The sequence below is a fragment of the Schistocerca piceifrons genome, chromosome 4 (assembly GCF_021461385.2).
Source record: "Schistocerca piceifrons isolate TAMUIC-IGC-003096 chromosome 4, iqSchPice1.1, whole genome shotgun sequence".
NCBI lineage: Eukaryota > Metazoa > Arthropoda > Insecta > Orthoptera > Acrididae > Schistocerca > Schistocerca piceifrons.
This window is the reverse complement of record NC_060141.1, coordinates 269,354,530-269,642,887: the sequence shown is the minus strand read 5'-3', so window position 1 is coordinate 269,642,887 and position 288,358 is coordinate 269,354,530. Positions and strand designations below refer to the sequence as shown.

Here is a 288,358-nt window from a genome sequence, read left to right as displayed (position 1 = left end):
TAGCACACTTCCTACTTACATGCTATAGGTCCCTAGCACTCATGCCTCCACTAGTTGTAAGATTCTTGATCAGCCCCACGTGGTGTTTGCCAAGTCCGAAACTAAGTAAATTGCTACACACACTTAAATTTTTCATTTTACCTAATGAACTTGCTTGCTCAACAAATTAAGATTAATTTATTCATCACAAAATTGTTATAAAAGCCCAAAATTGCGAATTACTATCACAAAACTAAGCAACATTTCTACATCACCTACTATTGCATATTACCTACCTAAATAAATTTTGATCTCCCAAATTATTAATATTACTTTACTTCTATCAGCAAAAAGAGGGTTGTTCACCTAATGTGAAACCATTAATCGTAAATATAGCACATTTCTCACACTTAAATCGAACATCACTCGACCCATCTGAGAAAAGCGTCCTCTCTCGTCCAAGTCTGCTGCAGCAGTCCACCACTCGGACCCACGTTACTATTCCACATGCCTGACAACACATGGTGGGGGCGGCTCCAAACCAATCATCACCTTAGAATTTCACCAGTTTAAAGTTGCTGGTCAAACCTACCTTCTACACATTGTCAAAGACAATGGGCACCTCTCACCACTAACCACTTCTGCTAAAAAAATGGCACGAGAATGGACTTGCCATGCCAGAACATTCTCGCACATTTTTTAAAAATATGTTGTTATATATGACATGACATGTTGTTATACAGGGTGTCCCAGCTATCTTGTCCACCCAAAATATCTCTGGAACAATAACAGCTATTGGTAAACGACTTTCACCGGTATCAATGTAGGGCTGGGTCCCATGAATGTACATAGTTGGAAACATTCTAAAACGAAAGCATGTGTTTTTTAACACAAACTTATGTTTTTTTAAATGGACCTCTTATATTTTTTCTTCAGCAATCCATAGCATGACAAAGCACATACACAATGGCGTTGATTGCATCGCAATATTCCCATTACATTCCGAGATATTGAGACGCGAAGTTGACGATTGAAACACCTGACATGCGCTGCTAGCGCACGTCCTGAGGCTCAGGCGTGAACCCCATGCTGCCCGTAATCGCGATGTGATTGACATGTGTAATCACACCTCCATACTTATCAAGAGGTCCGAAACGAATAATACGGTCTGCTGCCATCAACTCTCATAAGCACATAATGGTTTCCCTCTTGCACGTTTTACGTATCTACGTACACACTATGAACCAGCACCGATCGGTGTACACCCGTCAGGTTGTCTTATTTATCCTGGACAGCCAAAATAAGGTTTATTTAATGCGTTGTATGACCCATTGTGCCTGTCGCGCAGGGCCTGGCTCTACCTAGTCAAGTGTCCAACGTAGTTCCCACTACTGCCACAGTTACCACTTCGCCTTGTTTATGATTTGCGACCCATGCAAACTCCTGTACTCCACCACCCTCCGAGCATCCCATTTGTTGTTGCTTTGGCGTGCAGTACACCGCTTACCAGTGTAGTCGTGCATCAGAATAATCTAGTGACGGCACAGAGGTAGTACACACTGTGAATAAACGTTGTGTTGTGGAACTTATACTGTACAGTATAATGTACACACATGAAGATATGGCAGAAATGCTGCTGATCTATGGAGAATGTACGTTGACAGGAAATACGTTATGAGATTGCTTGTTTGTTGATAGTACTGTTAGCGAACATTATGATTATTAAGTTAATATGTCTGTTTTCTACCCTACTCTACATACCTGTACTGCACCCTGTTGTAGGTGGACGAAATGCTGTTCAGGCAGAACGACTGTACAGAAGACGATTCCCTGACAAGCAATCGCCTTCGCGTCGGATGTTTGGTCGTCTCACATCTCGTCTACGTGAAACGGAAAGCTTAAATCCAAGACCTCGACATCGTCCTAGAACACGCACAGATGAACGTGCTGAAGTTGCTGTGCTCGCTACCATAGCTGTGAATCCTCAAATCAGCACACGTCAAATTGAACGTGAAGTTGGTGTGTCGAAATCAAGTGCACAGCGTATTCTTAAACGTCATAAATTTCATCCCTACCATGTTCATTTACACCAGGATCTTCATGGAATTGACTTCCGCAATAGGGTAACATTTTGTCGGCGGGCTCAGCAAAAACTTCTGACTAATCCAAATTTTTTTGCAGATGTTCTCTTTACCGACGAGGCATCATTCTCCATCAAAGGAATTGTCAACATGAGGAATATGCATTATTGGTCCGCAGACAATCCAAAATGGCTCCGTCAGGTAGAGCATCAACGTCCGTGGAAAGTTATTGTTGGGTTGGGATTATTGGAGATACCATTATCGGACCTTTCTTTATAAATGGCATCCAAAATGGCAGACAATACTCCAGATTTATATGACACAATCTTCCTGTTCTCTTGGACACCGTACCTCTGAACCGGAGAATGGTCATGTGGTATCAACATGACGGATGCCCTGCACATAACGCCTTACGAGCACGACGACTTCTGAACCATAAGTTCCCTGGTAGGTGGATTGGACGAGGTGGCCAAGTTAGGTGGCATGCCCCATCTCCGGACCTTACACCGCTGGATTATTTTCTTTGGGGAGCAGTGAAGGATGCTGTTTACCAACATGAACCAACAACACCAGAGGACATGAAGCAACGCATTGTTGATGCTTGTACAGCCATCAAAGAGGAAACAGTAGCACGAAGTAGGGCATCCTTCATCCGCAGAGTGACCCTATGTATGCAAGCCAATGGGCATCACTTCGAGCATGAGATGCGAACGCTATGTTTAGTATGTAGTGCTGGTATCACAGTGGAAGTTTCTACAAAGGGCCATTTTACCCAGTGATGTTAAGAAACATTTGTTTGCAACAATTTGTCATTTAACGCATTAGATAAACATAACATTGATAATTATGTGATAATAAAACGAATTGGTTAAACATGTTTACTTTCATCTTCTATGTCCTACTTGAACTTCCCAAATCAAAACATTTTTACCTAAACAACGGTAAAACTTTTAGTCCACTTGCTCGTTTCACTAAAACCATCAACATGAATGATTAACTGTCACTTGCGCTAGATCTACAGTAAAGTAAAGTTTTAACGTTGAACGGCATTACCTTTTTAGTAACGGATTAACGTTGCGGTACACAGATATGTCACAGAACCGCATCACCCTAGCCTACGGGTAAATACCTGCTGGAATGTACGACGTTAATGCAGGATGGCAGCAGACCGTATTATTCGTTTCGGACCTCTTGATAAGTATGGAAGTGTGATTACGCATGTCAATCACATCGCGATTACGGGCAGCATGGGGTTCACGCCTGAGCCTCAGGACGAGCGCTAGCAGCGCATGTCGGGTATTTCAAGCGTCAACTTCGCGTCTTAATATCTCGGCATGTAATGGGAATATTCCGATGCAATCAACGTCATTGTGTATGTGCTTTGTCATGCTATGGATTGCTGAAGAAAAAATATAGGAGGTCCATTTGAAAAAACATAAGTTTGTGTTAAAAAACACATATGCTTTCGTTTTAGAATGTTTCCAAATATGTACATTCATGGGCCCCAGCCCTACATTGATACCGGTGAAAGTCGTTTTCCAATAGCTGTTATTGTGCCAGAGTTATTTTGGGTGGACAAGATAGCTGGGACACCCCGTATATGACATAGCACACAGGAGACCCTAATCTGTGTACTGATCCACTTCCCAAGACATATAGCAGGCAATTTGTTTAAATTGTTAACAGAATATAAAAGTAATAATTGAATATAAGATCGTTGACCTGAAGGACGTTATAAGCTAGTCCATCAACCCATACTATCAGAATCTTCAGGTTTTGGCGGCGCAAAGACTGTTCCACTAATTTTCCGGTGTGCAGCCGCAAGAAATCTCCTTCTTCTTCTAATATTTCGGCTGTGTAACTTTCAGCCATCTTCAGAGTGAGCCGCAAGACTGCCGCTCCAGTGCTCGCTTCGTCTCTTTATACTGTTTTACCGCTCGACTGCGCATGCGGCCACAGATGCAAATGCACCAGAGACGTTGGGCGGCAGAGACGTGCATAATGCACGAGTTGTATCTATGACTCCGCAGTTGATCTGTGTTGGCATATCGATATATTATTGTGAGCTGCACTGTGACGACGTCTTTGCGAGTTTATTACAGCAAGTGGTTTCAATCTTGATAAATCCTGGAATCCGGGACTTGCTGTAATAAACTCGCAAAGACGTCGTCACAGTGCAGCTCACAGTGATATATCGATATGCCAACACAGATCAACTGCGGAGTCATAGATACAACTCGCGCATTATGTACGTCTCTGCTGCCCAACGTCTCTGGCGCATTTGCATCTGTGGCCGCATGCGCAGTCGCGTGGTAAAACAGTATAAAGAGACGAAGCGAGCACTGGAGCGGCATCTTGACCGGTTCACCGCTTGGTGCAACCAGTGGTTGCTCAAGGTCAATCCCTCCAAAACCCAGGCGATCATTGTAGCCAAAACCACCCCTTCCTTCCGCCTCCTTGATTTCTATCTCCCAATCTATGGCCGTCCTATCGCCCTCACCGCCACCCTTAAGTACCTTGGCGTCACCCTCGACCGTCGCCTCTCCTGGACCCCCCATCTCCGGACAATCCAAGCCAAGGCATGCTCCCGACTCCGTCTCCTCAAGCTCCTTTCTGGCCGTACGTGGGGTCTGGACCCCTCCACCATACTCCACACCTATAAATCCCTCATCCGCCCTATCCTCTGTTACGCCCATCCTACCTGGATCTCCGCCCCCCCCCCCTACCTTTTACCAATCCCTTTTACCAGATCCTTGAATGCCATGCTCTCCGTCTCGCCTATCACATCCATCTCCCCTCCCCCATGCGGATCCTGTACGACCTCATTCCATTCCCCCACCTCCTCCTTTTCCTTGAACAGATACAGATCCTGTACACCTCCCGAAAACTCGATCCTCCTCACACGCTTGTCTCCCCCATACTCTCCCACCCCCGCCCGCTGCCGCGCATGTATTCCCACGTCCCACCCGGTCTCCATCTCTCCACCCTCCTTACCCTCTCCCAAGGTGGCTTCCGCCAGCTCCCTCTTCCTGATGATGCCCTCCTCCCCTCCATCTACCCCTCCTACCAACTTTGATCCTCCCTCCTTCTTCCTGCGTTTGCTCCTTTGGGCACCATCCCTCCCTTCTCTCCCCCCTTCCCTCCCTCCTCCATTTCTCCCCACTCCTCCCCCGGGCTTCCCCTCCCCTGTTCCTCTACTCCTCCTCCCATCTCCTCAGCCATTGGCATCTTTGTTCTCCCCTCTCCCCCCCTCACCCTTCTTCCCCACTTGGCAGGTCCCCGGACTCGCACATGCTACGTGGACATTTGCGCGCCGGAGATCATTGCCATTAGTGTCTCGTGTGTGTTGTTGTGTTTAGTGTTCAATGTTCACCATCACACTCCATCGTTCACCAGTGCCATGGACATCTTCAGTGTTTGTGCTTCATGTCAACAGTTTGTAGTGTGGATTGTCATCGAGTGTGAACGGCTTCATGTTTTTTTATGTTCATGTGTCTACTGTTTTTTCCCCGCCGTTTTGTTCCAACTCATGTGTCTTCTCTGTTTTATCATCGTACTATCTTTGGCTGAAGAGTGGCGTATTGTGCTGCTGCCAGCCTACCTGTTATACGGGTATTAAAATCACAAAAAAGAAAAAAAAATAAACGTGGAGTGGCAGTCTTGCGGCTCACTCTGAAGATGGCTGAACGTTACACAGCCGAAATATTCGAAGAAGAAGAAGGAGATTTCTTGTGGCTGCACACCTGCAACTTAATGGAACATATTATCAGAAGTTTACTTAATTGCTGCCTGAGATAAACTGTCCATCTCACTCATATGGAAGCTTCCACATTGCCATAAAAAAATTACGTCTCTTAACAGTTATGACCAATTATAAGGTAAAATTACACAAAAGATGTGTTACACTGCATTATTTTTATGTACACTGGCACTAGCTGAGTGTCCCTTTTAATGTCATATTGCATTTACTCTTACGAATTTCTAACACAAAACAAATTACATATTGAGAAACATTTTTTTCGTGTACACTGGCAGTAGTTGAGTGTCCTTTTAGTGTCATATTGCATTTACTCTTACGAATTTCCAGCACAAAAAATACAAATTGAAAAACATTATTTTCATGTACACTGGCCCTAGCTGAGTGTCCTTTCCAGTGACATATTGCATTTACTCTACGAATTTCTAACACAAAACACAATGCATATTGAAACGCATTATATATTTTCTTGTACACTGGCACTACTTGAGTGTTCTTTTAGTGTCATATAGCAATTACTCTTTCAACTCTTAATTCTTAAAATAAAACAATGTATACCTGTACACTCCACTCAACATCACTCACTTTGCATTGCCCACAGCAACTTCGTTTGACATCTCACACAACAAAACTCAGAAGTACAAAACACTATCAAAATTGACGTTAGTGAGAAGTTCACCACTTTTTGTTCCCACTTTTTGTATTCCCCTTAATTCAGAATACACCTCTTATGCCAAAATACATCACTCAAGCCAAAATAACATCAAAATACTGAAAAAGTTATTTCGTTGACATTCTCAGGCTGCATGTCCTGAATTCATAGTTCGTCCATTGCTACAGTTAGCAAACGTTTATATGTATTCACTCTCAATTGAACATTATCACATGCATACTACCATTTCCATAAAGTTCCAACCCACCTTGGCGTCTATGATTTATCTTACTTTGCACTCCATCTTGCTCTCCACACAAAACACTATGTCCACAAGTTGCTACAGCTCCATCTAAATACTCCCCATGTCTCTGTAATGTCACTGAGCTTTGACGTGTGTATTGCGGCTGCAAGCGCCCATTGTCCTTGCTCTGCCACGCCCACTCGTACCTCCTGTTGTACTGCTGCGCACTCTCACTGTCTGCACAATGCCACGTCCATGCATGCTTCCGGTTGTGACATACTGACATTTGTCACCTTCTAGCACGGTTTGGCAGCTTCCACCCTGTCTCATCTGTTTGACAGCAAAGAGTATGGCAGACTCCCCAGCTGCTTGTCCAGTTGTCTATGGTTACTGGAGCACCTCCAGCTGTCCATTGTGGAGACTTGCGCCAAGTCCACTCGTCTAACACCATCCTTCCGTATACTTTGTTGTAAATTTTGGATTTCTGTAACTAATTATAGGACAACCACGTTCGTTTTTTTACAATATACAAAGAAATTCTTACATCTAGGAAACATGTTGTTACTTACGGTTTTCCTTATTATCAATTCAATAAAAAGACATGTTTTCATATGTTACAAAAAAATTTGCAAGATTTTAAATTCCGCCTTTTCGGTTCAGCCTCTGTTATGAATACAGACTTCTCTATTCCCCTTTTCATATTTCTCACAGTGATTTCTTAGTCAGTATTACTAAATGCAACAAATCTTTGCCCCTCTTGTTAGACTTAGCGTCTAGTTCAAAGTAAGTAGTTCATTTCTCTATTATCTACACCAGCCAACAATTCTTAGTATTCTCCCTATCTTGCAGTCTTACTTATCCTACTTACATGCTATACATCCCATGATTATCACTTTACACCTTAACCCCCAAAATTTCTAGTACTATAGATTTTTTTATGTAACAAAACCAAAAAAGTATCTTCAGCGACTTGTCACTGTTGTCACAACATTCATGCAATACCACATAGTAAATATTTCTTTCAGGCTAAATCACAAATTTACGTGAGACTATAATTATCCTCAGTGACTTCTCCTTATCTTACACATCATCCACCTAAATTTCTAATACTGCAACTTTTTGTGTGCCAAACAAAAGATCTCCAGTGACTTGTCACTCCATTAATGTGGATCATAATACCACACGGAAATATTCCTGTTACTTTGAATCTAACTGTCATTTATGTTTAGGTTGGGTCATGGTTTAAATGTTCAGGTTAGGGGATCCAGGCTAATCTCATGTTTCACACATCCCTCAGTATTTAACCATCATGTATACAGTCTTCTCTCTACTTGTTTGGCATCATAATACCAAGATTCCCAGTCACATTCTCGGCTATCATGCATCCATTCGAAATTATTCATGTATGTAGTACCCAGTTGTTCACACAGATTCACATCATTACACCTTTTCTCACACCTCCTTTGCACAAATTACAAAAAAATTATACCACCTGTTGCTCTTATTACTTGGAACCTTCTAACCTTAATTTCACTCAACCTGTCTGCCTCGTCGTTCTCGATGTCGTCCTTCTTTATTACTCGTAGACCTCGAGTTTCTCTTCACATAAGCATCACTACCTCTTGGAACATACATGTAGAAACAAAAATATTTAATACTACAATTCCGATATTGCAATATGTTGTCTCTCTTTCTCTCGATGTTTTTAATTAATCATTTTTACAAATGACTCAATAATCCTTCAATTATAGTCTTTCATTGCCTCTGCTTTTTCGTTCTCTATCTCTCATTATATGTAGACCTCATTATTACTTTTACTTCTTCTCGTTCACTGTCCATTTAGTTCCGTTCTGCCATATTCATTATTAGCCAAATCTCACATGCTCATAGTAATAGCATAAAACTACCTAACGGCTGAATATAGCCTACACCAACTTGCACATACGCAGTATAATGAAGCTCACCTCATCGCGTCCTCAGAAACCTATCCTCAAAGACTCGCATCATCGCGGCATCAAAATAAAACATATATCCTCGCAGAACACTTACAAAATTAGCATGACTAATTCTTCTGCCAGTACCTCGTCTCCTACCTTCCAAACTTTACAGAAGCTCTCCCGCGAAAGGCAAAGGTCCCGAGTTCGAGTCTCGGTCGGGCACACAGTTTTAATCTGCCAGGAAGTTTCATATCAGCGCACACTCCGCTGCAGAGTGAAAATCTCATTCTGGATGACTAATTCACATAAAAATATCATTATTTCAATCCTACAACATACCATCACATGAATTTTCAGCTCACTTGATTCACGATATGTAAGTCGTCCTTTGGACTACATGCTTCACTTGATTTCTTACATGAATTCACCTCAGCAACATTCACTATTATCAGTTTGTTCTTCTCGTAGTTCGATATTTCACTAACTGTTGCATATTCTTACATTTGTTGTATGGTGTGTTTCCCTTGAACGTCTACTTCTTAAAGTTTCAACTTCCACTGCATTCTTATGGCTAACTCTCCTTACTAAAAATGGCCCCCAAAACAGGTTAAAGACTTTGTTTGTTGGAAATCGATATTTTTTCGACAATCTGTGCACTCTAATTAACACCTTATCACTCCTCGATAACTCTATTTCTCTAATTTTTCCTTTTTGCCCCTTTACTCTTTCTTCTGCCCTTTTCTTAATTCCTTCCATAGCGCGTCTAACTATTTCCGTATGCCTCTTAATTGTGTCTTCTGGGTATCTTAGAATATCTCTGAAAACATCTGGTGCTGCTTGATTATACATGACAATAACTGGCGCCATCCCTGTTACACCACTTGGCATCTCGTTCAAAATCTCCTCAAACCCTCTTAAATAGACACTCCAGATCCTGTGATTTCGATTACAGTAAATTCTGCACAACTGCCCCAACTCCTTAATAATCTGTTCACATGGATTGCTCGCTGGGTGATAGTGTGATATGAGAATCGGTCTGACCCTTCGCCTCTGCATCATTCTCTGCCAAACTATAGATCTATACTGAGGTCCATTATCAGAGACCATTTTTTCGACCCCCCTACTTTATTGATAAAATCTCTTTCTACTCCCCTAGCTACAGTTCTTGCCATGGCCCACTTCAAGGGGGTCAATGTGACATACTTTGACACTAGCTCAATCGTCACTAGCACGTACTTAAACCCTTCTACTGACGTAGGCAGTGGCCCAAAAATATCCATATCTCGTAGTTCTCTCAATGTATTCAGTACGATTGGATAGATGGGAGATTTCGTTGACAATGTCAACGGTTTTGCTTTCTGGCAAGTAATGCAGTTCCTAAGAACCAATATAACTCTCCTCTCTATATTCATGAAAAACACCGACTCCCTAAGACGTAATCTACATTTTCCAGGTCTGTAATGTTCGTAGCAAAAGTGCACCTACCATATAACCTTGTTTACAAGTACATCTGGCACACAAATGACCTAAATCTCAGACTATTCTCTTCAAAAAAAACAAAATATTATCCTTTATCCTGTAAAATTGATCGAGCTCTCAGTTATTTTGCTGTCCTAGTTTATCTTTAACCATCATCCAAATAGAGTCTCCCTATTGGAAAATTCCTATTTCCCCCATCGCATCTCTAATACAATTTTCAAATGGCACTCCGCACATATCCATTAAATCAATTCGGTTTCCCTGATGTCTGTATCCTCAGTCCTGTGGTTCCCTACTGGGTTGCGAGATAGAGCATTTTCCACCACATTTTCTTTACCGGGAATATGTACTACCTCGTAACGAAATTCCTGCAGGTACAGTGCCCATCTCATCTACCGTCGGTGTGTCAGTTTGACAGACGACAGGGACACAAGCTTTATGATCCGTGTAGATCTTAGTAAGCTGCCCGTACAAGTAGTACCGGAAGTTACTAAACCCCCACACGATCGCCAAAGCCTCAAGCTCAGTAATCGAATAGTTTCTCTCAGCTTTGCTCAGTACTCGACTGGCAAAAGCAATTGGTTGCTGTGTGATAGTTCGTCCCAGCTCGATTTCTTGGAACAGAAATCAGACCCAGCCCGCAACATGAGCTATCGGTCGCCAAACAGAACTCCTAAAGTCCTAGTAGAGGAGCCTCTAATAGTGCCATTTTCAATTAATCAAATTCGTCCCTCATCACCGCATCCCAGAACCAAAATCCCTTCTTTCCACTTAAATAGTAAAGTTATGGCGTAGTCACGCCTTTGATTTGAATAAACCGCTTGTAGAAATTGATTAAACCAGATAACCCCGTAATTGTCGCTTTGTCTTCGGTACCGGAAAATCCCTAATCGTGTCTAATTAATCCAGGTTCAGCCTAATACCCTCTGGAGATATGACATACCCTAAGAAATCTATTTGCTTCTTGCCAAACTCTGACTCACGCAGATTCACAGTGACACCATACTTAGCGAATGCATCTAATAAAATTTCTAGTATTCTATTATGTTAGACCCAGTTCTTCTCCACTATGAGTACATCGTCAATGTATAACATCACTTTGTTTCTAATCTGTTCCGGAATCACTGTGTTTAGTACCCTAATGAATGCCGCTGACGAAACATTCAGGCTGAATGGAAGCTTGCGGAATTGGTAGCACTTTCCGTAGCACAAGAATGCAATATACTTACGACATGCAGGGTCCATCTTAACCTGCCAGAAGCTGGTCCGCAAATCGACAGAGCTTAGCACGCTTATCCCATGGAAAAGCTGTAACAATTCCTCAAGCGTTCCTGGCCGATCTGTTTCCAATACTATGATTTTGTTCATCCTACGTGAATCCAGCACCAACTGGATGTTTTTGCCCTTTTTCTCAATACATACAAGAGGACTGTTGTATGGGCTAACCGTTGGTTTGATTATCTCCTGCTCCAGCATGTTTTTAATCTCATTTTCCACCCACTCTTTGTACACCAGTGGAATTGGATATACTTGCGTCTTAAAGTGTTGGTGCGATTTCACTCTGAATTTATCCATGAACCCATATATGGTCCCAGTTGTTTCCTAAAAGATCCTGGAGTGTCTTCTAAGAATTTCCCTAAGCTCTCTGAACTCGAAGGTCCACTTCATTAGCACAATTTTGACATCTATCTCTTCTTCTATTACATCCTGAAGCCGTAAACTGCTACTTACTTTCTCTTCATGTTTATCCTCGGACCACATTTTCCCATCTCTTCTCATCTCCAACCCTAAACTTATTGTGTGGCAAAGCCCTAACTCTTTACATTCACCGAATGGTATCTAAACTTTTATGTCTTGATTATGTAAAGCTACTCTATTCCTTCCTATGTCTATGTGCGCCATATGTCTACTAAAAAAATTCATCCCCAAGATTCCCTCAACCGATAATGTGGGAATTAACAATACCACAACACTGAACGTCTATCCTGCGTATACGAACTCTATCTGTGCCTGCCTTTTTACCTCAACACACTTGTGTCCCACAGCCAGTCTCACTATGGTCTTTTGTAGTGGTAACATTGGCCACGCTTTCGTTGCGCTGAATGCTATATATACATCTTCTCTGATTGCGCTCGTCTGACTCCCCGAGTCAACTTCAAACGGAATCATCACATTATTAACTTCTATGCTTGTGATTGGCTGTCTCGCGTTTTCTTTTGCATCATTCTCTTCCAGCAACGTCTCCATAATTTCGCCTTGGTCTATTATAAAACTATTCCATACCACACTTCTGTCGTTGATAGCTCTGTCGCATAGTTGTCAAATTCTGTTTCTCCTGTGCTCATTACCTCTGTTCGCTTCCACTCCCTGGTTCGGCCTCCTATCGTTTCCACCACCATTATCTCTACTATCGTTGTTTTACCTTCGTTCACCAACATTATTATATGTCCTCTACCGCCCACTTTCATTGTTTCCTTGATGCCTACTGCTATTATTGTTACCTTGATGCCAACTGCTATTACTCTGGTACCTCCCCGCATCCCTTCTGTGATAGCCATTCCGATTACTATAGTCTCTTTCATTACTTTTTCGCCTATTATTCAACTGTTTCCCTTGATTGTTACCGTAATTACTTTCTCTATTCAGCACCCTAAGCAACTGCAGGAATTCTGTCGAATTATGCATCCCTCTGCCGGCAATTACTACGTCACGTCTTAGTCTCCCAGGCAATTTCGTTAAGCATATTCTAATTAATTCCGGGGCCTCATACAGAGCATCTAAGAATCTGTTTCTCTCCAGCATTTCGCTGAAATAGCGCACCAGATCCCTATCATTGCACGCACTGATGTGGGGCATCATCAGGATATTTAGCTTGACTTGGCTCTGGATCGAGCTTGACCAGTACTCCTCAAGAAACAGCCTACAAAATTCCTCCGAAGTGACGCATCTATCTATCTTTTCTTGCATTGTAGCACGGGCCTCATTGCATAAGTAACTACACATAAACTTCATTCTTAGCTTGTGCCCCCAAGAATTCGGTAAAGAATCACGAAACTGCGCCAGCCACACACTCGGGTGTTGCCAAGTATTGGCGTCAGGATAGTGCATATAGTTCTGTACCGTTACGAAATGCTTTCTGCATTCCTCAACCACATTGTCCATCTGTTCCCTACTAGTACTTTTTCCTCTATTTTCCGTCCTCTTTAGCCTGCATAGCCTCTCCCCTAATTCTGCCAAGTCTCTTTCTTCCATCTCTTCTAACGTGCTCCTTTCATGTAAATTGTCGTTAGTTCGCCTTACTGGTACAGGTGTTGCAAAACCGTTTCCACCTCCATTCATATTTTTCTCAATTTGCTCTAAAATTTCCCTATCCTGTTTATTAATTGCTGTCTGCACCTCTTTGATCTCATTAACGAGCGTACCGCCTCGCTATCTTCCGTGCATACAGGTACGGTATCTACACTCCCATTCTCGCTACGTTGTGTCAAAGTTTCTACTACTGTCGACAAAGGGTCGACCTTCTTCGCTACAGTGGCTATTGCCTCCGAGTGATCATTCATTTTATCACTCTGGGCTTTGGTTTGTTTCACTACCGAATCTATTCTATTTATTTGATCTTGCAAGACGTTTGCTACCATATTTTTAACTTGTTCCGAATTCCGAATCGTTACCACGCTTGGTCGTGGATTCTGCTCTAAGACGTCGACACGTTCTGCCATGGCTCTCACTGCTTCTTTTGCAGCACTTGTCTCTTTTCTCATCGTTTCAGCTGCCCCCTGACCTTCAGTAATAACTTTCTCTAGTCTCTGTTCTACTGCTTCCAGGCTCTTTTCCCCGCTATCTAGCCTTTTATTCACTGTCTTTATTTTATCCTCCATCCCCTTAACTAGTTCGTCGTTCATCTCCTTCATTTCCAGCCTAATCGTGACCTGGTACGTTTTTATCCCTATAGCGTCTCTAATTTCTCGTTTATTTTATTCTGATTTTCCCTAATTTCTTTTCTCATTATGTCTCGATCTTTCTTACTCTCATCTTGACCTTTCATTAGAGGTCTATACTTTTCTTATATTCATCCTTCATATCTTTTCGTATATTGTCGATACTTTTTTATTTTCTTTCATTGCGTTCATGATCTGTTGGAACATATCTAAATTAAAACCGCCTATCACCCCTGCTACACCTCTACCACTGTTTTCGACATCTGAATTTATGTTACATTCTACTCTTTTGCTTTGTTCACTGTTCCCATTAGTCGCTGCTGTGTCTGTACCACTGCTGGCTCCATCTCTGAAGTCAGCGTCGTCCCCATTTGGACCGTCTACCTGGGAAATACCCCCGCACACTCCTGCACTTATTGTAATGCCTACGGTCACCACGTGGCTTCCATTGTCCGCTTGAAAGGATTTGCTAACTGCCTGCTCCTCCAACGGTTGCTCACATGAGTGACCGCCATCGCCTATGTCCCCATCCACAATCTGCTCATTCAGGGCGTCTTTCGCCCCGCTTACACGGAATTCAACTGGCAAAAAGCTATCTTCTAATACCGATGCTTCTGCGTTCTCATTACTCACCGTGTTTCTTGTTTTTGACCTTGTTAGCATTCCGAACACGAAATTTCGTATCAGCTAGCTCACCTCCTACTATGAATTACAACACAAATAAAATCTATATTACTACCACCTATTCCAAAAGACTTATCTCCATACCAGTCCAAAAAAATCCTGGCAGGGTCGTAATTATGAAAGGCTCCCTCCATTACTTCATTTTAACACTACGCACAATGGATTTATTTGCGGGACCTTTGCATAGATGCCCTAACTTGAAAGCTATGTAATTCTGCTTGGCCCAATGATTGACATAAAACCATATAGTAAAATCATTAAATAAAATTTATTTTTCAACAGATAATAAAATAAAATAATGAAAGGTTTGTCTACTCTTATAGAAAGCATGTTAAGGGTCAAATTTGAATTTTATATATCAAATTGGTTTATTTATTAAAGATTTCAGATAATTATAAGAACAAAAAAATTCCCTTCTTTAAACAAATCTTAATGCATCTGATCTTCACACAGCATGAAATTTACATCAGCTTCCACAATGTAAATTAAACACGTCTGACTTTCATATTAACACTGTAAAAATTAACTCCTCTGACTTCGTATTTAAATTTATCGTTAATGCATATGACCAATTTATTACTAAATCTATGGTCTCTGACAGAATGGTATCTCTCATTACTACAAATGCCCACTTTTGGATCGGAAAAGAAGGATATTACACAACTGTATCCATTAATCAACATGCACACAGTTACTGCACCAACATACGCACAGGAGAAACGAAAGGATCGAGCCGTTAGCAGTTCCGATATTCACCATTCAGTAACTATATCTACTCAAAATTATCCTTCCGGACACCAAAATTTTCACATATAAATTCCACACCTATTTGATCATTCACCTTAATAGGCACTACAGTACTGCTGACTACTCTGACACAAATTAACCCACTGAAACATGAAAACCCTTCCAAAATTACACATACAAAATACACACACTCAAGTTGAACTAATTACTTCGTTGCAGGCGAAGTTCATGGCTACGTTATCAGTAAACTAATCTCTTTTCCCTGCTTTGCAATGTTAATTATTCAGGAAATTTCCCCACGTGATTCTACATTCCAATAAACATGAATAAGCAAGCATTATCTTCACTTGATTTGCTAAAATTCGACACATGCTTTCACACGAGATACCACGTGTCCTTAACAAAAGATCCACGTTACTAAATCTTTCAAGCTTGCAGATATGTAAGAAAATTGAACAATTATAACAGTGCCTGCATATTTCATGTAATAGCACACTTCCTACTTACATGCTATAGGTCCCTAGCACTCATGCCTCCACTAGTTGTAAGATTCTTGATCAGCCCCACGTGGTGAGTGCCAAGTGTGAAACTAAGTAAATTGATACACACACTTAAATATTTCATTTTTTCTAATGAACTTGCTTGCTCAACAAATTAAGATTAATTTATTCATCACAAAATTGTTATAAAAGCCCAAAATTGCGAATTACTATCACAAAACTAAGCAACATTTCTACATCACCTACTATTGCATATTACGTACCTAAATAAATTTTGTTCCCCCAAAATATTAATATTACTTTACATCTATCAGCAAAAAGAGGGTTGTTAACCGAATGTGAAACCAACAATCATAAATATAGCACATTTCCCACACTTAAATCGAGCATCGCTCGACCCATCTCAGAAAAGCGTCCTCTCTCGTCCAAGTCTGCTACAGCAATCCTCCACTCGGACCCACGCTACTGTTCTGTTTGCCTGACCAATCGTCAGCTCAGAGTTTCCCCAGTTAAAAGTTGCCGGTGAAATCTCCACTCTACACAATGGGAAAGATCCTACGCTTTGCTTTCCAAAGACTGAAACGTAAATTTTGCAGACTATCCAACCTTCCCATACCTCGCTACAGGTAAAAGCTGAAGTTTCAGAGCTTCCATAATCGCTGCACAATCCCTAAATGTCATTCGATCCTTATTCTGTCCCCAAAAATTCTTCCTGCAATTATTTTCATACATTCATTTCTTTTTCCCTCCTGCTGCGGACTCAATAGGATAAGAAAATAAAGGAAACAGTGGGCATTCTTAACTTATTCGATCAATAAAACTGTTCGATTCCTCTGGTCATTCTTTTACAACTTGGTATTGATTTGCAGACACCGACAGTAAGTCTGTGCTAAGTAAATTAAATGATATTATTACCATCAAAAATGATATTTTTGCGATCAAACTCGTGTTCTCAGAAGAACACGACAATCAATTGCATTAGATATTGTTACATTATTAGAAATATAAGTGAGAGTTGCCATTGCCGAAGCCAACGGCCACCTCTCAGGGGGCAAGCCCATTCGACCATTTACATATTTCGTTGCCCTTAGTAAAGACGTACACGATATGTACAGGTAAATAAATTTCCAGTTCATGAAGAACACCATTATACTGAACGTGATGTGTGTGGCCGAACGCTTCTAGGCGCTTCAGTCCGGAACCGCGCGACCGCTACGGTCGTAGGTTCGAATCCTGCCTCGGGCATGGACGTGTGTGATGTCCTTAGGTTAGTTAGGTTTAAGTATTTCTAAGTTCTAGGGGACTGATGACCTCAGATGTTAAGTCCCATAGTGCTCAGAGCCATTTTTGAACTGAACGTGATGTTAATGTTGCTTGTGTCCATTAGACAAGACATGCACAAATATATGAAGATCAAAACAAGTCAACAATACATGAGTAACACAAATAACATTGAACACAATGAACGAGATGATAATGTCACAGATGTAACAAGGGCCACGCGGGATTAGCCGAGTGGTCTAGGGCGCTGCAGTCGTGGACTGTACGGCTGGTCCCGGCGGAGGTTCGAGTCCTCCCTCGGGCATGGGTGTGTGTTTGTCCTTAGGATAATTTAGGTTTAATAATGTGTAAGCTTAGGGACTGATGACCTTAGCAGTTAAGTCCCATAAGATTTGACACACATTTGAACATTTTGTACACAAGATGTATGAATATAAATATGTATTCAAGATGAGTGTAAATAAAAAATAAACCATTCACAATAATACTTTTCATTACATCGCAAATGAGAATATTATACATCGAGACGATTCATAGAGTTAAGACACGTGAAACGAAAGTGCACTTTACACAGCAATAAAGTTTATAAAAGACTTATGTGTTAGAAATGCCAACTTGGAAAATACATAAGACAAAATTAAGGCAAGTGGTATAAGAGTTGACCAGAGGTGCTGTTGTTCATCGAAGAGCGCTAATAAATCGATGTCAGTTCAAACATCTGGTCTCACAAAACAGTAAATCTCCCGATGACACACTTTGTTGAACTGATAAGGATATGATAGATAGGATGGGACAGGTAGCACCTTCACGTTTTCGTCAACCATGCACATGTTTTGTTATAAGGTGTACAGAAATAAGATTTGTACCGTTTCTTCTTTCACTGAACCCACAATTAACACGTATAAAGTACTCATCACTAATCTTTGGAAGGCCTCCTTCTTATTTATTAGGTTGCACAGTGTCAGCTATGCGAGCCACGTAGACTGACTCGAATGTCAATAAAAAAAACTGTTCGCGTACTTAACATTCTATTCCCTTAACTTAAGAATGCAATTTTTTTAGCTAAATTCAGTAGTGTCAGCTGTGCGAGCTGTGCTGACCCCTAGAATGCCAATAATCCAAAAACAAATCTTTTGTGTACATTACTTTGTACACTTTCAATATTTTACCCAACCCTTCAATTCTAACATGCAAAATAATCCTAACATGCTTCGATCAACGTTTCATGCATGACTCTGCAAAGGCAAAATGTCTTCTCTGCCAACTGCAAGATACTTATGGGATGCCTCTGTATGCTGCAACAGAAATCTCATCAAATATTAGTGCTTGTCTGGTTTTCACCTTTCACACTAGTCATTACACTGCACACCCCCCATGGTAATACAATAAAACGTAGATCCCTTGCACTGCATTACCGTTAAATATACACACAATAAACAAACAAATATAAAGTGAAAGACATGAAAATGGCAATGCACTTGCGTGAGCTGCCTGATATTCCCATGCTACCTGAAGTATCATGCTGTCGAATGCGGGCCGCTCCTCTCAGCCTTGCGCTGCGCGTCACGACGGCGCACAGAACGGTGGCACACACAGATGCAACCATCACACCATCTCTCCACATTCTCACCAAGTGTCCCACGCTTCAGGTACACAATAAATGACCGTCTGTGATAAGCACAATAAATAACTACTAATTACTACAACAAAAAATCTATTCACATGACACAGCATGCTGTCAACAGACATCCGCAATTTTTTATACCACTACTGCCATACAATGCTCTATTGAGTCACGTACCCTTTCAGGCTGAGGGCATTAAAAATTCCAACCTCGCGCACGCCGTCATAAATTGCGTAGGCATCGGGTCCTACTACGTGTCGAATCGAGTATGGGCCCTCATACGGGTGGAAGAACTTCGCTATTCTTTTCTTTTCGGCATCCGATTGTGAGTTAACGAGCATTTCGCTCACATTTAAATATATGGGTGAAAGAAACAGCCTTCAGGATTTGTGAAACGAACTCTGTCATCCAGGACCGTGTTTCACAAAGAGCGCAGATTCACCACGAGGTGGAGAAACTCACAGGCGTCTATTGTACATTGAGGCCTAAGCGCTGTAGTGTGCGAGTGAGACAGATGAGAACGTAGATCATAGGGAAACCCAGTAGAAGCCGTTTGTGGCCAAAGAGATGTAGCAGTGTTAAATATGGCGGACCTAAGATTGGCCATAAAGGGAAACGTTATCAAATCTATTTAATTCTGTAGTAATGCAGGGAATGAAGCCACAGTAATTTTAATCTACCATCCTTCAAAAATTTCCATGGTGATCCCAATAAAACTTGAATATTGATCATATCTATAATTGCTTAGGATCTACTGTTAAAATGAAATTCACAAGTTTTGTAACAATGGCCTGAATGCTAAAATCTGAACACTTTAGTCGATCTTAACGATCGTCATTTATTATAGAATCGCATCATTAAAATGACAAATGTTGTAAATATCAGCTCTGTAACTTCATTTGTTTAAAAGATATATTAAATTTAAATTGCCAGTATTTTCAGTTAAGCATCAGGTCATCATTTCCTCCACACAAAACACATTGAACGATGACAGCATGACACCTTATTGAGTCATCATGTAATAGTATATTTGTTGTAAAGTTTAGTGCATAATAGTTACTTTTGTTCTTTATTTATTTAACAGAAAGCACATCGGTACAAGGCTACTGACCATGGCATTCAAAGCTAAGAAGGAAACTGTATTGGTTTTACGTAAAAGAATTTAACGTTTATTAGGTAATGGATATTATTGTTACTTCACAGAACAGCCGCGCGGGATTAACCGAGCGGTCTTAGGCGCTGCAGTCATGGACTGTGCAGCTGGTTTCGGCGGAGGTTCGAGTCCTCCCTCGGGCATGGGTGTGTGTGTGTGTGTGTTTGTCCTTAGGATAATTTAGGTTGAGTAGTGTGTAAGCTTAGGGACTGATGACCTTAGCAGTTAAGTCCCATAAGATTTGACACACATTTGAACATTCATAACGTGAAAGTGGGCAACCTTTGACTATTTAAATATGTTAAAATGTAAAATAATGTAGAATAAGCTGTAGCCAATCAGATGGACGGCTTCAGGTAAGGGAACTGAACTAGTCAGTTGAGCGAGGATATTCGGCACGCGGGAAACGCGGCCGGGGACGGCCAAAGGGATAGTGTTGGTGGAGACACGAAAGCGGACGGTCGGTCTTCAGGTAGCTAGGAAGTGAAACGACTTAAAAAATTTCGCGTCGTGTAGTATCGCAGGACTTGGTCTCTGAGCGGTGAGCAGCCGCGCGCCTGATGTGAGCTATAACTTTTCGTGAAAATAACGAGGTGGAGCATATTTCGCGATGGGATTGTGAATGATCGAACAGTGGCAGATGGATATGTGCTCGAGTGTAACAGTAACTCTAAATACGACCACTTTCGCTATTAGTTTTCTGAATAAACATTATTCTAACCAAACCGCAACTGTGCGGCCTACATCATTTATGGGTCGTTAATTTAGCTCCCGATATTATTATTACTGTTCTTATGTTCTTATATGTTATGTTAACATTGTATTTCGCAAACTTGCCATCAGCCAGACAATTTAATGAAAGGGTCACAAGTGTCTAATTTAGGGCGTGTAATGCGACACTTGCGGTTCAACCCCTAGACGAGTTTGAGCCAAGACATTTCGACGAAGAGGAACCGCATATGAGCCCGAACATGTTAGTTCACACGATGGCCTTTGCATTCTAACGAGGACTCGGTCCCCGATCTCACAAGTCTCCGCCCATTTTCCCTGCTCCCTTTCGATTCTCTTCGTCTTCTTCGCCATCATGAACTCTCGGGCTCGATTCATGCGTTGCTGATGTGTCTCTGCCTCTCCTCCCATTTGCAGTTTGAAGATCCGTCAGCCACAGACTTCTCCGGTTTCTGGAACTGTAGGTCTATTGGTCTATGTCCTGTACTGCAATGCACTACTTCGTTGAAGTACCTCTCTATCTTCGGTAGGTGCTGTACCCAGGTATTGTGTCTGTCAGGAACCAACATTCTAAAGAACACTCCCAGGTGGCTCATGTATCGTTCTGCAGGGTTGCATTGAGGGTTTCTAATTGAGGAGATTGTCACTTTGATCAATTTCTTTTCTAATCCTGCCTTCCATCTCCGAGATGTGAAAACTTTGGCATGGTCTGAGAGGACTCTCTTGGGCTTCCCACATGTGCGCACATATTCTTCCGTCAAAATTTTAACACAGTTTTTCGTTGTGGTGCGGTTTCTGGGTTTAAAGTCTGACGTGCTTAGTTAATGCATCCACAACAACGAAAATAAGCTACCGCCCGAAATGTCCCTTCGGCAGAAAGCTGTAATGATCAACGCACACCAGGTCATTCGGTGCTTCTGGTGTGATGGCATGCATTTCACCTCGCACAATCGCGTTTGGATGTTTTCCACGCTGTCACATGTCGCGTTTTCTAACTATCTCTGTAACTTTCCGTCTGAGAATGGTATGTTCCCACTCCTTGGCGACTGTCGCATACAGCTTCGTAGCCCCGCAATGGCCAAGGTGCTGGCGATAGCGGTCGATTAAATCTTCTAAAAGTGCGTCAGGGAGCAAAATTTTCCACTTTCGTTCTTTCACATTCCACCGGATACATACACTCCACTCTATCGTGCACAATAGAAAAAAAATGGTTCAAATGACTCTGAGCACTATGGGACTTAACATCTTAGGTTATCAGTCCCCTAGAACTTAGAACTACTTAAACCTAACTAACCTAAGGACATCACACACATCCACGCCCGAGGCAGGATTCGAACCTGCGACCGTATCGGTAGCGCGGTTCCAGACTGAAGCGCCTGGAACCGCTCGGCCTCTAAACCGGCTGCACAATAGAGCAGTATTTCTAATTCGCACATCCTCTCTACCAATGCCGTTCATCAGAAAGTCCTTTACTCTCCGGATTTTTGGCTGTTGGTCTTGTGCTGTGGCTAACTCTCTCCTGTAGTGTCAGATGTTCGCCTGGTTCCATTGTTGTAACAGTGCCATTCTAACTTCATTATTTTCTCTCGCGACGTTTTCTTTGTCATCGTCTTCCCGCGAAGGATTTCGGCTTAACCAGTCGGCAAATTTGTTGTTTTTACCCCGGCAATAAGCGATTTCCATATCGAATCCCGGAATCACCGCCGGCCGCGGTGGCCGTGCGGTTCTAGGCGCTTCAGTCCGGAACCCCGCGACTGCTACGCTCGCACGTTCGAATCCTGCCTCGGGCATGGATGGGTGTGATGTCCTTAGGTTAGTTAGGTTTAAGTAGTTCTAAGTTCTAGGGGACTCATGACCTTAGATGTTAAGTCCCATAGTGTTCAGAGCCATTTGAACCATTTGAACCTGAATCACCAGGACACAACTCATCACTCTGTTACTCGTGTATCTGACGGTTCTTAGGAACGTTAGAGCGTGGTGGTCTATATATAAACGAGTTTTTCGGCCGAGCATGTAGCTTCTCAACTGTTTTGTCGCATAGACTATGGCCAGCATTTCCTGTAGTGAAATACCGTGTCTCAGCTTCCAGTAGGTTCTGGCTACATGTGGCAACTATGTGACATCTTGTCTTCCTGTTGCAGACATCCCCCAATGCCTTTTGCATTTGCGTCTGTGAAGAGTTGGAAAAGTGCCGTGAAGTCAGGATGCGCCAAAAAAATACTGTCACGAAACGCAATCTTAATCTTCTGGAACCCATTTTCCTCCTCGTTTCACCAGCTCCACTTCTTGCCCTTCTTCAACAGCGCGTATAGAAGACTCAACATCTGCGAGAAGTTGACAGTGTGGCCCCTGTAAAATGAAATCAGCCCCAAGAACTATCTTAATTCTCGCACGCGAGAGGGCCGTTTCGTTTTCGTGATTTCCTCCAATTTGCACTTTTCCGGACGGATACCTTCTGGAGAGATTTCGAATCTGAGATATACCACCCTGTTTGCGCATAGGTTCCCTTTGTCAGGCCTGAAGGTCACTCCATATCTGTAGAGTACCGCCAGCAGCTGCTTTGTGTGCCACGCGTGTTTTTCAAGAGATACAGACGCGACAATTGTGTCATCGATGTAGGAAACACAAAATTCCCTCATCTCTGGAGTGATTATACCATTCAGAGCCCTCTCAAATGCCGAACTTGAGTCCCTCAGCCCGAATGGTAGTCGGTTGTACACGTACTGTGCCCGTTCGAAAAAGAAAGCAGCGTAATTTCGACAGGATGGATCGAGCTCAACCTGATTGAAACCGGCTGTAATGTCAAAGGTTCACAGCCAAACTTTTCCAGAGAATTGGCGCAGTACGTCCTAGATAGGTTCTGGCCTTGTTCCATCTGCCTCAATATGATCATTTAACACCCTCGCGTCGAGGCAACAACGTACCGACCCATCTTTCGTAGGCACAATCCTGAGCGGATTTACGTATTGCGACGCGGCCAGCGATATGACTCCGGCTGCCTCCATCGCCTGTATCGATTCCCTAGTAGCTTTCTGGTGCTTCCAGGTCCCTGGGGTACGTTTTCTCTGTCGGCAGCCGGTCACACCTTACTCTAAACTTATGGACTGCTCCTCGAAATCTTCCCGGTAGGAACGGGAATGTATCCCTGAATTCCATGATTGTTTTCTCCACATCCTGTCTCTGCTGCAGGTTCAACCATGGGTTAGCTTGAATACTCTTTCTAAGTATTTCCGCCGGATCAACCTGTGTGTTTCCAAGCATACTTCTGGCTCATCGTCTGTACACAGAGTGCCATCTACTGTGTGCCTTGTTTCTGAGAGACACGTGATCAATTTATCCGGCCACTTCGACGCATGAAAACACATGCAGTCCTCCGTAAACCGTCTTACTCTGGCAAATTTTGGGACCATGGAGGGAACAACATCGTCTTCTACTGCTGGCAAGTGGGCAGCAGTACTTCTGTGGTGTACTTCACAGTGCTGCTTGCCACTAGGTACTCGCTTTCGCATTCTGCACGAGCTTCTCCGTTGCTGTGGTGGCTTCACCTTCAACCTTTTTCATTTTCTCAGCTCGCTCATCGTTACGGCATTTGACTGTGGTCTCGCTCTGCATATTCTCTTGTTCCTTTTTTAGCGTGTCATCAGTAATCGCGTGGCCAGCTTGGGGTATCACGGGAGCGCACTCATTTACGGCCTCTGGCCCTTTTTTAACCCTAGTAGTACATGTGTGAGGGTCTCTAACTCACGACCACTCGCATAATATCCGTCAGATTCACTATCGTCGGCTGTGTTCGTGGGATTCTCATCACGACTTGCGGACAGTAAACTGACTTCATCTGGAACCTCTGTTCCCTTTAATAAATCATCTTTTAGCTCCCGTGGCCTGTCTAAGAAAATTTCCCCATTCTCCCTACATTTCACTAAATTAACTGTACCCTTCGTACCCTCTGCAACCCATGCGATTGGATCTTCGAACAAACTGACCACGGCTTTAGTGGTCCAATCCACGATCACCGCTCTATTGGAGAGTATGTCATCCCCGATTATAAAATCGAGAGGCAAGCCACAGATGACAATTGCCTTCACCTGGAAGGTACTTATTCCGTCGCTTAACGACACCAAGACCTGTTTCTCCACCTTCTTTCTTTTCGCCCCAAAAGCGGGAATTAGTGAGATTCCTTTTACGGGTATCTCAGCTAATTTACTACCACTTTCAACCAGCTTTGAGTAAAAAGACGTTGAAAGTGCTGTCACTTACGACCCAGAATCCAGACATGCTCCCGTCTTAATTCCTTCCACAGTTATTTCAATGAGGGGCACCGACTGTCCACTTTTTCCGGCAACTCTGGGTCATCACAATACTGGTCAATGTCGTCTAGCGCTTGTGGCTGCCAGTACCGCACATTGCGTATGTGATGGCCCTTCTCTGCCGTGGCGTCCCCTGCAATATCTCATTTTCTCTGATCATTCATCTGTGTGATCTCACGCTCCTCTGCCTGAGGTGGGGTCAGTGATGGTGAACCTGCATTTTGTCACGGTCTCTCTCATAATGCGACGCTTGCACACAGTTCACGTGGCGTCTTTGGTTTGGCACTTCGTTCCTGCCTTTTTCTCCGTGGTGTGGACCATGACGTCTATCTCGCTCTCGCCTTTTCCCCTCTTCTCTCCTTCGTTCGCTGTTGCGCCAATTCTGCCTGTCATTGCGGTGCACAAACCCGTGCGGCGCCCCATTTTCTGTCGTAATCGTGTTTCCATTTGCTGTCCTTTGCTGCTCCTGCTCTTCAGTTTCGTCCAAGGATCTTAAAATATCGAGAAACTGTTCTCTCGGTAGTGCCCCGATGAGTCCACGTTGTACATGAGCAGGAAAATGTGAGCGCATCGCGCTGCACCATACCTCATCTGAGATTTTGTCATCCAAGTATCCCGCCAAAAACAACAAAGTGTGAGCGTAGGTTGCCACGGATTGGCGTGACTGTGGCGCATACTGTCCTCGATATATACTCATCTTTGCACTCGCCTGTGCCGCCAGGTTCCAGTTCGTTGCCAGAAACTTAGTGCAGAAATCCTTGCAATTACTGTTCTCGCAAGATGTAACCTCAGACCAGGCAGCCTCCTCCTGATCGAGAGTCTGGCGTGCAAAGAGTAAAGCGTTACATTCCGCCACTCCTTTCACACGCAGATACCCGTATAAATTTCTTAGGTAGGCTTTCGGGTGAGTGCTGCGCGTACGGCCGAACTGGGGCAGTGGTATGTCCACCTCACAAATCGGCAGTGCGGCCTGCAAATTCGTTGGCGTGACCTGCGCTACGAGAACATTACCTTATCGCATTGCAGACACTTCTGGCTCGAGGACTGACACTCGTGTTTGTGTTTCCTTGGATGATTTACTTTCCTCATCTATGTGAAAGACGATTATCGTTAATGCAGAAAAGATCCACGCAGTGGACACCAATGTTTCAGATCTAGACTCCAATAATAAAATGGGAAGGAACTGTTAATTAGAACTCAGAGAGAAGTTGTAGTCTAATTTACATTCCATTTATTCATCTTAAACATGACAAGACAACAATATTATTAAAGAAACATAACATAGACATTTTTATGTAACAAACGCCTAGGCGGCCGGGGTGGCCGAGCGGTTCTAGGCGCTACAGTCTGTAACCGCGCGACCGCTACGGTCGTGTGATTTCAGTATTGATACGTTGCATTGTATTTTTCTTGCGTTGCGAGGAAGACTGTTCACAGCACAAATTTAGTTAAAACAAGAATTCATGCTTTAATTACAGAACTGCAAATAGTAATTACCTCTCATTAAGTAAATTTCATGCCGATTCATACTGTTTATGTTAGCTGTTGGGCTGCCTTCCAGCACAGTTATTCCAGAATCAACCAACAGAACTAACACAACTGGCGACCTGTTTTCCAGAACAAAGTCACAGCTAAACATGAACAGACTTATTCTAGCGAATGTTAAATGAACATACGAAAAAATTTGTCATTATTATGTAAAATAAAAACTAATGATTCCCATTTTCTTATTGCAGAGATACGAGTGCAATAAAAGTCAACGAGGAGTAGAGAATTAAAAGGACCAATTTATCCACCAACGAGAGACGTAAGTGAGCTGCTTCACTACTCAGTGAAGGCAGAAAATTTGCGGAAGAGCTTGCTTGCATGATTGCGCTTAGTAGCCCCTCTCTTGGCGTAGTTAGCTTTCTTTCCTTCTTCCTTACCATTTCCACTAATAGAAAATTTATTAATAGAAATGACTCAAAAATCATACCAAACTTTGACTCATCAGGATAGTGTAAATTATTACGAAAATTTCAATCATTTGTGTCGTAATACTTTAAACAAATTGACAGGAATTTACCGAAACACGATTTCACAGAGAATTGCAGGTTTCAGGTGCAAGATTTATTTGCTTTAAAATTTTTCTACCTGTTTTTATTAATTTTATGGTAATTGATAGCACGATGAAAATGACTGTCCAAAAATTATCCATTGTTGATCGTTATACAGAAGGTGCAATCGGCCAAGACAGCGGTGATTTTGGACGGACAGATAAAAGAAAACGAAGCGCCAACCGCGCAGCTAGTTGAAAGCCGTCACAGCTGTAACAAATAACAGCACAGATACACAGACAAACCATGACGACACCATGATGACTATAGGCCCGTCCACACACAACGATCTGTCTGCGCAAATGTCTGCGCACATCACATTGCGCAGACAGATCGTTGCGTGAGGTGTGTGCAAACCTGGAAGTTGGAGGTTTGAGCGAAACCTCGTTAGGTTCGCCCTGCAACTCTCGCAATAAATTTACGTGAGAAAACTGCTTTCGCTTTAGCAGCCACTGTCTTCACCATTTTTACCGCTTTCTCTGTTTCCTGCGGTTGGTCGGAATGTTTTTTGCAACACAAGTTGCGAACACAGACCACAACACAACTTCCTCCTTTTCTATATTTCAAAATAACTGAATTAAATTTTTGACGTTCACGGGGAGCGTAGTCGCTTGCCACTGATATTTCTTTTCTACACCGACAGATGGCGGGCGAGTAGTAGATAGGGGTTTGTGTCGTGTGAACACACCACATTTGCAGCGATCTTTTGCATGTACAGACATCTGCGCCGAAGTCTGCGCAGACAGATCGTTGCGTGTGGACCGGGCTTATCGATGAGACTGTTTTACGCATCTCTCGAAGCGATATATCGCTGCTGAACGAAACAGAGGAATGTGAAACAACGATGTATTTTGACGACATAGGACGGACACCGATTATCCCTAATCCGAATATTAAAGTGCAAAGTACAGCTGATAGCAACAATAATAGTACCACCAACGCGATGTTACAGCAATTACTGACAACTGTAAATATTAAATTCCATACTATGAACACGAAATTCAATAAAGTTACACAACAGCTTAGCAACTTGAACACAAAATGTAGCGATTTGTCTCAAGGATTTTCAGATTTCAATACAGGACAAAAACCGGTGTTTGAAGATTTCCAAAACAGTGTCACACAAAAATTCAATGGTCTAATAGAAAATCTACACACAGAGAAATCTGAAAATTTAAAAGAAATGAAAACAATCAAAACAGGAGGTTATTTCTGACGTTAAAGAAAGTGTTGATGTTTTGAACGAAAAGGTAGGTTCAGTTAGTGAAAATCAAGAACACTTTGAAAGTTAATTAAAGAAAATCACGGACACGAATAATAGCATAAGAGGAAATCAAAACCGTATATGTAATACTATAAAGAAAGTGACCACTACTGTCAACAAGCTACACAAAAGCTATGAAGCTTTACCATTGGCAGTAGAGGAGCTAACATTAAGAGCAGAAAGCTTGGAATTGGAGTCTGAATGTGCCAAAAGAGAAAGAACTCAGATAAGGAAAATTTAGACAACACAACCAAAAGAGCAGAAGCAGGTATCTTAGATCAAAGTAGTATACTAGCGCAGAAGGTAGTATCTGAGTGCAAAGTATATGTAGACACAGTAGAAAAGGCCACGAAGAAAAGGGAAACCGAATCATCAAATGAAGTAGATCAGGTTCCTAAAATTCAACCATCCTTGCCCAAGACGGATGCGTGTAATAGTTATCCACATCGTGTCACAAGCCCGGTAGCGAGCGCAAGTGAAGATTGCAAAATTCATCATTTACCAACAGCAATACCTACAACACATGCGCAATTGCGACTCAGTGCTCTGCACACTTGTAACAACACACCGATGTCTGATAATGCCTCATGCTTAACATCCATCTTCACCGATGAAGGTTTGCTTAGACATAGGCAGTTTCCCACGTATTTGACAGAGGGAAAGCGGATGAACCTGGTAGTTTTTATTAGTGCGTTCAGCAACGTATTTCTTTGTAACTGGACAGAGGCTCAAAAGATAAGATTTGTCGTTGGTTACACCCAAGGTGACGTTCTTTCGCGGGCCACTGAAATGGCAGAACGTTGTCACAGTTACTAGCAATTTGAACGTTCTTTCGTAGCAAGTACTGGTCGGAAGTCGTCCAAGAAAGATTAAGACATGAATTCTTTAGCCCAGCTCCATTTAGTAGATAGCATGGAAGCTTGCGGGGTTATTTCGAAAAGTATTTAAATAAGACCAGATATTGGACCAATATCATATCACAGGTGGATGTATTGAAGATATTAAAGAGCCGACTTCCGCCACACATACCAGAAAATTATTAACCACAACAGAACACGACACTGAGTACTTTTTGTCAGTTTTGGATTCCATTGACGTGATTCATGAAGAGGCACCATGGCAACATAAAGCAACAGATAAACAGTCACCTCAATTTGTCTTGGAAACCAACCTGTTACTACACAACAAGCATGCCAACTGTATCCGACACAGCACATACAAAAAGGGAATGGATATGGTAATTGAAATGGAACAATCAAAAGAAATAAGCGAGAATATCAGAACAACACGAACAATCACAACGGACAAGCCAACTACGGTCCGCCAGTACAAGGCTATCCGCCGCCCCTAAGTGATAACAGCCAGCCAATGCGGTGGCAAGTGGTCGGCAACAATTAAATGCCGCGCGCTCGCGGCTAGCCTTTGAACAACATAATAGCGCAAACTATAATTTCGCAACTACAAATACGCATTCGCGTAAAGATTGGCCATGCGGAGCCAATGACACGAATTGGTTTAACACAACAATCACTGTACAGCTCGCTGAAATTACACCGGCCACCGAGGTCAACGCTCCTGCGCCGGCGGGAAACTCCAACCAGTCGCAGTGATGCTTCACACTGCTGAGGAATACACTTATAAACACATTTTTTGTGAGATACGATACACAATGTGACATGAAAGACGATTTTTACAGACATGAGGAAGAAGTTTGGGAAAACTCGTAAGAAGAGCGGGTACAGGCATTTATAAACACAACGATATTTGACATGGAAGTACACTTAGATCTAGACACAGGTGCAAGGACTAATTTAATGACAACTGAATTTTTCTAAGAGTTAAAGAAAAGAGATAAAATTCCTATGTTCCCAGTGCAGAATTGTAGAATACAGACGGCCACTGGAAACAAATCAAAAGTAGTGAAGTTACAAGCACTTATTCCATTGAAAACAGAACACTTTACTGCCAAATGTAATTTCCTCATCATTGATAAATTAATAGTAAATTGTTTGATTAGAACGTTTAGAAGACGCAAATTGACATAAGAAGTGGTAAATGCTACTTCAGTGTAAACGAACAGGTATTTTCTGTCGATTTAATAAAAACGTCAGACAAGAAGGTCGAGCAGAAGGAGGAGTCTGATGTGAGAGTTCAATTTGTGTTGCCTACAGTATTAATTGTAAACACTTACTATAATGAACAAGTGCCTGAATCAGATGTAAACTATGAAATGGTAGAGCACCTTAAATCAACAGGAGTAACAGTATCTTACAGATCTGTTATTTAAGTATGCACATGTATTTGGAAAACAACCCAGAGTTATCAAGGATTATCAGTACAAAATGGAAGTTTCCCCACATGAAACTTTTTTGTATCATCATATCCCATTCCTTGGACGAAAAAAGAGGCATTAGTTAATGCAAATATGCTTAGTCAAACCGATATGGCGAAAGACTTCTATCTGCGCACAGACGCCTCCTCGCTGGGTCTGGGAGCATGTCTGTTCCAGATGAGAGAGAAAATGACTGTAAGTAGCGTACATAATAGTAATTTAATTTCTGTTTTCTTTTGAATACTGGTTTTAAGCAACATGTTTAGATGTAAGAGATTTTAATTGTATTTTGATATATAAAGTAGCAGGTAAGTCAAATTGAGAGGGATATTAAACGAAACAGCGCTTCCCTTGACGCGAGGAGCGGCGAAGCAAGGCAGAACTTGCGACGCACACTGTGATGAAATCGTAATGGTAAGCTACGTCAGCAGGCGAGGAGAAAGCAACGACTTTCGCGCATGCGCATGCAAACACGACCATAACAGATTTAATCATTAGACATCTGACATGATAAACGGCCGCCAGCTAGCGCAATTAAACGCTACTTGCCCACACATATATTTACAAGAATTATATACACTCCTGGAAATTGAAATAAGAACACCGTGAATTCATTGTCCCAGGAAGGGGAAACTTTATTGACACATTCCTGGGGTCAGATACATTACATGATCGCACTGACAGAACCACAGGCACATAGACACAGGCAACAGAGCATGCACAATGTCGGCACTAGTACAGTGTATATCCACCTTTCGCAGCAATGCAGGCTGCTATTCTCCCATGGAGACGATCGTAGAGATGCTGGATGTAGTCCTGTGGAACGGCTTGCCATGCCATTTCCACCTGGCGCCTCAGTTGGACCAGCGTTCGTGCTGGACGTGCAGACCGCGTGAGACGACGCTTCATCCAGTCCCAAACATGCTCAATCGGGGACAGATCCGGTGATCTTGCTGGCCAGGGTAGTTGACTTACACCTTCTAGAGCACGTTGGGTGGCACGGGATACATGCGGACGTGCATTGTCCTGTTGGAACAGCAAGTTCCCTTACCGGTCTAGGAATGGTAGAACGATGGGTTCGATGACGGTTTGGATGTACCGTGCACTATTCAGTGTCCCCTCGACGATCACCAGTGGTGTACGGCCAGTGTAGGAGATCGCTCCCCACACCATGATGCCGGGTTTTGGCCCTGTGTGCCTCGGTCGTATGCAGTCCTGATTGTGGCGCTCACCTGCACGGCGCCAAACACGCATACGACCATCATTGGCACCAAGGCAGAAGCGACTCTCATCGCTGAAGACGACACGTCTCCATTCGTCCCTCCATTCACGCCTGTCGCGACACCACTGGAGGCGGGCTGCACGATGTTGGGGCGTGAGCGGAAGACGGCCTAACGGTGTGCGGGACCGTAGCCCAGCTTCATGGAGACGGTTGCGAATGGTCCTCGCCGATACCCCAGGAGCAACAGTGCCCCTAATTTGCTGGGAAGTGGCGGTGCGGTCCCCTACGGCACTGCGTAGGATCCTACGGTCTTGGCGTGCATCCGTGCGTCGCTGCGGTCCGGTCCCAGGTCGATGGGCACGTGCACCTTCCGCCGACCACTGGCGACAACATCGATGTACTGTGGAGACCTCACGCCCCACGTGTTGAGCAATTCGGCGGTACGTCCACCCGGCCTCCCGCATGCCCACTATACGCCCTCGCTCAAAGTCCGTCAACTGCACATACGGTTCACGTCCACGCTGTCGCGGCATGCTACCAGTGTTAAAGACTGCGATGGAGCTCCGTATGCCACGGCAAACTGGCTGACACTGACGGCGGCGGTGCACAAATGCTGCGCAGCTAGCGCCATTCGACGGCCAACACCGCGGTTCCTGGTGTGTCCGCTGTGCCGTGCGTGTGATCATTGCTTGTACAGCCCTCTCGCAGTGTCCGGAGCAAGTATGGTGGGTCTGACACACCGGTGTCAATGTGTTCTTTTTTCCATTTCCAGGAGTGTACATATAGGAAGAAAGAAGGAATAACTGTATTATAGCTATAAACAGTACTGTTTTTCTGGGGGAACGCTGGGGGATGCGTACCCCTAAACTTTTTCGTCGACAAAGTAATTTTTTTACGATGTTGACAACTTGGAAGAGTGTCAAAAATTTATTTCACGGACGTAAATTTTTTATTTCATTTTTTCGTGTTGGTAATTGAAATACGAACGATACCAGCGCAGTTTTTGGTGGGAAAAGCTATGTCACTGACTGTTTCAAGCATTTCAAAGCTGCGGCAACCGTTCTGGACAACTGAATCGCTGGCAGCCAGTTCGACAAGCATGTAGTGCCCTCGCCCGCTAGCTCAAACGCCGAGCTACCGATAGATAGCTATCTCTGAATGTGCGAAAGTTTAGACTCGTAAAATTGGCCTGAGAATCCTGAAATAACATATGGTGAAACAAATATCAAAACTTTATGTTGTCGTTTTGCTCTTCCAGAAAGAGAAATATGTAGAGGACTTAGGGAGTATCTGATGGAGAAGAAAATTCCAGCATCCCTCCTTCCTCTTCAGAATGCACTGAAATGTGTTCCTATACCAACGAGTGAACGTGAACGAGGGTCTTCTCAAATGAATCTGATCGTCTCTCTAACAAGAGCTTCATTTCATCTTTCCACAGTCAGCAATTTGATGTTCATAAAGTTAGTTGGTCCACCACTGATAATGTTCCAGCCCTTGGACTATGTACGCTCTTGGTTCATGAAAGGCAGACATCTTGCTACTGACAGCAAGAGTAAAGTAAGAAGGCGTAAAGACTACAGCAGCCATGAACTAAAGTCAATTTGGAAACTGTTGTAATGCTATTAATGCAAGTTACACTATAGTTTTATAGTTAAATAAAATTTCAGTTGTATTAAAAATTGGGTCAGTTGCAGCACGGGATACCACCCATCATCTATGCCATTTCCGGAACCAAACAAGGTTACAAAAGATTTTGTAGTGTAGTTTCTATTGTTGTTGATGATAGGTTGGGTGGTTTTCGTTGTATTGTGTCTTTTAGCGGTGTTTTATAGGTTAAAATGTGTGTTCGGTAGTATGTCCTTGTATTGTTTTGTATGTCGGAGGGTTGAAAAAATGTTCAAATGTGTGTGAAATCTTATGGGACTTAACGGCTAAAGTCATCAGTCCCTAAGCTTACACACTACTTAACCTAAATTATCCTAAGGACAAACACACACACCCATGCCCGAGGGAGGACTCGAACCTCCGTCGGAGGGTTGATTGGACTCACCTGTTTCATTTGAGGTGTATTGTAGGTAAATTGAAGTGTTCAGGGGTTGAGGGGAATCATGCTTCATTTGAGGTGATGTGAACTGAAGTGTTCGATACCACATTCTCTTGAAAGTTTGGGTGTTTCTCGGTATCGCCAGCTTCATTTGAGCTGTAAAATCAACTGAAGAGCCCGATACAGTTTTTTTAGTTCGACATGTTGATGACATCATGGCTAAAAGTAGACGGGTGGTATCCAATGCTTCAGTTATAAGTAATTTTCGCTGCATTATATCATATGCCGAAGTACAGTCAAGCTTTTTTTTTTTATAAAAAAAGCACTGGCTATAAACATAAGGTGGACTACATTTAATATACAGGGTGTCTCACCTAACTCTGCCACCTCAAATATCTCTGGAACAACAAAAGAGATTCAAAAACGGTTTTCACCTGCATGAACGTACGGCAGGGGCTTAGGAAAGCAAATACTAAGCAAAATTTTAAAACGTAAACAAATACTGTTTTCAACACAAATTTGTGTATTTTTCAATGGACGCCCCCTATTATTCCGTATAAAATCAATAGCATGAAAAATCACAAAAATAACGGCGTTGGTTGCATCACAAGACGTTAATTACATCCCGAGAAATTGCGAAACGAAGTTAATGCTTGAAATAAATGAAGTACATCGCTAGCACACGTTCTGGCCTCAAGAGTACACCTAACGCTGCCTGAGTCAGGCACAATAGGAAGGTGTGCACAATCCACAAAAATTAACAAGTAACACGTCCAACGCAAAGTTACGTTTTTCAAATGGTAAATGTATGTTAATTCTAGCGAAATGACAACTAGAGCTACAGTTAGACGTAACACACTTTCATTCACTTTGCTAAACACATTTACTAGTGCCCTGTCACCCATAGAAACTGTATTGTTGTGCATTATATCCAGCATAGAAAATACACCCACATCTTGACCAATGAAACTGTGTCACGTCAACATATGTTCGAAGTGCCCTCCGTTTGCATCAATACACGTTTGCACACGGGTAACGAGAGAGTGTTGCACAGATTGTAGAGTTTCTACAGATATTGCCGCACACGCCATAATAATACGATGTTGAATACCTCTACTGTCGTTGGGGATTCTTGATACACTCTGCCTCTCACTGCGCTCCAGGGAAAGAAGTCCAATGGCGTCAGGTCGGGGAACCGTGCAGGCCATCGCACAGTACCTCCCCGCCCCACCCACCTATTTGGAAATGTCGCATCTAGAACGTCTCTGGCAGGTTTTGCATTGTGTGCGGGACATCCATCATCTTGGAACCATGAGGACCGCTAGTGTGTGTTGAAGAAATGATGCATATCGCTGTCCATTCAATGTTCCATGGTGAAAATATGGACCATACAGTTTGAAATGATACGGCACCAAACACTGACACTCCACTGACGTTGATGATCAACTTGGCGAATCCAGTGGGGATTTTGCACGGACCAGTAGTGCATGTTCCGCAGATTCACATTACCGTGATTTGTAAATGAAGCCTCGTCCGTGAACAACGTATTGCTTAGGAATGCTGGGTTACCTTGCAGCTGATGAAATGCAAAACGACAGAATGCAATGCGGGATTCAAAGTCATTCCCGTACAGTTCTTGGTGCAGTGTGATATGGAATGGATGAAACCGATGCCGATAGATTCTGCACACACTACTGTGGCTTATTCCTACACCTCGAACAATTTCTCGTACACCCACCTGAGGATTATGCGTTACAGCAGCCAGAACAGGAATTTCGTTTCCATTGCCAGTAGCTGGTGTTGTACGTCGGCTTTTTATGGGAGCCCAGCTTCCTATTTCCGTGAGTGTCTTGCAGATGTTGCCAGTGGTTCGACGTAACGGACACCGCCGATCTGGGTAGCGTTAAGCATACAGCGTCACAGCTGCGGTTGCATTTCCGTGACATTCGCCATAAATTAAAATAATATCTAGTCTTTCTTCATTACTGAAGGCCGGCATATCTACTAGATGACAGCAAATGTAACAAGCCACAAGAAAACAGGTTTTAATGTGGCAACGTGTGTGAATTACGTAACAGTATGAGAGCAGTTCAGCAGACCAGATTAGGAGACACTTGTACACTGAAGTAGAGCGTGCCGTGGTGATGTTGGTATGTTTACTGAAGGATACAGGCGCCAGTGCAGGCAACCCCTGCTCTGAGCATGGTACTACACGCGATGCATTACGTCAGAAACTGTGACGCCATTGCTGTCCTTTACAAGCCACATATTTCAGAGCTTATGAGGTTTAGAAACGTGAAACCAAGTGTGTTACCACTAACTGTATCTCCAGTCAACAATAAACATTATGTGCAGGACATCCATCATTCTGATACCGCATTATTTGACACATTATAAGAGGTGGACCGGTTCGAGTAAGGTACGGCTCAAGAAGGGGCTAAACTATACCCCTTTAGGAGTGCCATCTATGAAATGTGGGCCAATGATGTGTTGTCATACAATACCACACCATACTTTAACACTCCACTGAAGTAGTACGTCAATCACATCACGATTACAGGCAGCATGAGGACCACGCTTGAGTCTCAGGATGTACGCTAGCTGTGTGCTTCATTTATTTCAAGCGTCAACTTCGCTTCCCCATTTCTCGGGATGTAATTGATGTATTGCAATGCTACCAACGCCATTATTTTTATGATTTTTCTTGCTATTGATTGCATATGAAATAATAGGGGGTATTTAAAAATACACAAGTTTATCTTGAAAATAGCATTTGTTTCCGTTTTAAAATTTCGCGTAGTATTTGCTTTCCTAAGCCGCTGCCGTAAGTTCATGCTGGTGAAAACCGTTTTTGAATATCTATTGTTGTTCCAGAGATATTTTAGGTGGCAGAGTTAGGTGAGACACCCTGCATATATGCAATGGCGAACTAAGGAAATGTATGAAAGATTACGAGTAATATCTACATAAAATAATAATTTTAACTTACTATATACAGATACGTACAGGCGTTTACAGAAAGTGAACTAAAGGACTTGGAACATACATTTAAGGGTATGAACGATGACAGCTAGGATGAAAGCAGGACACAAGATGAGGAGCTTAAATATCTCATGCTTTATAGAATTTTGTAGATACCTCTCTTTACAGGTAATGGTAAATGAAGCTGGTGATGTACTGAGCAGAACAGTCGAATAAATTGGCTGCATACTGACATAAAAGAATGACAAAATCAGTGGCCACTGAGCTACTACAAATTTAGTTGTAAGTTATTTTCTCTTCAGCGACCAGTGCATCGGTACGGCGTGAAAGAAGAAATTATAAACTTCGCAAGTGGTATGGTACCATACAAGTTCAACAGGCAGCACCTCAAGCAAATAAAATTTAGTTGTAAGAAGTATTATATATACAAGTGATATGAATGAGTGACCCAAAGTATATGCTGTAGCAGTCCGGTAAGTGACGTCGTAATGATATAGGTTTGATGCTACCGAAAACGTAAGGGGCCGACCTAGACATAGGTTATAGTCGCTGTTTCGGAAACTTCCAACATCAATTTTTTTCTTTACTGGATCTATATATGTATATGTACGTGATCATTATAAACAGGATTATTATTCGTGTCGCGCGGGGTAGCTGCGTGGTCGTTTACGCCTTGCCACGGTTTGTGCAGCTCCCCCCGTCGGAGGTTCGAGTCCTCCCTCGGGCATGGATGTGTGTGTTGTCCTTAGCGTGAGTTAGTTTAAGCTAGATTAAGTAGTGTGTAAGCTCAGGGACCGATGACTTCAGCAGTTTGGTTCCATAGGAACTTATCACAAATTTCCAAAAATTATTCGTCACGTTGAAGAGAAGAAATAACTCTGACAATTTCTGGAAGTCGAATGACAACAACATCTAAGGCAATAAAGCACATGTCATGAATACTCAAGTTACACGTTGTCCAAAGTAAACAATGTCTGTTTCACGTAGTAGGAACGTAACAAGAATCTACCATGAACAATGCTGATTGAGAGTATTCTTGTAACACGGTATATGAGTTATACATCCTTTGCTTAGTAATCCAATGGGCCTGTAGTCAAATAGATTCCTTCCCTCATTCCTAGAGGCGATGCTAAGCGTAGTTAGGCAAGCAGTGCGTAGTGTATTTGCAGTAGATGTCGTTGCTTTCTCACCTGCTCCATAAATAAACAACACGCTCCCTTGAATGATGTGAAAAAAATTATGTATAATGTTTCTTGTGTAAAGATTTGTGATACTCAAACATATAAATGTATATAAGGATGATCGATGTAGCTGAGGTTACACATGAATGTAAATGTATCTATTATTTGGAAACTAAACTAATGTGACTGTTTATGAAAATAATCAAAGCTAATGAAGCGTTTTAACTACTCTCAAAATGAAACTCAATATGAAGTAAGTGTGAGTGGAATGTCAGCAATAATGTGTAAATAAGTATATATTAAAATTGTAATTATGTAAATAACGATTTGTTTAACGAGTAACGGCATACAAAAGCAAACAATTTATGCAACAAAAAAGTGGTTGATAGAGTCGGATTTCAATTAGGCAAGGAACCTGTGTAAAAGTGATTTTTTTGTTTCAAAAGTGAAGTGTGTTGACATTTAGTACGCGTGCCTAAACCTAGAAAATTTTTTACTGAACTACACTCAACTCGTAATAAATGGAGAAGTGTTTTATAGGGGAACTTACCTTATCGGCGGGTGCTGATCGACGATTTCCTCTCCGCTGAATAAGGGCGTTACGATGGGTAAACAATGGGTCCCGGGCCGTAAAATTGGAGGTCTTATGTCACTGCATCGGAATTACCACAAGCACGCACACCTTTTCCAAGAAATGAATAAATATTTGTGGAGGAATCCACGGTGCAATACAAACGACTTCACTGTTTCACTCCGCATGAAATGGACATGTGCAGGTTAAAAGCATTCAGCGAGGACACAACCGTTAAAGTCCCAGTGCCAGGCCGCCAACTACTTGTTATGCGGCCGGCCACTGTGGCCGAGCGGTTCTAGGCGCTTCGGTCTGGAACCGCGCGACTGCTACGGTCGCAGGTTCGAATCCTGCCTCGGGCATGGATTTGTGTGATGTCCTTAGGTTAGTTAGGTTTAAGTAGTTCTAAGTTCTAGGGGACTGATGACCTCAGATGTAAAGTCCCACAGTGCTCAGAGCCATTTTTGAACTTGTCATGCGCGTGGACGCAATAATGAAGGAGACTTGACTAAACCAAGCATTGTTGAATACCCTCAGTATCTGATATTTGTACCGGATTTTTATAACTTGTTTTCCTCTTGATATTTGTATTAGCATGTGGATATAATAAGGTAAAACTGAAATCTTCACTTAACATGACATAAGTGTATCCAAAATACTGAGAAATAAAGGCTTTGACCACCGCACATCGGTAATAGATAGCAACCAATTAATCATTATGATACTGCCTAACACTGTACACCTCCATACAATGTCAGTGTACAATAGGGGGCAACTGTGTAATACCTAAGCAACTAGTTTCCAATACCATAACTTTTTATTTTTCTCATTATTAATTTGTATGAATGTTTTGTTTTCCTCATTAGTAGTAAGTAATTTGCACATTGCCGCAGCAGACTTCAAAGGTAGGATTTTAAAATTATCTTTGTAACAGAAGAGCAATGCCCAGAGAATATTCAGTTTTTTTAACAACTCTTGTTTCAGTCTTATTTGAGAGTACTTACGTCAAAGATCTCACACAAAAAGAACGTGTAATTTTTACCTGTGCGTCAACAACGTGTGTAGTAAATGCTGTGCGTTTATAAAAATGCAAGGAAATGTGTATATTAAAATTCATCGTAGCCGCAAGAATACTTTTGTTTATTACACCAAAATATTCCAAGATTCCTTCATAACCATGACTTTTGCCTGCAATCATAAGAAGAGGCAGTAATTTCTTCCATCCTACAAGGCATCTTGAAATATGTATGTGCTAATCATCAAGATTTAGTGGATGGACTACAGAAAATTAGAGGTAGATTAAGAATATCAATGCAACCTAATAGTAACTTCTATTATATATATATATATATATATATATATATATATATATATATATATATATATATATATATGTGTGTGTGTGTGTGTGTGTGTGAGAGAGAGAGAGAGAGAGAGAGAGAGAATCGAACAATTGTCTTTTTGTTAAGGACTAAGTTTGATGCAAAATCAGTGAGTCTAAAAATCTCTATGGACAGAGTAAGAAAAATTATCCTGTATATATCATTCATTTTTATGAATTCAATATTTGTACAGTGCATTACATTTTTCTGACGCTACAAGGTAGACTGTTCATGGCACCAATTTAGTTTCAACAAGAATCCACGCTTTGATTTCAGTATTGGAAGTAGTGACTATCTCTCATTACGTAAATTTCATGCCGATTCATACTCTTTGTGTTAGTTGTTGGGCTGCCCCCTGCACGGTTAATCCAAAACCGACCTACAGGCTAACACAACTCGAACCTGGGACCCTTGGGTTTCGTGGGCAGGTGCTCTGTCGACTGAGATACCCGAACACGAGTTAAAACCCACCCCAACTTCCGCCAGTACCCCATATTCTACCTTCCAAACTTCACAGAAGTTCTCGCACGTACCTTCCGGGGCTGGCACTCCTAGAAGAATGGTGAACTATTTTTGAGTTTTTACGAACTGGAATCTGCATCGGTATGTTGAAAGTTTTGGAGCTTTGTTCCTGGGCGGAGGGGCAGTCTTACACTCTCAGGCCTGAGTAAAATTCGTAGGTAGTGATCTAGATAGATTTTTTCGGAACTCTTTACACTTGGGTACGTAGTGATGACACAGTTGGATTTCAGGCATGAAACTGAAACTTGAACATTTCACTGGAAATGTTAGACAGCTGAGCTTGAATGTTTAATTTTATTGTAATTTAGCTGGACTGAACTTTGCTTACAGTGGTCCAAGGCTAATATTTGTTGCATTCACGAAGAACTAGCTTCACGAATCAATCATAATACATTGCAACGTTATACCTTTGTGTCATGGGCTACGATTATTTGACAACTAGCATCCTAGTCCTTCCATTTACTTATATTGAAACATGTGAGCCATAATTATTTATTATTTGTGTATGCTATGCATACTGAGACGGTCGAGTTTGTTATTGGAACTAATTGTAAGGGTATGCGAATCCTCATATGCAAAAGAACTGGGCCAGTGTTAATTGGACGGTCACACACCTATCCCTCGTCACCGGATAGTGAAGTGTTACCTTACAGCCTTCACCTTCTTGTCTTCCATTCATCTGCAGAATTCGCTTCCATCAATATTACTGCAGCCAGCCTCCGTATCCACAGCCACTTACTAGCTAAACGCTTCAGGTGAATCAGCTTATTACCTTCTCTACCGAAGACCCATTTTCTCGTACTCAGCCCACTTGTCAAAGTAAATCCAATCCCACAGTCTCAATGGCCTCTGGAAACCGCATTCGGCGCATAAATTCATATGCTCTTTATGTGACTGAAAGTAGTCATGACCCAATCCAGCTGTCATTCATCCACATTCCACACCAAAATCTTGTCCCCTAGAAAACCTCAGCTCAACTAATCCAAGACTACGAGGCGCGTACCAGTTGTCAGATCAAAAGCCACTCTGTAATTTTTCAAAAACCTGAAGCTATAAACAATTCTGCTTCCTACCTACAATGAGCTTTGATTGATTCTGCTACTCTCCATACATCCATTCGTTCTATTTTTTTTCGAATCCCCCTCGAGTTTTGAAATACTTAGAAAACCACAAAAGCTCTACCATTCATTTCTCCACGACTATGACTAGAACACAATAATGTACTGTCGGTAATCCTCTTGACAAAAGGTTATAGAACTGGGTCAGACATGCAATATACTCAACACGACAACACTCGTAATCTCAAATAAGAAACTGAAGGCTTTTCTTCAACTCAGAGGCAACAATCCCGCTTCACACCTCCAACTCCTCCAGATCAAAGAAACCGTACCAGACAACATAATTACAGCAAATCATTTCTCCTACCTGCAAGATGTATTTATTCATCACTGAGAATCCCAAATTAGACTATGTCGTGGCACCACGAGCCCATGAGTGGGCACTGATACATTTGTCATCCCCTCACTCCTAGCGTCCGAAGTTACATCGCACATTGCAAACAGATTGAAACATACAAATCATAGCACTTGATGAAAAGTTACTATTTCGAAAGAAGGAAACAACAGAAAGCAAAAAAAAGACATTTAACAGTAATGAAACCATCAAGTATGACCACCTTAAAGAACGTATTTCCTTCTAAAAAGAACCAGCAGCACCATTCATTACACATTTTCCTGCTCATTATGGAAGACCTCAAAATTACCATTTCCTTAAAATCCAACGAAGTTTCGAGTCAAACTAATTTTTTCCTACCAGCCAAACATCAGACTTCAGCGAGATCCTCCATCCGCACTCTCCTGACACATACACAAATACCTCAAACGCGACCTCCCCTTCTGAATTAGTCGAGTTAGTCAGTATGACTTTCAAGCAACTTTTCCACTCTTGCGTCTTGGTCATCTACGGTGTCAACAACACAAATACGACAATGGTACTTCCTGTTTCTAGACATATAAAAACGTACAACTGCCTACTCTACACTCAATTGTACACTTCTGCTCAGTTACATTCACCAGTTTACATACTTTCTGAATAGCTGTCCTTCCTGTGTAACAATAAACAACATTCAGTGCCAGATTTTCCGCTTAAATTCTAAGGGTCTCATTTATCATTTGGTTCGTTACCAATTGTTTCACATTTGATAGAGATAGTTGGAATTTGTGACGCGCTGTTTGATTTTTCATGGTCAACCTGAAGCGATGCGTAGCTTTTAATGTGGATTTTGTTAACTTTTGGTATGGTTATTCAGAAGACTACTAGTTTTGATCTAAGTCAACTGACAATCATGCATTTCCAGGTGCAAGTGTAGATGTTGGCCTTCATTGCTGAGGTTTGCATAGGCAGAATATTTTTATCATCAGTTGATTTGGCCAGTGACTCAAATGATGGGTTCTGAGAATTGAAAATGTTTTTCATTTCAGATCATGATATTCATCAGAACATGATCTTAGTCTTGCTACCATGAATTACTGTATTTTCCTGACCATTCAGAAAGTTTTTTAGTTTCAACTCTAGAATGGGTGTTTGTTGGTCTCGATCGGCGTACCCATATTTTTCGGACTGTGAGAAGAGATCCATTACCATACCGCGGGAAAATAGGGAATTACAAGTGGACTCAGGTGAGCAAGGAAGCGTTATCCAAATGAGACGCAATAGGCTGCCAACTAAAGACTCTTTCGCTTCAACGGCCGTCCATCCCACTGGCCCAAAGTTCATTTGGGGTTGAAATTTTTTTAAAGTGGAGGTTCGTACCACCGCCGCGATTTGGGCAGTTAAGTCAAGATATCTGCTCTCATTCACACAAACGATCCATATTCACAGCTAACGGTTCTAAAGCATAAAAAGAGTTTAAAGTTGTAGAGAACTAGCGCAGATAACCAGCCCCAGCCTGTGAACTCTGGTTTCACCAAACACGATCCGTGCCATTAAGACTGATCCCTCTAGAAGTACTCGTCACTTAGCACCACCCAGAGGGCACGTACAGTTTACGGATGGCTTCGGACGTGACGAACTTCCTCCCTTCCTTTCTCTACCCCTCCCACAGTTTTCCAAGAACCGTTCATTGCGACTGAACCATTATCAAGTTAGATTTACGCACGAAAGACGAAGAAAAAGAACTGAGTGCTACATCACGTTCCAGCACGAGTCAAGAAATATTTTATTTGCTCCAACTATCTTGTGTAATGGTCATAAAGCTAAAGTTAAAAGAATTAGATCGTATGTAGAGGGGTATTGGCGTTATTTTTTCCCACGCAATATCTGGAACAGGAAGGAGGAATCTGATTCCTGTGCATCATGTATCCATCACCACTGACGATACAATGGCTTGCGCTGCACAAATATTGAGGTAGTTGTGTACCTTGTTTCTAATAGCAGTCCTACTTACCTCTTCACTGCGCTCACTTTTCTTTTTTCCTGTCCTTTTCTTTGTCATGTAGGAAATACGTCAATATCATCTAATGAAACAACGGCAAGATAACTGCGACTGTGATTAGACGTTATTTGATTAAAACATGTTTACAATCCGACGCTACATATTCTTAAATGTTAGTATCATGTTCACCAGAAAACCAGTATACGCATCTGTTGTGTACATGGTGTTTACCAGCGAATACTTCTATGTTAAATAATCACTATTGCTATCCTTTCGAATACAATCTTCTTTCTACAGAAACAGACCGAAAGTTGCTCTTCTTTGCTAACAAAAGCAACTTTCAGTCTGCACGGAGTAACTGCAGCGGAAGATATAACAGGAAGCTGTATGAATATGACCGAAGGCAAAGGCAGAATTTGTTGGCATCTTTGGTTAGTGTTTTGGAATATCTTCTGCTATGTGGCAAGGCCGTCGTATTTTAGTATATTTAAATTGTTTCAGTAATGTTTTTTCGATGTAACATTTTATACTATGCGTTGCTCGCTGTCACAGGAGTCCTGAACCAAAGAATAAAGGTAGGTCAACACGTTAAATCTTTGAGCTACAACAGTGATTCTTTCTTACTCTGGCCGGCCGGAGTGGCCGTGCGGTTAAAGGCGCTGCAGTCTTGAACCGCAAGACCGCTACGGTCGGAGGTTCGAATCCTGCCTCGGGCATGGATGTTTGTGATGTCCGTAGGTTAGTTAGGTTTAACTAGTTCTAAGTTTTAGGGGACTAATGACCTCAGCAGTTGAGTCCCATAGTGCTCAGAGCCATTTTTTTTTCTTACTCTTTTTGTTGATAGACACTGCTTTTGTTGGTCGGTTCAGCGTGTCAGTCATCGAGAATACTATTGTAGTTTTCTCAATCCCATGCCAGTTTTCTCAATCCCATGCCAGTACTGGTAAGACCTAAGTTATGCCATCCCTCTCCTCCACCCATTGTATGTTTCATAGTTGATAGTGAGCATACGTACACAATTTCTTACCTACATATTTGTTTTCAAACATAAGCAACTACGGGGATTGAAATCAGTCAGTTATCTACGGCCAACAACGAACCCAGGATCTGCGCTAGGAGTTGTGGGGACAGACAGCGCATATTAGTTTCACGGTGAATCGCGAAATAGTGTTTACAACAGATTATTTTGGTACGCTTCATACTGGTCAGTATCCATTACATGTTCCACGTTGCTTGAAACTTACACTGAATCGATACGTCGTTTGTGTGGTGGGTAAGGTTCCGAATTCAGCTCAAGAAGATCATTATTTTACTGGTGATGTGGTGTGGGGTGGGGGCAGAGCAACTGAGGTCTTGGAATAGCGTTCTTGCACTCTAGCTTTCCTGCTAGAGCGGTTGGCGGTAATTTCGATGAGAAAACGATATTACTGTAAACTTAAAAGTCTCATTTTATGCGACGTACATGTGACCAAAGACAAGATAAATTTGTTTTTGGGTGTGTTTTGTCCTGACCCAACACATTTTTTTCTTGTTTTACCCAGGCATGTGCCGCTAACGTTACAGCATCATCAGTAGGTTTTTTATCTTCTTTCATGTTAACAAGAAAACAAAAACCCACAAATGATGCTGTAGCTTCAGAGAAACTTATTTGGGTAAAAAGAAGGAAAAAAATGTGTTTGCTCAAGGTGGAACACATCAAAAAAACAAATTTATTTTCTAGTGAACACGGACACAAGAGTGAGCTTCAACCGCAAGGTGGAAGAGAGAGTAGTTACTGGTGCCAGTTCGCTATCAGTCAGGATCAGGCATGCAAATTCTACTGAACGTTAAAGAATTTGATTCCCTCTACCCTGACCTATTAACATACTTCAAACCTTCAGCCGTCTATTCTTTACTTATAGAAATCATGAGCGAGAGTGAAGCTATATCGTCGACCTTGTTGGCAGTTTTGTAGAAACTTAGTGGTGCTTATCGCGGTATGTTGTTATTATCAGTACTGTAAGGAAAATTATCGGTATAATTTTTCTGAACTGTTAATAAGCTATTTGTGAGTGTTCCATAGTCCTATGTGGAGCTCAGACATGCCAATGCCATCTGTGCAACACGACTCCAACAAAAAGTATAAAGGCAAGTAGTAATTTCTTGTCTTCATATCCTATGACCTCGGAAAGAGATTAGATTAATTTTTATTGCGTGGTCAGCTCTCGAAATTTTTCAGATTTATTTAATATTCACGACGATAGCACCTTTTTCTAACAAAATGTGGTTGAATCATTATTGCTGACTCACAGTTTAAAACAATGTATGTGCTTAGATAAGGTCTTTTCTTAGTGATAATCTGTCATGCTACTTGAAATATGATCAAAGGAACGAGGCTTTCAGCTCACGTAGAGCGACGATGGAGGACTTATCGGTATACCTAGACTTGAACTCGCAAAATTAAGCAGTAGCAAAAAATAACGAAGCCGCAGTTTTGATTCTTATTTATATTTGTATTTTACTCGTCTCATAACATACAGATCATCTGATCGTACTGTACAGGAGACATGTGAATTTTATTTTAAACATAGATGCAGGGTGACAAAAACGTAAATTAGTTACAAACTACGGCACGCACACACTTGATTCAACAAATAAACGTCACTACAGATATTCGGATTTAGGTTGTGACATGTTCGATATGTCAAGTCCCATAGTGCTCAGAGCCATTTGAATCATTTAATATGCCTGCCATCATTGGCGATGATGTGACGCAGACGAATAGCGAAATTCTGCATGACCCTGTAAAGTGTCAAAATATCGATGCTATCGATGACCTCCTGAATGGCCCTTTTCAGTTCAGCAACGGTTTTGGGGTTATTGCGGTACACTTTGATTTAATATGACTCCACAAAAAGGAGTCGCATGTGTTCAGATCCGGAGAATATGGCGGAAAAATGTGGCCCAAGCCAGTGGCCTCTGGGTACCCCAGAGCCAGAATGCTGTCCCCAAAGTGCTTCTCCAGGACATTAAACACTCTCCTGCTTCGATGGGGGTGAGCTCCGTCTTGCATGAACCACGTCTTGTCGAAATCAGAATCACTTTGGATAATGGGGATGAAATCACTTCCAAAACGCACCGATCAGTAGTCACTGTGCCATCAAGGAATATCGTACCGACTATTGCGTGACTCGATATCGCACTCCACACAGTCACCCGTTGAGGGTGAATAGACTTCTCGATCGCGAAATGTGGATTGTCACTCCCCTAAAGGCGCCAATTTTGTTTACTGACGAACCCATCCAAATCAAAGTGGGCTTCGTCGCTAAACCAAACCATACAGCCTTATAAATTCCCATCATGCCCCGCGACCAACCATACAGTTAGAACATCCTAACGCAAACCGTTCAGAAGTTATGATAATTTTATTTCATATAGTTCGATAATTGTCACCACGTAGTTTTACATCATTATCTAACTCAACGGTAAAAATGTACTTAGCATGGAGATAGGTTCACTGAAGAGAAAACTACGTGATCTCCTGCTGGAGAAATCCTACTACTCAGTTAAGGAATTTATGAATTCATAAATTCCTTAACTGAGTAGTAGGACGAATTTATGAATTCATAAATTCCTTAACTGAACAGTAGGATTTCTCTAGCAGGAGATCACGTAGTTTTCTCTTCAGTGAACCTATCTCCACGCTAAGTACATTTCTGCGTTTCAGTTTAATATACTTCCATTCCCACGTACTGGGGTGTCTGTTGCTAGAATTTTTAGCGATGTTTTGGAAGCATGAAATTTTCTTTGTGTCTAGTGTTGTACATATTTTTGAAACGGTTTTCTTCAGTTAGCTCTGGATTACTGTTTAAAAAGATGATAATCTCAAATACACTACTGGCCATTAAAATTGCTACACCAAGAAGAAATGCAGATGATAAACGGGTATTCATTGGACAAAAATATTATACTAGAACTGACATGTGATTACATTTTCACGCAGTTTGGGTGCGTAGATCCTGAGAAATCAGTACCCAGAACAACCACCTCTGGCCGTAATAACGGCCTTGATATGCCTGGGCATTGAGTCAAACAGAGCTTCGATGGCGTGTACAGGTACAGCTGCCAATGCAGCTTCAACACGATACCACAGTTCATCAAGAGTAGTGACTGGCGTATAGTGACGAGCCAGTTTCTCGGCCACCATCAGCCAGACGTTTTCAATTGGTGAGAGATCTGGAGAATGTGCTGGCCAGGGCAGCAGTTGAACATTTTCTGTATCCAAAAAGGCCCATACAGGACCTACAACATGCGGTAGTGCATTATCCTGCTGAAATGTAGGGTTTCGCAGGGATCGAATGAAGGGTAGAGCCACAGGTCGTACCACATCTGAAATGTAACGTCCACTGTTCAAAGTGCCGTCATTGCGAACAAGAGGTGACCGAGACGTGTAACCAATGGCACCCCATACCATCACGCCGGGTGATACGCCAGTATGGCGATAACGAATACACGCTTCCAATGTGCGTTCACCGCGATGTCACCAAACACGGATGCGACCATCATGATGCTGTAAACAGAACCTGGATTCGTCCGAAAAAATGACGCTTTGCCATTCGTGCACCCAGGTTCGTCGTTGAGTACACCATCGCAGACGCTCCTGTCTGTGATGCAGCGTCAAGGGTAACCGCAGCCATGGTCTCCGAGCCGATAGTCTCCGAGCTCGATCGACGCGAGCAGCGACGTCGCGATACGATAAACCGCAATCGCGATAGGCTACAATCCGACCTTTATCAAACTCGGAAACGTGATGGTACGCATTTCTCCTCCTTACACGAGGCATCACAACAACGTTTCACCAGGCAACGCCGGTCACCTGCTGTTTGGGTATGAGAAATCGGTTGGAAACGTTCCTCATGTCAGCACGTTGTAGGTGTCGCCACCGGTGCCAACCTTGTGTGAATGCTCTGAAAAGCTAATCATTTGCATATCACAGCATCTTCTTCCTGTCGGTTAAATTTCGCGTCTGTAGCACGTCATCTTCGTGGTGTAGCAATTTTAATGTCCAGTGGTGTATGTACACTGCAGGGATAGGTAATATTTTTAGGTTCTTGACAAATGGGCGACAAGTTGTTCTTGGAGGGGCAGTATACATTTTTTAACAACTATTTTTTTAAGTAGCAGAATTCGTGACATGTGTTTTGAATTATCCCAAAAAATTAATCTCTATGTAATTGTGGATTCAAAGTAACTGCGGTACATCACTTTCCTGCTGTTTGTGTGGGTTACATCAGATAGTAGGCTACGTACATTGCAACAGCAAGGTAGTTTAGTAACTAAATAATCTATGTGTGCTTTCCACCTTAGATTTTCGTCAAAGTTTAGTCCCAAGAATTTGATGGATTCAGCTTGTCACATAACTTGAGTTTTATATACGGTACTGATGTCACTCGCCGGCCGTTGTGGCCGAACGGTTCTTGGTGCTTCAGTCTGGAAGCGCGCTACTGCTACGGTCACAGATTCGAATCCTGCTTCGGGCACGGATGTGTGTGACGTCCTTAGGTTAGTTAGGTTTAAGTAGTCCTAAGTGTGGGGGACTGATGACCTCAGATGTTAAGTCCCATAATGCTTAGAGCCATTTGAATCTCTTTTGAACTGATGTCACTGGTTTTTGATTGTTCTGTTTTAAATTATCCAAACAGACTCTTTGAAATATTTAGTTTAAGATCATTTTGTTGAAACCATGTCTCTAGGTTGTTTAGTGTGTTTAATACGCCATCCAGAATTTCCACTCGCACTTTCTTTTTCGATAAGTAGTGCGGTATATTGGGAACTGGTTGGACACGGATATTGAGATGTTAACCATTTATATAAAAAAGAAACAAGATTGGCCCTAAGATGGCACATTGAGGGATTTTTTGTGAAACTGTATCCAACTTAGATGCATTATTTATTATGTTAAGTGCTATGTTTACTCTTTGCTTCCTGGTTATCAGATACGACCTGAGCCACTGCAGAGCATTTTGTCTGATCCCATATCTGTTTAGTTTATAAGAAGCGGCATGGAATGATTCACTGATTCGGATGCCTTTTTACAGTCACAGAAGATACCTGCTACTTTATTGCTTTTATCCAATGATGAACTGCTTTTTTCAATGAATTCATTAACTGTGTTCATGGTACTTGCCCCTTTTTGTAACCCATAATAGTTTTTGGGAATAGCTTGATGTTCCATGATAAAATTTATTATCTAGACTGCAGAGATTTTTTAAATACTTTGAATAGCACTGTAATGGCACCGATTCGCTTGTTCTCGTATTAGAAGACCTGAAAAAGCCACTTACAAAAGTATTTGTAACAAATACGACCTAATAGTTAATATTAAAAGAAACAACAGTGCTTGTCAAACATGTACGAAGGACAATCGTCATAGATTTCAACACCTAATTCTCATACACAGCCCTGAAGAATGCAGATAACTTTTCTCACCTGAGCAGTACCGGTACCTGTCCGAGGACGACACCTGTGCACATGCTTCGGAGGGGAACAGGAGCGGATGTGGGGGAGTCACTGTTTTTCACTTTATCTCACCCTTGCCCCCTCCTCCCACCCCCCTGCCCCCTTCAAAATAAATTTTGCGTCACGCCCAGGAGAGTGGAAGGTAGCTTTGATACATCTGCTACTTAGAAAGACAACAATCAAAACGCTGACGACTACAGAGGAATTTCTTTGCTACCAGTTGTATATGAAATATTTTCACAGAATCTGTCAAACAGAGTATAAACGATACTGGACTGCCATTTAGGTGAATATCAAGGTAGATTAAGATAGGGCAGATCATCATCTGAACAAATATTGAATCTGAAGTCAATCATTCCCACAGATTACTGAATTCAGAAGATACTACAGTAATGTCTGTTGATTTCAAATAGGTCTTTGCTTCTGTTACGAGAGACTGCGTACATAAGTTAATTCTAGAGCGTGGTGAAAAGTTTACATTAACAAATCTAACTCGCAAAACACTTACAGACACAGTATCTACAGTAGAATTTTTGGAAGAAAGATCTCATCCTTACGAAATGAATACAGGTCTACGGCCAGGTTATGGTCTATTTACAGTTCTACTTAACTGTGTTCTAAGAACATATAGCCAGAATTTGGAATTAAGAACTGAACGAATATAACGTTTCACTTAAGAACTGAACTAATATAACGTTTCACTAATAAAGTTGGGAAGAGGAAACAAAAATATTGCAGTAAACTGTATTGCATTAGCTACACTTTCTGAATATGTTACATAGCCTATATTTTAGAAGAAATACTGAGTAGGATGGACTTAAGAATTTTTGCAGAGGAAAATAATATTGTAACAAGCGTAATAATATTGTAACAAGCGTAAATATCTTTAGAAGATAATACAAGAAAATAGGGAAGAGCATATCGTACAACTAAAGTCATTTACAATAAAAATGCCCATCGAAAAATGCAAAAAGAAGATACTGCAGTACAGTAGTGAAGGAGAATGTCTGTATGCAGGTGAATATTTAACTGTAAACTATACTGTAGATGAATTATAAATACCAGGGAGACAATAATTAAGGAAAATATTAGGCCCCTAAACAACTATGGCCCCCCTCCCCATGAACCATGGACCTTGCCGTTGGTGGGGAGGCTTGCGTGCCTCAGCGATACAGATGGCCGTACCGTAGGTGCAACCACAACGGAGGGGTATCTGTTGAGAGGCCAGACAAACATGTGGTTCCTGAAGAGGGGCAGCAGCCTTTTCAGTAGTTGCAGGGGCAACAGTTTGGATGATTGACTGATCTGGCCTTGTAACATTAACCAAAACGGCCTTGCTGTGCTGGTACTGCGAACGGCTGAAAGCAAGGGGAAACTACAGCCGTAATTTCTCCCGAGGACATGCAGCTTTACTGTATGATTAAATGATGATGGCGTCCTCTTGGGTAAAATATTCCGGAGGTAAAATAGTCCCCCATTCGGATCTCCGGGTGGGGACTACTCAAGAGGATGTCGTTAGCAGGAGAAAGAAAACTGGCATTCTACGGATCGGAGCGTGGAATGTCAGATCCCTTAGTCGGGCAGGTAGATTAAAAAATTTAAAAAGGGAAATGGATAGGTTAAAGTTAGATATAGTGGGAATTAGTGAAGTTTGGTGGCTGGAGGAACAAGACTTTTGGTCAGGTGATTACAGGGTTATAGATACAAAATCAAATAGGGGTAATGCAGGAGTAGATTTAATAATGAATAAAAAAATAGGAGTGCGGGTTAGCTACTACAAACAGCATAGTGAAAGCATTGTTGTGGCCAAGATAGACACAAAGTCCATGCCTACTACAGTAGTACAAGTTTATATGCCAACTAGCTCTGCAGATGATGAAGAAATTGATGAAATGTATGACGAGATAAAAGAAATTATTCAGGTAGTGAAGGGAGACGAAAATTTAATAGTCATGGGTGACTGGAATTCGTCAGTAGGAAAAGGGAGAGAAGGAAACATAGTAGGTGAATATGGATTGGGGGGAAGAAATGAAAGAGGAAGCCGCCTTGTAGAATTTTGCACAGAGCATAACTTAATCATAGCTAACACTTGGTTCAAGAATCATGAAAGAAGGTTGTATACCTGGAAGAATCCTGGAGATATTAAAAGGTATCAGACAGATTACATAATGGTAAGACAGAGATTTAGGAACCAGGTTTTACATTGTAAGACATTTCCAGGGGCAGATGTGGATTCTGACCACAATCTATTGATTATGAACTGCAGATTGAAACTGAAGAAACTGCAAAAAGGTGGGAATTTAAGGAGATGGGACCTGGATAAACTGAAAGAACCAGAGGTTGTACAGAGTTTCAGGGAGAGCATAAGGGAACAATTGACAGGAATGGGGGAAAGAAATACAGTAGAAGAAGAATGGGTAGCTCTGAGGGATGAAGTAGTGAAGGCAGCAGAGGACAAGTGGGTAAAAAGACGAGGGCTAGTAGAAATCCTTGGGTAACAGAAGAAATATTGAATTTAATTGATGAAAGGAGAAAATATAAAAATGCAGTAAATGAAGCAGGCAAAAAGGAATACAAACGTCTCAAAAATGAGATCGACAGGAAGTGCAAAATGGCTAAGCAGGGTTGGCTAGAGGACAAATGTAAGGATGTAGAGGCTTGTCTCACTAGGGGTAAGATAGATACTGCCTACAGGAAAATTAAAGAGACCTTGGGTAACAGAAGAAATATTGAATTTAATTGATGAAAGGAGAAAATATAAAAATGCAGTAAATGAAGCAGGCTAAAAGGAATACAAACATCTCAAAAATGAGATCGACAGGAAGTGCAAAATGGCTAAGCAGGGATGGCTAGAGGACAAATGTAAGGATGTAGAGGCTTGTCTCACTAGGGGTAAGATAGATACTGCCTACAGGAAAATTAAAGAGACCTTTGGAGAGAAGAGAACCACTTGTATGAATATCAAGAGCTCAGATGGCAACCCAGTTCTAAGCAAAGAAGGGAAGGCAGAAAGGTGGAAGGAGTATATAGAGGGTTTATACAAGGGCGATGTACTTGAGGACAATATTATGGAAATGGAAGAGAATGTAGATGAAGATGAAATGGGAGATAAGATACTGCGTGAAGAGTTTGACAGAGCACTAAAAGACCTGAGTCGAAACAAGGCCCCGGGAGTAGACAACATTCCATTAGGACTACTGATGGCCTTGGGAGAGCCAGTCATGACAAAACTCTACCATCTGGTGAGCAAGATGTATGAGACAGGCGAAATACCCACAGACTTCAAGAAGAATATAATAATTCCAATCCCAAAGAAAGCAGGTGTTAACAGATGTGAAAATTACCGAACTATCAGTTTAATAAGTCACAGCTGCAAAATACTAACGCGAATTCTTTACAGACGAATGGAAAAACTGGTAGAAGCAGACCTCGGGGAAGATCAGTTTGGATTCCGTAGAAATGTTGGAACACGTGAGGCAATACTAACCTTACGACTTATCTTAGAAGAAAGATTAAGAAAAGGCAAACCTACGTTTCTAGCATTTGTAGACTTAGAGAAAGCATTTGACAACGTTAACTGGAATACTCTCTTTCAAATTCTGAAGGTGGCAGGGGTAAAATACAGGGAGCGAAAGGCTATTTACAATTTGTACAGAAACCAGATGGCAGTTATAAAGAGTCGAGGGGCATGAAAGGGAAGCAGTGGTTGGGAAAGGAGTGAGACAGGGCTGTAGCTCTCCCCGATGTTATTCAATCTGTATATTGAGCAAGCAGTAAAGGAAACAAAAGAAAAATTCGGAGTAGGTATTAAAATTCATGGAGAAGAAGTAAAAACTTTGAGGTTCGCCGATGACATTGTAATTCTGTCAGAGACAGCATGGGACTTGGAAGAGCAGTTGAACGGAATGGACAGTGTCTTGAAAGGAGGATATAAGATGAACATCAACAAAAGCAAAACGAGGATAATGGAATGTAGTCAAATTAAATCGGGTGATGCTGAGGGTATTAGATTAGGAAATGAGACACTTAAAGTAGTAAAGGAGTTTTGCTATTTGGGGAGTAAAATAACTGATGATGGTCGAAGTAGAGAGGATATAAAATGTAGACTGGCAATGGCAAGGAAAGCGTTTCTCAAGAAGAGAAATTTGTTAACACCGAGTATAGATTTAAGTGTCAGGAAGTCGTTTCTGAAAGTATTTGTATGGAGTGAAACATGGACGATAACCAGTTTGGACAAGAAGAGAATAGAAGCTTTCGAAATGTGGTGCTACGGAAGAATGCTGAAGATAAGCTGGGTAGATCACCTAACTAATGAGGAGGTATTGAATAGGATTGGGGAGAAGAGAAGTTTGTGGCACAACTTGACTAGAAGAAGGGATCGGTTGGTGGGACATGTTTTGAGGCATCAAGGGATCACAAATTTAGCATTGGAGGGCAGCGTGGAGGGTAAAAATCGTAGAGGGAGATCAAGAGATCAATACACTAAGCAGATTCAGAAGGATGTAGGTTGCAGTAGGTACTGGGAGATGAAGAAGCTTGCACAGGATAGAGTAGCATGGAGAGCTGCATCAAACCAGTCTCAGGACTGAAGACCACAACAACACAACAAACAACTATGGATGATTGGAAATTACGAATTGACGACGATACTTATCTCAACATAGAAAACAAATTAGAAGTAATGAGAAAAGGAGGAGTGGTATTTTTTGGTCATGCAAGGCAGTAGACTAATACAAAAGCTCTTCAAATACAATATTTATGGAATAAAAACTCAACAACAGGTTGGATCTGCAAAGTAACAAAGAACTTAAAAAAATATATAAAAGCTGAAGAAACAACTGACAGAGAAGTGTTTGAGGAAACAATATTGTATATGAAAGGATTACAAGGTAGGAGAGTGAAAAAGGTCTTGTCTGAAGTGATAAGAAGACCAGAGGAAAATCATAGTGAACAGATGAAAGTGTGCACTAGGAGAAGAGAAACGAGCAATGAACAAGGACTTGAAATTTGCATGTAGTCCTTAGATGGCCCATTCGAGAAGAAAAAAACTGTAAAATATATAAAGTGTCTTTATGTAAGCATAATAATTTGTTTACATCAACTGTTAAGTATAGAGGATTCTTCTTGTGGGAGGCAGGAGGGGGCCATGGCTTCCATGACTCCTTCTCCAGCCCTAATGTTGGATGCACGCCTGGAGGGGAGGGTTGTACACGTCTTTAAGCCTTTGGAAGATTGTCACAACGAGGCTCCACGTTTAAAGAACTCTCGGTCCACACAGAATTCATGGTCTACCAAACTATTCTCATTATGGCACTACTGTTTTACTGAGAAGTCTGGTTCATCTGCCACTCTGACAGCAAAGAACTTGAGCGCTTCCGCCTGAAAAAAAAAATGAGGTAGCTTCTGAATATTAAGTGAGCGCATCCATGTTCTCGAAAGTGTGCCCTCCAGTGGCGCAGAAATCACTTTTGCCCACCATGAACGAGAATGATCAAGATATTTCCACCATGGGAATGACATCAGGCTTGCACTGAAACTCCTTTGCAGTGAACCTGAGTACCTTGTGGACCCATACTGACAGTCCACATCGCATCAACAGAGGACTTAACCAAACATGAAGCACTGCTGAACATACAATATCGACACAAAGCACAGACATATATTACTAGACTGGCAAAGACGCAACTGTTACAGAAGTCTGACGTTTGGGGACGTAAGATGCTCGCAGTAGGAGGGCAAAACCACTTCTACATCATCAGTGACAAACTAGATTTATTTATGACCCCCTCCCTCTCCCCTTAACCTGTTGTTATCCTAATTGATTTATGACCCACTGGTGGTTGACTTATGACCCCTTGTGGATAATTTGTCCTCCTGAGAAACTCCCCAATCCTCCCCTCTATTTCTTGCCCCCCTCCCAGCTCTCTCTGAAATCCCATCTCCAATACCAGCAGACTTTGTTATCATATTAATTAATTAAATCGATAAACTAATTATTTACTCCCCTCGTGTAAACCCCAAGCCCACTCCCCACCCAGAAAAAATTGGTGAGAAAATCTCTCAGCCTGTGCAGAGCTGTTGATGTGGAAAATACAACTACTACCCTGTCAAGCAACTATATGTTCTAATTACATAATTACAATACTGCAGGTAGGTGGTGTTGTCATGTTGGAAAATATTCGTGTGTGTGCTCACCTTGACATGTAGGGATCGACTGAGCTACTGCACAGTTCCTTCACCAGAGGATGTCCCACCTATTCTCCCTCCTTTCCCGCTGCTCCCAGAAAAAACTGGTGGGAAAAACTGCTGAGCTACTGGACTGGAAGGATGCCATGACAGGAAATTCAGTTACGTAGCTAAAGATACACTGTTTATTTATAAAATTTAATTTTGCAGGCGTTGGACCTCTCTTTTATTTGGTAGGAAAAGCTCGTCATTCTCTGCTGTTTCGAAAGATACAGGTCTTGTAAAATATGTCGAGAAGAAGTAATTAAATAGATCACTATTTTCTGATTGTGCAAGGAATATCATCATGAAACACTCACCATATGTAGTCAACATATCTGGTGTAAAAAAACTCCCAATCACATTGCTGACTGCTGGGTCAACCACACTGCACATACCACCACTCAGGGAAGGCAGCAGCATCCCTTTGAAATTTGATACCAGACTCACTTCCTGCCTCTCTCTCTCCCTCTATCTCTGTCTTCCACCCCACTCCCTCCCCCCAGCAATCTCCCTCAAGTGGTTCCTTCTTGTCCGTGTAAACCAACTTATGCAAACACACAAAGAACAAGATGTCCCCCTACACCTCCACCTTTCCATCCCCCTCCCTTGGCTCCATCGCCACTCATGCAGACTTGGTGTTGGTAGTCAAAACATCCCTTTGTTCTCACAATTCCACTGCTATGGGAACTTGTAGTGGATGGAACAAAGGCATTCGAGAAGAAGTGCATAGCATCTGTTGTGTGCCACACTAACCCCAACTCTCTCCTGAACAAAGTAGTGCATACCTCGTAAATCTCCAGCTGTGGATGTCTGGGAAATATTCCTTCACCCTGTCAGATTGACTCACTAATTAATTGCATTGATACCCTTGGCTTGCTGCCAGTTTTTCTTTGCATCCTATTGGTGGATACTAGGAGTGGTGTATTTGGTGGGGTTCGATTCTGTAACTGCCGAGTTTCCAAGCCTTTCTCTTCCCTGTTCTGGATTTTTTCCCCTTGCCTCCTATTGGTTGGTACTGGCACAGTTAGGTCATTTGGTAGGACGTCCATTACGTTGAAGGCAGCTAAAAATTTCAAATTTCAGCTCAGTTGCATGCTATGTCCTTAAACAATTTGAGGGAGGGCCTGGACAGATGGGTGATCGCAATAACACTATCGAAAACAGCAAATTTATCAATTGGAAGTTTGACATTGTAGTTGAGTTTTTAAACCACTATAGAATAAGTTCGTTCTCTCGGCTACATTCAGGAGGAGGAAGGGTCTGCTGCGTAGTAGGATAGACACAACAACAAATACCACTGGAAAACAGAGTCCACTGAGGTATATTGAGAAACACTAAAAAGGACATACTTAAACCACGATCCAATCCATAGTAGTAGTTGTCATGGCTAGATGTCGGAGTACAGTGCCAATCGGGAATTTGACGTTGTGGTTAGGTTTTTAACGCACTGTAGAATTCCTAAAATGGTTTTCTCAGCTGTATTCAGAAGGAGGAGGAAGGATCTGCTGTGTGATAAGATAGAGACGACAACAAACACCAATGCAAGACAGAGTCCACTGTGATGTGTTGACAAGCGCTAAACACGACAAACTTAAATCACAATCCAATCCTTAGTAGTACCTGTCATGACTAGATGTCACAGATCGCTGAAACACTCGCACAGTCCCACGTGCTCATGTCCAATGTCACGACGTCCACACACAGCAGCCCTGTCGCCTTGTATTCTGCCAGTGGCAACACTCATGGGTTGGATAAAGCTGCCGCTGTGACTGCAGCAGCAGTTGTGGAAGTGCATGTGGGCTAGAATGCACAACTCTAGCCGTGGAGGTCATCTGGGGATGATTGGGGTAATAGGAATTCGAATATTATTAACATGTCCAGCACAAACACTTGGCAGTGATCGACACTGAATTGCTCAATTTAGCATGGAGAACGCATGTAACACTCATGATTGTGGAGATAGCCCAATGCATACTGAATATTATTTCACTATTCTGCTATCCCAGAGCCGCGAGGGCTGCCACTGGGACATGCCCCCGCAGTTGCAGGTAAGAACCGACTAGCCGGCTGGCCCATCTTTTCTTTCTCCGCACCACTCGCTACAGTCTTCAGCCAGAGATGTCGATGCGTTCTGGTCGCTGACTACTTCCGTCACATACTCGAACGTCCGGCATTGTTGTCCTAAGCAACCAGCAACGTATTTGTCACACTAATTATAATTAAATATTACGCTTGCAGCCCCAGTCTTGTGACATTCGACAGTGAGTGAAGTATCAGAATTACCTCCTCCTGACGGCTGTGGCTCTGGGACGAATTTCACGCTGAAATATTAATATCTATATCCTCCTTATGACTGGACCTAATCTTCCACATAAAATCTTTCATCCCCCGTGTGACTTTCGAAGCACTGAACCGCAAGTTCCACATCAAAGCCGACCTCCCTTACGACCAGACATAGTCATTTTCTTTGCACATGTCAGAACACTGACCACAGAAACTTTACATCTCAACACATACTTTACAAGCTGCCCATCGCAGCAAATCTATCACACACACCTACTAAGTATAATACTTGGTCAATAACTGAATGCTGGTGCCACCAAACAATACTGAGCGAAAATGCGTTATCGATAGACATGCCTCATTTGTTTTTCTTGCTAGTGGTAGCAGTGTGTCTTCCAAAGATGGATGTAATCGTTTTATAAGCAACAAGCTATTAAAAACACGATCACAACGTCTATGTTGCTATCACTCTGCATTAAAAGCAGTCTTGCTTCTACAGGCACACACAAGTATCGCTGACAATATACATGTTAAAAACTATACATGCTTTATAAATCGAGGTGTGGTTTGCTTCCGTATGAAGAGGTTTTCCACACAAATACTATGATACTGAATATAGGAGGTATTGCGGGGGTGCCCGCATCTCGTGGTCGTGCGGTAGCGTTCTCGCTTCCCACGCCCTGGTTCCCGGGTTCGATTCCCGGCGGGGTCAGGGATTTTCTCTGCCTCGTGATGGCTGGGTGTCATGTGCTGTCCTTAGGTTAGTTAGGTTTAAGTAGTTCTAAGTTCTAGGGGACTGATGACCATAGATGTTAAGTCCCATAGTGCTCAGAGCCATTTGAACCATTTTTTTTATTGCGGGGGTGTGTATAAACAGACCAAACTTGTGGGCGCACATCGCCAGACGTGTAAGCTCGTAATAAAACCACTCTTCTTACCGAATTTAGAAGTGACTCGGCTAAGGAACGTGGTATTAAACCGGTATTTGTAACTCCCTCATGCCGCTGCTAGATTTTTTCCATGCCAACAAACAGATTTGCTTCACATTCTAGCTAGATACCATGTAGACAGTGTAACAGAGGTTCTGCAATAAATCCATGTTGTTATAGGCGAGGGAGGATGATGGCTGATTGAGAATGATCACATAAGTAGATAGTGTGCTATATGAGGCATTACTTGAAAAATGAAACGCTAGATTCAAGTCATAAAAAATGAACAAAATCCTGTGACCAATACACTGACTTTTCAGATCTATAGAGTTACCGTTTCTGGTAGAAATTCTGCTTGTGTTTTGGAATCAACTTTCTCGATTCGACTACATACTTGCGTGGGATCCTATGGAGATCTCTTTTAATGATCAAAGCCACTGGTGAATCATATTCATGCCACTGTCGTATCTCGAAAGAGTCACCTTTTCCAACCTATCTGCTAAGGATCCCACACAGCAAAACTCCAGCATGGTTTTGGACAGTCTTTCTGCATCTTGTAATTGTTCCTGAGTCTCTGCCCCGCCATTCCTCTAGCTTTGTCCATGTGATCTTCCCAAATTAAGTCGGAACTCAGCAGTGCGCTATATCTACCACCTTCTGTACCCTGAGAAAAAAACAGGGTGAGCTGAGTTAATGCGACAGGATCGTGTTTTTACCACTTGGTGGAAATGGAAACATGTTGTCATAGCTCCAGCAACCATGAGCAATGTGTAAGGCCAGCACCAAACAAAGCTTTCCCCTTCGATAAAAGGTAGTAGAAAATACAGTACAAGCAGTTATGGTGGTGTTTCCTGTCGGGAAAATTAGGAGGACCCGACACCGTACGGGAACTGGAAGAAGAAGAAGGATTTTGATATTGCACTGCAGTGTGTCTCCAAACTACATGCAGGTACTGCGGTCCGAAGGCGTTCTGCATCTCTCAGGGTGCATTCATGTCTGTCACCCAATTATTATCTCCTTTGTCATTACTCTGTACCATCCAACAGAGAAAAACTACAAAACTATAATAACTTTGCAAACGTCACCCTTCAGAGAACTCGATTACATATTACCACATCCTTCTCTTCCGATACACCGAAAACAAATACCGTCTGAATGCTGACATAGAGCATATGTGTAAATCCTATTGGTCCGTTGGAGAAGATGATTAGTGATCGAATTCGCTTGCACAGACCTCTGTACAGTTTCGTCACCATGTTATCGAAGGAGCATATCCCACAAACTTATCATTCACAACAGAGGTTCCTGTGTTGGTCTTTCACAAGCAGCTTGTTGAATTTTTTTCCGCTGTAACACATCAAGCCAATTTTTTGCAAACAGCTGATCACAGGTGATGATCTCTAATTTAATCTGATCATCCACAGTGATGGGGTAGCAGATGTCTCGGTCTCCTGTTTTTTAAAGAGGCCCTGAGCATTGATTCCTCATATGGGTATTTTCATCCGTTTTATGTTTTTGCAACAATTTGCGTAATTTTATCAGTTTCTCCGTAATGTCAGGGCATTTTACTCAATTACTCGAGGTCCAAACCACCGCTCCTGACGAATTGTCATGTCAAAAAAACATCTCATCACATCGTTCTCATAATGATATCAGCCAATGACATTGCAGCATTGTTCTCAATTTCTGCATCAACGCTAAACCACTCCCTCCATTACTTTGTGAGGTTCATATACAGGTGGACATATTGGGAACCCTGTTAAACAGTATACATCACATGACACAAAGAGTGTTCCTTAGGGTAATAAATAGCAGAGAGGAGAGGAGGTGCAAAATCTACGTTCCTTAACAGAAACACTTAATAAATTCTGTAAGATTTTATTTCAATTTGCTATCTCCCCTCGGTGTGGATGGAGTCACAAAGTATTCTCTCATTCGTGGGATAAAGTCGGAGATTCAAAGCTCTAGCACTCATCCCTCTATTTAGAAACGAGCTATCCCTTCGTCAAACCTATAGGTTAAGAACCCTGAGCAAAACTCTGTACTACCTCCCTCTATTCATCTGTCTAGTATGCTTCTTCAGTCTACAATCAAATCATACCTCATTACACTCCTCTCAATCGATCTCTCCATCTACTTTCTATCATCCTTTAACGCAGATCCATGTTAATTTAGAGGCAAATGTTCTCTTTTCCAGAAAAGTATCAATCACAGCAGTCAACTTATATGTTTCATTATTACCTCAACAAACATACAGCAGAAAGTTTAGAAAACCATGCAGCAACTGCTCTGTAAGGTACTTGTTAGCTGACACCGCATGGTTGTGATAGATGGAGAGTACAGAGAAGCACATTGTTAATGTTTAAAATACTTAAACACTCTTGCACAGGGTCAAACATGCGATCTATTCTCTAGTTGTGTATTGCAGTCCCCCAGCTGGTAAAACAACGCTATTAAGCTAAGGACACTTTCTAAAAATCGATATTGCTGAAAATAGGGTTTTGTGCTGGATCCCCATGTGTTACAAATAGGATAGTGTTCGAACCTAGATCCACCACAAATTATGGGTGGGATATGATACGGATGTGGATCCACCATGTGTTACAGCTGGGATAGGTTTCAAAGGGAAATTCACTTGCTATATGTCTGAGGTGGTCTGGAGGTGGATTCACTAGTGATAGTTTAAAAGTGTGGTCTGGGGCCCCCCGCATGAAACCGATAACGGCACATACATATACCAAAAATTTTTATAAAGTGTTCTTAACTAAGGAGCATTGTATTACCAGCTGGGGGACTGCAACCTAGCGCTACAGAATGGATTGCGTGTTGGACCCTGGGCAAGACTGTTAGGGGTTTTAAACCCTAACAAACAGTATTTACAATATGCTTCTCTGTACCTCCATCAATCGCAACTATGCAGTGTCAGCTAACAAATATCTTACAGTACAGTTGCTAAATGGTTTGTAACAACATTATGCTCTGTGTTTATTGAGGTAATAGTGATTCATGCAAATTGACTGCTGTCTTTGATGCTTTCCTGGAAAAGTGAACCATTTGCTTCTAAATTGACATGGATCTGCGTTAAAGGATGATAGAAAGTAGATGGAGTAATTGACTGAGAGGGGTTGTAACGAGGTCTGATTTAATGGTGAACTGATGAATCATTCAATAGAGAGGGATATGATGCTGCAGGTCATTTATCACGCATTTAGCCATTTTTTTCCATTGTTCTGCTGGGGTGCGTCTGTTGTGTGGTATAAAATGCAGTCTGCTCGTGTACAATTGTATGTTGTGTGTCACTTAGAGCGCTATCTAACTGCAGTCTTCTTCATACCGCAGTCAGCAGAGGACTTCCAATGCATGTGTGATGAATCATGTTCTTCAATGTATTACCTATTTCAACACCCTCCTCTAGGTGAACGAAGATGTATCTGAAGTACTCCATTACTCTGTCACATCTTGGACATACAAGGCGTCTTCAGTTTCATAATTGCAGTGGTCGTAAGTTAGCGACATATGTTTTTGAGGTACTGCAATCCCTGTGTATACATCTGCTTGAGAAATGTTGTGTGTGTGGAAGAGAGTGTATTTCGTTCACGAAAATAGTGCAGCATAGCATGTAATTGCACACGTCAAACGCCGCTGCTAAGCATTTGTGTTTATGTCCTTTGATCATTTCTCTCTTCCCAGCACCTTCTTGGTGTGGAATTCAGACGCTACACAATAATACAGAATTCATAGCACAAGTGATTTACGTAAAATGTTTCAAACTCCTTCCATCTGGAGTTCCCTCATCCATAAGTCAGATATTTATTCTTCTCCTTCTTCTTCCTCTTAGTCATCTGTTATGTCACCACATCACTCTTAATTGTATCAGGCTTTTATCTGCTATACACTAATAAGGCGTGCTAAAGTCCTCAGCATACAGGCATGTAGAGAGATCACATGTAATTGAATGGGTGACATGAATAAGATTGGTATGGAACAGTCTTCCCAGAATTGCAATTGCAGTATTGGAATGACAAAACCGGTTTATATCACTAGCACCAGTCACTACACGTTCGAACAGGTCTTATAATCTTCGCAAAAGCGAAATATCAAAGTGTATTGATTACGTGGAACACAGCTCATTCTGTTCCTTCGCGTGATGTCAAATGGAGTGGGTATAGTTGTCTCTTACTTCTGGTCAGTTTTAAAGTAAATCAGAGACAGAAGGCTGCTTGAAGACAGAGGAAGAGTTACAAGATGCATTCAGAGAGGCCATATAAAATTTTGCTCAGGACCTTGGCTTATAGGTTCAACGAATTATTAGCTCATTTCCATATAGAGGGCTTAGTGCTAGAGTTTTGAATCGCTGACTTTATTTCGCAAATGCGAGAATACATTGTGACTTCATCCACATAAGGGGGAGATGGCAAATCGAAGTAAAACCTAAGTTTATTAAGTGTTCCAGTTAACTAATATAGATTTTGCACCTCCTCTCTTCTCTGATGATGGCTATTTCCTACACTAAGGAACAGTATTTGCGTCATGTGACGTATTCTGTGTAACAGGGTTTCCAATACGTCACCTATATATGACCCTCACACAGTAATGGAGGGAGTGGTTTAGTGAAGCTACAGAAATTGATAACATCGATGAAATTATGCGTTTTGTTGACATAACTTGTCAAGAGCAGTGGCAAGGAGTAAAACGCGCTGAAATTACGGAGAACCTGGTAAAATACGAAAATTGATGAAAAATACTTAAAACGGATGAAAATATGACAAAAATGTGGAGGAATGAGGATATTTACATGCTCACCTGGGTGTATGAAAATCATTCCATTCCTCCACTGATGGGGTTGGTAAATGATAGTGCATATGTTCTGTGCTCTATGGATTTAAGTCCTGCAGAATACCTCCTTGTTCCACACGTAGTTATCTACAACAAGTGATAAAAATAAATGACACAGTGTGCAAAGATTTGGAGGTCATGATGACTGCCAGCTAGGACAGAAAAACATCCATCATATACCTGGGTGCAATATGCATCACCATATGAGGAATGAATGCTCAGGGTCTCTTCGAAAAACAGAACACCAAGACGTCTGCTACCCCATCACTGTGAAAGATGAGACTAAATGTAGAGATCATAACCTACAGACAGCTGTTTGGAAATACTCAACAATGCCACATACTCTTCTAGTTTCCATATGTCACAATGTCTTTCACCTTTTTGTCAATGCGAAACACCACCTTAACTTTTATTTCAGTCTTCCACCTTTTTGTCAATGAGAAACACCACCTAAACTTTTATTTCAATCATCTGTGCACTGTGCGAGCAGTATACTTTATACCATGTGATGTCCATCTTACTGTAAGAGCCATTGGATCTAAACAATTAAATGTCTGTTTAAGAGCTGACACAGACTTCAAAGTCATGGTGAAAAAATAAAATGTATGGCGGTGTACAAAGCTGTAATCATACACTGCTTGAATGTGTTACAGCAGAAAAACAATTCATCAAGGTGCTTAAGAAATAACAACACAGGAAACACTCTTGTGATTGATAGACTATGGGATATGGTCCTCCTATAGCAAGAGTGACCAAACTCGACAGTTGTCTCTGAAAGCGACTTGTATTACTGGCCATGTGCTCCATTGGGTCAATACTGTATATTTAGGATCGCCACATATTCTCGATGTTAGCATTCAAATGGTATTTGTTGTCAATATATCAGAAGAGAAGGATGTAGAATATGGAAGTCGTCAATATATCAGAAGAGAAGGGCATGGTAATATGCAACTGAGTTCTCTGCTGGGTGACATTACAGAAGTCATTACAGTTCGTAGTTTTTCTCTATGGATGGTACATAATAATGAGGAGAGAGAGAATGTTTGGATGATGGACATAAATGCACCTTGAGAGAAGAAGATCTCCTTTGGACTGCAGTACCTGAATGTAGTTTGGATATGCGCCACAATGCAGTGGCAAAATCCTCGTCCTTCTTCCAGTTCCTATATAATGTGAAGTCTTCATAATTTTCCTGCTGGTAAATACCACCATAACTGCTTGTACTGTCTTTTCTACTGCCTCATGTTTCAGGAGAAAGCTTCATTTGGTGCTGGCCTTACACATTATACATGGTTGGCTGTGCTATGACAACATGTTCCATTTCCAACGAGTGGTCAAATTATGGTCCTGTTGTGTTAACTCAGCTGACCCTGTTTCTCCATGAGATGCAGAAGTTGGTAGATATAGTGCTCTCTGACTTCCGCTCAGTTCCAACTTAATTTGGAATGATGACATGAACAAAGCTGGAAGAAGGGCGGGGCAGAGGCCAAGGGAAAGTTACAAGATGCAGAGAGACTGTCTAAAATCACTCTGGTGTTTTGATTCATGGGGTCCTTAGCTGATGGGTTTGGAAAAGGTGACTCGTTTCGAGATATGTGAGCACCACAAATATGATTCACCAGTGGCTCTAACCATTAAAAGACATCCCTATAGGATGCCACGCAAGTATGTGGTTGAATGCAGAGAGTTGATTCCAAATTGCAGACAGCATTTCTACCATACAGCATAACACTATAGTTCTGAAAAGCCAGTGTCTTGGCCATAGGATTTTGTTCATTTCTGTCGACTTCAATCTAGCACTGCATTCGTTAAGTGATTCCTCACATAGCACATCATCCACTATATGTGATCATTCTCAATAAAACTCGTCCTCCCTCACCTATAGCCCCATGGATATATCACAGAACCTCTGTTATACTGTCTACATGGTATCAATATAGAATGAGTAACAATACTGTTTCCTAGCGTGGGAAATATCTAGCGGTGGCACGAGGAAGTTGCAAATATTAGCTTAATACAACATTCCTTAGCCGAATCACTTTCTATATTCGGTGAGTACGGTGATTTTATTACGAGTTCATACCTCTGGCGGTGTATACGCGCTAGTTTGGTGTGAAAGACCACTTCGTTCAGAAGGAATATCATACCTTGATTTATAAAGAATTTATAGTTTTTAACATGTATATTGTTAGCGATACTTGTGTGTGTCTGTTGACACAAGACTGCTTTTTATGCAGGGTGACAATAATATAGTCATTGTTTTTAATAGATGGTCACTTATAAGATGATTACATCTCTCTTGCTGAGACACAAGAAAAGCATATGAGGCATGTTCATCCATCGCAGATTTTCGCTCAGTATTGTCGGAGCCACCAGAATTCAGTTGTTGGTGAAGTATTATTCCCTACTGGAATGTGTGATAGATTCGCTGTGATGGGCAGGCTTATAAAGTACGTGTTCAGGTGTAAAGTTACTATGGTAAGTGTTCCATAACGCGCAAAGAAAATGGCTATATCCAGTCGTAAAGGAGGTATGGTTTTGATGTGGAAAGTTGCGATTTCAGTGCTTCAACAGCCAATGGGGGCTGAAACATCTATCTTATGTGGCAAATTAAGTCCAATCATAAGGAAGACATAAATATTGATATTTCAACATGAGATTCGTCCCAGAGCCACAGCCATCAGGAGGAGGTAATTCTGATACTTCGCTCACTGTCGAACGTCACGAGACTGGGGCTGCAGTTGTAATATTTAATTACAGTGATAAATATGTGGCGGGTTGCTTAGGACGTCAATGCCGGCTGTTCACGTGCGTGGCAGAGGTGGCCAGTGACCAGAATGCATTGACATTTCCGGCGTAAACCTGTTGCGAGTGTCAGGTACAAATAATAGATCTGGGAGGCAAGCAAGTCGGTTCTTGCCTCAGCAGCAGAGGCAAGTGCCAGCGGCAGCCCTCGTGGCACTCTCTGGATGGCTGAATAGTGAACTAATACTCAATATGCACTGATCCGTCTGTGTGTTCATGAGTGTTGCATGTATTCTCCGTGCAACACTGAGTGATTCAGTATCGATCACTGCAAAGTGTTGATACTGTACACATTTTGTAACATCCGAATTTCTACCACTCAGATCATCCCTAGGTCCCGTCCATGGCCAGAGTGGTGCACTCTGGCGTAAACCCTCTTCCACAACTGCAGCTGCGGTCCCAGAGACAGTTTTCTCCACCCTCTGAACATTGCCACTGGCGGTGCACGATTGGACGGGCATGCTACATGTGGACATCAGGACATGAGCACGTGGGATGTGCGAGTGTTTCAGCGATCTGTGACATCTAGTCATGACAGCTACTACTACAGATTGGATTGTGATTTAAGTTTGTCAAATTTAGTGCTTGTCAATACATCACAGTGAACTCTGTCTTGTATTGGTGTTTGTTGTTGTCTCTATTTTATCATGCAGCAGACCCCTCCTCCTACTTCTGAATGTAGTGGATAGAAGCAATTTAGGAATTCTATAGAGCTTTAAAAATCTAACTGCAACGTCAAATTCCCCATTGACAGTGTTCTGCGACATCTAGCTATGATAACTACTACTGCGGATTGGATTGTGGTTTAAGTGTGTTGTTTTTAGTGCTTCTCAATACATTGTAGTGGAATCTGTGCTGCAGTGGTGCTTATTGTTGTCTCTATCCTACCACATAACAGGCCCTTCCTCCCTCATTCCGAATGTGGTGGAGAGAACCAATTTAGAACTTCTATAGTGTTCCAAAAACACAGTCGCAATTTCAAATTCCCAGTTGATAAGTTTACTGGTTTCAATAGTGTTATTTTGAGCACACATCTGACCAGCCACTCCCTCAAACTGTTTAATACATAGCATGCAACTGAGCTGAAATTTTAAATTTTCATCTACCTCCAACGTAATGGACTTCCTGCCAAATGATCTAACTGTACAAGTATCCGCCAATAGGAGGCACACAAAGGGCTGCACACAAAGGGTACCAATTTAATTAATTCGTCAGTATGATAGAGTGAGGGAATATTTCCAGGACATCCACAGTGGGGGTTTATCAGGTATCCACTGCTTTGTTCAGGAGAGAGGTGGGGTTACTGTGGCACACAACAGACGCTATGCACTTCTTCTCGAACGTCTTTGTTCCATCCATGACAAGTTTTCATAGCAGTAGAAGTATGAGATGTAAGGGATGTACCGATTACCAATGGCATGCCTGCATGAGTGGCGAGGGTGGCACAGGAGGGGGTGGAAGGGTGGAGGGATAGGGGGACATCTTGGTCTCTTGGTCTGTGAGTGTTTGCATAAGTGGGTTCACACAAACAGGAACAAAACCACTTGAGACAGAGAGAGTCAGAGAGAGGGGGGAGAGAGTGGCTAGAAGTGAGTCTGGTATCAAATTTCAAAAGAATGCCACTGTCTAATGCTCTGTTTATGGAGGATTTGAAAATTCCAATAGCTGCAGCTGTCCCTGATTGGTGGTATGCACAGTGCCATGTGACTGACCCAGCAGTCAGTGACGTGATCAGGAGATTTTTCGCCAGATAAGTTTAGTGCAGTCTGTGAATGTAGTTACCTGTGACGAGTGTTTCATGATATTATTCCTTACACAATTCGGAAAAAGCGATCTAGTTAATGACTTCTTTTCGATTCATTTTACAAGACCTGCATCTTCCAAAAAAGCAGAGAATGATGAGATTCTCCGTCCAAATAAAACAGAGATCCAATTCCTGTGAACTGAATTTTATAAACAGACATTATATCCTGCTGTATGTAATTGAATTTCCAGTCCTGGGATCGTTCCAGTCCAGCAGCCCAGCGACTTCTCCCGCCATTTTTTTGGGAGGGGTGAGGTGGCAGGGGGCGATGGGTGAGACATCCTCTGGTGGTGGCACTGTGCATTAGCCCAGTCGATCCCTGCAGCCAGCACAGGCGAAAATTTTCCAACAAGACAACACCTTCAATCTGCAGCAGTGTAATTATGTAATTAGGACAAGCAGCTGCTGGAGAGGGTAATAGTTGCACCTTCCACGCCAACAGCTCTATACAGAATGAGCGAGGTTTCCCCAAATATTTTTCTGGTTTGTGTGGGGAGGGCTGGGGATTTATCAGGAAATGAGGGGCTAACTAGTTTATCGATTTAATTAATTAATCACTTAATTTGGTATCAAATGTGTACTTGTATTTCAGACAGAATTTCTGAGGGTTGTGGGGGAGGAGAAGGGGGAGGGGGAGAAATGGGGGTTTCTCAGAATGACAGATTATCCCCAGGGAGTTATCAGTCAACCCCCAAGGGTTCATAAATCGATCAGCATAACAATAGGTTAATGTGAAGGAGAGGGGTCGTAAATCAGTCAACTTTTTACTTGAATGTATGCGTCCTCCACTGACAAAATGGACCAGAAGGGCTTTGTCCTAATACTGCTGGCGTCAGGAAGTTTGTGTATGGTACTAATACGAGTTTTTGAAACGAAATGACATTTTATGCTTTACAAGGTGTTCTGAGGAAGTTCTGTGGATGAGGAAATATTTGTGTACTAGTTTAGTTTAACATATACATTGTAGAATCGTGTTATGAGAAGAACATCAAGTTACATATGCTGTATACACATTTCAGGCAGACTACAGGTTTTGTAAGGCCATCATAAGAATAAAGATGCTTGTTATCAACGACAAATAGCGCGTTCAGCTTGTAGGCTCGCTTTTTATAAGGAGCATACTGTTCAGAGAAAAGCCAAAGTTGATCAAAACTGGCTAAAAACATAGCATAGAGTTACGTCTGTTAATACTAGATTATTAAAGCCCTTAAACATGCAAATGGTTCAAATGGCTCTGAGCACTATGGGACTTAACTTCTGGGGTCATGAGTCCCTTAGAACTTGGAACTACTTAAACCTAACTAACTTAATGACATCACACACATCAATGCCCATGGCAGGATTCGAACCTGAGACCGTAGCGGTCACGCGGTTCCAGACTGTAACGCCTAGAACCACTCGGCCCTTAGATATGCATAAACTATTTAAACACTGCCGGTATTTCGGATAAGACATCCAATAATGTCATTATCTAGGCTTACATACTGTACAAAAACAAAAGTATGTAAGACGTTTCTGGTTGTGCTTGCTTTCAGACATGTTCCTTTGCTTGCATCTTCCGTGAGATTTATGGGAAATTGTAGGTAAACACGACACATGTACTGACCATTATGTCAAAACTCTAAAAGTAACATAGTGTCAGTTTATTCCCATTTCTTACCACTGTTTTACCAGTAAATAAGCAGCTATCTGGCGAAAAATCTCCTGATCGTGTCACTGGTTGCTGGATCAGTCACACGACGCTGTGCATATTACCAGTCAGGGACAGCTGCAGCTGTGGGAATGTTCAAATCCTCCATAATTGTTAGGATAGTCAATGCCTTCAGGGAAAAATGCTCGCAACTGCCTACAGAACAATGATATTATCCAGACGTGAACCTTTTCGTCCGAAGCAAATCGGTGGCCACGAATGTATTTCTTCATGGCCCCAAAAACTTGGCAGTCCCATTGGGAGAGATCTGGACTGTATGGAGGATGTGTAATAGCTTCCCAGCGAAGCTTCTGCGGCGTAGTCCGCACAACCTTGGCAACAAGTGGGCCCGCACCCGCGCACGCCTGGATACAATCATGGCTCCATACTTAGGCAATCGCAAAGATTTTTCTATGAAGCCATTGACCGTCTTGTCTCACAGTGGGATAAATTTATTAACAGCTATGGCGCTTAGTTTTGAAAGAATAAATAATTTACTTACTTTTTAGGGTTTTGTACATCAATCGCTAAAAACTGAACCCTGTCTGTCTGTCTGTCCGACTGTTAAAAACACGTTTTTTCAGAAATGTATAGACATATCAAGTTGAAACTTATGCCACATAGTAAGGTCTACAGTTGGCTGAAGATATAAAAAAACTGAAGCTTTTGAGTCAAAGCAACCAAAAAAGACGGCCAATTATATAAATATTTCGATACTCGCAAACTCACTCGTCGAAACCTACAGAGTGCTTTCCATTGGTCTAGAATAATGAAATTTGGCAAGAAGGAAGGTTTCCCAGGAACAAAGGAAAAAAAATTCTAAACTTGTGATTTTGTAATTATACCTCAAGAAAAAAAATGTTGCAATTTCTTATTAGACTCGAAATGTATTCACAGCTGCGAATACGGACGACAGTCAGTTGTCTGGTACCGTGCGCCGCGGAATTTGAATACCCGCCAGACATCATGGACATCGAAGACCCCTAGAGGTCTCTGCACCATCGCGCCATAAGCTGTGGCGGCGCGTGCCTCCTGGCCCACTTTTAGTGTGAGGGCACCACAGTGGAACGAGTGGTTCCAGCGGCCAATAGCGCCGCCGCCCATAGACTACTTAAGCGCCTGCCTTTCACTCAGCCAGTCCTACGACCGTGTCTGGCATCCCAGTCTCCTGTTTAAGCTCCAAACCTACGCCCTTCCTATCAACTACATCCGTCTGATGGCCTCCTTCCTCCCCCGCCGCCCCTCCTATGTTACCATCCATAATGCCAATTCCCACACCTTCTACCCCTCTGTAGGTGTGCCCCAGGGCTCTGTCCTCTCCCCTCTCCTCTACCTCCTGTATACGGCAGATATGCCCCAACCCCCCCCCCCCCTTGCAATATGCCAATGACACCACATTCCTCACCCTCGCTCCTACCCTCCAACGGTCCCAATGCCTTCTCCAGAATCACCTTGACCTTCTTGTTGCATGGTGTAACCAGTGGCTCCTGAAAATCAACCCTTCCAAGACCCAGGCAATTATCGTAGGTCATACCACTCGCTCCTTCCGGCTCCTGGATTTCTCCCTTACTGTCTGCGCCTGTCCTGTCCGCCTCACCCCCACCCTCACCTACCTTGGCCTCATCATTGACCGTCACCTAACCTGGATCCCTCATCTCCGCTCCATCCAATCCAAAGCCCACAACCACCTCTGACTCGTCAAACTACTCTCCGGCCAGACATGGGGGTTGCACCCCTCTACCATCCTCCACACCTACAAATCCTTAATCTGTCCCCTCCCTTCCGTATACACCTCCCATCCCCCACGCGCATCCTCTATGACCCCATTCCTTTACCACATCTGCTCATATTCCTTGAACATATCCGCATCTTCTACACCTCCAGCTGCCTTGATCCCCCTCACCCCCTGGTTGCTCCTCTCCTCTCCCATCCCCGCCCCCTGCCACGTCTTCACTGTTGTGTCCCCCCTACACCCTTCATCTCCTTTCCCATGGTGGCTTCCATCAACTCCCTCTCCCAGATGATGCCCTCTCTCTCTCCATTTATCCCTCCTATCAACTCCGATCCTCCCTCCCCCTCCTTTCCTCTGTTCTTTTCCCGGGCTCCCTCTCCACCCCCTTCCATCCTCTTTTTTCCCCACCTCCCCTCTCTCTGCCCCCTTCTCTCCACTGAGTCCTTTTGCATTTCCCTCCTCTGCCTTTTCTCATTCCCTCTTGTGTCTGCCCTGCCCCTCTCCCCCCCCCCCCCTTATGAGTCCTTTCCCTCCTTGGTTCCTCCCCCCCCTTTTCGTTTTTTCCTCTCCTCACTCCTTGTTTTTCCCCCTCCTCCAGGTCGCCCCCTCTCCCCCCCCCCCCCGCCCCATCTGCCCTTGGCTCGGAAGTGTCATCTTTGTGCCGCCATTTTCGTGCAGTGTTTTACAGTGAGTGTTCCGTGTTCTGTGTCTTTTGGGAAGTGTTGCAAACAGCCATCATACTGTCGCTGGGTGTGATTTTTTTTATGTCTTGCGAACAGAAACCAGACTGTCGCCATGTTTCTTTTAATTGTGTGTCTACTATGTTACTTGTCTGATTCCTGTGTACTTTATTAACATTGGCAACCCCTTTGCTTTCTGTTTTAACTTTCCGCGTTTTATACTTTAAGTCACCGTTTTACCTCCTGTTTTTCTTGTTTCTTTTCTTCTTCCGTTTTTAAAAAAGTCTGTAGGCTGTAGAGCAGCGTACTAAGCTTCTGCCAGCCCGCCCCCTTCGGGGGGAATTGCAAGTCAATAAAGGAAAAAAAAAAAAAAAGCTCAGCCGGTCTAATCTCGCGTACGTCTGTGGACACATCACCTCGCGTTAGACAGACAACTTACTTTCTTGTTCTGTGTACGAGTGGACGTGTTTGTTAGGTTTTCTTGTGACTCCGTTGTTTGATCTTGTTGTTGTTCGTTCTGTCCTTCGTTGGTCGTGTCCTTCCTTTCCCGTTGTGTTGTTGTTCGCGGGCCTGTCCGCGGGTCCCGCCGCGCTTTCCGTCATTTCAACCCCGCGACCGTCCCGGTCGTAGTTACAAGTTGTGCAACTGGAACGACGAAAATGAAATTTTTTGTCGGCTGGGACTCAGACCCGGATTTCTCGCTTCTTGCGAGGGATCGCCTTAACCGCTTTGGCCATCTGTGCACGACTTACAACCAAATACAAACGTCCTTATATCGTCGTTCATGCATCTCAACCTGACCTCGTACACGTTATGTAATTCCCGCCCAGGGAGAGGACATTTTAACTGAAAGTCGCTGCCTGGTGTCGGCGGATAAATACGATAATGCATCGTACGTCTTAACAACACAAGCACTGCAATATTGTCTTTTCAGGCTGTCTGTCTTTCCGGCCACCTGTTAAAATACCATTTTCTCAGGAACGGATGTACACATACTAAAGTCTGTGGCCCGTCGGCAGTATAATAAATGTTCGCTTCTAAGTTACTGCAACCGAAAGATACGCCCACTTATGTCACAAATTTTGATAATCGAAAACTTACTCATTAGAACCTACAACGCACATCCCATTGACGTTGATTCATGAAATACGGCAGGAAGCGATGTTTCAAAGTAGAGGTCAAGGGAAAAGCAGAAAATTGTTAATTTGTAATTATATCACACGAAAAAACATTTACTTTATCATTTGTTATCCGCCGTTAAATTGGAATTAAAACATTCTCGAAAGCCTTAGAATCCCTGGGACCGATATTTTCCGGCATCATTGTAGATAACAGGCAAGAATAGTCAGATTCTCGTTTCCCTGAATGGATGAACTGTCTGTATACATAATTAAGTTTGTGCAGAACCCTCGGTGTCAGAGTCCTAAGCGCACCTGGCTTTTTTCTCGTTTGTCTCGTTTTAATTTGAATGCCGCTTGTAAATAGCAAATGTTTACCTCAGTAGCTGTGGGGTCAGCGCAGCCGAATGCCACCCGAAGAGGCCCACGTTCGGTTCCCGACAGGGTCGGATATTTACTCCGCTCCGGGACTGGGTATTGAGTTGTCATCATCATCGTTTCGTCATCACCGACGCGCAGTTCGCCCGAATGGGGCCACAGAAAAAAGACTTGCGCCCCTCAGCGAGGTGACACACAACAGAGAGACAGAGATGACAAATGAAAAGACCTATTGTAATTTCAGGTGGGGAAATGCTAGAACGCGAACATCGAATGTGTCCATCACGGCATGAGTAGGTGTTGCCGATGATAAGATTCTGCACTCACGCCATTATGCAAACACGGGAGCTACAGTCTGTTTCCATTATACATGCGTAGTTAACAACCATGCGTTTCACAGTAGAATGATATACAAATTGGCAACGAAAAATTGTTTCAACATGTAAGTTCTAGAAGATTAAAACTACATGCCGCAACGGGACTCACGTTCAGAACCTTGCCTTTCGCGGGTAATGCTCTTGCCGCCTGAACTATCTAGGTATGACTCACAACTCGTTCCACAGCTTCCTTTGTGCCATTACCACCGTCCTACTTAGCAAATTCATAGAAGCTCTCGTACTTGCCTTCGAAAGAGCATTGCCCGCAAAAGAAAGGATAACGGGTCCTAGTCCCAGTCCAGCAGACAGTTTTAATCTGCCAGGAAGATTCATATAATTCATACTTAGCAGCAGGTAGAATCTATGCACTGGATTAAAATTCTGAATGGATATCTACAGTTCTAGTGTCATTATATTTCTACGTGATGTCAGCCGCTGTGGTACCTACACCTTGATTAAGATTATCTAGTCATAGTCATTTAAGTATTTGAGCTATGTAGAATTTATTACAAGAAAAGTAATGTCCTGTGACGTATACACACTTCTAGGTGGTGGGATTTTTGTCCATCTTGATTGTTCCTTCTCAAACCATAAGAGTAAAAGTTATACGGATAGTAATGGATATTAAACATAGTCCATCGAGTTAAGAAACTAATGATCGGATATTAATATTTAGTTAAACTATAGAATTAGCGGTCTCGCTCGCATTTTAATTTACTGAAACGGATAACTGGTTTCGGCTTTACGGACATCATCAGATCTATGCTACGATGTAGGGAATACGTAGTCGTAATCTGACAAGAATGTTAGAACTACACCTTACAGCAGCATCTAAAGCTCGTAGCAGCTTAAACTTACGTCCGCCAGTCTCACTGTCAGCACTATGGCGCCGATGGTAATGACACCTGTCTTCCAGCACCAAGACCTTCGCTTCTCTTGTGATTACTGGCTCTTCAGAGAGAGACTGTCAGCCAATTCGTTGTTTTTGAGATTTACTTGACTACTCCATCTGCGCCATCTAAATGAAATGAAATGATCGCATGGAATTTTGGCTGGAGACCCCAGCGGGGTTCTAGCCTAGTGCAAGTCTTTTTATTTGACGCCGCTTCGGCGACTTACGTGTTGATGATTATGAAATAATAATGAGAGCAACGCAACACAACACAACTGGATAAACTCTCCAACCCGGTCGGGAATTGAACCAGGATACCCCAACGGAAACCAATATAGCATGGGCTGGAACGTTAAAACCGTACACTTCCATCAACGCAACATCGATTGTTGCAGCGTTGTTCTCCTTCAAATGATGAAAACCAATGAAGACATGATACTCCATAATCTATGGGCTGCGCCATTCTGTTTTGGCTCCTATAGCAGAGTGCTACAGTACTGTGGCGCAGGTGCTTCAGTGTGTACCAGGACCTCATATATGTACCTGCAATCAAACAAAGCGTCAGTTAAGTATCTTTATTTTTTCAGAGTCATAATTAAAACTTTATCACTATCCTCCTGGTATAGGCATTACCACTACAAATAAGAGTTTACCTCAGTGTCTCAAATATACACGCTGTGTGTCATACAGGGTGTTCAGAAATGCCTGTTACAAACTTCTAGGACTTGTTGCGGGGAGTGAGTACATAACATTTTGAATAGGTACCTACGTCCGAAAACGTACTGTTTCCGTGCTACAACCATTTGAACACACGTTGGCAGCGCGACCAGTTCTACTCATTAATAACCAAAGAAACAAAGAGGAAACTTAATCAGTTTTCACAAACACTGTTCAGCGTAATGCAGTACGGCCTCTTCCAACTCGTGCGCGCCGGTGTCTCCTTGGAGCACCACAGTCACGCCTGATGACGGTTGCGTAATTGTGGCGAAAAGGGAATGTGATTGAGTCGGACATTGTTGATAACGATGTTGATAAAGGCGACGAGCAGTTCCTCCGTCACCGTGACCTTCGCCATACACAAGGATCAACCATGTTGATCTAACACTCAAAGACATGTGAATGAAGCTCGAACGGGGCCAGAGAGGTAGGATGGACATCAAATGACATCAGGTGATAAGTCGTAAGCACCACCCGCTCCGCACACACCATCACCACCATGACTACCCTGTTGTGTATTAAACCGGGGACCTAGAAACGACGGAGAGGTTTCGTCCCGCCGTCCGCCGTAGCCCTCAATGTTTCGCACTCCCACAACAGGTCACAGCAGTCCATCTCCCGCTCCCGCCCCCCCAGCCCCCCCCCCCCCCCCCCCCGGGAATGTCTCATACCAGTCAAGTGCAGCCCCAGATGTTTGCGTGGTAGAGTAATTATGGTGTATGCGTATGTGGAGACAGTGTCTGCGCAGCAATCGCCGACATAGTGTAGGCGCTAATCTGCTGGGCAGATTCGTGACGGGGACCGGTTTTCCTTCCCGCTAGGGAAGCAGCGCGTTAGACCATGTGGCTAGCCAGAAGGACGTGACTCCTCTGTTACTTACAAACCTAGCAAACGCGTTTTCCAACGGCTGTAGCACGGAAAAGGTACGCTACCAGACATGGGTTCCTATTCAAAATATGATGTACTCACTCCCCTCTACAAGTCCTAGAAGTTTGTAACGGGAATTTCCGAACACGCTGTATAATCTACATATACACTTACATTTACCTCTGTAGTGTACAAGCTGCCTTACGGTGTGTGACCGAGGGTACTTTACGTATCAGTTTCACTTCTCCTTTGCCTATTCCAGACATGAATGGTTCGGGGAAAGTAGATATGCTGGGAAGCCTCTGTGTGGGCTGTAATCTCTCTAATTTTGACTTCATTGTCATTTCGTGACATATGTGTAGTAGGGTGCAATACACTGTTTGACCTTTTTATATACTCTCTCAGAACATTTGACAGTAAGCCACATAGTGACACAGAGTGTCTCTCTTGCAGTGTCTGCCATTGGAGATGGCTGAGCATCTCAGTGATGCTTTCACACTTACTAAATGATCCTGTAAGGAAACGTGCATCTCTTCTTTCGATTTTCTCTGTTAGCACTATTTATCCTATCTGGAACGGACACCAGGCTGCCGAGCAATATTCAAGCGTCGGTGAAACGGGGTTTTATTAAGCTACCTTCTTTGTTGATAGTCTACATGAGGCAGGCAAATAGGCTCTTCCTCCTCAGTTTCTACTGCCTTTTAATGTTTACGAGTTTAATGTAACCCCACAAGGAGAAATCTACTGTGCTCACGTAAAAAAACTTTGTGTGTTGTTTCTCAAGGTAGCACTACCAGCAACGATGCAGGAACATAAATAGTTTACTAACATGTGCCTAAGACGTATTGCTCAAACAATACCTCATACATTATTCCTTTCCGGACATTCGTTTCTTATTTGAAACGTTTTAAGATGCTCTACAGTCTGCGCTGACAGCGACCGTAAAGGATTGAGATACAAGGTGGTGGGATTTTTTAGGATTAGATGACAAAAGACACATTTGTGTACGGCGAAATACAAATATTGTGATCCCACCACCCACGTTTGGATTTCTCTAAATCAAGTTAGATGAATGTCTTGAAATGGTGACAGCCGACTTCGTGCGCCAGCATATCCCAGCTAGAAGGGAAGGTGATCGAGCCCAGGGTTTAATACTTGTGCTGTTACGATAGATTAATGAACTTTACAAGTCTTCAATCCCAGGTGAGGCTTTCAGTCGGTTTTCCATCGTCGTTTAGGCAAATATCAGACTGGTTTCTCGGTTTTCGCAGACGCACAATAATGTGCAAACAAATAAAATTGAGAACACGAGGTCTGAACAGTTCACAAAGAGGTGTGAAGTGACAGTGGGGACTCATCTGGGCCGGCCGGAGTGGCCGTGCGATTCTAGGCGTTGCACACTGGAGCCGGGCGACCGCTACGGTCGCAGGTTCGAATCCTGCCTCGGACATGGATGTATGCGATGTCCTTAGGTTAGTTAGGTTTAATTAGTTCTAAGTTCTAGGCGACTGCTGACCTCAGAAGTTAAGTCGCATAGTGCTCAGAGCCATTTGACTCATCTGGACAAGACTGCAGTTGCTTTAGGCTCTAATGATTGACACTGTTGCCACCATCATCTTTGGTTAGCCATGCTTACAGAGATTAGGTGTACATGTGCGGGAAGGCATATAAAACAAATAATAGTGCGCAAGAGGACAATATCTGTGGTTCCTGACAGTAGGGGCGAGAGTTCTAAATTGCTACACTTTCCGTACTTTTCCTCTCACCAAACATATAATAGAAGTTTAATATATGTTCTTGCTCTATTTTTACATGATGGTATACACTTTTTATGAGCTGTAATTTTTCTGAAATTATGGAAATTACAAAAATTACTCCAGAAAATTAATATTTTTTTGAAATGTGAGAACATGTTCCAAGGTGCAACATGGGCCTAGGAACAAATATTCGATTGAAACTTAAAAGCGTTGCAATCGGGAAAATCTTTTCAGTGCCGTATCTGTTACAATATTACTCCACTACACACGAATGAACAGTAAATAGTATCAAATTAAGCAGGAGTTGGTTCTCGTTTCATCGCTCATCGCGCTGGGGCATGTGCTACAAAACAACAGATGGGCAGGCGATTGCCGGAAAGCGAGGATTGAGACCTGCAGAGGACATGGGAATAGGTTTTAAATGTGCCGTCGTTGCATTAGTGTTCTAAGTACAAGGTTTTCCCAGCAAAAAATTAGTTGTATTGAAAAAAATTGTTGTAATAGACGCAGCAATCTTTGATGCCCTTCTCGACGCAATGGTTCCATTTACGTAACTGGATTTCTACTTTCCTCTTTTACCACAATAAAATTTAACAGACGTAACTCAACAACACACTGATATAATCTGTAATTTGGAAGAAGTGGCCAAGATCAATTATTTCAGTCTGTAGCACTTGAATTCGTAAGGGAGGTGGTAAAATATATTAGTGGCTACATGTTTTGCTCCTTTCGGTGCAGCATTATATGGTCAAAATATGGATAGTGAAAGCTATTTTAATACCGAGTGTCAAATTTGTTAATTTTGTATTGTGACCTGTTCTGCAAACCAAACGTTATAAGAATGTAATTAGACGATGAGGCTATACTTAACATACGAAAACTTAGTTTTTTCAACAGATCCCTATCTAGGCTCTACACAACAGATATATTCTTTGTGCTTAGAGCACGTTTCTGAACAATGAATGCTTCGTGTCTTCTTTTATTCGACAAAAGCTTATCAGAATGTAGTTAATGGTTCTGACCAGACTTTTGTCATCACCCGACTGTGTAATAACACTTGCGTTAACGGATCATGTAAAGTTATCGTAGACCTTGACCCTACAAGCCTTGATCTCCCTCTACAGCTTGAAACCCCCGGCACTCCCTCAAACGTCTCTTTTTTACCAAATTAACTATTCTTTGACCCCCTCAGGTTCGTCCTGTAGCACGACGTTTCAAAAGTTTTATTCTCTTTTTTCTGAACTGTTTATTGAACACATTTCGCTTCGGTACAAGGCTACATTCCAGACAGTTATCTTCAGAAAAGACATTCTAGCATTTAAACGTATATTCGACGCCAATAAATGTATCTTTTTCAGAAATACTTTTTTATATTGCCAGCCTGCATTTTATATCCTCTCTTCTTCGGCCATCTTCAGCTATTTTGATGCCCAAGTAGCAAATTTCTTCTACTACTTTTAGTGTCTCAGTTCTTAAGCTAATCCTCATCACCTGATTAATTTCTACTACATTCCTTGTTTTGTTTCTGTTGACTTTAACCTTATAAACTATTTCAAAACACAAGCCATTCCATTCAGTTAATCTCCCAAGTCCTTTGCAGTCCCTGACGGTATTACATTGTCAATGACAAACATTAAAGTTTTTATATCTTCTCTGTGAACTTTAATTCACTTTTCAAATTTTGTTTTGATTTTCTTAACTACTTGCGAAATGTAGATATGGAATAAAATTGAGGATGGCCTCAGTTCTACCTCATTCCCTACTCACCTTTTGCCTCCCTTTCATGTCCTTCGACTCTTATAACTGCAGTCTACTTTATTTCCATACGTAGATAACGATTCGCTCCCTGTATTTTGCCACTGAATGCTTTAAACTTCAGACTTTATTCCAATTAAGACTGCCAACATTTTTTTCAGTCTACCAATATTGTAAATGTAGCTTTGTCTTTCTTCAGTCTATCTTCGAAGCAAATTGTAGTGTCAGTAGTGCCTGGCGTGTTCCTAGATCTCTCTGAAACCCAAACTGATCTTCCCAGAGGTCGGTTTTTAGCAGGTTTTTCAGTCTTCTATAAATAATTTGTGTCAGTATTTTGCAACCACGACTTATTACGCTGGTAGTTCGGTATTATTCATTCCTGTCAGCACCTATCTTTCTTGAAACTGGAATTATTACATTCAGTCTGAGCATCTAGCTTATTCCATTTATTTTTCTTATCAGATAAAGTAGTTTTATTTCATGGTTGGTTACATAGGGACACAACGATGTAATATTTCTCTGAGAACGTCGTCTACGTACAAGTGCATTGATTCGACTTGGGTTTTCGCTCCTCTGTCAAGTTCTTCCCCCAGTATCGAATCTGCCACTCATCTTCATCTTCTTTCTCTTATCTTTCCCTTGTATTGTCTCCAAGTTCGGTTCCTTTGTACAGCCCACTCTTATATACCCTTCACCTTTAGGTGACGAGTCACGACCATGTAGCAGATAGGAGATAGGATGGCGTAAGGGAGTAGCACTGCAGAGGGACTCCCCATCAGCCTTCTCAGAACAACTCGAGACATGCATTATTTGACAACCTGTCCCTTTTCGTCTAGACAAGAATTTGTTACTTATCTGGATCCGCTTTTACTCTTCTCATGATAACTTAGCAAGTTTTCTACTATATGTCTTCCTGCCCAAGGGACTGGTCTCTGTAAGTATGTTTATCTCAACAAATTCATTTGAGACATCTTCTGAACACTTAGCATTCTACACGTCTGCTTCTACACGTCTGCTTCTTAGAACCAAGATATTTGCAGGATACGATACTGAATTCCGTAACTGTAAAACGACGATTCTTTATAACGAGCTTTTTCACTTACTCCACAAGGTTGTCATTGAAGAGATACAATGATCATTGCTCACCTGGAAAAGACGTTTTAACAACCCGCTGTACCAACAACATAGCTTCTGATCACTGATGCACCCAACCCACAAAGTAGACAGGGATAGTGTTGCATTTCGATCGACACCATGTTGACATCGTCACTTCAAGCATTAGCCTTTTTTTTGTTTTGCCTGTTACCCACCGCTTCCTCGGTCTTCCTTGACTTCTTCTCCCAATTGGCTGAAATCTTCCTATCTGGAGAAGTAGTCTTTCTCCACTAATTCTTTCCAGATGTTCATTCCAGTACGTCCTACTTCCTTGTATTTTATAGAGAAAGTTAAATATATTTAATTATTCCCTAATTTCCGAATTTCGAAATCTGTCGGCTCTTGTGCATCCCTTTACTACTCTTAGACGCCTCATCTATGTTGTTGTGTGTCACTCTCCTTGGCGGTTATATAAGCTACGATTCACTTCCGTAAACAGGCATTGGAACTGCCATTGTCTTATAAAATTTCAATCATATTTCTTTCCTCGTTTTATTTTTTAGACATCATTTATTGTTCCACATATATTCCCAAACTTTGCTAATTTATTCTCTACGTCTTCGTCATATTCATATGTAACGTCAAAACATAAATAGTTTAAATGGTTGACACCTCTTGTTGTTCTATCGTCAATCATAATTTTTGTCTCTACAGTATCTTTTCCTTTAAAAGTCACTGATTTTGTCTTCTGTTTTAAAATCTTCAAATGGAACTCTTTACAGATATCACCTAATAAGCTTACTCCCCTTCGTAAGTCATCTTCATTCTCCGCCAGCAGTGTGGCGTCGTCTGCATACAAAAGACAATTCAAGCTGGAATTTCTCTTAATCTAAATTCCCCGTTAAAATCTCTTTCTATTTCCAGTTAGTATCATCTAAATAAGTTCTAAAATGTGTGGGTGAAATGCTACACCCGTGTCTAACTTGTCTATGGCTATAGGCTGTGTTAGAGTACCATTCACATCTAAAATTATAGCCAAATATTTGTATGAATTTTCTAAGGCGTTTATTTGGTGTTGTGGTTACCCTCTTTTCCTCATAATTCTTCAATGTTTCTATCAACATTATGAAATGCCATAATAAAATCAATGATTGGTAAATGGGTTTCCCTATTATACTCATTCTGTTTTTCGATTATTTGTTAGTTATAAATATGGAGTCTGCTGTCGGCCTGCCCATCCGTCATCCGGAATCCCTTTTGTTCTTCGTATAATAAACTCTCAGCTAGAACCTTTAACCTCTTCTTCACTAGTCTTGCAAGAAATTTGTATGCGATGTCCAGTAAGCTGATTTCTCTAAAGATCTCGCAGTTATCGCGGTCCCTTTTTTTAAACTGCAATATTACCTTTGTGACTAAGCCTCTAGAATGGCTCCATTCATCCAACACATATTAAGTAACTTTAGTAGTCTGTTCTGAAGTAGGGTGCCTTCATATTTTAGCAGTTCAGCGTTCATGCCATCATTACCAATAGATTTTCTACTCTTTGTGGAGTCGAGGGCTTTTCTTAATTCATCCGCACATAAATCATCTACACACCCTATTTCAATTTCATTCTTTAAATTATTTGTAGGGCATGTTTCTTCATACCACAGGTTCTTGTAATGTGCTATCCATTTTGTATGTTAGATGTTATTTATTTGAGCAAATTCTTTTTCTGTTTGATTGAGCGTTTTCATTGTTTTAAGGCAATCATTTGCCTTCCATGAAAATCGTGTCGTTTTGCGGTTATAAACCTGTCCCAAGATTCTTGACGAGCTGGGTTCACTGGTAGATTTACTGCATTTCTCTTTTGTTTGTAAATTTGACGATTTTCCTCTGTTGCTTCATTAAGATACTTAAGATAAACGTCTTGTTTTTTACTTATAACTTTATCTAACTGTGGCGACCAAATTTTAACCCTTTCTTCCTTCTCATCTTTTTCGTTCTTCCTATGTCCTCTTCAGTTACTTTCTTAACTGCGGTTTATACAGAGTGTATCATAATTAATGGTGTAAACACATACAGTTGAAAGTACACGATACTAGAAGCAAAAAAGTCTTAGTAAACATAGGATCGAAAATGCATACCTTTAGAGCTACGAGCATTTTTTCATCTTCGATACTGTGAGACAAATCTCTTATACTGCAAGTTCTTTGCTTTCCATATTTTGGGAAGTGGTAGTATGGACAAAACTAAGAAAAAAAGTCCAGCTCTAAAACACATACATTAAAAGCTACGAGCACTTGATAATTAGAAGAGTTATGTTTCACAGTAGCAAAGATGAGCAGGTGCTCATAGCTCTTAAGGAATGCATCTTAAGGAACATGTTTACTGGACTTTTTTTCTTTTTTTTGGTCCATGCTACCGGTTCCCAATATGGAAAGCAAAGAGCTTGCAGTAGAAGAGATTTGTTTCACAGTATCAAAGATGAAAAACTGCTCGTAGCTCTTAAGGTAAGGATTTTCGACCTTATATTTACTGAGAAGTTTTTGCTTCTAGTATCGTGTACTTTCAACTGTGTGCGTTTACGCCATTAATTATGATACACACAGTATATTTTTCATTCCTTCTGTTTCTTCTGCATCTTCTTTCTCCTTTAGTACTTGAGTAAGTCTGCTCTGGTTCAGGTTTCGTTTGCTATTTTCATTTAGTAGATGTAATTTGTAGAATTATTTCTTTATCTTTTTTGCACCAACTTTTTGTTCTTTCTCTATTTTGTGTCTGTTTGAGATATCACAAGAAATTATCAGAACCTATGTTATGTCCCCTGTAACTCTTCTGTCTCTTCTGTGCCTTCTAACTCCGCCTTCGAACTCAGAATTCCCACGAAGTGAATTAGGTGTTCGTTTTTCCCTCGCGCTGTTCGAGAGTGGAACGGTAGAGAAGTAGCGTAAAGGTGGTTCGACGAAACCTCTGCCAGGCACTTAATTGTGAATTGCAGACTATTCATATAGATGTATATGTAGGTGTAGTAAATCAAAAGAACCAGAATCTCTAAGCAACCTTCCATTGTTATTTACAACGCTTTCTCCCATCTTTTCCACAATCTTTGGGATAGGTTTATTCCCTGCCCATAAGTTTAAATCACCTATCGATATTATTTAATGCTTATTGTTGCACAAAAATAATTCCCGTTTACCATAGAAATCAATAGAGTCCTCTTTTTCCCTTCCTCCGGTGCGTAATCTGCAATGATAGTCAAGTTTTGTCTCTTCTCTTTGGCAGTTGAAGCTATTCCATTTACACTGATCAGCCAGAACATTATGACCACCGACCTGCTATCGATATAAACCTCCCCAGGTGACAGCAGCGTCACCTAGCGAGGAATGACCGCTAGTCAGACACACGGACGGTACATGTACTCTCAGTGAGCGTTTGACTGTAGGTAGAATGGGAAAGGCACGCGATCCACCTGAGTTTGACTGAGGGCCGACAGAGGCTGGGCACGAGCATTTTGGAAACTGCACGACTTGTCGGTTGTTCGAGGAATGCTGTGGAGAGTGTCTTCAACACATAATGAAATCAATGTGAAACCACATCCCTTCATTACAGATGTCGGACATCGTAGGCTGGGCAGACTGGTAAAACAGAACAGGTGGCGAACTGTGGCGGAACTAACATCAGACTTCAATGCTTGGTAGATTACAAGCGTGTCTGAACACAGAGTGCATCAAACACTCTTAACGATGGGCCTTCGCCGCCGCCGACCCATGCAGGTGCCAATGTTAATACCACGGCAGCAGCAACTACAACTGAAATGGGAACGTGGCAATCGGCACTGGACGTTGGCGTAGTGGCTGAGCGTTCATGATCTGATGAATCCCAATACCTTCCTCATAATTCCGATGGGAGGTCGCTAATCCGTCGTCTTCTAGTGAACAGCTCACTGACACCTAAACTATGGGACAGAGACAAGCTGGCGATGGCTCCACTATGGTCTGGAGAACATTCACGTGGGCGTCGATGGGTCCAGTGGAGCTCGTGCAAGGCATTATGATGGCCAAGGAGTATCGTACACTGGTTGTAGACCGCTTTCACCCCTTCATGACAATTATGTTTTTAGACAGCAGTGGCATTTTTCAGTAGGATAATGTGCAATGTCACAAGGTCAAGAGTGTGATGGAGTGGTTCGAGGAACACAGTGGCAAGTTCCAATTGATGTGCTGGTCCCCAGCTCGCTAGATCTGAACCCGATCGAACACATTTGGAATGTGATTGAAGTGGTGTTAGAGCTCATCGTCCTCTTTCCCGTAATTTACGGGAATTAGGTGTCTTGTGTGTGCCAATGTGGTATCAACTCCCTCTAGCGATCGGCCAAGTCCTCATTGCTTCCACGCCACGACGTGTTGCTGCTTATATCCGTGCCAAGGGTGGACATACCAGCTATTAAGTAGGAGGTCATAATATTCTCGCTGATCGGTGTATATAACTATATCCTACAATTCTCTTTCCCCAAGTTATGTATGTAAATAGGAACCCCTTTGTTTGTTCTGTACTGTTTTCGCATTCTGCTGTATAACAAATAATATTCTCCTACGTACTTGTTACCTTGTAGCTTTTTCTTTGTTTCTGTAACAGAGGCTGTATGTACCTTGGCCTTTTTTAAAATTTATGCAAACTCTTCTTCTTTGTTTGCTAATCCTCGGACATTACACGTTGCTTCCTCAATTGTATTAGAAATCCATTTATTCTTAAACTTTCTCATCGTTGGGTTAGTCATCAGCATATCTGACCTTGATCTGAGGCTGTTTTGGATGCTAGTAGGAATTGGGAAAAATCACCTAATCGCCTTACGAGGGCGGCTAAGTATAGCTAGACATTGAAGCTGCCAGTTTGCGGCCTTCCAACCTGCCCGATTTTCTTTTAAAGGTTTACTTGCCTACCACTGTGTTACGTATGTTCAAAAACTTTATCACATCATTTAAGTTAGCATAAGGAAGAATAATACTGTTATTTTCATCTACTACAATCGTAAGAATATTATCGGTCAGGAAGCTAGAGGTCGTGCAAGCAATAGCTACACTATGTCATTAAAAGCATCCGGACATCTGGCTGAAAATGACTTACAAGTTCGTGGCGCCCTCCATTGGTAATGCTGGAATTCAATATGGTGTTCGCCCATCCTAAGCATTGATAACAGATTCCGCTCTCGCAGACATACGTTCAGTCAGGTGCTGGAGGGTTTCTTGGCGAATGGCAGCCCATTCTTCACGGAGTGCTGCACTGAGGAGACGTAACTATATCGGTCTGTGAGGCCTGGCACGAAGTCGACGTTCCAACACATCCCAAAGGCGTTCTATAGGATTCAGGTCAGGACTATGAGCAGGCCAGTCCATTACAGGGATGTTATTGTCGTTTCACTCCGCCACAGGCCGCGCATTATGAACAGGTGCTCGATCGTGTTGAAAGATGCGATCGCCATCCCCGAATTGCTCCTCAACAGTGGGAAGCAAGAAGGTGCTTAAAACATCAATGTCGGCCTGTGCTTTGATAGTGCCACACAAAACAACAGGGGGTGGAAGCCCCCTGCATGGAAAACACGACCACACCGTAACACAACCGCCTCCGAATTTTACTGTTGGCACTAAACCACGCTGGCAGATGTCGTTCACCGGGCATTCGCCATACCCGCACCCTGCCATCGGATCTCCATATTGTGTACTGTGATTCGTCACACCACACAACGTTTTAGCAGTAGCAGGGGATGAGTGATAGGTTCGCCTTGAGGATCAGGCTTATAAAGCATGTGTTTCTGTTCCAACACGTTCAAAGGAAATGACTATGTCCAGTCATAAGGAAGGTATGGATTTGACGTGCAATACTGTGATAGCAAAGGGAAGAGTATGTCGAGTCATAAGAATGGTACAGATATTTCTGTTTCCAGAGCCACAGCCATCAGCAGAGTGTTCTTCCAATACTTCGCTCATTGTCGAATGTCGTTCAACTGAGACCGCAATCGTAGCATTTAATTGTAAGTATAGCGATCAAATATACAGGGTGAGTCACCTAACATTACCGCTGGATATATTTCGTAAACCACATCAAATACTGACGAATCGATTCCACAGACCGAACGTGAGGAGAGGGGCTAGTGTAATTGGTTAATACAAACCATAAAAAAATGCACGGAAGTATGTTTTTTAACACAAACCTACGTTTTTTAAAATGGAACCCCGTTAGTTTTGTTAGCACATATGAACATATAAACAAATACGTAATCAGTGCCGTTTGTTGCATTGTAAAATGTTAATTAAATCCGGAGATATTGTAAGCTAAAGTTGACGCTTGAGTACCACTCCTCCGCTGTTCGATCGTGTGTTTCGGAGAACACCGAATTACGTAGGGATCCAAAGGGAACGGTGATGGACCTTAGGTACAGAAGAGACTGGAACAGCACATTACGTCCACATGCTAACACCTTTTTATTGGTCTTTTTCACTGACGCACATGTACATTACCATGAGGCGTGAGGCACACGTACACACGTGGTTTCCGGAGTCGAATAGAGTGTGTCCCGACATGTCAGGCCAATAGATGTTCAATGTGGTGGCCATCATTTGCTGCACACAATTGCGATCTCTGGCTTAATGAATGTCGTACACGCCGCAGTACATCTGGTGTAATGTCGCCGCAGGCTGCCACAATACGTTGTTTCATATCCTCTGTGGTTGTAGGCACATCACGGTACACATTCTCCTTTAACGTACCCCACAGAAAGAAGTCCAGAGGTGTAAGATCAGGAGAACGTCCTATGAAACGCCCGTCGAACATCCTGTCAAGGGTCAGCCTAGTGTTAATTGCGGAATGTGCAGGTGCACCACCATGCTGATACCACATACGTCGACGCGTTTCCAATGGGACATTTTCGAACAACGTTGGCAGATCATTCTGTAGATACGCGATGTATGTTGCAGCTGTTTGGGCCCCTGCAATGAAGTGAGGACCAATGAGGTGGTCGCCAACGATTCCGCACCATACATTTACAGTCCACGGTCGCTGTCGCTCTACCTGTCTGAGCCAGCGAGGATTGTCCACGGACCAGTAATGCATGTTCCGTAGATTCACTGCCCCGTGGTTTGTGAAACCCGTTTCATCGGTAAACAGGTAGAACTGCAACGCATTCTCTGTTAATGCCCATTGACAGAATTGCACTCGATGATGAAAGTCATCACCATGTAATTGCTGATGTAGCGACACATGAAACGGGTGAAAGCGGTGACGATGCAGTATGCGCATGACACTACTTTGACTCAGTCCACCGGCTCTCGCAATGTCCCGTGTACTCATGTGTGGGTTCATGGCAACAGCAGCTAACACACCAACTGCACCCGCTTCTCCTGTGACTGACCTGTTACGGACCCGTTTGCGTGCTACGACCATACTTGTTGCATACAGTTGGCGGTAGATGTTTTGCAATGTGCGGCACTTTGGATGCTCTCTGTCCGGGTACCGTTCTGCATACACCCTGCAGGCTTCAGCTGCATTTCGTCGACACTCGCCATAGATGAGTATCATCTCCGCCTTTTCAGAGTTCGAATACACCATGGTCACAGTTCCTACAACACTACACTATCACAGACGTCTGGTAACACGGTGTACTACAGTTGGTCTGCGTGCGGAGACGAATGCAGAATAACAATAGCAGCAAGCGCTACATGCGGACACTGCGACAGCCAGACCAAACCACAACAGTGCACTAAAGCCACACTCGTAAACACGGTCGTCATCGTAAACATGTCCCTGCAGATGGTGCTCGCCGACCGTGGCCCGTGTTTGTTACAACACGCAACTGAACGTCGGAGGTTTGAAGCGTCAACTTTAGGTTACAATATCTCCGGATTTAATTAACATTTTACAATGGAACAAACGGCACTGATTACGTATTTGTTTATATGTTCAGATGTGCTAACAAAACTAACGGGGTTCCATTTAAAAAAACGTAGGCTTGTGTTAAAAAACATACTTCCGTGCATTTTTGTATGGTTTGTATTAAACAATTACACTAGCCCCTCTCCTCACGTTCGGTCTGTGGAATCGGTTCGTCAGTATTTGATGTATTTTACGAAATATGTGCAGCGGTAACGTTAGGTGACTCACCCTGTATATGTGGCCGATTTCGTAGGACGAATCTATCTATGTGTGCTTGGCGCGGCGGCAGCGGTGGCCCGTGGCAGGAAAGATTCACATTTCCCTCTAACAGCAGGAGCTGTCCAAATGGAGAGGCCTGTTGGGATGCAGGGATATAGTTGACTTAAACATATCGTCCTCTAGACGGCCAAATAGCGCACTAATACTTAGTATGTGTTGGTCAACTTTCGTGATCACGTGGAAATTTGAGAAGATTAAATATGGACATGTGTTTGCGCTGGGCCATTATTCTCTCCCATGTAAATTGTCCAATTGACTGCTTCTTCACATTAACCGTCTTTATTTGGTTGAGAGCAAGTCGACTGTGATGTGTGTTGAGTGCATCTATCAGGTGAAAGACGGGTGGAAGACACGTTTGCTGGTTCTCTAGACATGTGAAACACCTGGGTTGACTTTGTGAATTATAAAGATAATTTGGAATCTGTTTTATCACCGCCGGCCGGAGTGGCAGTGCGGTTCTAGGCGCTACAGTCTGGAGCCGAGCGACCGCTACGGTCGCAGGTTCGAATCCTGCCTCGGGCATGGATGTGTGTGATGTCCTTAGGTTAGTTAGGTTTAATTAGTTCTAAGTTCTAGGCGACTGATGACCTCAGAAGTTAAGTCGCATAGTGCTCAGAGCCATTTGAACCATTTGTTATATCACTGACAGCGGTATTCGCAAATGGGAATATCAGTTTCCTCTATTTTTTTCGGGTTTTCACGTAAAGATCTTCGTATATGGGATAAGTTTCTTGTTACTCAATGGTTTACAGCACGCTCCACCTTGCTAAAGTTTTGGGTTTGTAGAGAAATAATTTCCAGTCTATATCTACTTAATTATGTTACATTAGTGATCGGTAGCATCGTGCTATGTGCTTGATATTGAGAAGTATCGCGTAAATGGTATAATATTCGGGCAAACCATGTGGAAATACATGTGTTCTTGTAATCCCAGAGTCTGGAGAGGGATGTCGAAGGCAAGCAAGCAAGGAAGCAAATAGGTCGGGGCCAGAAACAGTGACGCCTTTGTGCCGAGGAGAACCGAACCAGCCTTTGTAGAACAGTCTTCACGATATATGTACTAGTGTCTGGTGGTCGCTACTGCATGTCCTATCGTGAGGGAGGTATAGATTCAGCACATCGATGGCCATAAGGAGAAAGAAAGATTTTTTTTTTTACGTGGAAGATTATGTACACTATAGATACTGAGATTCGTTCGAGAGCCATGGTCGTAAAGAGGAAACGTATCCAGTACATTGCTCGGTGTCAGACTGCGGCAGCAAGCCTAATATTTAATTGTAGTTACACTGGTAAATATGTGTCTGGTACCCAATATTCTTGTGAGTCTGTAGATGGCTGTAGAAAGTATAGCTGCAAGCAAGCAGGTCGTGGCTGGAAACAGTAATGCCTTTGTTCTGAAATGGGGCTTGCCCATTCTTTGTACACCAGTTCAGAGTCTGAGAAAGCTTCTGGCTTATGATGATTTGGCTTGCGGCTCCACCTGGGCAGGTGAATAGAGAACTAATACCCAGTTTGCATTGAGTTGCCTTCGGGACCATGTGTGTCGCACTCGTCTAACCTGCAGAAATTTCAGAAGATTCAATACGATGACTGTTTGCGCTAGGAGTGTTGATAGCGGTCGAACTCCTCCCACTTAGGCCCTCCTGGGATGGGCGCTAGTCCACGGCCGGCCGGCCTCTTTGTGGCTGACACACTTCTGCAGCTGTGGTCATGGGCCATGTTTGCGGCGGCAGTTTTCTCGGTTGGCGCTACATGGTGAGTACATGGGATGTATTTGACGATCTCTTGACCACTTTTTGCAGGGTTTAATTGTCAATGGAATACGGGAATCTGTACAAAACAGTTTTGCCAAGAAGGTCTCATCTGCAGAAAGAAAAAGGTGGACAGTGCTTCCACACTAGCAGCATCAGTAATTTGGCCGGTAAATTCAGTAAGAGCCAATCAGAATGCTTCAGTCATTCACAAGACATCCTTTGTGCCATGATGTAGGATCCTCTACATAGCGTTTAGAACGTTGGCGTTTAGGAGATGTTTGTGGAAAGCAGGACTTAACGATTTCCAGGAAGATTAACACATGACAGACGGGCTGTCCTGTTCGGAGAAAGCAGTCCATGTTATTCTGGGAAGCACTGGAACAGATTTTTATTGTGCAACCTGTGACGTCAGTACCCATAGGTAGAGAGGTTGGTTCAAATGGCTCTGAGCACTATGGGACTTAAATTCTGAGGTCATCAGTCCCCTAGAACTTAGAACTACTTAAACCTAACTAACCTAAGGACATCACACACATCCATGCCCGAGGCAGGATTCGAACCTGTGACCGTAGTGGTCGCGCGGTTCCAGACGGTAGCGCCTAGAACCGCTCGGCCACTCCGGCCGGCAGGTAGAGATGTTTTGCGCCTCAATGATAACCACATGCGCGGGGTCCAGAGGGTGACTTGGCACTTATTTACATAGACATGTGACATCAGTATAACACTCGAAGAACTCTAACTGTATACCCAAAAATAGACACGACTTCCACCTGATGGCTGCTGTCTGCAGAAGCATGAGAGCGATGGCTCACGTTCTGGCACTGGCTTGCGTCTGGCTGGCCCTGCAAAGCATGTGTGTGTGTTGGAACAGTTCACTGATGCGTTGCGTTTTTTACGTGCACTGAGTGTTTGTGCACTACATTATTTTCGTCTGTTTAAGGGTTGTGAGCATGTTTGCATAGCGTTACACATGCACTATATTTAGCAATTTACGAGTTATTTTCGTGTCTGTATGCTGTGCAATGCATTATTTCGACAGTTTATAGTTAGCAAGCGTGTATGCAGAGCATTATATATCCACTATTTTGACAATTTACTAGTTGTTTGCATGTGTGTAGGCATGCAATGCATAATTTCGACAGTTTACGAGTTGTTTGCGTGTCTGTACATCAGTGTACAGTGTACATCAGTGTACCGCATTATTTCGGTGATTTACGAGTAGTTTGCAGTTCTGTAGGCTATTCAATGCATTATTTCGACACTTTACAATTAGCAAGCGTATTTGCAGAGCATTATACATGCATTATTTTGACCATTTACGAGTTGTTTACATGTCTGTACATCAGTGTACTGCATTATTTCGGTGATTTACAAGTAGTTTGAGTGTCTGTATGCTGTGTACTGCATCATTTCGGTAATTTAAGAGTTGTTTGCGTGTCTGTACATCAGTGTACTGCATTATTTCGACAGTTCACTAGTAGTTTGCAGGTCTGCAGGCTATTTACTGTGACCCCAAGCATGTCAAGGCGAGTGTTTTGTATCAGTGTAATAAATAAACTACGCAAAATTCGTCATTAAATAAATTGTTCCAAAAATAAATAAAGTACACTCCTTCCTCTCTCCAGTAGTCCTGCACAGGCTGAGCCCCTTTCCCGCCACTTTCCTTCCAGACCGGCATCTTGGATTATGTCGCAGGAGGGACAATGGCACCCTCTGGTGACGGTACTGTGTAGTAGGTCAGTTGGACTCCGGACCTCGTGGTGAACACACTGGATGGAGGTACTACCTCTAACTGTTTAAATAAAGACTGCCTGCAAAAGAAAGACTTATGTCCATCCTATCCAGCGTAGGCTGTGTCCTTTTCCCACCAATTTCTAGCAAGAGGTGGCGGACGGATGACTTAGGGTAATGGAGGTAGCCTAAGTGACCTTTTTCCCGCCATTTTCTTAGGTTAGTGGAGGTAGCCATGGTGTGTTGCATTGTCCTGCTGGAATTTAAACTTTCCCGCCATTTTCTGGGGGAGGGGAGTGAAGGGGGGAGGGGAGGGGGTTATGTTAGTAGGGGTAGCCCAACTGACCAATTTTTCCACCAAAATTATAACTTCCCACCATGACGTCATTGTCGAGAGTAGGCGTGGCGCTGCATTTGTTCCACTACTAACTATCTTGAACCATAACTGTGTGATCTCCACCTGTCACTAAAACTACTTACTCGATGGTGGTTGAAGATGTACTCAAAAGAACTGAGTAAAGAGGACTCTTGGGTGCTACTTGCACCCTTATTCTTGTGGAGCTTGCCTCAAACCATTCTGATATAGATGGGGAGCGACAGGCTCGTACATTGTCTTGCTGACGGTACAGATTAGCTGGGCGAACAAACGAATACCTGCTGGTTCTTGAACCATTCACCAGTGAGACATAACGGAAGACTTAGAAGGGCCCGATTTCATCCAATGTAAGTGTCCTCCAAATCTACATCTACATCTACATCTATACTCCGCGAGCCACCTTACGGTGTGTGGCGGAGGGTACTTATTGTACCACTATCTGATCCCCCCTTCCCTGTTCCATTCACGAATTGTGCGTGGGAAGAACGACTGCTTGTAAGTCTCCGTATTTGCTCTAATTTCTCGGATCTTTTCGTTGTGATCATTACGCGAGATATATGTGGGCGGTAGTAATATGTTGCCCATCTCTTCCCGGAATGTGCTCTCTCGTAATTTCGATAATAAACCTCTCCGTATTGCGTAACGCCTTTCTTGAAGTGTCCGCCACTGGAGCTTGTTCAGCATCTCCGTAACGCTCTCGCGCTGACTAAATGTCCCCATGACGAATCGCGCTGCTTTTCGCTGGATCATGTCTATCTCTTCTATTAATCCAATCTGGTAAGGATCCCATACTGATGAGCAATACTCAAGAATCGGACGAACAAGCGTTTTGTAAGCTACTTCTTTCGTCGATGAGTCACATTTTCTTAGAATTCTTCCTATGAATCTCAACCTGGCGCCTGCTTTTCCCACTATTTGTTTTATGTGATCATTCCACTTCAGATCGCTCCGGATAGTAACTCCTAAGTATTTTACGGTCGTTACCGCTTCCAATGATTTACCACCTATGGCATAATCGTACTGGAATGGATTTCTGCCCCTATGTATGCGCATTATATTACATTTATCTACGTTTAGGGAAAGCTGCCAGCTGTCGCACCATGCATTAATCCTCTGCAGGTCTTCCTGGAGTACGTACGAGTCTTCTGATGTTGCTACTTTCTTGTAGACAACCGTGTCATCTGCAAATAGCCTCACGGAGCTACCGATGTTGTCAACTAAGTCATTTATGTATATTGTAAACAATAAAGGTCCTATCACGCTTCCTTGCGGTACTCCCGAAATTCCCTCTACATCTGCAGATTTTGAACCGTTAAGAATGACATGTTGTGTTCTTTCTTCTAGGAAATCCTGAATCCAATCACAAACCTGGCCCGATATTCCGTAAGCTCGTATTTTTTTCACTAAACGTAAGTGCGGAACCGTATCAAATGCCTTCCTGAAGTCCAGGAATACGGCATCAATCTGCTCGCCAGTGTCTACGGCACTGTGAATTTCTTGGGCAAATAGGGCGAGCTGAGTTTCACATGATCTCTGTTTGCGGAATCCATGTTGGTTATGATGAAGGAGATTTGTATTATCTAAGAACGTTATAATACGAGAACACAAAACATGTTCCATTATTCTACAACAGATTGACGTAAGCGAAATAGGCCTATAATTATTCGCATCTGATTTATGACCCTCCTTGAAAATGGGAAGGACCTGCGCTTTCTTCCAGTCGCTAGGTACTTTACGTTCTTCCAGCGATCTACGATAAATTGCTGATAGAAAGGGGGCAAGTTCTTTAGCATAATCACTGTAGAATCTTAAGGGTATCTCGTCTGCTCCGGATGCTTTTCCGCTACTAAGTGATAGCAGTTGTTTTTCAATTCCGATATCGTTTATTTCAATATTTTCCATTTTGGCGTCCGTGCGACGGCTGAAGTCAGGGACCGTGTTACGATTTTCCGCAGTGAAACAGTTTCGGAACACTGAATTCAGTATTTCTGCCTTTCTTCGGTCGTCCTCTGTTTCGGTGCCATCGTGGTCAACGAGTGACTGAATAGGGGATTTAGATCCGCTTACCGATTTTACATATGACCAAAACTTTTTAGGGTTCTTGTTTAGATTGTTTGCCAATGTTTTATGTTCGAATTCGTTGAATGCTTCTCTCATTGCTCTCTTTACGCTCTTTTTCGCTTCGTTCAGCTTTTCCTTATCAGCTATGATTCGACTACTCTTAAACCTATGATGAAGCTTTCTTTGTTTCCGTAGTACCTTTCGTACATGATTGTTATACCACGGTGGATCTTTCCCCTCGCTTTGGACCTTAGTCGGTACGTACTTATCTAAGGCGTACTGGACGATGTTTCTGAATTTTTTCCATTTTTGTTCCACATCCTCTTCCTCAGAAATGAACGTTTGATGGTGGTCACTCAGATATTCTGCGATTTGTGCCCTATCACTCTTGTTAAGCAAATATATTTTCCTTCCTTTCCTGGCATTTCTTATTTCACTTGTAGTCATTGATGCAACCACTGACTTATGATCACTGATACCCTCTTCTACATTCACGGAGTCGAAAAGTTCCGGTCTATTTGTTGCTATGAGGTCTAAAACGTTAGCTTCACGAGTTGGTTCTCTAACTATCTGCTCGAAGTAATTCTCGGACAAGGCAGTCAGGATAATGTCACAAGAGTCTCTGTCCCTGGCTCCAGTTCTGATTGTGTGACTATCCCATTCTATACCTGGTAGATTGAAGTCTCCCCCTATTACAATAGTATGATCACGAAACTTCTTCACGACGTTCTGCAGGTTCTCTCTGAGGCGCTCAACTACTACAGTTGCTGATGCAGGTGGTCTATAGAAGCATCCGACTATCATATCTGACCCACCTTTGATACTTAGCTTAACCCAGATTATTTCACATTCGCATTCGCTAATAACTTCACTGGATATTATTGAATTCTTTACTGCTATAAATACTCCTCCACCATTGGCGTTTATCCTATCCTTGCGGTATATATTCCATTCTGTGTCTAGGATTTCGTTACTGTTCACTTCCGGTTTTAACCAACTTTCCGTTCCTAATACTATATGCGCACTATTTCCTTCAATAAGAGATACTAATTCAGGAACCTTGCCCTGGATACTCCTGCAGTTTACCAATATTACGTTAACTTTTCCTGTTTTTGGTCTCTGAGGACGGACGTTATTTATCAACGATGATAATGTCCTCTCTGGTAAGCCGTCAGGTATTTTATCGTTTCGCCCAAGGGGGGGTCCCTCTAACCTAAAAAACCCCCGTGTGCACGCCACACGTACTCTGCTACCCTAGTAGCTGCTTCCGGTGTGTAGTGCACGCCTGACCTGTCTAGGGGGGCCCTACGGTTCTCCACCCAATAACGGAGGTCGATGAATTTGCAACCATTATAGTCGCAGAGTCGTCTGAGCCTCTGGTTTAGACCCTCCACACGGCTCCAAACCAGAGGACCGCGATCGACTCTGGGCACTATGCTGCAGATATTAAGCTCAGCTTGCACTCCGCGTGCGATGCTGGTTGTCTTCACCAAATCAGCCAGCCGCCGGAAGGAACCAAGGATGGCCTCAGAACCCAAGCGGCAGGCGTCATTCGTTCCGACATGTGCTACTATCTGCAGCCGGTCACACCCAGTGCGTTCAATAGCTGCCGGAAGGGCCTCCTCCACATTACGGACGAGACCCCCCGGCAAGCACACCGAGTGCACACTGGCATTCTTCCCCGACCTACCCGCTATTTTCCTGAGGGGCTCCATAACCCGCCTAACGTTGGAGCTCCCTATAACTAATAGGCCCGCCCTCTGTGACTGTCGGGACCTTGCCGGAGAATCGGCCACTGGCCCAACAGGCGAGGCATCCTGTGGTGGCTCGGAAACGATGTCATCACCACTAGGAAGCACCCCGTACCTGTTGGAAAGGGGTAAGGCAGCTGCCACGCGGCCATATCCCACCTTCGCCTTTCGGCCAGGCACGCGCGAGCCCACCACTGACCGCCATTCACCCTGGAGTGATGGCTGACCGGTAAGATGCTCACTGCCGGAAGACGCAGCGACATCAGGGGTTCCATGCGATTCCAAGGCCACCGAAGTAGGCATAGGTCTCACCACAGTTGCCCCAACGCCACTACGAGCCGACGCCTGCGCCTCGAGCTCGATGAGCCTAACAGACAAAGCCTCCACCTGCCCCCGAAGAGTGGCCAATTCTCCTTGCGTCCGCTCACAACAACCACAGTCCCTACACATGACTATGTTTACCCTACTCTATACGGTGACAAATTCCCAAGATAATCTTCTGATGAGCTACTCTGATAATCAAGAAACACTCACTGAAATACGAGACGCGAAAACTACGCTAGGTTTTCCCAGAAAAACTATTTAAAAGCTAAGCGCAGCAAATAAGTACAAAAACGCTTTATACAAACAGTACTCCAAGTCTCTGAATTATATCGAATACATCCACCGTTGTGACTATGGTGGAATTATCAAGGACCCCATTTCAGCCAATGCAAACAATCAGCACATAAAGCAAGTAACTTATCTGAATGAAATCGAATAAACACTATCAAGCAGCAGGTTTCTGAACTATTCACCAGTGAGAGACGATGGTAGAAATGGCAAGGACCCCATTTCATCCAATGCAGAAATCCCACAAATAAAGGAAACCTTTTACCTTAATGATATCGAATTCATATGTTTAGGTGGTAGGTCCCTGAACGATTCATCAATGAGAGTATGGCAGACTTATGAGACCCCATCTCATCCAATGTGAACAATCCGCAAATAAAGGAAACCTTTTATCTGAATGAAATAGAATACACGTGATCTGGCATTGGATTTCTGAACCATTCATTGATGAGAGGCGATGACAGACTTGTCAAGGACCCTACTTCATCCAATTTAATCAATCCCCATGTAAAGGACGTCTGTCATTTGAATGATATATTGGCAAGCAGGATGCATCCAACGCCTGATGTGATTTTTTCTGTTCTTGTGCCCTGCAGTCGGCGTGCACCAACGAGTACTGGCTCATCAGCTCCGTAAATTTTTTCATGTGCTTCGAGAATCCAGTGTCTGTATACCTGTGCCAACAATTACCTCTGTAACCTGTAACGTACTTTGAGCAGAAGTGCATGTGTAGGGTTGTGCTTTCTACCCCGATAATAATCAGGTGATTCTACATACTGTGCCTATTCGTTGGTTGTCATTATACAACAATGGCTCGGCGAATGAGATGCTGCACTGTGGCCCATATGCCCTCTTAACGACCCACAGTGGCAGACGGCGAGCTTTATCTTTAACATTTTTGCTACTCCAGGTGACTTTGAGGCCTGCAGTTTTCTCTGAATCGTGATACGTATGGTAGACTCTTGCTACAATAGCCCCTGATTATCCCTGTGACTCTATCACTTTGGAAATAGTGTGTCCCATATGCTCTGGCAGCCTTTACCTGGTCATGATCAAATGCCCTGATATCACGCTTTGAGTTGTCTTGCTCAGTTTTGCCACCTGTAGTCACATCCAGCGTAACCTTTGCAATTAGGTGCTGTCCAGTACACCCTACTCAATGCTGGGAACTTTACAGCTATATTTGTGTGCTCCTGCTTGCCGTTTGTTGAGGGCAGTCAGGCACTTACGAGACCTCGCAGCAAGTGGATGTACGTCTCAGTCAGGAAAGCGTTGCAGTGAGCGGTACATATTGTGTACGTTGTCATTTGCTACTATAAAGTGGTTTATGTGTGCTATACGTTGTTTTCTGCTTCATCATTTGAGTGCAAATCAGGGGAGGCCAGGAGAACACTGACCTCTTTCACACTCAAAACTTACGTGCCAGACACTCGCAAGTGAACAGTCGCGTTCACAAGCATTTTGCGCATCCTGCAATAGCATGTAATGCAGACGACCACCATTAGATTTGCTAACAATCTAGTAATGTGGCACAACTAACTACTCGTATTCCATTCAGCGGCTATCTTTTAATTCAGTTGATCATGCGTGCACGTCACAGAGTAAAACACTGAACACACTATGTGAGCCACTCTGTACACTGAATCCAAACTTTGTGTTAGTGGATAATGCCCACAGGTCTACTTAAACTTACATAAAGGAACTGACGATTGGTCCACAGTGTGAGAGGGATGTGCGGCGCCAGCGGCTGGCGGGTGGCTACGAGGAGGAGAATGGCGTCCGCCCGTACGCTGCCTTCCTGCACTTCACAGAAGACATTCACTGTTCCGGAGCCATTGTGTCAGCCACATCCGAGCTCACTGCCGCTCACTGCTACATCGACACCGAGAATGTGACGAACGGTGAGTTCAGTGTGCCTGTCACGAGTTCGTAGCTAGTATATGATCAAATGAAATGTAAGTTAGTATGCCGAAAACTTTCTACAGTATATCATTTAAAATGATTAGGTATTACTTAAATAATAAACTGGACCATCATCTTCAAAGTAGCCACCATGGGCGAGAATATACCAATCTCTCACTTCTGAAAGGCGTCCTCGAGGTCTTACTTTATTAATGTATACCCTGTTCGTTTACACTTCAATATTCCGTACTATAACAAATCTTGGCCCCCTTCAACTTGATTTTCACTTGGTGGATGTGAAGCAGTCGCACGGAGCTGTCTGGTGAGAAAGACGTCTTCAGATATGAAATAGTTCTCTGAGAAGCGTCCGATGTTGTGAAGTATTCACAATGGAACGATTCTCGGGCGAAATGTCGGATATCGTTGTCAGATCCCCACCTAAAGATGTCGGTCACTTGGGTGAATCAAATATTGTGGAAATTTCACGTTTCGGCAGAGAATCATTTCCTCAAAAGTCGTCTTGTTTTTAGTGCAAACTTCGTGAATAATGGTGCCTTCATATAGTCGTGTATTATCATCGTGGAGTAAACAGTTGTTCGTACGCCACTTCTGAGAATTTTTCCTCATATCTTCCCTCAAATGCTTTAGGACATTGCTACAGAACTCATTATTTGTCATTTTTCAGGATCTTCGTCACCAATTTTCAGGAAGAACTTTATTGGCAGGTCTGTAGCTGAATAAGTATTTGTTTCAGAAAGACGTTCCACTACTACATTGTATTTTACTTACGTAATTTTAGTTTGGCAACTATGAGGGTACAGCCCGGTACGTCTGAACGCTGTAACTTTAAGAAGCAGTGATTGACGGAAACTGAGACTATGAGAAATCCCACGCCTGCAGGAGCACAGCAAGTAAACTCGTACTTAGGCTCAATAGCTAGAGAAACTTGATGTGCTTAGCCGTTGGCAAGGGACATAGGACGGATGACCCAACATAGCGGAAACGAGTGACAGAAAAACCTACATCTTCAGAAAGAAGAAAATGAGACGTGTGCCTGTGTGAAAATGCGCCGTCGATCAAGCAAGTACTTTTTAAGTTATCTCCGACGCTTTGTGCTAGTTTTATGAACTAAGTGTCCACAGATAGAGCTCATGTGGCTCTATCTGAAAAGAAGAGGAGCATTTTTACAAATTTTATATTTTTTAAAATGAATTGTTTCAGGTTGACTTGGGTTGTGTGGTGGTTTGTTATACTTCACCTCATGCACCAAACAGTTACATAACTTGCCACCAGAACACATCTTTTATATTCAATGAATGTTGGTTATTGAATTTTTGGTCGCAGTTAAATATTATTAATCAGGGTTCAGCTAGTCTGTTGCCTGAATCCGTGTGCCTTCTTCCTCCATGCTGGCTCAGTCTTCGCCTCCTTATGGGCTGCAGATAATGCTACTGAAAGACAACTTGTCGTTCTCATTCACACCACCACATTAGTAAGAAGAGAGATTCAATTCACCTTCTTATACCATCTTCAAAATTACAAATCAATACGTAATAAATGAGGACAGCTACCGATAACCGATACTGCCTCTCTGTACTACGTACGTAACAGATCTGATATTCAACTTGATAATTAACAATTACAATGAAGTTATTGTCTTTGACATTTCGCTTTCTTATCTTTCGTGGAGCTCTTTCTTCCGTACCGCACGCTCCATGGAGCTCCCGTCTCCACCTCAGCAGGTAGGGTCGTCTGACTGCTACCCAAACCCGTACAATCTCTGGATCGTTAGCTCTGGTATCAGCACCTACGATTTAAAACATCTCCCAACAGTAGGGTGCTCACTACTTATCGACTACTCTCAGTCACGAATATCTCTTCACTGAAATATGTATTTAAGGACACGATACCTCTCATTGAAGGAATGGGATGTATCATTACAAAACTACATGCCAGAATATATATTCCGAGCACGAAAACGCCAATTGTACTGAAATTGGTTAATAATATAATGGAAGTAACGCAGAATATCAATTTAGACTTACGCATTTATATATAAATGCTATTAGTTCAATTTAGTTCTGATTTATTGGCATTAAAATAGCCTAAAGTAGCGCTTACATTTACAAGACTTTTATTATTGAGCAAACTAATGAGCTCTACCAATAATGAAGGACTGCAGCGGGATAGCTGAGAAAATTTCCATTTTATTTGATATATCATACATATGTGTAGAGTAAGATTAATAGTCTTTAAGTTTTGGATTTGTGATTTGTATTGGTTAACCAGTGTACCAGTGTGGACTTCTGAATTTGAACACATATGACTGAACTTCGAACAGTTTTTAGAATTTTGCCAGAACCACTCAACAGTTAACATGGTAAACTGCTCTCGTCTTTTAATTTAAAATCTTTACTGCTGTCTTTAAATTGACTCCAATTAAAAGGAATCAATAAACTTCAATGTATTTAACTGAGACCATTAGTGAGTAGTGGACATTATTTATTTTCACCTCTTATAGAAAATACTGTCTGCATATTTTTTGTTGTTGAACTATTGTGTGTCAAGTCATCACGGTATTACGACTGAAGTTTTCCTTGACCAGTAGACGTTAAATGCAGCCGAATAACTAAAACCAACCACGCATTCTAAAACCCACAATGAGTTTAAACCAAAATGGTTCGATCATTTCATGGAACTCCGCAAAGGTGTTTAGTCTGTCCTACCACATTCCTTGATAAACATAGAAGTCCACTGGATCGTATATTCAGTATGGACGAAAGAGGCATATCCACCACGCAAAGCAAAGCCCCTCGAGTGTTTGGTCGTAGAGGAAAATGCCAGGTTGGTGATTTAAGAGTTGCTGGGAGGGGGAGTCTCGTTACAGTTGTGTGTTGCATGAGTGCTGATGATCTTCCCTAGGAAAGGTAAACATTTTAATGAGAGGGGCTTACCTAGAGCTATTGGAAGATGTCATCTGTCTGGGTAGATTCATTGGAGTCTATTTACAGACTGGTTCAGTCACTTCGTTAAGAAGACTAAGCCAATAGCAGAAGATCCTGTCATAATTCATAATGGGCACGCACTCAAGAAATATTGAGGATGTTAATCTTGCGCCAATAATCAATTTACCAGTCCCGTCTTCGTGGTCGCGGCAGCTAATGCACGATTGTGCGTGGGCGCCTGACCTGAGGGTAAAGCCTGTTCGAATCCTGCTGGAGGAAAAAATTTTCAATGCTGCTATTTGATCGGCGAGAGAAGGAGAGGTGGTGGCGTAAAGTTCATGATCACCAGAATTTGCGCCAGTGTCCTGGTTTAAACTCCAAACCTTACCGCAGTGTCACATGAAGTCCGTCGGATGAGTACGTTAAGGTTGGCGGCCCCCTCGGTGCTATTCGTGAGGATTAGGCTATGTGACGGCAACGGGTTTCACTCTCTCCGTTCTTTTCAATGTCACATAATCATCATCATACAACACAAAAATTACATTACACTACACACACACACATACACACACAAGCATGCGCACGTGCATACAGTGCATGCATGTAATATTACAAAAAGTTGTATTGGAGCCTATTGCAAATAAAAAAATCACATTACCATCATATCCCCTCCTCCTCCAACGAGCCATGAGATGCAACCCATGGAGAAGATATTTACGGACGCGTTAAAAATTATTCCAGTGAAAATATTCGACAATGGATGCGTCTTAATGACAGACCACAATACATTTCGGAACTATTGTGCAAACTGGAATAATCGCTGCCGGTAATTTCAGAGTTCCAGGTATCCACCCTTGCAACCGATAGGATTTTACGGAAGCTTAATCTGCATGGCAAAGCTAGATCTGTGAAGTATCCAACAAAATATCGGAATGCTTTCCCCAAAAGATACAATTGTTATTGTATATTCTCAAGAGATGAAATCCAGCAGTTTTCCTGTCGGCACATCAAAGAATTAAAGCCACAATATTGTGCCACGTGCTAAGAATTTAGAAGAAGCTGGTCCATCCGTATTTTCTACATGAAAGAAACCTAAAGCAGACATTTGACCAAGACATATTTGGCCCATTCTGAAGCTCAAACGAAAGACAACAAGCGAAGATCCCAAGTCTACAAATGCTGCCCTAACATAGTTTCCCTACAAACTGGAGTTAGTAATTGCAGAAGAGAAGAGAGAAGAGAAACAGTTTGGACAGGAATTCCAAGACGAAAGACAGAAAAGGGAACAATCTAGGAAGAAGTGCGTCAGTGAAAGAATGTCAAGCGTAATAAGTGAAGAATAGGGAATCTCTGTATATAAAAGGCGGTGTCCTGACTGATTGACTGACTGACTCATCATCGCCCGGCCCAAACCGCTAACGACAGAAACTTGATTTGGAGACGCTGCTGTCTTTTGCTGTAGGCGTCGTTTAAGAAGGTTTTCTTTTTCTGAAAAATGTCGCTATTAAGCCAGTTTTGAAGCCAGACCTACGGAAACTGGAATTTTATTTCTCGGTTAGAAATAAAGAAATACGTGTTTCAGCATTTCTGGAAATTTAATCGTAGGAGGTGAAATAGTGGATGAAAGGTAGTTTTGAAAATATGTCATTAGTAAACAACTACTAAAATATTTTTAAAGCTACATCTATGAACAATGATATTTGACTTCTCGGTTACATATAAAAAAATACGTGGTTCAGTGTTTTGGAAGCTGAACCCCGAAGACGGTGAAATAAGGGTTCAAACGTTTTATGAAAACATTTCATTGTGAAACCATTTTTAAAGGTAAACATCTGTAAATTGGTGTTTGGTTTCCCGATTAGAGATGAAAATACACGTGTTTCACTGTTTTTGGAAATTCAACCCCTAAAGGGGTGAAATAGAACAGGGGATAGATTTACTGACTCATCATCGTCCAGCCCAACCGCTAAGAATAGAAACTTGAACTTTGGAGAAGGCGTGAATCTTATATAGTAGGCATCACTAAAGAAGGGATTGTGCGAAATGCCACTCCTAGGGGGTGAAAGAGGGGTGAAAGGCGTTTTGAAAGTATGTCGCTATTAATGGTTTTTTGGAGCTGGAACTACGGAAACTGGTTTTTGGTTTCCCAGTCAGAAAATAAAAAACACGTGTTTCAGCATTTTTATAAGTTCATCCACTAAAGGGGTGAAATAGTGAGTGAAAGTTATTTTGAAAATAAATAATTATTGAAAAACTACCAAATGATTTTAAGGCTACATCTATGACAATTACTATTTGATTTCTCGCTTAGAAATAAAAAAATACGTGTTTCATTGTTTCTGGAAATTCAGCCCTAAGGGATCAAAATTTTTAAGAAAATATTGCGTTACATCAAAAAAATTTTAAAGGTAAATTTATGAAAATTGGCATTTCACTTCTAGTTTAGATATAAATAAATATTTGTTAGGGGATGAAAGTTGCTATGGAAATACCTCCACACGAATGCAAAAGGCATGATTAACAAGAATTTTGGGCTCCGGCTACCAGAATCACTTTTTGGTCATAATTACATTCGGAAGAAACCATGCTTATATGGCCTTAATTAGCATGAAATGCTTAGAAACTGTTGCAATTTGTGGACAAAGGAATTCGATTAAATAAAAACGAAAAAAAAACTCTCTAAGACCATACAGTTTACGCGAGCGAAGTAGCGAGCGCTATGCTAATAAAAAATAAAAAGACTCCCCAGAAATCCTGCAAGTGAAAATTACTTCTCTCCACAAAAAATCCTGATGATCAGTCATACCATTCAGACACAGATTCGGTTTGAGTCTAATACTCAAACTGCATTTGGTGTTAGCATGCCTGTTAATAACGACGCTGCTGGCCACTTTTGTGAGGAGATGTATGCCGAGGACTGTAGTACTGAATTATGTATGCTCTGTGAAATGTGGGCCCACAATGAATGTTCTGATTGTGAGATTGACACTTTTGTTGTGATTTTCGTAAACAAATAAAGAGTTTTTCTTAATATTAAAGCTAAATAAATGATTCTTCAAGTGAAACCAAATATGGGAACAGGTGTCTAAAAGATTTCTACATTTTTAAATCTTATAATCGTATTCGATTTAATAAACGCTTCTTAACTGTATTTTTTTGTTTATTTTTTCAAATTTATAATATAATTAAAGGCTAACTGATCGCAGGTCTTTTCTTGTCCCCTTGGTTTCTTCTTTTTTTTCAATTATTGGCCTGGACAATCACTAACGAAGCCTCTTATTCACGTTTTATTTAACATTTAATGAGTTGGGCGTGTGTGAATGAAAATGGAAATGAGCTTTTGGCGTCATTGGCCAGGAGGCCCCTTGCAGGGCAGGTCCGGCCGCCTTGGTGCAGGTCTTGTTACATTCGACGCCACATTGGGCGACCTGCGCGCCAAATGGGGATGAAATGATGGTGAAGACAGCACAACACCCAGTCCCTGAGCGGAGAAAATCCCCGACGCAGATGGGAATCGAACCCTGGCCCATAGGACGGCAATCTGTCACGCTGACCACTCAGCTATCGGGGCGGACATCTGTGTCAATGAAACTATCTCATAGTACACGTCGTAATGTACACACACAACTTAAGCAAAGAAAATGAAAACGGAATAATCAAATACAGAAAAATGAAATTCCAGAATAAAATTATGCGGGAATCTGTACTAATCTGTACTAATAAACATACAGTGTCAAAATTTGTTTACTAAATCGTAATAATGAGAAAGGAAAAAGATGGTGTCGGCTGTCACTTATTAGTACTATCAATCCTGGCATTCGCCTGGGCTGCTGGAAGCAAACCATTCGAAATGCAAATAGTAATGATGATGATGGGTAAAAAAGGGCACTACATTAGTAGTGTGTGGATAAGATGAGAATTTAGGTCTGATGGGAGCCATGCTAGGGTAGATCGCGCAGATTCAATGGCCAGTGTGTCCAGATTGCGCAGTGGTCAGCACATCTGCATAGGAAGCAGGAGACCGGGTTTTGAATGCTGGTCCAGCACAAATTTTCAACTTTCCCCATTGAGTTAAACCAATGCCCACTCGCAGCCAATGTCTGTAATTCCTTTGTGTTTTAATTCATAGTGGCTGCTGGTTAAAAATGTTGTCAGCACATATATGCAAATGTCTCGTAGTATGACTGGGTCAAATGGATAAGTCTGTATCCTCTTTACATGAATAGATGTCATACTTTCGATGCATTTTAGTGATATATTAGCGCGAGTTGTGCTGCAAGCTCTGTGGATTAGTGGTTAGCGACCCACGTCGGGGTATTTCATGCAAAAAGTTGACCAAAATTAGTGTTCGGTATTTTTTGAGGCCCTGTAGAACTTATTTGAAGAAAAATAATGTATTTATATACTTTATTACATGAAATATAAAAATACTATCGTATTTTTATTTAATTCTTTATTGAGAGCAGTTAGGGTTGTGATGGTTCTCAGCAAACTCAGTTTAAACAATAATTTCAAAACAACCGTAATTCTGATGCGAACATATTTGTCATCTTTAGTGTCTCTCCAACTTATTAATCGCACGGATAAACACCTAATTGTTCGGAAACATTCTACATCAACATCTCCTTGCTATTGCTGACCAATAAGAATAGATTTATTCATGAAATAGTTGATGTTACTAATGAAAAAATTGGTTATATCAACAGGCAAATTGAAACACTACAAGAAACAAAAATTGCAGGAACAGAGGCTGGTTTATCTATAAAACTCACATTGCTTATGACTATGGTAAATGAAAGGGTCTGCAATGCAGCAATTGAGATACATCGACGACGAGATGCTATAATTGCAAAACTACCGCAAAAGGCTTGAATGACTTGTCACATTAGATTAGATTAGATTAATACTAGTTCCATGGATCATGAATACGATATTTCATAATGATGTGGAACGAGTCGAATTTTCTAATACATGACATAATTAGGTTAATTTAACAACATACTTAAGTTAATATAACAACTTTATTTTTTGTGTTTTTGTTTTTCTTTATTTTTATTTTTATTTTTTTTTATTTTTTAAATATTTTTTTTTCTTTTTTTTTCTTAATTTATATCTAAAAATTCCTCTATGGAGTAGAAGAAGTTGTCATTCAGAAATTCTTTTAATTTCTTCTTAAATACTTGTTGGTTATCTGTCAGACTTTTGATACTATTTGGTAAGTGACCAAAGACTTTAGTGCCAGTATAATTCACCCCTTTCTGTACCAAAGTTAGATTTAATCTTGAATAGTGAAGATCATCCTTTCTCCTAGTATTGTAGTTATGCACACTGCTATTACTTTTGAATTGGGTTTGGTTGTTAATAACAAATTTCATAAGAGAGTATATATACTGAGAAGCTACTGTGAATATCCCTAGATCCTTAAATAAATGTCTGCAGGATGATCTTGGGTGGACTCCAGCTATTATTCTGATTACACACTTTTGTACAATAAATACTTTATTCCTCAGTGATGAATTCCCCCAAAATATGATGCCATATGAAAGCAATGAGTGAAAATAGGCGTAGTAAGCTAATTTACTAAGATGTTTATCACCAAAATTTGCAATGACCCTTATTGCATAAGTAGCTGAACTCAAACGTTTCAGCAGATCATCAATGTGTTTCTTCCAATTTAATCTCTCATCAATGGACACACCTAAAAATTTGGAATATTCTACCTTAGCTATATGCTTCTGATTAAGGTCTATATTTATTAATGGCGTCATACCATTCCCTGTATGGAACTGTATGTACTGTGTCTTATCAAAATTCAGTGAGAGTCCATTTACAAGGAACCACTTAGTAATTTTCTGAAAGACAGTACTGACAATTTCATCAGTTAATTCTTGTTTGTCAGGTGTGATTACTATACTTGTATCATCAGCAAAGAGAACTAACTTTGCCTCTTCATGAATATAGAATGGCAAGTCATTAATATATAATAAGAACAACAAAGGACCCAAGACTGACCCTTGTGGAACCCCATTCTTGATAGTTCCCCAGTTTGAGGAATGTGCTGATCTTTGCATGTTACGAGAACTACTTATTTCAACTTTCTGCACTCTTCCAGTTATGTACGAATTAAACCATTTGTGCACTGTCCCACTCATGCCACAATACTTGAGTTTGTCTAGCAGAATTTCATGATTTACACAATCAAAAGCCTTTGAGAGATCACAAAAAATCCCAATGGGTGGTGTTCGGTTATTCAGATCATTCAAAATTTGACTGGTGAAAGCATATATGGCATTTTCTGTTGAAAAACCTTTCTGGAAACCAAACTGACATTTTGTTAGTACTTCATTTTTACAGATATGTGAAGCTACTCTTGAATACATTACTTTCTCAAAAATTTTGGATAAAGCTGTTAGAAGGGAGATTGGACGGTAATTGTTGACATCAGATCTATCCCCCTTTTTATGCAAAGGTATAACAATAGCATATTTCAGTCTATCAGGGAAAATGCCCTGTTCCAGAGAGCTATTACACAGGTGGCTGAGAATATTACTTATCTGTTGAGAACAAGCTTTTAGTATTTTGCTGGAAATGCCATCAATTCCATGTGAGTTTTTGCTTTTAAGCAAGTTTATTATTTTCCTAATTTCAGAGGAAGAAGTGGGTGAGATTTCAATTGTATCAAATTGCATGGGTATGGCCTCTTCCATTAACAGCCTAGCATCTTCTAATGAACACCTGGATCCTACTATATCCACAACATTTAGAAAATGATTATTAAAAATATTTTCAACTTCTGACTTTTTGTTCGTAAAGTTTTCATTCAATTTGATGGTAATACTGTCTTCCTCTGCTCTGTTTCTCTTTTAATAATATTCCAAATTGTTTTAATTTTATTATCAGAGTTGCTGATTTCAGACATGATACACATACTCCTGGATTTTTTAATAACTTTTCTTAATATAACACAGTAGTTTTTATAATTTTTGATAGTTTCTGGGTCACTACTCTTTCTTGCTGTCAGATACATTTCCCTTTTCCGGTTACAAGATATTTTTATACCCTTAGTAAGCCATGGTTTGTTACAAGGTTTCTTACGAGTATATTTAACTATTTTCTTGGGGAAGCAGTTTTCAAATGCATTTACAAAAATGTCATGAAATAAATTATATTTTAAATTGGCATCAGGTTCACGGTACACCTCATCCCAGTCTAACTGCTGTATGCTTTCCCTGAAATTAGCAATTGTTTAATTGTTGACTGAACGTACTACTTTGGAGGACTGTTTAGTATTGCTGAATGGAGCTATGTCATATATTGTAACTAGCTGTGCACCATGATCAGAAAGACCATTCTCAACAGGCTGAGCATTTATCTGGTTAAACTTATCTTGGTCTATAAAGAAGTTATCTGTCAGTGAGCTGCTATCCTTTACCACCCGAGTAGGAAAATCAATAACGGGTGTCAAATTGAAAGAACCGAGTAATACTTCAAGGTCATTTTTCCTATTACCCTCTTTCAGAGAATCTTCATTGAAGTCCCCACAAATAATAATTTGCTTCCCTCTGTCTGACAGATAGCACAACAAGGAGTCCAAATTTTTCAGAAATAGATGAAAATTTCCTGATGGGGACCTATATACAGTTACAATTATAAATGTGCCTTTATTTAATTTAAGCTCACAGGCACATGCTTCTATATGTTTCTCTACACAAAACTTTTTTGTTTCTATACTTTTTGCACAATGATAACTTTTGACATATATGGCAACTCCTCCTTTCTCCATATTTTCTCTCATTACATGTGCAGAGAGCTTATATCCACTTACATTTACCTTATCCATATCAGTAACAATGTGATGCTCAGACAGGCATAGTATATCTATTTCATTCTCAGCTTCTAAATCTTCTAAACAAACCAGAAGCTCATCTACTTTATTCTTTAAACTCCCAATATTTTGATGAAATATACTTACATTATTTTTAATTATAATTTTATGAGAACCTTTCCTTATTCTAACATTTGCAGTACTCTCCTGTCTGAGTTTCTCATTGTGCTTAGGCCTAGTTCCTATACCAGTGGTCACATGGTGTTCAGAGAGGCAGATTATGTCAACTAGGTTGGGTGACTTTAATTCATCAATGGAATTACCTAGGACTGAGATACAACTTGGTGGAGATAAAATTTCTGGTGATTGGTGAAAATTTATAATTGATAGCTGTGATTGGTGATCAAATGTGCTAGAATTGTGCTGTTTAATTTCTTTCCTAAACTGAAGATTTGTTTCAATCCTGACCTCTCGTAGAACTTGACATCTTCCTGTCTTACCTATCCTAAAAAAGGTGCTGCTCCAACACCTGTAACCACTGGTATTTTACCATTCATGGCAGTGCCTCCCCCCCTTAAATTTCCTGCTATTACCCCAGCCAGTTTCCCCTTCCCTTTCCTGTTGAGATGTAGGCCGTGCCTGGTATAGTCCCACCTACTGAGATAATCAACAGGAACCACACCAATATGAGCCCCCGCACCCGACCCAAGCAGCCGTTCCAACTCCAAATTAACTCTCTCAACAGAAGAGTTCAAATGAGGCCGGTCATGGCGTCTCAGGACAGATACAAATTCAACATTGGTGTGTCTCGATGCCGATGCAATCTTTACCAGGTCACACTCTATACTGTACCCAGGATCTCTGTCGATGCTGTTCCCTGGCCCTCCCACAATAACCACGGTGTCTTCCCTGGTAAATCCTTTACAGAGTGAACCTAAATTCTCTGTCACCTGATCCAGACTAGCACTTGGTTTGAAAAAAATTGTGACCTGGTATTCTGGTACTAATTCCTCCTGCAGAAGTTGGCCTACACCTCTGGCATGAGAACTGCCTAACAACAAAACTTTCTTCCTTTTCGATGACTTTCCTACATTCTTTTTCGATTTCCTATTGAAAGTTTGTTGTGTCCTGTCTACACCTACCTCTGCTTGAGGCTCATCAGTTTCTAACTGAAGCAACAGGTCAAACTTATTTTTGACATTCACCACAAAACTGTCAGACTTAGTTCTAGGCCTGTTCCTTCTGCTACCTGTTGCCACTTCCCACCTCTCTTTGCCCTTCTCCCTCCTTAACCTGTCCAGATCTTCCCTAGCCTGATCTAGCTCAGCCTGAAGGGCAGCAATTTTCCCCTCCTGTTCCACTATCTTCCTATCTCTGCTGCAAATCCTACATAGCCACTGATGAGCCTGATCCACTTTCCCAACACCCACGCCACTGCAGTCCCCCCAGTGAAAAAAACTACTACATCCATCACACCAAACCCCGGAACTAACAATTCTACGGCAAGTCAGGCACTTCTCACTCATGGCAAAAATAATACCTTAGCTAGAATAAATCAATTAAATTACCGAAAATCAAAAAAGACGTTACAAGAATTAAGCCTATTCACAAATGTATATAAGCAAACTTCTGATTTAAAATTCCGCTGTTTTTCTGAGATCTGTATTAAAAAAAATGAAGGTATACGCCATTTATTATATATTTCACTCGATGGAATGAAAAAAAGGACAATTAAACGAGATACTTTACCTTTGATTCTCCAAAAACGTTACGAGAATTAGACCTATAAACAAATGTATATAGGCAAGTTTCTGATATAAAGTTACTCTGTTTTTCTGAAATCTGTATTACAACAATGAAGTTATACGCTATTTACGGTAGTTTACTTATTTGTTACCGAGAAACTAGTTAAATTACCGTGAAACAAGAAACAAACACGTTTACAAAATTTAAGCCTAAGCGCGACTTCGCGAAGTTACGATCTTTTCGTGTTTTCTGAAAAAATACGCAAAGAAAAGTCAAACCTTCAATGGCAAGACTAAACGATACACTAATGCACGTATTTAATTTGTTGTCGGCGTTAAACTAAATTATATTCCTGTCTAAATCACTTAACTTTCTGGAAATGGTTTCTGGCGTCACTTACTCGGCGGCCATCTTGGCTATGTCAAGTAAATACATAAGATCTTCAGATTGGTCTATCTGTACTTCATGCCCGAATTACATTTTTCGAATTTTTGTTGCAGTTGGCTTGTAAAATAAACATCAACAGGTGACAAATCCGTTCAAAAGAGGAAAAGAAACTTGTTCAAGAGAGAAAAAACGTCACACAAGAAATGTTGAGAAACCGATTGGGATTGGCTGTAGATCTTCCCAAGCAAGGCTATGTGGAAACAGCAATGATGGAAATACCAGTAGAAGATTTTTTGCAGACCCTGGAACATCAGCAGAAATAACACGTGCAGACTTGCAACTCGGCTGCCGATTCAGTGTTTCTAGAAGCTATTTCCAGTGGACGTAAGAGGGACATAGACAATTTTTTTTTATAGTGTTGAAACGGAAGACCGTTTCTTGATTTATATCGGCGGTTCCCTACGTCTCCCACTGTACACAAGGTTTTGGTGCATGGCCCAAATGTCGTCGAACAAGTCCTTTTATCCCCAGACAGTTTATCAGAAGAAGCAGTCGAGGCTCGCAATAAGCACGTTTATCTGTAGAGACAAACGTTTTCCAGAAAATTCTCAAAAGAAGAAAGCAATCTGGGTATAATAAACGTGCTACTACTGACATCCGATCCATTAATAATACGTAAGAAACAAGGAATACGAACAAACGTTTTTATAGATAAGTTCCAGTGCAATATCATTTAAAATCTCTTTCAAATATAATAACAACCTCTCAAATGTGTGATTAAGCAAGGCTTGAAGTTTAACTTCCGCTCATGTGGCAGTCACGTGGTAAGATTCAGTCAAAGGGCAGCATCGTTCTTTGGCCTCTTGAAGAATACTGTAACAGGGTTACACCTTCTTATCAGCTGTTCGGATTATATCTCATTATTTCCTTGACAGTGAGGCTTCCACGAAGATTGATAAGCCTTGGATACGTGAAAGTCTTTTTTCTGCTTTTAAGTCTCTACGACGCTTGTCTGTATTTAACTCCTCGTGCAGAAGATGAAGTAACATCTTTAACAACTTTCCAGATTCGGGGAGCTTCATTTTACTGTTATACGTTAATTCTTTGGCTCCAAAATTGTTTCTCAATAGCTGTGTCTTGCGCCTTTAACTGCGTTCATTTATAACGACTTTGATTACCTGCCAACTCGATTTATGCCACAAAGAATTTTAATGGTACTTTGCACCTAGTTATAGTTATTTTTTAAGAAGGTACTTTCAACTTTTTATGAAGCAAGCCATCGTGTCTTTAACTGTAGCTTTATATAAGATAGTTTATGTTTGAAACCTTTCTTTTCTTCATCAGGGAATGTAGGATCTGATAGTATTATTTTTCCATAAAGTCCAATCTTTTTACAAACTCCTTTTCAGAACATCTCTTCGTAAGGTCATGGGGAGGCCTTTCTCGTCATTATTTTGACTTTCGAAGAACATAGGATAAAAAAAAAAACGCTTTCAGAATTCATTTCGGAGATGAAATTTGTTATAGTTGACAGCCCATTATTGTAAAACACTTGTACAAAATCAACTACGTTAATTAGCGGCTATTTTTTTAAATTTCCAGTAGAGGAATGATTTTTCTATCACACGCAGGGAAATACCCTGAACTACAACAAAAAGAATGAGAATGATAACTAGTAAAAGTAGCAAATAATATGAATGTAAATAATTGTAAATAAAGATACACACCCGGATCTTTGAAATCCATATTGCTTTTCACCACACGTCAAGTGAAAACAGACTTTAACACATTCACAAACGCAAAGTGATTTCAAGCCTGTAGAGATGCTTCAGAAGCACTGCAAGCGAGCCGTAAATACAGACAAGCTCTGCTGCGTATCAGTGCACGATACGTAAATAACGCATTGCCTCATCTATCAGACTATCGCAGAAATTTTGCACTCCGGGAATTACTCGCATGTGAAAATTGGACTTTTGTCCAGCTTTTAGGGCAAACTAGCCTATGTGCGTCGTAAACTAGGGTACAGCGGGAGTCCAGTTCAAATAAGATCAGCTAGATACGTTTGATATTTAGTATGTGTCATTCCTAGAAGGTTCTTAAAATGTCTTATGTTTGTAATGTTTCTATGTTCTGAAATATTCGGTGTTATATAAATAGTGGAATTGGTAAGGGTTGTTCTTCCTTGATAACCTCGCTCATTGGTTTGGTTGCTTGATTGGTGATTTGGGGGAGCCGACCAAACAGCGAGCTCGTCGGTCCCGTCGGAGTATGGAAGGATCGGGAAGGAAGTCGGTCGCACCCTTTCACAGGAACAATTCCGGAATTTGCCTGAAGCGATTTAGGGCCAAATTCAAGAAAACTAACTGAGGCGACCGTCCATGTAGATGAGGCTGTCACAGTTGCAAATTCTACACGGCCGACAGTTACCGAGATGTCCAGAAATCTCATTGACGACTAACATAACAGGGTGCTAGTCGACTCAGAGGCCTCCTTTTCTGTAGTATTGGATACTTTTCGTTACCAGCTAAAGAAGACTATATTTCGTGATACGAAAACAATTGTGCTGGAGGACGCAAATGGGGAACTTGTCCAGCTGACGGGAACTTGTTTGGCAAGAATAACTATCCATGTCAGGCCATAGCCCTTAATATATGTCGATTTAACAGAATGTAGTTAATTGTTATTCTCGGACAGGATTTCGTGCATGCATCAGAGTGCATCACAAGCAGTTATAGACTGTGGAGGGTCAGAGCTCCAGATTCACGAAGCTATTCCAACAAGCAGACATAACAAAGATTGCTCCCGGCGGTTGTTTGTCAAGACGTTTTTATCCCGCGTCATCAACGAGACGACTTCCGGACGTCAATCTAGATGCTCAGTTAAATTAAGAAACATGCACCGATTGCAAAAAGTTACCCGGGCTCACAGAAGGAGCCTGTACACCAGCGACCTTGGATCATTAATTTTCATGAGCAGCCACTACTCATCCCTGAAGGTATTTTCTTAGGAACAGCCGAGCCAGTTCAGGATGGGCAACTTGAGTGCCATCGACGAAGAGTCATGCTCCGGTACCACCACAGACAGTGCAGTGGAGGATGCTACTAACAGGTTTGTGACAGTTGTGTGGAGTGGCACTCCTACAAAGATAAAATGTGTGGTGTACTGAGATACAACCCAAGAAAAGTTTGCGAACGTTGGCACTTCGTAGCGTTACCGTCCGTCAGCAGCAGGAGCATCACTGCGCAAAACCAGTCACGCTGCCCACGAGAATCACGCCCTCTGAAGCGACAGCGGCACCAGGAAGAGTGACGCGTGCTTAAGTAACAGTTCGTGACCAGCTGTTATCAGCTGCAAGCTGTAAGTCAGTCCGAGTCTTGCTAGAGAGTTCCTGCAGAATGTTCGTCGTGTCTTCTTCAAGTCGTGGAGGGAGATAGAAACAGTGGCCGATAGACAGACAGTAGTTAGTCTTCAGCAGAAACAGAAAAGTGAATAAAATTATCGTATGTGGACAGAGACAACCTGTCTAGAGATGTAACTGAGTACTCTTAGTTTCGAACTGTTCCTCGAATAGTACATCAAGACAGAAGATTAGTTTTCTTCTGCTTTAGTTCAGAGAACATTATTTAGTTTGTGTTCAAGGAACGATCGTCAGTGCAGGACAGATAGGCTAAACTTACAGTCTACAATTGCTGTAACCACAGTTACCAAAGTTGAGTAATATATTTTACTATTCACTATTCTGTGTTACTTTCATTGTATGTGTGCTGCCCTAGAACCCAGAAGCCACGCACCCGTCCTACCAGGACACCTTTATCTGTCTTTTTCAGTGGCAGCGAGATTTTCATCAAAGTGGACGTCCGCCCCCCCCCCCCCCCTCTCCAGACATTGCGAAACCCAAGACACTTGAGGTAGTGTTTTCTTTCACATTCATTGGCTTCGCCAACGTACATCCAAACTGTTACATTCCAACCTACCCTAGGCCTTGGCCTAAACTACAGACTATTCTGTCAACAGAACCAGGTTTTTCGCTTTAATTTTAGTTGGCCAAATAATAACCAGCCTGTCACAGTCCAACCTAAACTAGACCTTGGACTAAGCTGCAGGCCAGTGTGTCACCACAACCAGGTGTTTTTGCTTTCACTTTTACTGGCTTCACTAACTCACAATAAAAGTACTTCGCCTGAAGAAGGACAAACCAGCCTAAAACAGGTAGAGACCGAATAAATTATAATAAAAAGTGACTGGTCGCAGTTTTTTCAACTTTTCAACACATAGTAAAACTAATTCCTAGTAACGCGTCATAGACTACAGCAGTCTGTGCGACACTATTAGAGAGGAAACAAATGCTTAGTGTTACTGCACGTCATCTGTGAAAAGCAGTTTATCCCAGGAAGAATCCCAGGCTCAGCAGAACTGTTTCTCTTCAGAAGTCCCTCTTCGCACAAGAATTAGAACCCTGCTGTTGTATGGACAGGGACTGCGATTGTTGTGTGCGGATGCGAGCCGAGTTGGTGACACTTCGCTCTCAGCTTCAGGCTGTGATGGCTTCGGTTACACAGCTTGAGGCTGCAGAGGATGAGCACCACTCTTGTGGGGACGTCCAGTGCGTCAGAGTCCTCCGATCGGTCCTCACCAGTGACCAACCCAGTTACTGTTCGCACTGAGGCTGACTCCTCACCTGTGGTCGAGTGGGAGGGCACCCCAGGGCGAAGCAGGCGGCGAAAGACTTCCCAGGAGGCCGCACGTAAGGCCTCCCCTGTTTGTCTGACAAACAGGTTCCAGGTGCTGTCTGTGGCTGACACTGTCGCTGAGCCGGATGCTGTCGCCTGTCCTGTTTCAGAGGAAACCACTCGGCCTGCAAGGTCCGGGCAGTTGCCGAGAATGGGACTATTGGTAGTTGGGAGCTCCAAAGTTAGGCGCGTTATGGGGCCCCTTAGGGACTTGGCTGACAAGGAGGGTAAGAAAACCAATGTGCACTCCGTGTGAATACTGGGTGGAGTCATTCCAGATGTGGAAAGGGTCCTCCCGGATGCCATGAAGAGCACAGGGTGCAGCCAACTGCAGGTGGTTGCTCACGTCGGTACTAATGATGTGTGTCTCTTTGGTTCAGAAGAGATTCTCTCTGGTTTCGAGCGGCTAACAGAAGTGGTAAAGGCTGCCAGTCTTGCTTGCAAGATGAAAGCAGAGCTGACCATTTGCAGCATAGTCGACAGGGCCGATGTGGACCTCTGGTACAGAGCCTAGTGGAGGGTCTGAATCAGAGGCTCAGACCGTGTAAGCTGCAGATTCCTCGACTTGCGCCAAAGGATGGTTGGGTTTCGGGTTCCGCTGAATAGGTCAGGTGTCCACTATACGCAGGAGGCGGCTACATGGGTAGCAGGGGCTGTGTGGCGTGGACTGGGTGGTTTTTTTAGGTTAGAGGGTCTCGGGAAAACACAAGATGGGCTTCAGTCACAAAGGGTGCAGGCTGAACACAGGAAGAACATAGATACAGGAACCATTGGTATAACAGTTGTAAACTGTCGAAGCTGTGTTGGGAAAGTACCAGAGCTCCTAGCGCTAATAGAAAGCACTGATGCTCAGTGCATAGGCACTGAAAGCTGGCTAAAGCAGTACATAACCTCAGCCGAAATTTTTGCGAAGAACGTAACGGTGTACCGAAAAGATAGGCTAAACATGGTTATTGGTGGCGTGTTTGTTGCTGTTAGAAGTAGTTTAACTTGTCGCGAAATTGAAGTAGATACTTCCTGTGAGTTAGTATGGGCAGAGGTCATTGTTGGCAACCGGAATAAAATAATAATTGGATCCTTTTACCGACCTCCCAGTTCAGATGATACAATTCCTGAAAGGTTCAAAGAAAACTTGAGTTTGATTTCAAACACGTACCCGACTCATACGATAATAGTTGGTGGTGACTTTAATTTACTCTCGATATGTTGGCGAAAATACATGTTTAATTCCGGAGGTACGCATAAAATATCATCCGAAATTGTGATAAACGCATTCTCTGAAAATTATTTCGAGCAGTTAGTTCATGGGCCCACACGAATAGTAAACGATTGTGAAAACACACTTGACCTCTTAGCAACAAATAATCCTGAGTTAATAACCAGCATCAAAACCAATATAGGGATTAGTGAACACAGGGTTGTCGTAGCGAGATTGAATATTGTAATCCCCAAATCCTCGAAAAATAAGCGAAAAATATACCTATTCTAAAAAGCAGATAAAAATTCGCTTGACGCCTTCCTGAGAGACAATCTCCATTCATTCAAAATAAATAATATAGGTGTAGACCAGATGTGGCTTAAATTCAAAGAAATAGTATCGGCAGCAATTGGGAGGTTTATACCAAATAAACTAACAAACGACGGAGCTGATCCTCCTTGGTACACAAAACGGGTTAGAACACTGTTGCAGAAACAACGAAACAAACATGCCAAATAAAACAGACGCAAAATCCCCAAGATTGGCGATCCTTTACAGAAGCTCGAAAGTTAGCGCGGAGTTCAATGCGAGACGCCTGTAACAGTTTCCACAACGAAACTTTTTCTCGAAACCTAACAGAAAATCCGAAGAGATTCTGGTCGTATGTGAAGTATGTTAGCGGCAAGAACAATCAATGCCTCCTCTGCACGATAGCAATGGAGATACTATCGAAGACAGTGCTGCCAAAGCAGATTTACTAAACACAGCCATCCAAAATGCCTTCACAAAAGAAGACGATGTAAATATTCCAGAATTCGAATCGAGAACAGCTGCCAACATGAGTAACGTAGAAGTAAATATCCTCGGAGTTGTGAAGCAACTCAAATCACTTAATAAAAGCAAGTCTTCTGGTCCAGACTGTATACCAATTAGGTTCTTTTCGGAGTATGCTGATGCATTAGCTCCATACTTAACAATCATATACAATCGTTCGCTCGACGAAAGATCTGTACCCAAAGACTGGAAAGTTGCGCAGGTCGCACCAATATTCAAGAAAGGTAGTAGGAGTAATCCACTAAATTACAGGTCCATATCGTTAAACTCGATATGCAGCAGGATTTTAGAACATATATTGTGTTCGAACATTATGAATTACCTCGAATGAAACGGTCTATTGACACACAGTCAACATGGGTTTAGAAAACATTGTTCCTGTGAAACAAAACTAGCTCTTTATTCACATGAAGTGCTGAGTGCTATTGACAAGGGATTTCAGATCGATTCCGTATTCCTGGATTACCGGAAGGCTTTTGACACTGTACCACACAAGCGGCTCGTAGTAAAATTGCGTGCTTATGGAATATCGTCTCAGTTATGTACTGGATTTGCGATTTCCTGTCAGAGAGGTCACAGTTCGTAGTAACTGACGGAAAGTCATCGAGTAAAACAAGTGATTTCAGGCGTTCACCAAGGTAGTGTTATAGGCCCTTTGCTGTTCCTTATCTACACAAACGATTTGGGAGACCATCTGAGCAGCCGTCTTCGGTTGTTTGCAGATGACGCTGTCGTTTATCGACTAATAAAGTCATCAGAAGATCAAAACAAACTGGAAACGATTTAGAAAAAGTATCTGAATGGTGTGAAAAGTGGCAGTTGACCCTAAATAACGAAAAGTGTGAGGTCATCCACATGAGTACTAAAAGGAACTCGTTAAACTTCGTTTACACGATAAATCAGTGTAATCTAAAATCCGTAAATTCAACTAAATACTTATGTATTACAGTTACAAACAACTTAAATTGGAAAGAACACATAGAAAATGTTGTGGGGAGGGCGAACCAAAGGCTGCGTTTTATTGGTAGGACACTTAGAAAATGTAACAGACCTAGTAAGGAGACTGCCTACATTACGCTAGTCCGTCCTCTTATAGAATACTGCTGCGCGGTGTGGGATCCTTACCAGGTAGGACTGATGGAGTACATCGAAAAAGTTCACAGAAAGGCAGCACGTTTTGTATTATCTCGAAATATGGGAGAGAGTGTCACAGAAAAGATACGGGATTTGGGCTGGAAATCATTAAAAGAAAGGCGTTTTTCGTTGCAACGGAATCTTCTCACGAAATTCCAATCACCAACATTATCCTCCGAATGTGAAAATACTTTGTTGACACCGACCTACATAGGGCGTAACGATCACCACGATAAAATAAGGGAAATCAGAGCTCGTACGGAAAGCTATAGATGTTCATTCTTTCCGTTGCGCCATACGAGTTTGGAATAATAGAGAATGGTGAAGGTGGTTCGATGAACCTACTGCCAGGCACTTAAATGTGATTTGCAGAGTATCCATGTAGATGTAGATGTAGATGTTGTCGAACTGCCAATAGAATCTGGCCCAACCGAGAAATAGCTCTGTTGGGTGTTAATCGTTTTGGTAAGTTTTCAGATTTCTTCAAATCCGGATTGGAAAAAAGACATACCAGGTGGCCCGCGGTAAAACACAATATCAACACTAGAGATAATCTACCAATTAACAAGACTTGTCCAACGTGTCACCCGAGTATGACACGTAATTCAGGAGGAAGTCGAGAAGGTGCTGCAAGATGACATTGAATCTTCAGAGAGTACCTGCTGCTGTTGAATGATTTTCTGAAGAAGAAGGACGACTTATAGCGTTACTGCGTCGACTACCTACGACTTGAGCAGAATCACGAAGAAAGATTTGTATCAATTGCTGCACTTCCTGGACACAATAGACTGTTTGAAAGCGGCGAAGTATTTCTCAAATATTGACGTGCAAAGAAAGGCCCCTGACAAATCAAAACTGATGAGAATAGCCAGGCGAAGACTGCCTTCATAAAACCTGATGGCCTCTATGACTTCAAAGACTATGTAACGCTCCAGTCACCTTCGAATGTGCGATGGACAACCTCGTTCGACACTTTAAATTGACAACGCCTCAGTGTTATTTGAATGACATCATCGTTTTTGAAGACATGTGAAGAAAATCTAAACCACATGATAACGTAGTTGAAGTGTGCTCGGGCTACAGCCTCTGCCTGAATGATAAAGGCTGTCTCTTTAACGCCCAAGAAACAAAACTTACAGGGCACCTATTTAATGGCGGTGAAGTCCATCCTGATCCAGAGAAAATTAAGAGCAGTCACAGATTTTCCGACTCTTTGGCATATAGGTGATGTGAGAAGTTTCCTCGGTATGTACTCATATTATCGATGATTCATAAAGGACTTTTGTAGCAAGACACGTTCCTTGCGTAGATTACTGCAAGGAAACGCAAGATTTGCCTGGAACGAGGTACAGGAAGATTTTTCCTTGTCCTCAAGGAGACAATAACATCTTCTCCAGCCCTACCATTGTATGACAAGAATGCGAAGACAACACTTGCGCTAGCGGTTATGGGATAGGTGCAATTCTGGTGCAAATTCAGGAGGGTGCCGTGAAGGTGAAAGCTTATTCTTCCAGAGTACTTTGAAAGTCCGAGATGAAATACTCTGCAACCGAGAAACAGTGCCTTGCAGCTGTTCGGGCCATCTACAAGTTCTGGTCATATTTATTTGGCAAACCACTCGTCGTTATGATAGACCACCAGTCTCTCTGTTGGCTGACAAGCCTGAGGAGGATCCGTCACGTTGAGTGGTTCAATGGGTTCTGAGATGTTGGGTGTATGACATCAGTGTGGTATCAAAAGCGGACTCAAAAACAAGGATGCCGAGTGCCTTTCGTGGAATCCTTTGGCAGTACGCAGTAGCGTGGATGAAATCTAAGTTACTGCTACCTCAAATTACTTTGCTGCGGAGCAGGGGGAGGAGCCAAGCTATTGAAACCTGTGGAAATAACTGACCAAAGAAGAATTCCAATTGACATATAGAGGAACTACGATCCAGTTGTGTGAAAATAATTGCTCGTCATCCCAAGTAATCTATAACCAGCTATCCCGAAATATTTCCATGACGCTCCAACACCTAGTCACCTGGTATTCTTAGAGTTCCTAGACAAAATCAGACGCAGGTATTAGTGGCTAGGCCTCTACCGATCTGGTAGATACTATGTGAGCTATCGTCAGGAATGTAAACTACGAAACTACCTCTGCTACCAATGACGGCTGCAGCAGTGTCCTTTCATCGGAGTGGATGACTTCTACACAAGAGTCCTTGAAGTCAACAAACGGGGATCAGTGGATAATAGTCTGCACTGAGTGTCTCACCTCCTACGCTGTCGCCAAGGCTGTGCCAACTGCGAGAGTTCCGGAAATTTCAAGGTTCGTTGTAGACTACATCATTTTGACGCTCGGAGCACTCTGTGTGATAATCTCTGCTCGTGGAAATGTTTCCGAGTCGAGTATACTGTCAGACAGAGGTTAATTTCATGTTGCTACGTCACTCATAGGATGACGACTACCTACCACACTCGGACGAATTGTCTCGCAGAATGCTTTAATGAGACGGTGGAAGATATGCTCTCGCTGTAAACTGATGTAGAACAGACAAATCGGAATAGAATACTGTCCACCGTGACATTTACATATCACGCAACAAAGCAAGAAACTACAGGATTCACACCGTTTTTTCTGCTCCACAGTCGCGACATCGAAACAACAATGGATTCACCGTCGCTGATTCAAGCGGTCGATACTTGGGATGATTACCTGCAACATTTCATCGCCATGATCGACGAAGGAAGACAGCTCTCTCGCATATGATCCCTGAACGATCAGGAAAGACCCAGAGCGCTAAAACGCCAAACACCGTCCAGTGAGATACAGCTTGGGAGACTTGTTGATTTTTACGCTGTGTGGAAAGTGATACTACCGGAAAAGTTACTAAAATGTTACTCTGGGCTGTATCGTATCTTTTATGCTTGTTTGACGTCACATAAGAAGTCGAGGACTATGACCCTCCACCAAGAAGACAAAAGTGCAGGGAGCTATAGCCCATGTCCTCCCCTAAGACGCTCTAGTACAGACCTGAGACGCATATTGACATTGGGCGCTTCTCGTTCAAGGAAACTGAAAGCCCACTCGATGATCATGAAGCTTCGGTGGGAAGGGCTACATTCAATGCTCACTTTAGTGAATGGGATGTTACAACAAACCCAAACGCGAGGATCCTCCAGTGCAGCCATACCACTGATCAGACCTAGATCTTGGATGATGTAGTCGGCTCCAGTGAGAACTTCTGAAACATAGGTCACTGTTTCTACAGGTGAGGGAGCAATGCCAAATGCTTTGCTGTATGCAATGTGGATTGCTGGTCAGCGTCTGGCGGTTAGCGTCACTAAATGGCGTACTGCTAGTCGCCAATATACGAGGGTAATCCCATATCCTCTCCTATTTTTTTATAAGTATTTTTATAAGTACATAGACCTCTTTATTTCTACAATGGTTTACATCAGTTTACAGCTTGAACATTTAGCTATTTTTCGACGTAATCACCATTTCTGTCGATGCATTTTTGTAGGCGCTGTGGCAGTTTTTGTATGCCCATGTCATACCAGCTCGCCGCCATGCTGTTCAGAAAGTAATGAACCTCTTATTTCATCTTGTCGTCGGAACTGAATCACTGGGACCACAATTAACGCTGACAGGTACTATGAGACTCTGATACAACTCAAACGGGCAATTCAGAACCGGAGATGAGGAATGTTGAGCAAGGGCGTACACATTCTCCATGACAACGCTCGCCCACACATCGCTCGGCAAACCGTTGCTCTCCTGCAACAGTTTCAGTGGAATATAATTACCCACCCACCCTATAGTCCTGACTTGGCTCCCAGTGACTATCACCTGTTCCCTAGGTTAAAAGAACATTTGCCCGGAAAGCGATTCAGCTCTGACGACGAGGTGAAAGAAAAGGTTCGTAACTTTCTGAACAGCATGACGGCGAGCTGGTATGACGCGGGCATACAAAAACTGCCACAGCGTCTACAAAAACGCATCGACAGAAATGGTGATTGTGTCGAAAAATAGCTAAACGTTCAAGCTGTAAACTAATGTAAACCATTGTAGAAATAAATAGGTCTATGTACCTATAAAAATAGGAGACCTAACTTTTTGGATTACCCTCGTAAGTTAGATCACCAGCAAATATTTGTTATTTAGTATTTATCATTTCTAGAAGGTTCTCGAAATTTCTTATGTTTGTATGTATAAATAGCAACACTCTCCGTACAGGAGGGAATTCTGGTCTGTTGGGACTTGATTGTAGCTGCGATGTGACAATATGACTTTACAACAACATAATCAACGAGACCTTCAGTAGTATCGTTAGCTACTGCATTCATTTGAGTTAATTACATATGCATTACACAGTAAGTAGACTTACCGTGTACGTGCAGTAACAAGGAGTTTATAGGAGAAAATGTTCAGTTTTATTCAAAAACTTTCTGTCCCAACTCTTGCGAAGCCTATTCAGTATGTATGCTGGAGAGGGTGACACTCATTTTTACATAGTAGTTAATTAAGAACTTTGCCAACTGCAAATGTCATACGAAGGCGTACTGATAAGTACTACCTCTGAACTTTTTATGTGAAAACTCTTAAAGCATTTTAACTAAAACAAACGTTATTAAAATTCTATGTCTTTATTAGTCAAGTCTTGATATTTGCAGCCATGTACCGCTAGAGGGCCGCTAACGTGGCAGTGTGTAACATCATTATATCGTTGAGTAAGAAACAGACCCTTGCAATGGAGTTTCGAATTCGAAGAGTTCGTCAACACCTGGAGCACACTCTCCTACTGCACGCCAGTATCAGACCACATAGGAGTGCTTCGACTTCTGCAACAATCCAGCGCTTTGGATTAGCTGTCGTCGATCAACCTCCATACAGTCCCGACTTGGCCCCATCCGATCTTCATCTGTTTCCAGAACTTGAAGAACACCTTCGAGGACTTCACTTTGGTAGCGAAGAAGCGGTGCAAGTAGAGGAGAGGTTGTGGCTCGTCAACAAAGTCAAACATTCTGTAACCTCCCCACAAAAATTTACTGACAATGACAATTAAACAAAAATTAGCAATCTGACTCAAATATAAGTTCTTCACAAAAAATTAAAGTCCATTCAGTGATAAGAAAATTCAATTAAACCGAAATATCGGCCTTTGGCCCTGTGCAAAAATCAGAATTAAATTCTTACCTCATTGTAACTGCTAGTCAAATTTCTGCTCTTATTCTTGCGCACGGCTAGGAGGAACTGCATTGCAAATAATAATATTCTTTTTTTTTATTATTTAACTGAAAACTGAAACTTTTCTTTAAGGGAAGTGGAACAAAATAGTTACTTCAATTAAATAAAATTTTTATGTAAAATTGCTTTTGAAATCAAAATTATTATTGGGGGCACTTGTTGAAAATTAATTACAATAAATAAACTTTACATTATCTGATGATTATCTTAATTAACAATATACCTCATTCAGCATCTTGACCAGGGTTGCCGACAGACTACATCACACAACCGCACTGGGCTGCTACTACTGACCGACTGCTCTGCATGACGACTACTAGCGTAATGCTCGCAACTGAACAGAGCTACTGCTCGCAACGACTACTGACAGAGTACTCGACTCGTAACACTCGCGCGGTCAAGCGCATACTCTCTGGTCAGAGACGCTGCAATGCCTCGTCATCGCTGCTACGTTACATACGTGTTTCATAACCCTCCACTGGGGGGGGTAAAAATTTGGCAGCGATGGTGAGTCATTTGGACTTGCCAAGCGCGGCAAAATTTTTCATTAATTAGTCAACTTGTATAACTTACAGAATGTTTAGATACATGAATTAAACGTGGTGCACATGCACAGAGTACAAAACATTTCAGACAAAGACAAGATATGAGTACAAAACATAGTAGCAAATCAGAAAACTGTATATAAAAATTATTTGACAGATAACAAAGTGCACAGGCACTGAAAAAATTCTTTGGCATATTCAGAACAAATAAACAGACTGGCAAAAAATATTATGTTGACAAGTGACATGAGTGCACATGCACTGCAGTTGAGAACATATCAGTAAATGATGAAATGTATATACAATTAGTAACAAATGACATAAGTGCATACGCATTGAAGTATTGAATATACAGAATAGTACAAATCATATTGAAAAGTGAGAAAAGTGCACAGGCACTGAAGTTCAGTAGAAAACATATTAACACCTAACAGAAGTGCACATGCACTGTAGTTCAGAACATATCATTAAAATAAAAATGTATATACAATATAAAAGACAAGAGTGCACATATACTGTACTTCAGAACAAATCAAAAAATGTCTTTAGCATTTTCGCAATAAATAAACATAATGGCAAAAAAACTCATATCGATAAGTGACATAAGTGTACTCGCACTGGAGTTCAACAAATCGAAAAAAAATGTATAACCCATGAACATAAATGATGTTACCAAAAAAAATGATTTTCATTATGTGACAAGAATTAGGATAGGAAAGGGAAGGATTGCATCATGGTTGTAGCACTTTAGATTGCACACAGCTGTTTTGAAAGTCCATATCTTTCCACAGAAGTACAACACCAAGTGACACAACTTGAAGTTCTTTTCCCATCAGAATTTATCAGTGTAGCCAAGACACTGAACTGTCGTAGTAATGTTCCATGTTTTCATTTTGGCAGTACATTAGGTACACCAAACAGTGGGACCATAATAACGTCTTCACCGCTCACGGTGGTGGACAGCATGTCGTGTCAACACCACGCTCTTACAAGGCACACCAACGTAGAATTAGTGCAAAACCAAAGATAGTGCTCCATGATCACTAGGATAGACAGGACAAATGGACATTGCAGTAATTCAGGGTAGTTAGCTTATGAGGAGAAGGACATTATGTCACATAATATTGACAATTACAGTCTTCATTAGTAGTTTGTGGCATTCATAGCCCAGTTATTGAACATTTCTGTACCAAGTATGTAGTATTACAGAAAAATGTTCATTAATTGTTTTACATAGAATCAGTAGCCTTCTTTTACTAGTTACAAAGTATAGCATGGTTAATTAATCATTTGTCATTCCAATATAGTAAGAATCATTAGCCTTCTCCTAATTACAAAGCATAATGAAACAATCGCATTCTTTTCCCATTACAAACCATAATTAAGAATCATTAGCCTTCTCCTAATTACAGTTAATTAATCATTTGTCATTCCAATATAGTAAGAATCATTAGCCTTCTCCTAATTACAAAGCATTATTAAGCAATCACATTCTTTCCCAATTAAAAAGCATATCATAATTAATTAATCATTTGTCTTCCAATAGTAATAATCATTAGCTTTTTCCTAATTACAAAGCATTGTGAAACAATAGCATAGTTAATTAATTATGTGTCATTCCAATCTAGTAAGAATCATTAGCCTTCTTCTAATTACAAAGCATTATTAAACAGTCACATTCATTTCCAATTACAAAGTATGAACATTGAAAACAAGAGCTAATTAATGGCATAATTAATAACAATTCATCGAGTGACATTAATTATTGGCACTCAGTGGCCAGCAAGTATTGAATAGAATCATCATTCAGTATTATTCAGATCATTACAAAGTCATTATTAAAAATCAGCTAATTACAATCAAAGCATTAATAATCACAGGCATTATAAGTAGTCTCATTACAATAAACAGTGGCAGTTATTAGCTAGTGACAAAGCATTATTTTAAATATATACTTTTTTTTGTCTCATTAAGAAGTCATTACTCAAGTGACATACTATTCAGAGTTGATCAGTATTATTCAGAATTATCATAAACTAGTGACATTATGTGGGACTGGTAATACATTTTTTGTTGGCAATGCATTGCATTGGGATCGATAATTAATTGCTGAGGCATAACACTATTTGCTTTTGACCTATCGCTGCAAATAAGGATAGGTAACGTCATTCATCATGAGTCAGCTGTAGCAAGGTTATGTAACAAGGCAGTATATGTGATCACATTTATAAATGATAAACACAAATGGGTAAAAAAATAAAAATGCAAGTACTAGAACAGGTATAATAAGTAACTGGTTTAGTAAGTATCATGAAAAACTTCTCCTGAAAAAAATACAAAATGGATTATTGAGCTGAAAGAAGAAACGCACACTATGCTGAAAAGTAGTGAACATCGAATTAACAGGTAGTGAAATGTGTATAAAAATGTGTTCCATAGCTGTCCTTTCCAAAACTTTCCGTCATCCTACTATGCAATATAACACCTGCTGTCAAAACAAACTGCAACAAATACTTAAATAACTACATAGCATAAATACATAACTTCAACATTATCCTCATCTGTAAAGAAAAAACTTCATTATCAATCACTTCATTATCCATATTATCATAACTTCACAATTATCATCACCTGTAAAGAAAAACTTCATTATTCATAACAGCATATCCTTCATCATTATTCATCAGTATTCATTATCATCTGCAAAAAATCACTTCATTACTCATTATACAACTATTCCTTATCTCTAGCATATTTCATCACTAAATTAAGATGTGTAGTTCAGTCTGACAGCCTGCATCAATCGCCTTGTATTCTGAAAGAAAAAATTAGTTAAGACTGCTATTCTATGATGAGTATAGTATATTCTTGTTAATGCTCGTTAATCCTGATCCATTTACTCTTCCTCATAAAGTTATTGCATCTTCTTTCGTTTATTCCGTAGGTGAAATTCCCATTTCTGTTGAATTTATTTCTTACACGCATCATTTCTTTCTGAAATTGATGACAGAGATTAATGTCTTGCATTTAAATCATATACCCACTAAATAATGACTGGTTTATGGTGACATAATTAACCATACAGCATAACATGACAGAAAACGTAATATGTCAAAGACATTGACAGTGTTCAAAGCCAAAATGTACAGAGAATATCACAATGCAGCAGCAAAAAATGTAAAACAGTCACGATGTTGAGATGTCATAAGGCAAAAAATGTCAAAGTCGACTGGTGTGTGTTATATCTTAACTATTTCACAGTGCATATAAACGAAACTGGAGTACAATCATACACACAAAAAATGGAAAATGTGCACGGTCTGATGTGTAACGACAAGAAAAGCGACCTGCTAACCTTACCTTGCCGGGCACTTGCCAATAAAAAATACGATAATCATCAGTAATTAGTCAGGTGAATATAATTGCATAAGTAAATGGCATCATAGTGTGTTGAATCATAAAGTGTCTTCATTCAATAGACAGTTTAATGTTTGAGATATGGTGGTTGCCTTTCGATTTTCTGGTTCTCAAAGTTTCGACGTGTACAACATTGGGGCGAGGGATGCTGCGAATCCGATATGGACCTGCGTATAGAAGTTCAAATTTACTGCACTTACCTTTTATTTTGCTGGATAAATAGTGTGTACGTACTAATATTTTCTGTCCAACGTGAAAGTCTCGGCGTCTACAAACCTGTTTTTGCTGTCTTCTCCGGCGCTCTGCGGCACGTTTGATGTTGTTCAGCGCAATGTCAATTATTTCGTGGTGTCTTAGTCGACGACAGGTAGGGAAGTTTACTAATTCTTTAATTTTGTTTGGTGGTTCAACGTTTTTCAATATAACAGACGGAGATAGCATAGTGGATTCATTTGGAATGGAATTAATTACATCTTGGAATGAGAGTATGTGTGTATCTCAATCAATATGTCTTTTGTGGCAGTATATTCGGCACAGCTTACCAATTTCTTTCATTAACCGTTCACAAGGGTTCGAAGAAGCGTGGTACTTGGATATATAGATCGGAGAAATGTTTCTGGCTCGTAACATGCGTGTCCATACGCTACTACGAAATTGAGATCCATTGTCAGAAATTACTTTCATCACATGCCCTACATGAAATAGAAAATGTTTTACAAATGCTTTCGAAACAGTTTTAGCAGTAGCTTTGCGTAATGGAGTGAAAGTAACAAATTTTGAAGTGAGCTCAACAGCGACAAAAATGTAGCAAAAACCTCTGTTAGTTCTCGGAATCGGACCAAAAATATCTACTGCGGCCATATGTCTTAATTTAACAGGTATAATGGGATATAATGGAGGAATATGTGAAGTGGTGTCTGATTTAGCTTTCTGGCAAATTTTACAAGACGCTAAAACTCGTCGTATACGTTTCTCCATGTTGGTAAAATAACAGTTCTGTCTCAGTATAAGAAAACATTTTCGTGCTCCGTAATGTGCGTAACTTAAATGAGTGTACCAGATTAATTTGTTAACCAGTTCGTCAGGAATGCATAATAACCAACTGTTGCTGTCTGGATGAGAGCGGCGAAACAGAATGTCATTGCGTACAGTGTAATAGTTTCTAATCGTAACATTATTCCTATCTTGCCAAAGGTGTTTAATTTCTTTCCACACATTGTCTTTATTTTGCTCTTGTGTTATGTCCTGTAATGACGATGAAATAAAGTTTTCAAATGCAACTTGCTGAATGTACATGACACTGAAATTTGTTTTGCAGAAGTTGGTTGCTACGTCTTGCTGATTGTTGCCGAGAGAACGCGATAGTGCATCTGCTATAACATTTTGTGTGCCGGGAATGTGGACAATCGTAAAATTAAATTCTTGTAAATATAGTTTCCATCTACTTAATCTATCGTGTGTGAATTTAGCCGAAAGTAAAAATTGTATCGCTCTGTGGTCTGTGTAAACTGTGGTATGTCTGCCATAAAGAAAGTGCCGAAATCTCGTAAAAGCCCATACAACACATAATGTTTCCAATTCTGTAACGGAGTAATTTCGTTCAGCAGGTGACAAAATGCGGCTTGCAAATGCGATGTTTTTGATTACTATTGAACCATCTTCTTCAATTTCCTGGAAAATATGTACGCCTAAAGCGGTGTTAGAACTGTCGGTGGCAATGGAAAAATTTCTGGTAAGATCTGGGTGCGATAAAAGTGGAGCATTCAACAAAGCATGTTTCACGTTCACAAATTCAGAATGTGCTTGCTTATCCCAAGACCAAATACTGTTTTTACCTGTTAATTGGCATAATCTAGGCGTGTCTAATGCAGAGTGATGAATAAATTTACGAAAAAAGTTAATTAAGCCCAAAAAACTGCGTAGTTGCTTTTTCGTCGTAGGAACAGTAATGTCACGTAGAGCTTGAAGTTTTTCCGGATCAGGTGCAATGCCTTCTGCTGAAATTACGTGTCCAAGAAATTTTATAGAAGTTTTGCCAAAATGCGATTTACTAAGATTAACTGTAAGTCCTTGTGCATGAAAAGTTTGCAACAGTTGTTCTAAAATCACATTGTGTTCAGACCAGTTAGCTTCTGCGATAAGAATGTCGTCTACGTACGTCGTAATTCTGTCCTTAAGTTCTGTCGGAAGTATGGTGTTCAAACCGCGAATAAAAGCTGCAGAAGAAATAGTTAAGCCGAACGGTAATTTGCAAAATTGATAACAGTCGCCGAAACAGAGAAAAGCTGTATATTTTCTGCAATTTGGATGAAGTTGAATTTGCCAAAATCCCGATTTCAAATCTAGTGTAGAATAAATAGCTGTACCGTGAAATTTCTGTAAAAGTTTCTCTAGTGTCTGTGGTCGATCTGTTTCATTAATAATAATGTCATTAATGTGACGTGAATCAAGTACAAGGCGAAGTGAGCCATCTTTTTTCTTAACAATATGTAGCGGGTTTATGTACGGACTAACTGCTGGTTCTATAATTCCTTGGTCGAGCATATCCTGCAATTCTTTTTTAACCTGTTCTCTGTGAATATATGGAATGGGATAATGCTTTGCTTTAAATGTGTCGTGCGGTTTGACTTGAAATTCATACATAAATCCGGACATAGTACCAGGAATGTTGTCAAAAACTGGAGCTTGCTGTAAAAGAATTTTGTGTAATTGCGTTCGTTCGTCGTCTGTAGTTGCACTGCTTTGTCTAACTTTATCGGAAATCATTTGCATTACGTCGTAGTCAACTTCGTCTGGAGTATTATAGTTGTGTACGTACGTATCCGTGAACAATGTGGGATTGCAGTCTATGTTACGTGTTACGGAAATGACCTCTGTGCGGTTAATTGTTTGTTCTTCCGCAGATAGTGAGTGCTGAAATTCTAAAGCAAGTTGTACATTTTCATCCTTTAACATTAAATAAGAATTCTGAAAATCAATAACTGCGTCGTGTTGTACCAGAAAATTCGTACCTAAAATTACGTCTGTTGTTAATAAAGGAACAATCCAAAAATTAGAGTGGAAAGTATGACCTCCAATACAAAATGATAAATGCGTCTGTAATTTAACGTCTACTCCTTTACTCGGTACTGCTCCTTTCACTTTTGTTTTGCCTAGAGGTAATGTCGGATAGGTATTCTCTTTGTTACACTCGTTAAAAGTCTCCTCATTTATTACTGATATAGGTGAGCCGGAATCAATTATTGCTGAGAATTTCGATGAACCAATTTTAATTTCGATGACAGGATGTGAAATAGTTTTCTGAATAACTGGTCTTTCCTGCAAGAGAGTGTCTCTGATATCGTCAAAAGTAATTACATTTTCGTGAACAACATTTTGCGTGTCAAAGGTAGTGCTTATGTTATTAGAAGATGCGTCCTGTGCAGTATTTAGTCAGATTCTATCTGACGTGTTATTATTATTGAGAGGATTCTGTGGCATTTCTACTATTTGAACTGTCCTATTACTTCTTCCAGACGTGTTACGCTCTGGATGGTACCTACTGTCGGGTTCATTCATGAGAATATGTTCTTGCGTATAATTTTGCAGTCGGTATGACCGACTGTTGTTAGATGTACGCTGAAAATTGTCATTATTTTTACGTCTGTCGTAATAGTCATTCCTATACGGTGCATTGCGATGGGAATTGAAATACTGTTTTCTTTGTACATAGTTGTTTCCTTGCTGTCGTGCGTTACTATTTATTGGATCTGGGACTATACGTGCACGCGGCTGAACATTAAAGCCTGGTTGACCTTGTGTGTTACATTGTTGGTTACGCATGCTAACCGGTTGACTTTCATGCTGTTGCGGTGGAAAACTTCTATTGTTACCGAAATGTGGTTCCTGTTGCTGATGATTTTGACGATATTGATAATCAGAATTCTGTCTGTGATTTAAGTTCTGGTAGTTGTCGTTCCTAAAGCGTTTGTTACTTTTCCTATTGAAATTACGTCCCTGATCATAATTACTGTAAGTTTGTTGACCTTGGTTATTATAAGAAAAGTTTTTGTTTACAAAAGAATAATCAGATTGCTGTACTTCCAAGAGCTGTAAAAGATCTCTGAACGCTGAAATATTTTCTTTTTGCTGACCTGTTAGAAGTGACACTCGTAATGACCGTGGTAATTTGGAAATGCATAATTGTATAAGTGCGGATTCACTGTACGGCTCACTTAGGTACTGGTTTTGTTGGACCATATGCTCAAAAAATTGCGTCACACTGGGAAAATTTGAGTTCTCGTAATTCGGCAAACTAATTAACTGATCTTTAATTCCGCGCTGTGTCGTCTTCGACCAATACGCAGATAGAAAAGCATTCTGAAACTCTTCTACTGAATAGCATTGCCTCGCGATCGGTCTCATACGAATTGCCGGTTCGCCTTCCAAAAAACTGCAAATAAATTCAAGTTTATGCGTTACAGGCCAAGTCGGTGGAAGAGCAAAGCTAAATTGTTGAATCCAATCCAGTGGGTGGATCTGCGTTCTATCGTTTTTGAAAACCTTAAACTTTCTCACTGACAGAAAATGTTTGTAGTCGAAATTATCATCTCTGTGTGATGGAACAGGTTCAGGATCGTAAGAGAATCTATTGAACTGTGGTTGATCGGAATCTAAGTCCCGTACTCTCTGTAGATTACCCAAATTATACGCGCTGCGTGAGTCTGACACATGTTCATAAAGTGGCGTCTGTTGCGGTATGTTATTAACTGAAATGTTTTTCATCTCTGTTACTTCTTGTTGTAAATTTGACAACTTCCTACGTAACGTATTGTTAGATGAATCGATCTCATTAATTGTCTGCTGTAAATTTTGAAATTCAGGTGTTTGGTTAAATGAAACCGGTGCAGTATCGTCTGATTTATTATCATTATTACTTTCAATAGCATCAATACGACTGGCTAATTCATCATATTTTTCAGTCAGTATTTTTGCCTGTTCATCGGTTTTAGAATCGGATGCATTAATCTGTTTTTGCAACTTACGTGTAGTTTCGCCCAGTTTTTTAACATCAGCTTTGATGACATCGCAATCCTGTGTTAGTTCTAATTGTTCGAAGCTGTCTGTCACTGTTTGAATATTTACTGTGTGTGTGTATCTGTTTTTGATTTAAGATCAGAAATTTCATCCCGTAATTCCGCGTTCAACTGTTCTATGGTATTAATTTTGTCGGACACTGTAGTAATATTATTGTATACATACGTCTTCGCTTTCGCGAACATTTTACGTTTGTCTTCTTGTCTTTGTGCCGTGATTGTTTCCATGACTTGACGTTTGACTTTATTTTGATCCTGAATAAATTTGCGGAAACGCGTATCACTGTTTTGTATGTGTTGATTAAAGCGCTCGTTAATCTGAATGTTCTGCTGTTCGAATTTCGCGTCTATCTTTGCGTCCATTGTGCGCGAAAGTTCTACCGTCATTGCTTTAAACTCGTCCCGTAATTGTGTAGCTTTTTCAAAGCATTGTTTAGCGACTCCGTTAATTTCGTCTCTAAGTGTTTCTGTTGCGGCTGTTTGCATTTCCCTTAATTCTTGCGCAACAGACTTAATTTCTTCGCTATTTTTTCGTGAACAAGCCTCAATTTCCACGCGCAACTGTTCCTTAGTGTCATGGCACTGCGCGGCAACGGCTCTAATTTGTTCACTAAGCTGTCTGGAATTGTCGTCTAATTTTTCATTCTGTTGTCTGACCTGTTCACTAAGTTGTTTGAGATTTTCGTCATTATTGTCAAGTTTCTCATTTAAGTGTTTGTTATCTTCCCTAAGTTGTCTGAAATTGTTGTCTGTATTCTCACTCTGTTGTTTGATATCTGCACTAAGTTGTTGTTTGAGATCTTTACTACTGTTGTCTATTTTCTCACTTTGCTGTTGTAGCAAACTTCTCATAATTCGTACCAAGTCAAAACTAGCGTTTATATTCTCTGTGCTGTTTAGTGGTGGATCTGGAATTTTCTCGTTTTGCGTGACCATTTGGTCATTCTGTAATTTACAGAAAGGTTTATCAGTCGGACCTACACTGTCACTCACTATTTCGGAATTAAATAAATCCGTCGTACTTTGTGTATCCTGTTCATTTTCATTACACAAATTTGTCTGTACGTTACTTGAGTTTTCCAAATCGGGTGTGTTAAGCTGGGCAGCGCCCATTACAATAGGGCGTCCCGCGTCATCAATTGTCGTCAAATTAACAGATGAGACAATTGGGTTCGTTTGTTCATCATCAGGGTAAAAGTCATCACTAGTGGTTGGAATGCACTGATTGTTAGTGAACGCAGGATTGTCATCATTACTCTGCGTGTCACAATTATTATCAGTCACGTTGTTTAAGTCGGTAAATTCATTCACAATACCTCGCGATACACTATTCATAGTCTTTCGCGGCATTTTTACAACAATCACAAATATTCACAAAACAATAAGCACAAATGCAAAAACAACACACAAATACAACAGAGCAACGAATTGCCGTTGACCTGTAGAAAGAAAGTCACAAGATTAATAAAAGCGTTGCGCCAAATCCTAATTATATCTAAACAAATAAGAGCAGATATCTGACTGTTCCTCAAAAGACTCTCAACGAAATACGATCCTGGACTGGGTGTCGCCAAGTGTAACCTCCCCACAGAAATTTACTGACAATGACAATTAAACAAAAATTAGCAATCTGACTCAAATATAAGTTCTTCACAAAAAATTAAAGTCCATTCAGTGATAAGAAAATTCAATTAAACCGAAATATCGGCCTTTGGCCCTGTGCAAAAACCAGAATTAAATTCTTACCTCATTGTAACTGCTAGTCAAATTTCTGCTCTTATTCTTGCGCACGGCTTGGAGGAACTGCATTGCAAATAATAATATTCTTTTTTTTATTATTTAACTGAAAACTGAAACTTTTCTTTAAGGGAAGTGGAACAAAATAGTTACTTCAATTAAATAAAATTTTTATGTAAAATTGCTTTTGAAATCAAAATTATTATTGGGGGCACTTGTTGAAAATTAATTACAATAAATAAACTTTACATTATCTGATGATTATCTTAATTAACAATATACCTCATTCAGCATCTTGACCTGTGTTGCCGACAGACTACATCACACAACCGCACTGGGCTGCTACTCCTGACCGACTGCTCTGCATGACGACTACTAGCGTAATGCTCGCAACTGAACAGAGCTACTGCTCGCAACGACTACTGACAGAGTACTCGACTCGTAACACTCGCGCGGTCAAGCGCATACTCTCTGGTCAGAGACGCTGCAATGCCTCGTCATCGCTGCTACGTTACATACGTGTTTCAATTCTACAGTGACGGTATCAATAAACCGGTCTCTCGTTGGGAGAAATGTGCTCGTGGGAAATAAAGATGTAGAATGTTAATACCGTTTCTTGTTAAAAAAAAAGCTTTGAGAATTTTCTCATAAAAAATTCAGAGCCATTGCTTTTTAGCACGCCCTCACTTTATACGTATTTTATTGGCGGAGTTAGGATACCTCTCATTACATAGAGTCCTACATCGTCTACCTGAATTAACATCGCCGGCCAGAGTGGCCGAGCGGTTCTCTGCGCTACAGTCTGGAACTGCGCGACCGCTACGATCGCAGGTTCGAATCCTGCCTCGGGCATGGATGTGTGTGATGTCCTTAGGTTAGTTAGGTTTAAGTAGTTCTAAGTTCTAATGGACTGATGACCTCAGTAGTTAAGTCCCATAGTGCTCAGAGCCATTTGAATTAACACCGGATAAGCACCAAGTCAATCGATTTTGGAATAAAATTAAATTTTGCCCTAAACTACATGGCTCCAAAGCCTTATCCCACCTAATGTCAAGGAATGAAAGCTTGGTAAGTATACAATTTTCAAACGTTATGTATTGAAAAATTGGAAAGTGGTGGTAAGTTCTTATGGGACCAAACTGCTGAGGTCATCGGTCCCTAAGCTTACACACTATTTAATCTAACTTTTAACTTACGCTAAGGACAACACACACCCATGCCCGAGGGAGGATTCAAAACTCCGACGGTGGCAGCGCGCGGACCGCGACAAAACGCCTGAGACCGCGCGGCCGTTCTGTATTTGGATCTGTCATTCTGCAGTGGAGTGTGCACTGTTTCGAAACTTTTTTCTGTGTCATCAATCTTGCGACTGGTTGCCAGCACTCGCTCTGTATTAATTGGAAGCTAACTTCTTCATTATTGCATAATTAGAGAATCTTGCATTATGTAATAGTTTATTTCAAAAATGTCAGTCGCGATCTTCCTCGGCCTTTCTTCCCTTGTAATGTTCCTTCTATGACATTTACGAGGAACTGGTTGTGTCGTATTATGTGACCGCTCTACTCGTGTCCTCTTCGCAGTATTGTTCTTCCCCGCCGTTACTTTGCAGGGCTTCCTTGTTCTTGGTTTTATCTGTCCACTGTATCTCTTTCCAGCACCATATCTCAAATGCTCCGAGATATTTCATATCATTTTTGTCTACTGTCCATGTTTTATACCCACACAGGGCTATGCTCCAATTGCAGCTCTCGACCACCTTTTTTCTTCGAACAAAGCATTTTTCTTTTTTTTTTACGAATATTGCTTTTTCATTTCTAATTCTTTGTTTTACGTCGTCTTTGGGGTTTGTTTACTGAATTAAGCTTTCACTCTTTAGTGGAATCTGCTCTGTTTTGAAGCTTCCTGGCAGATTAAAGGTGTGCCGGCTTGTGATTCGGAGGTGGAACCCTGCCTTTGCGGACAGTGATCTTGCAAGACATGTAGGAGAGCTTCTGTGAAGTTTTGAAAGTAGGAGACAGGTACTGATTGAAGTACAGCAACGAGGAAGAGTAGTTGTCAGTCATTCCTGGATAGCTCAGCTGGTAAGAACATTACCCGCAAAATGATAACTGCGAACCCTGATTCGTCACACAGTTTCAGTCTATCGTAAAGAGAGCTGCATTTAGTTATGAACATAAACCTTGCAGGAGAGCTTGCCATGTAGTATCGTTCCCAGAAATCTAAAGTCTTCCGCTTTCCTAATGGTATTGCCATTGATATGAAGTTGTACGTCAGCAGAAGCAGAATTGTCTATGAGGAAATGAATGTATTATGTATTGTTGAAAACATGCGTGTGTCTGCTTGCTGTAAACCAGGAGTCACTTCTCTCTGTAACATGATTTGATATAATATTCAATTCCTTACCTCAATTCGTAGCTAGCAGGCATGTGTAAACCAAGTAATAAAACACATTTACTGTTATCTATTGGAGATAAAGTAAATCATTGATGTATAACATGAAAAGAAGCTATCCCAGGACGGCACTTTGCGGAATACCTCACGTAACATTACCTCATCCTTCACAAGTGACCAATACTGGGCAAATGTAAGTCAACACTAACCACTGCGGTACGCTCAGGCTGTTTCACTGCTATCGAATTTAGGCTGTACTTGAACTACTTCACGACTGATGTGTCTGAATTTGGAGGCTGGTAAAAAAATCCGATTATTAAAATATGTCCTACGATACAAGTTACTCTCGTCCATATTGGTTCACAATCGTACTTATCTTGGCCCTCGCTAGACCTATTGTAAAATTTCGATACTCTCTAATTCGGGTTTCAGCCAATTCTCAGTTCGTAGTACGATGTGTGAGGTGTTTCCTGGGAGAGACGTGAATTCTGGGACTTTTTCCGGATTCTCCTGCAGTCAACCACAAATATTTCCTCACAGTTATAGTAACTGGTCTGTTTGATACCGATTTTTCTACTGAGTTTCACGGAATTCCGTATAACCTAGAAAACTGTGCATTCCATCCATATTCCACCACCTGAATAATTGAATCCGATGTAAGATGCACACCTGACCTATCCAGGGCGATTTTATAAGTCTCCACCCTACAGTGCAAATCGAAGAATCTGCAGCCGAGCTCTTCACTTAGCAATCATATACAACCGCTTGCTCACCGATAGATCTGTACCTACATACTGGAAAATTGCGCAGGTCGCACCAGTGTTTAAGAAGGGTAGTAGGAGTAATCCATCGAACTACAGACCTATATCATTGACGTCGGTTTGCAGTAGGGTTTTGGAGCATATACTGTATTCAAACATTATGAATCACCTCGAAGGGAACGATCTATTGATACGTAATCAGCATGGTTTCAGAAAACATCGTTCTTTTGCAACGCAGCTAGCTCTTTATTCGCACGAAGTCATGGCCGCTATCGACAGGGGATCTCAAGTTGATTCCATATTTATAGATTTCCGGAAAGCCTTTGACACCGTTCCTCACAAGCGACTTCTAATCAAGCTGCGGGCCTATGGAGTATCGTCACAGTTGTGTGACTGGATTCGTGATTTCCTGTCAGGAAGGTCGCAGTTCGTAGCAATAGACGGCAAATCACCGAGTAAAACAGAAGTGATATCAAGTGTTCCCCAGGGAAGCGTCCTGGAACCTCTGCTGTTCCTGATCTATATAAATGACCTAGGTGACAATCTGAGCAGTTCTCTTAGGTTGTTCGCAGATGATGCTGTAATTTACCGTCTAGTAAGGTCATCCGAAGACCAGTATCAGTTGCAAAGCGATTTAGAAAAGATTGCTGTATGGTGTGGCAGGTGGCAGTTGACGCTAAATAACGAAAAGTGTGAGGTGATCCACATGAGTTTCGAAAGGAATCCGTTGGAATTCGATTACTTGATAAATAGTACAATTCTCAAGGCTGTCAATTCAACTAAGTACCTGGGTGTTAAAATTACGAACAACTTCAGTTGGGAAGACTACATAGATAATATTGTGGGGAAGGCGAGCCAAAGGTTGCGTTTCATTGGCTGGACACTTAGAGATGCAACAAGTCCACTAAAGAGACAACTTACACTACACTCGTTCGTCCTCTGTTAGAATATTGCTGCGCGGTGTGGGATCCTTACCAGGTGGGATTGACGGAGGACATCGAAAGGGTGCAAAAAAGGGGCAGCTCGTTTTGTATTATCACGTAATAGGGAAGAGAGTGTGGCAGATATTATACGCGAGTTGGGATGGAAGTCATTAAAGCAAAGACGTTTTTCGTCGCGGCGAGATCTATTTACGAAATTTCAGTCACCAACTTTCTCTTCCGAATGCGAAAATATTTTGTTGAGCCCAACCTACATAGGTAGGAACGATCATAAAAATAAAATAAGAGAAATCAGAGCTCGAACAGAAAGGTTTAGGTGTTCGTTTTTCCCGCGTGCTGTTCGGGAGTGGAATGGTAGAGAGATAGTATGATTGTGGTTCGATGAGCCCTCTGCCAAGCACTTAAATGTGAATTGCAGAGTAATCATGTAGATGTAGATGTAGATGTGGATGTAGACCGACGATGTCTTTGGTTATGTCTTAATTCTGACCAGACTGAAGGCCCCTGCCAGTTCTCGGGACAATGCTGCAAATCGACGGGTATGTGGATCCACTAAGAGTGAGGCTAACTGACTTTATCATTGTACCAGTCTCCAGAAAGAAGTCATAATTATCCCAAATACCAGCGACAGATGTCATATTTGGATGCGATCGTGAATCTGCAGCTTACTGAAATCCGTGTTCTCAATTGCTCGCTGGACGACGCCTTCCACTTGACAGGTAAATCCTCCTAGGATGCACAGCGAATGTACATGTGATTTATTCTCCCCTGTGCGACACTATTTCACTAAAAGGACTAATATATACCGGAAGTTCCAATTGGAGATGTATGGTTTACGATCCACCAACGACTGATCTCTTGCTGAGCAATAATATCTGTGCCTTGGTAGTACCAGCCTGGCATATAATACCCAGTAATATGGGGTGCCATCAGGTAGAGTGGGGACAAAATAATTTGGTCCATAGCTGCGTCGAAGGCGGCGTAGTAGGAGAGAGGACAATGATAGCGATGGAGGCTCTATTGTGAACGACCACTTGTGGTAGGGAAGATGCATTTCAACAGCTGAAGTCTATGCATAAAATTACATCTCATGTAACTTGTAGGATACAGCTAGTGATGTTGATGGTGTTAGGACAGCAACCAGCCACAAATTTACTTTGAGTTCCTTTATTCAAAGGAAACCGTTACTGGTTTCGAATCGTTGTGATTCATCATCAGACGGTTTCCTTTGAATAGAGGAACTCAAAGTAAATTTGTGGCTGGTTGCTGTCCTAACACCATCAACATTTGTCTTCAAACAACAGCCACTGTCTCCATCATGTCATCATACGACAAAATTGCATATATCTAGTGTTCTCCAAACATTCGTATTAACATATTATATCAGTATGATCAACAATTCGGCAAATATAGATGTTCAAAGTCAATTGTTTCTCACTATAGTACCGAAAAAGAAATATTCACATAAACAGAAACCATGTGCAGCCAGTAAGGAAACTCATAAAATGTAAAAAGAGAAAATATGTAGTGTAGGAGACACTGTCACTAACTACAATACTTAAATAAATAAATAACTAGTCATGTGGAAATTATGTGTCAGTCCCCTGTCAGTCCTTCTCTCGGGTCATTCGGAAATAGTGAAGCCTCAGTATGTACAGTCTTAGATATAAAGCCTGGCTGCCGGCCAGCAGCTGCAGAGACTTAAGTCCGAGTCTTTCACTTAAGACGCCAAAAAAACTGGCCGCGCCTCATAATTCTAAGTCTGGTCACGATCTGGCAACACTGCAGGATGCGGAAGTGTCTGAAGAAGTGTTGCCTTCTTCTTGAGGTCTTGCAGTACTGTGTCGGCTCGTGGTCTAGTGGTAAACGTGGCGCACTGTAGACACAAAATCGCGAGTTCTTATCCACTCCTCCTTTTATATTTAACACAGCATTTCGGCTATATGCTAAAGTTGTCATTCCGATGGAACTTTGAAGATAATTCACTTCACCTTCTAATCCATCAGTAACAGCAAAAACTTCCAGAAACACTCTGACAAAAGAGCTTGTGTCTGTGTCTAGAACCAGTGTACACTCGGGAGTGTCGTCGCCCTATAGCGGCCACCGGCTATTGGCCACTGACAACACGCCACACATCACCTGCTGTCAGGCGCCATTCGACCGGGTGAATGTGACGCAGTGCTGAGACTGTATTCATAAATTGTTATCGTCTTCCTTGAAGCAGTAGTACTTACATTGTAGTTACTTGTTGGACATGAAACCTATGAACGTTGTTTCAATGATGTAAAATACAGATGGAAAAAAGTCTAACGTTTGTGACAAATTATTCACGTTAGATTTAAACAGAGAGGTGGAGGCAGTAGAGGCAGCTCAAAAACTTTGTATTGTGTGCGGGGTGAGTGCTTTTGGGCGAAACGCATCATAAAAAGATTTCCCTTATTTCAGAAAGTCATTCTGGCATGAATGGTTTTTCACTTTTGGAATGTATCAAAAAATGGTTCAAATGGCTCTAAGCACTGTGGGACTTAACTGCTGAGGTCATCAGTACCCTATAACTTGGAACTACTTAAACCTAACTAACCTAAGGACATCACACACAGCCATGCCCGAGGCAGGATTCGAACCTGCGACCGTAGCGGTCGCGCGGTTCCAGACTGACTCGCCTAGAACCGCTCGGCCACATCGGCTGGCTGGAATGTATCGATAACTGATGCATCTGATGAACTGGCACCATTTAACCTTTGTGGACATTCGCATTCAGTGCACAATTTGGTTCAGAAAGTGGGTGCAGGAGTACTGCAAGATCTAATTCAAAGCAACAAAAATCAAAGGGGTGTCTGTTACTGCATTTAGACTTGGACATCATCAGTCCACTGATTGAGCATTCCTGTGCAACAGTTTCACTGGTGATCAGTTATAATGCATTTACATTAATTTATTCAGAAGAAATTAATGGTTCAAATGGCTCTGAGCACTATGGGACTTAACATCTATGCTCATCAGTCCCCTATAACTTAGAACTACTTAAACCTAACTAACCTAAGGACAGCACACAACACCCAGTCATCACGAGAAATTAATGGTTGAGACATATACTCGAGCAAAGGACAGCGTGGACGTTCTGCATCTGGTGGCTCAAAAACGGTGTTGTACAATGTGAGCTCCTCCCTAGGAATGTGTCTAACGCAGTTGACATTTGTTGCAAAAAAGGGCATCAAGTGTTGCTACTAAACGGTAACGCACAATGCCTATTCCAGAAACAAAACTATCCAGCAATTTATTTTGGGATTCATCGCTCAGGCGTTTATTCTTCTAATATTTTGCCGTAAAATGTTAACCTTTCCCACTCGTTATCAAACAGCAGTCAGTAAAATTACTGTCTGGATGAAAATGCTTTGCATGCCTAGGTTGAATTAATCTTTAACTCTGTATCAAGAGGCTTTGTTTGTGCATGGTATCGGTTAACTACCTGTGCATTGTCAGACTGTGTTACATAGTTTGACAGAATATATTGATGATGATTAGTTTTTCACTTATGTTAACTGTTGTGTTCGATAAACTAATGGAAAGCGCTATTAAACTCACTTTGCTCTTTGAAACAGTCTGTGTTTACTTGCTGTCCTGTTCGTATTCAGATAGTATGAAAATGTGGCCTTTCTCAAACAGAATAGTGTATAGTGTATTCACAAAAACCAAAAATTATGTTAGTAGAAGTGGAAAGTGGCGTTATCATGTGTACAATATCATAAGTTTTTCACCATTAAACTGAAGGGAAATGCAAGTAGTGAGACGACTTTTGATGCAAGAATTTTCTTAAGAGTTTCTTATTGATTTTCTATCTAGTTTCTTCTAGCCCTGTCATAGAATAGGTAAATATCTGGCCTTCTGCGAATCTTGAATCGTGAGCCAAAGCAGCCTTCATTTTACAGGCGACCCGTCTGTCTTATAACTAGCGACGAGCTATAGTGTTTGTCTCTCCATTTTTGCCACAGTGGTGGTTAGGACAAATAAATCGAAATGTAAAAGACGAGATTAGTTTCAGTTTCTGAGTGGAACGATCTTCCTGGACAATCATAAACTGGTAACTTTTTATGTCACCCCTTAACTGAAAACTACTCAGATTATTGAATGAAAATGACAATAAAATATGAAGAATGAATTTAGCAGGGTAATTCTGTGCCACCCAGAAAGTACCTGGCGGTCGCAGAGTTGCCATACATATTCTGATTTGTTGTAAACTTTCAGTTATATTACCAGCAGGAAGAATAACAGACAGATGTTCTTTGAGCAGTTCCGTTCTTCGATTCGCGATTCAAAGACACAGCAGTGTTGGCTGCCATGACGTTCACTGGGGGCTGTACGTAAAGTATTAGCCAATGATTTCTGTTCTAATTTCTGTGACTAGATTTAAGGACTAGAGTATAATTACTGATAAAACTCAGATGCACTGAGTGCAACTAAACATCATAAATCAATAGCTGTCAGTATTATTTTTGTTTTCATCTCTTAAGCATACTGTCACTAGAGGCAATTCACGCTTTTGGAGTATTAAAAATGGCTGTATTGTAAACATTATGAGCAGGCAATATATCTTCCTTTGTTACAATTTTAGACTTCGAAAATGTTTTTCTTGAGATCACTTTTTCCCTTTTCTGGGTAATGTATCAGCAGCAGTTATACTGTAATCAGTGCAAATAAATGACATTAGCAACCGTATGATCAGAAAGGTATGGGCGCCTTGTGACTATGGTGGTGTTACGCTGTCCATATGCGTTGAATAATGTTGGTGGTTGTGATTTAATCAATCGCTGACTACCGAAGAAAGATAGCGTGGTGGCATCGTTGCTTCTTATGAGCAACAATTGTAATTAAGCTCTGCCTATGTCGTCCTCCTACACAAGCTAGCATACAGCATGCACTAATGAAGAACTAGGAACACTTGTCCTACTACACTGTTTCATGTTACTCTTAAGAACAAGCAAAAAATTGAACAAAAAACTCCTAAAATATGAAGCAAACACCTGAATCTGCTCAATCCAATTTTCGAAGCACCTGTCTCATTAGCACTAAGCACGCACATTTGCTGCTCAAGATACTGAGTGATACTAAATTTCTTTGGTGAAGGAAGAACAATGTGACAGCTCACTAAAGCTGCAAATAAATTTTAGTCTAACCTGAACTTTGCTGTGAAATGAACAGAATTCCTGTGGAGTGCCGTGACATATCCCTATTCAAATTATGAAATTTAGTCACTGTCGTTGGGATCAGTATCCTTGTGAGATGTTAAGTCTATGTCATGCTGGGACTCGACAGTTGTGTTTTCTGTCTGCCACTTGACGACTTCAACATTAAAATGCTATATGAGCGAGTGCAGTGCTCGTTATACATCAGTTAAACCAATTAACAGCAATCTCCGAAGCGTGGACATTTGATCTGCAACGGAAGCGTCGTCACAGTGAGGTAACAAATTTTATTTGCTAGTAACTAACTGTAGTTGTTAAGTAAGGGTCGCCAAATTAGAATGAGTTATAGGACAATCAGGATTATAATTGGAAAACAAGTTTGCATCAAACAGTATTGATTTATTTTGATCAAAATTCTACATGTATCATGAAAATGACTGTTGCGTGATTACTATCATGCAAACGCCAATTCCCAGAAGTTACCAGTGTACAGTGGATCACTAGAAGCTTAATTGCATCTAAATGTACGGCTAGCACAATTGAGGATACCTCAAATCTAATTGTAAAACTTTGGGAAAGGCTAGAAGCTTTAGCAATCTGCACAGCTCGCAGATGCAAAATAATCGAATGCAAGACTAGCAAAATAAGACAATTAATAAAGCGACACAAGTAGCAACGAATGCAAACGGCAGAGAAAAGCTGCCAACAATGTCAGGAGAGGTCCAGACAGCTTCCCCAAGACAAGTCTCGAAGCAAAATCTGCTCTTAACCTACCTGCTTCTTGAACAATTCAACATGGAGAGGAGGACCTCCAGCCATTGCCACAGTGACTAGCGAGAATTTCGCTTTCTTTTCCATAATACAGGGAAGCCCTGCACTAATTTCCCATTGTCGGCTCTCTGAATGCATTATAATATGCATAAGGTTGGTATTGACTCGTAGACTAACTCCGCTCTCTGGTTGAGTCTTTCGCGCCGAGGCACGGTGTCGGACAATATTCACATGATTGAATTACCATATTTTGGAGGGAAGGCAACAGTTTTACCACGATGGATTAGCGGTGCCATATCGACCTCTTCTGCGATCTGTGTACAGGAAGGTGAATTCATCACACACAGCAACCCTCTGTGGTATAGCTGGCAACTGTTTTGAAAGAGAAAACGTTTTTAGTAGACAAAATGGAAGGCCAGGAGCTTATTGCGAACGCTTCTGCAGAAAGTAGTGCCGGCAAGGCCTGCCATCTTTCGTCGTAGTTCTGTGACGGAACTCCTACGGTCTGGCCAGGTCCGTTACGCGACGGCTTCGCTCGCTCGTTTTCCACTACGAGACAAACTGAAACCTTTCCCCGGAGTTACCCAAACGCGTGCGTTCCTCAAACATAGCAAAAATAGGCATATCGCAGTGTCACAATGAAGTCATAGTTTTCTTGTTTTACAAGAAGTGACTGCAATGTAATGTCGAATGACAGTTATATTTCGCCACCAACGTTAATGATTTCACCTCCATTGCCACTTAATGGTTGTTCTGGCATTGTTAATGCAGGGGGTGTACAGTTGTTATGAATAATTAAATGCAAGCGCAGAGCAAAGATAAAATTTGACTATAGCCTAGTGCTGTGTACCGCTTCTGCCAAACTGACTTAACTTTTACGACTATCGTTCGACTTTCTGGAAAGTATGCGCTTTATTGTAACAGGGCCCTCTACAGCTTCTAGACGTTGACAAGTGAAAAAAATGGAAGATCTACGTATCATCTCTGTAATGACGCAAAACCTTGTGTTTTACTTTCAGAGAAATTTCGAATAAAATTTCATTCGCACCTTTACAGTGGAATAGTTGTAGAAAATAAAGTTAAATTTGTCTGTGTAGCTGTAATATTTATACCATTGTTTGCAAATAACTTCATGGTCTGGGTAACCACAGCCATGATAAATCATGCTGAGAAATAAATCTGCTTCAGCTATAAAATCGTTTTATTCTTAGGCACTACCGGTTTTACAGCTGGATCTTCAGGTGCAATCTGGAGTGAAGTCATGATATACATTACATACTGGGGGAAAACCCAGCTTTCATAGTCAGTACCATGCAATAATTATCCGCAGGAAAGGCGTATGTCCTAAAGTAATCAAACTTCAACATTTAGAAGTGAGCAACCAGTATTACATGACGTCTAGGTGACATTCCACCGGCTAAAAACTTTTATCGCTATAAAAGCAGTATGTTAGGGAAAATAGACTGCGGTGTAAGGGTTCCCATAGTTAAGTCAAACACATACTTACAGACTGTAACTGCAATTTTTCGTGCAATGATTGATTACTGTAATATTAGGAGGACCGGAAAATAATGTCTTTCTTTCACATTAAATTCAACAGATAAATTGTTAGAAAATTACTATTTTTAATCAATGATGTAATCACCCTCGTTATAAACAAACTTTTCTATGTAATGTGCAAATTTTCAAATCCAGGTCGATAAAAATCAATTAGTTTTGGAGCAAAATATCTGGAGAAGACATTTGGGGCATCTACATTTTCACGATTTTTGCCTCTGGGAAAAGGTTGTAACGATCGGAATAAATCGAGATCTAATAGCACACACAGAGTAAATCGAGATCCAATGGCACTCTCACCCAAGTTCATTAATTTTTTCCGGGGTTCGTCTATCGCAGTGCGGTCTTGCATTAACGTGATGCGGAATAACACCTTTACTCTTGACAGCCGCCGGCCGAGGTGGCCGAGCGGCTCTAGGCGCTTCAGTCCGGAACCGCGTGACTGCTACGGTCGCAGGTTTGAATCCTGCCTCTGGCATGAATGTGCGTGATGTCCTTAGGTTTAAGCAGTTCTAAGTTCTAGGGGACTGATGACCTCAGATGTTAAGTCTCATAGTTCTCAGAGCCATTTGAACCATCTTGACAGTCGCTGGGTACTTTTCAATTGAATCGTGAATTTGCAAAACGACTTAAGTCTCTAGAGGCACATTTTCAGAAACAACAAAAAACTGTCTAGTGTCTTACTGAAGCGAATATAGCACTAAGTTTTCCATGACATGTTACTGCCATACACTATCTTGTGCTCCCTTCATGTTCAAATTCAAGTTTAAAAAAGGACGACTTAAGTCGTGTTTCAAATTAACTTGAGTTGTGCTTCTTATATAATAAAATTCTGAAATATAAAGACAGAAAAATATATTTTTTATTGAAAAACACATTCAGAATATATAGACTAGCAAATCATCCACAGGAAAAAAAATCTGCAAAACGAAATTGCAGTTGTCTTTGTTTCCCAAGCTGCAATTTTCTCATAAAATGTTTCGGATTCATTACTTGAGAATTCTGCGTATATCTTTGGTTTTATTTTCATTGATTGGACACACACCATTTGGATAAGCATGTCTATGTGATGGTTCTGGGATACCTGGATATGTTGGCCCAAGGATGAAAGAATGTTGAATGATTCCTCCTATGAATGATTTTTCCACAACTATTCTGATTTGCTCTGCCGAAAAGCAGAATTCGATAAAAGTCGAAACAGTGAAAGCTGCATTTTTGTCTCTAGGAACGTCCTTAACGGAAGTCTCTATGGAACTGACAATTCTTTTGTCATAATGTGACTACCAGATGTTGTAATCATAAACATCCTCACTTTCAACGATAATAGCTGTAAAGTTTCCTTTAGCAGTCGAACTGACTATATGTTCACAACCATCGTGCATTGTGCAGTCTTTCCACACAACTTAGTCGTATTTTCACTGCTGCAAAGTCCCTATCATTTGGCAGAATGGACTGTTCTTTGATGGGAAAAAGAAGTCTGATGTTCAAAAAACTCCTCTGAGCTCTTATAGCCATTAAAAACCTGATGAGAGTGTTGTTCTTACTTAAAATAATATAAAGATGAAGGTCGTACTTGTGGCAACAGGCGACAATGACAAACGCATTAGGTCTACAGAACGATAAACGAGATGTCGATCGTTTTTTGCATGTAGAGGTACATGTCTGTGCTTTTTAGATGTGAATCTGTGTGTTTATATTCTTTTGATATCAACGTGGTAAGCTGCAGTTCTGTCCAGTGTCACAAGTGTTTCTTCACGAATGTGTTGTAGCTTGCCACTCTATTCATGGTTTTTGTCCATACTTGCACTTATTTTAGAATCATTTTTAGAAACTTCTGATACTACACAAACCCTTGGAGGTACGAAAATAACTCAAACAATTCGGAAAATACGTAGGAAATGGATGCAAACAAACGTTACGCTTACGACGCGTCTGACGTTCACCTTACCTGCCGCTTGGAGCGCTGGTGTCGCTCCATCTGTCAAACGGCAACAACTTTTACTGCAGTGAGTGTCGCGACTGTTATGTTAGACTGTGCTAATACTAGGCCCGTCTTTCCTTTCTCTTCATCTTTTTGTGTCAGTACTTCCAATTTGTAACTGTAAGAACACATCTTGTTCGTTCTTAGTTTCCAAATCTTTCGTGTAATTAACTGATTCTAACAATGCATTTTTGGAAATCAATTTGAAACATTTTTTTCTGTATCTGAAATATATGACAATGTTTTATAAACAAGCGTCTGCATTACTATTATCATTACCAGGCTCGGTAAGCTACAATGATGTACACAAGAATATTGTCTACAACAATATGGTGAAACAAAATTAAATCCAAATTGCTCACCCGCAAGCAGGTCCTTTTTGTGTAGGTGAAACTAACTTCCCCACATGATTTACTTGTTCCAAACCTTTAACCTTAGCACGTTTTATTGTAGCTCTCTTGTATTCTGCATCCCTTTTAATTCCTTTCTCTCTTGCTTGGTCATTATTTTCTTCATTTTCAACAACACCAATACATAAAGCACTGCTATTAGATGCCATTTTCGTTTTTAACTTACGCATCACATGTCTGCCACAAAAGTAATATAGAGATTTCACCAACTTACAGCTATACACGAATCTGTTAATAATCATCGTTACCTGACAAGCAAGCCAACGTTAAGACCTGGACTAAAGCTATTTTGCCGGTAAACACGAATGTTCTGTTACAGGAAACAATGTAGAGAAGTTACAGATTGAAGTCATTTTGGTATTAGGCGCTGCGAGTTGCGTGTTGGGACATTGCTGTACCCATAACTCAAAACCATGCAAATGTGGACATAACATGTTTTGCAAATTCACGATTTCATTAAAGACTGATTTACTTGATCCAACGGTTCACGGTAAGGGCTTGCATTCACAGCGTGTCCAGGTTTCGGCGCTTCAAAATGAACAACCCCGCCAATACTTCTCCAAACAAACAAAAGCGCCTTTTTGGGATGGAAATCTGGTTTAGCTGTACTTCGTGGCGATTCATTCAGAGCAAGCCACTGCCTTTTGCGTTCTGAATTATCATAGGGATCCAACCTTCATCTGCAGCGACCAAGCGATCAAAAAACGCTTCTCTAAATGTGCCACGGGAGCAATAAGTAGCATTTGGTGCAGCGATTAGTTTCGTTTCTCATTACCAATCTGCTACGACTGTTCTTGGATGGTCGATCAACATCAGCTGCATAATGGACTTGCATACATGTAAAAAGGAACATTGCATTGTACTTCAGAGCAGCACAGGCACGGCAATATCGTATTTATCCGCCGACACCGTGCAAGCGATTTTAATTAAAATGTCTTCCTTGTACGGGAATATACAAAATGGATGTACGAGTACAGGTTGTAGACACGTGATTGACAACGTATGAAGGTTTGAGTATGGCTGCGAGTAGTTATATGATCACTTAATGGTAAGGCGACTGCCCATGACAAGCGCGGTAAATCCGGGTTCGAGACCCACTCCGGCACAGATTTTCGTAGTCGTCTTTCCCTTATGCAGCTGATGGTTGTCCATATTGGCAACTACGAACACATTTCATGAAAATGACATTATTTTCCAGTGCCCCTAATAACACCACTCAACGCAGCTTTCTTCACAATTTGTCTTGCCTGCGTCAGTACCGTTTTGCACTTGTAATGGTTCCTTATGCATCTTTTACGTAAATATTGTTTTTGCATATTACATGACACGTAACATTGCTCACAGTGGAGTTAAATCAAGGACCGCCATTTGCAAAACGCACTTCAAAATCAATTTGAAAATGACGCGAGTTTCCAGTTGCCATTAGTTTGAATAATCTAATTTACAAACATAGTCCTTAATTCGTGAACTGCTACTGGTACAAAAATGACAACAGGGTTCGCTATTGTCGTAGTTACATTAATTCCTCAGATAATGTTTGGTAAAAATTAGTGTCTGCTACGCAACTAGAATGACAGTCACATTTTCTGAATGTTACACTTAGTTAACTAACCAGGTTTAATCTTCCAGGAAGTTTCATATCAGTGCATATTCTACAGCAGAGCGAAAATTCATTCTGGAAACAATCCTCCAGGTTGGGCTACGGAATGTCCCCACGATATCCTTTCTTGCAAGAGTGTTAGCCCCGCAAGTTACGCAGGAGAACTTCTTTGAGGTCTGGATGGTAGGAGATGAGCTACTTGCGGAAGTGAAACTGTGAGGACGTGTTGTGGGTCGTGCTTGGTTAACTCAGTTGTTAAATCAGTTGATGGAGCACATGTTTGAGAAAGGCAAAGCTGCTGTGTTCGAGTCCCTGTTGGGCACCCAGTTTTGATCTATGAATGATTTTTCCACAACTATTCTGATTTGCTCTGCCGAAAAGCAGAATACGGTAAAAGTCGAAACAGTGAAAGCTGCATTTTTGTCTCTAGGAACGTCCTTAACGGAAGTCTCTATGGAACTGACAATTCTTTTGTAATAATGTGGCTACCAGTTGTTGTAATCATAAACATCCTCATTTTCAACGATAATAGCTGTAAAGTTTCCTTTAGCAGTCGAACTGACTATATGTTCGCAACCATCGTGCATTGTGCAGTCTTTCCACACAACTTAGTCGTATTTTCACTGCTGCAAAGTCCCTATCATTTGGCAGAATGGACTGTTCTTTGATGGGAAAAAGAAGTCTGATGTTCAAAAAACTCCTCTGAGCTCTTATAGCCATTAAAAACCTGATGAGAGTGTTGTTCTTATTCTGGCCTGATCAGCCGTCACGCAACAACCACTGTTCTTTGATATTAGGTGAGACACAGGTATTGAAATAATGGAGTAGAAGATTGCATACCTCATTTGGATTTTCTTGGATTGCCCCCCTTGGTAGATGTAGAAAGATATTGAGTTAATTTTCATGTTATGCACAGAGAAAATTGTAATTATCAGTAGACAGTAATGCATGACAAGGGAAGCATACATTTTGCATGTAGTCAAATGTCAAAGCAAGAGATTTCTCTACCTCGGCGCTAACTTGGTTGCATCTGCGAGTGTTTTGTAGAACGTTTTACTATGATGTTTGTGAACTAGGTCTGCTGCAGATGCATATTTAGCACAATCATTAGGTGCACTGCTTTTCACTTTAACATTCAGTTCTTCACACGTAATGCACACACAGGGCCTACCAAACATCAAACGGAAATGGTTATTGAAATATCTGTGATAATAATGGAATGACACATTACTATCAAAGTATTTGACAAAGAACATTTCTTGTATTATTTTTACAGTTCGTACACCGTTCAAGTAGAAAACATTTGTGTTTCCACAGTGGGTTTGTTTTATTGGAAATGACACAATATGAGCATGAATAGAAGCAACTATATCAGCCTCTTTTGCGTTTCCTGGTTTGTGTTTTCCACGTCGGTCTTTAGGAAACTTGCCACAACGTAGAAACTTGCACAATCGTCTCATCCTGGATTCGGTAACACAAAAAACACTGAGAAAGGCTTTCTTACATACTTCTATCCGCTTCTCTGAATCTTTGCGTCTGCATTACTATTGTCATTACCAGTCTCGGTAAGCTACAATGATGTACACAAGAATGTTGTGTACAGCAATATGGTGAAACAAAATTAAATCCAAATTGCTTACCCGCAAGCAGGTTCTTTTTGTGTAGGTGAAACTAACCTCCCCCACATGATTTACTTGCTCCAAACCTTTAACCTTAGCACGTTTCAATTCTTGAACATAGCTGCCCTAATACCTAACATAACAGTCGCGACACTTCGCCTCGATTTTGTTGCCTACTGCACCAGCAGCGCCCCAAGCGGCTGGTAGGTTACATTGTGAGTTCGGCGCGATCGTTAAAGCAAATAGTGATTGTTTATTTTGATTTATACAATGGTTTTTACTGGAAGGAGCTGTCTTCTTTAGGTTTCCTAAGGATCCTGAGAGGTATATACCATCATGTTACTAAACTGTATCGTCAGGATTCACTTGCAAACTATATGTGTATAAATGATGAATGTTTCGTTTTAGGAGCAGAAAATGGCTAGTTAATAGCAGACGAGAAGACCTTATGAAGAAAGACCCAGTTTACCTGTATAATAATATTAGGTTTTGTCAGCTACATTTCGGACAAAACCAGTTCATGAACGCAGACAACAACAAACTCGTGTGGAATGCAGTACCCACACTGTTTGACCTTCCAAATAACCCGCCTCAACTGACGATGAAGAGGAAACTGCCACAAAGATTCGACAGTCAATCTAAAGCAGTAAAACAGTCCTATGACACAGAAGCAGCCAGTTCAACTCTCCATGTATCAGTGCCAGATTCGTGTGAATCATCAACACAGACCTGCTTTGACGATGAAGTGGTTAGATCAAGTGCAGCTGTTCATGTCTTACAAAAGCGTGTGAAGTGTCAGAATGTGCAAATCGCTAGACTTCGAGTGAAACTATTACAGGACAAGGAAAGTGCCTACAGATGGCAACAGAAACTTTGTCAGAAGGATCAAGTGAACAAGGACAAACGAATATTGAAGACTATAGGATCCCAATATTTAAAAAAAGATGCCATTGACTTGTTGTTAAGCCAGATTAGCATGCCATTGAAAGAGAAATGAGCTGCAAGATGGAAAGACGAAAATAAGCTCTTTGCTCTAAATTTATTATATTACAGCACTCAGGCATACATGTCTTTGTCAGAATGTTTTATGCTTCCATCAGTGCATACATTACAAAGGTATGTGGAAGGCATACAAATAAAATGTGGGATAAGTGACAATATATTGCATCTTTTAAAGCAAAAGGTGCAGCATTTCTCTGATAATGATAAACTTGTGAATATTCCATTGGATGAAATGTCTCTAATGGCAAATTTGACATATGACAGCACTTCTGACAGTGTTATTGGTTTTGAGGACGTGGGGTTAACACGCACAGCTAAAATTGCCAACAGTGTGTTGGTGATAATGATTAATAGCATTTTTTCATGTTTAAAACAACCATTGCTGTACTGTTTTTGTAAAGGAACAGTGGGAGCTATGCATTTGACTGCTATATTTTATGAAGTAGTCAAAAGACTTAAGGAAACTGGCTTGATTGTGAAGACTTGTGTGACCGATCAGGGTTCAAATTTTGTGGACTGGAGAAAGAGACTGGGAATTACACAAGACAATCCAAGTTTGGTATAAGAGGAGCAGAAGATCTATTTCTTCTATGACACCCCACATTTATTTAAGAGTATCAGAAACAACCTGTTCAGGTATGACATAATTCATGCATCAAATGATGGTTTGGTTGGTATTGCTTCTTGGAAGGACGTTTATCAGCTCTATTCAAATGACCTGCACAGGAAATACAAGTTAGCTCCCGAGCTGACTAAAAAAGCTTCCCAACTGCCAGCTTTTTCAAAAATGAAAGTGGGTACTGCAGTTCGTATGTTAAGCCACACAGTGGCAGCTGGTATTGAGACACTTGTATTTTGTGGTAGTATGCCATTATCTGCAAGTGGCACTTCAGACTTTTGTCAGAAAGTTAATGACATTTTTGATAACTTTAATACATACTGTGTGAAAGGGCCTGTGCATCTAAGGACCTGTATTAGGAGTGATTCAGAGCATCTGGATGTTCTACATGTGATGAAGCCATGGATTCACTCTTGGAAATTTGTAGGCTGTGATGGGAAAGATTACTCCCTGAGGATAAAATGTGTAAAGGGGCTTCTAAGCAATATATGTACTTTGGAAATGCTTGCTGCCGAGATACTGACTGGAACAAAATTGTACTTATTCTCATGTAAAATTAACCAAGACACATTGGCAAACTTTTTTTCAACTATAAGGCAGAAAGGTGGTTTTTGCAGCAACCCATCTCCAAGGCAGTTTTGTGCTGCATTTAACAACAGTACACTAAGCAAACTGATAAACTCTTCTAATTTGGCAAGCAGTAATTGTGAAGGAATTGACTGGGGTCAGACAATACTGGACATGAAATCTGCTCAAACATTAAAGGTCTCACCGTTGTTATGCAGTAGTGATACAAGTTCTACAACAAAGCTACCAAATGTGCAAGTTCCAGCAGACCTTGGAGAACAAAACACTATGAGATATGTGTGTGGTTACATCTTGAAGAAACTTTTTTCTTTACATAATTGTGTCAAGTGCAGGAATCTACTTGTAGACAACAGCCAGGACTTAGATGCAAATGACAAATTTTATAGCCATTTCAAAAGTTATGAAGACAATTTTGGAAGCTTGGTTATTTGCAATGAAAATGTTTGTTTATTTTTGAGGGATTGTGAAAATCAGATGGCTTCAGTTTTTGATAAACATCCTCACAAGAAAAACTGTGGTGAATTATATGTGGACTTGTTGATGGCTATCCCAAATTTTCCACCTGGATGTTGTGAAGAAACTAAGCTGCTGTTGATCAAGATATTTGTTAAAGTGAGACTCGTTTACCGGCTCAAATATTGGAATCAAGACTTAGTTTCTAACAACAAGGAAGCAAATAAGAAACTGAAGAAGTTGGCTCATTTGGGCTGCTGATTTCTTTGGTATGTATTTCATTCACTTCTGTTGTTAGGCACTTAATTTTCCTTGCTTCTTTCGTGTGATGACATTATTCTGTCAGCACCTTGTTCACTGACAGATTGTTTGAAAATTTTTCAAATATTTGGTTTTTCGTGAAATGTAGTGTAATCAGCTCATTATAATGTTTTCAGCATATTTCTCCCACTATTTGGCAGTTGCTTGTCCCACTTAAAATAATATAAAGATGAAGGTCGTACTTGTGGCAACAGGTGACAATGACAAACGCAGTAGGTCTACAGAACGATAAACGAGATGTCGATCGTTTTTGCATGTAGAGGTACATGTCTGTGCTTTTTAGATGTGAATCTGTGTGTTTATATTCTTTTGATATCAACGTGGTAAGCTGCAATTCTGTCCAGTGTCACAAGTGTTTCTTCACGAATGTGTTGTAGCTTGCCACTCTATTCATGGTTTTTGTCCATACTTGCACTTATTTTAGAATCATTTTTAGAAACATATATGCCTTCTGATACTACACAAACCCTTGGAGGTACGAAAATAACTCAAACAATTCGGAAAATACGTAGGAAATGAATGCAAACAAACGTTACGCTTACGACGCGTCTGACGTTCACCTTACCTGCCGCTTGGAGCGCTGGTGTCGCTCCATCTGTCAAACGGCAACAACTTTTACTGCAGTGAGTGTCGCGACTGTTATGTTAGACTGTGCTAATACTAGGCCCGTCTTTCCTTTCTCTTCATCTTTTTGTGTCAGTACTTCCAATTTGTAACTGTAAGAACACATCTTGTTCGTTCTTAGTTTCAAAATCTTTCGTGTAATTAACTGATTCTAACAATGCATTTTTGGAAATCAATTTGAAACATTTTTTTCTGTATCTGAAATATATGACAATGTTTTATAAACAAGCGTCTGCATTACTATTATCATTACCAGGCTCGGTAAGCTACAATGATGTACACAAGAATATTGTCTACAACAATATGGTGAAACAAAATTAAATCCAAATTGCTCACCCGCAAGCAGGTCCTTTTTGTGTAGGTGAAACTAACTTCCCCACATGATTTACTTGTTCCAAACCTTTAACCTTAGCACGTTTTATTGTAGCTCTCTTGTATTCTGCATCCCTTTTAATTCCTTTCTCTCTTGCTTGGTCATTATTTTCTTCATTTTCAACAACACCAATACATAAAGCACTGCTATTAGATGCCATTTTCGTTTTCAACTTACGCATCACATGTCTGCCACAAAAGTAATATAGAGATTTCACCAACTTACAGCTATACACGAATCTGTTAATAATTATCGTTACCTGACAAGCAAGCTAACGTTAAGACCTGGACTAAAGCTATTTTGCCGGTAAACACGAATGTTCTGTTACAGGAAACAATGTAGAGAAGTTACAGATTGAAGTCATTTTGGTATTAGGCGCTGCGAGTTGCGTGTTGGAACATTGCTGTACCCATAACTCAAAACCATGCAAATGTGGACATAACATGTTTTGCAAATTCACGATTTCATTAAAGACTGATTTACTTGATCCAACGGTTCACGGTAAAGGCTTGCATTCACAGCGTGTCCAGGTTTCGGCGCTTCAAAATGAACAACCCCACCAATACTTCTCCGAACAAACAAAAGCGCCTTTTTGGAATGGAAGTCTGGTTTAGCTGTACTTCGTGGCGATTCATTCAGAGCAAGCCACTGCCTTTTGCGTTCTGAATTATCATAGGGATCCAACCTTCATCTGCAGCGACCAAGCGATCAAAAAACGCTTCTCTAAATGTGCCACGGGAGCAATAAGTAGCATTTGGTGCAGCGATTAGTTTCGTTTCTCATTACCAATCTGCTACGACTGTTCTTGGATGGTCGATCAACATCAGCTGCATAATGGACTTGCATACATGTAAAAAGGAACATTGCATTGTACTTCAGAGCAGCACAGGCACGGCAATATCGTATTTATCCGCCGACACCGGGCAAGCGATTTTAATTAAAATGTCTTCCTTGTACGGGAATATACAAAATGGATGTACGAGTACAGGTTGTAGACACGTGATTGACAACGTATGAAGGTTTGAGTATGGCTGCGAGTAGTTATATGATCACTTAATGGTAAGGCGACTGCCTATGACAAGCGCGGTAAATCCGGGTTCGAGACCCACTCCGGCACAAATTTTCGTAGTCGTCTTTCCCTTATGTAGCTGATGGTTGTCCATATTGGCAACTACGAATACATTTCATGAAAATGACATTATTTTCCAGTGCCCCTAATAACACCACTCAACGCAGCTTTCTTCACAATTTGTCTTGCCTGCGTCAGTACCGTTTTGCACTGGTAATGGTTCCTTATGCATCTTTTACGTAAATATTGTTTTTGCATATTACATGACACGTAACATTGCTCACAGTGGAGTTAAATCAAGGACCACCATTTGCAAAACGCACTTCAAAATCAATTTGAAAATGACGCGAGTTTCCAGTTGCCATTAGTTTGAATAATCTAATTTACAAACATAGTCCTTAATTCGTGAACTGCTACTGGTACAAAAATGACAACAGGGTTCGCTATTGTCGTAGTTACATTAATTCCTCAGATAATGTTTGGTAAAAATTAGTGTCTGCTACGCAAATAGAGTGACAGTCACATTTTCTGAATGTTACACTTAGTTAACTAACCAGGTTTAATCTTCCAGGAAGTTTCATATCAGTGCATATTCTACAGCAGAGCGAAAATTCATTCTGGAAACAATCCTCCAGGTTGGGCTACGGAATGTCCCCACAATATCCTTTCTTGTAAGACTGTTAGCCCCGCAAGTTACGCAGGAGAACTTCTTTGTGGTCTGGATGGTAGGAGATGAGCTACTTGCGGAAGTGAACCTGTGAGGACGTGTTGTGGGTCGTGCTTGGTTAACTCAGTTGTTAAATCAGTTGATGGAGCACATGTTTGAGAAAGGCAAAGCTGCTGTGTTCGAGTCCCTGTTGGGCACCCAGTTTTGATCTATGAATGATTTTTCCACAACTATTCTGATTTGCTCTGCCGAAAAGCAGAATTCGATAAAAGTCGAAACAGTGAAAGCTGCATTTTTGTCTCTAGGAACGTCCTTAACGGAAGTCTCTATGGAACTGACAATTCTTTTGTAATAATGTGGCTACCAGTTGTTGTAATCATAAACATGCTCACTTTCAACGATAATAGCTGTAAAGTTTCCTTTAGCAGTCGAACTGACTATATGTTCGCAACCATCGTGCATTGTGCAGTCTTTCCACACAACTTAGTCGTATTTTCACTGCTGCAAAGTCCCTATCATTTGGCAGAATGGACTGTTCTTTGATGGGAAAAAGAAGTCTGATGTTCAAAAAACTCCTCTGAGCTCTTATAGCCATTAAAAACCTGATGAGAGTGTTGTTCTTATTCTGGCCTGATCAGCCGTCACGCAACAACCACTGTTCTTTGATATTAGGTGAGACACAGGTGTTGAAATAATGGAGTAGAAGATTGCATACCTCATTTGGATTTTCTTGGATTGCCCCCCTTGGTAGATGTAGAAAGATATTGAGTTAATTTTCATGTTATGCACAGAGAAAATTGGAATTATCAGTAGATAGTAATGCATGACAAGGGAAGCATACATTTTGCATGTAGTCAAATGTCAAAGCAAGAGATTTCTCTACCTCGGCGCTAACTTGGTTGCATCTGCGAGTGTTTTGTAGAAAGTTTCACTATGATGTTTGTGAACTAGGTCTGCTGCAGATGCATATTTAGCACAATCATTAGGTGCACTGCTTTTCACTTTGACATTCAGTTCTTCACAAGTAATGCACACACAGGGCCTACCAAACATCAAACGGAAATGATTATTGAAATATCTGTGATAATAATGGAATGACACATTACTATCAAAGTATTTGACAAAGAACATTTCTTGTATTATTTTTACAGTTCGTACACCGTTCAAGTAGAAAACATTTGTGTTTCCACAGTGGGTTTGTTTTATTGGAAATGACACAATATGAGCATGAATAGAAGCAACTATATCAGCCTCTTTTGCGTTTCCTGGTTTGTGTTTTCCACGTCGGTCTTTAGGAAACTTGCCACAACGTAGAAACTTGCACAATCGTCTCATCCTGGATTCGGTAACACAAAAAACACTGAGAAAGGCTTTCTTACATACCTCTATCCGCTTCTCTGAATCTTTGCGTCTGCATTACTATTGTCATTAACAGTCTCGGTAAGCTACAATGATGTACACAAGAATGTTGTGTACAGCAATATTGTGAAACAAAATTAAATCCAAATTGTTTACCCGCAAGCAGGTTCTTTTTGTGTAGGTGAAACTAACCTCCCCCACATGATTTACTTGCTCCAAACCTTTAACCTTAGCACGTTTCAATTCTTGAACATAGCTGCCCTAATACCTAACATAACAGTTGCGACACTTCGCCTCGATTTTGTTGCCTACTGCGCCAGCAGCGCCCCAAGCGGCCGGAAGGTTACATTGTGAGTTCGGCGCGATCGTTAAAGCAAATAGTGATTGTTTATTTTGATTTATACAATGGTTTTTACTGGAAGGAGCTGTCTTTTTTAGGTTTCCTAAGGATCCTGAGAGGTATATACCATCATGTTACTAAACTGTATCGTCAGGATTCACTTGCAAACTATATGTGTATAAATGATGAATGTTTCGTTTTAGGAGCAGAAAATGGCTAGTTAATAGCAGACGAGAAGACCTTATGAAGAAAGACCCAGTTTACCTGTATAATAATATTAGGTTTTGTCAGCTACATTTCGGACAAAACCAGTTCATGAACGCAGACAACAACAAACTCGTGTGGAATACAGTACCCACACTGTTTGACCTTCCAAATAACCCGCCTCAACTGGCGATGAAGAGGAAACTGCCACAAAGATTCGACAGTCAATCTAAAGCAGTAAAACAGTCCTATGACACAGAAGCAGCCAGTTCAACTCTCCATGTATCAGTGCCAGATTCGTGTGAATCATCAACACAGACCTGCTTTGACGATGAAGTGGTTAGATCAAGTGCAGCTGTTCATGTCTTACAAAAGCGTGTGAAGTGTCAGAATGTGCAAATCGCTAGACTTCGAGTGAAACTATTACAGGACAAGGAAAGTGCCTACAGATGGCAACAGAAACTTTGTCAGAAGGATCAAGTGAACAAGGACAAACGAATATTGAAGACTATAGGATCCCAATATTTAAAAAAAGATGCCATTGACTTGTTGTTAAGCCAGATTAGCGTGCCATTGAAAGAGAAATGAGCTGCAAGATGGAAAGACGAAAATAAGCTCTTTGCTCTAAATTTATTATATTACAGCACTCAGGCATACATGTCTTTGTCAGAATGTTTTATGCTTCCATCAGTGCATACATTACAAAGGTATGTGGAAGGCATACAAATAAAATGTGGGATAAGTGACAATATATTGCATCTTTTAAAGCAAAAGGTGCAGCATTTCTCTGATAATGATAAACTTGTGAATATTCCATTGGATGAAATGTCTCTAATGGCAAATTTGACATATGACAGCACTTCTGACAGTGTTATTGGTTTTGAGGACGTGGGGTTAACACGCACAGCTAAAATTGCCAACAGTGTGTTGGTGATAATGATTAATAGCATTTTTTCATGTTTAAAACAACCATTGCTGTACTGTTTTTGTAAAGGAACAGTGGGAGCTACGCATTTGACTGCTATATTTTATGAAGTAGTGAAAAGACTTAAGGAAACTGGCTTGATTGTGAAGACTTGTGTGACCGATAAGGGTTCAAATTTTGTGGACTGGAGAAAGAGACTGGGAATTACACAAGACAATCCAAGTTTGGTATAAGAGGAGCAGAAGATCTATTTCTTCTATGACACCCCACATTTATTTAAGAGTATCAGAAACAACCTGTTCAGGTATGACATAATTCATGCATCAAATGATGGTTTGGTTGGTATTGCTTCTTGGAAGGACGTTTATCAGCTCTATTCAAATGACCTGCACAAGAAATACAAGTTAGCTCCCGAGCTGACTAAAAAAACTTCCCAACTGCCAGCTTTTTCAAAAATGAAAGTGGGTACTGCAGTTCGTATGTTAAGCCACACAGTGGCAGCTGGTATTGAGACACTTGTATTTTGTGGTAGTATGCCATTATCTGCAAGTGGCACTTCAGACTTTTGTCAGAAAGTTAATGACATTTTTGATATCTTTAATACATACCGTGTGAAAGGGCCTGTGCATCTAAGGACCTGTATTAGGAGTGATTCAGAGCATCTGGATGTTCTACATGTGATGAAGCCATGGATTCACTCTTGGAAATTTGTAGGCTGTGATGGGAAAGATTACTCCCTGAGGATAAAATGTGTAAAGGGGCTTTTAAGCAATATATGTACTTTGGAAATGCTTGCTGCCGAGATACTGACTGGAACAAAATTGTACTTATTCTCACGTAAAATTAACCAAGACACATTGGCAAACTTTTTTTCAACTATAAGGCAGAGAGGTGGTTTTTGCAGCAACCCATCTCCAAGGCAGTTTTGTGCTGCATTTAACAACAGTACACTAAGCAAACTGATAAACTCTTCTAATTTGGCAAGCAGTAATTGTGAAGGAATTGACTGGGGTCAGACAATACTGGACATGAAATCTGCTCAAACATTAAAGGTCTCACCGTTGTTATGCAGTAGTGATACAAGTTCTACAACAAAGCTACCAAATGTGCAAGTTCCAGCAGACCTTGGAGAACAAAACACTATGAGATATGTGTGTGGTTACATCTTGAAGAAACTTTTTTCTTTACATAATTGTGTCAAGTGCAGGAATCTACTTGTAGACAACAGCCAGGACTTAGATGCAAATGACAAATTTTATAGCCATTTCGAAAGTTATGAAGACAATTTTGGAAGCTTGGTTATTTGCAATGAAAATGTTTGTTTATTTTTGAGGGATTGTGAAAATCAGATGGCTTCAGTTTTTGATAAACATCCTCACAAGAAAAACTGTGGTGAATTATATGTGGACTTGTTGACGGCTACCCCAAATTTTCCACCTGGATGTTGTGAAGAAACTAAGCTGCTGTTGATCAAGATATTTGTTAAAGTGAGACTCGTTTACCGGCTCAAATATTGGAATCAAGACTTAGTTTCTAACAACAAGGAAGCAAATAAGAAACTGAAGAAGTTGGCTCATTTGGGCTGCTGATTTCTTTGGTATGTATTTCATTCACTTCTGTTGTTAGGCACTTAATTTTCCTTGCTTCTTTCGTGTGATGACATTATTCTGTCAGCACCTTGTTCACTGACAGATTGTTTGAAAATTTTTCAAATATTTGGTTTTTCGTGAAATGTAGTGTAATCAGCTCATTATAATGTTTTCAGCATATTTCTCCCACTATTTGGCAGTTGCTTGTCCCACTTAAAATAATATAAAGATGAAGGTCGTACTTGTGGCAACAGGTGACAATGACAAACGCAGTAGGTCTACAGAACGATAAACGAGATGTCGATCGTTTCTGCATGTAGAGGTACATGTCTGTGCTTTTTAGATGTGAATCTGTATGTTTATATTCTTTTGATATCAACGTGGTAAGCTGCAATTCTGCCCAGTGTCACAAGTGTTTCTTCACGAATGTGTTGTAGCTTGCCACTATATTCATGGTTTTTGTCCATACTTGCACTTATTTTAGAATCATTTTTAGAAACATATATGCCTTTTGATACTACACAAACCCTTGGAGGTACGAAAATAACTCAAACAATTCGGAAAATACGTAGGAAATGGATGCAAACAAACGTTACGCTTACGACGCGTCTGACGTTCACCTTACCTGCCGCTTGGGGCGCTGGTGTCGCTCCATCTGTCAAACGGCAACAACTTTTACTGCAGTGAGTGTCGCGACTGTTATGTTAGACTGTGCTAATACTAGGCCCGTCTTTCCTTTCTCTTCATCTTTTTGTGTCAGTACTTCCAATTTGTAACTGTAAGAACACATCTTGTTCGTTCTTAGTTTCAAAATCTTTCGTGTAATTAACTGATTCTAACAATGCATTTTTGGAAATCAATTTGAAACATTTTTTTCTGTATCTGAAATATATGACAATGTTTTATAAACAAGCGTCTGCATTACTATTATCATTACCAGGCTCGGTAAGCTACAATGATGTACACAAGAATATTGTCTACAACAATATGGTGAAACAAAATTAAATCCAAATTGCTCACCCGCAAGCAGGTCCTTTTTGTGTAGGTGAAACTAACTTCCCCACATGATTTACTTGTTCCAAACCTTTAACCTTAGCACGTTTTATTGTAGCTCTCTTGTATTCTGCATCCCTTTTAATTCCTTTCTCTCTTGCTTGGTCATTATTTTCTTCATTTTCAACAACACCAATACATAAAGCACTGCTATTAGATGCCATTTTCGTTTTCAACTTACGCATCACATGTCTGCCACAAAAGTAATATAGAGATTTCACCAACTTACAGCTATACACGAATCTGTTAATAATTATCGTTACCTGACAAGCAAGCTAACGTTAAGACCTGGACTAAAGCTATTTTGCCGGTAAACACGAATGTTCTGTTACAGGAAACAATGTAGAGAAGTTACAGATTGAAGTCATTTTGGTATTAGGCGCTGCGAGTTGCGTGTTGGAACACTGCTGTACCCATAACTCAAAACCATGCAAATGTGGACATAACATGTTTTGCAAATTCACGATTTCATTAAAGACTGATTTACTTGATCCAACGGTTCACGGTAAAGGCTTGCATTCACAGCGTGTCCAGGTTTCGGCGCTTCAAAATGAACAACCCCACCAATACTTCTCCGAACAAACAAAAGCGCCTTTTTGGAATGGAAGTCTGGTTTAGCTGTACTTCGTGGCGATTCATTCAGAGCAAGCCACTGCCTTTTGCGTTCTGAATTATCATAGGGATCCAACCTTCATCTGCAGCGACCAAGCGATCAAAAAACGCTTCTCTAAATGTGCCACGGGAGCAATAAGTAGCATTTGGTGCAGCGATTAGTTTCGTTTCTCATTACCAATCTGCTACGACTGTTCTTGGATGGTCGATCAACATCAGCTGCATAATGGACTTGCATACATGTAAAAAGGAACATTGCATTGTACTTCAGAGCAGCACAGGCACGGCAATATCGTATTTATCCGCCGACACTGGGCAAGCGATTTTAATTAAAATGTCTTCCTTGTACGGGAATATACAAAATGGATGTACGAGTACAGGTTGTAGACACGTGATTGACAACGTATGAAGGTTTGAGTATGGCTGCGAGTAGTTATATGATCACTTAATGGTAAGGCGACTGCCCATGACAAGCGCGGCAAATCCGGGTTCGAGACCCACTCCGGCACAAATTTTCGTAGTCGTCTTTCCCTTATGCAGCTGATGGTTGTCCATATTGGCAACTACGAATACATTTCATGAAAATGACATTATTTTCCAGTGCCCCTAATAACACCACTCAACGCAGCTTTCTTCACAATTTGTCTTGCCTGCGTCAGTACCGTTTTGCACTTGTAATGGTTCCTTATGCATCTTTTACGTAAATATTGTTTTTGCATATTACATGACACGTAACATTGCTCACAGTGGAGTTAAATCAAGGACCGCCATTTGCAAAACGCACTTCAAAATCAATTTGAAAATGACGCGAGTTTCCAGTTGCCATTAGTTTGAATAATCTAATTTACAAACATAGTCCTTAATTCGTGAACTGCTACTGGTACAAAAATGACAACAGGGTTCGCTATTGTCGTAGTTACATTAATTCCTCAGATAATGTTTGGTAAAAATTAGTGTCTGCTACGCAACTAGAATGACAGTCACATTTTCTGAATGTTACACTTAGTTAACTAACCAGGTTTAATCTTCCAGGAAGTTTCATATCAGTGCATATTCTACAGCAGAGCGAAAATTCATTCTGGAAACAATCCTCCAGGTTGGGCTACGGAATGTCCCCACGATATCCTTTCTTGCAAGAGTGTTAGCCCCGCAAGTTACGCAGGAGAACTTCTTTGAGGTCTGGATGGTAGGAGATGAGCTACTTGCGGAAGTGAAACTGTGAGGACGTGTTGTGGGTCGTGCTTGGTTAACTCAGTTGTTAAATCAGTTGATGGAGCACATGTTTGAGAAAGGCAAAGCTGCTGTGTTTTCGAGTCCCTGTTCGGCACCCAGTTTTGATCTGCCAGGAAGATTCACAGGTGAGATCTATTGTTACGCGAGAATACATTTTGAGCACACAGTCGAGTAGATAGCGGTAACAGATCGAGTGTTCTCTCCGCCATCCGCACCAAAGAACAAAGGTATCACCGTTACAGGTTACCCGGATAATACCGGGTGATCAAAAAGTCAGTATAAATTTGAAAACTTAATAAACCACGGAATAATGTAGATAGAGAGGTAAAAATTGACACATATGTTTGGAATGACATGGGGCTTTATTAGAAAAAAAGAAATCACCCCATATTGCTAGACGAGTGAAAGATCTCTTGCGCGCGTCGTTTGGTGATGATCGTCTGTTCAGCCGCCACTTTCGTCATGCTTGGCCTCCCAGGTCCCCAGACCTCAGTCCGTGCGATTATTGGCTTTGGAGTTACCTCAAGTCACACATGTATCGTGATCGACCGACATCTCTAGGGATGTTGAAAGACAACATCCGACGCCAATGCCTCACCATAACTCTGGACATGCTGTACAGTGCTGTTCACAACATTATTCCTCGACTACAGCTATTGTTGAGAATGACGGTGGACAGATTGAGCATTTCCTGTAAAGAACATCATCTTTGCTTTGTCTTACTTTGTTATGCTAATTATTGCTATTCTGATCAGATGAAGCGCCATCTGTCTGACATTTTTTGAACGTTTGTATTTTTGGTTCTAATAAAACTCCATGTCATTCCAAGAATGTGTGTCAATTTGTACCTCTCTATCTACACTATTCCGTGATTTATTCAGTTTTCAAGTTTATACTGACTTTTTGATCACCCAGTATGTCGGCCTGACATTAAATAGATGCATGACATGGGGGAACACATGTACCTGAAGTGATACACAGGGCACTGGGCATATTCCCGAATGCTTTACCCCCTCTTTCACTCGATATCGACATTAGCCACGTTTGGTGGTATCACTCTGTACCTGGACTTGATAAGGCTTCCGACTCAATACACTGCTGTGGTATGGAGCAATGCTGCCTTCAGTAACATTGCATTACTCCTAAAAGTGCAGAACAGGCCACTCAGACATGCTCCACACCTCCCACGGCGCTTACTCACAAGAGAGCTGCCGGACTCCTACAGCTTAGGGATCGTTTTAGATAGACTGCACGCCAGTTTTACATAATGAGCAACAGTCGGAGAACATAAATGAAATATATTTGGAGTTGCGAATACGAACAACCATCAGCTATATAAGGGAATGACATCAATGAAAATTTCTGCTGGACTGGGATTCGAACCCGGATTTCGCGGTTTACACGAGAGGTCGCTTTAACAACTTTGGCTATCCGTGCATGACTCACGGCTGACCCAAACTTCCATATGTCGTCGTCTCTGTTTCACATCCTGTACTTAGACACACATTATGTAAATGCTGTATGAGGGAGAACGTTTTAATTGAAAGTCACTGCCTGGTATCGTCGGATATATAGGATATTGCAGTGACTGTATTGCTAAGAAGAATAATCCAATGTTCCTTTGGACATGCATGCATGTCCAAAGGAGCAGGTATTGCAGTCATACAGGTAGTAACCAATCTGACCTTGCTTGCTATATGTAGCCAACATTCAAAACCACTTCACATGTCATCCAGATGCAGGCAGGAAACTATTATTCATTTAGACAGGTATGGACCATTTATAGCAGTCATGGTTGTCAGGTTAGTTGCTCTAAGTACAGAATTCAGGATAGCCATTAGGTTTTCCCCACTGACATACGTCCTAAATAGCCCATTAAGGCTTTGTTTAAAATATTCCCCTCCCCCCACCCCACCCCTCTGATGGCAGTTCAGTTGTGTTCACTTGAAATTCAATTCAGTTAAAATATCAGAGCTCATTTTCGTAAGTTCAAAAATTCTGCTAGCTCAGATGCTTCATGACAGATTTACCACCCCAGACAGAAAAAAATGTCTCTGCACAATTAGTTGAAAGTACTAATTCATTCCTCTCTTTCAATGTTTATTATTATTATTATTATTATTCGTTATGTACGTTTTCATGGTTTTCTTTTATGTCCCCCCAGTTCAACAGGCTCCTGATGCTGACATGATGATTCAGTGGCTGATACATTTTAACACCAGCAGCAACTGCAGAAATCAAGTCAGCGTGCAGTGCAGACATGCTCCCCGGTGCACCTCCTGATATGTTGCAGTGGAAAGCAAATCAGCATGCAGAAATGTTTCCATGCTTTGAGTTTCCACTATATCCATCACTGGCACTATGAAGTCAGCAATGTGGACAAGCTCTCTGATGGAGCATCCAATACATCAGAGCAGAACATGGAATTGTTTAGAGACTTTGAATCCTACTGTATTATATCATATACAGGATATTTTTTGTTTATTTATTTGCAATCTGCTCCATTACAATATTTGTAATACTACATGTATGTCTTGTGCGTGTGTGTGTGTGTGTGTGTGTCTCTGTGTGTGTGTGTATATGTGTATGTTTGTGGAGTGGAGTGTAGTGTTTGTGATGATGATTGAATAGTGGCAGAATATAGAGGGCAGGCAAAATAAAATAATGGAAACTAATCAGTAATTGCTGCTTGAATAATTAAAAAATCTTAATTGGAAATAATAATTGAAAGAAATTGGAAGGTACACACAACTTGCGTGAACTTTAACTGGCACAAATATCAAAAGACCTTCGAAGTCAACACATTTTTTGATCAACATTCGTCATTTAAATTTACGTACTTCTTTTAAAATAGTTCCATTGTGCATAGAGCTGGTTATGAAAATGCTTTTTCCGGATCGCCCCTCCGCAGCTCATGCAAATTCCTCTTGTCTGCTTCGATCCTCTTGCAGGATTCTCGGCGTGGGAGAAATGATGAACAGATGGGATTATTAATATAACGATCCATATATAAACTTCCTCTCCCTAATAACTTTTATAGCACTTCTTTAACGTACGGGTAGAATACACATTTTTGAACATTACTTACTCGGCGGAACTCGTCATATGTACACCCGCTATCACTCATAGAGATAAACAGGTGAAGATACGTAAATTAATCAACTGAAGAGCTTATCTCTACTCTTTGAAAATATTATCTTTGCCACAAAATATATGTATAAAAAAGGAAAAGAATGAGAGAAAAATAATATTCATTACATGATAAGGCAAGCAAGAGAGTGAAACCTGGTGCCAGCACATAGCCTGCTCCTCACGAGTAGTACCAATGGGGCCGCCACGCTTAACATCCCCTTCTGACAGATGGATCAGCATCAATGGTGTCACATGCCCTCACTTGACGAGACGCTGCAGAGAGGTTTGGTGTTTAACCCAGGACATTGGTGCAAAGTCTTGTGATCAGAAATTTTATGCCAACAACTCTCCTCCCTTTGCTCGCCAAATACGGGCAATGAAAATATTTTCCACCATCAAAATTCGAACTGACTTACCCCCATGTCAAGCACCACAGCACAAGCATGCATTACTGATCTCGGCCGCAGATGGAGGAATACAGGGCGAATTACCTAAAGCTTGCGCTGCAACTATTGCAGAAAAGGAGAGTGTTACTGATGGGCTGTTCTCACAGAATCGATTAGTAGTCACTGGCTCGTATTGTTAGGCAATTATCAGAATGTAATAATATTAGAAAGTGTATTTTATGCACAAACATACACTTTATTAGTGAGAGTCGTTTATGAGATATCATATTGTGAAAAGTTCCAACACTGAAACTTGTACAATACCTGTGGTCGCACACACTAAAGAACGGCACAAGTGCATACACTTGTTATGTGAATTATGAGCAGTACCGAGACAATTGACCATCAAAGGTTGTCTTCAAAATGAACAGCAGCAGCGGCAATACAGTCTGCTATGGAACCACTGCTGTAGATGTGCTAGCTTTTCAGCAGAGATGTTCCAGCAGGCTGAAGTAATGTTGTTGTTGTTGTGGTCTTCAGTCCTGAGACTGGTTTGATGCAGCTCTCCATGCTACTCTATCCTGTGCAAGCTTCTTCATCTCCCAGTACCTACTGCAACCTACGTCCTTCTGAATCTGCTTAGTGTATTCATCTCTTGGTCTCCCTCTACGATTTTTACCCTCCACGGTGCCCTCCAATGCTAAATTTGTGATCCCTTGATGCCTCAAAACATGTCCTACCAACCGATCCCTTCTTCTAGTCAAGTTGTGCCACAAACTTCTCTTCTCCCCAATCCTATTCAATATCTCCTCATTAGTTACGTGATCTACCCACCTTATCTTCAGCATTCTTCTGTAGCACCACATTTCGAAAGCTTCTATTCTCTTCTTGTCCAAACTACTTATCGTCCATGTTTCACTTCCATACATGGCTACACTCCATACAAATATTTTCAGAAACGACTTCCTGACACTTAAATCTATACTCGATGTTAACAAATTTCTCTTCTTGAGAAACGCTTTCCTTGCCATTGCCAGTCTACATTTTATATCCTCTCTACTTCGACCATCATCGGTTATTTTACTCCCTAAATAGCAAAACTCCTTTACTACTTTAAGTGTCTCATTTCCTAATCTAATTCCCTCAGCATCACCTGACTTAATTCGACTACATTCCATTATCCTCGTTTTGCTTTTGTTGATGTTCATCTTATACCCTCCTTTCAAGACACTGTCCATTCCATTCAATTGCTCTTCCAAGTCCTTTGCTGTCTCTGACAGAATTACAATGTCATCGGCGAACCTCAAAGTTTTTATTTCTTCTCCATGAATTTTAATACCTACTCCGAATTTTTCTTTTGTTTCCTTTACTGCTTGCTCAATATACTGATTGAATAACATCGGGGAGAGGCTACAACGCTGTCTCACTCCTTTCCCAACCACTGCTTCCCTTTCATGCCCTCGACTCTTGTAACTGCCATCTGGTTTCTGTACAAATTGTAAATAGCCTTTCGCTCCCTGTATTTTACCCCTGCCACCTTCAGAATTTGAAAGAGAGTATTCCAGTTAACATTGTCAAAAGCTTTCTCTAAGTCTACAAATGCTAGAAACGTAGGTTTGCCTTTTCTTAATCTTTCTTCTAAGATAAGTCGCAAGGTCAGTATTGCCTCACGTGTTCCAACATTTCTACGGAATCCAAACTGATCTTCCCTGAGGTCGGCTTCTACCAGTTTTTCCATTCGTCTGTAAAGAATTCGCGTTAGTATTTTGCAGCTGTGACTTATTAAACTGATAGTTCGGTAATTTTCACATCTGTCAACACCTGCTTTCTTTGGGATTGGAATTATTATATTCTTCTTGAAGTCTGGGGGTATTTCACCTGTCTCATACATCGTGCTCACCAGATGGTAGAGTTTTGTCATGATTGGCTCTCCCGAGGCCATCAGTAGTTCTAATGGAATGTTGTCTACTCCCGGGGCCTTGTTTCGACTCAGGTCTTTCAGTGCTCTGTCAAACTCTTCACGCAGTATCTTATCTCCCATTTCGTCTTCATCTACATCCTCTTCCATTTCCACAATATTGTCCTCAAGTACATCGCCTTTGTAGAAACCCTCTATATACTCCTTCCACCTTTCTGCCTTCCCTTCTTTGCTTGGAACTGGGTTGCCATCTGAGCTCTTGATATTCATACAAGTGGTTCTCTTCTCTCCAAAGGTCTCTTTAATTTTCCTGTAGGTAGTATCTATCTTACCCCTAGTGAGACAAGCCTCTACATCCTTACATTTGTCCTCTAGCCATCCCTGCTTAGCCATTTTGCACTTCCTGTCGATATCATTTTTGAGACGTTTGTATTCCTTTTTGCTTGCTTCATTTACTGCATTTTTATATTTTCTCCTTTCATCAATTAAATTCAATATTTCTTCTGTTACCCAAGGATTTCTATTAGCCCTCGTCTTTTTACCTACTTGATCGTCTGCTGCCTTCACTACTTCATCCCTCAGAGCTACCCATTCTTCTTCTACTGCATTTCTTTCCCCCATTCCTGTCAATTGTTCCCTTATGCTCTCCCTGAAACTCTGTACAACCTCTGGTTTAGTCAGTTTATCCAGGTCCCATCTCCTTAAATTCCCACCTTTTTGCAGTTTCTTCCATTTCAATTTGCAGTTCATAACCAATAGATTGTGGTCAGAATCCACATCTGCCCCAGGAAATGTCTTACAATTTAAAACCTGGTTCCTAAATCTCTGTCTTACCATTATATAATCTATCTGATACCTTTTAGCATCGCCAGGATTCTTCCAAGTATACAACTTCTTTTATGACTCTTGAACCAAGTGTTAGCTATGATTAAGTTATGCTCTGTGCAAAATTCTACAAGGCGGCTTCCTCTTTCATTCCTTCCCCCCAATCCATATTCACCTACCATGTTTCCTTCTCTCCCTTTTCCTACTGACGAATTCCAGTCACCCATGACTATTAAATTTTCGTCTCCCTTCACTACCTGAATAATTTCTTTTATCTCGTCATACATTTCATCTATTTCTTCATCATCTGCAGAGCTAGTTGGCATATAAACTTGTACTACTGTAATAGGCATGAGCTTTGTGTCTATCTTGGCCACAATAATTCGCTCACTATGCTGTTTGTAGTAGCTAACCCGCACTCCTATTTTTTTATTCATTGTTAAACCTACTCCTGCATTACCCCTATTTGATTTTGTATTTATAACCCTGTAATCACCTGACCAAAAGTCTTGTTCCTCCCGCCACCGAACTTCACTAATTCCCACTATATCTAACTTTAACCTATCCATTTCCCTTTTTAAATTTTTTAACCTACCTGCCCGATTAAGGGATCTGACATTCCACGCTCCGATCCGGAGAACGCCAGTTTTCTTTCTCCTGATAACGACGTCCTCCTGAGTAGTCCCCACCCGGAGATCTGAATGGGGGACTATTTTACCTCCGGAACATTTTACCCAAGAGGACACCATCATCATTTAATCATACAGTAAAGCTGCATGTCCTCGGGAAAAATGACGGCTGTAGTTTCCCCTTGCTTTCAGCCGTTCGCAGTACCAGCACAGCAAGGCCGTTTTGGTTAATGTTACAAGGCCAGATCAGTCAATCATCCAGACTGTTGCCCCTGCGACTACTGAAAAGGCTGCTGCCCCTCTTCAGGAACCACATGTTTGTCTGGCCTCTCAACAGATACCCCTTCGTTGTGGTTGCACCTACGGTATGGCCATCTGTATCACTGAGGCACGCAAGCCTCCCCACCAATGGCAAGGTCCATGGTTCATGGGGGGGGGGGGGGGCTGAAGTAATAAGTCATTGTATATCATCAGGTATAGTTGGTGTGACCTTGTAGACAGTGTCTTCAAGATTTCCCCACAGAAAAAAGTCTACAGGTGTCAAGTCCAGGCAATGGGCCGGCCAATGTGCAGGTCCTCTGCGTCCAAACCAACGATTTGGAACCAATTCTTAAAAACGCACTGTAGGCTGTACAGCCATCACATTAGTACCACATGTTCCTTCTGGTCTGCAGAGCAATATCTCTAGCATCTGTGCAAGATGGTCTGTTGAGAGGTTGCTATGCTTGTGCACATTCAGTATTCCATCAATGAGAAATGGACCTATGAGCTGGTGGCTCACTATCCGACACCACACTTTTTATGTTTCACAGACGCTGATGTTACACATGAGGAAGTCAACATAGGTTGTCAAAAGACCAATAATGTATGTTTCAGCGGTTTACCTGGCTGTAATTGGTAAATGTGGCTTCATCACTAACCAAGATACATGACACACCTGGAGTATCCTGTCTTAATGCCCAAGTCCACAAGTTAGCACAATTCTTATAATCATTTCTGTGATGAGAGAGATGTGATAGGGATTGAACCTATAGGGTTACAATTATTGAACTACATGAAAAAAAATCGTAAATTAGTTAAAAATAACGGCGTGCACACACTTTATTCAGCATGTAAACGTCAGTACAGATATTCGGATTTAGGTCACGACATGTTCGATATGCCTGCCATCATCGATGGTGATGTGGCGCAGACGAATAGCGAAATTCTGCATGACCCGCTGAAGTGTCGGAACATCGATGCTGTCGACGACCTCTTGAATGGCCGCTTTCAGCTCAGTAATGGTTTTTCGGTTATTTCTGTACACCTTGTCTTTAATATAGCCCCACAAAAAGGAGTCGCATGTGTTGAGATCCGGAGAATATGGCGGCCAGTCGGTCCCCAAAGTGCTCCTCCAGGACATCAAAGACTCTCCTGCTTCGATGGGGTCGAGGTCCATGCTGCATGAACCACATCTTGTCGAAATCAGGAGGTGAAATCTTCCAAAACACTCACGTACCTTATGGTAGTCACCATGTCATCAAGGAATATCGCACCGATTATTCCGTGACTGGACACTGAACACCACACAGTCACAGTCACCGTTGAGGGTGAAGAGATTTCTCGATCGACAAATGCAGATTCTCATTCCCCAAATGCGCAATTGTTGCTTATTGCCGAACCCATCCAAATGAAAGTGGGCTTCACCGCTAAACCAAAACTACATGCGCATAGTAATTCCCATCATGCCTCGCTGCCAACTGTGCAGTTTGAACGTCCCAGCGCAAACCGTTCAGAAGTTATGACGAATTTACTTTATATAGTTCAGTAACTTTCACCCTGTATGTTGATGGAGAAGGTGCACGACACGTGCCTGACTCATGCCACTTTCTCATGTGATTGAGCAGGAACTAACGTCGGATCAGCTGCAACAGCAGCAAGAACATTAATTTTCCCCTCTTCTGCAGTCACTTGTTTTCTTCTGTTACGTTGTCTAGGTGTTATACTGCACTGTCATGCAACTGTCTGAAGAGGTTGATAAACAATTACTTACATGATTCATGCCTATTGTGATACCTTGCCACATACACCGCACAAGAGCGAACTCCATTCTTCCTGTACTCTCTATATACCATGAGCATCTCGGCTTTTTCTACGTAGGTAAATCTCATTGTCCGTTAACGACCAACTGCTTGGACTGTCACACACCAGCAGATTAGCAAGTCTCAATGCACTCAAGGAGCGCACCAGCCCTCTGGTAGCAAGCATAACAACTTCGTACTTAGCAGCTACACTGTTCGAATGGCACAAACAATTGTCGGTGTGGTAACTTTACAAAATATGATACGTCGTGAACGACTTGCACCACTGACATTCTAATTCACCCTACTTTTAGTTTGTAAATGTCAATAGGCACCGTTATATTTAAAAAAGTTTATGTTTGCACTAAAAATACACTTCTGAGTATTATTATAATCTCTTTATTGACTAACAAAACGAGCCGCTGACTGCCAATCCATTCTGTGATAACTGCACATCAATACCACTTCCAGCTTCCGCAATATTTGTGGTGCAAGTTTTTGGTGATTCATTCAGTACATGGAGGGTGTTACAAAAATACTTTCACAAACTTTGGGGTCTGGTTACTTACACCAAAACAAGTTAAATAAACGTACGACCAAAACTCGTTTGTTTTCGAGTTTAGCATTCAACTGCGTTCCAAGTACAACACAACACTTATCTTTGCACCCATTTGACTCTTTGTATCATAGAGGGCGTTGTGTTGCCAGGTAGACTTGTTTACATTCGTCATTCGATTGTTTTTGAAGTTTCATGGTGTATATGTACTGAGGGTAGTGAGTTAACCTGAACTTCGTTCGTTCAAAAACACAGACACATACAAGGTGATCAGAAACAGTGTTGCAAGGTACGTTGATTGGCACCGAAGTTAGCTATTCACGCCACTGCACTCGAAAATTCAAGCGGCCCACCAGATACAGTTTGTTTCAGTTGTTGTCATTGCATACGAGACTGCTCAGCCTTTGGCTTGAGTTCGATTGTTACTACCATCCCATGTCAAATTTCTGTATCGATCTCTTGTTCGATTTTAGGAAACCAAACAAAGAACACATTTGGCAACACCACCTCTGTCGAAACACTTGAATTTGTGTATGTAATGCCTGATTGGTGGTATTTGATGCTAATTAACTCGGTAATGGCGCAACGTATGATTTTTTTTCTGAACAGTCATTTCTCAGCACAACTCACCGTGGAGCACCCTTACAAGCATTTCAGGCTGTTTCTGACCATCCTGTGTATACAGAGCGAATCATGTGAGACGTAACACCCCTTTAGTTTCCTGGACGGTTTCAGATATCGAAACGACGTTTTGTGCAGTTTGATAGTGTGCTGAGGGGCACGTAATGTTTTGTGTGGACCATGTTGTGAATGCTGGTATCTGCCGAGATACTTTTTTTTTTTTTTTTAAATGCAACTGTTTACTTTTCATGACTGCATCCATAGCTCTTGGAAGGATATTTACAGTGATATTGTGTTTTTAGTATTGACGTTGAAACCTTTCACAAAAGAATCGGAGAAATGTTCTAACATTGGAAAGCAGTGCGACCGCAGTCGGTTATTGCGGTGTAAAGAACGCCAAGCAGAGCTCTCATACCAGACGCTGTCGTTATAGTCCGATGCAGTAAGACAGACCTACGCTTCTAAGAAAAAATCTCATTTCCTACACGATGTAGATACAGGGTCAGCTATGATTTTTGTAAATGAAACTGCGGCATGTGCTGGCTTCTGGCGCATCATATGCGGCTTAGAAAACGTATGTTTCCAGGTTTTTGTGGAAGCAACTAGAGTTTCGTCAGTCAGTTTTCCATTACCATTACGGAAGCATCTGTTCGACATTCGCAGTATGAAAGTAGTATTTTTAACTTCTCCTCATTGGTGTACATGTCTGCATGCTGGAAACGTCGAAGGATTAAGGACCTGACGGTACGTAACACATTTCCTGCTAGTTCTGCAGTGCGGACAAACATTCGAAAGCGTTTATACAACGACATAGTTTGGCTGAGCGTGTTTAGCCGATTTCGGCTGACTTGCTTTTAAATTTTAGAATGTTTCTCAGATTCTTTTGCGAAGAGTTTCAGCCTCGGAGCTAACAAGCTTTAGATCACTGTGCTCGTCTTTTCAATCGCTTCCACATGCCGTTAAAAATTATATAATTGCACTAAAAAAATCGTACTTCCTGCAATATCTCTACCGATACAAGCGTTAAGATCCTTTATTACATACAAAAGTGCGTGCCCCTGCGAAAAGCTCGTTTCGATATCTAAGACCATTCACGAAATGAAAGGGATGTTGTGTCTTACGTGACTCACCCTGTACGTATATACCGACACAAATTTAATACGCTGTTGATATACATTTTGTACTTTGTGAACTATGGAAAATAAATCATTATCCTTGAAACACTGTCATACTTTTTTCTTCATCACACTTCTTCATTACTCTAATATTTTCCAAATGGTTCAAATGGCTCTGAGCACTATGGGACTTAACTTCTGAGGTCATCAGTCCCCTAGAACTTAGAACTACTTAAACCTAACTAACCTAAGGACAGCACACGCACCCATGCCCGAGGCAGGGTTCGAACCTGCGACCGTAGCGGTCGCGCGGTTCCAGACTGTAGCACCTAGAACCGCTCGGCTACTCCGGCCGGCAATATTTTCCAAATAAATGTTTTATATGTTTTAAATTCATTGCAAATTTCACATACGGTAAACCAATTGGAACGGTAATAGACTTAGGAATTCCACCTGTAAACTTTGCTTTTATGGAATTTCTGTTTATAGGCGCCTTACTAACATAGCTGTAGCACACATACACACACTCATGCACACATCTGACTCCACCTCATTTTGAACTTAATGTTCCAATACACGTTTGACAATAACATCGAAGAGTAGTTTAACATATAATTGCCATAGGCTGAGTTTCTCACACAGGTTGGTGACACTTGGATGCATTTAAGATACAGGCTGTGTTGGGTTTTGAGATGTCAACTTCCTCGTATCACCTCCAAACATATCGATGGCTGATACTCTGTTGCTGCCAAAGATGGATTGTACTAAGGTGCCATGGAATCCTTCATATATTTCAGCTTGCTGCACAATTGACCCCTTTCCATATCACTGAACCATATCTTTGTATTCCACCATATATTTTCCATTTCCACTACAACATCGAAGTTTAATCAGATGCTATACTAACAATAACATATTTTGACCCTCTGGCGGTCAACTGATAATTAGTGTTGAACAACAACAGTCTGTAACGACTTATCTGAGGCTTGATCAGTGGTGTAGGCATTGGATATAAATGGAGTTCAAAGTCTGGAAACAATTCTGTGTCCTGCTCTGACTTAGTGGGGTCAGTGGTGGATATAGTGTAAACTCAAAGTCTAGAAACAGTTCTGCATGCTAACTCCATTCCTACTCCAATGTGTTGGGAGCTGCATTAGGAAGCGTGTCTGCATGCTGAGCTGATTTTTGCTGCTGCTGCTCGAGTATATCAGGCACTGCATTGTCTTCATCAAGGAGTTGTCGCACTGAGGGAGATATATAAGAAAACCATGAAAACACATACAGTGAATAATAATAACAATAGCAATAATAAACAATGGGAGGTAGGAATGAGTAAGTACTTACATCTAAGAATTTGAGTCAGTTTTTTCTGCCCAGAGGTGGTAGATCTCTGATGATGTCTCATACTGTTGATTGAGCTTTCACTATGCTGTACAGAGCACGAGTGGAGGGTCCACTTTATGGCTAGTAAGCCTGGACACAGAGGATGAGTGATGGGGTAGATGACTGCAGCACCATGGAAAATGGAACATTTATTTTGGGTTTTCACTCTGTTCCCAGGTCCACCATCATATATCATTATCATGGGTTCTGATGTCATCCATGACATCAGGTATTGCTATATCGGATCACCATTTTGAACTGTAAACTTAGAGACATGCAGACTGCACCACTACCATCAGGACTGCTATCTTGTGTTAGGACTACACACATGATAATTTCATATCTCGTCTCTTGGCACTCACTGTTGTGACCAGCAGAAAGACCTTCACATATGCCCTTATTGGAGAGATCATTCAGCCATTCGCTAAATAATTGTTTAGAAATGCTATGACAGTGTGTAAGCTCATTAATGTCAGTCGATTGCAAAGGTGTTTTACATATCGATCACATCTTCAGATTCCTCAACTGACACTACTTAAAAATTCGCTGGAAATGTTAGGTGTATTATTTGCAACGTAAACTATTTACAGTTTATCTAAGGAATCACCTAAAAGTGCATTCAATCACTTTCTGTTAATAGGAAAGATGACTGGAATTTAACGTTTCATTTGCACTGATATCAAATTTCTATCGCATCAAGGTGTACCTACACTGAAAATCAGTGTTATTTATAGAATAATACTGCCAGCCATCAAGAGAGTATGTGGTTGTTGTTGTGCAGCTACTTGAGAATGAACTGAATTTTAATTGAATTGAATTTAAATTCAACTGAATTGGAAAATTAATGTTAGTTAAAGAATAAAATGTCGGCCTACCCAAAAATGTGTGATCGTTGTGGTACAGCTAGTTGAGGATGAATGTACTATTGCAGCTACTACTGCCTACTATTACTACCACTCTACAGATTGTTGCAATTCATAGGATGAATCTGCTGCTACTACATTACTTAATTCGCCAGAAGGCCGAATATTTGATTTTATAGAATGAATATAGTACAGTAACAACAACCACAACTGAGCCACATCAACCACACATTGTTAAGGATTACTATAGAGCATTTTCCCATACAAGCATCTTTATAATCGAGTGTGATATAAGACTCAACCATGCTGTTGTGGTTTGATGAGCGCTCACATTAATGTCAGATTTATCTGATTTGAATGCATCTAGAATGCTATTGGATATCATCTTTACATAATGTCTTTGCCACCAAATTTATCTGATTTGAATGCATCTAGAATGCTATTGGATGTCATCATTACATCCATTATTTCTGGGTGTTGTGTGTAACCAAATGATACAATTTTGTCTGTGTTGTGAGGGTCAATGGCCTGTGTCTATACTCTGTTTACAAATGTGCTGGCAGTGGACTAGTGGAGTACTGCTCTGCTGAATTTTACTTGAAAGTATGGATGTAAAGTCTGCCAGATGACGTTAAATTATCATCTTATGTGTGTTTTGGGTGCTGAATTCTCCTCTCGTGTATTCAGGGTGAACCACTTAAAGTTTACACCGAAAGATTTTCTCAGAGTGGATTGATAGTCAGGGACTCGTATTGTTAGCCAATCAACAAACTGTAATAATACTGTTAAAGTGTATTTTTCGCGCAAACATACAATTCTTAAATGGAACAAAACCTATTGACATTAACAAACAAAAAGTAACGGAAATAGGAATGTCAGTGGTTTTTGTTGCAGGAGTCTAGTGTGAGTCGTTTACGAGATATCCTAGCTTGAAAAGTTCCCACACTGACAATTGTACATTACCTGTGTTAGCACACACTAAAGAACAACACAAGTGCATACACTAGTTATATGGATCCTGGCCAGTAACAGGACAATTGGCCTTTACATGTCGAGTTCAAAACGGCCACCACCAGTGGCAATACACGCTTCCAGTCTGGTATGGAATCACTGATGCAAATGTATTAGCATTTCAGCCAAGATGCCCAAGCAGGTTTCAATAATATGTCATTACATATCATCGGGTGTAGTTGGTATGTCCTTGTAGACAACATCTTCAAGTTATCCCCACAGAAAAAAGTCCACATGTGCCAAACCTGGATAATGGGCCAGCCAAAGTATGGGTCCCCCATGTCCAATCTGATGATTTGGAAACAATTCGTGAAGACATGTGGCCATACTTCATGCACTATGGGCTGGACAGCTATCATATTAGTATACAAGTTCCTTCTGGTCTGCTGAGGAACTTCTGTAGTATCCATGGTAGATGGTCTTTTAGGAAGCCGTGATACTTGTGCACATTCAGTGTTCCATCTACGAAAAATGGGCCTATGAGCTGATGGTTCACTATCCCACACCATACATTTACATTTCATGGACACTGAAATTCCGCGTGACGAAGTCAACAGTGATTGTCAGCAGCCCAATAGCGCAAGTTTTGGTGGTTTACCTGGCCATGATTGGTAAATGTGGCTTGTTCACAAAACAAGATACATGACACATCTGGAGTATCCTGCCCTAATGCCCAAGTACAGAAGTTAACACGATTCTCACAATAGTTTCCATGCAGAGAGAGATGTGAGAGAGATAGAACCTATGTTGATGGAGAATGTACAAGTCACTTGCCTGACTCATTCCATTTCCTCTTGCGACTGTGCAGGAATTAACGTGCAGATCAACTGCAGCAGCAGCAAGAACATTAACGTCCCCCTCCTCTGTCATCACTTGTATCCATCTATTACATTGTCTATGTGTTACACTATGTCTTTCAAGTAGCTGCTTGAATAGTTTGGTAAATAATTACCGAAATGGTTGACGTCTGTTGTAATATATTACTGCATGCACTGCACAAGAGCGAACTGCATTCTTCCTACACTCTCTATACACCATGAGCCATGAGCATGTCGGCTTTTTCTGCATTGGTAAATCCCAACGTCCACTAATGATGTACTGCTTGGACTTTCACACTCTAACTGACTAGCAAGTCTCAGTGCACTCAAGAAACACACAAGCACTGTGCAAGAAAATGTAATAACGTCATAATTAGAAGCTGCACTGGTTGAATGGCACAAACAAGTATCAGTGTGGACACTTTCCAAAATATAATACCTTGTAAGCGACTCACACCGCTGACATTCTAATTTACTGTACTTTTAGCTTGTTAATGCCAATAGGCGTTGTTATATTGAAAAAAGTGTGTGTTTTCACGTAAAATATACTTTTTAAGTATTATTACTGTCTGTTTATTGGTTAACAATAGGAGCCCCAGACTACCAATCCATTCTGTGAACTTCGATGGCACTTTCCATTTTCCCAATATTTGTGGTGCAAGTTTCAGCTGATTCACCCTGTATGTGTTGCATTTAACATGGAAATTTTTCATCTGAATTCATTTCGGTGAAGAATCGCCTGCTAGTTTAAAAATCATACGTTTCAGTACCTTTCAATGTTCCAAAAATATTTTCTAATCGACATAACACTGAACTGATGAGGAATTGTGCATAAAAAAGGTGCTCGACACATTGTTAAATAGTCATTCTTTTTCATGAACTGCTAGTGAGCTGATACATGCAACTAAAGGCCTAGCTGTGTAATTTTTGAGTACATGTTATGCTCATGTACTATGTACTGTCTGGGAGGGGGTGCGGGGTAGAATATCAACGTGCATTCCATAAATAATGATCATATGGAAGTCAGCTCACTCTATTCATCTGTGAGACTCAGAAGATGTACTGTGTTCCTCAACTGCTGGTTAGTGTTCGTTACAGTTCCAAGATGTCACTACATGCGCAAAATATGAGATATCGATTTGTGATTCTATTGAAGAGACTGTAACAATCGACTGTTCTAAAATTAAGGCATGGTTAAGGCCTTAGCACTGCGTCTGTGTGAGTGCCTGCTAAATGAGTTCCTATGTTGAAACGCTTTACATATCACGTATCCCAGCATGACCAAGGCAGACATTATGATGGTATTGTACTGAGTGAACAGTGGTGGAGATGGGAGTGCAAAGGACTGGCTGCAGTTATAATGCTAAGGAGGTCTCGTGTGCAGATTTTGCAGTAAAATAGAACATCGTATAGTTCTAAAATTAACCTCTCTTTTAGTGGGAAGCCATGTAGGTGGTATGGGCTGATACCAAGATTCCAGCAAACAGTGGGTGTTTACCCCACATTTCAAACTGCATAGACAACTGCCTACATTTCTAATTGCATGACATGGCAATGCTAGTTTACACATGCTGGTAAAGCAGCTTCCTTTAGCAGCATGTGTAAACTATGGCAGTCACGCACCAAGCAACATCATAAGGGGCACAGCAGCGATTCCAGGTGACACTGGCTCTAGGAACACAGAAAGTCAGCCCGGCATGGCTAATATCAGCGACCCCAGCACTTCGACAAGAGATGCAGCATTATGTGGCTGATGGAACCTGGTGATGAACTTTGGGAGCATGAAAAGAGGCTATCCCCCATGTTGTGTTTGTTTAAATCCATACATAAGCCTTCGTATCCTACTACTACCACACATGAGAGTGACAAGTGTTTGAGAACCACAGATGTTGCATTATTGAGTTACAGAGTTTTGAAGAGTGGAGAAGTATCTTAGGGCTTTCCATCATTTTAAAGGGCCTTAAAGTTGTGGTAACTGGTATGGGAGAATTTGTTTAAACTGTGATGTCAGAGGGATGGGAGGAATTTGGTTAAAGTGTGTTGTAAGAGAGGTGAGGCAAATTCTTTAATCTGTAACAACAGAGTGGCAACTGTTGAAACTATGGATAGCTGAGCTCACAACATTTTTAAACTTATTAAAGTGCCCTCTGATTTTTAATTGGATAGAATTGAATTTGAACTGAACTGATTTGGAAATTAATTGAACTGAATTGCTATCAGATGGGAGTTGTTTAAACACAGTGTTAATGGACTTAAGCTTAGGACAAGAGGTATATATGATGACAAGGCAGGCTACACAATGGTAATGTTGAATTCTATACTTAGAAGGAGCGACCTGACAGTCATGACTGCTATAAATAGCCCTCGAAATCTTTACATGCGTGAGTGAATAATAGCTGAGCTACATATAGCAAGTTCAAACTGGTTGCTATCTGTAGAATGAGAAACATTTTATACATCATAAGTAGGTTCTTTGAAATAGCCAACAGGCTCTGACTGGAAAGAGAAAAACATATTTTATCTAACAGGCAGGCTTAAACCTTTAGGAGAAACAAACACCTTTTGTCCTGACTATGAATAACATCCCACACAGGCTCGGACTGGTATGAGGGATGGGGAAACACCAGGAGTGTCCTTTATTCCAGAAATGGTAACTTCAGGAGGGGAGGGATAGCCGCAGGGGGGAAATGGCTGTCTCCTTTGCTCCAGAACAATAGATAGGAGGCGTGACCTTGAGAACAATACCCTTTATTCCAGAACAATAGAGGACAGAACAGTGTTCTTTGTTCAAGAACAGTAGAGAGGAAAACAATACAGGGGGAAGGGGTTGGTGGCATCCTTTGTTGCAGAACAATAGAAGGGACTGCGAGGTGACCTTGACCTTGAGAACTATAGGTGGGAAAGGAGGATGATGGTGACTTCATCCTTTGTTCCAGAAGGCTCCTGACCTATCTACTTGCTATGTCCCAGCTAACCCTGTGTGCTTCTTTGCCCACATCAGCTGCTGAATTCTGAACTTTTCAGTGGTGCAACTGGCTGCACAGCTTGTTAGGAGGGCACTTTCATGGAGAATGCTACGACTGTTCCTCGTTGCTCATTTGTACTATGAGCATTTTATGTTTCGTGGTTATTTATTAATTGATATTTTGTGAAACTGTTCCTATCTTATCCGGAACATGGAAATGGCGAGTCTTTCCGCAACGATCCTCTGCTTTTGGTCAGAGCCATGAAGACCAAAGTATGGGAGATTACATCATAACTTACGTTCATACATCTTTTTGGCTGTTTAGTATACTTTACAGTAAACTGAGTTCAGTACGGTTGGTTAGGTGGTTCAGTTTGATCATGTCCATATACCTTCACACAACTAATGTTCAACACTGTCAGCAGCTATATTGGATGTCAGTTCTAGGCAGACTGGTGTTTTGGTCTGAATATTTCCTCTTGTAAGTAGATTATCTCATTTCTAAGCTGAGAACTCCTAGTGCATTTTCTAAAGGAATAATATTCCTTATTGGAAAACTTTCATAAATGAAACACATTACTGCTGTTGGTATCTATAATAGAATCGGTGAAAGAAGATACTTGGCAGGTTGTAGTGCTGTTGCCAGCTTTAAACTATGAATTGCAAACTGCTGCAGGAGAAAATAATAGTCGTCTATAAAGGTGCGACAACACTAACGGATTGTCATAGAGATGCATACAAAATCGCGTTACATGACTGGTTGACACAGAGATGTGAAACAGCTGCACCAAGCCCACTGTGACTTTCAGGACCTTCTTTCGGTGATTTTTCTGCAGATGTTGCTCTCGCTTCTCAACCCTGAGACCATGGAATACTCACTGATTTACGCGCATATGTAGACTCAGCAAATATTTCAACAGCAACATCCACCCACACAATGCTATGATAAAAGACTGCTTTCACTGTAGGTAGACTGTTTATTAGAAGATTGTGGTTAATTTTCGCGAATTTGAGGCATCACATTACCAAGACGAGCTGTTGGTTTATATATGCCCAAATACTGAAAATGTTTTACTCACATAGACTGTTCAGTGGTAAGGCGCACTCTGCACACAGAAAGAGAACTTTAAGACAAAGGGAAGAGAACTATACACTGAACAGAGATGTGTGACATTGTCCATCCACACTCGCTCTGAGGCCTTTATATTGACTGGACAATAAAATCTTGATATCATGAAAGCTAACAGTAACTTTATAGGCCTAGTATAGCGACAAGTACAATGGTGTAATATGTTGCTCAGATAACATGAAGATAATCATTAGTATTAACGCCACTCTGTGAGAGCGTTTGCCTTAAGGGTAAACAGAGAGCCAATAAAAATAATAAGAAAAAAATCTACCACTCTGGGTTCTGTACTCTCTACAAGTTACTCCATCTTGCAAATTTTGGGAGATACTTTGTTGTGGTATGTGGTACAAGCTAGAGCGTGTAAGTTCAAGGTTCTCCACATAGGTGCCCTCTTGTTAATCAGTATACAGTATATACTTTCTTCCAGTTCCGATAACCCAGAATAACTAGATGCAATATAATCTGGTATGTTACTTTATTTGACATACTAGCAACAACCAAACAACCAAGGAATAAACAACAAAAACTGTTAATCAAATATACAAGTTCCTTGACACTATAACACACTACTCTCACTTCTTTGGCTACTACTTTGCGACTTCCGCACTCCCCCCCCCCTCCCCTTTTAAGCCCGGTGCCCCAGGAATGGTGGGTTGCTTTTGCTTGACTTGACATCTGACCCTTGTAACAATGACCTGTGGAGGTTCTGGCGTGGTAGCAGTGAGTGGTACAGCAACGTCTTCTGGAGTCCCCATGGAACCCTCCCATTCACTCTGTGCTGTCAGATTGTATTGCATCTGTGCACAGTTCACAGATTGGTGTTGTGCCTGTTCTTCCATGTTTAGATGTGCTGGCTTTAATCAGTCTATGTGGATTGTTTAGTGTCTACCGTTCGGTTCAGGTTTCAAGGCGTTTGTGTGCCTCAAAAGTAACTTCTACAGCCAAGCGTATGGTTGGAATAATGGTGGATGCACAGTATCATCTTGGAGCCAGACTTGTGATGCAGTATGTATGTCCCTCTGAACAAAAATCCGTCTTTCCGATGTCTGACTGATAGGTTTGCGCCGGCCGGTGTGGCCGTGCGGTTCTAGGCGCTTCAGTCTGGAACCGCGTGACTGCTACATTCGCAGGTTCGAATCCTGCCTCGGGCATGGATGTGTGTGTTGTCCTTAGGTTAGTTAGGTTTAAGTAGTTCTAAGTTCTAGGGGACTGATGACCTCAGATGTTAAGTCCCATAGTGCTCAGAGCCATTTGAACCATTTGGTAGGTTTGCCCACAAACATCTTGTGTATATCCTGAGCAGCCATTTAAACTCCGTTACTTTTCGTGTTGGGATCTGAAATGTTGTTTTGGTTGTGAACTCCCCCAGCACCCTGGAATGTTCTCTGGAGACCGCTGGAGCCGTCGAACATTGTAAATCCTCCGTGATCGCCGTGCCCAGGCCAGCAGTGCTGACAGTAGCGCCTCCATCCACGTAGATGAAGAACACATCAGTGAGGCCAATAGTGTACAATGCAGCCTTTCCACTGTCCCATGATGTTCACATGTATGTGAGAAAATCTGACTGTGGTTTTTGGAAACTGTGTAACTGCTGTAAAACTATGTTGGCGAACTTTGCTGTATTGGCACTAGAGGCACAAGCATGGTCAATTTCTGCGCTCCTTCTGTACTCAAGGCCTCACTACTTGCCCCTAATTTTGCCATAGCATGTACACCTCGGTGAGCCAAATTACGTAGTGCTTGGAAAACCCTATGTCTAAATTTCGCAGGAATGTAAGGTCGCTGTATTACCCACAGTGTGCCGTTGCCAATCTTGTATCACCAAAGCGGGCAGGAATCCGTCCTATTTGTTGGGCTGTAGGTTCACTTGCGAGCAAGTCATTTAGTACTGTATCATCTCACTGCTTTATGACCATCTCCCCCCATAGTACTGCTCGTAGATTAGCCCAATTCCTTGATAGACAATCCAAAACGATGTTGTCCTTGCCGAAATGGGGCACACAGTCAAAAATGGCTCTGAGCACTATGGAACTTAACTCCTGTGTTTTCATCAGTCTCCTAGAACTTAGAACTACTTAAACCTAACTAACCTAAGGACATCACACACATCCATGCCCGCGGCAGGATTCGAACCTGCGACCGTAGCGGTCACGCGGTTCCAGACTGTAGCGCCTATAACCGCACGGCCACTCCGGCCGGCGCACACAGCCAGGTGTAACTATATTGTGCTATATACTCCGCCTGTCTGCACTGTGGCGGTGAGCCGAGATTTGCGGCGCGTTGCATGAACAATGATAGTGGCTTGTGATCTGTGAAAATCATGAAGTATCTACCCTCTACTGATGACTGGGAATGTTTAACAACCACATAAATTGATAGCAATTCCAAGTAAATAGCACTCCATTTCCCATGTTGCGGCATGAGGCCACATGAATAAAAAGTGAGCGTTGCTGTCTGCCCTCCATCTTTTATTGCAATTCTGCTCCTATGGCATTTTGACTTGCGTTTACCACGATATCCAATGGAGCGTTAATTCAGTGACGAGCCAGTTGTGCCACTCGTGCCAAACACCGCTTGATAGAGAGATATGCGGCTTCGCTAGCCGATATACAAGGTACTATCTGATTGTTGGCTGTGTGTTTCCTGTGAGCAATGCGGTGAATGGTTCCTGCTGCCTAGCGACCCCCAGAAGGCGTTGTTGATAGAAGTTCACCATACCGAAAAATGTATATAATTCCTTGTACGTTGTAGGTATGGGCATATTCTGTACTGCCTCAACCCATTGCGGCAGCAGCACTAGCCCGGCAGAAGAGATGACATATCTAAATAAGTGCACTTCTTGTTTGCCAAATATACCCTTATCCTGATTAATTACTATGCCGAATTCTTGCAGACACTGGGAAAGCTGATGCAAATGGGATATGCTTTCTTCATCTGTTGGTGAAAATACTGTCCATGTAACAGCAGAAAAATGGCAGACCCTGTAATATATCGTGCATAAAACTCTTCCATGTCTGCAACATTCGTCAACCCGCAGGGCATGGACTTGTACTGAAAAAGCCTGGAAGGTGCTGTTACTGCGGTTTTTGGTATGTCGCTGCCATTATGGGAATTTGCAAATAGGGCGATAACACTGTTGCAGTCTGTTATGTTTCGCAGTGGGTAACGGTTGGGTATTATCCGAATATTGAGTACTCTATAGTCTCTGAATAATCGCCACGATCTGTCTTTCTTTTTCACTATGTGTGAAGGAGATATCCGCAGGCTATCCAGGCTGTCTACTACCTGCTTTCAAGAGCTCTCCAGACCCATGCTGCACCACAAAGAATTTGTCCGGTGGTAGTGTTGTTGGACGAGCTACAGTGAACAGGCCAGGTGTCACACAGATGTGTTGCCTCACAGAGTGTCTGCATCTTCTCTTGGTAGTGAATTTGTGGGTGAGTGATAGGAAGTTTTGTATTATCCGGCTTAACTGCTTATGCTCATGTGCTGTAGTATCCATTCCCAACAACCGAAAAACATTCAATGGCTCTGAGCATTATGGGACTTAACGTCTGAGGTCATCAGTCACCTAGAACTTAGAACTACTTAAACCTAACTAACTTAAGGACATCACACACATCCATGCCCGAGGCAGGATTCGAACCTGCGACCGTAGCAGCAGCGAGGTTCCACACTCAAGCGCCTAGAGCCGCTCGGCACCCCGGCTGGCAACAACCGAAAAACCTCCAATCTGTCGGACATCCTACTGTGTAGTGCAGTCAATTCATTTTTAACCTGTTGAGGAGGCGTTTCTTCATATGCCAGGATGGTTAACAGGTTCATTGGATCATAGCTGTGATTCAGTGTAATGAACTTTCTACTGGCTAGATCTGGCAATAGGCGAAAATCTCACAACAAATTGGCTCAAAGTATGAGGTTAGTGACATTTGTGACTACGAACGTCCATGCAGACTCGAATGAACAATCCAAGGCCAATGTGTGCGTCCATTCTCCATAGGTTTCCATGGCCAACTCTTTTGCTGCCATGAATCTCTATTGCGTCGGTGTAATAGGTCTGACATTTAGCCATTCCAGATAGATGCTCACCTCAGAGCTATAATCCACCAAAATATTCTTACCGGAGACGCGGTTGTATACAGATAATCTGTGTGACTTCTGCCCTGCTGTTCTCGCATCCTCTTGTGGAGACGCACAGGCTGTTGGTGGCGGACGTCAGCGACACATAACGTCCGCTCATGGCATTCGGGTAACCGCGGGTAGTAGTATAGTGACATGCGACTTCCCCAAAACGTCTGTGATAGGAGCTCCACTGATCCATCGGTCTGCTTCTCCAGAGTACGTTTATAATGGCGTAGTCCTTGCGCTGCTATTTCGATAATTTTAGATTCATGTGTGCCCAACTGTTCCACCCTTTATTCTTGCGTCGTCTCCTCCGTTAGGTGTCCGCATAACTCGTTGACAGTTTGTGGAACTTCCGTGCCTCTACCTGTGCAACTTCCGTGCCTCTTCCTATAAATTATTACTCTTGTTTCCGATGGCGGTGCTTCGGGAGACTTCCACCAAACTATTCCCTATACCGCCTGCTTTATCCGCAGCTTCTCAGAAAACAAACTTTGATGTGTTGCTATTGCTGCGCGAATGTTTACAGGCAACTTCCTCAGCTGAAGCATGCGTAATGACTATTCAGGCAACAAATCTGACCGCATGCCCTCCATCTCCGGTCCGCACCCAGTGACGCCTGTCGGTGAGGATAACACGGCGGCCGGTCGGTTCCGTTGGGCCTTCATGACCTGTTCGGGTGGAGTTTAGTTTAGTTCATCGTTAAATGCCCTCCGAGTTCCGGTGATAAGGTGTACCGTTATGTAATTGCCTCCTTCAATGCAGAATAACAAGACATGGTATAACCTAGTATGCTACTTTATTTGCTGCACTAGCAACAACTAAACAACGAAATAAACAACGAAAACTCTTCATCAAATAAGTTTCTTGACGCTATAACGCACTATTCTCACTTCTTTGGCTGCTACGTTGCGACGAAATACTAATGTTGCAACACACTCATCCGTGTCCACCCCCTGCTCCCTCACTCACGATTCCTTGACTGACAAAGTAACTTAAAAGTTGACTTTTTGCCTGGCAGCATACGTATTCGCGGGCAACGTGTGGTTCAGAAACAAGGAGGACTTCGAGCCACCGACGCAGACCCGACGACTGAAGTTGTGCCGAAGTTACAATGCACTGGCCGTCCGCGAGTTTGACATCATGATATGCCGCCACGAGCAACCGTGGAACTTTGACAAGTACTTCGTGTCACCTGTGCAGATCTTCATGTTCACTGAGAGGTACGAAGTCCAAGGCGTTTCAATGAAAGTACAGCTTTTATTTTTTGTTTTTAGGTCTCTTTCCTGAAGTGGAAGTTTTACAAGTAACTTAGATTATATACCGTCTTTTGCGAATGTAATAAAAGCCGCATTTAGATCTTACCCGTTCCGCATTATTTTAAATCGTCTTAAATAGTCACTGTAACAATGTGGTTTTTCTTCCAAATCTCTGAATACATTAAACAGTTCTCTTGTTTTGATTTACTATTATTAAACAGTATTAAATTGTTAGTATTCGATTTTAGTAGCACACTGCGCTTCGCTGAGATAGCATATATTTTCGTTTCCATGTTGCGTAGCTCCACATACAACTCTTGTAAATTGTTTTGGTGTTGGATGTGATCGCCTTTTGTTTTGTTTTTGTCGTTGTGGAAGTGTCTGCTGTTCCTCTGTCTGTGTGTGTATATTTTTCGTATTGTGTTTGTTTGTGTGTGTGTGTGTGTGTGTGTGTGTGTGTGTGTGTGTGTGTATGTAAGGGGGGATGATGTGTTCTAAATGCAAGTTAAAAACTTCTTCTAAACAACTGACGTTTCGGCTCCTCTGCCGAGATCTACTTCAGGATCTTGTGGTGTCCGCTGTAGACTGAACACTGTCAGAGACCAGTGTCGCGTTCTATTACAAAGGGAGCCTTCCCCGCCCTTGTGCTGGGGAAGTGGGCTTTTGGGTAAAATTCTCATTGGTGGGCCATCGTCACTGCGTAGTAAGAGAAGTATTCTCACGCTGAAGTCGAAAAATGCAATTATGCAGGAGAGGAGTTATTGGTTACAATTCCTCCTACTGCTATTTGTGGGCCAGTGGTGAATCATGGGCCTAAATTCTGGGGAATCCAGGAAACATAGTGGAAATTCCCCTTTCCTTCCCTGTTAATGTACGCATACCTAGCGACATACCTAGCTGGTCCTAACGACCAGCACCACTATTATTATTACTACTAAGACGACAACTACAACTACTAATGCTACTGCTAATACGAATTGTACATACCATGCGTCTCGGTTTTCAGGTATTCGCGTACTCGTTTTTCAATTGAGTTGCAAGCAAGAGCAAAGAGCTAACATGCGATCCTGGGCCATAATGCCCCTCAAATATGTTTTTACGTGTTTCAGACAACAAAAACTGCTTTGAGCTGAAGAACATATTGCAAACATGATAAAAAAAGACAAAATATTTTGAAAGCTTCTGGAAGGATTTGGTCCGCTTTATTCTGAGTCATTTGTGTTTTATTACGTCTCCTAAACGGCCAGAGTGAAATGTTTATTTGAACTGGGAAGAAAATACGGTCTCCAGTTCGACACACAAATGCGAGCGCCTGAAGACGTACTATACGTTTGCAGTAATGAATCCACACCGTCTACAGGGAAATACTGAGCATAATTGAAGAAAAGAGTAGCATTACCTAATTTAAGTAAGAACAGTTTATCACAAAGTAAATTTTCTTCCAGTTGTGTTACAATATTGTCCAATACCTCGAAGTACACCTGTTAGTATTTTGACAGAAAAGGATTGCCAATATGTTCATCCATCATTTCAGCTCTATTTCGGCTGTGAATTAGTCAAACATTACATGGACTTAAAAAGTCGATCAATTTATCTTCATTTCCTAAATTTTTTCGTGTGAGCTGCATTCTGAGACAGCATTGTTGCAAAACTGTGCATCACTGGTTTTTTCTGAAGTGTGTTGAAAAGCAGTCCAGTTCTTCAGACCACGGTATTCCAGTCCATTTTCTAATTTTCTTCTGACAAACTTTCCAAGGAAATATCTTTTGCCTGAATTTTTTTCTGTCTGTAACTTCTGCCTGAATTATATAGGCTACTTTAAGATCCTCCTTAATCGCAACGATCCATTTAATTGGCCCAGTTTTGGCCTTACTTCTGTTTTCGTAGAATTCTACTATTTGTGGGTGCCATTGTTTCAATGTGCCCATAAAATTTAAGTATTTGTTTTCTCTTGTCACCATGTACGTCTGTGTATTCTTCTATTTTCTTATTACTTCTCAGCCTATAAGTTTCTCCGTCAGTAATTTTGGGACCTACTATTTTCCTAATAATCTTTCTCTTTTTCTTTTAAATTTCTTCAATAGCCCTCTTTCTATTTAAAATTAAAGTTTCTTCTCCATAAATATATTCAGGTTTGATTACAGTGCTGTAATGCCTAAGTTCACTGAATTTAGAAAGTAGTTTTTTATTATAAATATTTTGTGTTAATCTGAATGCAATTGCTATTTTTTGACAGCGATCTTGTTTTGCAGCTTTTTCCATACCGTTTTATTGTATGATTTCCCCTCTAGTATTTAAACTGAGAAACACTTTCTATTTTTCCACATTTTGTGTGTAAAAACTTTGGTGCTTGTTTGTTGTCTGTCATATATTCCACGTTTCCGAATGATATTTGTAGTCGTATTTTTTCCGCAATTTCTTTAAGAATTTCAATTTGTTTTTGAGCTGTGGTAATATTCCGAGTTAAAACTGCCTGATCATCTGCAAGGAAGAGCCAGTCTACTCTAATATTACTTCTGCCTAACTTGAGTGATTGATCTATGTTTTGATTCGTCTTTTGCTCTCGCTATTCTGTAATCACCTTTTCCAAAACACAGTTAACCGCTAATGTGGAGAGTCCATCTCCCTGTCTAACACTAGGCCTTATATCAAATGGTTCAGAAATATCTCCCACGACTTTAACTTTAGAGCTAGTGTCAGTTAACGTTTCTTAAACCAGTGTTAGAGTTTTATTATCTAGCCCTTGCTCCCTTAAAATTTGGAAAAGAGATTCACGTTCAACTGAGTCATAGGCCTTTTCAAAATCAATAAATGTACACACAGTATCGTTACCACAAATCCTTTGGTGCCTAAGGATTAGTTCTAAATTAAGAATTTGATCCAAAGCCTCCTTGGTATTCGCCAATTTTCGGTTCTAACTGTTCCTGGGCTCGATCTAGTGAACAATGAGAAAGAATTTTGTATGTGACTGCGACAAGAGAGATTCCTCGGTAATTAAGTATTAACATCGGTTCTGTCCCCTTTTGTATGCAATGGATCAATTAGGGCAGTTTTCTAGTTCTCAGACAGTTTGCCAGATGTGTCGTATTAGTCGAGTAATATCTTTCATAGTGTTTGGGTCACCTTATTTTAGTAGTTCTGGCTGGAATTATACCATTTTCTCCGGATGCTTTATTGTTTTTCAGTCTCTTAATTTGTTTAATTATTTCGATTTCGTCAGGTTCTTTAGAGTTAAGGTTCGTGTTATTAGTTTGCTGTGGTTGGAATTTATTCGTTGTTTCTGGACAGTCTTATAGTTTTTCAAAACAAGTGGAAAGTGCCTTACAATTTTCCTGGTTGTTAAGAGCCATTTTCATTTTTAAGCAACGACTTAGAGGTTGGTAACCAGTTAGTTTTGTTTTGAATGTTTTATAAAAGTTTCTTGTATTGTTCTTTTGAAAGCCTTTTCGATTTCTAAAAAGTTGGGCATTTTCGTTGTCTGTCAGATTAATTTGGATGTCTCTTTTCTTACAATTCGCTTTCCACTAGGGGTTTTTCTGTTTCTTTCGAAGCGGAATTTAATTTTGTGCTGTTGTGTTGAACTTTTCTCTTAGGCTTCGCCAACTGTTGATTTGTATTTTGTCCAGTTCGTTTGTTAGAGTTGGGGTTATTTTAGCAGTGTAAAATTTTAGCATGAAAACTTTTTGTTTTGAAAAGTTTTTGAGGTTGAAGTTTTACTTTTATTCGCATTAAATAATGATCGGAATCTATATTAACCCCTTTCCTAACTTGGACATTTAAAATTTCTTTGTAGTTAAGGGTACGAAGTATCTACATGATGTGTTTTACTGTTTTAAATTTCCCAATAAAAGTATTGGGTGACCAACAAGGTTTTTTTTTGGTTTAGAAGGGTTCTTTTGAATATGTATTAACATGATTTTAAGGTTAAAATTTTTGCACGTTTCAACAAGTCTATGGCCATTTTGGTTTGTCCATTTACGCGCAGGAAATCCACCCACCGTTTTCTTATGTTTTTTCTCTTTACCTAATTGAGCATTAAAATCACCCATTGACATTTTAACGTGGTTTGAGGGAATTTCCGAGATGATGCTTCTGATATTTCCCAAGTTTCATTAACTTATTCAAGTTTTTTACAGTTATCCTCCTTAACTGGCATAAAGGCATTAATTAAAGTGTGTGCCTTATTTGCGAAATTTAGAGAAATTGTCATTAGTCTAGTGTTAATGGATTTTACCTCCGTTATTGGACTTAAAATTCTTTTGGAGACTGCAAAAGAAACTTCTAAATGTGGTGTATTATTAAGTATTCTTTTATCAGTTTTACTTTTTAAAAGACGATAATTACGAAATCCATAGTGTTATTGGCCGTCATTTGCGTTTCTTGAAGTGCCAAAATTTGAATCTTCTGTTCTTTTATGTATCTCCCGATTTATGAAATTTACCTGGTTGCAGAAGTGTTTGTATGTTAAGTGTTGCAAAAAATGTATTTGTTTTGGTTTTAAGCTGGCTAGAGAACTCCGACTTCCTCTGTTGAATCACACTGTATTTTAACTTGGCCGAAAGACCAGTAGCGCCATTAGTACTGGCGGTGGATTGACCACCTGGTGTAATATCGTGATTATCAAAATGATCCATAATGATTGTACCTGGAATCAGGTGAGGTTGAGTAGACTCATTGAGTGAATTCAGAGTGTTAAGATTGAAAGGATTAGTTCCAGAATATAAATTTCTGCCGCACCATTGACGAACAGACACTGCCCACTTTTCCGCTTGCTACAATACAGACGCAAAGTGGATTTGGTTTTATTTTGCCAAGGACGGCACTGCTTATTCTTTATTCGCACTGTCCACAGTATCTGGTGGAACGTTCACTATCCACCATCTGTGACCCATCCAATACCCTAGGCAAGGTCGGCTTCTTAGACTTTTAGTTACAAAGTTTTGAAGCCTTCTAAAACACTTCACTCAGCACAGCGAATAAAACAACAGCAGTTATAGCTTGGCTAACATCACGAAAACCAAGAAAATGTTCTTGAATTTCACCGTTGCATTCCGTCAGCCTCACAACAACAGAAGATAGTGACTTGTCCAAAACAATTGTTGCTTCGTCTACAGTGCAGGCATAAAATGAGGCCAGCCGGAGTGGCCGTGCGGTTCTAGGCGCTACAGTCTGCAGCCGAGCGACCGCTACGGTCGCAGGTTCGAATCCTGCCTCGGGCATGGATGTGTGTGATGTCCTTAGGTTAGTTAGGTTTAATTAGTTCTATGTTCTAGGCGACTGATGACCTCAGAAGTTAAATCGCATAGTGCTCAGAGCCATTTGAACCATAAAATGAGGTTCTACTGAAACTTGAATATATGCATTCACAAATGGACTCATTTATACGTTCAATCAGTTTATTTGCTTATTTTTGGAAAATCCCAGATATCGCCCATTTTCTTCAAGTATACTTTTAAATATTCGCTACTGCTTGTCACAAGTTTAACAATGGCTCTGGAATTTCTGGGATTCGGGAAATTTTCTGTCTCATATGACCTCTGAAAGCTAGCTCCTTCTTACACAAAAGACTTGTACGTCAATCAGAATTTTCATGAACTCGCTGTTAGCTTTCTCTTCATTGTTATGTCTGATTGTCATTGTTTTCTGATGTTCACTAAGTAGGTATAAAATATTAAACATCTGTTTGGCTAATTCTTTAACTGGAATAAAATTACTTAGATAATCTTTAGAAGAAGCATACCAACCTAAGCCTCTAGACAGATTCTTCAGATCGTCGAAACCCTCAACAGACCACAAGGTTTTTCTCGTGTTTAAGAGCCAACATCGTGTGCAGAATAATTTGTCTTAGGGCTAGCACATAACCTCTTGTGCTGTTTGTGCCATGAAGTTCGTAATGCACATTTTTTCAACTTATCTTTCTAAGGAAGCTGTAATGCCGGTGTTGGGACGTCCTTTCTACAAAATTTCATGTCTTTAAGCGAAAGCTGTTCAAGGAAGTAGTGATGTCTGAAGTGTCGGCAGAAGTGCCAACACCGTGTTGTTTGAGGAAGCCGAAATGCACGCTATAAGCTCACGCAGGATGGCGTGAGGTCTGAAACAGGATACGTAATGAATGCTATAAAGAAGAGTACGTAGCTTCTGGAATACTTAACTTTAATCCACAATTGGTGAACATTGGTCTTGTTACTGTACATGCTTCATTAGATACATAGCAAAGGATAAATGGCGCCTTGCTAGGTCGTAGCAATTGACTTAGCTGAAGGCTATGCTAACTATCGTCTCGGCAAATGAGAGCGTAATTCTCAGTGAACCTTTCCTAGCAACGTCGGCTGTACAACTGGGCGAGTGCTAGTAAGTCTCTCTAGACCTGCCGTGTGGCGGCGCTCGGTCTGCAATCACTGATAGTGGCGACACGCGGGTCCGACGTATACTAATGGACCGCGGCCGATTTAAAAGCTACCACCTAGCAAGTGTGGTGTCTGGCGGTGACACCACAATGTCCTCACTCAAAATCGTTACATCAGTACTTTTAGAAGGTTGGGCTTCATCCATATTCACTGCACGTGGGACAGCTAATGTAAGGGAAATCAAGAGAGAGGCGGCTCCTTGGCAACTGTCCTTCCATAGCACAGAGGCGCCTGGCAGCACCGTTAAGGCAGCCTGTACCCCCTCTCTTGTTTCCAGCAGTGATATAATGGTTACTATGGCAATCAGGCTTACATCCACTCTGTAATAACAATGATACGTCATATAAGTCCGAAATACAACTACACGTCAGGACGGACAAAAAGCAACACAGCAGATGCTACCAATTGTTAATAATACGGTCGCCAGCCTAATTAGGCATTAACTGAGTTTCTTCCCTGTACTAGTTGGCAGATATTCGTGCAAAGCAACAAGTAGTAACACTGCATAATATAGTAGAATTTTAGAACCAGAAAATGTACTGAACTGATAATTTCACGTTCTGTACTAATATGGAAAAACCATAAATACATAACACTACACTATAATGTATACTACCAAACTTCGTACTGTCTGTTGATCTGATTAAAATCGGGCATAGGTTACCCTAGAAATAGTAACTTCGAGCCACAAAAAAATGTCAATTTTAATAAAGATAAAACACTGATAAATTTTGGCTTTTATATTGACTTTAACTTTTGCTGGTCAAATCAGTTTAAAACACTTCAGAATTCAAATGAATAAACAGGGGGGGAGTGGACCCTGAAACTGTTACGATCACTGTATTAAAAAAAATGGATTACTGAATTCATTATGCGCTCAAGATTTCCAGTATATGAGTTACTACTCTTTTTATCTTATTTCCTTATTTAATTACCTTTTTATCTGTCTCGAAATAATTAAACTTCATTACTAAATCAATATTAAAGTTATCTTCCAACTTTGTCAGACCTTCGTTATTCATTTACTGGTTCATTAACAAAACAGTTCTTTAAACACCATTCTTACATAGTTAGGTCTGCAAGTAATTATTATCAACACAAAATTTAATTTTTCATTTCGGGACACTCGGGTTGCACAACATTTGGAAAGGACCCTATCTAGGTTAGTTGTGAGGTTAATTAACTGATAGGAAAGCTCTGGTAAAATTTAAGTTGTTATTGAACAGTATGGAACAAAAGTAACACTGGTTCATACGAATACAGTACTAAAAGTTTCAACCTGTTTGTATCGATGCGGCGGTTGGCAGGCGGCGAGATGGCGAGGTACAGAGCGCACATACAAGCACAGCTATGGCTCTTGACGTATTGGCACTTTAATTCTTCTTGGCGTCGCAATACTTTTCCATTTAGTGCCTATGGAATTTTGCCATGCTGTGTGGATGTTGGAACGGCATTCCCGAGGCTCAATGAAACTACGTCTTCCAGGAGAGCCTCCTCGCTCCAGAAGGTGTTGCTCAGACCAATGCCAAACTCCAACTACTACTGCTGAGCCCGTTGTGCCGTGCAGCGCCCGTGCGCATTTTCCCACGCTCGCCTGCCATCCACCTTTTACCGCTCCCTTACAGACAGATTATTCACCCGAGGTTTTGCATTCTACATATCCTAACACATTGCCTACGTATGGACCAGACGCACATTTACAATTTTAAACATCTTACAACAGTCTCAATATTTGTTACATTTCAATTCTATTACAATATTACTTGACATTTGACATACACATTAATATTCACATTGAAACCTGTTTACAATCTTCTTAACACAATGATATAAAACAAAAAAGAAATGAAATCAGAACATCGATTACACTAATTTATCGAAAAATCAGAAGAAAAAAAATATTATTTATGTGTACAATAGTACAACGTCTTTGTTGTTACACGACGATTTCGCACTTTATCTTGCTTCTAGTGCTGGTGGTTTAGAGGAAATAACACAAGTTAATTCCTTCACACTCACTGACATTATTCCATAGAGGTTTATTGTAAAAATAATTATTGCAAATACTGCTACTAGTAGTACCTGTGGTGTCACCACCAGACACCACACTTGCTAGGTGGTAGCCTTTAAATCGGCCGCGGTCCATTAGTATACGTCGGACCCGCGTGTCGCCACTGTCAGTGATAGCAGACCGAGCGCCACCACACGGCAGGTCTAGAGAGACGTACTAGCACTCGTCCCAGTTGTACAGCCGACGTTCATAGCAATGGTTCACTGACAAATACGCTCTCATTTGCCGAGACGATAGTTAGCATAGCCTTCAGCTACATTTGCTACGACCTAGTAAGGCGCCGTATTCAATTGATAATTAATATTATGAAGCATGTACCGTAACGAGAGATGTTCTACAATTGTGGATTAAAGTTAAGTATTCTACCAGTTACCTCCTGTTTTGCTAGTCTTATTTCTCTGACCTGTTCCAGACCTAACGCCAGTCAGCGTGTAATTAAACGCGTGCATTTCGGCCTCCTCTAGAAAAACAGTGTTGGCTCTTCTGCCAACACTACAGTACCACCACTGAGAGACCCAGCCTCCCATGCCTCCTTCGTTCATCCACCATAGTACTGGGGCATCATCAGCGACTAGAAGCGAAATGGGCGGAGAAAGAGAGGAGCAATGTTTATCCAAAATATTATAGTCCATAGAGGTGGCTTCCAGTGAGATATTTGCGCTGTTCACACGCCGCAGCCACGTATTCACGTCCTCGATTGCGGGGAGCCATGATGCCAGAAGCCTATAAGCTGTCCTCTCTATTCATGTTAAATGCGTTCTTAGAAATTTCAGTCGCTTCTTGGACTTTTGTTCTATAAATTTTGGTTCCCTTAGCCAGTACATATGTTTTTGCAGTAGACATCAAAGCCACAGGTATCATACTGTTCCTCTGTCGCTGATTTCATACTTCGTTTACACGTTCTTTAACATTCCTTCTCCTTTCGCCCACATTCACTTTGCTACAGCCACAGAGGAAGAGGTAAATTACTTAGTTATCTGGCTTTTCTCTCTCAGTGTCATGATACTGATGTTATCCCCAAATTCGCCAGAATCAGTCACCATATGCGGACAATGAAAGCCAGGAATATCTACCAAAGGGCGAGCAAAGCCCTTCTTCGAGAAAGAATCTAGCAAAGATATAGAGACTTGAATTATGTTAGCTCCATTTTAATTTCTTTTTATTTTTCACTCCGGATGTTATCCCATTTCCAATATTGGTATTGATGGAGATATTTATAGATAAGTTCTTGTACAAAATATTTTATGGCATGTTGGATTCAAAAATCGATTTGGTAGCGGAAAGGAAAGCTGCCTCATGGTGTGAGAGGTTTGGTAATATGATAAAAAAAAGCACTCCGTCTTCAGGCCACGAGTGGCCTACCGGGACCATCCGACCGTCGTGTCATCCTCTGTGGAGGATGCGGATAGGAGGGGCGTGGGGTCAGCACACCGCTCTCCCGATCGTTATGATAGTATTCTTGACCGAAGCCGCTACTATTCGGTCGAGTAGCTCCTCAATTGGCATCACGAAGATGAGTGCTCCCCTTGGTAATATGATGTGAGACATTTTATTCATAAGTTTGATAATCAGATTTGAATTTTTAAGGCACAATGATGAGCATTAACCTCCAAACAGATATGAGATAAAATGAGGAAGATACATGCAATAACAAATTTTAAGGGAATTTATTATGTAGATACATTAAAGTACAGAAAATCATTATGACTTTTTCTCAGGGATTATGGAACCATATATGGACAAATTATAAAAGCCATTGGTAGTGCGTAATGAAAAGTGGTATTTACTGCAGGTAGGAACTAAACATTGTCTTCAGTTTCTTAACTGTGGCAGTTTATACATTACTTATTGTTAATTTTGAGAACATGTTACTTATTGCTAATTTTGAGAACACAATATTATTTCTACATTTGTTGAATTCCTGAGCACCATTACTCTGCATGATACGACTTTTCATTTTTATTAGATAAATTTCACATTATCCATGACATATTTCATGAATAACATTTGTCATCATGAATTTCAGTTTCAATAGTTAAAATTGGTGCACAGAAAAAAAAATAAAAAAATAAAAGTCTTATGAAGTCAGATGTCTCGTTGTTTCAAAATCAGTTTATCTTAAATGTTCTTGTGAACATCTCATTATAAAATGGGGGGCACATGCGAAGATATTGTTAATTATGAGAGATAATTTTTTTCCTTTTCCTATTTCTTTTCTTCTGCTTCATTTACTCTGTACATGTACCTTTGATGGTCGACAATACTTTTTTGTTTTGTTCTGTAATATGAAACGTTACTATGTTTTGCTTTATTTTTACTGATACATGAATCTACTTTTCAATGAGTATGCAAAAATTTCAGTGCATATTACATTTTCTCTGTAATGCTAATGTGCAATGCGCTGTGTAAAACTCACCACGTTTACATGCGGCACATCTTCCGAAAGGCGAATACCGGATTTCGGAAACCGTTTTTCGGTATCTTGTTTGCATGTTTAAGTCTGAAGCTGATTTGCTAGCTCAGTTACATATGGCGCCTGGGAAACAGCTGTTACAGTTTGTGATGCAGTCAGCACAACTACTATTTCTCTTCAATTAGGCGATATGTAAATATCTTCAGTTTAATATTTCTACTTATCCTTCTCTATATAAAAAGTCACTCCGTCCACATTAGCTGAAAATTTTTGACAACATGCCGAAACCTGACAGTCCAAACACGTTTCAAAACAGGTAAATCGATTTCGAAGTTTGAAAACGGGAAACTAGAAATGGATTTCCAGAATCGATTTTGAAGTGTTTACATGACCATCCAGAAGCGGTATTGGGAAATAGGTTTACGAAATCCGGTTTTGGGAGCCCCATGTAAACGTGGTGAGTGTGCTTGGTAATGTAGGGTACGAGAGGTTTGCGCTTTGTATTCGCGCCAGACAAAAGCATACGAAAATTAAAGGCCACGTTCTTATAATTTCGTCACGATATAAACTAAATTTCGTCGTGTACGTTATAAAACAAAATCTTAGACTGTGAATACCGTTAGTATACAGATAAGCTGCAACGCCAAACTCTATTTCTTTAAAGACTCAAGGCATTTCGTGAAGTTTTAAATAAATTTCTTTTTTTCCTGTGACAAACTCTTCTTTATATTTGCTTTCTTTAAAAAGTAATGTAATTTCAGGGAAATGTATTACAGTCTGAATTGACACTGTTGATCTATCAAAACTGTAGTTATTGCTATTTGCTATCTCTACCTTTCTTCTTAATTATATAGTAGCAGTTATTGCCTATGTTTTTACGTATTCTTTTGGAGGAACATGTTTTCATGCATATGTGCAGTGTTTTTATTGGTTGCATTTACGTGTTTCTTGTGCTAGGTGTTATCCCTTGTTAAGTTGCGGCATCAGCCATTAGAATCCGATCGCCGACCAATCCTAGCCAAGCTGCTCGTTTACTATTGGTGCAAAGCACGTTATAGGTGGGGACTTTGAATCTGACAGATGTCAACTAGGTGAACTGTGTTTACAGTCAATAAGAAGTCATAGTACGGCATTCTCATTACCAGCTGAGAGTTTATTTGCCTCTTACAATTATAATTTAAAAAATTACTGTCATTTATTTAATTATTTACGAGAGTTTTCGTGTTATATGTTCTTTTTGTCTTTGTTGCTAAACTCTGATATGGTTACTTCCGTTAATTTTGGAAGTTAAACGGGTTTCTTTTGAGTTTAAGTAATCGAATTTCACCGTCAAAACTTTTTTTCATATGTGGTTCAGTTCGTGACAGGACTAGGTAACCGCATATTATGGGATAGTTTCGCTTCACTAAGGAGTCATTTTCTTTACTAGACAGTAATTTCTCTCAATCGTGCCCTGTCCGAACTCTCTCATTTCCCTCTGAGGGCTCTTTCTGGCACGACTGCACTGAACGTACTATCAGGTGCTTGGTTAGACACAGCCACAGCGTGTTACGGACGGCGTCCAGAGACTTTTGGTCACATAACGTTTGAGATATTTATGGCATTCAGTGGTTAAGTAGTGTGCAGTCATAAAAGCAGAACAATTCCTCTGTTTTATTTTCCAGTATCGTTTATCGAACGCATAGCTTGCGCATAACACACAAGTCATCATTCATGTTCTACCACGAACTTAGGATCGCATGTGTAAGTTGATGTACCCCTTTCCTCTCATTTAGTTAGCTGTAGTCCCTCTTCCTTAATACCCTGTGATAAAATACCATTTTCACATTTGCAGTTAAGTATTTTTAAACTGAAAATCTCATACACATGCCCAAATTGTAATATTTTGTATCTTTTTTATCGATTAGAGAAAACAAGATTGAACAAACATCTGACACTGTTTGAGCATGCACTTCTACGTTCTGAAACTATGGACTGTGCTCTTCCATACTTTTTGATTGATATTGATATTAGCAATGCTGCTGGATATTACTTTATCTTTTCCTATTGGATTTTCAATTTGTGTGTGTAGTATTCGGTAATATTTAACACCAGAAGGCTGAAATGTGTGGAAAAAATTCTGAAAATTGGGAATAAGATAGTGAAAATGTTGGTCAACACTATCTTCTAAGTAATTTGTAGACGGTTCATGTTACTGTGGTCTTAAATCAAAGATTGGTTTGATGCAGGTCTCTGCGCTAGTCCATCCCGTGCAAGCCTCTTCATCTCTGAGTAACTGCAACATTTTATATCATTGCTATATTGTTGCTTAGGTCCTTCTCTACAATTTTTACCCTCTCTTCCCACACACTTCCCTCCGTTACCATATTGACTATTCCTTCTGTAGGGTCTCTCTCTCTCTCTCTCTCTCTGTGTGTGTGTGTGTGTGTGTGTGTGTGTGTGTGTGTGTGTATCTGTAGTTTGTGCCAAGGAAAAGCAGTTCCATAAGGAGAGAGAGATTGAGAACTGAACAAGTGACAAAGGCACAGAAACCACTCATCAGCTTGCTGTCCTAAGTATTTATGAGGCGCAAGCAAAAGATATATGAGGGGCATTTAATAAATAATGCAACACATGTTTTTTTCTGAAAGCAGGTTGGTTTTATTCCAGTATGATGTATTCCAATACATCATATTGTTCCACACATTTTTGGGTATAAAAACCTATTTTTCAACACAATCTTCTTTCAGTGCGATGACTTTACGTCACCTTGCTGGGACGGTCCATATGCATGCATGGTACAACTCTACTAGCAGACGGCGGAGCCAACGCCTTACTGCATCGGTAACCCCCTCCCCCATCATCCAAGTAGTGCATTCTGCACAGTGCATCCTTCACTGAGCCAAACATATGGAAGTAGGCAGGTGTGAGATATGGGCTGTAGGTTGGATCCCAGCGGGGTCACACCTTAGAGCACCCCAACTGGTGGACGAATGTACCAGCACTACCAACAGAGACATCTAATTGAGCAGCGAGTTGTTTGATTGTGATCTGTCGATCACCTCAAATGAGAGTGTCCGCACATTCCAACATTGCAGTTGGTACAGCTGTGTGCAGCTGGTCAGCACCTGGGAGATGAGACAGGTTTGCGCGACCTTTCTGCGATGACGACAGACGCTTCGCCCAACGACTCACGGTGCTTTTATTTTACTGGTAAGTGTTCGTAGACATTCTGAAAACGCCCATGAATATCTCCAAAAGAAACTCAATGACAGCTGTCTGCTTGGAATGCACCTTCGTTACAGACGTCACTTTGAAGACTACATATAGTGCCGCCAGCTATCGTAACTTCCTGAAACTATAGGCGCTGAAGCGGAAATATTCCACGATATCGCACAACAAATTTCGCGTTTCTACAACCTAAACTGACCGAGAAAGAAAGTGTTGCATTACTTATTGAACGCCCCTCGTAATATTACAATGGCGGTATTAAAAGTTTCTTGGTACGCGTTTTTCATCATATTCAAGAAGTGAACTATCATGGTGGCGATGGCGCAAACAGAGCTATAATATTGCAGTGGAGGTATTAATGGTTTTTTTGTTACATATCTTTTGTCGCACTCAAGAAGTGAAATATCATAACAGAGGGGTCAGATAACAAACACAGCCATAGTATAGCAATAGAGATATTAACCACCGTTTCTTGTTACGGGTTTTTCTGCGTATTCGAGAAGTTAAATATGGGATGCTAGACAGCAAACACAGCCGTAATGTTACGATGGAAGTATCGTTTCTTATTACATGTTTTACATCCTGTTCCAGAACTAAAATATCACAGTCTAGGTGGTCGGAAGGCAAACACAGCTGTGAATATGGATGTCGCTGTTGCAGGTTGAACCCTGCTTTCAAGCTGAGGTGCCAGGTGGCCGGCTTTGGGAGGAAGGAGACCGGCCTCGCGGTGGGCTACCTGCATGCTTACCGGCAGGTCATGGAGACCTGGAGGGCCTGCCGGGACTTTGCCAGCGAGCAGTTCATGTGTACCACAGACACTAGGAACAAGGTAGCGCTGCCAGACTCACTTCAGTCCATACATGTTTTCAGGCGTACGAGAAGAATTTTTAGGACACTAGACACTCAGAATTGGCTAGTGAGCAGGCACAGTCGCAATTGTCTAGTCTAGAATGAAATTTTCACTTGCAAGGTTCGCAGGAGAGCTTCTGTAAAGTTTGGAAGGGAGGAGATGAGGTACTGGCAGAAGTAAAGCTATGAGGACGAGGTGTGAGTCGTGCTTGGGTAGCTCAGTCGGTAGAGCACTTGCCCGCGAAAGGCAAAGGTCCCGAGTTCGAGTCTCGGTCCGGCACACAGTTTTATTCTGCCAGGAAGTTTCATATCAGCGCAAACTCCGCTGTAGAGTGAAAATTTCATTCAAGTATATGAACGATAGGAAAGATCTGCTGGCATTCAATAACCGTGACAGAAATCTGCGATGAAAGAAAAAGCAGCTGCATCACATATGTAAGTAAAGTAAAAGCCTTGCTGGCAAACAAATGCTTGAAGAAGCCATCCTGAACGTAAGGAGACCAATGTGAGAAGCATTCACTGGATTAGGTAGTAAAATTTTGCTTTCCCATGTGACAGAAATCGTAACAAGTTTGTGACTAATGTAAAATCAATAAGCAGGTCAAAATCTATATACAAAGTGTTTCAATGTCTTTACGACAAACGTCTAGGGAAGACAGATCATGTCATGGGTAACAACGTTTTTCATAGATAAAATATCCGCTGACGTTTCCCGGCGATGCCAGTCGTCCTTTAGTATTGGTTGGCCCTGGGATGACCAGATTTCACTGAACTAGCAGGTCCCATTAAATTGATAGAGTGCTTTTCAATAAGAAAACCTTGAGATTGAGTGTCTCGAAGCCAAGACAGATATCTTAGACGTCTTTTACGCTGAGCAGGTGACTGGATGACAGGCAACCACATTGCATACAATGCTACAGCGTCTGTAACCTCCAGCAAACATTTTATCTCTAATAAAAGACGCTCCTCCACATGACGTAATCTATCACCGGTAGACGTTTGTCGCCAAGACTTTAAAACACCATATATATATATATATATATATATATATATATATATATATATATATATATACTCTTAAACCACTTGAACGATTTCAGCAAAACTTGATATACATATCATTTACTTTCTGCAAAGGTGAACTGTTGGGGTAAGAACCATTGACTTCCCATGCGGGTAGGGGTGAGAGTGAAACCTGGGTGACAAAGAAGCATAATGCAGTCGAATTGGAGTTCATACACGACAGCTGTGCTTGGCAGATTGCGTGACATCCCCTACAGCTCCAGTGTGCGCAAATTACCTGCTGCAGAATGAGACTGCGACAACTCATTTGGCTGAGAGGTTCACCTTTGTAAAGCCTGAAGCAATTTCTATCAAACTAGGCACACGTATCACTTGTAAGCTACAAAAAAATTACTGTGACGGCAAGACTCACTCCAGCTGTGGGGAGGAGGTGGGAGGTACAGAGGTGTTGACATAAAAACAGGAGCATTTTCAAGCAAACTGGGTACAAATATGATTCATTATTTGTATAAAAGTATTGTGGCAGTAAGATATCCTTACTATTCCAAAGGATGATGGAGAATAAGGGGTTGAGAATGGGGTGATATTTAAAAATTTTCTAAAACTATCTGTTGGTATTTGTTTCCTGTATGTAGTTCTCTTGCAATACTTTTAAAGTGTGAAATTCAATTTGTGCCTTATTCGTGCTATTCCCTGTGTTAGTCAGTTTGCGAGAATGAGCACTGCAGTGAACCAATAATGTTGTTGATGGGTTGTAGGAGCTAAGATCATGCCGCATGCCTGAACATCACGGTGAATTTAACATTCCATCTGGAGTCATACGGTGTAAAACAGCAGAGAATCACGCAAATATGAGTGCAATATACACTAAAGTACCAAAGAAATTGGCATAGGCATTTGTATTAAAATACAGAGATATGTAAACAGGCAGAATACGGTTCTGCTGTCGGCAACGGCTATAGAAGACAAGGTCTAGCGCAGTTGATAGATCGGTTACTGCTGCAATGACAGGTTATCAAGATTTACGTGTGTTTGAAAGTGGTGTTATAGTCGGCGCACGAGCGAAGGGGCACAGCATCTCCGAGGCAGCGATGAAGTGGCGATTTTCCCGTACGATCATTTCACGAGTATACTGTGAATATCAGGAATCCGGTAAAACATCAAATCTCTGGCATCGCTGTGGCCGGAAAAAGATCCCACAAGAACGGGACCAACGATGACTGAAGAGAATCGTTCAATGGGACTGAAGTGCAAACCTTCCGCAAATTGCTGCAGATTTCAATACTGGGCCATCAACAAGTGTCAGCATGCGAACCATACAACGAAACATCGTAGATATGGGCTTTTGGAGCCGAATGCCCACTCTTGTACCCTTGATGACTTCACGACACAAAAGCTTTACACCACGGCTGAGCCCATCAACACCGACATTGAACTGTTAATGACTGGGAAAATGTTGCCTGTTCGTATTGAGTGGATTTATGTGTACAGGTATGGAGACAATCTCATGAATCCATGGTCCCTGCATGTCAGCGAGGGACTGTTCAAGCTGTGGAGACTCTGTAATGGTGTGGGGCATGTGCAGTTGGAGTGATATGGGACCCCTGATACGTCCAGATACGACTCTGACAAGTGACACGTACTAAGCATCATTCCTGATCACCTGTATCCATTCGTGTCCATTGCTTATTCCGACAGACTTGGACAAGTGCAATAGGACAATGCGCCACCCCACACGTTCAGAATTGCTACAGAGTGGCTCCAGAAAAACTCTTCTGAGTTTAAACACTTCCGCTGGCCTTGCAACGTGCTGTTCAGAAGAGATCTCCACCCCCTCGTATTCTTACGGATTTAAGGGCAGCCCTGCAGGATTCATAGTGCCAATTCCCTCCAGCACTACTTCAGACATTAGTTGAGTCCATGCCGCATCGTGTTGCAGCACTTCTGCGTGTTCACAGGGTCCCTACACGATATTAGGCAGGTTTACCAGTTTCTTTGGCTCTTCAGTGTATGTTGCATGCACATACGAGGGGAAGCCTCAGATAAAGCTAGTTATCTACACAGCTGCTCAGTCTTTTGGTCTTCCAAAATGTTTTCACTGAGGACGATCAAAATATGATTCCTCCTCTCAATCACAACACGAACATTGGGATGTCAGGTGTTGAGCTAAGTGATCATGGAAAAGCAAACTAATAAAAATCGTTCAACAGTAGAAAGACATGTGACTGGATGAGGCATCCTTGAGACTTTGCACTGGTTATGTGAAAGAGCTTACTCCCCTTCCATCATAAGTTGCTGGAGCACCGATGGATACCAGGCGATTGGAAAAAAAAGCGCTGATCATTCCCTACTCAAGAAGGATCAGTTGGTAGATACACAAACACTGCTCTGTCAGAACATTTTGACCACTGACCTACTATCAGTATAAACCCATCCAGGAGATAACAGCGTCACTTGGCATGGAATGAGTGTGGCCACCCCTCACTGCAGACGTCGGTTATCGTAGGGTGGGCAGACTGGTAAAACTGGACAGACTGCAAACAGTGGCGGAACTAACATCAGAATTTAATACTGAACAGAGTACAAGTGTGTCTGAACACACAGTGCATCCAACACTCCTTACGATGGACCTCTGTCGCCGATGACCCATGCATGTGCCAATGTTAATACCATGACATCGGCCACTATGAATGACATGGGCACTTGACCACTGGCACAGGATGTTGCCACAGTGGCAGAGCGTTACATGGTCTGATGAATCCCGATACCTTGCAAGCTGTGCTTTAGTCACAGATATATGTCCGAGTGATGCTAAATGTTATTATCTTTTCATAAACAAAAGTATTATCTTCTCAAGAACCTTCAAATTGTGACCTGCACCCTTAATTTTTATATACGAAATTAGTGAATTTACTCTTGACACTTTTGTTGCCTATGTTTGCGATCACTTTCAGAACTCAAATTAATAATAAAGTTAAATAATTTAATAAGAGTGAACCTTGAATTGCTGATGCTCCCATGCATCACCACAATAAAATAAAAACAGTGAATAGTTGAGGGAGCATGAACGACCAATGACGTATTTAAATTTAGAAAAATAATGACAAGCTTTTATTAATCCTTTTATAACTACAACAAGATGATAAATTGTTCAGTAAAAAATGTCAAGCACAAATCAGAAAAGGGGCTGTGCTTGACTGGAAGAGCATTCATTGGGGTGGAAGCTATACAAATTCTCCCCTGAATTAATCACTTTTACAACGCAGTCTGACTTTACTTACTTGAATCCACTTTGAGGCCCAATTATATTCACTAACTATGGTTCACGGAGAACATAGAGCTGTAAATATCATTTAACAACCCTACACAAGTGCAGTAATACTTCATCATCCCACCTTGATTCAGTCGACAGCAGAAAACAGTGCGCTGCAGGCGAGGAGTGGCATGCAGCGCAGCTGTAATTCTGACGCATTCGCGAAAATTTGCGAAGTACACGGGCTGGCGTTGTGATTGTAGAACGTGGGAAAGTTTCGTATCAGAGTCCCGAAATCTCAGCAGATTTCAGTGTGAGGTGCACCCATTCGGTGGTCTGGCCAAACCGGTTTGACTCAGAGTCACGACGGTGCTTGCTGGAAGGGCCGACTGAGGACAAATAAATTCACCCTCGTGACATGGAATATGTTCAAGATGATATGCAGTTCCACTGTTGGTACAGTTGGTAATTGTCACTTGCTCTTAGTCCACCACAAGTTGCAGACCATGTGTCTCACCCACTAGGGAAACACCAAATGTTCTCCACCAGGGGAGGAACAGACGATGAAGAACACAAAGAAACACAACCACCTTCCACCAAGCCTCGGTACCATAGCTGAATCAGCAAAAACGAAACACCCTCCCCATTGTACAAACCAGTCAAACTGTCCTCTACTTACTGAATCTCCCGTCCTGACAGTTCTGTTAGGCTGGTAGGCAATCCAGACACAGCACCAGCGTTCCCACACTGGAGGAGCAAGCCTCTGCTTTGCATATACTGAGAGGAACCATTCAGCGACCACAGTCCCTCATTTATGGAGAGATCCTAATCTTTCAAGGCCAACCGGTTCCAGCTTCCGAGAGAAGGCTGTTAAGCTTCCCAGACAGCTGTGTTCATGACGTATATGTTTTTGCCGCTCTCTAAAAGAACCTGGCTACTTCCTGGCGTCAGGCGAGCTACAGTCTTGCCTCCACTAAACATGTTCCCCAGCCCCGCTGTCCGTATCATCCCCGCTTCTAACATAAGAATGCTTGGAGTTGTATGACCTGTCCACCGTTTGCACAGAATCTCGGATTACAGCAGTCTCTCTTAAATGGCTTCCTCCACCAACTTTCTGCCAACTGGCCACCTCTGTGACAGACTGTCACCTAGCGTAGATAAAATGTTAGCGAACCGGCGCCCGCCTGCTTTGACCTTAAGTGGAAACAGGGTAGTGCTTCAGCCCGATGTCCCTCTGCAGGTTACAATCCATAGAACATTGCTTCCCAGAATGACTCGTACAGCCAAGTCGCTGGACTCAGTATTTATGTCCTGCAATCAATCACTCTCCATGTTCTCTGTCGCCTCCTCTATGGACCCTTGGGAACAAGTTTCTACAGGCTACACCTGCAGTTTTATGAACATTCTACCCACAATTTTCTCATGTAAAAAGTCATATACCATACATACCAAATGTAGTACGGGGAGGACACCGAGATGATGACCTTAAATATGAATATTAATTTGACTGACAGTGTTGTAGGATGCCACCTCTCAACTTTCTTCATCATACCTATGGGAGGGTGCAAATCAGTCGTCTTCCACAGGAATGGCTCCTTGATACCTATACTGTGGGACAGAGACAAACTGGTGGCGGCTCTATAACGCTCTGGAGAACATTCACATGAGGGTCCATGGGTCCAGTGGAGCGTATGCAAGGCATCGTGACGCCCAAGGAGTACCATACACTGGTTGCAGACCACGTACACCGTAACGATTATGTTTCCTGACAGCTGTGGCCTTTTATACAAGATAATGCGCTATGCCACCATGCCAACAGGATTGCGATGGAGTGGTTCAAGGAACGCAGTGGCGAGTTCCAATTGATATGCTGCTCCCCTCCCCCAACTCACCAGATCTGAACCTGGTCGAACACATCTGGGATATGATTGGGCTAGTGTCACGCTCCCATCCCCGGAATTTTCGGGAATTAGGTGACTTGTGTGTGCAGATGTGGTTCCAACTATCTCCAGCGACCTATCAAGGCCACGACGTGTCACCTCTGTTATCCATGCCAAAGTGGATATACCAGCTATTAGGCAGGCGGTCATAATGTTCTCACTGATCAGTATAATTGTGGACCTATATCACTGCTGTCAGACTGTTGTAGAATTACAGAACATATTCTACTTTCATGTCTTCCGACCTTTTGGGAGAACGAAAATCTCCACAAAAATCAACATGGACTTTTAGAAACTCTGCTCCATCTGTTTGTACATGAGATCCAATGCATTATGAACAAAGGTGTCGAAACTGATGTGTTACTCGACGCTTGGATAGTTCAGCCCTGTCTTTACGTGAACAAAATACGAGCTTACCAAGTATTGCACCATATTTCTGACTGAATTCAGGACTTATTAATCAGAAACAACTCACCATGTTTCTTCCTTTCTTTCTTTTCTTTTTTACGGGTCCAAATCGACAGACTGAAATTAATGCCCAAAAGAACAACTTCGTAATGCGATCTGACTCGAAAGCAAGTAGAAAACAGTCACGCAGCACACTTTTATAAATTCAGCGCAACGAAAGAAAATTAGCCTGTATACGTAGGCTAATGGGTGTAAGTAGCAGAGCACGTTCACAAATACAATAGATTACTTTGCACATAGCGTCAAGCCGTCTCACCTTTTGTGTATACATGACCTCAGAACGCAGAAAATACTTAATTATCAAAATAATCAATTGCTATCCTGTTTTCCTTCATACATAGCATTTCATTATAGATAAATGAGGCGACACGACACGATGTGTCGTAGCAGCAGTCAGCAGTTAAGCAGACGGTGACCTACCTTTCACCAGCATGTGGAGCCTAACTACAAGAGCCAGAAATTCTACTTGTTATTATTTATAATTCTCTTTAGTTGAGCGACTGTTTATCAGAGTATCTGTGACGAACCTATTCAGCTTCCATAAGGCAAGAATACAGCCGCCAGCAGGCGTGGGACCTTCAAATAGATTAAATACAAAAAATCATATGGTTCTTAGTAAAATGAACTCATAAGACGTGAGTTTAAAAAGCAATATGTTTGGTTTAAAGACAAAAGAAAAATTTAGGATGTTCCGACGTACAGTTCGAAGATTCCACTTTACAGCACACCAAAGCAACATGGTCCGGAAAACGTCATTCACAGGTAGTGAAGGTTGCTGCAATGAATCACAAATAATGTTTGTTACAAATTTAGATTTCGGTCATCAGTGCTAAAAAGTATATAAAGAATCAGTTAGCAACAAGGTGGCACGCATGCTTTATAATGTGTAGTTGTATAAGCTGTAAATGTGAGACAGTCATAAAATATTTACCAGTAAGCTTAAGTTACAAGATTAAAACCACTTATATAGATAGTCTCAACTGGACTAACCATGCCAAAAGGTCAACACTGAGGCCGCTGTTTACAGCTACAAGACAGTGTACATCATACCAGTCTACAGATGTTCCACAATACCACCTAAGCCACTGGAGCGATTTCAACCAAACTTCGCACACATATCAGTTACTGTCAGGAAAGAACCACAGCATGATAACGACCACCTCCCTCTGAAATGGGTGAGGATGAAACGTATAACAGCACACGACGCGCAAATAGCCAGAATAAATTCATGTAATATTTGAGAAGAGAGCTCTTAGTGACTTACAACAAACTTTAGACACAATTTCAAGCCTTTACAAGACTTCTTCTCGCTGAAACACACAACAAAATGTTGGAAGCCGTATGAAACGTGACGTTTTAATTTATTATTTCTTCACTATTGAGTACATTCGCGCCACATTTTGCAGACAGTATTCACATATACCTCTAAATTTACCAGCAAAATTATATCATTGCACGATACATAGCTCAGGAGATACGAAGTCATAAACACTGAGATGCGTGAAAACAAACGTGCAAGGCGGAATTCGCCAGAGATACATGTGGACTATGTGTAGAAATGTGAGTGAAATATGTGAAATATATGTGACAAGTGTGCACACCGGCAAAGCTGCCAGTAAAAAACCTCCTAAACCCTTGGATTAATTTCAACCAAACTTGGTACACATATTACTTACTATTTGGAAAGAAATACCGTGGGGGTAAGAATGAGAAACTTCCTATTGGGATGGGGATGATAATGTAGTGAAAGAAGGAGCAGGAGGAAATGAACAGAGGGAGGGAAGACGATGAGAGGGACAGAGAGAGGATGGAGGAGCGGATGGACAGATAGGGGGATGAAGGCGGAGATGTACAGGGAGAGGGGGAAGGCGAAGACCGACAGAGAGAGGGGGAGGGGGTCGGACTAATAGAAGGTTGGAACAAATACACAATGTGATCAAAAGTATGCGGACACCCCCAAAACATACTTTTTCATATTAGGTGAATTGTGCTGCCAACTACTGCCAGGTACTCCATATCAGCGACCTCAGTAGTCATTAGACATCGTGAGAAAGCAGAATCGAGCGCTCCGCGGAACTCACGGACTTCGAACGTGGTCAGGTGATTGGGTGTCTCTTGTGTCATACGTCTGTACGCAACATTTCCACACTCCTAAACATCCCTAGGTCCACTGTTTCCGATGTGATAGTGAACTGGTAGCGTGAAGGGCCACATACAGCACAAAAGCGTACAGACCGACCTCGTCTGTTCACTGACAGAGACCGCCGATAGTTGAAGAGGGTGGTAATGTGTAGTGGGCAAACATCTATCCAGACCATCACACAGGAATTCCAAACTTTATCAGGATCCACTGCAAGTACTATGACAGGCGGGAGGTGAGAAAACTTGGATTTCATGGTGGAGCGGCTGGTCATAAGCAACACATCACGTCGGCAAATGCCAACCGACGCCTCGCTTGGTGTAAGGAGCGTAAACATTGGACGATTGAACAGTGGAAAACGTTGTGTGGAGTGACGAATCAGGTATATAATGTGGCGATCCGATGGCAGGGTGGGGTATGGCTAATGTCCGGTGTATGTCATCTGCCAACGTGTGTGGTGCCAACAGTAAAATCGGAGTCAGTAGTGTTATGGTGTGGTCATGTTTTTCATGGAGGGGGCTTGCACCCCTTGTTGTTTTGCGTGGCACTATCACAGCACAGGCCTACATTGATGTTTTAAGCACCTTCTTGCTTCCCAATGTTGAAGAGCAATTCGGGGATGGCGGTTGCATCTTTCGACCGATCGAACACCAGTTCATAGTGCATGGCCTGTGGCGGAGTAGTTACACGACAATAACATCCCTGTAATGGGCTGGCCTGCACAGAGTCCAGACTTGAATCCTATAGAACACCTTTGGAGTGTTTTTGAACGCCGACTTCGTGCCAGGCCTCACCGACCGACATCGATACCTCTCCTCAATGCAGCAATCCGTGAAGAATGGGCTGCCATTCCCCAAGAAACCTTCCAGCACCTGATTGAACGTATGCCTGCGAGAGTAGAAGCTGGTATCAAGGCTACGAGTGGGCCAACACCATGTTGAATACCAGCATTACCGACGGAGGGCGCCACGAACTTGTAAGTCATTTTCAGCCAGGTGCCCGGATACTTTTGATCACACAGTGTACATACCAGGTCAGGAGTGGGTACTCAGATAGTAGAGTATCCGTATAAACGTTGGATTTGGAACACTGTTGCGGACATGGTTGGTGGCAGTCTGTAGACTAGAATACTCTTTTTGCGTATATTTAAGTAATATAGGATGTCCAGATTAACTATTCACATTTTAACATATTTTTGTTAATGTACACATAAAACAGACAACACTATCAATCGCAGCATTCACTGTAATGGAACTCGAAATGCTAGGAATTCCAGTAACAGAGAAAATCAGAGATTTGTGTTCAGATTGTTTTATGTGTTTGTCGGCAGACGATGTGCAGCGGCGACGCGGGAGGGCCTGTGGTGTGCCTTGTCAACCGGCGTCTCCAGCTATTCGGCCTGCTGTCGGCTAGCTCTGCGCCAGAAGAGGAGTGTTGTGAGACGCCGGTAGCGTGGAACTTAGTCACCTTCCTCGGATTCTTCCGGTCAGTATGTTGTATCATTCCTGATGTTCGGCGTGTGATAGTTTTTTATTTTGTTTCTCATTACCTACAAGTGCTTCGTTTTCCCTAATATAAAGGGCTATCAAAAAGTTTCCGTTCGAAGGCCACATATTCCAAAATCGGTAGGTCAATCTGGCTAAGTCACTGTGAGCATTTAGGTAATTATCTTACCACCAGGTTTAAGATACCCGTTTGATAAAACACGGCGTCCTGCTTCGTGGAAAAGTCTATGACTGCCTGCTGCAATTCTTGTTCAAAGGGAATCGTCAATCCTTCAAGGCCGTTTTTAAGGGGCCAAAGGCGTGATAATCACATGAGGAGAAATCAGGACCATAGGGCAGGTCCTGAAATGTCTCCCACTTGAGTTGGCGTAACGTATGTGTTACAACATGTGCAATTTGGGGACGTGCATTATCATGAACTTGGCGCATCGCTCCACAGCAGTGGTTTTTAACAGACCTCCTGCACCATACACATTCATTATTCTCTGACAGATGTCTACCGGTATTTGTCCTCGGTAGTCAAGAAAGGAATAACAGCACGTAGGTCCCGTTTGGACGCATGAGATAATGACGTCGCCATAGCTGGCGTTTCCACATTTGCCACACGCACGTCGGCCAGACACGAATTTCGCACTAATCCCTTGCCTACATGTCGATGCTTATATACCCGCATTGGAATCGTGCTTCGTTGCACAAATGTTGCAGTAACGCCCTCAGACGGAAACTTTCTGATCGGCCCTTGTATTATTTTTATATTATCTTAGATTATCTTTAGATTTTGGCATTACTTTTTGTTTTTCTTGCGCGCATGATTGATATTAAAATTAAAATCTTTCTTCTTTTTCGTTTTCTTTTTATTCTTTCTTTTTCATAATGTCTTAGGCTACGTGATAAAACTCCAGTTACGCAGTAATAATAACACCAGGGAGTTTAAACGTTGTCTAAAGGAATGCTTATGCTATTTAATGTTACGTGACGAAACATAGGTCATGTAAACTCTCTGAAGTGCAATCATGAAACTAATTCAATGAATGTCAGTTATGTACTGCTCTGAACTGTACTAAGAGTTATGAAGATGCAGTGAGCTCATCCCTAGAAAAGTTCTGAACTGCTATCGGAAATTAGTCAGATCTAAGAATGTTAGCCACTGAAAATCCTGAACGCTAGCAAAGGATTTATACATACCTAAGCCGTATCAACAGTTTAATCACTTTAAATTATGTCCTGAAAGCGGGATGACTTGCACGCTTGACACGTGACATACCGCAACGGAATTTCTCTTTGCTCCTGCTCTGCATCGCGTGGACTCGTACAATGGGAAACCTACTTTATTATCTGTAAGAAAATACATTGATGTACCTCGTTTTACGCAAATAAGCAGCTTCACATATGTGGAAGGACATGGTTACGATGTTGGGAAGAACGCTGATACAACTTTGGAAAGTTATGCTCGACGTGTGCAAAACATTTCTAGCAACTTTGAATGTATTGAGTGTTTCAAAAGGATGCATACAATTGAAGGAGGTGATGGAGGAGTCGAAATACAACAAATTTGGAACTGTAACTTATGGTCTTGGAAGTCATCCTGAGTAAATAAGAGCTCTGGAATATCAGGAACAACAAGAATAGTCAATGCACAAGCAGTTTAGATTCAACAAAAATAACGGACATTTTACTCAGCAATGTTGCACGTTGCACAAGATGTTATAAATGGCATCCACGATATTCAGTATGGGCCTAACATCTTCACAGAAAATTCTGCTGCACTCTGCCAAGGACACCAAGTATTGCACGAACCTCATCAGACGCTGTAAGTATCCTAGCATGTTGCCTAGTCAGAAAATGGGTGTCATATACACAAGACTTTTGATATGTTCCACAAACAAATAAAAAGATTCAAGAGCTGTCAGATGAGGAGAGCGAGGTGGTCATGCAGTTGGAACTCCCCTTCCAATTCAGTGCTTGGGATATGTGGCACTGAGTATATAATTTTCTTCTACAGTATAGCCGGCACGGCAGCTCAGCGTGTTCGGTCAGAGAGCCGGTTGGCCTCTATAATAAAAAACTGAGTGGAAGGATCAACCCCCGAACTTGAACAGGATGTCTTGCGACGTCCGCAACGGCCAAACACGACGATCCATAACGAACAAAAAAAAAAAAAAGCGGTTCTAGGCGCTTCTTTCCGGAACCCCACGGCTGCTACTGTCGCAGTTTCGAATCTGCCTCGGGCATGGATGTTTTTTATGTCCTTAGGTTAGTTAGGTTTAAGTAGTTCTAAGTTCTAGGGGATGATGACCTCAGATGTTAAGTCCCATAGTGCTCACAAGGGAACCTTCCCATCGCACCCCCCTCAGATTTAGTTGTAAGTTGGCGCAGTGGATAGGCCTTGAAAAACTGAACACAGATCAATCGAGAAAACAGGAAGAAGTTGTGTGGAACTATGAAAAAAATAAGAGAATATACAAACTGAGTAGTCCATGTGCATGATCAGCAACATCAAGAGGAGTGTGGGGTCAGGAGCGCCGTGGTCCCGTGGTTAGCGTGAGCAGCTGCGGAGTGAGAAGTCCTTGGTTCAAGTCTTCCCTCGTGTGAAAAGTTTACTTTTTTTAATTTCGCAAAGTTATGACCTGTCCGTCCGTTCATTGACGTCTCTGTTCACTTTAATAAGTTTACTGTCTCTGTTTTGTGACTGCACCGCAAAACCGTGCGATTAGTGGGCGAAAGGACGTGCCTTTCCAATGGGAACCGAAAACATTTAATCGCAAGGTCATAGGTCAACCGATCCCCTCACAGGAAAACACATCGGATATATTCTATACGACACTGGTGGCGGCATGTGCGTCACATGACAGGAATATGTTGTCGACCCACCTAACTTGTACACTTGGCGTTTTAGGTTTTCTTGTGGATGTGATAATCACTCCCAAAAAGGCGACGAAAACATAAGAGTTTGTCAGATAATAATCGTCTGAAAATAAAAAATTAAAATTTTCACTCGAGGAAAGACTTGAACCAAGGACCTGCTCACGCAAACCACGAGACCACGGCGCTCCTGAGCTCACATTCTCATTGATTTTGCCTATCTTACGCATGGACCACTCAGTTTGTATATTTTCTTATTTTTTTCATAGTTTCACACAACTTCTACCTGTTTCCTCGGTTGATCTGTGTTCAGTTTTTCAAGGTCTATCCGCTGTGCCAACGTATAACTAAATCTGAGGGGGGTGCGATGGGGAGGTTCCCTTGTCAGAGGCATTTGAACCATTTGCTATTGGTGGTGGTGCTGTGCCCCGTTGTGGCTGTTACGACAATTAGAGAACCCATCTCCGGCGAGCCGTGCCTCATCTGTGAACAACACGTTGCTTATAAAGTTGAGCTCATTCTTACAACGCCAAAGAATTAATTCATAAAACTGAACGCATTGTCGGAAATCACCCATATCCGAACCCTGAAGCACCTGTATCCCCGAGATGGTGGTGGACGGTTAGATGTTCGAGGCTGTAATTTAGGACTGCTTGGATATTGAGCACGGTACTGGTGTTAAGCTTTGTGTGCATTGCCAGTAGCTCAACCATACCCGTAATGTACGTCTCCCAGTTCTGCAGACGTGTGCTGTTCCATTTCGCAGAGTAGCCCTAGTGTACATACATCACAAACACTGCACTTACCTTGCAGTGTACACTACCGATCCACAGCAGTACTGCAATGTAAACAGCCCTATTTCAGAGCGCAAGAATCAGAAACTGATGTACGTACACAGCAAATGATACACAAGACCTTACAAGCATGACGACAGACAGAATGCGCTTAAATGTCGAGCAGTTGTACGTACCGAGAAAAAGTACTTTATCTCTGCTGAACTTACGGTGCGTGTGCATTAACTTTTCCTGTTGTTCTTGACATTCCAAAGCTTTCACAGGCTCAGGGTTACTTCCAAGATCATAAGTTCCAGTGCCAAAGTTATTGTATTTCGACTCCTCTATCAACTTCTTCAATGTTGTGTGCAACTTTTCTAATCTCTCTGTATTGATACTTTAAATAAAAATAGCAAAGATATAAAGTTCCAATTACAGGCATTAATAACGTAGCTAATAGCTGAAAGCTCAAAATGCATGACCCTGTGTTGCAGAGGTACAATATACACAATATTTTGCATTTGTTGGAACTACTAAAAGCACCAAGAAAACATAAGGTGGGAGGAGTATAAGACATAATGTAGACAAAGAACACGAAAAACAGGATGTTCATATTGGCCTCTTCATGTCTTGAATTATTAGTCGGCCGTTAAACACGTTACGAAGCGAATGCCTATTAATTGCAAACCCTCAGTTATGATCTGCCAAGCTGTAGCTTTAGTTTCTTTCTGTAATCAGCTTGAGGAATAAGGATAAATGTGGAAGATACTGATTACACGTATCATATGCTAGCTCCTCAGTATAAGCCTATGTACGTACTAGGAAGCGGCTCGAATAAATCTCGAATGGCTGGAAGATTATAACGTGAGCAGACGCAATATTTGCACTCTCTTGTTAAAAGAAAAGGTTGTGTAAAGGCATAGTAATGAATGTCCGCAGCTGCACAACGCGGCCCATCTAACGAGCTTTCCTTCCACCACAGCGATCAGTAGAGTAGTCGTTCTCACAAAGCACGTACGTGACTTTTCGACGACGGAAGATGACGTCTCCTTCCAGGTTACAACGTGAAGCGGGCCACGTGTCTAAGCTCAGGTCGAAAGACCTTTACAGTTCTAGAGAAATCGATTGTGAGAAAAGTAAAGATCGATAAATTAACTTGAGCTCTTATTAGTCTCGGATGGGGAAGTAAAAAGGTTTGAAACACGACAAGCGTCGATGTCGACATGTTACTATGTCACCGTCTTGAATTCTATTTTAAACTGACATGTGATTGGAATCTGAAGCTGATGTTTATCAAGAGACGCGTGCAGTGTGTTTCGGTAAGAGGACCGCAATCCATAAATCTGTTATCACGAAACTGAATGCCACTTTCGACTGCAGTAGTACAACGCACTTAGCACGACAATGGAAGAGCATGATGTCAAATGACGAATTAGCATCAAAAGATCACGACAGTTTAAAACCGTTTCTCAAGGAATTATGAGGGCTACGAACTCTGTGAGACTGGAAGTCGGAATTGAAAGAGAATTCAGTATGACATGATGGGTCGAGATGTGAATGATGATGGAACCTTGGGGAGAAATATCGGTGTTTTTATGAGCTTTCCACTAATAGAAGCATCGCTCCACCACCTGGTCATTTTTTTTCTTGCTCGTTCTTTTGATAAAATCGCATTCGAGTTGCTTTCACTTTTAGTTCACTTTTTAACATACTTATTCTGAAATGGCCTCTAGAATATTTTGCGGTTTTGTAGCGAACTGAAAAATTCTGTTGTATATTCAGAACGTATTTCCTGCTCCCCTCGAATTTTACCTTCTCTTTCTACTGCAATGAGTTACCTTTTTCCGTATTGCGGAAAAGGCAATAACTCTATGCCCATACGTACAAGTGCTAGTGCCAGTATGCTTTTCATTTCTCTTAACAAGCGACCAGTACGGTTTCTATCATCGTCACAACGAGTTTTCATTTGGTTCGGCCGTTAACGGTACGATCGAATTATACGTACAGGTACAAGCAGCAGTCTCAGGTGATCGTCAAGTTACAATTTTCGAAACTCATATCGGATGGGACGTTCCTCTCATGTCATTCTTCTTCCAAAGTAATGTGGAAGGGTCGCAATGGAACAATGTAAGAGCTGCAAGGAATTTAGGATTAGGTGAACGGAAATCGCACGTCAACGTCTGTAACGACAAACGTTTGTCGTGGGCGGGAACGTATCTAAAGATCCTGGCGCTCACCTGTTCCTACAACAAGGGAGATAAGATAATGTCGAAGAAAAATATACGATGGGGCAAGTCTGTATTTCGAAACCTGGCTACGAGTAGGTTAAAGAAGAGCCCGGGCCGTCACAGTTTCAACCGATTCCGCTGAGTGAATGATATAGCATAAGCTGACCTTTCTTGCCGTCGAAGCAAGTTACGGCTGCGGCAGGAAAATGTCTTGGATGTCGATTTCAGACCATACATTAAAGTAGTCCTTCCACTGGCACAGCCGCTCACAAAAACTGTTTTGAAAATGAATGTGCGTAAGAAAAATAAGGGATGAACTCTAAAAGCATCAAGTCTTGGAGTTTAGTTATCCTAGCAGTTCAAATCGCAAAAGAGACAAACCATAAATTAACGAGCAATGGTTTCTGCTTCCACTGGCCAGTCTGCATGCATAGCGCTCGCAGGACTTCATGGCGATCACCAACGTAAATGGGCTTCCAGAAAGCAACCACCGATCTGTTGAGTTTTTAAAGGCACTAAATTTGAAATCAAAGAAAACACTGGATATACCATTCTTATCATCCCCTCACGAGATCCGATGGTTTCAGTTGTGTGTCAACTGAGTGTTGTAATACATCAATGTAAAAAAAATCGCATTGATGTGGCACAGGTGTTTCTCTATTGTTTCAGCCGAACAGTGACGAACTACCCGACTTTATAAAGGTGAGAATTGAACCTGCGTTCAGGTTACACACGGGAACCAAATCCATGCAGTTGGTGCCTACTGGGCCTCTAATGGAAAAAAAATCTGTGAAAAATTGATTAGCAAACTTCACTATCACTCCCAAAAGAGCCTAATATCCTCTTTTAATCTAGAGGGAATTTTATCCGTCATCGTTTTTTACTCAGCTCGCTGTATAAATGCCAGTAGGCACTCTTGTGTCATCAAGAAGCTTCATCGAGCCATTAAAACAAGAGAAGAGAGCGGTTGTCGATGAGGACGAACGGTCTACCCGACGGGAGGCCCTAGCCACACGACATTTCCATTTCCATTGCACTATTATATACAGAGGTGACAAAAGTCACAAATATTGTGTCGGGCCTCCTCTTACGCTGCGTAGTGCAGCAACCCGACGTGGCATGGACGTAACAAATCGTTGGAAGTACCCTGAAGAAATATTGAGCCATGCTGTCTCCATAACCGTCTATTACTGCGAAAATGTTCCCGGTGCAGTATTTTGTGCACAAACTGACGTCTTGATTATGTCCCATAAATGTTCGGTGGGATTCAAGTCGGGCACCCGAATTGTCCAGAATGTTCTTCAAACCAGTTGTGAACAGTTGTGGCCTGGTGACATGGAGCATTGTCTTCCATAAAAATTCCATCGTTGTTTGGGAAGATGAAGTACATGAATAGCTGCTCGAAGAAGCCGAACGTAACCACTTCCAGTCAATAATCGGTTCAGTTGAACCAAAGGGCGCAACCCATTCCAAGTAAATACAGTTATGGGTGCACAACCAGCTTGTACATTGCCTTGCTGATAACTTGGGCCCATGGCTTCGTGGCGTCGACGCCACAATCGAACACTACCATCGGCGCTTACCATCTGAAATCGGTACTCAACTGACCAGGCCACGTTTTCCAGTGCCTAGGGTCCAACCTGTATGGTCACGAGCCCAGCAAAGACGCTGCAGGAGACGTCGTGCTTTAAACAAAGGGACGTGGTCGTGTTCTAAACAAAGGCACTCGCGTCGGTCGTCTGCTTCCACAGCCCAATTACGCCAAATTTCGCCGCGTTGTCCTAACGGATACGTTCGCCGTACGTTTCACATTGATTCCTGCGGTTATTTCACACAGTGTTGCTTGTCTGTTAGCACTGTCAACTCTATGCAAACGCCGCCGTTCTCGGTCGTTAAGTGAAGGCCGTCGACCACTGTATTGTCCATGGTGAGAGGTAATGTTTGAAATTTGCTTTTCTCGGCACACTCTTGGCGCTATGGATCTGGGAACACTGAATTCCCTAACGATTTCCGAAATGGAATGTCCCTTGCGTCTAGCTCCAACAATTCTGCGTTCAGAGTCTGCTAATTCCCGTCATGACGCCATAATCACGTCAGAAACTTTTTCACATGCATTACCCGTGTGCAAATGGCAGCTCCACCAATGCGCTGCTCTTTTATACCTCCTGTACGCCATCTGTATCTGTGCATATCGGTATCTCATGATTTTTATCACCTCAGTGTAGTCTACTCGGCCTGACGAGGCATGCAAACGGCCGTTTGTTAAGTTCTCGTTGGTACATTCTGAAAAATACCAGCCTATATTCATGATCTCACAACAGGTTGTTTTCTTTTAATTTCACTGTTTTCAAGGATCAAGTGAGCGAAAACGTTTGTAACAAACAAGAGGTGAAGACAGTTGGCTGTGAGGGTGTGTGCCACAGAAACACAAGAATAGACGATATACAGCAGTGAGGTAGTCTTCAGTTTGGCGCAGTCACAAGTATCGTTTAGGTTTATTAATTCAAGGCGGCTGCCATGACATACTTCTCACCTACAGTCATATATATGCCCTATACATGGACACCGTGACAATGGTCCTAGTGAAACATGCTGAAAACATCTAAGACTCCAGAAGTAGCCAAGTTTTCTGCATGAAAATTCAAGATGGTAGAAACAGATCAAATACTTTAAACAGTGACAAGGTGAGTACTTAAAAAATACACTGTCTGGCAAAAACGTGAAGCGCCCAGAGGCGGAGGAGGAAACGAAATGAAGCTTCACTGGTTGAGAGGGTGTATTGCGCCATTTCAATGATTACAAAATTGAATCAAATGTATAAAGAAGTCGACAATATGAACCCATTTATTCGTATGACACTACAGTCCCTCTGGCCTGGATGTATGAACTGCTTCGGTTAGGAGCGATGTCAAAAAGCTGTCGTATACTCTACTGCATCAAACCGACCCACATCTGTTGTAACTGGTCCTTGACATCCTGGATACTGACAGTGGGACTAAATTAACGACCGACATGGTCCGATATATGTTCCGTGGGGGGCAGATCGGGGATAGTGCTCGCCACGGGATTGCCTTTTCATAAAGCAGATATTTCATAGAGATACGACCCATGTGTGGACGAGCATTGTCGTGTTGGAAAATAACGCCATGGTACTGTCAAATGAGAGGTATCAGAAGAGGATGCACGATGTCTTTAACGCTCCACTATGTCGTCAGAGATCCCTGAGTCACTACCAGTCTTGACTTAACAAAGTCATACACCACGGCTTTCCATACCATGACGCTGGGAATAACACTACTATGCTCTCCAAAACATTGTAAGTATGCGAACTCTCCCTAAGTCGCCGCCATACAATAGTCATCTGGATTAGTGAAAAGCCACAATTAATCACTGAACACAATGCGACGCCATTCATTAGCGGTCCATGCTTCCAGTCACGGCACAAGTCCAAACGCAGCCGTTTGTGTTGTGGTTCTGGCTGCAGCTAGTCTCTATCCAATGGTATGACATGACACAGAATGTTGCAGGGAGCCCGTTACTTGTTCTTGGATGACAGGTGCAGATGCGAAGGAATTACAGTGTGCTTGATGCACAGAACAGCGATGCTCCCTCAATGGTGGTCAAACGTCGACTGGAGCCTTGACGCCGAGTATGCCTGCCCTAAAGGTCCCTTGCAGTCCCACATCGGTCCACTTTCACATCTGAGTGTCCTAAAAATCTGGATATTGCACAGCCAGTCAAATGCAGACCCACAACGAGGCCCCCTTTGAAACTATGTCATGTGCTGAAACGCTGCCTCACATGAGTAAGCAGTATTTCCGCGTCCTTCACAGTGATACTCAACATCTGAGACTGTTCACACTCTTTATGTACCCTACCAGCTCTGGTAACAACACTAAACCCGAAAATCACTAAGGCACACTGGTGACAGTTTTACCTGTGACAGAAAACTGCAACCTTAATCATTTATGTACCCACTGAAGATGTGTACATGAACGAAGTTACATTGACAATGGACAATGTCTTCTAGGCACTTCACTTTCTTTCTCAGGCAGTGTATATCTATGGTGGTGAGCTAAAACGGTGCGTTAGGCACAGCAAGAATTTGCTGTACTCTTTTCCCACCAGACTCCAATAAGTTTCAAGATGTTTTAGCCCATCTTCATATACTGTAAGTTTGATCAAATGATGGCTGTAGTTGCACTGGTGAGATCCTCTTCAACCCCTCCCTATCCTTTCTAACTTCCAAACTTTCGCAAGTAAGGATTCTGCCCGACAGGTTATAGAACTGGACATGGCAGTGTCATTTCTTCACAGTACTTACTAAGTATGTACTTTGTTGCGATTTTTACGCTTTTCAAGTACCTACTTACATTATGTATATCACGTCATATTTACGTATCACTTCGCTGAGATCTCGCACGTCCAAGCACCAAAGATGAAACTTTTTACTAAACTTTGTTAATTTCTGAATTATCATACCTTTAAATATTGCAAAAGTATATCATTACCCCAGAAATTTCCTGTTAGAGCCTTATATTTTTTACTTGTTTGTGATTTTTTCAACCCGCATGTGTGTTTCTTGGCCTACATGATCTCTGTTCAGCTCTCTGCAGTGTAACAAACCCACCCCACCGTGATCATCCCATGTTGAAAGAACTACATTGCTTCCGACGTCTACTGCGAACATAGAAATCCTTCCGCCGATAATCAGCTTAACATGAAGCGCTGAGGTCACTCACACAGTTCCTAGCCAGCAATTAGTTCACTTCAGCGCCCGCAGCCAGCTCAGTACAATACTCTGACGACTAGCTTCCGAGTTAGCAGTGGCTAAGAATTATTTGGATTTCATTGTATTACAGTTAGGTTTAGGACATCACATGCTGCATATCAAATTGTACCAAAGTTAGGTACCATTTTCTAACATCTCTAAATAAATGTTGCTTGTTTTCTCTTATCGCTTTGCCACATTTCTGTTATAGTGCCACTCTGTCAAACAAGTGTTTGACTAGCAAGGATGTAAGCAGTTAGCTTTAAGGAACTCTAGCAGGGAAACACTTTCCTACTACCTTGGATGTTTGGGTTGAATTAATAATAGCGTTCAGTTACTAAATTCACAACATTTTGGTGACAAGGAAAAACTTTAAAAATTGCTTACAATGTTTTCCAGTCAACATTTTGGCAACAACGGAAAACTTTAACGACTGTTCGTTCTTTTCGCCAAGTCCCAACATTTTGGCGACGAGAAAAACTGGATTACGAATTTCGTCAATGCAAACTCACAGTATTCTCAACACTAGGAAACGAGTAAAAAAATGGTTCAAATGACTCTGAGCACTATGGGACTTAACATCTGTGGTCATCAGTCCCCTAGAACTTAGAACTACTTAAACCTAACTAACCTAAGGACATCACACACATCCATGCCCGAGGCAGGATTCGAACCTGCGACCGTAGCGGTCACGTGGTTCCAGACTGCAGCACCTAGAACCGCACGGCCACACCGGCCGGTGAAACGAGTAAAAGAAACAGTACTCGACAAAAAGAGAAAAATTACTAAGCAGGACAAATTTTATTTTTACTCGACTTGGAGCGCATGATTATTTTCACTGATTTTTGTGGCACCACTGCGTGGCTTAAAATATTTGTGTTCATAGTACATTCTATGGTAGCTCCCCAGTTTCATTTCCAGGAAGATTTTTTTTTTTTTGTTTTATAAACTGTTCTGAGCAGATTTTTCAGACATGGCCGAGCTGAAACTCGTTCTTAAGCCAACGCTAAACTTATTGGGAAGACCTTAAGCGATCCAGGAGCTCACAGTAGCGGGCTTGGCCCGACTTGAAAGAAACAAATCCGAAGACCAAACACAAGCTCCGCAGTTCAAAATACCGCTGCCACCCGTTTCAGCATTTGATCGGAAGCTGAGTCCTGGAACTATATCCAGCGTCTGGAGCAGGATAGTTCACACGTCAGACGGACAAAAGTCACATTAATGCCAATTTGCTGGCCATAACAGATCATCAGCTGTAATTCATAGAGTTCACAAAATGCCAATCAGTTTTCAAATTGACACTGGGTCAATTTCAATTGTTAACCTGCAAACTGTCCCAAAACTAAGGTATGCCAAAGTTAACAGACTTTCAAATCTCGCTGTTCGGTTCCAACAGTCTGGAGATTCTAGTGAAAGGACAATTTCGGATGTCACGTATAAACCGTTTACGAAACAGGCTACATTCGTGGTTGTAAATGCCAATAAAGCAACGAATTTATTAGAATTGGATCTCTTCAACGCTTTGGATTTCACTGTTCACGAGGGACCAAATCAGATTCAAAGTGACAATGCGAATGGAAAGTTAAATCAGCTGCTGCAAAATGTGATAAGATTTTTTCCAAAGCAAAAAGCAGTCTCAAAGGTTACAGAGTACACATTACGCTGAAGTAGAACGCGGGATCAAAACTTTACAAGGCAAGCAACATTCCTTTTGGATTAAAAGATAAAGTGAAGCAGGAACTCAACCGTCTTGAACAGAGTGAGGTTGTTGAAGACATAACTAGTGGCCAGTGGGCAGGGCTGATCACAGTTGTCCGGAAACCGAACGGCTCACTTCGCATTTGCAGAGATTACAAAGCGACGGTTAATTCTAATTCCATTATTGATTCTTATCCTATTCCCAAGCCAGAAGAACGGATGTCAAGCTGGTGATGTGTACTTTTTCAAGCTGGATCTCAAAGAAGCATATTTGCAAATGTCTGTGGAGGAAGATACACTGAGATTTATGGAGATAAATACTCCATTTGGTCTCTATCATTAACAAATGATTATCCTTCGGAACAACCAGGCTGCCAAGTTGGTTCCAACGGTATTTAGAACAATTATTTCAGAAAACTCTGAACTCTATAAATTACCTTGACGACATAATTGTCTCAAGCTCAACGTCACATGTTCTTTTACAGAATTTGGTATCTATTTTCAGAATTCTACAATCGAAAATTTGAAATGCAGCAAAGACAAGTGTATGTTGTTTCAGCGTGGAGTGCAATACCTCTGCACACGGCAGGAAGACGACGCTGCAACACTCTGAGGCCGTTGAATCCTTCCGCTCAACAGGACGTCTAGCAATTACGTTCGATGTTAGGCCAAATAGATTATTATCGAAAGTTACTCCCTCAAGTAGCTTCCATCAGTGAGCCCCGTACAAGGTGTTACGTAAGAGCGCCAAATGGAACTGTAACAGTGAATGCCAACATATTAAAACTGTGTTTGCTTGACGCAAATTGTCTTACGACGTGTGATCCAAGTAAAATGCTCACATTTGCTGAAGATGCTTCAGACTGTGGTATAGGCGCCGTACTATCACATCGCCATCACGGCCTTGGGTTCAAAGCGGTCGTGTCAAATGCTTTGACAGTGGCACAAAGAAATTACAATCCTGTCAAGAAGAAGACTCTCGCAGTTGTATTTCCACTCAAGAAATCCCATGATTATATTTATGGACGTAAATTCGCACTCCTCACCGACACAAACCTTTAGTGGCTATATTTGTACGGAACAATACTGTTCTTAACACGGACAGCTCAAAGTTTGCAGCACTGGGCTCTTCTGTCGAACTGCGACTATGAAATTGCATCCAAGTCCACAGCACATCACTGGAACCTAAATTTGCTGTCACCTCTGCCAGCAAGTCAAATCAAAAAGTTTGACACATCAGCTGATGTCTGTTTTGCAGTAGATATCAGCAGTCAAGACACTGCGGAAAATTTCCCAGTAAACACGAATTATATATATATATATATATATATATATATATATATATATATATATATATATATATATATATATATATATAATTGCTTATGCATGTTGGTGGAGGCGGATCGCTCTCCAATTGTACCCCTTCCATTTTTCCGTTTTTTTTTTAACAGGATGTACCAAAACTCTCCCGTCCGCACTGATTTTCGACAATGTTATAAGTTGCTCTAGGGACCGCATCTATCTTCTTTCGAAGTTAGCAGGCAACTACGCTGTTATGCGGCGGCTCGTTTCGGCCCATTCAACATCTGTCATTCAAGTGTAACGAGCGAGTAACGGAGTTTATACACTCCTGGAAATTGAAATAAGAACACAGTGAATTCATTGTCCCAGGAAGGGGAAACTTTATTGACACATTCCTGGGGTCAGATACATCACATGATCACACTGACAGAACCACAGGCCCATAGACACAGGCAACAGAGCATGCACAATGTCGGCACTAGTACAGTGTATATCCACCTTTCGCAGCAATGCAGGCTGCTATTCTCCCATGGAGACGATCGTAGAGATGCTGGATGTAGTCCTGTGGAACGGCTTGCCATGCCATTTCCACCTGGCGCCTCAGTTGGACCAGCGTTCGTGCTGGACGTGCAGACCGCGTGAGACGACGCTTCATCCAGTCTCAAACATGCTCAATGGGGGACAGATCCGGAGATCTTGCTGGCCAGGGAAGTTGACTTACACCTTCTAGAGCACGTTGGGTGGCACGGGATACATGCGGACGTGCATTGTCCTGTTGGAACAGCAAGTTCCCTTGCCGGTCTAGGAATGGTAGAACGATGGGTTCGATGACGGTTTGGATGTACCGTGCACTATTCAGTGTCCCCTCGACGATCACCAGTGGTGTACGGCCAGTGTAGGAGATCGCTCCCCACACCATGATGCCGGGTGTTGGCCCTGTGTGCCTCGGTCGTATGCAGTCCTGATTGTGGCGCTCACCTGCACGGCGCCAAACACGCATACGACCATCATTGGCACCAAGGCAGAAGCGACTCTCATCGCTGAAGACGACACGTCTCCATTCGTCCCTCCATTCACGCCTGTCGCGACACCACTGGAGGCGGGCTGCACGATGTTGGGGCGTGAGCGGAAGACGGCCTAACGGTGTGCGGGACCGTAGCCCAGCTTCATGGAGACGGTTGCGAATGGTCCTCGCCGATACCCCAGGAGCAACAGTGTCCCTAATTTGCTGGGAAGTGGCGGTGCGGTCCCCTACGGCACTGCGTAGGATCCTACGGTCTTGGCGTGCATCCGTGCGTCGCTGCGGTCCGGTCCCAGGTCGACGGGCACGTGCACCTTCCGCCGACCACTGGCGACAACATCGATGTACTGTGGAGACCTCACGCCCCACGTGTTGAGCAATTCGGCGGTACGTCCACCCGGCCTCCCGCATGCCCACTATACGCCCTCGCTCAAAGTCCGTCAACTGCACATACGGTTCACGTCCACGCTGTCGCGGCATGCTACCAGTGTTAAAGACTGCGATGGAGCTCCGTATGCCACGGCAAACTGGCTGACACTGACGGCGGCGGTGCACAAATGCTGCGCAGCTAGCGCCATTCGACGGCCAACACCGCGGTTCCTGGTGTGTCCGCTGTGCTGTGCGTGTGATCATTGCTTGTACAGCCCTCTCGCAGTGTCCGGAACAAGTATGATGGGTCTGACACACCGGTGTCAATGTGTTCTTTTTTCCATTTCCAGGAGTGTATTTCATACCTGCCACAGCAAATTTGTGTTCGTGGGGGCTCTATTCTAATTCGAACGTTTGACTTACGCTATACGTATTCGTTTCGGAATATCGTTTCTACGTCTTCCGTTAACTATGCGTGGTTAACATTATGAAGACAATTAATAACATTTGTGAAACACAACTTTGTTTGCGGAAAACATAATGATGTTCGAAGTCGCCAGTTTTTCCACGACAAACGACTTTCAACAACTTATTATATGCATAATTGTTGCAACTGATTGCCGGGAATTATATATATATATATTTGAATTATAAAAAACAAATACTAAAAAAAAAAAGGTTGCATAGTGCGAGATTCGATCCGACGACCTTTGGTTTACGAACCACAGCGCTTACCGCTGCGCCACAGCGCTATGAAGATTTATTAGTCGTAGAGAGTATTTCACTGCAACGGTTTCTTTTAACTGTCGATTTTTTCGACAACGGCTGAGAAGTGCATCTTGGTGCTTTGCCACATTATACCTCTGGCCATGAGCTTTTATTATGCGCAGTATGAATCGAATCTGAATTTCGCAATTGGCGGCCTCCCCTTGTAAGTCTAGGTGACTGATAACCTCAGATGTTAAGTCTCATAGTACTTAGAGCCATTTGAACCACTTGAAACTGTATATTCACACGGAGTGGCCTGATGATAAGAAGTTACTTAATCAACAAGATATTAAATCTTAATGGCATTTGAGGGATGCACTTAGAATGTAAAAAGGTGTCGTTGTACTATATACGAAATCAGGTGCTTAAATCTGAGGGACTACAGATGCTGCATGAATGCCATTGGGGCGTAGTTCGTACCAAACGCATTGATAGAGAGAAAAGTTACTTGGAAAATATTGACAAATTCATTCAAACGCTTTGTCTAAATGCAGCTAATGTCAAAAAATACCACTCACCTACGCCTCAACAATATCTTCCGTGGCCACAGGCATTAGAACCGTGGCCACGTCTGCATATTCATTTTGCATAATCGTTTCTCGGAAGCCAATGGCTCATCCTCATCGATGTTCTCTTCAAATTTCTATTTGTGATACATATGTCAGAAATATCCTCAACAAAAGACCATTCAGGCTTTGTCTAAGTCCTTGTCTATTGAAGGACTGCCGAAATCTAATGTCACTGAAAATGACACACAATTTTCTTTTCAGATTTTAAACTATTTTGTGTACCCAACAACATTTCACACATCAGCACTGCATCGTTTCATCCCGAGGCCAATGTACTCGCTGAAAGATTCGTTCGAACTTTGAAGTCGCTCACGACTGGATTGGTCCAACTATAAGAGCCACTCCTCACGATGTACAAACTGCGCTGGAGAAGCTCCATGGAAGACCGCATCCAACATTAATGCCAATTTAAAACCCACTCATGCATCCAGAAGTCGATCTTCAACAAGAGTCGAAACAAAAATTTTTTCATATGAATGGTCCACTCCACATTTAAATGTACAAGACGCGTGGGAAAAAAACCATTGGTACCAGACATAGTCATAGAGCACCTTGCCAATGTTAAGTTTAAGATTAGATGTCCACATGGATTCGCAACACAGCATAAAAAGCAAATCATCCCACATCACGGTCATATGCATACAGGCAGAACTTCTAGGTTGTTTTCTTTTACAAACTCAGAAGACCTATATGCAGCCAGCCATTTGAGGGATCTTACGATGCAGTCGAAAGATGCCCCGCCAATGCCTAGAGCAAATGGCCCCGGTTGCATTCAGCCTGCGATGCGCCATTGAAAGAGGACGTCATGCCTCCCACTTCAGACCAGCTTACGGAAGTCGAAATGGCAAAAGTTTTATCGGCCACTCCTTCACCATGGTATTGTGTGGGTTTCCCACAGTACTATGGGTGAATACTGTGATGAACAGCGTTTGTGAACCTACCAAATAGGCACAACGGCGAGGAAGCATGACACTAATGAAACCAACCGGCTTCATCACCTCCCTTCCACCCACAGGGGAGGGAATGTTTTGTACCAAATAAGCGCTACACAACAAATACCACGAGAAGCCGCCACCGCACAGGCATAATCGATCGCCTGGCACCTCTCAGTTCTGTACAACACCCTCCAGACGGCACTAATAAACCTGGATTTCTTCCCGTTTCCGCAGCGCATCATATACATCTGCCGACAGTGTAGACAGCCTCAACAGTAAGAGCTGTCAGGCGTGGACTAAATTGCTTCCGACTTGCACCGACAGACACGGAAATTCTTTCGACGACAGGTACCAAATCATGACGCGCCGTGGACACTCACATAGTACTGAACCAGCAGTTAGACACTTCATTTCAGTGCCTGCAGCCAGCTCAGCACAGTACTGTGATGACTACCTTCCGACGTAAGAGTCGCTGTTTACGGAGCAACTGGACTACTTTAAGAGAGTCTGTAATCACTACTATCAGTTACAGTGACTGTATCACTGACTGCCAAGTGAGAGCAATAGTTATTTAAATTTCGTTGTATTAGGCTTAGAGCATCAAGTGCCTTGCATAAAACTGTACCAAAGTTAAGTACCATTCTTCAACATACTCATATATTATTTGTTATTTCTGATTTATTACCCCACTTCCTTTAAAGTACCGCCAGGTCAAACAAGTGTTTAAATAGCAAATGTACAATCGGTTACCCTTAAGGAATTATAGCACTGGAACACTTTTCTGCTACTCTGAATGTTTGGGCGGAGAGACCGGAGTCGAAACAAGGCCCCGGGAGTAGACAACATTCCATTAGAACTACTGACGGCCTTGGGAGAGCCAGTCCTGACAAAACTCTACCATCTGGTGAGCAAGATGTATGAGACTGGCGAAATACCCTCAGACTTCAAGAAGAATATAATAATTCCAATCCCAAAGAAAGCAGGTGTTGACAGATGTGAAAATTACCGAACTATCAGTTTAATAAGTTACGGCTGCAAAATACTAACGCGAATTCTTTACAGACGAATGGAAAAACTAGCAGAAGCCGACCTAGGGGAAGATCAGTTTGGATTCTGTAGAAATATTGGAACACGTGAGGCAATACTGACCCTACGGCTTATCTTAGAAGCTAGACTAAGGAAAGGCAAACCTACGTTTCTAGCATTTGTAGACTTAGAGAAAGCTTTTGACAATGTTGACTGGAATACTCTCTTTCAAATTCTGAAGGTGGCAGGGGCAAAATACAGGGAGCGAAAGGCTATTTACAATTTGTATTGAAACCAAATGGCAGTTATAAGAGTCGAGGGGCATGAAAGGGAAGCAGTGGATGGGAAGGGAGTGAGACAGGGCTGTAGCCTCTCCCCGATGTTATTCAATCTGTATATTGAGCAAGCAGTGAAGGAAACAAAAGAAAAATTCGGAGTAGGTATTAAAATCCATGGAGAAGAAATAAAAACTTTGAGGTTCGCCGATGACATTGTAATTCTGTCAGAGACAGCAAAGGACTTGGAAGAGCAGTTGAACGGAATGGATGGTGTCTTGAAAGGAGGATATAAGATGAACATCAACAAAAGCAAAACGAGGATAATGGAATGTAGTCGAATTAAGTCGGGTGATGCTGAGGGTATTAGATTAGGAAATGAGACACTTAAAGTAGTAAAGGAGTTTTGCTATTTGGGGAGCAAAATAACTGATGATGGTCGAAGTAGAGAGGATATAAAATGTAGACTGGCAATTGCAAGAAAAGCGTTTCTGAAGAAGAGGAATTTGTTAAGATCGAGTATAGATTTAAGTGTCAGGAAGACGTTTCTGAAAGTATTTGTATTGAGTGTAGCCATGTGTGGAAGTGAAACGTGGACGATAAATAGTGTGGACAAGAAGAGAATAGAAGCTTTCGAAATGTGGTGCTACAGAAGAATGCTGAAGATTAGATGGGTAGATCACATAACTAATGAGGAGGTGTTGAATAGGATTGGGGAGAAGTTTGTGGCACAACTTGACTAGAAGAAGGGATCGGTTAGTAGGACATGTTTTGAGGCATCAAGGGATCACCAATTTAGTATTGGAGGGCAGCGTGGAGGGTAAAAATCGTGGATGGAGACCAAGAGATGAATACACCAAGCAGATTCAGAAGGATATAGGTTGCAGTAGGTACTGGGAGATGAAGAAGCTTGCAGAGGATAGAAGAGTAGCATGGAGAGCTGCATCAAACCAGTCTCAGGACTGAAGACCACAATACAACATGGGCGGAATTCATATTAGCAATCATTTACTACATTCACAGGATATTGCATTTATAAAGACGCCAAATATCATTTTTTGAACAGAGAGAGACAGTGAGGTAAAGGATTTCAGAAGAAGGAAAAATTACGTTAAAATTTAAGTCTGAAGAAGAATACTGCAATAAAAGGGTTTTAAATATTTTATTACTGTTTTTTTTTTCAGGCCCAAGAAGTGAATAATTTTCCTTTTGATTTAATTTTCAATCTGAATAAATAAAAACATAGAAACAATGAAGTTCCGCACAAAAGGAAATTGTTATGCCACTTACTGTCTTTCATTTTCCTGGAAAATTATTATGTTTTTAAAAGAAGATTAGCTAAAGAAAAAAAGGGAAAAATAGTGGTCTAGGAATAGCGTCTTTGGTTATCAATCAAATGTCCAGGGTCCCAAGTTTGATCCCAGCTATTGCTTAAATTATGGATAAAAATCATCAGTGAAGACGTTCGAAGAATTCCAGTGTAAGGAGTCATTCTCTTTCACCAGCAGCTTCGATACAAAGGGTTGAGGAGAGGGCAGAGTTTCAATACAACTTCTTGCCCTTGAACTGGGAAACTGAAACGAAAGGAGGAAGAACCTGCAGTGATCGATGGTGTGTGGATGCAAAAGGCAGGGGAACGAAAAACATTCCATTAAAGACGCATGAGGTATATCCACAGAACATGTGGCCTCTAATTGAAAAAAAGAAGCTTTATGATCTCTCCATTGGCAAAAGATTTCGCATTAGTCCGCCCTCCCACACACCCATCCAAAAGAGGACTGCCAAGAGGGGACAGGGCGTCACCACAAGAAAAAGATTCATAAACCAACAAAACGTTAACATTCTATGCGTCGGAGCGTTAAATATCAGAAGTTTGAACATGGTGGGGAAGCTACAAAACCTGAAAAGAGAAATGCAAATGCTCAGTATACGAGGGCTATCCACAAACTACATTATGTTTTCGTTTGTGTCCGTTAGGGGCGGGGCTAGCGCGGCCATCTTGGTGTCATGGCATTCCGCCGCTCAGTCGGCATCCTGCCATGCTAGTGAGAGGTTCGTGCTGTACTCCGTTGAGTTACTGTGACAGTTTGAAAAGGAGCGAAGTGGAAGACCCAGCATAGTGACTGCCGAACTTGTCGAAAAAGTCGATGCCACGGTCCGTGAAAACCGTAATTTCACAATAACGGAACTCTCTATGAGTTTTCCACAAATTTCACGAAGTTTGTTGCACGAAATCATTACCGAAAAGCTTGGTTACCACAAGTTTTGTGCAAGATGGATATCAAAAATCTTGACAGAGATTCACAAAAATCAGCGAATGACTGCAGCGTTAACGTTTTTGGATGCTTACGAGAAAGATGGCGAATCATTACTCGATCGCATCGTTACTGGTGACGAAACATGGGTTAAGCATGTGAACTGCGAGACAAAATTGCAGTCAATGCAGTGGGAGCACACAAATTTCCCCCAAAAACCCAAGAAATGCATGCAGACAATAGTGGCAAGGAAGGTGATGGCGACTGTCTTTTGGGACAGAAAAGGTGTGATTTTTGTGGATTTCCTGGAAAGAGGCACTACAATAAACTCTCAAAGGTATTGCCAAACTCTGCACAACCTCAGAGAAGAGCAATACAAAACAAGAGCAGGGGAAAGTTGGGCTCAAAGATCTTGCTGATTCACGACAACGCCCGGGCCCACACGGCAAATGCCACTCGTGAAGTTCTCAAATCTTTTAACTGGGAGTTGTTTCCTCATCCGCCGTACAGTCCCGACCTGGCACCGAGCGACTTCCACTTATGCCCAGCAATAAAGAAGTGGTTGGCTATGCAGCGTTTTGATGACGACGCACAGCTTCAAGAAGAGGTAACCACGTGGTTGAAGGCGCACGTGGCCGAATTTTACGACGAAGGAATTTCCAAGCTCATCCATCGCTGCGATAAGTGCCTTAATTTAAATGGAAACTATGTAGAAAAGTAGTATTTATGTGTGGCTTTCATCTGTATCTAATAAAAAAAATTCCAATACTTTATTTATTTTTAATTCCAAAACGTAATGTACTTTGTAGATAGCCCTCGTAGATACATAGGGGGTGCAGTGAAGTGAAAGAGAAGGAGATCGTGATTTCTGGTCAGACAAATACAGGGTAATATTGACAGCAGCAGTATCTTGTACTACAAGGAGAGGACTCGCTATGAATAGAAAGGTAAGGCAGAGAGAGAGGTACTGTAAACAATTCCGTGACCGAGTTGTTTTCATCAGAATCAACAACAAACCACCGCCAACAACAACAGCAAAGGTATACATACTGACGAAACAAGGGGTAGATCAAGAGTTAGAGACACTAGAATAGGATATTAGTCGTGTAATTTGCTATGTAAAGGGACATAATAATCGGACAAACACGGGAGGGAGAGAGGGGGGGGGGTTGTAACGTCGTAGCAGGGAAAGAAACAGAAAAACGGTTGAGGGAGAATGTGGGCTTGGTAATAGGAATGAAAGAGGAGAAAGACTAAAAGAGTTCTGCAATGAATTTCAGCTAGTATTACTGAATACATTGTTCAAACATTGCAAGAGGAACAGGCATTCTTGGTAAAGGCCCTCAGATAGATTCCAGCTTGATTACATTATGGTTAGACAGAAATTTCGAAAGCAGACATTCGATTGCAAGAGGTACTCGGGAGCAGATACAGAGGATCACCACTTAGCAATGATGAAAATGTAGACTGAAGTTGAAGAGAATCATCCGGAAAAATCACTCTTGAAAGAAGTGGAATGCTGAAGTATTGAGCAATAACGAGGTCACTATGAAGTTGTCTAAGGCTGTAGATATAGCGACAATGAATACCACAGTAGATATTTCAGACGAAAAGAAATGGAAATCTCCAGGAACGGGAATCCTAGAAGTTGGACGAACAAACATAGTGTAGAGGGTATGTTGGATGAGGATGGAAACTGTCATGATGCGCCGTATTAAAACTCGTCTGAGTTTCCCATGTGATTTATTATTTCTAGCTACAGTGCCACTGTTCCTCTGTCTGCATCACCGGGTGCCACAATGCTGAGGACACCACTTCGTTATCAGCGAAACGGCTTGGCATGGAATGGCTGCACCAGCGAGCAGTGCAGCACACTGCTGTGTATCGGCCTTGTACAGCCACCAAGTTGTGATGACATCAGGATGCGCCGGCAGTCGACTCAGCGGTCTTCACCCCTGCCACCTCGGCGCCCCCACTAGGAGCTGCATGGCGGCCCGTGGCGTGCTTCCTCATCAGCATGGCTAATATTGCAGAGACAACAGGCGGCTACAGATCTGGCATCCGAATCTGCGGTCTTTACCTCAGGATGCCTCCGGCGTGTGTTGGGAGCCAACAGGACTGCCCGAAGCAGCGCACCATGGTGTGGCCCGCCACTGGCTGGCTGCAGACCCAACATTGGCCTCAGAGGGTCGAACCAGTGACCTGCCGTGGACTGAAATGCTGGAGCCCCATCTGCTGCTGTGTGTAGCCGGTGCTGTGACACGCCCTGCCATCCAGGAGAGCTGTCACACTTGAATGCCTTGTTAGTGAACTGGCGCCTATTTATATGCAGTTGTGTGCCTAGTTTTGCTAACGCGCTGCTCCAATTCATGTACTCATAACACATGGGTTGGTCCAGTGGGCCCCTTCTGCCTGTAACTTGCGCCATGAACACCGCTGCATTTACTCTTTTCATCGTGTCTACAGCCCCCTGACCTCCATTCTACTTTGCAACTGCTGGTAGCGTAACTTACTGTCAATAGGCCTGTGCCTGGCTATAACTTGTGCGCTCAGAAATATTGCACAGAAGCTAACCTTTTCCCATTTTAAACAGTGGTGCCACTACATTATTCCCCCTTTATAAGGACTCAGTCTCCGGGTTGACCTCTAACTACTACTTGGCTCAGCACATACTTATGACATATTTACTACAACTATTAGAAAACTTAGATGTGGGCTAGTCCTCTTAAACACATGACATGAGACAAAACGTAAAAACTTCTTACTGGATGACCACTCCACTTTATGCTCGATCAACACCTTACCTACCCACCTTACGCCCTCAGTATCCAATCCACTGGGATTTGGACTACCGTTGGTTCCCTCTTGCAACTGACTCTCCACCTGATCAGAATGAAAACAACACACAATAAAGTTAGGGCACCAATGACACTTGGCACAGATGTGCTCAAAATGATCGTTAGTTGGTCGTTGCCTTTCCCTATATTGAGCAACATGCTGCACAAGCTGTTTGGCTGATATGCGCCCCTCTTGCTCTGAAATGAACTTGTTTACAGATCTCAACAGACCTGACGCCAGGGTTTGATTTAACAGGGTTAGATTCTGCCTTGGCAAAAACTCTGAAGTTGCTTCTGGCCAGTACAGCTGTGGCTGTGTTGGGAGCCAACAAGACTGTCTGCAGTAGTGCACTGTGGCGTGGCCCGCCACTGGCTGGCTGCACACCCAACATTGGCCTCAGAGGGTCGAACCAGCAACCTGCCATGGACTGGAACGCTGGCACCCCATCTGCTGCTGCGTATAGCTTGTGGTGTGACACACCCCGCTGTCCAAGAGAGCTGTTAGTGAACTGGCGCCTATTTATACGCAGCTGTGTGCCTCTGTTTTGCTAACACGACACTCAGAGTCATGTACTCATAACATCTGGGTTGGGCCAGAGGGCCCCTTCTGCCTGTAACTTGAGCCATGCACATCACTGCGTTTACTCTTTTCAGCAGGTCTACGACCCTGTGGCCTCCATTCTATTTCGCAACCGCTGGTAGCAAAACTTGCTGTCAACAGGACCGTGCCTGGCTTTAACTTGTGCACTTGTGCATTCAGAAATGTTGCACCAAAACTAACCTTTCCTCATCTTTAACGGTGGTGCCGCTACAATAGGTACAATGATGATAACAGGAAAGAAACCTTGGGTAACAGAAGGAATACTTCAGCTGTTCAATGAAAGATGGAGGTATAAAAATGATGAAGGGAAGGTAGCAATACAGAAATATAGGTCACTTAGAAATGATATAATTAGGAAGTGCAGGTAAGCCAAGGCAAAATGGCTACAGGAAAAAATTGAAGAAACAGAAAAATAAATAGTCGTCAGAAGGTCTGATTCAGCATACAGAAAAGTTAAAACAACCTCCGGTAAAAAATGAAAAGTAAAGGCGACAACATGAACAGTGGGATGAGAATTCCACAGTTAAACGCAGTGAAGAGAGCAGATAAGTGGAAAGACCGCACTGAAGGCCTCTGCAAGGGAAAGTACTTGTTCAATAACGCGACAGAAGAAGTAATGGGAATCGGTATGGAAGATGTAGGGAATCCAATATTAGACTTTAACAGAGTTTTGGGAGACTTGCAATCAAATAAGGCACAATGGATTGATAACATTGCTCCGCAGTTTCTAAAATCATGCAGGAAACGGCAGCAAAACGACTATTCAGATTGGTTTGTAAAATCTCGAGACTGGAGACATACCGCCAGAGTTTCTGATAATATCGTCCACACAATTCCAAAGATAGCAAGGGGAGATAAGTGTGAGAACAGTCAGCTTAACAGCTCATGCATCTGAGTTGATGAAAAGAATAACATACGGAGGAATGGAGAATCAAACTGATTATCTGTAAGATGACAATCAGTTTGGCTTCAGGAAAGATAAAGACACAAGATAGACAATTCTGACGTTGTATTTGATAATGGAAGCAAACCTTAAGAAAAATCAACAAGATTATAGGATTTTTGGACCTGGAAACTGTCAGACAATGTAAGATGGTATAAGATGCTCGAAATTCTAAGAAAAATAGGTGTCAGGTTTAGGAAAAGAGAGTTTATATCCAATACTCATATATATAAGAATCACGAGGGAGCAATAAGAATGCAGGACAGAGAAAGTTCTCGGAGTATAGTGGGTGGAAGACAGAGGTCTTTCGCTCCTATTGTTCAATGTATACCGGAGAAGCAGAGACGAAAACATAAGACAGACTGAATAGTGGTATTAAAATTCACGATGATAGATTACCGGTGGTAAAATTCGCAGAGGACATTATCCTTTGTGAGGGGAGGGGGGGGGGGAGGGAGAATGGTAGGACGTCCAGAATGGAATGAATCGTATAACGAACACACACTATGGCCTGAGAGAAAACCGAAGAAAGATGATAGTAGCGGAAGGGACATTAACCATAAACTTAAGATCAAAATAGGTGACCACGAAGTGGAAGAAGTTAAGGAATTCTGCTGTCTTCTGAGTAAAATAATACATGATGGAAGAAGCAAGAAAAGGATAAAAAGCAGACTAGCTCCGGCAAAGAAGGCTTTCCTGGTCAAGAAAAGGCCATTGGCATCAAACACGTCTGAGAATATACATCTGGAGCACGATATTGTTGTTAGTGAATCATGGACTGTGGGAAAACATGAAAAAGAAGAGAATCTAAGTGTTTGAGACGTTGAGCAGTAGAAGGATGTTGAAAATTAAGTGGATTGATAATATAAGGATTGAAAATATGGAAAATATTGACAAAAAAAAGGGACAATATGATAAGACGCGTGTTAAGATATCAGGTAATAACTTTCATGATTCTAGAGGAAGCCATAGAGAGTATAAACCATAAGGGAAGACAGAGACTGAAATACACGCAACAAATAATTCAGAACGTAACGTGCAAGTGCTACTTTGAGATGAAAAGAATTGCTCAAGAGAGGAATTCATGGCGGGCCACATCAAACCAGTCATAAGACTAATAATAAAAAAAGTTTCAGATTTAAAGATTGATTCAATCAAGACATAAAAACAGTGATAAAAGCTTTGTGAAGTCTATCGAGAAAGAACTAGAATCATAGGTACAGGAAAACAGTTTTTGTCTTTCACTAAAGATACTAGAGAGTGATAGATTGTTATAACCAGAATGTTAATCGGACGACACATCATTAAGTACTACATTTAGTGAGATATTGTTGTGCAGTGTGAACCAGTCATAAGACTAATAATAAAAAAGTTTCAGATTTAAAGATTGATCCAATCGAGACATAAAAACAGTGATAAAAGCTGTGTGAGGTCTATCGAGAAAGAACTAGAATCATAGGTACAGGAAAACCGTTTTTGTCTTTCACTAAAGATACTAGAGAGTGATAGATTTTCATAACCAGAATGTTAATCGGACGGCACATCAAATTAGAACAGAAGGTTAATTGCGATATCAATGCTCAGAATATGGATATAATCAAAATTGTGTTTCATATTCGATCTTGGCTTCTAACGGTAAAATACACTTCAATAAAAGGAATATTTTAGAGTGTTATTTAAAAATAAAAAATAAAATAAGCATATAATACTTATTAAACTGACAGAATGAAAGTTCTACTCTGCAGCGGAGTGTGCACTGACATGGATCTCCGTGGCCGATTAAAGCTGTATGCCAGACCAAGAGACGAATTGGGGACTTTTGGCTACGGAAAGCAAAGGTCCCGAGTTCGAGTCTCCCTCTGGCACAAAATTTTAAATTTGTCAACAAGTTTTATTAATTTGTAGTTACTAGAACACGATTTAAAATAGGTCTAGGAATCAAGCAAAAGTAACAGTTGACTTTAAAGCCCAAGAGGTCACTGTCCATGTCACAGCTTTCCAGGAGGCACTGCTCTCGTTGTAAGTGAGTTTTTGCATGTGTGTACATAGAAATGCGTATGTGGGTGATTATAAGTGTGTGGGATACCATCACTACATTTAGTACATTAAGTACTACATTTAGTGAGATATTGTTGTGCAGTGTGAACAGTTATTCGATGTACCTAAAAATTGCGTTTGTTCCAGGAACTGGCTTAAGTGGAATATACCAGATCTACCCACCACTGACGTTCCTGTGATCATTCATCCAACAAAAAGTAGTACAGCTCACAGTCCCATCTACATTACAGCTGCCACTCACGCTACGGCTCCCAGTCACGCTACGGCTCCCAGTCACAGTGAGACTGAACAGCATTTCTATCCTGATACGGGGAAGGTTAGTACCAAAGTTCCATTGCCTCATACGCTTCTCCAAGTAGGAGGTATGGCATGAAAAACACCTCTATCAAACTTATTTACCTCTTGATGACATGGAGGAGATGGAGGAAGCTGTGGAAGGAATAGGTTTCAAGGATGTATTGCTCCGCTAATGAAACTAATTTGTCAGCCATAGAAGTTGACATTATTTTTATTCTTTTTATTAAATGAAACAATCAGTGATGAATATGAAGTTGTTTATTGTGAACTCACAAAATACACAATTGTGTTTTACTTTTTATTATTCACCCTTCACATAACATAAATTGTATTAATGGCCATTTCTATACATAATTAAAGTGTACCTAATAGCTGTAGGTATTTATTACCTGAGATACTTAGGTGAAGGCCTAGGTAACTCATACTGCCTCCATACTATGTGTAGCTTGTGGATGTTTTATGGCTATAGCACATTTGCATATAAAACTTCTATAAAATCGTCTTTAAGTTTTACTATACAGGGTGTTACAAAAAGGTATGGCCAAACTTTCAGGAAATATTCCTCACACCCAAATAAAGAAAAGATGTTATGTGGACATGTGTCCGGAAACGCTTAATTTCCATGTTAGAGCTCATTTTAGTTTCGTCCATCTACGCTCAATGGAGCACATTATCATGATTTCATACGGGATACTCTACCTGTGCTGCTAGAACATGTGCCTTTACAAGTACGACACAACATGTGGTTCATACGCAATGGAGCTCCTGCACATTTCAGTCAAAGTGTTCGTACGCTTCTCAACAACACATTCGGTGAGCGTTGGATTGGTAGAGGCGGACCAATTCCATGGCCTCCACGCTCTCCTGACCTCAACCCTCTTGACTTTCATTTATGGGGGCATTTGAAAGCTCTTGTCTACGCAACCCCGGTACCAAATGTAGAGACTCTTCGCGCTCGTATTGTGGACGGCTGTCATACAATACGCCATTCTCCAGGGCTGCATCAGCGCATCAGGGATTCCATGCGACAGAGGGTTGATGCATGTATCCTCGCTAACGGAGGACATTTTGAACATTTCCTGTAACAAAGTGTTTGAAGTCACGCTGGTACGTTCTGTTGCTGTGTGTTTCCATTCCACGATTAATGTGATTTGAAGAGAAGTAATAAAATGAGCTCTAACATGGAAAGTAAGCGTTTCCGGACGCATGTCCACATAACATATTTTCTTTCTTTGTATGTGAGGAATGTTTCCTGAAAGTTTGGCCGTACCTTTTTGTAACACCCTGTATACGCTAATTTGAAATGTAGCTTCTTGCGGTATTTGGTGACTTTGTCAGCTTTCATTTGATACTTTCTGCGATGTAATGGCTCAAAGTGTTTAATTGTTACTAATTTCTGTCGTCCGGTGTGCCATTAACGATTAAAAACAGTTGTAACTTTCTTAATACTTTATGTAAAGTCATACTTAAAGTTGCAAGAAGCTCGTTTCATCGCCGCAATTTTTATGGTGTAACTGGTTTTTTCGTGTCATTTTTGTATGGGCTACAACGTAGGTTCACTGAGAACACAATATACATCTCATATTTCGTTTACTATAGTCGCTATTGTTTCTTATTCAACCGTCTCACCCATGCCCGTGTGAACCCGCTGGGGAAAATCCCACACTCACTGCTCACTGTGGTTTGGTGGCCAGCACTGCACGGCTGCTGCATTCGCAATTAATTTTCTCCTCTGGTAATTCATGATCCACAAACCGACTACTAGTAATGTCACATGCTGCTGGCTCTATAGCTGCGCCATTCTCATGTCTGCGCCAAGCGGCTCTCCCTCTACTCAAGTGGAGGTGACCTGAAGGAAGCACCCCTTACTCTTACACTGCTCAAGCCAAGGGCAGTCACCTATTACAGTTAGCGGGATTCGGCCGTGTAGTGCTGAATGCAGCAGATGCACCTCGTGTGCAGCACCCTTGGTGTAGGGCTGCGCCAAACCCGATATTCCTCTGCCTAATGGCAAAAATTAGCTGTCGTTTTTCCGCATCAAGTGTTTCCAAGGATCTTTCCTACATATACTCCCAACATTATGTGTTGAACTGTGACACTGATGTCGCACAGGACGAAAATAGAAGTGAGGGTAATTTAATGAGGTGATTATCTGTTATGGCAGTTTATTTGACTTATTAAAGCTTGATATTCATACGATAATCTCGTGGGACAGAAGTGAGTTATTCTCCACACACAACTAGCTCAAATGGTTTGCTAGTTGCGCGTGACGTAAAACGCAGTTATAAACTATAGTTGATTTTTAGAAAGATACAGGTCTAATAATTAATAATCTACAATTTATGACAATAACTACAATAACATAAGTAAAATATGTAAATGACATGACATTTACAAGTAATTCAAAATATACGGTGATGCTCAGATAGTGTGTTTATGAACTGAGTGAAATTCTCTGAATCCGCATGTTAAGATCATAAAGATTGCCAGATCACGAATTATGGCCACCATCTACAGGTCGCATCTAATACAGATGTCACTTGATGTGTTCCAGTAGACCAGACATGTAATTGATCAGCGGACTCCACATACACGAGAAAAGCAATATTCTTGAGTAGAAAACAAGCAAGATTATTACCCTTTGGTTCAGAAACAGAAGATTATAAGTTTTCCACGGTAGAGTCCTTGGCTTCTTAACGTTCCTCTAGAGGGAAAGTGCATCCTCAGTTGGCTAACATTAACTTTACAAATAAACGTACGAGGAGGAATCATACAGTTTTAATTATCACTTGGAAAAAAATAAATCTGTGACCGTAAAACTTGGTGATGATGTTGGTCCTTCTCTACGTATTCACCTTCTCTGCGACGCATTTTCCACATCGATGGATGTCATACCAGAGGCTTAGGTTGTAGGAATCTACACTATGGTTGTTTAGGAAACGCTCCGTCGTGAAAGTCACCCCGTCGTCATTCTGTAACTGCCTGACATACAGCCTCACGGGGTTTCAGTTCAGTTAGATTCAGTTTATTGCCACGAATTTTAGACCTGTTGTCTGGAGACTCTAAACAAGTCGTACGTATTCAATAATCATGATGACATACAATGTTTTATATAATGTACAGAGGAACTTAATAAAACAAGTTTTACATAGGAACCCCTGTCCGGAAACGTCATCCAATGATAATACAGAGCGTCAAATTTACAGGCGCCGGCGCCTGTAAATCTATGTATGTATATAAGGTGACTCCATGACGATGTTACAAACGTTCTAGGATCGTGGAGAAGGATAAGTATATCTATTTGAGGTAAAGTTTCTTGTACCGGGAACGAAAAACTAAACAGTTATAAACGGAAACCGTTCTCATATATATGACTGTGGAATGCGCTCCGTCTTCAGGCCACAAGTGCCCCATCGGGACCATCCGACCGCCGTGTCATCCTCGGCTGTGGATGCGGATAGGAGGGGCGTGTGGTCAGCACACCGCTCTCCCGGTCGTTATGATGGTTTTCTTTGACCGGAGCCGCTACTATTCGGTCGAGTAGCTCCTCAATTGGCATCACGAGGCTGAGTGCACCCCGAAAAATGGCAACAGCAAATGGCGCCCCGGATGGTCACCCATCCAAGTGCCGGCCACGTCCGACGCCGCTTAACTTCGGTGATCTGATGGGAACCGGTGTATCCACTGCGGCAAGGCCGTTGCCTGACTGTGGAATGGATGAACTAGTAGGCCTACTGTTGTTAAGAAGATTGTAGCGTAGGTAAATTTCAGAGGTCGTAGTATGGACCAAAACAAGAAAAAATGCATACCTTAAGAGCTATGAGCACTTGTTCAATAGAGATTATGTGTTTCACGGCAGCGAAGTTAAACAAGTGCTCATTGTTTCTCAGGTATGCATTTTAGAGCCCATGTTTCCCGGACATTTTTTCCCTTGTTTTGACCTATACTACCACCTCTGAAAGTTGCCTACCCTACAGTCTTAGCAAAAACAGTGTCCGTACATGTATTCCACTGTCTGAGGTATCAGAATGCTTTTCTCTTATAACTTTCGACTCGTTCGTTTCTGGTACAGGAACCCTGATCTCAAACCCATACATTTATCTTTCTCCATTACCCTAGAAAATTCGTGACATTGTCGCGGAATCATCTTGTACATATACACACATCAAAAACAAGTTTTGCATCACCCAGGATCCCAGAACTCCGGAAGATAGACGTTGACTGTGGATATTGTATCACAGATATAGTCCCTTTGACTGTTCAAAGATGTCACTAAACCCGCCAAAGATGTAAACAACCATGCATGAGCAGAGCCTAATAGACTGAGGAGGTCCACCAGCCGATCACTTCCAGTCATTCCACCAGGAAGGAGGTACACGGCTCGTGTGGTCTGCTATTCAATCATGCCTAGCTTTGTCAATCCCGCGATTCGATCGCGTCCGCATTGTTACTTTGTGCCAGGAAAGGCTCTCAACAAGGGAAGTGTCCATGCGTCTCGGAGTGAACCAAAGCGATGTTGTTGGGACACGGAGGAGATACAGACAGACATGTCGATGACATGCCTCGCTCAGGCAGCCCATAGGCTACTACTGCAGTGCATGACCGCTACCTACGGATCATGGCTCGACGGAACGCTGACAGCAACGCCACCATGTTGAATAATGCTTTTCGTGCAGACACAGGACGTCGTGTTACGACTCTTAGCTGTGCGCAATAGGCTGCATGATGCGCAACATCACTCCCGGCGTCCATGGCGAGGTCTATTTTTGCAGCCACAACACCATGGAGCGCGGTACAGATGGGCCCAACAACATGCCGAATTTACCACTCAGGATTGGCATCACGTTCTCTTCACCGATGAGTGTCGCATATGCCTTCAACCAGAAAATCGTGGCAGACGTGTTTGGTTGCAACTCGGTCAGGCTGAACGCCTTATACACACTGCCCAGCGAGTGCAGCAAGGTGGAGGTTCCCTGCTGTTTTGGGGTGGCATTATGAGGGACCGACGTACGTCGCTGTGGTCATGGAAGACGCCGTAATGACTGTACGAGACGTGAATGCCATCTTCCGACCGATAGTGCAACCATATCGGCTGCGTACTGGCGCGGCATTCGTCTTCGTGAACGACAATTCGCGCCCCCATCGTGCACATCTTGTTAATGACTTTCTTCAGTATAACGACATCGCTCGACTAGAGTGGCCACCACATTCTCCATACATGAACCCTATCGAAAATGCCTGGCATAGATTGAAAAGTGCTGTTTACGGACGACGTGACCCGCCAACTACTCTGTGGGATCTACGCCGAATCGCCTTTGAGGAGTGGGACAATCTAGACCAATAGTGCCATGATGAACTTGTGGATAGTATGATACGACGAAGACAGACCTCTCGGAAACGAGGTGATGCAAAACTTTTTTTCATGTATGTACCTACATATATGGGCGCCAGTGCCTATAACTTTGACGCTCTGTAGCATCCTGTTTATAATACTAAGTTATGTTAACAGCAGCTATTGACATTGTTAATGTAGAAATAAAACAGAATATTGAAAACAAGGAATATAAAGTAAAAGGAATTACCTTAAGTCCCCAGTGAATAACTTCCAGCTTATGTTACTAGGTATGTTACAGGCAGCCTCAGAATAACTCCAGGTTTGCTGAGTAGCTACAACTATTATCTATTTAAAACTACACTATTGTACTCGTACATCACTCTCATAGATACGAGCATGCTTTAGCAATCGTCGAGTCTGCACATACTCGTGTGGATGACCACAGCATTTTTGTTTCTTTTTATTTTTAGTAAGTGCGCCTATCATTATTCACAATGGAGGGAACGCTTCTTGTGATCTGTTGACGGCATTCTGATATTCAGAGCGTCCACTCGATCTTATAGACCGAAAGTTAAGCAATTGCCTTTTAGATATTCGATGTGCAATCATATTAACTGTGGTCCACAAGTTTTGGTCACTTCATGGTCTTACTGTCTGCAGTCCCTCTCTACCTGATAAGGAGGCATCTGAAAACGATATGGTCAGCGGAATTTTCCTATCCACTTTAGTAGATTGGTCTGTTACTGCATTCCATTTGACGCAAATGTTTTGGATATGAACCGTGACCTGTTAATAGGTGCATCATATCTCAAGTAAGGACAATGTCGTGCAGTTTGAGCCTGTTCCAGATGCTTCGGAATATGTTGTAAACCCACCTTGCAATGCTCCTCGTGTCTGAGTCAGAACGCCATTCTTCTAACTTCCATGCTTGTAAATGTGTTTTATCAGTAATATGAGTTCCTGTGATCTCGTACACGCGATGATATTGTTGACGTCTTAACCAGTAGAGCGTTGCCCTCTAACATGCCACGATAAACATCCGACATATCCCGAGAATCACCAGCCATCCGACGACAGGTGTAGTGCGAAAGGCACCAGTAAGCCACAGATGTACGATCTGCTGAATTCGTCACCGTATTGTTTTTTAGCTTCGTATAGTTGAGTCGATGGAAGTTAATTCCTAACAGTGGGCTGGGCGCGGCAACTTTGCAGGCCTACGTCAACCAATAAAGTAATGCGATTTTGTAAACGTCTCTCTAACAACGCCTCGGCGTTGTCACAACTCTGTAGATGGCTACTGCTATCGTCTGCAGCCGTCAGCACTTTGTAGTTGAAAGCTGATAACAGTGCTATGAGCTGTCAGGAATCAGCTTATGCCGTCTTAAGTGTAAACGGAGGCGATGCATCCAGATGCTATCAGCGAAGCGCACAATGTCGTTGAAGACAGCTTCGTGATACGACTGCACCACATCCAATGGTAATTTGTAGTCAGCAGTGCCAGCTTCGACAAGCTTACGCGTAATTTTAACCACTTTCTGAGTGAAAAAAATTTCATGTTCTAGAAATAGCTGTGTGTCTTAAAGTGCCCAATTCTGGGAGGGGCAAACGTGTCGGCCCCAGTTCGAATCCACCCGGCGGATTGATTAAGAGGGCCGGTGTGCAAGCCAGCATGGATGTGGTTTTTAGGCGATTTTCCACATCCCACTAGGTGAATACTGGGTTGATATCCACTTCCTGTGCCCGATACACTCTCTGGCAACATTTATAAAACTTTCTCGCACTTTCACATAGAATTTAGTCTAGATGCCGACAGATGGATTACACTGATTCCCCTCTAGGGGGTGGGTAGGAAACTGATGTCTTCACGTGTTTGGTCTTCCTAAACCCATTAACCCATTACCAGCACCAGTAGCAGCAACAGCAGTCTCACATTCAATGATTTCTTTACCCGGGGAAAAGAAAAAAAAGCCATTGGGTGTCATACCAGAAAAATATGGAGTATACGGAGGATGTTGTAAAGCTAGAGATCCCAAATAATCAGTGTGTGTGACTGAGCCCTGTGCAGAACCAGATAGGGAGTTGTCATGGAGCAAAAAGCATCTTCCATGACAGCTTCCTGCGGTGCTTGGGCTTGACAACCCCCGGTAATCTCGTCAGGAAATTTTGGCAGTATAATTGTGTGACGGTTGCCCCTTATGAACATAATCCGTTAGTACCATATTATGGTAGTCTCAAAAACGTCAGCGTCACCTTACTTGGCAGCTGAGTCTACGCCTTTGTCAACAGTGATAAATCAACAAGTTTCTGCTGTTTACTTTGCTCATTTGTCTCGGGCCATAGTTTAAGACTTCATCAGAACTGACCTAACACAGTTGCAGCATTTCGCCTGCCGCCTAGGTTCGGCAGACTATTTGAAAAGATGCGAGCAGTAGAGGAATTCAGTGGGCGGCGACCGTTATCATGTTCAAAATATTCTTCAAGAGGTTGAAAACTGATCCATAACTAATTTTAACTTTTTACATTGTTGTCTCCATTGTGGTACTCCAGTCTATCGAGCTCTGTGGCCCGTACTTCTCTTGCGATTCCCGGTTATTGACAGAGAAAGGTCGTGCTTCTTAGTTCTTCACCTATCAGTTTAAGCACACTGGAGGTGCCAGCGCAATCCAACCACTTTGTCATATCATGGCGTATTGGTACTTTTGTACTGTAGGCGTTCGCTAACTCAGTGTGGAGTGTTGCAGCGTTGTCGCCTGAAAAAAAAAAAAAAAAAAAAAAAAAAAGCTTCTCAAAGTGGTGGTATGCAAACAGATGCAATATTCCACGTCCCCACAGATGTCTGAGATAAACATCGACTACATTGTTGGAGAAATCCAACCTGAATTCTGAAATACATCCGCTCATATTTAATATAATCAGGATGTAATCAGACGTGTGTCCATCGAAACAGTTCGTCGAAACTTACTATGAATGGAGATTCAAAGAACTGGATCGACTTATTATTCTTGAATTTGCTCGACTACAACGTAATTGGAGCGCTGCTAGTTAGTGAGGGATGACCTTTAACAATTTGTCACTCTCCTTTTGATTAAGTACATTCATCGGTGTGTCTGACAAGAAACTTCATACAATGAACACTGTGTATCACTTACAGGAGGAAACATGGCCATGAGGGCACTGTTTTGTTATGAGGAATCCTTTAATACGAATGTCTACTGCGATTAATCTGCACTAATATTTTGTGTAGATAAGGTACTGTACATTTACATCTACTGCCCAAAGTTCTCCCTACTGTGTGTGGTGATGCATTCCTCAAATACCATTATCAACTCCAATCCTTTCCGTTCTATTCAGGAACCGTACATTTAAACTGCTATACCTAGGCTTAATACCTTTGGTGTCAGCAACTAACATCTCATCAGTGCTTTGAAGATGCCTAACACACACAGCGGTCAACTTTCTGGAAGACACATGACGATGCTCCAACCATTTATCAGGAGCTGACTTACGCACCGCTAGAAGCCGTGGGCACTATGGACCTATTCTCTTCCGCATGACATGTGATCGAAAATACCCGTAGTCCCAGCTGTAGCCTAGCACCAAGTGGCATTTAAAGCCGTGCTCAGCGAATACCAGAGCAGTTTACTCCAAGTAAGATATTCTGGGCCTAGCACCGATTGTGCAGGGATTGCATCACTCCTGATTCTCACTCAAAACCCGACTTCACGACGTTGCTGTCGTTCACGTCTGACTTTGGCAGTTGGCACCTGTGGACTTAAGAGTGTTCTTGGCCTCTTTGCTGAAGAAGAAAGGAACTCTGTCGTTGTCTAGACTTGTGGACTTGTAAATTTATTCCCATTTAGCTTTCAAACGGCTACCTGACGGACTTAGAAAATTTTGCCCCTTATAGGATTTAAACTTTGTTAATTCAGTCTATACTGCAACATTGAGCTTCATATGGGGCTTTGAATTTTTATAAAGTGTGTGTTTAATGAACGTAGACACAGTGACAATGTAACTAGCGTTCAGCTACCAGAAGTATTATTGTTCTGTTTCAAGAAGGGACGTATTTTATGTTTTGTTTCGGTCCCCATTAAAGCAGACGTGCTATTAATCTTTGATAGTTAAATTTGTTCAATATTTGGTACCAGGATATTTTTTGTGCTATCATCAATGGACATATCAGTTGGCAGTGAGATTTTTCGTTCACATTAGGCTCACTCATGTACTCAAACAAGGTAGTCAGTACATGCATGTGTTTTTCCACTTGACAGTACACTCATTATACCATTGGTGACAGCGTGATGGAACTCATGAATCCGTCCGCCCAGGTGTAAATACTACTTCAGCAGATGCAGTGCACCCATGAATTACTGATGAATAATGTGGCGGCCATCTCTACCTGGCATCCGGAAATCTCCTCCCTACTCTCCAACATAGGTTCCACGATCAAGCGTTTCCAGTCAGCACCACTACATTTCCAACCATTCAACCGGAAGGCTGAGCCATTGGCAAACTATGTAGGGAGCAGCAGTTCGTCGCTCGTGGAGTTTCAGGTGACGACCATCGGCGAACTTTCTTTTTGGCATATGTAGGCCTGAACATTTATCACCTATTAAGCAATTAAATCCTGAAGTGGACCCCAGTGCCCTTCCATGTGACGAGTTGAAGACCAGTTTACCTGAATACTTTAACCCTCAAGTGCATGTACAGCAACTCACCATAAGTTTTTTAGTTGTCATAAACTCCAAGGACAGTCATACTGAGAATAGATTGACACCCAGGGGTTTACTTTGTAACTTCCGTTTTCAGTGCAGTAATCCTGAGTACAAGCAATCAAATGTTGCTTCCTTGGTTATATATGATTTTAGTGCACGCCTTGGATGGCGGTCTTAGAACTAACCTCTAGAAATTCAAGGACCCAACTCTAGAAACTTGTCTTCATATTATCAGGGCATTTGAACAGTCTCTTCAGTTTCTGACTACTCTACAGGAACCTTCCAAGTGTTTACAGCTCAGACAACATGTCATCCTCAAACTCAATTATGGATACTTGCTTAGTTGGACTTCCAAAGTTCATCAAACTCTCCAACAGCGTCCTTGTTGCAGTCAGTGTTTTATCAGTCATCAATGACACCAGTTCCATTAGCAGTGAGCGAAGTGCAACTCCTGTGGAAAATCCCGACAGAGGCTGAAATGTGTCAGTCAGCTCTGAAGATGTCAGTAGATTACACTTCCATGGACACATCACACACAGGGATCAGACAACATGACGTTACAGCAGTGGTGTTATACAAATTAATGAACAGTTCATGACCCAAGCACATTATTGGTCACACAACATCATGGCCAGGATTTTGGTAGTGGGTGCCCTTCGAGCTCCGGATTAATGCATTTGGATTAGAAATTGACGACTCCACCCCCACGATCAACTCCTTGGATACAACCCCATACATCAAAGACTTTTTTTTTCAAAATTCAGTTCTGTGTTTTCATAAGCCTCTTCCGATGTTGGAGAGTTTGAAGCCCATGTGGCCTTCCTCCTGTCAGCATCCCCAAAGTTTTTTAAGGCGAGGAATGTTCCTTTTGCGCTCAGGAATAAGCTTCAGGGGGAATTACAGCGCCTACAAGATAAGGGCATCCTCACTCCAGTCCCAAACAGGCTATGGGGCCACATCCATTCTCAATGGTGAGAAACCAAACGGTACCTTACATGTTTGGGGAGATTCCAAGACGACCATCAACGCCCATTCAGTCATCGATGCATACCTGATACCTAAGGTAGAGATCATCATGGCTCATTCACTGGGCAGGAAAGTGTTTGCAAAAATTGACCTAGGGCGCACATCTCTCCAACTACCATTGGACGAAGAATTGTGATGTATCCTAGTCATCAATACTCCCTTCAAGTTGTTCCAGTACAACAGACCTCCTTTTGGTACAAGCGGCGCCCTGGTGATATTTCAGTGAAATCCAGAGTGTTTCATTAGTGATGTACAGAGAACAGCAAATTATTTAGATTACATTATCATCAGAGGCAAAGATGCCCAGGACCTGGCCAACAACTAGGGCACTATGTTCACCGTTCTCCAAGAGGTCATCTAAAAGTAATGAGGACAAGAGGACAACTGTTGTTTCTGCGTGTGTCAATTTGACCATACTGGCACCCACACAACATCTCAGTACATTGAGGCAGTACAAAGAAATGCGAGCTAGTTGAAATCAATGCTGTTGCCATAGCAAAACCTCCACATTACCTACTTCAGAAAAGCGTTTTTTTGGTAATGGGCCCCATGTGTGAAAAAGCTTTCAGAGACTTAAGACAGGCCCTTCTCCAGCCCTCATATCTCGCAAACTCAACCCCACCAAACCTCTTATCCTGGTAGCAGATGCATCAGACTACAGGGTGGGGGCAGTCCTATCCCAAGTGACTGATGGAACGGAATGCCCAATAGCCTTTGTGTCTATAACCCTCACCGCTGCTCAGTGAAATCATAGCCAGATTGAGAAAGAAGCATTAATCATCAAATTTGACTTTAAAAAATCCCATGGTTATGTGTTTGGTAGGCATTTCATATTATTCATTTACCATAAACCTTTGTCTCCTCTTTTTAAGGCTTCAGCAAACATTTCCAGCCAAAACCGCATACTGTCTTCAGCAATGAGCCTGTTGCTATCAAGTAATAATTACGATGCTCAGAATCATTCTGTCACACAGCATGCAAATGCTGAACTCCTTTCCCACCTACCATTGGGTCAAGAAACGATATTCGACAAGATCCCAGAGTGTGTTTGCAGATGGACGTCGCTATGGAAGAGGCCATGAGCAACCTCCCACTGGATGTCAAGTTCATCGCACACCACACTGTGGAGAATCCATCCCTCAGTGATATATTCCACCTGGTATGTCATGGTTGGCCGCTAGACTGAAAACAGTCAGCAGCCAGAAGTCCAGGCCTGCTAGTATCATTGGAACGACCTTTCAGCACTGAACAATGTGCTGCTTCTACAAGGAGGAAACAGCCACATCTGGCTGCTGATCCCTGCATCTCTCCAGCACCATATTTTGTCGCTTCTCCACACTGAGCACCGAGGTGTGGTGTTAAACATCTGGCCCACCATCAGGCGTACTGGCATGGACAGTGCTATTACTCAAATGGTATCCTCTTGCACTACCAGCCAGAGCAAGCATGCAGCCTCTCCACACTGTTTCTTCACTTCGGTAGAGTCTTACACTCTTTGGTCAAGTTTCATTTTGATATCACAGGGTCCTTACTAGGCCGCACATGCCTCATCGCAATAGAGATGTTTAGTGGGTTCCCATATGTTTCCTGCTTGTTCACTACATCAGCTAGTCAAACTATTCCAACCTTATCTCGCAGTTTTTCCACTGAAGGACTTCCTAAAACCATCAAATAGATTAGCAATTGCGAATTAGGACTACAATCAGCTGTAGAAGGAATGGCGACAATGAAAACTTGTGCTGGACTAGGACTCAGACTCGGTTTTCCTTCTTATAGTGAGTAGTACCATTTGGTTATCCGTGCACAACTCATGGCCAGACCCAAACTACCATATGTCGTCAACCATGCATGCCCAAAGGAACTCTGCATCACAATTTGGATAACACAGACGCTGTAATATCGTCCTAAAACCATTGTCACAGACAATTATCACCTTTTTCATCTGCGGATTTCTGTGCTTTCTATAACATAAATGGCATCACCTCTGTCGCGCAGCTACCTTCCACCCTGCCTCAGAAAGACTAGTGGAACGTGCTGTCCAACACTTTTAAAACCCAAATGGCTAAAATTCACTGTTGCCATTCTCTGGCCAAGGCTCTCCCCCTTTTTTTGGAATCTATAGATTTGCCCTGCAGGATGACTCGTCCCCTTCTGAGAAACTTCAAAGCTGATGTCATCTCTCTCAACTTTCTGTCCTTCACCCCAAAATTCACAGCCTCTCCTACTCAGCAGTCTAGCAGCCACCATTTTTCACTTAAATATCCAGTGTGGGTCCTTGTTTTTACTAAAGGACGCTAAAACTGATTTCCAGTAGTAATTTTCAAATTAATTGGCAGGGTCATGTCAGAGGTGACACTTCAGGATGGCACACTGTGCCTCAAACGTGTCAACCAATTATGACCTCTTCATGGTCCTTCTCCTGACACAGAGAAACTGCTACTTTCTGTTGTTCCAGATATAGAGCTACCTGTAATCTCCACCCCAGATGCTTCCAGGCCACCTCAATCACTGCCAGCAGCCAGCTCACTGGAGAAGCTTTCGACAGCTCCACACACCACATCATGACTGACACCAATGGATGTTGGCATCATCCCCTCAATCAACAACACACCAGTGCTTTGAAGATGCCTGATACACAGGGGATAATTTTATGGAAGACAGATGGCCATGCTCCATCTGTCAACCATGAGGCCATGGGCCACATGAACCTATTCTCTTTTGCAAAATATGTGATCAAAAATAGGCCCAACTTTATCCTCGTTCTGAGTGCTATTTAGTGTGGTACTTGGATCACACCAGACAAATTCACTCCGAGTGGGTTTCACTGGGCCTGGCTGCACGACTTCACTGCCGTTCATGTCTGTGTCCATGACCCTGGGAGCTGCCAGCTTTAGCATTAGTGTTCATGGCCTCCTCGCTAAAGAAGACAAGGACTTCATTGTCACGGCAGAGTTGTGAGCTTGTAAATTTATTCCTGTTTAACTTTCAAGCGGTTACACGCTGGACTTATACAGTTTTGCTCCCTACAGGACTTAAAGTTTGTTCATTCAGTTTGTACTTTAGCACTGAGCATCCTACGGGACTTTGACTGCTACAAAGTGCATGTTTAATGAACTTAATTCAGTGACAATCTAATTGGCCTTCACTGCCAGAAATATTATTGTTCTATTTCAACCCATACTCCAGAAGAGGATGGACAAGTGTAGTGCAAGTAGTCTCTTTAGTAGATTTGACACAAGTTCTAAGTGTTCTGCCAATAAAACGCAGTCTTTACTTCTGCACAATATTTTGTATGTGTTGATTCTAGTTTAAATTTTTTTTGTATTTGTAGTCCTTAGATGTTTCGTTCCATCTTTATTCTCTGAATTTGTTTTATTTACCATGTAACCGAAATTTTATGGATTCCTTTTAGCACTCATTTGGAGCGCCTCCCACTTTTAATGTTTAGGGACAATTGCCGTTTTATGCGCCGTACAGAAATATTGTCCAAACCATTTTGCATTTCGTTCTCATGTTCTGAAGATTTTACTAGACGATGAACGACAGCATCACCTGCAATGTAACAGAACTGCTCAGGTTCTTTCCTTAAACTTTTGTATAGGAGTGTGAGGAATAGCAGACGACCTTTAACATTTCGTTGGTGAACCTGTGCTATCACTTCGTTTAACTCGATGGCTTTCCTTAGTTACTATTAACTGTCACATTTCTGAGAGCAAATCATGAATTCAGTCACACAACTATGTTACTTGTGGTGTCACCGCCAGGCACCACACTTGCTAGGTGGTAGCCTTTAAATCTGCCGCGGTCCGTTAGTATACGTCGGACCCGCGTGTCGCCACTGTCAGTGATTGCAGACCGAGCGCCACCACACGGCAGGTCTAGAGAGACTTCCTAGCACTCGCCCCAGTTGTACAGCCGACGTTCATAGCAATGGTTCACTGACAAATACGCTCTCATTTGCCGAGACGATAGTTAGCATAGCCTTCAGCTACGTCATTTGCTACGACCTAGCAAGGCGCCATTACCAGCGTATATTGAAATGGAAATTATGCATCATCAAGAGCGATGTTCTACAATTGTGGATTAAAGTTAAGTATTCCAAGAACTACGTTCTTTTCTTTATAGGATAATTACTTTACCTTGTTCCAGACCTCACACCAATCTGCATGAGCTTAAAAGCGTGCATTTCGGCCTCCTCTAGCAACACGGTGTTGGCTCTTCTGCCAACACTTCACTACTCCATAGTCACGTAATTCTATTAGCACCCATATAAGAGGCCTGAATAGGTTTCAGAAAATATAGAAATATGGAATCAACTAGACATCCTCTGTCGATATCAGTCGTTAATTTTTGTGATTAAGGGGTACTAGTGTTTCACAAGAACGATACTTGCTAATCTGTGATATATGTGTGTCAACAGATCAACTTCCTCGATGTATTTCGTAATATTCGGACACCGTATAATATGTTCCTAAATCTTATTATAAATCGACGTCAGTGATATAGGTCTGTAACTCAGTGGATTAATTCTATTTACATTCTTGTGTATTGGGGTGACCTGTGCAACTTTCCAGTCTTTAGTGATGGATCTTCTGTCGAGCGAGCGGTTGTATATGACTACTAAAGTATGAGCTATTGCATCAGCATTCGCCGAAAGATAATTGGTATATGGAACGTCAAATCAAACACCTGTCAGCCGTCTAGTTTCCAACCTTATTTCATTCAGCAACCAGTTCTAGCGTTTTACTACGCCATCTTCAGGCCCCTGACCTCGGTTGTGATCAAAATACAAAACTAATACCTATATTGCTGGCCCCTGGTTTGGAGCCTAAAGATGGCGTAGTAAAACGCTGAAACTGGTTGCCGAATAAAATAAGGTTGGAAAACAGCCGGCTGAAAGTTGTTTCTAAATCGAACAGCCGAGTCCCGCAAACATCTCTAAAAATATGGACATATAGAAACTAATTGGTAATGGTCTAAACCTGAAAACTTGCCTTTATTGGATGATTTAAGATGTTTCGCTATATCGAGGATCCTTACATCGAAATTACTCATGTTGTAGCTGTTCTTGATTCGAATTGTGGAATATTTACTGCATCTTCTTTGGTAAAGAAATTTCAGAAACAGCGTTTAGTGACTTCCCTTTAGTGAGGCTGTCATCAGTAACGATGCCACTGCAGCCACACAGTGAGTCTACTGATTGTCTTGTACCTGCTATACTTACATACAGCCAGAATCTCTTCGGATTTTCAGACAAAACAGAGTTTCACTGCAGAATTTACAGTGCCCTGCAAACCTTAATGGCTAAATATATAAAGTAACGTAAGATATTAACAACTCTGTGGAAATGAATGACAGTGCGGGAGTATGTTCCCAGACGTCTCCCAGTCGCTCACAGAAGCTGCTCGACACATGACGTGAGGTCAGGGTGACTATAGCGCCAAAAAGGTGCAGTTGAAGGAAAAGGAAACGTCACTGTGTCAGGAATGGCCCATAGTCTGATTGGTGTGTCGCCTCCTGGGAGTAGTTGGCCCCAGGTAGTAGCTGGCCCTTGTGGCACTAAGCGCAGTGAAAGTATTCCAGTGGAGTGGTGCGATTGACGTCCCCAACGGCCACGAGCTGTAGGTCGCACATTCCCTACTTCTTTGTGCGCTCGTACACAAATGAGGTTTCTCGGTGAAAACCGCTAATACTGCTTTCCCAGAGATCAGCCCCAGTCCTCCAGTGTGACGTGAACTGCTTTTCAACATACAAATACAATTCTTAGTCTACATGCAAGAAAGTTATTCAAACAAGTCTTCCTTACACCCTAACTAAATTGCAAAGTTTATTTTCATAAATCTGAGTGCCCTCTCATCGCTATCTGAGGCACACTTCTGCGTTTTTTACCGTTGTTATATTTCAATGATATTTCTATAAACTATTTTTCTTTTTCTTACATAGACAAAACACTTCAGGCTTCTGTATGGTGAGGCTGCAGTTACGACAAAGGATGGTTCGCTGGAAGTTACCAGCACCAACACCATCAGCCCACTAACATGTATCTCATCACAACAGAAAATATAAAAAAAATAGGACTAGCTATCGACTTTACCATCCATTATGTCTGATTTCCACTGATACATGAGTGGATCATTTTTCCCTTGTATCCTACACTCAGTGACTTCATTACCAACTGCATCATGCCTACATGGTCGTCACTACTGTTCTTCCTTCTTTACCCTCGGCCATCAGATATTCCTAAGCATACACGTTGTAGGGAAGCAGCCTACTCACGCCGTATAAAATTCACATCAGTCTTTCCATTGTGTGCCAGCCTAGTCCGCTGTAACTAGCTCTGACGTCATAAATGTTGCGCAATACTTTAGAAATCAAGTAAATAACCAGAAACGTTTCTAGCATGTCGGGAGTAATACTAAATCAATATGTGTTGGATATCAGTTCAATAACTTTAACCATTTTCGAAATTTGGATGTTTTTCTGTAAAAATCATTGGCGCAACAGAAAAGAGCTAGAAACTTAAAAATTTATATTTAGATTTCTTTTTCATAATAATTTAGTAGAAACAGTATTCTGGATCTCACAAATTAAAATTTTAGTTGAAATTCATGATTTTCTGGTTTTTGTCTTAGAAATTAAGGAAGCAAGATAGATTAAGTAGGCGAATAAATAAAGCTAGGATGTTTAAATTTAAGTAGAAGGGAGATCCGCTATAATCATAAATATGTGAGAAGTTTAAACTGAATAACCATAAAACTATAGCTATAGCGTATCTCCAAAGAGCAAGTTCAGAGCTCGTCTATTGCGTGTAGTGTAATTAAATTAATTCTCTCGCCCAAAACATTTGACTTAGCCACGTCAGACATTTATTATGATTACTTACCTGTGTGCTGATTGCACATTTAAATTGAGAGCTTCATAGGCCATAAGCAAAGGAGGCAATGATTTATTCGATAACTTAAAGTGGTGCATTACTAGCCCAGCGGCTAGTTGGGAGAGCGGATTTGATCAGGCATTAGAAGGACGCAGCGCGAGAAAGAAAGGGCCCCAGTTCTCTCCAGACGCTGATTAGCGCACCACCAGTGCCGGGAGTTACGTCGCGTCGGTATCATTGCTATAAACAGCCTCGGATGCCGTAATAAGTTACTCGGGATACGTGTAACATGAAATCGTTTTTGAGTGAAGTGTTAATTCTGGGATGACTTTAATGATCTATCTTCAGTTTGCGTATGTCGTATTTTCACGTGCCGCCGCGGGACAGACATTCTACAATTATTTAGCGTGGCGTTTGATGAACATTATCATCAAATTATGGCGAGCTTTCACTTAAACATTTAATTTGAACAGTTATAGTTGCATCAGCGCATTAGACTCTGAACTGCTCTGGTAGTTGGACTGTGTGGATTCTTTTTGGTCTGTGACTTTCAGAATATAGTGAACATTTCAGAGATAATGGTTTTTGATTATGAATCCCAGACAATCTCCTAATTCCTCAGAGCTATAAGCTGTAGCTATAAATGTATTTCTCAGATGAAGTGGGCACTATGAATTCTAATTACAGGCTTCACGCTTTGCTAATCACTTTCTGGTTGCCAATATTGTAGTTAGAGAGCCAGTGTTGAGAACAGCAAACAACAGCAAATAAATAAATAATAGGAATATTTAAATAACAATTATTCCAACCGCCGCCCCACATATGTTGCTAATCGGCCGGGAATGCATCTTTTCTACATTACATTCTACATTTTTATAGCAATTATTCCACACGCCGCCCCACATATGGTGCATCGGCCGGGAAAAAAACTGAGTAAAAGTGAAAGTGATTTTTAAATATTGGGATTCGGGAGTGAAATGCGACACACAACTGAGTAATAGAACTGTGATAGTGTTACGTGTGCATGTGGACGACGCAATTGGATTAACAACGCATCTGGATTGACGGAGCTGGCACTGAGTCTAGCGGCGCTGCCGGCATCGCGAGAAGCCAGTTTCGCCTCACCGCAGTCGTTCACCGGAGCAACCCGAGCCGCGCCTGCAGTTGCAGGCCACGCAAATACACAGCAGCCGTCAAAGTGCCGTTTGCAGTTCAACGCGCCGCGTCTCATCAGTAATCCTGGTACGCCACGCCAGCAACGCCATACGTCGTGCAGAAGGAACTACGTTAAGTGAAAAGCTGTTAAAATTTTTACTAACCTGCACTAAAAGACTGTCGGCGATGGAACTGCCAGAAGAAACTGAGGTTAAACTTAAATCAGAACCTATGTCTGTTGAGGGAACTGTAAATCCAGACAACGATTCAAGTGTAAATATGCATGAAAATAGTAATGTTAAAGTGAAATATGAAGTATTGTCTCCTGACAGTAGTGTGAAAAGGGGCAATGATTCAATAATAGAGACCCCTGTAGTAAAGCAGAAATCAGAAATTGTTAATTTATTGGATGATAGTTTATCTGATGAGTTAAAAACGAAACACTCATCAGAGACGGTAGAGTTTAAGAAGAAGAAGTTAGATATGACTGATCAATCAGAAGTTTCATTTAGTTTTGATGATTCTGGTGTTGGAGCTAGTTTCTCGTCACCTGAGTGTGATAAAAAGCTAGCTAGTGAGCAACCCAAAGATACTGGGGCTATTGATATAAATGTTATATTACAAGCAATAGCTACCAGTAATGCTGAATTAAAGTATGAGACTGTGGCCAGCCAAACCAATTTTAATAAATGGTTTGAGGTAATGGACAATAAATTAGAATCCAATAAAGCGGAATTAGAAACTTCCTTCAAGACTGGCTGCAATAAGTTGAAAGAGGATCTGGACAGTTTAAATTATAAAATTGATTACAACCATGAGGATATTAAGAAAAAGGTTGCTCAACAATTTTCTGAAATGTATAAAACAGTAAAATCCGAAGTTGCTGAGGTTCGCAAAGACTTCCAAATGGAAGACGTGAAGCTGGAGCACAAGTTAACAGAAAAGATTGAGGCGGAATCTGAACTGTGCTCAGATAGGTTTAAAGATGTTAATATAGAAGTAAACACATGTCAAGCAGAAGTAGATGCAATCGAAACTGATACTACTCGTATTGTGCAAAGAGTAGATAATGTTGAAATGAGAGTAGAAAATATTAGTACTAACATTGCTAAAATTGAGAGTAAAATAGCTTTAGTAACTTCTGGTAATGATAGTATACAACAAGTTGTAGCTGCAAACGCCGCTTTTATCGGGTGTCGGCAGTTCTTGCGGTTCGATCCAGATAAAAATATCCACCCGCTAGATTTCTGGAACGATTTTGAAGATGTTATTCCAGCAACTTGGTCTGAAAGAGAGAAAATCTCATTTATTAGAAGCCATTTAGCAGGTGACGCCATGCGTTGGTCAGCTGATGTTATGTTGAAGTGTAAAACATTAGCGGAATTTAAAACAGCTTTCATTCATGAGTATTGGTCTAGTAATAAGCAAAATGAAGTGTTGAGAGAATTTTGGAGTGGAAAACGCTTCAATGCAGGCAAGGAATCTATTAAAGAGTTTGCTAGGTCATGGATCTCACGTTTGTCACATTTGGCCGAAAAGCTAAAACCTGAAATGATAATACTAGGTCTTGAAGCCAAACTGCCATGGTATTGGCAAACTAGAATTACATCTGCCCCTAGAGACAATGTGGATCGTTTCATTGAATATTTGGAACGTGTAGAGCGTGTGGCTGCCAATGAGGAGCAAGCACGTAATAACAGAAATGCTAATAACACTAGTAGTAATTTTAAGGACGAGCAGAATGGCAATGTAAACATCAGAACAGTAGGTGTTCGCCATCCTAAGAGAGGTAGGAATTGGAGAAATAATTATCAGAACCAACAATGGCATCCAAATGATAGTAATTTTGTTCCGAACAAAATTATGCAGGTAAACAACAGTGCGGAAAGCAATGTTGTGCCAGTTAACTATAATGGAAATAAAGGAAACAGTAGCAGGCCGAGGCAGGAAAACTAGTTCCCGTCTATGAGGACACTGGCGCTCACCAGGCGGTTACTTTTCCTAAGCCAGTAATTACAGTATTTGGTAAGGCAGATCAGAATACTCAGACTGAACATGTGGATGAGGGGTCGGCAGCATCTAAGGATACAGCAGAAATATTAGATCACTCACAGTATTTGATAGATACCGTGTTAGAGACGCTTTCTAAGTGGGAAGAGAAAGAGAAGCCGCAGCAGTGTAACGGTAGGGAAGAGCTACAAAATACTGAATTGTCAGGTGAAGAAGCAGAAGAAATGCATGCTTACATTTACGATGGGGATGATGTGCTCTTATCTAAAGTGCCTGTGTAGGATGTTGATACTGTACTAATAGATTTAGGACAGGAGGTAAGTGAGAATGTAGAGGATAGCCTGTTGGGGGTCGATGAACCCAGTAGCTGTGACCAGTTGTCACTTGAGAAGGAACCCGACGATAATAGTGAAAGTGGTTTAGCTGTAACTAGTGTTATGCCCGGTCTGGAGGCGCAGAATCGCTCAGACTACAGTAATTTGGGTCATGTTCAGCAAACTACATGTAATGAAGTCGTGCGGTGTTTCGATTTGAAATTAATAGACCGACTGGAAAAGGCAGCTGAAAATGTAATTCAGGAAACCCCTACACACTTTGACCTAAATGTAATGAAGACAGATGTCGATCACTTTAGTTGGAGACAAATCCAAAAGGAACTATTGGATGAGTTTGAGGAACCACCTGTACAAATTAGAATAAGCCAGCCTATAATAATAGTGAATATGTTGGGTATCAATGCACGTTGTCTCTTAGACAGTGGAAGTGAGGTGAGTGCGATATCTCAGTCCTTCTTTGATGCATTACCTGGTAAAGACAAGCTTACAGTAATGATGGTATCAGGACTAAGAATAATTGGTGCTACTGGCAAGGTGTTAAAAACGGTAAAGCAAGAAGCTTTGCTGCCCTTTGATATTAATGGTAATTTAATTGATCATCCATGCTTAATTGTAAATAATCTCAGTACTGAGGTTTTAATTGGCATAGATTTCTTGTCAAAATATCGGTGTTGTTGACTTTGAAAGAAACCAGTTAAAATTGGTCTTGCCCATAACCGGAGTAATTACGGTACCTTTTATTGATAAACATGTAGTAACTAATGATGAAACTTGGGAGCTACCTATACGAGTTCTGAAAAATAGGAGATATTGGGACGAAGGTGTTAATCTTAGTAAAAGTAAGCTAAACACAGACGAGAAGAAGTTAAAGGCTAGGGCAAATATAAGAAAAAGAGCTTTGGAAAGAAAGAAGCGTCATGACGCAAAAGCTGTACCCACCAGTTTTGAAATAGGTCAGTTAGTCCTTGTCAAAACCAAGGAAAAACCAAAGAAAATAAATGCAGAAACAAAGAAATTCATGTTCGTATACCAAGGACCTTTCAGGATCATAGGAAAACCACATGCCAATGCATATAGGCTAGAGTACCCTAAGAGTGAAAAGCTATTAGGTCTCAGGAACGTGATCGACCTAAAGAAGTTCATTGGTAGTGAATGAATTCTGTAGGGAGGAGGTGGTCTGTAACCTCTACATAGTGTGGCAGCTGTGCAGTCCCAGCTGTGTGAGATCTTCTTTCCTTTTCAGGTCTCACTCACTCTTCATCTTTCCTGTTGTTGTTGTTGTTGTTGTGGTCTTCAGTCCTGAGACTGGTTTGATGCAGCTCTCCATTCTACTCTATCCTGTGCAAACTTCTTCATCTCCCAGTACCTACTGCAACCTACATCCTTCTGAATCTGCTTAGTGTATTCATGTCTTGGTCTCCCCCTATGATTTTTACCCTCCACGCTGCCCTCCAATACTAAATTGGTGATCCCTTGATGCCTCAGAACATGTCCTACCAACCGATCCCTTCTTCTGGTCAAGTTGTGCCACAAACTTCTCTTCTCCCCAATCCTGTAGCACCACATTTCAAAAGCTTCTATTCTCTTCTTGTCCAAACTATTTACCGTCCATGTTTCACTTCCATACATGGCTACACTCCATACAAATACTTTCAGAAATAACTTCCTGACACTTAAATCTATACTCGATGTTAACAAATTTCTCTTCTTCAGAAACGCTTTCCTTGCCATTGCCAGTCTACATTTTATATCCTCTCTACTTCGTCCATCATCAGTTATTTTGCTCCCCAAATAGCAAAACTCCTTTACTACTTTAAGTGTCTCATTTCCTAATCTAATACCCTCAGCATCACCCGACTTAATTCGACTACATTCCATTATCCTCGTTTTGCTTTTGTTGATGTTCATCTTATATCCTCCCTTCAAGACACCATCCATTCCGTTCAACTGCTCTTCCAAGTCCTTTGCTGTCTCTGACAGAATTACAATGTCATCGGCGAACCTCAAAGTTTTTATTTCTTCTCCATGGATTTTAATACCTACTCCAAATTTTTCTTTTGTTTCCTTTACTGCTTGCTCAATATACAGATTGAATAACATCGGGGAGAGGCTACAACCCTGTCTTACTCCCTTCCCAACCACTGCTTCCCTTTCATGCCCCTCAACTCTTATAACTGCCATCTGGTTTCTGTACAAGTTGTAAATAGCCTTTCGCTCCCTGTATTTTACCCCTGCCACCTTTAGAATTTGAAAGAGAGTATTCCGGTCAACATTGTCAAAAGCTTTCTCTAAGTCTACAAATGCTAGAAACGTAGGTTTGCCTGTCCTTAATCTTTCTTCTAAGATAAGTCGTAAGGTCAGTATTGCCTCACGTGTTCCAGTATTTCTACGGAATCCAAACTGATCTTCCCCGAGGTCGGCTTCTACTAGTTTTTCCATTCGTCTGTAAAGAATTCGTGTTAGTACTTTGCAGCTGTGGCTTATTAAACTGATTGTTCGGTAATTTTCACATCTGTCAACACCTGCTTTCTTTGGGATTGGAATTATTATATTCTTCTTGAAGTCTGAGGGTATTTCGCCTGTTTCATACATCTTGCTCACCAGATGGTAGAGTTTTGTCAGAACTGGCTCTCCCAAGGCCGTCAGTAGTTCCAACGGAATGTTGTCTACTCCGGGGGCCTTGTTTCGACTCAGGTCCTTCAGTGCTCTGTCAAACTCTTCACGCAGTATCGTATCTCCCATTTCATCTTCATCTACATCCTCTTCCATTTCCATAATATTGTCCTCAAGTGCATCGCCCTTGTATAGACTCTCTATATACTCCTTCCACCTTTCTGCTTTCCCTTCTTTGCTTAGAACTGGGTTTCCATCTGAGCTCTTGATGTTCATACATGTGGTTCTCTTATCTCCAAAGGTCTCTTTAATTTTCCTGTAGGCAGTATCTATCTTACCCCTAGTGAGATAAGCCTCTACATCCTTACATTAGTCCTCTAGCCATCCCTGCTTAGCCATTTTGCACTTCCTGTCGATCTCATTTTTGAGACGTTTGTATTCCTTTTTGCCTGCTTCATTTACCGCATTTTTATATTTTCTCCTTTCATCAATTAAATTCAATATTTCTTCTGTAACCCTCTTTTTACCTACTTGATCGTCTGCTGCCTTCACTACTTCATCCCTCAGAGCTACCCATTCTTCTTCTACTGTATTTCTTTCCACCATTCCTTTCAATTGTTCCCTTATGCTCTTCCTGAAACTCTGCACAACCTCTGGTTCTTTCAGTTTATCCAGGTCCCATCTCCTTAAATTCCCACCTTTTTGCAGTTTCTTCAGTTTTAATCTACAGGTCATAACCAATAGATTGTGGTCAGAGTCCACATCTGCCCCTGGAAATGTCTTACAATTTAAAACCTGGTTCCTAAATCTCTGTCTTACCATTATATAATCTATCTGATACCTTTTAGTATCTCCAGGGTTCTTCCATGTATACAACCTTCTATCATGATTCTTAAAACAAGTGTTAGCTATGATTAAGTTGTGCTCTGTGCAAAATTCTATCAGGCGGCTTCCTCTTTCATTTCTTAGCCCCAATCCATATTCACCTACTACGTTTCCTTCTCTCCCTTTCCTATCCACCAAAATTTCGGCTCTTACTCTCAAATACTAAAATCTTCCGGTATGACTATCAAGCCAGCATTAAACTAATGAATTCTGTAGGGAGGAGGTTGTTCTGTAACCTCTACACAGTGTGGCAACTGTGCAGTCCCAGCTGTGTGAGATCTTCTTTCCTTTTCAGGTCTCACTCATTCTTCATCTTTTCTATCCACCTAAAATTTCGACCTCTTCTTTCCAACACATTAAATTTTCCGTTATGGTTATCAAGCCAATAATAAACTAATGAATTCTGTAGGGAGGAGGTTGTTCTGTAACCTCTACACAGTGTGGCAGCTGTGCAGTCCCAGCTGTGTGAGATCTTCTTTCCCATTTCAGATTTCACTCATTCTTCATCTTTCCTATCCACCTAAAATTTCGACCTCTTCTTTCCAACACATTAAATTTTCCATTACGGTTATCAATCCAATAATAAACTAATGAATTCTATAGGGAGGAAATTGTTCTGTAACTTCTACACAGTGTGGCAGCTGTGCAGTCCCAGCTGTGTGAGATCTTCTTTTCTTTTCAGGTCTCACTCTATCTTCATCTTTCCTATCCACCAAAGTTTCGACTCCTTCTTTGCAATACAAAGATTTTCCGTCATGGCTATCAAGCCATGAGTTCTGTAACCATTCTATCCACCGATTAGTGAAGAAAATACCTAATGTGACAAACCTAACAGTGATATAAACAATAGAGACGTATGATGTAATTGAGATACAACTGTATTTGAGTAAAAGGTATGTATAGAACCCTGGTAATATTATAAGTACAAAGTTGTTGTTTTATTGGAAATGGTCCACCAACAGTAATTTAAAAAGATATACAAATTCGTGTACAAGCAGGATCTGAAGTGGCAGTGAAACCTATTGTATGCTGTAGAGCTAACTAATTAATAGTAAAAGAGATTGCTTAGTGTTATGAAAAATATGCAGATAAGTTGTAAGAATGAACTCACCTTGTGTAGCAAGGAATGGCAGTGTAATAGAATTGAACAGTGTTTGTGGCTGAGACGTGAAGGACACGTCCTTGAAATATTTATAAGGTTGGAGCTGGCCGTTATTTGGTGTAGTGTGTGATAGAACACACCTACATGTATTGAGGTTATGAGTTGGAGGCGTGAATGCGACCATAGGTATCCTTACGTTAGATGAGACAGAGCAGCTCATGGTGTCCTATAGGTTTAAGGAATTTAGCATTACTCTCGTCCATAATTACTTAATGCACTTTAGTCGTAGGTCGAGAGAAACAACCTATGGTTTCAGCGTCCGATCGAGTGGAAATGGATTGCCACGTGAGCAAACTGATCAGCTGCAATACACTATAGATATGAAATAAATGTGCTATCCTATGCTTTAAATGCTAATAGAGTGGGTGTTAAATAAGGACATACATTAGCAACATAATTGAGTAGCATAATGGCAGACGTGAAACGTTATTTATAGTTCAGCACAAATACACTTCGATGAAGTAAGTACATAATTGCAGATGTGGAACTGACACAGCAGCAGAAGACCAATAAGTGGATTTAGTAGTCAACTAAACGTAGTGTGTTTTGAACACACAGAACTGTACTATTACCACAAGTTACTCACATGTACAAAGAAGCTGAGAAGACAACTACTAATCAAATATACTCATACTATCTCTAAGAATAAGGTAATCGAAGATGAGTCAGCTAAGTAAATAAAATACAAATGTATCAGGAATGTACCGAGCATTGGTTCAGTGTTCCGCCCAGAAATAATAAATAGAGATTAAATAGAATTTATGTTTGTATGGCTTGAGCATAAATTTTCTCTAGTACGTGACTAACGGCGTTCTGAGCCATTTGTTTACCGATTTTATGACAGTTAAGTAACCGCGAGAGTAAAATTGAGAAAGTTCTCTTAACTTTGTTCCCGTAACATATTGAAAGATAAAATGTATATATCCCCATTTCATTGTGACCCACCCTTAGATATTAAGTGAACAGAGTCTGAGGCACTCATTTTGTTTGTTCTACAGGACAAAGCAGATAATGGCAGCCTGGTAGCTGCGTGAAAGCGTGGAGTGACTTGTACACAACTCACAGTGACCCCTCCCCGTTCCCCATGTAATTTAGAGTGAACGTGAAGGACGCACGCCATAGCAACTTCCCCTCCTCTACCCTTGTGAATGAAAGTGTAGGACGCCAGCCAAAGCGACTACAACCACGTGTGTAAAAATGAAATTGTCATGATTTGTGAAATTTTCTTTCAGGTTTAGAAAAGGCTGCTAAGATATAATTATCTGTTTAAGTATCATGAATAACTGTGTTATTTTCTTTGAATTTGTGTATGTAAAATGTATTTAATGTATTTAAGATTTTCATAATTTTACATATTTTATGTGTTTGTCTGTCTAAGGCAATATGTATGCCAAAGTGTTTCATTGATTTTGCTAAAATTTTGAGTGATAATGTTGCTTAAGAAGCAGTGAACATGCCAGCAATTTAAATAATTGAAGTAGGTAATCAGTTTTCTTTTAATATTTCTATATGTTTAATTTTAATTTTAATTTTCATAGGGAGTTAAGCTGTACTCTTGCTTCCCTTTTTGTAATTAATTATTTTTTTTCCATTTACATTCAAAAAAAATTAAGTAGGGGGTGATGTAGGGAAGCAGCCTACTCACACCCTATAAAATTCACATCAGTCTTTCCATTGTGTGCCGGCCTAATCCGCTGTAACTAGCTCTGACGTCATAAATGTTGCGCAATACTTTAGAAATCAAGTAAATAACCAGAAACGTTTCTAGCATGTCGGGAGTAATACTAAATCAATATGTTTTGGATATCAGTTCAATAACTTTAACTATTTTCGAAATTTGGATGTTTATCTGTAAAAATCATTGGCACAACAGAAAAGAGCTAGAAACCTAAAAATTTAAATTTAGATTCCTTTTTCATAATAATTTAGTAGAAACAGTATTCTGAATCCCACAAATTAAAATTTTAGTTGAAATTCATGATTTTCTGGTTTTTGTCTTAGAAATTAAGGAAGCAAAATAGATTAAGTAGGCGAATAAATAAAGCTAGGATGTTTAAATTTAAGTAGAAGGGAGATTCGCTATAATCATAAATATGTGAGAAGTTTCAACTGAATAACCATAAAACTATAGCTATAGCGTATCTCCAAAGAGCAAGTTCAGAGCTCGTCTATTGCGTGTAGTGTAATTAAATTAATTCTCTCGCCCAAAACATTTGACTTAGCCACGTCAGACTTTTATTATGATTACTTACCTGTGTGCTGATTGCACATTTAAATTGAGAGCTTCATAGGCCATAAGCAAAGGAGGCAATGATTTATTCGATAACTTAAAGTGGTGCATTACTAGCCCAGCGGCTAGTTGGGAGAGTGGATTTGATCAGGCGTTAGAAGGACGCTGCGCGAGAAAGAAAGGGTCCCAGTTCTCTCCAGACGCTGATTAGCGCACCACCAGTGCCGGGAGTCACGTCGCGTCGGTATCATTGCTATAAACAGCCTCGGATGCCGTAATAAGTTACTCGGGATACGAGTAACCATGAAATCGTTTTCGAGTGAATTGTTAATTCTGGGATGACTTTAATGAAATATATCTTCAGTTTGCGTATGTCGTATTTTCACGTGCCGCCGCGGAACAGACATTCTACAATTATTTAGCGTGGCGTTTGATGAACACTATCATCAAATTATGGCGAGCATTCACTTAAACATTTAATTTGAACAGTTATAGTTGCATCAGCGCATTAGACTCTGAATTGCACTGGTAGTGGGATTGTGTGGATTCTTTTTGGTCTGTGACTTTCAGAATATAGTGAACATTTTAGAGATAATGGTTTTTGATTATGAATCCCAGACAATCTCCTAATTCCTCAGAGCTATAAGCTGTAGCTATAAATGTATTTCTTAGATAAGGTGGGCACTATGAATTCTAATTACAGGCTTCACGTTTTGCTAATCACTTTCTGGTTGCCAATATTGTAGTTAGAGAGCCAGTGTTGAGAACGGCAAACAACAGCAAATAAATAAATAATAGGAGCATTTAAATAACAATTATTCCACCCGCCGCCCCACAACGTGGCGACTCATAATCTACAAATCAACCATAAATAATGGACAACAATAAATGTTACAAGGAAAAATGTAAGAGAAAGTAAAATAATTGTATTTACCTGTCTTGTTCGATCATTCTCAAGAATCTGTGAATGCTCAGAACAAATTGCTTATATGGTTAAACATAACATAAAATGATAAATTCAATGAATAAAAAAGTCCATGCTGACCTAAACGCAGTAACAGGCGTCCAGCCGCAGATTGCTGAATTGCCTTTCCTTCCTTAGAATCTGCCCTTTTGCATGCTGTATCTTCCTTCCTTTCCACATTCCTTCTCAGTAAATTTGTGTAGGTTTCCATTCATTAATTCTTTCATCAGCACTCCATGAAAAATTCTACTTCTTGTTTACCACATGGGTATTGCAGTTGCAGTGATCTTCCCTTGGTACCATCACACGTGGTTACTCTATCTAAAGTGCAGCAAAAGGAAAACATGAATATTAGTCACAAACTTTCAACCTATTTTGATTTTATGATTCACCTGTGGTCCAGCAGGAAATACATCACTACATATACAAAACTCTGCTCACCTATTCATCCATTCACAGGAACTCGACCTAAAAATCAGCATGACATTCTTTTAACTACTGACACTTAGAATCGTTTCTTCACAAACATAAATCATATCGTTGCTTCTTGGAAATCCTACAAGAAGATATTTCAGTATATGCGTTATGCATGACAGTGTAAGTGAATCGTCTTCCCTAGCTCCTTCATTACCATTGCTGCAGGATTCGATGCAGGATGATAATTAGAAAATATACTGCGGTAATCTTCCTTTGTTACAAAGGGTTTCGACTCTTTGTAGTCTGAACATAAGTCCATTGTTGATATAACCTTGTCTATCTTCTCCACATCTTTCAGGAAACCCTCTGCAAACGTCTCATTCGTAGTCTTAATGGTAGCACTCTGCAAAGGTCACATATTTTTATGTCAATTCAGCTGTCGCTAATACAAACTGATAAACCTGTCTCGTCTTTGAGAGAGGGCCAAGCAAATCCATGGTGGCCATTTCCTTCAGTTTCATTAGAGTAATCAGAACGAATGGACTCCCACGCATTACCATGGATGGTTTTGCAAGTTGAGAGATCCTTCAAGTGGCCAGGAGTCCTCGGATTCTTCTTTGTATGTTATCGAAATACACTGCTGGCCACCGTAAATGCAACACCCTGAAGGAAGCATCCGAATCAAGTGAAATTTACACCATGGATTTGCAGCGATGAGATATGCAACTGATTAGAATTTCAGCGCAGACGCACATCACGCGCGCCTGTGGCGCCACCTCATAGCGCCATTTAAGGCTTGGCGATTTTGACGAGTGTACGTTCGGCACGTGTGGTTTACCTTGTGGTTGTTTCACAAGACGATCAGTTATGCCTCGTAGACAACAGCGAACATCGTTTGATCAAGTATCCGAGTTCGACAGAGGAAGGATAGTGGCTTACCGAGATTGTGGATTATCATACAGAGAAATCGCTAGTCGTGTTGGACGAAACCAAACAACTGTAATGCGGATATGTGACCGTTGGATGCAGGAGGGTACGACGGACCGACGTGGTCGATCGCATTCACCTCGGTGCACCACTGCACGTGCTGATAGGCAAATTGTGCGCATGGCAGTGACGGATCGCTCAGTTACATCCCGAACCATAGCACAGCACATTGCGTCTGTAACGCATCATCCAGTGTCTACGCGTACCATTTGACGCCGTTTACAGCAGAGTGGTCTGTCCGCAAGACGTCCATTGCTTCGTCTACCATTGACGCAGAACCACAGACGTCTCCGTCGCCAATGGTGTGATGACAGACGGATGTGGACGGCAGAATGGAATGACGTTGCCGTTACTGACGAGGCACGCTTCTGTCTGCAGCACCACGATGGTCGGATTCGAGTGTGGAGACACCGTGGAGAGAGGATGCAGGACAGCTGCATTATGCACCGCCACACTGGTCTTGCACCGGGTATTATGGTATGGGGCGGTATTGGATATTACTCTCGCACGCCTCTAGTACGCATTGCCGGTACTTTAAATAGCCGGCGCTACATATCCGAGGTGCTGGAGCCAGTTGTCCTTCCTTACCTTCTTACCTTCAGGCCTCAGCCACAGCCATATTTCAACAGGATAATGCGCGACCACACGTGGCACGCATTGTCCAAAGGTTCTTCGTCAATAACCAGATTGAATTGCTTCCCTGGCCGGCTCGCTCTCCGGATCTTTCGCCGATAGAAAACATGTGGTCCATGGTTGCTCAACGAGTGACCCAGATTACATCCCCAGCTGCCACACCAGATGATCTTTGGCAACGTGTGGAAGCTGCTTGGGCTGCTGTACCCCAGGAACACATCCAACGTCTCTTTGACTCAATGCCGAGACGTGTGGCAGCGGTGATCTCCAACAATGGCGGCTACTCTGGCTACTGATTCTGGCAGGAACCACATGTCACAGACGTCTGTAAACGTAATCATTTGATACTTGGTCAACATGTTATCTACAAAATAAATTTTGTTGTGCTACCTCTTGTCTTTCTTGGTGTTGGATTTACGGTGGCCAGCAGTGTAGCTTGAAGAAGCCTTTCTTTTCACCACACTATAAGATGGACAAACTATACCAACTTATTTATTGAATCTTATGATGTTTATAGCCGCCTGTTGTCGTCTATCAGGTTCCTCCTTCTACATAGTACACCATTTCTTAGGAGATAGCATTTTCGTATCATAACTTACTCCCTCTCTCTCCATTTCACCTTTAAATCTTTCAGTGTGTGTTCCTTATCTTGCTCCTGTGTGATATCCAACAAGGTCACCCCTTCAAAATTCTCAAAGAGTACTTGCTTCATGTATCTTATTTAGAACACATTCTCACTTCGGTATCTATTGTATTCAACTTCCTGCCTTGTGGGCACACATGACGCTACATCTGCAACCACATTGTACTTTCGTGGTTTGTACGTGATTCTAAATGGAAACCTTTGGAGGCATAGCCAAGCACCAAGCGTCCATGCATCTGTTCGGCAGTCATCAAAATCTTAAGCACTGTATAATTACGGTACACTTTCATATCTGTTTAGAATAGGAAGAATTGAAACCTTGTAAATCCCCATTCAATCGTGAGAGCTTTGAGCACTGTAATGGAATGGTCCTGTTTGGACTTGGACAAGAATCTACTCATGAATGTGATTGACTGTGTCACCATTACACCATCATGCTCTTCGTCCTAGAACAGATGAACACTTATCCCAACACAGGAAGAAACCAAGACAAGGACTTCCCAATATGGGAGCATTGTTTAACGCTTCATTCAGCACCATGAATTCTTACTGCGCTCTTCATCCTAATTCCAAACAGTATTCTTTCTCATTACGTGACAGAGCGAATCTTTTGTAAAAAAAAATTACGATCCCTAAAAAGACATACACTTGTCACCTAACTTTTGGTACTGCATGATATCTAATTCTCTGGGTTGGAATGTGTCCCCCATGTTGAAATCATATGCCTGAGGAAATTGTTTTCCTTCTGTCCACTCAGATTAAACAAGGTCGACAGTTGCCTTGTGGTCCTCTAACGCTTGCATCAAAATTTTAGGCTCTTCCCATGATATTTCCGCGATTAGAACATCATCCACATACATTGTTACCTTCTTCACTAGTTCTTTCGAAGTCATTGCGTATAAAATTCGATTTAAGATGGCCGACGACACATTCAGTCCTAAATATAGCTTTTTTAATTGCTAGCAAAGACCGAAACACAGGAATTCAGCAAATTGGCGGCAAACCTGGTGAATTTCCATCTATCAGCAACTCACACGCAAATCCACTGAGTTGAGCACCTTCACACCATGGAAACATTGTAACAGATCTGCTAATGGTTCTGAATGACCTGTTTCTGGCTCTGTAGTCATATGATAACATGAGTCAAGTACCAAGTATACTGACCTGTCTTTTCGCGGTATGCATAATAATGGATTGTTGTAGGAACTGGCCATACTTTTAGTAATTCCCTGTGCAAGCATAGTCTGAACATCTTTTCTAACTGATTCTTATATTTTAAGGGTATCGAATCTCGATATAGTACCAAAACATCACGAAGCTTACTCAGGGTTCCTAATTTATCATCTGATAACTTATTTAAATGTTTCCTCGTTGTCCATATTCTACTATATGTATCCTGTTTGTGACAGATCAACGAAACCCACTGAAGAGTCGTATTCGAAAGCACAATCCTGTGAATGACTCACTCTCTGTACTTGCCATTACCAATCTCATGTCCAAATTTGTTATAATTTTACAGTGATTTATAAAGTCCAGCACTTCGGTAGTATATGCTGTATAAGGGATGGAACGATCAGGAAGTTCTCCTAGATTGCTCATGACTGGCATAAAGAGTCGATCCTAGCTTGTCTCTTGACTTCCACTGCTTTTCCCATTACCGCTCTTCTAACCTTCGTCTTCTGCAATGGCAATTAAGACCGTGCCATCTCTCGGAGACAGTCCTTATAAACACTGTTACTCATAGTGGACATCTGATTGCCACTGTCAAAGATACAGTGAATTTCCTTACTATTAATTCTTAATGTAAGTATGAGATAAGCTAGAATCACCACATCATCTTCCTCTCGTAATAGTTGTTCTCTTAACTCTTCAAAGGTAATATACAATAAGTTGTTCATTGTTCACATTCTTACATATCTACATTCGTCAAAAGAGTTCCTTGTATTACTTGTTACATTCGTGCTCGGTCCATTATTTCTCGGATAGGTCGTCCACAATTCTCTGACTTCAGGTCACACATCACGCCTCTCCCCTCTCTAATACCTAGCAAAGTCACGCCTATCATTGTAATGATCTCTCAGAGACCAGCAGCGGCCTGTCTTAGACCCACAGTTCCAACTATTATAGTTCCTATTCGACTGACAGCGAGAATTCCAGCTTCTCTGTACTCAGAATGATGGTTCGAAATCGAATTATTGCTAGCTTTCTGTAGCGGTACTCATACGTCATTGAATTGCTCACAGCACAGCTCCTTTAAGATCCGCTGAAACGCCTTATACCGTTCATGCATCTGCCCACTATGACTATTTCGAGTCATAGATGACGATGCAGCGTGGTTAAGCATATCCGCACTAGCTCTGCCGAATCATATGGTGACTCAAGGTATTAGTTACACTTAACCATTTCCTTGAGATACTGCATTGAATTACTATAATTTTTTTGGAAATTTGTGGTAAGGTCTTATGGGACCAAACTGCTGAGGCCATCGGTCCCTAAGCTTATTCACTACTTAATCTAACTTAAACTAACTTACGCTAAGGACAACACACACCCATGCCCGAGGGAAGACTCGAACCTCCGACGGGGCGAGCCGCCTGGACCGTAACAAGACGCCTTAGACCGCGCGGCTACCCAGCGCTGCTACTATAATTTGACTCATTATACACTTCCATCATCAGTATGCTCATTTTTGCTTGGTCTTAGGTAGTCTTAGATCAGAATTCGATAAAAATGAGCACCTGAATTCTTGGTGTGCCTTACACTCTCGTATGTCTAAATACATTTGTGCAGCTGCCGCTTCTGACAAATGCCCACAGACGAATTCTCCTTCAACAGAAGGGACGAAAACCCGTTACAGTGGGTCCATGGACTGGTTCCATTCAAAAGTAATCACCAAACATGTTAAGACATTTATCCCGTTAGGAGACGATATGATCAGTTCTTGTTTCGTAGAACGCGGTCGGCCGTTGACGGATCCACAACCACGCCAACTCTTGTACTTCCTCGTCTGACTGAAACCGACGTCCACGCATGTCTTTCTTCAGGTCGCCAAAAGTGTGAAAATCACACAGTGAAAGACCCAGGCTGTATGGAGAATGTTGCAGTGTTTCCCAACAAAATCACTGAAGCGTAGCGCTCGCCCGATTGGCAGCATGGGAATGGGCGTTATCTTGCAAGAGGATGATTCCATCCGACAGTATTCCGAAAGCCCAAGTGCAAACGGCAAAGCCAACAGTGGAAGCATCCAACATCTCCCCTACCAAAGAAAAACAAAGGTGTTCATAAAACTTCCAGTAAGGTTATGATGACCCACATCTTCGACTGCAGGGGCCCTCCGCTCGTCGAGTTCCTTGAACTTGGAACCACAATCAATGCGCAACATCATGCAAATCTTTGCAGAAAATACGACGCAGTGTAAAGTCAAAATACCCAGGAATGCTATCCCCACACTGCCAATCAGACAAAGGTTTCGCGTCAGCGATTTGATTGGGAAACACTGCAGCATCATACGTGTAGCTCGGAGTTTTCACCGTGCGATTTTCACATCTTTCGCGACCTGAAGAAAGACATGCGTGGCGTTGGTTTCAATCGGACGACATAGTGCGGTTGTCGATCCGTGAACGGCCGACTGCGTTCTACGAAGCAGGAATTGATCGTCTCGTCTCCCAATGGTGTAAATGTCTTAAAGCTTGCGGTGATTACTTTTGAATGGCATCATCCCATGGTCCCGTTGTGGTGGATATTCAGTTTTCATTTGACTGCCCCTCATACGTGCATTTCGTTCCGTGGTGAGGTCAGGAAATAAAGCATACTTCTGGACCGAGAGTAAATGATTTCGAGTCTTACCCCCGTAAAAACCAGTCATCTCGTCCGATTCGTGGAGCTCAATCTTCGCGAGTGACCCACCAAGCTGACATAGTCTTTCCTGTAATTTATTCGGCGCTCCTATTTACTTCGTCTTCATTTGCTTCCTGTTCTAAACCTAGAATTTGTACCATCACTTCCAACATTTTGGTTGCGGTCCAGATTTCGTTGGAGCTCATACAACGCTTCCCTGTGCTTTCCATTTATTCCCGTTTGATTCTCTCTGAATTGTAGCAGTGACTGAACTTCTGCGCTGTCACCTTTGGGACAGGACAAGTTTGATCAGGGTACTCATCTGTATAGAGAGAAAGTCACTCAATGACAGTGGCTTGAAACTCAAGCAAATCCGAAACTTTTGCTACTTCTTCTCCTCGTTCCTTTAGTACTCCATTGTGCTGCAAAACTTACTGAACACGTTCTGTAGCAATTCTGTTCTCTGGCAGTTTCGTTTACTACCTCAAATATTTGTGTTTTAACAACCAATGCACCAAAATTTCACAAGGCAGGTTTTTCTTCCACAATTATTGTACAGTTCTCTATACCTTCAAGTGTTTTGGCCTGATTTTCTGCTACGTCGTATACTTCGTTGCTCACTATTTCACGCCACTGATTAACTGTTTCTAACTGTATTCTGAGTTCGCATATTTCCCTACCTAATTTCTTACATGTTCCCCTTTGCTTTCACCGATATACGTATCTAGTCTGGCGTTTTGCGCCTCAGTCTTTACCCCTAAATCAGTATTATGTGCCTTTATTTTCATTTTTAGGTCTTCTAACCCAGTATTCCGTGTTTCAAATTTCTTGTTTTTACTCTGTGCGTGGAAGCGCTGCGTAGTCAGATTCTGAAGAGCGCTGAAGTCAAATACAGCAGTAGCGGGAGAGATCGCTCTTTCTTTCGGGTTGAAGGAACTCGCGCTGTGACTCCCCTACAATGCCCACTGGCGTCTCTATTGAGTGCTGACCCCTGAAGCGGTCACCAAGGGCATCGCGCCTGGTGTACCGTTTAGCTCCGTATCCGAAGCTTCCACTCTAATTTCACTTAACTCCGCTGTGTACCCCGAGAAACTATATCTTCCTGAGAACAGGACTTGACGTCCTTTTCCTTGTTGTCCCTTTCAGCGCTTTTGGCCTGGTCAAATTCATCAGCAATCGAGTGCACCTACACATACCCGAAAATAAAACAAGTCGATGACGCAACTCATATGGAATGTTTCAGTAGATTTGTTTCCCCTTAATTAACCATTGTGATACTCATAAATTGTATACCTATTTCTTTTCTCCGTGTTCACTCATTGAGTATCAAACTACACAAAAATTCACACACATATAAAACAAACCCCAAAAGTGGATTAGAAAACTGTAACAACCAACGCTGTAGTATAATGCCATATCTCCACACTTTTTTAAGGGAGACACAACTTGTGTGGATTTTATTAAAATACTAAGTCTTCCTTTTTCCATATGCCATGGAGTTAGTGAAGCCACATTGTTTCTTATCTTGAGAAGGCAATGCCTGTCTATTTGCAAATTTCACTGCGCGCAATGTTGTCTAAAGTCATTAAGAAAATTTAAATGAATTTAGCCCAACGATTAATATGAATTGTGCATTGCAATCTGATAACATACAGCTGACCAAGGAATGAATTTCATTAATCATTTAAAAACATTTCTCAAGCAGGACAGCAATTGTGAGTAATCACAGGAGCTGGAAAGGAGTTGGGGAATATACGCGGTCAAAAAGATTAACAAACTATTCACTATGGAAAAGGACATTTATTAAAAACGGAGTAAACTCTCCTCGAATTTTGGTAATCGTCTTACAAATGAAAATCATCTTAATATTATGGTTCGTTATGGGGTTGATTTATTAACAAACTCTCTAGGAATTATCCTGTAAGCAAAAGAGCCTGTCATCGGAAGGACGGGACATGATTGCTCTGGAAAACCCATTAGATCTCAAACACTCGCTACTACTGTAAACAGCAAGACACTAGAAAATAATTTCTTCAGTCAAAGCAAAATCTAATAATTCCTATGAACCATGGACGGCTGCCGTCGAACCTGGCTGGCGACCATTCATTATTGTCAAGAAAATCGGTACAGCACAATGAAGTAATTGTAATTGTTTTTATGTTCCGTCATCAGTTATCATAATATATGCCATTTTGAAGTTCGTACAATGACTGAAAATAGGAATCGTGTTACGCTGAAGTAATGTCGGAAGACCGAATTCAGTATTTCGGCCTTCTCTCTGACACTTTCTGTTTCGATGGCATTATGTTTTCTGAGTGACACAATACATGTTTTCGAACGGCTTACTGATTTACAATAAGACCAAAATCTCTTAGGGTTTTAATTAGTTCTGCTGACGAAATTTTGCTTTAAAAGTCATTGAACGCTTCTCTCATTGCTGTCCTTACTCTAACTTCGCTTCTTTCGGCTTTTGTTTGTCACCTAGGTTTTGACTTTTCTTGAATATGTGACAAATCTCTCTTTGCTCATGTAACAGTTTTCTAACACGGCTATTAAACCACGGTGGATCTTTCCTTCTTCGGAACATACTTCTCTAAGGCTTTTTCCCATTTGTGCTCCACATCTTCGTTCCCAGAACTGAATATTTGTTGTTGACTGCTCAGATACTTGGCAATTTGTATCCTGTCACTCTTATTAACGAAAAATTGTTTCCTACTTTTCGGTACATTCCTTGTAATACTAATACTCATTGATGCTATCACAGCCTCATGATCACTGACACCCGCCTTTACGTTAAGTGATTCAAGAAATTCAGGTATGTTTGTTTCTAAGAGGTCTAAAACGTCACCTTCACAAGTTGGATCTCTGATTGTCTGCTCGAAGTAATTTGCAAAAAAGACATTGAGAATAATGTCACACGAATCCCTGTCTCTGGTACCAGTTTTGATAGCATGGCTCTCCTCATTTACACCTGGCAAGCTGAAGACACCCCCTATTACAATAGCAAGATCAGGGAACTAATTCATGAAATTCTGCAAGTTGTCTCTGAAGCGCTCTATCACTACAGCTCCTGACACAGGTAGTCAATAAAATCATCCGATTACCGTATTTCACACACCTTTGATATTAACTTCACCTTGCTTAAATCAGTTCAGAATCCGCGATGACCTAGCTACATTTATCGAATTCTTTACTATAATAATTATGCCATCACCATTTGCAACTCATCTATCCTTATGATACATATTACAATCTGAATTTAGGATTTCATTGCCATTCACTTCCAGTTTGCACCAACTTTCTGCTCCTTATACAATCCGGACATTATAACTTCAATAAGCAATATGTACGCTGAGACATTACCAAGGATGCTCCTGCAATTAACTACACTGAAGAGCCAAAGAAACTGGTACACCTGCCTAATATCGTGTAGGGCCCCGCGAGCATCCAGAAGTGCCGCAACATGACGTGGCGTAGACTCGACTAGTGTCTGAAGTAGTGCTGGAGGGAACTGACAACATGAATCCTGCAGGGCTGCCCATAAATCCGTAAGAGTACCAGGGGTAGAGATATCTTCTGAACAGAAAGTTGCAAAACGTCTCAGATATGCTCAATAATGTTCATGGCTGGGGAGATTGGTGGCCAGCGGAAGTGTTTAAATCCATGAGAGTGTTCCTGGAGCTACTCTGTATCAGTTCTGGACGTGTGTGGTGTCACACTGTTCTGTTGGAATTGCCCAAGTACGTCGGAATGCACAATGGACATGAATGGATGCAGATGATCAGACAGGATGCTTACGTACGTTTCACCTGTCAGAGTCGTGTTTAGGCGTGTCAGGGGTCCCATATCACTCCTGCACACATTCGACACTGTTACAGATTCTCCACCAGCTTCAACAGTCCCCTACTGACATGCAGGCTCCATGGATTCATGAGGTTGTCTCCATGCCCGTACACGTCCATCCACTCGATACAATATGAAACGAGACTCATCCGACCAGACAACATGCATCCAGTCATCAACAGTCAAATGTCGGTGTTGATGAGCTCAGTCGAGGCGTAAAGCCTTGTGTCGGGTAGTCGTCAAGGGTACACGAATGGGCCTTCGGCTCCGAAAGCCCACATCGATGATGCTTCGTAGAATGGTTCGCACGCTGCCACTTGTTGATGGCCCAGCATTGAAATCTGCAGCAATTTGCGGAAGGGTTACACGTCTGTCATGCTGAGCGATTCTCTTCAGTTGTCGTTGGTCCCGTTCTTGCACGATCTTTTTCCGGCCGCAGTGATGTCGGAGAGTTCATATTTTGCCGCATTCTTGATATTCACGGCACACTCGTCAAATGGTCGTACGGGAAAATCCCCACTTCATCGCCACCTCCGAGATGCTGTGTCCCATCGCTCGTGTTCCGACTATAATACCACGTTCAAACTCACTTAGCCGACGGGGTAGCCGTGCGGTCTCAGGCGCCTTGCCACGTTTCGCGTGGTTCCCCCCGGCGGCGGTTCGAGTCCTCCCTCGGGCATGGGTGTGTTTCTTGTCCTTAGTGTAAGTTACTTTAAGTTAGATTAAATAGCGTGTAAGCCTAGGGACCGATGACATCGGCAGTTTGATCCCACAGAAACTTACCACAAATTTCCAAAACTCACTTAAATCTTGATAACCTGCCATTTTAGCAGCAGTAATCGATCTAACAACTGCGCCAGACTCTTGTTGTCTTTTATAGGCGTTGCCGACCGCAGCGCCGTATTCTTCCTGTTTACGTATCTCTGTATTTGAATACGCATGCCTATACCAGTTTCTTTGGCGCTTCAGTGTAATATCATATTAACCTTTTCTATTTCCGATCTGTGGGAACGAGCATTGTCTGAGAACAGTGTGGCAGATGTATCTTCGTTTTCGGCAGGAAAATCGTCTCTGATCCCAGGGGAGGATTTCTCTAACCTAAAACGAACCCAAGCGCACACCACACGTACTTTGCTCTCCTAGTAGCCGCTTCCTGTGTGTAGTATACTCCTGACTTATTCAGAGGAACCCTACAACTCTTCAGCCGATAGCGGAAGTCGATAAATTCGCATCCGACACCGTCGCATAATCGTCCGAGCTTTTGGTCTAAACCTCCCACTCTGTTCCAAACCAGAGGATCACAATCGGTACGGCGCTACAGATAGTGAGCATTGCCTGCACCCTACGTTCGATGTTCACCAAATCAGCTATCGGCCTATAGGAACTGAGAAGGACCTCAGAACCTAACTGGCAGGCATCATTCGTGGCGACATGAGCCACGATTTGTAGCTGGTTGCATCTAGTCCGTTTGATAGCCGCCGGCAGTACCTCCTCCACATCTTGAAAGCGAGGCCCCTGGCAAATACACCAAGTGCAAAGTGGTATCCTTTCCTGACAAGCCTGCTATTTCCCTGAGGGACTTCATTACGCATTTAATGTTGGAGCTCCCTATGACCAGCACACAAACTGTTTGCAGATGTTCGGATTGGGTAGGAAAATCGGGCACTGGCCCAATAGGAGAGGCGTCCCATGCTGGCTTCGAAGTACTATCAACACTGGTTAACACTTCGTATGTGTTGCTAAGGCATAAGGAGCCAGCCATGCGGCCAGTTCCCACTTCCGCCCAGAGACACGAAACCTCCACTGCCCGCCACTCACTCTAGAGTGAAGACAGACCTGTTTGAAGATGCGTACCGAAAGTTGCAACGACAAACGGGTCACAAAGGGATTCCAGCAGCACCAAAAGTGTCGCACGATCTCTTTTCCGGTGCTCCGATGTCGCCACAGCTTTGAACAGTAATCCGGTTGACTGCGGCTACGCAGCTTGCAACTGGTTAACAGACAGCGGCCAGTCGCCCTTGCGTCCGCACACAACAAGCTCAGTCCGTATCCATAATGCATTGTGTAAAAAACTGCGTGAATTTTCAAAAAAAGAAATAAAGCCGTCTGGAATAACTGATAAAGAACAAGCAGTCCTAAGCAAAGAGAAAATAACCAGACTGTGGCGCAACTGAAACTGGGATACACGCAAAATATAAATGAGAAGAGCAAACAAACACTAATCTCTTCTCTGTAGAGTACTCACTATAGTTTAAGATCGCAAGATCTGCAAGCCTTTAAAACTGAATTAAGTAAGACTCTGTTGACAACAATAGTATCAGTAGTTACTTGTCATTAGCCACTCGGCATTCGCGAAAGTTGCAGCAGTAAATAAATATGCAAACCCTCAATATAAAAAAAACGCTAGTCAAATAGACAAAAACACAAATTATGAACACTTCTTGTCAGAAGTTCATTTAGAAAAAAGAGGCATTGAATTAAATATCTTCGAAATGGCAGATACTGAGATAATAGAAACATCTCAAATGGTTCAAATGGCACTGAGCACTATGGGACTTAACTTCTGAGGTCATCAGTCCCCTAGAACTTAGAACTACTTAAACCTAACTAACCTAAGGACATCACACACATCCATGCCCGAGGCAGGATTCGAACCTGTGACCGTAGCGGTCTCGCGGTTCCATACTGTGTCGCCTAGACCCGCACGGCCACTCCAGCCGGCTAGAAACATCTCCTAATATACTGGAGCCATAGTGGCATCGTCAAGTGCTAAACATATAATCAGCGCCGGCATCGTCAAATGTGTATAAATAATCGTATGCACAAGAGTCATCTTGTCAGCAGCACTACTGTTCAGAGAAAACTGCCGTACAATAGCCACAAAAAGTTTGTGTTGCAAGTTCACCAGATATCGCTACTGTAATCGTACACATATTCTTCACTGACTAATTATACGAAGTGAAATGAAAAGGGGATATTAGGATCACTTTTTGTAAAACAGGTATGCCTCTTCATATTTAAAGCGCACAAATGCACATGTACATCA

At 41.7% G+C, this 288,358-nt stretch overlaps 1 protein-coding gene and 1 pseudogene across 1 annotated transcript; one reads left to right on the top strand and one right to left on the bottom strand.

Moving 5' to 3' along the window:
• The first annotated feature begins 100,617 nt into the window (after positions 1–100,617).
• Positions 100,618–237,854, top strand: LOC124795782 (ovochymase-2-like). Its single transcript, XM_047259864.1, has 6 exons — positions 100,618–100,635; positions 100,755–100,935; positions 192,541–192,742; positions 207,540–207,708; positions 217,883–218,037; positions 237,842–237,854. The coding sequence occupies exons 1-6, from the start codon at positions 100,618–100,620 to the stop codon at positions 237,852–237,854; spliced, it is 738 nt and encodes a 245-aa protein (XP_047115820.1).
• An 11,379-nt stretch (positions 237,855–249,233) lies between these two features.
• LOC124796501 lies at positions 249,234–249,351 on the bottom strand (annotated as a pseudogene).
• Positions 249,352–288,358: the final 39,007 nt, after the last annotated feature.

Coding starts and splice junctions, on each gene's coding strand:
- LOC124795782 (XM_047259864.1), top strand. Junction 100,936..192,540: donor CACCGAGAATGTGACGAACG/GTGAGTTCAGTG, acceptor TTTGCCTGGCAG/CATACGTATTCGCGGGCAAC. Junction 192,743..207,539: donor ATCTTCATGTTCACTGAGAG/GTACGAAGTCCA, acceptor TCGCTGTTGCAG/GTTGAACCCTGCTTTCAAGC.